This window comes from Malaclemys terrapin, chromosome 1, assembly GCF_027887155.1.
Source record: "Malaclemys terrapin pileata isolate rMalTer1 chromosome 1, rMalTer1.hap1, whole genome shotgun sequence".
In the NCBI taxonomy this organism is placed as follows: domain Eukaryota; kingdom Metazoa; phylum Chordata; order Testudines; family Emydidae; genus Malaclemys; species Malaclemys terrapin.
In genome coordinates, this window is record NC_071505.1 from 223,926,704 (window position 1) to 224,170,496 (window position 243,793).

The 243,793-nt window shown below is 41.4% G+C and overlaps 1 protein-coding gene across 5 annotated transcripts; it reads right to left on the reverse strand.

The window, feature by feature from the left end:
• Positions 1 to 88,154: 88,154 nt before the first annotated feature.
• Positions 88,155 to 241,821, reverse strand: STS (steroid sulfatase). Of its 5 annotated transcripts, XM_054008226.1 has the most exons (12): positions 241,770 to 241,821; positions 240,785 to 240,882; positions 216,503 to 216,655; positions 215,202 to 215,323; positions 212,337 to 212,459; positions 203,835 to 204,258; positions 191,385 to 191,521; positions 157,896 to 158,033; positions 152,166 to 152,258; positions 147,550 to 147,709; positions 140,402 to 140,523; positions 88,155 to 91,435 (listed from the first exon to the last, which is right to left on the reverse strand). In XM_054008226.1, the coding sequence occupies exons 3-12, from the start codon at positions 216,646 to 216,648 to the stop codon at positions 91,056 to 91,058; spliced, it is 1,845 nt and encodes a 614-aa protein (XP_053864201.1). In that variant the 5' UTR covers positions 216,649 to 216,655; positions 240,785 to 240,882; positions 241,770 to 241,821; the 3' UTR covers positions 88,155 to 91,055. The 5 variants fall into 5 exon arrangements, with proteins under 5 accessions (XP_053864201.1, XP_053864191.1, XP_053864208.1 ...); XM_054008216.1 differs by lacking the exons at positions 240,785 to 240,882; positions 241,770 to 241,821 and adding an exon at positions 218,971 to 219,052; XM_054008248.1 differs by lacking the exons at positions 88,155 to 91,435; positions 240,785 to 240,882; positions 241,770 to 241,821 and adding exons at positions 96,076 to 97,684; positions 218,971 to 219,052.
• Positions 241,822 to 243,793: the final 1,972 nt, after the last annotated feature.

Genomic DNA, 243,793 nt, shown 5'->3' on the forward strand with positions numbered 1-243,793 from the left:
AGCAGACTAATATGTTCCTGCGCGAGCTCATTCATATTAACATATTGTTAACGTTGTTCTCAGTCTTATCAAGACGTAAATATACAAAGCAGGTACATGAATATAGAAGAAATCAATTTACGTTAGGAACCCCTTGGAAATTTATGTTCAGATTCAGGAAATTATATGGCTTTTAAAGTGTTAAGAAAACATATGACAGAGACATAACAAATTATGGTATTTTAAGTAGCAGGTCATCCAACCTGGTGACCTTCAATCTAGGATTAAAATCACATACAATTTACAAAAGTATGATTAGTAAGGAGGGTTGTTAGTGGACCTAACTGTCAATTCTTGTTCTTCTCCTTGTTGTTCTTAATGCAACCCGCATTCACATTTTAAAACAAAAACTTGCATTAGGTTTTACTGAGCCTTTCCAATAAAAAAGTTATTTCTCAACAAAAACACTCTGGCATATAATTTGAGCACATTTATAATTACATAAAATGTTATTAACCAAACTAACTCTGTTCTAGTTTCAAGAACTTTGTCTCTCTCCGTATATATTTTCTTGGACTGTCAAGTTTTATTTAGCTAAATAACACTTTGACCAGTGTATGCAATGCATTGTGCCACTCAAGAAATTTTCTGTAATGTATTCTTAAATCTATTATGGTTTGTTGGATCTTTACAATGTCTGACTTGTAATAACTGCACCAAAAAGAAATAAAACATCTTTTAAAGGAGAGACAGGCTCTAGGGTATGGGGTGGTCCCAGTTCACTTGCACTAGTGCCTTAGTAAAAGGCTGACTATATCTGCACACTTCTTAGCTTTAATGATAACTTATGGGCACATTTTGCCTTTAATGATATTTGTTCAACCCTAGTGAGTAGGTGTAATTTGGAGCAGAATTTGACCCTTTGAGATTTTTGATTTTTCATGCTGAGAGCCATTCACAGGCTGTTTGGAAGTTAATTAAGACCTTATTTCATTGGAGTTTCATTAGTGTTTAACAGACCTATTAACTACACAGGCATATCCACTTTGTGGCTGGTGTAGGAAAAGCTAAGTATAAGAACATAAGAACGACCATACTGGGTCGGACCAAAGGTCCATCTTGCCCAGTGTCCTGTCTTCTGACAGTGGTCAATGCCAGGTGCTTCAGAGGGAATGAACAGAACAGGTAATGATCAAGTGATCCATCCCCAGTCACCCATTCCCAGCTTCTGGCAAACAGAGGCTAGGGACACCATGCCTGCCCATTCTGGCTAATAGCAATTGATGGATCTATCCTCCATGAACGTATCTAGTTCTTTCTTGAACTTTGCTATAGTTTGGCCTTCACAATATCCTCTGGCAAGGAGTTCCATGGGTTGACTGTGCGTTGTGTGAAAAAAATATTTCCTTTTATTTGTTTTAAACCTGCTGCCTATTAGTTTCATTTGGTGACCCCTAGTTCTTGTGTTATGAGGAGTAAGTAGTACTTTCTTATTTACTTTCTCAATGCCAGCCATGATTTTATAGACCTCTATCGCAGGGATCGGCAACGTTTGGCATGCGGCCCGCCAGGGTAAGCCCCCTGGCAAGCCGGGCTGTTTTGTTTACTTGCTGCGTCCGCAGGTTCAGCCAATTGTGGCTCCCACTGGCCGTGGTTCACCGCTCCAGGCCAATGGGGGCTGCGGGAAGCGGCACAGGATGAGGGATGTGCTGGCTAAGGCTTCCTGCAACCCCCATTAGCCTGGAGCGGCGAACCGCGGCCAGTGGGAGCTACAATCGGCCGAACCTGCAGATGTGGCAAGTAAACAAACCGGCCCAGCCTGCCAAGGGGCTTACCCTGGCGGGCCGCGGGCCAAATGTTGCCGATCCCTGGTCTATAGATAGGATATTTGTAGACACATTGTGATTAGTTGGCTTCAGAGCTTCCTCTGACCAGAGGAAGTATATAACCCACCGGTCAATGTTAGTTACATGTCTCTGTGCCTGATCCTCAGAAGATGTGAGACTGTTGAAGCTACGGAGACTGCATGCGAAGCTCAAGCTGTCAAGACTCATGGTTTTAGCTCTGGAGGGATCTGATTTCATCATCAGGTTGGCAATTGCACTTGCATAAGAAAAAGCAGTATTTGGCAATATTTGATACATGCATTCAAGACCCACTGTATTTTCTTCAGTTTTCTTATACACAATAATTATTTAAAAAGCATGATTTACACTAACACAGCTTTCCCTTATGTTAAATTTCACATGGGAAACTGAACACAAAGAACACTTCTTTGCTATTAATCAATGGTGTAATAAAATAAAAATAGCTTTATCAGAAAACAAAGTAACAATTTACCCATCTGTAAGAGTAGGATTCTGGTGTTAGTCAATTTCCCAATATGTGTGTTCTGGGCACAAAGTCAGCCCTTGCCTTTCCCAGGGATAAAATTTGTAATATAAACACTATGAAATTCAAACAGGGGAAAAAAAACAAAGTGTCAGAAAATATTACATTGCATTACAATGTTGCATTATTTTAGTAAGCAATTTCCTAATATTATTTTTCCTGTCTTTTAATAATGTTTGTCATATGGAAACTGCATCAAAAATATGAATGCAGTACATTTGTTTTCTCCACTAAAAACACACAAGTAAACATTGGCAGAAAAATACCTTTTTTTATTCTTTGTAAATGTTTTCTCTTTGCACCACACACCAGTTACTTATGAATAGCTCTAAATCAAATGAACCTACACCTGTTCTTTTCTCTGACACATATCAGCCAAGTTAAATCCTGGTCATAATCCATGATCCAAAGGTAAAATGCAAATGTGTAAAGTCACAGAAGACACTGGCAAGTTTTAAAGCCTAGGGATGGGTAAAACCTAGACACATACAAACTAAGCAAAAGGCCTGGTTCTTTGGAGAGAGAAAGGCTGCATTTGGTGGTCTTCTGAAAGATAACAACAGTATTTTAGGATCTGGAGCACAGATTCATGTGTTAGAAATTTCCTTCCTAGGATAAAAGTCTGGTTTTACAATTATGCTAATGAAGGAATGATTTACCCTTGCCATGTATTAAATGACATACCTTTACTGTTTTCACTTCCTTCAAGGCAGCCAGATATTAAATAGATCTTGTCAGTCTACCATCTGCTTCCTATGGAAGCCAAGGGGCAGGCACATTTATAACTAAAGCTGTGTAGCTATAAAGTAAAATAGTTTCTAAAAATATTTACCTATTAAAAAAAAAACCCTGCTAATCCCAAAAGGAAATCTCATTAATTAAAAATCAATGAAGTTACATTAGAGATTAATTTGACCAAAGGAGTCAATGTGGGGATACATGCAGGGCAGGTGGTATCAGATAGATGTAATTGGAACAGGGTCCGTGAAGGAAGCGGCTGTGTGCATGTATGTGTGGAGAGAGTTGGTTAGGGATATTATTTGGGAGCAGGTGATAAGGTCAGCAAGAGCAGAATAAAGAAGCCATTTGGCAGTGGCAATTTTATTATTTGGAGGGGAATGCATGTCAATAATAACTAATGTACCAACCTTGCAAATATGTATGTGAGTAACTGTGCTCACATGAGTAGTTCCACTAACTGCAATGACTAGTAACATTACATGCATGAATGGTTGCAAGACTGGGCAATAAATGATAAAGTGGACAAGGAGCATCTTGAAAGGTAAAATAGGTCACCAAATAAAGTTTTCATTTAAAGTTAGAACTCTGTTAGAGCTGTGCAATATCACCTGCTTTCATTTTGCAAAATGTTCATAGGAAAAGCCAAGATTTTTCTAATGCCTTGCAAAATAATTGTGAATTTTGGTCCACTTTGAAATTCAGTGATCACATTTTTTATGATTTCCACAAAATGTGCATTATTTTCTCAATAATGTAAACTTTCTATAAAAAAATAAAGTAGATACTTATTATTGATAATCATGTTTATTATGTAGTGCCTAAAGACCGACCGAGATTGTGTCCCCATTAAGCTAGGCAAAATACTAACACAGAATAATAGACAGTATCTGCCCTGGAAAGCTTGCTTGGAGACTTTCCTTTAGCAAAATCAGCTTGTACCTTTCTACATATGGAATAGATATAGATGTTAAAGACTCACACTGGCTTCAATGGGAGTTAGATAGGCTTATGTTATAGAAGATCCAGGAGTCTAATCAGATTAAAAAGGAGAGGGTCAGATTGAGATACAGGGTCAGATCCCTGTATGGATTCTAATGAACCATAGATATGCAGGATTTGAAGGAACCTTAAGAGGTCCTCTAGTCCATCCCAGCACACTAAGTCGGGACCAAGTATACATAGGACATTCCTGACAGGTGTGTGTCTAACCTGTTCTTTAAAACCTCCAGTGATGGGAATTCCCCAACCTCTGTTGGCAACCTCTTCCAGCGCTTAACTATCCTTATTGCTAGAAATCTCTTTCTTAAATCTCCCTTGGTGCAGATTAAGTTGATGAATTCTTGTCCTGCCTTCAGTGGACATAGAGATGAATTGATCACTGTGACATAGGCCCATTGGTGACAGCTAGCAAAAGGGCTCACTACTCTGTGCCAGCAGCTCCTAACAGGCCCAACAAACGCACAATACTTTACACATTGATGTCATAGAGTTTATCTATAAAGAACATCAAGTGAGGTCTTAAATGAAAGTCAGCATCATGCTGTCATTAATATTGTTGTGAAGGGTATGTATGGATGGTACCTAAAGAGTTGTGTGTATGTACTAAAAATATATTTTAAATTATGTAACCAGGTAGAGTTGACAAACAGGTTTTCTGCCAGACAAAACATTCACTATCCCTGTCTCTGATGTAAATTAAGCATTATAAGGAAAACACAATGGGAGCTATATTTGCATTTCAAGTCAACATGAGGATGTAAAGTCAATATGGGAAGACACTGGAGACAAAAATCACAGGGGATGGTCTTGTCTTTGGGATGCAAAAGGCAAACCTTTGGCATAGAAGAGGAAGGCAAAAGGACCCCCAGTTTCACCCTGCACCTAGAGAGTAATTGGGCAGTGTGATTACATTAATGAAGACGTGATCTCAGTCAGGGTTTGGTTGAAAGCACTATAAAGGACATTTGGATAAAACAGACTTCTTTAGACAAGGTCTTAGCCTGTTAACAGTAAGTTTATACTATAAGGAGTGTGTTAAGACATTTTGTTTTATTTGTAACCTGTTGTTCTTATTGTCTGTTTTCACTGTCTCTTAAATTTTAACCTTTTTAAATAAACTTTTATTTGTTTTCACTATAAATAGATTACAATGCTGTGTTCTTATAAAAGACCTGATGCTGAGTTGTACCAATCAAGCTGTGTGTGCACGTTCCCTTCAGGGTCTGCTTACCTTGTACTTTCTGTGAGTGTCCCATGATAGGGGCTGGACACTACAGGGAGTGGCTTCTGAGCAGCTTGGGGATTAATGTGCAAGGCAAAGTAGGGGTGGGCAGAGCCCTCAAAAGATTGTTTGGACGGCTAAGAGCCTGATGTGACAGGGAGCTGACACCCAGTTTAGCACCAGCAAATCTCTCTCTCTCTCACTGAGGCAGGGGGTTAACATGGTGACTCTCAGTCCTGGGTACACTGAGAAAGTGTCACAATCACCATCCTCTTTCTAAAAGTCTTTAACTTATTTGAAAATGATATTAGGTTCCCTCCTCAGTCTTCTTTTCTCAAGACTAAACATACCCAGTTTTTTTTTTTAACTTTTTTGCAAAGGTCAGGTATTCTAAACCTGCTATCATTTTTGTTGCTCTCCTCTGGACTCTCTCCAGTTTGTGCACATCTTTCTTAAAGTGTGGTGTCCAAAACTGGACACAGTACTTCAGCTGAGGCCTCACCACGTGGAGTAGAGCAGAACAATTACCTTCTATGTCCAGACTATGACACTCCTGTTAATATACCCCAGAAAGGCATTAGCCCTTTTTGCAAGTGCATGACATTGTTGGCTAAAGCTGAATTTGTGATACCCTATAACCCCCAGATCCTTTTCAGCGATATTAGCACCTAGCCAGTTATTCCCTATTTTGTATTTGTGCATTGATTTTTCCTTTCTTTGCACTTGTCTTTATTGAATTTCATCTTGTTGATTCCAGACCAGCTTACCAATTTTCTAGGTAAGTTTGAATTCTAATCCTGTCCTCCAAGATGCTTTCAGCATGGTGTCATTTGAAAATGTTATACGCATATTCTCCACTCCACTATACAAATCATTAATGAAAATATTGATTATTACTAGACAGTGCGAGAACTCCACTAAACACGTCACCCCTGAGTTTGACAGCAAACCCTTGATAACTACTATTTGAGTACATTTTTTTCAGCCAGTTGTGCACCCATTTTACAGTGATTTCATATAGACCACATTAATGGTGCTATGAAGAGTTACACCAGCTGAAGATTTGGCCCATAATTTTTCATTATTTCATGACCACATAACATTACAAACTACACAAGATGGGGGAAATGTGGTGTGAAATCCTGGCCAATGGAGTTATGCCATTGACTTTATTAGGCTAAGATTTCACCCAGGATGTCTACTCTAGTGTCTTTCTACCTGTTAGCAGAAATAATCTATTGCTTTATCTTTTCCAGTCACTTCTAGGTTAAAATAGAACATTTAATAAGGTAAGACCTTCCAATGGTAATGATGACATCAGCAAGAGGAAGCTTTTTTTTAAATGCACAATTATCAGGCATATTTGCCTGCCACACATCATGCTTCTTATACAGATATCAATACAGTAGAGGACTTATGGAGTAATTAGTTCTTGACATCAGGAAACTACCACAAAAACAATATGGCATGTTATGCCATCTCCCTGGAGATCCTTACGGGATTTAACTACACTTCAAATTTTTTACTTCATCTTGTCATATATTTTGAGACACAGAAATACTCACTTGTTCTTATATGCTGAGCTTCTTGGAGAAATTATGATTCTGAGCAGCTGATGATTCAATCCTGGCATTGAAGTATGTAGTGGTTTCTGAATCATGTGATATATATTTTGAATAGCTTAAAGATACCAGTTAAATTAAAAAAAAAATTAGTTCTTACCACTGTCTAAAGTCAAATGCTGGGTCCACTCTTGCCAACTCCAAGCATTCAAAAATCATCAGTGAGGCCCAAGAGATCATGCAATTGGTTTAAAAGGAATGCTTTTTAAAATAAAATAAAACATTATGGTTTCTTTTGGAACAAGTTTCTGAAGGCCTTACACTCAACTTGGTTGCATTTCTCTATTTGTCTCTCTGACTGTCTGTATGTAACATCCTAACTTTTGCATGCTGCATCTGATCAATTCCAAAATTTCAGGGAATGTTCTAGGCATCAGGGGACCAGAACCTTATTGATTTTTTTGGGAGGGGGGAGGAGTTGGACAACTGAAAGGGGAAATGGGGGACACATACAGTCTCTGATATCTGTTTAGTATGGCCACAGCTTCAAGCATCTCTGCAATTGTCTATAAATCAGAGTTCTTGATGGCACCCATTAACATCTTCCAGCATAACAATATCTCCATCTCATCTCTGTTCATCCTCCCAATAGAGTTTAACATGTTGACACCCCCGAATGACTTTTAAATAATAAAACAAACACACAATAATGGTGTAGAGGGAAAGGGGGAATGAGGGTATGCACACATTGCATGGGGGGAAAGAAAATAGGGGGGCACACAGAATCCCTGGCGTGGAGGAATGGGGGAGGATATGAGGGGTGGGAGACACAGAGATGTTAGTATGGAGGGAAGAGGGAAACAGGGGTCAGGGGGCTCTGGAATGGGGTGGAGAATGGGGGACCCTAGCATAAGAAGATGAAGGAGTGGGGTGCACATAAAGCCCCTGGGTGGGGAAAATGGGGCATAGAAGGAACACACAGAGTCCCTACCATGAGGTGGAGAATGGGGATCCCAGGGGATAGTGGGGGATATTGGTGGATTCTGGTATGGGGTGAGGTAGCACACAGAGCACCTGGCATGGGGGGCAGTGAGAATTGGGATGCACACAGAGACACGTTCACGGTGGTAGACTAGAGAATACTGGTATGGAAAGAGAAGTGAATGGGGGGCACACAGAACTCCTACCAGAGGGGCTATTCAGGGAGTTGCAGGAGTCCCTGCGATAGAGGAGGGAGCAGGGGTGGCACATGAGAGCTTGTGGGGGGCATGTAGGAATGGAAATAGACACTGTGTGTGAAATAAACTTGGTTTACAAGAGCACATCAGCTACTTATTGTTAAATGAAAGCTCAGATTCTGATGTAATCACTTGACTCAAAGGGATGGGACCCTAGGCATGGGTCTACAGTGTATGTGCCTTAATTTGTTTTTTCCTAGAGCAGAAGAACCAAACCTGGATGATGGACTCTTCTCTTCCTATCCCCCATGCAGATCTTTAGTGTACAACTTAGCCATTCAGACTATTTGTTGTGGTCCAGAATTTGATCCAACAAAAGTCTTACATGTCTCTTCTTTTGGAGTCTAAATTGAATTAATTAACATAAAACATAAATAAGAAAATGGGTAGCAGCTCATTGTTCAAAGTGACAGAGAAACACATTATTTCTCTACTAGGGAGAGAGTCATACAGGTAAATGTAAGCAGAAAGAGATGGGTGTGTAAAATGCATGGATAGAGAATATATCCTAAATGGAAAAATATTGTCTGCACAAATTCTAAATATGCTAATAATAGGGAAGGCTCTTCAGACGTGAAGTGATTCATTTCCTGACTGCTGCCTCAATTAAGTGCTGAGTTCAGCTATGTGGCCTTCATCTTCCCCATGTTTAATATTTACACCAAGTAGTTAAATGGCTTTTTAAATGCACATTTTAAGCAGATTGTTATCTTTTCAATACGGAATCTAAGTGCATATGTCAGTGTACTAAAGAGAAATAACGGCTTGAAAAACTGGCCAGTTGGAAAGGAATTAGATGAACATTCTGTGTTCACTGTGGCTGCTTGTGGAATTAAAATGGTTCAGAATAATTTGTGTCCAAATAAATCGCTCCAGGTAGATCTAAAGGGAAAGTGACCAGCCCTCCTTTTAGATGCAACTTTTCACTTTGTTTCTTCTGCTGGCTGAGGATCATTTTCACAGAGATTATAAGATAGATATCATTTTGGGTGACATTTTGAGAGAACATTCTGGCCACCTCTGCCTGGGAAGTTATCCATGCTACATACCAACAGAGGTTCCTGTAGCATCTTTAAGACTAACAGATGTATTGGAGCATAAGCTTTCATGGGTGAATACCCACTTCGTCGGACGCATGTGACATTCACCCATGAAAGCTTATGCTCCAATACATCTGTTAGTCTTAAAGGTGCCACAGGACACTCTGTTGCTTTTTACAGATCAAGGCTAACATGGCTACCCCTCTGATACATGCTACATACCATAATCTTTCACTGATTGACATTGTGTCTGAGCTAACGTTGTGCTGAACTCTGCATTTCCAAACAGAAAAAAAAGAGTTTCTAAACTTTTAAAATATAGAATATAGGCTGTCTTGAAACTCAGTGAGATTTGGTTTCAGAGTAGCAGCCATGTTAGTCTGTATCTGCAAAAAGAACAGGAGTACTTGTGGCACCTTAGAGACTAACAAATTTATTTGAGCATAAGCTTTCGTGGGCTACAGCCCACTTCTTCAGATGCATAGAATGGAACATATAGTAAGGATATATATATACATACAGAGAACATGAAAAGGTGAAGTAGCCATATCAACTCTAAGAGGCTAATTAATTAAGATGAGCTATTAGCAGCAGGAGAAAAAAAACTTTTGTAGTGATAATCAAGATGGCCCATTTCAGACAGTTGACAAGAGGTGTGAGGATACTTAACATGGGGGAATAGAGTCAATCTGTGTAATGACTCAGCCATTCCCAGTCTCACTTCAAGCCTAAATTAATGGTATTTAGTTTGCATATTAATTCAAGTTCAGCAGTTTCTCGTTGGAGTCTGTTTTTGAAGCTTTTCTGTTGCAAAATTGCCACTTTTAAGTCTGTTACTGAGTGACCAGAGAGGTTGAAGTGTTCTCCTACTGGTTTTTGAATGTTATGATTCCTGATGTCAGATTTGTGTCCATTTATTCAGGAATCATAACATTCAAAAACCAGTAGGAGAACATTTCAGCCTCTCTGGTCACTCAGTAACCAACTTAAAGGCGGCAATTTTGCAACAGAAAAGCTTCAAAAACAGACTCCAATGAGAAACTGGAATTATTCTTGAATCCTCGGTGCATTGTTCCAATTTAGCTTAATCCATATATGGATAAAGCGGAACAAGGCACTTTTATTCTGGAATAAGATTGTGCATACCTGCTTTTAATCAGGGATAGTTAACCAGAGATAATTCCATGTATAGACTATCTCTTAGTAGTCAGGCAAATGTCTGTGTTTTTTAGCACAAATTTAGGGTTGATTTTTAATATAAAATAAATAAATAGAATTTATTATTAACTTCTTGTTAATATGTCACTAATAAGCAATTGATAATACTTTTTATTGTAAATAGTAAATAATATTTTTTCCTTTAAACTTGCTTTTCTGATTTTTGATAGGAATGGGCTACATGTATTGTTCACATTACATAATGGCACTGTCATGTCACTGAGGAACTCCCGTCAGTAGATAGAAAATTACAATCAAAAACACACTTTTCTCTCATCGTTGGTTTGTTCAGTTATAATTTTTTATTTATTTTGCTAAAATAGCTGCAGGCGTTGCCTGCATTGGTAGGTAAATAACAGATTAAATCATCTGTGAAAAACAAGTCTGTCTCCATTTGTGCACATACAAATATAGCAAATGCACTGTAAGAGATTTTACCTTAGCATATAGATTAACAATTGCCTGCAATTGCTGTGCAATAATATGTAGTAATGAAGATTTACCTCAAGGTCACCAGACTCTTCAAAAACATGAAGTGTGTAAACTACATCTTGCATGGGGATTTGAAAGCACTCAAATTACAAGATAAAACAGGTTTCCTAGGAAATCAAGTAATTTAGATGTGAAGGCTCCATTTTATGTCAAAGTAAAATACAGAGGATTGTTGCTATTCACCACAAGAAGGAAGGAGGTACCACTGTTTATTCTGTTTTCAAATAGACAAGAAATGATTCCTTCAGTCAAGTTAAAACCAATATGTAAACTGCTTGGCCCAGGTCCCTAAAGCTGTTTAGGCTCCTAATTTCCATAGACATCAATGGGAGTTAGGTGCCTAATACCTTTGAGGATCTGGGCCCTTCTGGATGTTTTACCTTTCAAAATAATAGCTTCAAAATAACCTACAAACCAGGGCTTATGCCCATTTGTCTCCTTTCGTACTCTCTTCATACTCTCCCCCCTGCAAGGTTATGTAGTCCCATCAGAGGTATCAGATGCCTGCTGACAATTAGCTTTGTCTGCATTCCCCCAATGAACCCTTAATTAGGCCTAATTTTAGGAGTTTAACTTTAGGCACCTGCTTTTGAAACTTTTGGCCTACTTGAGCAATTGAAGTTCCTACAACATTGGTGTTCCATTGTTTAAGATCTTTAAACACTCAGGACATGTCAATATATATTGTATGTATGAGGAGAGAGAAGAAAATAATGATAAAGGAGAGATACACAACCACAATTAACAACATCCTCTTTGTCATAAATTGGATAATGGTCTGTAGCATACTTGAACTTCAATGTTTCCCCATCACCTATAAGACCATATATATCTAAGTAGCGAGAGCATCTTTTGTAACCCCATAGAAAATGACTTGCATATTGAGAGTTAGAACCAAATTGTGACAGGCTCTTATGCAGATGTACAAAGGGACAATACAAGTAACCTTCTGCCTCCATCCACTTGCACAGCCCACACAAGGGCCAGTCATAGGTGTAGTCCCTACACTCAGTGGACCTCAGGAACTGTTCCCAGGGCCTGCTCCAAAGGAAATGGGAAAAGGAGCAGAAAATAGATGAGGCTATAGAGTGGGCCATCTTCAACAGGAAGGTATACTGTCCCCAGAGACAATGTTGCTTCAGCAGGGAGTGGGACTATACTAGATTAAGGTAGGGAGATGCAGCTCCACTCACCTCCTACTCATGCATATTGCTAAATGCCACAAATTGGCTTGTAATGCCTGGAATTTCAGCAGCTCATAAACCATATCAGTACTTTATAGGGAAGACACTATGACAAGAAAACCAAAATATCTTTGTTCCCATGGATACAGTTCTCAGCACAACTTAAACAAGGCCAATGGGCAAGTATGGCAGTGTTGCAAAATCAACATGAACTTCGAACAGCGACGGCTCAGAATCTATTTGGTCACCCTTACTAGAAAAAACTAATGAGATTTTAATCACTCATCAAAATAAATTACTCCCCTTGAGATGAGCAGGTAAACAGAATTTTACAAGGCTGATGTACACTACTTTGGATGGGTTTTCATTAGAATCCTGGTGCGGTGGACAGATTTTATTTTATATTTGACCTTTAACCATTAGCAGACAGCTTTGGGGGAGAGATTTTTGAGCTGGATGAGACAGAAAGAATGAGAGATCCACTAAAACTTTCCCTGTCACACATCATATTGAGTTTACTATTTTTTCTTTATCCTCCCAAATCTGTTTCTCCCCCCCCCCCACAATATTTCGCATTGTATAGATGGGGTTAGATAGAGATTGGCTGAATAACACTTTGTGTCATTGCATGTAAAAGTGCTGTGTTGTCTCAAGGACAAGCATTAATTTTAAAGTTTCTTTTCCAGAGAAAGTGAAACATAGATGATAGTCTAGTTCAACAATATTGCTGCTAACTACCACTAGAGAACTTCTAATGGAGTTGTTGTTATGCTGTATTATTTATATGCCATAACATGCAGGGTCCCTGCCCAGAAAATCTTACGATCTAGGGTCCTGAGCCAAAGTTCACTGAAGTCAATGGAAAAGAATCTCATTGATTTCAGAGGGCTTTGGATCAGGCCATAGGAAAGCTCTATGCAGTAGTTTACTTGGCAGCAATAGTAGAAGAAGAGATGTTGAATTCAGCATTGGTTGATGCTAAATAATTTGTAGAGCTTGTTGAAGTTAGGCCCATAAGTAGTGGTTGTGAAATATAATTTTCATATTGTTTGCTTTGACTAGACTCATACTATTTCCTTTCATTTGTTTTCTTGCCTTTTCAGTTCCAGGCAGCAGTTGCTGGAGCTATTATTATTAATGATGAAGCTATTCCTAGCTCAAACGTACAACCTTCCTCAAATCTATTTATTAATTAATTAAAAATAAAATACAATAATGAGTGAGTGTATATTTATTTTTAAAATATTTGATATTCTCCATGATACAATAGGTATGTCTACACAGCAACTAGACACCTGTAGCTGGACTGGGCCAGCCAATTTGGGCTCGCCGGGCTTAGGCAGCATGCTTTTTCATTGCTGTGTAAACTTCCAGACTTAGGCTGGAGTCTGGGCTCTAAGTCCCTGCAGGATCCCAGAACTCAGTCTCCAGCCCGAGCCTGGAAATCTTCACAGCAATGAAACAGCACTGCAGTCCGAGCCCTGCGAGCCTGAGTCGGCTGGCACAAGCCAGCCACGGGTCTTTCTTTGCTGTCTTGTCATAGCCAATGTGTCCTGTGTGAAAGTCAGAAGTGTGTACTAAGAGCCTAATCCCACCCTATAGAAATCAATTGAATAGCACCTATTGACTTGATTGGGTTATAGACGAGGGTCTAAAATATTGGCTCAAATTCTCTTCTCTCTGACAGCAGAGGGTCACTTCCACGGAACACTGTCTGAGGCCAATATCATCAGTAATGTAGCTTTGCCCAGCTGATCCTGAATGGTGCCACAGACATTTTTTGTAAACTTGAACAGAAAAAAATACAGTAATTATGGCCTGTAATGACTTTTAAAATCTAGTTCTTCCAATTCTGTTCCTTCGCCCATGCACATGTGCCAGCTTCATTGTGTTCTAGGAGCACCCCTTTGCTTTCGGTAAATTTTCATTACATATATGTGAATAGTTTGTGACATTCACTTGTTTTCTTTCATTTAGAGATGCCTGAAGAAATATGCTAATATTAAGAACCTTTCTATTAGAGTACCAGTTGTTTTTTTCTCACTGGGAAAACTGTAGAAACACAATCTCAGCACTAGCAAGTGTGGCATATTGTCTGAGGCAGGGTGCATGCAAAACTTAGTTTACTTCTATGAACCCACATATTAAACTTGTTTCATGCTTAATTATGGGTATTTCATTGGTCTGAAACAAAATGATAGAAAATCTGGATCTTGGTCCCAATTCCATCATTACTTTGAATTTTCAAGTTCTGTAGAAGTTGTCACAGAATTTATTTTGCTCAAATACTTATTCTTATTTCCTTTTCAGATGTTTGTGTCACTAATTTCTCTATTTCAACAATCTTCTCTGCATGTTATAAGAAAGATTTTTGGGGAGAAAACACAGCTTGTGCTCTTTATTTTCAGAATAAACCATTCCTCACTCATTATATTTACTCTCTTTTTAAACTTTGCTTTGTTTGTTGTTCCACGTGTTCAGCAATGTAATACTGTAATCCAATTGCTGACACTACCCTTTATCATTAGGCACAAAGCACCAAGCAATGGTGTTAAAATTAGCAATGGTACTTACTACATTCCCTTTTTTGGTCTTTGGCTTTTGTTTATTACATTGGTTGTGTCTTAGCCTATGAGTCTAACTCCACGGCTTTCTAAAAAGATAGAAATTTAGCATCATTACTACAAAAAAAAACATTCAACACTCAAAGACTTTCAGAGAAGACAAACTTTGAAAAGTATTGAGAAGAGACTTAAGCAATAATTATTTTGACACCACAGGAAGTTTTTCCTCATACTCTTTTTACCAAAACTGAATTTTAATTTTTGTCAGTGGTCAAATTCCAGACTTTGTTTAATTTGTAAATCAGATGTGAAGTGAGAGCTGCACTGCTGCACCATTTTAACACGTTGAAATAGTTTTGCACTTAAAAAGGGAAATGTGTTTTGTCTGATTTTAAATTGTCACTCCAATAAGTAACTGAATATGAATATAAAGATGTTTTGGTTACTACCCCAGGGGTAAATGACCATGTTCTTCCCATTGCTAATCCTCACTTCTTGAAGTATAGTATAATAACTACTTTAACTGCTGGAAATAAATTTTCAGTGCCAGAAATTCTGTACTGATACATTAATTCAGTGGGTCAGCAAGTAAAAGTTGTACTCATAAGTAGAGTGCATTTAACTATTCAGCCATTTCTATTAACTATGCAATAACTTTGTGCCGCTGTAACAGAATACCTTAGATGCCTCTAATTTTGAGTGAAATAATTTCTTGATTCATTTTGCACAAAATAAAGATACTTACCAAATGTACATTTCTAAAGAGTCCAAAATGTTTAATTATTACTTTGAAACGACTATTTTAAGACTATATTAGGGAGAAGACAACCGTTCTTTTCTTTCATGGTTTAGTTGACATTATGATTAAAGTAGTTAAGGGACTGATAGTTTCTTATACTTTCATTCTCCGATATCTATTTGTCTGTTTTTGGCACACATATTTCCCTTTGGTTAACTTATTTTATTGTCTGTGTAAAGGTATAGTATATCTTAATTTGCTACATCAAAACAATTAAAGGGAACAGAAAATATAGTTAATATCCATGAAGAGTTGAATGACTGATTCCATTCTTGCCACATCTTACATTTTGATAACACTCCTTTTTGCTGTATAATGCTTATTGCAGAAAGGCTAAAACGTAGCTGTCTATAAAAGTTCTTTTTATTGCCTGGTTCTAATTCTGTAGTCTACAGAAATATTGTCCTTTTGTTCGGGATAGACGAGTGAACTGTTAAAACAATATACTTAAGGGCTGGTCTACACTAGGGAGGGGGATCGATCCAAGATACGCAACTTCAGCTATGCGAATAGCGTAGCTGAAGTCGAAGTATCTTGGATCGAATTACCTGGGGTCCAGACAGCGCGGGATCGATGGCCGCGGCTCCCCTGTCGACTGCGCTACCGCCACTCGCTCTGGTGGAGTTCCGGAGTCGACGGTGAGCGCATTCGGGGATCGATATATCGCATCTTAACGAGATGTGTTAGATCGATCCTGGTTAAATTGATTGCTACCCGCCGATACAGCAGGTAGTGAAGACGTACCCAAAGTCTCATGAGTGAAACTGGTAGTAATGTGGATTTAAGGACTGATTCCCACTGTGAGAGTGAATTACCTAGTATCTTGGTCTTTCCCTATTTAACTATCTATATCATCTATGTCTACCTCTATATCTAACAGTTTTTTATTGGTCTCTAGCCTGAACAATAGAATAAATTTTGTAGTATACAGAACTGGAGCCATGCAATTAGCAGAATTTCTATATATCTGTAAGGATGACATTTTATTAACCCAGTAACATACCTAAACCACTGCCTGCAGCTGGAATAACAAATGTTATGCTTATTGCTGAAAGCAACTGTATGGCCTTTGTAGCAGCCTTAGCACAATTAACAGATCAGGAGAGGAGGGGGAAGTGAGTGACCATAAGGAGTAAACATGACCCTCTGCCCTCCTGACTTGAGCTTTTTCCCGAAGCATGCAAAGTTGCAAGATGGAAAGTCTGGCAATAGTTAACTATTCCTAGGTGAGATACAGCTTGTTAACTGATGGGATACTCCAGACTACAGGCTGGAAAACTCCATACTTTACTTAGCTTCTACTCAGCAGTTTTTTTGACGAACAAGCTACGTAATACTAACAAATTGGGTATAAAAAGAGGAAGAACTCTGGGCTCGGTGGACACTTGGACACCTGAACACTTGGACACCTCTCATGTTCCCCTGCATATGGAAGGTTGGCCACTGGAGTCTACAGTTAGCCACTCAAGATCTCCTCAGGATCCTGGGTAAATATGAATCTGGGGGTAATTAGGGCTGCTCCACTAACCTGTTGCGGACAGGTGTAAGTGCTGGAGACTAAATAAAGTAGAATTTTTGAGGGAAAGCACTTTTGTTTGCCTGCTTGCATCAACTATTTATCAGCCAGACAGCCATGTCCACATTGATTAATTTCCTGCCACTGCCTTGCAAAGAGCTTTGGGTTCCGCAAAACCCCTGGTAATAGAATTGGAGGCACAAGAGAGGATGATGGAGAGGAAGGGGACTGTTGATGCAAACCAATAGTTGTCTGTTGCAATATGAAGTAGAGGATGGTGCAGTGGGGTAGCTACCTACAGTTCTCATGTTGTAACTCACAAGTCAGTTTATGGGTAAATTCTGTCACTGGGACTTAGAGCTCAGGCTGGTGGCCTGTTCAAGTGAGGAATTATGTCCAAAGGAAAGGAAACATCTGGAAAAGAAGAACAGTTGAAAATGGGGAAACAGCTTGACTGATTTTATACAGGAACAGGGGTAACATGCCCCTGAAACCTGGAGCTTTGACTGGCCCCAGAGTGATCCCGCAGCTCTGTAAGCAGATAGTAGTGACAATAGTAGGTAGAGAGATAGGTCAGTTAAAGGCAAGCATGGAGGAACTAGAGAAATATAAAATTGAGAGAGACAACGAGATATCCAGCCTGAAGGCTGAGTCAGACATCCTCCAAAGCTCAGATACTGGGAGTGCAAAAGCAAGTGTGTGTGATAGTGACAGTGAGAGGGTGAGTGAGAAACTGGAACAGGAGGTGCCTAGACTGAAACATCAGACAATGGAGAGTGAAAGAATTGTCAGAACCTCACTGAAGGATTCTCAGGCTAAGATCCAGGCAGATCATGGGGAATGTAAGAGACAGATTTGTCCTCTCAGAGCAATTGTGGGAGAGCAGAAGGAAATAGTGGCTTCAATTAGAGGAAAAGTTGTAGTCTGGGAAGGGGGTATGGGTCAGAGGTGGATCCTCACTTACATCCTTCTTATGATGATGAGAGGGATGATCACCAAGAACTTCCCTTTCCTTTGGGCTCTTCTGGGCAGTCCCCATATGGTCCCTTGCTTGAAACACTGGAAGAGATGCAGACTCCCATGCCCATAGCCTCCACAGTGAGGAAGATTGATTCCCAAGCGGGTAACCAAGGAGGGAAAGAATGGGTAGACATCAGGCCCTTCCCCCTGACCAGGCTAGGGTACCAGGGAAATTGGTTGTCCCTTTAAACTGGAGCACAGTCTTGGGATGTCTGGCAAGGACAGCTGGCACACCCTAGTCTCACTCTGGTGGATGTTGTGTCAGCCTCCACTCTCCTCTCAGAGCCGGTCTAGGAGTACAGGTTCCCAGATTCTTTGGCCCAAGAAGCCCCACTTGTAGAATTGTTGTTGTCTGTGCTTTATTTTTTTGATTAAGTTTCCCCTCCTTCCTAAGTCATTCTTCACACACACACACACACACACACACACACACACACACACACACACACACACACACACACACACGTCTTCCCCTCCACACATGCTATTTGTTGTTGTTTTTTTGTGCAGTTTTGTTTTGAAAGTTAAGGGTTAAAACCACAGCTAGCTTTACTTTACTGCCCTTGAAAATACGGTTGCCAAGCAACAGGAAAATATATTTTGCTACTGATTTTAATTACTGCCAGAAAAGCAATTTTGAGAAAAGTAGTAAATTAACAAAAGAAGGATCGGGCCCAAAGCTGTTTATTTTATAGCCATAGGGAATTTGTTGCTCCGAATGAAGCAACCACGTGTAAATCAATAGCCCTCCCAGATAAGACTCTAAAGGAAGGCGAGGGCTAAAGGGGAGAAAGGAAAGAGAAGAGATTCTGGGAATTGATGCTTTAACACCATTGAGAGTGATGGTTGATTTTGCTAACAGGGTCCTGGGGGAACCACCTCCCAGCACACCGTGGGAGCCAGTGGAGATTTGAGCAAAGTACCAGAGTGCAGCCCTTAAGGCATCTGAAGAACTGGAGTGGCCCAAGTGGCCCCCAGAAGTCCTAGTAATTGCAGAGAAATACCAGGAGAGTGGGGCAAAAAAGAGATAGAATATGGTAAAATTGATGCAGAAATCCTAGTTACAGGCCAGATCCCCCAGGCCAGATCAGTATAGGTAGCCACGGAGGCAAAAGCCATCCTGAAAGAAACATCTGATGGGCTTTTGGGCCAAGGAGTTTTGGTAGAACAGGCAACCCCCCAATAATGCCGCTCTGTGGCCAGTCCTTAAAGATGATGGTAATACTTGGAGGCTTGTGGTGGATTTTTTGCCCCTTAGTTGGATGACCCTGCTGATGTCCCCATAGTGGCTAAGTGTCAGGAGGGGATGGCCTCCATTGTAGGAGGGGGCCCAGTGGGTTTCAGTTTGGGATTTGACCAAGGCTTTCTTTGCTATCCTTTTACATCAGGATGGCTATTGCAGATTTGCTTTTACCTTTCAAGGGAAGCAGTTGTGTTTTGCCAGGAACATGGCTGGAACATACCTCTAGTCTTTGTCACGTCTAGGTGGTCAAGATGTGAGCAGGAATGCCCAAAAGAGACATTTTTATGTCTAATATTTTTATGTGGATGATATCCTGATTTGCACTCAGAACAGGGAAGCGACTCTGGAGGTATTGGACAGGGTGTTACAAAAGAGTCAGGAAACTGGTTTAAGGTGAGCCCAAAGAAAGCCCAGCTGTGCTCCCAAGAAGTAAATTTTTTGGAGTGATTTGGGGACAAGAGGGGAATTCCTGTGACCAAATGAGAGTGGAGCTGAGATTTCATTGAGGGATTTTCAGAGAAGCCCCACTTCATGAACTGTTAAAGAAGAGAGCAGAGTGGAACTGGAGCTCTCAACAAGAATCCATGGTCTAGTTAAAACAAGCCTTAGCCTAAGCCTCTGGAACTGTTTGTGAGGAGAGCTTTACAGAGTCAGAACCATGGAACAATGCTCCGCCCTGAGACATATGTCTGCTAGCCTTCCAGTGAGGTAGAGAGGAGATTTACTCCCTATGAAAAGAAAGCTTTGGCACTAGTTTGCGCTTTGCAGCATTGGAATATCTGGTGGGATTGGCCCTGGTGTTACTGAAAACTGCTCACTCTCCAGTAAAATGTGTACTCACAACCGTCAGGTGTCCAGCCTCAGCAAGCTGAAGTAAACCAGTGCTGATGAATTTGCTAAGCCCCAAGTGCGGGATCAAAGCACAGTTAAAAATTCAAGAGTCCCCTCCCAGGGAAAAAAGGGTAGAGGGGAAAAGTGGGACTCAGGCCCAGATGGGTCTGAATAAAAGTTAATAAGTTTAGCTTAAATGTTTTAGTGATACCTCCCTCTATATAGGGAGGGAAAAAGTTTGTTCTGCTTTGTGTTTTAGATTATTAACCATGTGAATGCGCTCCTGAGTGCTGCTGTTCCTGGCATTTGGTTTGCAGACCTGCTCCTTTGGTGATGTGAATCAGGAATCCATTGTGTTTACAGCATGGGAAGACAATCAATGAATGACACTGAAATGTAAAGCGAACAATACCTTTGACATCACTACTGATCCCAACATCCCAGAAGAACAAATCACTCTTTAGGACCCTTGGAAACATTAGCTTGGGAATGAGCAAGAACTGGCAATGTGTCATGGTTTGGGTTGCAAATGGTCTACACTGGCCACTATGGAATCCCCCACTTCAGTGGCAACCACACCATTCTCATGTATACACAAGGGGCTAGCAGGAGAGAGGATTTGTTTGTATGGAGCATTAAAAGCTACCCAGGTGGGTACAGTTGTCTCTGGGTGGGAACTGACAAGCTATTATTTAATTGTACTAAGCCTAAATGTGTTCATTTGTGGACTGACATTCCCCAGCGGACAGCACTCGGGGGAAACCAATTCATTCAGGAGGGGAATGGGAAGCTCCTTTGCCATGCAATTTGGAGGCTCTGGAGTCTCAAGAAACATTTTGGCACTAGAGGCTCTCTGTAAACGTTTGGTCCAACCATTATTTGAAAGATGGAAAAACTGGATAAATCTATATGAGGTCCCCAAATCTGGAAAGGAATGGGTAAGAAGAGACCTATAAGGAGCAATTGGAACAAGGGTGGAGTTTTTAACAGCATCAATGAGGAAATGCTAGCAAACAAGATAAATGCAATGGGTCGACACATATGGACTATGGGTGGTGACAAATGACCATGGTGAAAAACAATAAAATTGGAAGCCTACCTAAAAGAACCTGGAATGGGATATGAAAGCAACAAAAATGCTCTGCAAGTAGAGGATGTGTGTTTGGAACTGACTGAAGGGAAATGCCACTATGCTATTAACCCATTTGCAAATAATAACTCTATGCTTGTATATAGAGGTGATTACTGTGTGTTCTAAGCTGGTGTCCTATGCTTCTTGTTAATTACATGCATAAAATAGATAATGATCCTCATGAGGATAAATGTTTTTGTCATGTTACAGTGATTCGGGGATGTGATTTTGAATTTCATGTGCCTGAACTTAAATATAATCAATTAAAAGAAACATATCCTTTGTACTCTGCTGTAAAATCTGTATCCCTTGGAATGACTTTAACTGTTTTACAAACGTTGCTTGCACACCCTGATTTGCATATTGTCAAACAAGAGGTGCACAAGGTCACGGTTACTGTTCATCATAACATCAATGAAATTAAATGTATATTTGCAAGAATTGGCCAGAATCTAAAAAACACCAGTGGTGGGAGGCATTATTGGAATGGTTACTCACTGGCACAGGGATCTTCAACTTGGCCCTGAATCCCATTGTAATAATTTTGATGTTCCAAGTAGTAGTGATCTTCAGTAGTGAGATACAGCTAGTTAACTGATGGAAAAATCCACACTGCAGGTTGGAAAACTACAGGCTGGAAAACTCTACATTTAACTTAACCTCTGCTTAGCCCTTTTTTTCATGAACAGGCTATGTTATGCTAACAAATTGGGAATAAAAAGGGGAAGGATTCTGTGCTTGGTGGGTGCTTGAACACTTGGACACCTCTCAAGTTCTCCTGCAGACAGAAGGCTGCCCACTGGATGTCTACAGTTATCCACTCGAGACCTCTTCAAAACCCTGGGTAAATATAAATCTGGGGGTAATTTGGGCTGCTCTATTAACCTATTGCAGATGTGTGTACGTGCTGGACTAAATAAATAGTGCCCTGCGTGGATACAAAATTTATATCCACGGCTGCAGATATCCGTAGATATAAATCAGATATCTGAGGAGCTGCAGGGCTCTACCAAGAACTGCAGCGGTGAAAGCAGCAGCATATTGGGCTGCCACTCACAGGAGGCAGAGCCCCAGGCAGGCCCTCCTCTGGTGTGGCTGTACTGCCCACAGTCCCGCCCACTGGGGCAGGCACCAGTTCCACCCACATCTGCCCCTGGTCACACTCTGGGACAGGAGTCCTTTCCACACAGCAGTCTGCATCTCCTGACTGGGGGCATGCGAGCTGCTTGCACACACTAGTGCAACCAGGGACAGCTGTGGGTGAGCCTGGTGCCTGCCCCAGTGGGTGGGACTGGGGACAGGGCTGGGGGTGGTATAGCCATGCCAGAAGGGCTGCCCATACAGGGCACTGGCTCCTGCGAGCAGTGGCCCGACATGCTGCTGCTTTCACTGTTGCAGTTCCCGGTGAAGCCCTGCAGCTCCCCTAATATCTGATTTATATCCACGGATATCCGCCATCCAAAGATATGAATTTTTTATCCGTGCAGGGCTCTATAAATAAAGTAGAACTTTTGAGTGAAAGCACTTTTGTTTGCCCGCTTGCATCAACTATCTATCATCCAGACAGCTGTGTCCCCATTGATTTATTTCCTGCCACCACCCTGCAAAGAGTAAAGTTACCAGTAGCTTTGGGTTCAGCAAAACCTCAGATAACAAATCTACATGTGAGACTCATCAGGTAATTTTGACATGTTTGGCATAATATGATAGGAGAGAATTCCCAGTAAATAAGCAGAGTGCAGAATTCTTCACTATTATATTTAATTCCATTATTATTATTATTATTCATTCATTTATGCAACTGTCCATCAGTCAGTGCACAACAGTATCTGAGGCCCAGATTCCCAAAGGCATTTAGGGGCCTAACTCCCATAATGGAATACCTTAGACGATCTGGACCCAAGTGTCTACTTCATAAAAAATATTATAAAGAAGTTCAAAAAAAAGGTTCCATAATGTGATCTATTTGTATTGTCATAATCTTGGCATAAGGGTATATTGTTAAATTTATAACAAAGACACTGTAAAGTGACAGCTAGTTCCCTCTATTCATTTCCACAGAACTTCTTGTGTTGACCTTATTATGAAAAAGAAAACTTCTAGGCAAAATAATAATTAGCTGTCAGAAGTGTTTGTCAAAGACAAAGCTGTTAAATCACAGCTACTTGTCAAGTACCAGCTTTAGTTTAAGTTCTTACATTCTTCAGTTCAAAGAACTGCATTGGCAGATTATGGTCAGACAATGAAAATATGTTTGTTCCATAACTATAACAAGCCTCTTAGAAACCCGCGAACCTAAGGGTTCATGCCTTATTGCCATATGGCTTTGGATACTTATTGCACTAAGCCGTGTTCTGTTGGCTAGTTGGCCCTTTGTTGTGGTTTTCATAGGACTCCTCCATCGAATCACAAGTATGAAATCATCAGTACTTTGTGGCCCTTTGGACTATTTCACATCCCAATTTCTATTGTGAAAACTAGAATGTGAGCTACTTTACTCCGATTCCACTAGAGCAATATTACAACAGCAAAATACTGGGGGCAAGAATCTGTTCTGTGGCCCTGTAAACTAGTGGCCCTAATCACCAGCTAGGGACTAGGTGTCAGCCAAGCCCAGCTTAGTCTCTGTCCCTTCTTTCAGGGCTCTGTTTAATATCTTCACAAGGAAAGAAACAATGTGCAAAAATAACAAACAACAACTTGGTTAAAGGCTCAGATGGAGGCTATCTGGCCTCCAGTAGCTACCAGACAGGGCCTTCTCCAACCCTGGTGGGAGGGAGATCCACAAGGCCCACCTGCCTGCAGCCTCCTGCTCTGGTAACAGGAAAATATACTCCCTACTCTCTCCTTCTTTTCCTCCTTCCTCCACCTGTCCTCACCAATGAGCTGGGACCTCCTTTATTGTCCAGCTAAGTGGGCAAAATATGAGGTACTGTTCAGCTGTGTCAGCTGATTCCCAGTACCTGCCTGCTGGGGTTCTCCCTGGAGCAGGGTCAGCTGCTTCCTGCCTCCCCTCCTCTCCCTTGGGCCATTAAAGGGGCAGATCACCCTGTTACAGGCCCCTTTATGCTGCTCCAGCAATCTTAAGATGTAGTTAGTGGAACCAGGAGTGTATTGGTCGTCCAATTTGCAAATGCAATGGCAGATGGACTCAACTGAATAAACCTAACTGAATTCCTTATACAAGGAAGAGATATAAGGGATCTACGCAGAGGCACTAGGCTGACAAAACCCCATCTAGGAGTGGTTTTTTAATGTTCTCCCCTGCCATACTCTATCCCTGAGGCTGCTTTAGTTTGTGGCAGGAGCTGAATCAGCCTCCAAATGGCTCCATAAAATCAGGGCCGGCTCCAGGCACCAGCTTGCCAAGCAGGTGCTTGGGGCGGCCACTCCGGAGAGGGGCGGTAGGTCCAGCTCTTTGGCGGCAATTCGGCGGACAGTCCCTCACTCCGGCTTGGAGCGAAGGACCTCCCGCCGAATTGCCATCGCCAGATTAAAGCCATCTTTCCCTCAACTCCCCACTCCCTATTCCTGCACAAAACAGAGTTTGAGCAGGATGGAGAATCTGGCCCTTATAGTGAAATGGCTACTGAAGCCTGACATCACTTTTTCCTTTTCTGTTGATCTTTGGTGAGAATGAAAAAACACCATGTGGGTTTGTATCAGTTTAGGGCCTCCTTGGGGATCCATATAATCTTTTCCTCATATAAAGAATTCACTTGGCTTTATTCACTTGGGTCCATCTACCATCATATTTGCAGGACAGATGATCAACACACTTCTCCAGTGACTGCTCATACATTATCTCCAGCTCTTGTCTCACTCTCCCCTTGATTAATTTGCTTTGTAATCTCTCTTTATGATTTTGATCATCTTTCATCCCTCAGCTCTCTATGTTAGTTGCATCTTCCTCCTTGTGTAGATAGTTAGTCTCTATGTCCCCAAGGAACACATTGTGAGTAGAAGAACATATTAGGGAATGTACTTTCACTCTCAAAAAACTTATGTTCGGGACACTTACTTCTGAAAATGTTTCCAACTTTATAAGATGCTTTCTCCGTTAATTTTCCTTGATCATTTTGATTCCATTTCAAAATTTAATTGGTATGGTTTAATTCAGTGAGAATCTCTTTTGATTTTGCAAGCCAATTGGCCAGTGGGTATGCTCATTTGTAGATCATTTCTTGTGTATTTTCATTGCAAATTCTTCTGTCATATTCCCTAGGTCTTCTAGGCTCAATCCATCTCCACTGATACTAAAGACTTGTGATCCCAACTAATCTAATCCTCTTTCCTTCAGAATTGACTCCAACACATTTGAAAATATATTTGGTGAAATGGCACCTTGCTTGTGTCCCCTTCTCTGTTTTGATCAAAACTGAAGCAGTAGGAACGTAGATTTTGGTCAACAAACCCTCTAGTCTCATTTGCAAATGCCATTTTCTCATTAGGATCAGAACAAAAAGTATGCCTGAAAGCAACCAGCATAATACAGTCAGTTGTTTTATCTGAGAGTGAGCAGCAGAGAGATAATGACCTTGTCAGTGAAGTACTGGAGGGGCCTGTCTGGAGACCCTGGTTAAAATCCACCCCCCAAAATGAAGGGAAAGTTGACATAATTCTCCGTTCCTCATGGACTTTACCCATTTCTAGATATTTCTATACATCCATGTTTAAGTTAAAAAACAAACAAACAATGGGTGAAACCCTGACCCCATTGAAGTAAGTGGCAAAACTCTCCTTGATTTCAACAGGACCAAGATTTCACCCGTTATTTATGTAATCCTTGGAGATTAATTCTTACTTCAACTTTGTTAAAGTCAATATAGAACATTTTCCTTTAATTGCTAGTGATGATTAAGTCACTTACTGACCACCTGCCAATTGAACAAGAGGGGAGTTTCATTCTTTACCAGAACTGGATCAGCACTAATAGTCATAGTGGTTGTCCTGCAGTTAAGAAGCTAGGTGCCGAATGCTCAGAATTGTCAGACAGTAACTTGTTAAATTTGGAATGTAGAAAAAGCCAATTTTAAAAGTGGAAAATACAATTAAAGCCCATCATGTTGAAAATAAATTAGGTGGACTCTCTGAAGGCCATAGTGCTGGAACAGAATTGTAATCAGAATCAAAATATAACAAAGTTCCACCATTGGTCCAATCCCAGATACCCTTCTTAATCTTAGTCTCCAATATACTTTAGTCATGTAAGCAAAATTTCACATTGACTTTAATAGCTGTTTCTGCAAGCCCTCAAAATGCAGACCTGAACCTATGTTTTCAAGCTATCTTCTATAGCTCAGTTGCTGTCTTTTCATTGGGTACTATGTACAATTCTTATATTCTCCCTGCTGACATTTTTAAGCCTGTTCCTTTGCAGATCTAGCACATACACTCAGTCCACAGGAGACCTTGATTGTTATTTAGCAGTTCTTTGATTTAAAACTTTTCTGGGTGCGTGCAATCTAATTCACAGCTCACTCCCAGTTTCCTTCCCTTCGCAACAAATATTTATATAAACAGACACAATTCTCACCTCGCTGAGATTAGCTGTGATCTGTTGTTGTATAATGCACTTTTAATTATCCATGCTGACTGCACTAGTCTTTGTCACTGTCTGATCCTCATACACCTTGCCAGGGTTTGGCAATAGTGTGGCTGATTGCAGTAGACTGAAATATAACATGGCTGCAAATGCTCCTCCAATTATTCCAAACTAAGGCTGGTTTAAAAAAAAAAAAAAAAGGATATTTTACCCACAGCAATTAAAAAAACAAATCCATCCATTTCAGACTCTTTTTTCATTTTTTTTTTTTTCAAAATTTCCTATGAAAAATGTTTGGGTTTTCATTTTTTATTTCAATACCAGTTTTCTTTTTTCCTTTCTCTCACTCTTTCCTTCTCCCCCACCTCCTTTTTTCCAATGGCAGATTTTAAAAATAGTTCTATTCCAGTCCATACACCATTTTGATATTATTCCAAATCCTACAAAAGAGGGCTTTTTTTTCTTTGTGCTGTAAGCTCCCTGGCAGATAAAGCTTCCATTACTATTTCCCAACGAGGCAAATTTCCCTCCTGTATCATCTCCTCAGAACTGCTGTTCATTGGATGTGGTAGTGAATGGAAATCTTCTGAGTAGACAGTTCTTGCCTTATTTACCTTTATGTCTTCTGCTCTCACAAATAGTCTGCCATCAGGAACAAACAAGTCTGTTCTACAACAAGCGTTGCTCCAGTTCCCAAAGAACAGTATCAGTCACTAGGGAGAAGCAACAGGTTACATCTGAGACCATGAACGAAACTTATTTCCATGTCAGCCATTACTCACAGTGGAAGATTTTCTGATGTCGTCATTTTACAAGATGATGTTTCCTCTCTCAGTTCACCTTGGAGCGTCTCAGATATTATTTTATGTTATTGATAGCAGATTTGGCCACAGACTCGGAGGTGCATGGTGCACTGATGGTGTAACCATGGTTGTTATTACATCTAATGTGCTGTTAGTTTATAAGTCAAATTGTTGTTAAATCTAATTTGAGGAAAGAAACCAACTACCTTACACATTATTCATATATTAGAAAAATAAAGTAACCAATACTCTAATAATTCAAAATAACATAAGTAGTGTGGTTCCTTCTGTGGAAGCAGAGAAAGAACTGACAGGAAGGGGATGCAATGCATGACAGTTCGTTAGCAAGAGTCAGGCTAACTGTAACCCTAATAACACGAGATTTGTAGAAGCGAGGATTGTGTGAGGCGAGTGGGAAAGAACTGTGTGAGAAGTTGTTGTGACCTTGTGTAGATAATGTGTAGAAAATATTGTATGTGGACTAGAGTCAAAACAAGTGAGAAAAATAAGATATCAAGATGGCCTATGTATAAACGAAATGCAGCTGTTGCTTATTATTGTCTGTAATGAAAGGTATAAAGGTTTGCTGTAATTGTTTACTTATAGAGAGACATGTTTAGCTCTCTCCCTCTACACAATTGTTAGAGAAAATAAAGTATCTGACTTGCTGTACCAAACAAAAAGTGAGAACTCTGTTATTCTCCGACACTTCTATGTGATCACACACGGTTGAATTCTGAATTCTACCCAAGTACACAGACTACAGCAGCTCCCCAGATACCATAATACTCCAAAAGGTCCCAAAGTGCATCTTTTGGCTATAAAATACAATAATATCCTTAAAAACAATAAAATCCATCCATTTCAGACTCTTTTAACATATTAATAAAACACATTTCCTCGCCTTTACAGTTCAAAAGTTGTTGCCACTAGAAATAGCAGCTAGTGCGGTGTTTAGAGAAACCATTTAGGAATGTATAGTCTATACTGTGTAATGCAAGGGCAAGGGAAAGTGCAGGACAAAAACCAAAAAAGCATCGAAATTAAGAGTGTACAAACTTCTCCTTTTTAAAACCTTACATTTCTCTCCCTGAACTCCCTCAAAGGCATTGATGATCATTTGAATGCACTTTGTTTACTTCCTTCACCATTATTTCCCCTTGCTTTATTTTTTTTTCCAAGAAGCAGTAGAGTTTTTAATTATTTCCTTTTTCCTGGAGAAATCAATCATCTTGATGATGAAAACTAGGGATAAAGAATGCAGGAAAAGTCTAGATATCCCCATTAGCTTTAATCTTTGTTTAGACCTGGACTGAGATAAAACCTTTACTGGAACTCTGAAGTATTCAGGTAGCATTTTATTTTTATGTATGTATGTGTATCCTTCTGGGTTCCAGATGGAATTGGAGGTTCTGAAATACTCACAGAGAGGTTGTTGCAGTATAACAGAACCAAAAGCAGAATTGCTGGAAATTTTCCAAGAAAACCTATTATGAAATCTCCAGATTTGTTTTGAAGGCTCGAGCAATTCAGATAAGCTTTGGCAATTCATCAAAACATGTAAGGATGCTTATATGAACTGAACCTAACACTCTGAACACTTCAACCAGCTCTACTGAAAATCCACGACAAATGTGTTTTCAATGACAACCAGCAGGAAAAGTGAAGAAAAGGAATCTGAAGAGAAATAGGGAAGAAAGAGTTATGGTGAAGAGGTGAGTGTAATGAAAATTATAATGCTACCGAAAACAAAGGAAACCAAAATTCTTACTCGATGTGTGTTGTAGTGGGTAGTGTATTTAACTGGGCCTAATTCAGTGCCCATTGAAATGAACAGAAAAACTCTTTTTGACTCAACAACCACTGGATGAGGTCATTAGTGAAAAGGAAGACACTCAGAAGAGCCAGAATCTCTCTTGTAAACACTTGTTACTGAATGGAGGTGTTTTATATTTCATTCACCTTGTACAAATGTAAAGAACTATACAAGGTTATACTATTGCAACATAGTGGAGAATGAAGCCCTTTGCCCCTTTCATACTGGCACAGGAAATGACAGGAAGATGGGTAGTTGTATGTTAGCACTTGTAAAAAAGTAATTGTGTTTCAAAAGCCCATCAAATAATGATGCATTTTGTAACACTATCTGGGACCAAAACACTTTCCTATGAGGGCTTTACCTTCCCCTGAGCTCACTATCTGGAAAGCCATGAAATTACAAGTTTAATTAGCAAATTTCTGTTACATTTGCATGGAATATAAACCTACTGCCTTCACCCCAAAAGCTAGGGTGGGAGAGGTGGAGGAAATTATATGAAAATAAATAAACCAGTTAATTTGCTATATTCAACCTTTTTAGCTATTTTAAAGTAATTAAATATATTATAATCTGAAATTGACTCCAGAAATTAATGTACATCTTTTAAAATACAGGAGCACCACATGTCCTGGAAGTCTTTAATAGGCCATGACTGTGTAATTTGTTCTTCATAACTCCTAATACTCTTCCTGCTTTGTCTAGAAACTAGAGTACTTTCCCTTTGCTCTTCGTAGTTTGTGATAATTAAAAATCCATTATACTTCCCTCTTTGCAATGACAGTACATAAATTAAACCCCAGCAGTGTTGAAACACACACAAAGTGATATAACCCTTTCCAAGTGTCACTTATCTGCAATGCAAATTTCTTATGGCTGATCAGAACTTCAGCAAATATTTCTAATTCAAAACTTGACCTTTTAAAACTAACTGGTGTTCTTTTGTTGATATTCAGTTCAGAAGTTATTGATGTATTTATTTTTCGTTAATCAAATGTTTAGTTCTAAAATTTTGTTAAATTTCAAATCTCCCATCCTTTCAGCCTTGAAGGTAGCTTCTCAGTGCTAGGATCCATAACCATCATCACTAGCAGTCCCAGGATTTCAGCTGTTAAAGATTCCTTTGACAAGAACCAAGCAATGTTACCCAGTAATAGGAAATCAGAAGCAATTCAATAGTGCAGAATTTAGTATAATATTCTTCCTCTTTTCCTTCTTTTTTTGCATATTAAGTAACTTTGCTCTAGATGTAAGAAATGAAATTTGACTACTTGTGAGTCCCCAAAAGCTGCTACTTTGTGACTGATTGAGTAATAACATTATCATCCAGGTGAACAGTGTTCTCGCTTTTACAAAGCTGCATGAATTTAGTGTTCTTAAAAATAAGAAAATAACAAGGACTTGTGTCAGGTGTAATTCAGTTCATTGTTATATAAGCTTCTTCACACACTTCTGTCAATGCACCTCAATCCTGATATTTTGCTCAAAAAATTTCAGCTCTCATATTTAGGTACTATTTTTTTTTTACTTCTGGTTCTCCTATACTAGCACAAAGCTATAATATTTTTTTGTTGCAAACTCTGCAAGAGTATGTTGAAATCCATGCAAACACAAAAAAAGCTATTTTCCTTATGCTTCAAAAGAGTTCATGAAAACATTTCTTCTAATATTAGGTCTTGTAATAGCTTTATTTTAAAAAATCTAAATTTTGGCCCAAATAAAGTCAACAGCTCTCTTTCAATATCACATCTTTTGCTGTATAAGATGCTGGAGAAGCTTCTAAAATAGGTGCTTCAGGCTTGGCTTACTAAGAAATGGCTTACACTTATGTGACTGGCGTACTCTGGCATAACAATGACTTTTTATACCAGTGATGAATCAAGCTGAGAATTTTGAACAAACCTGCTTTAAAGAATTTTCTTTTCTTGGTAGAGCCACTGGGTATGTAAATACTGACAGTTACCCCGCGTACATTTTCTCCTATTTTCTTCTACCTAAATTCCTTTTCCTCCTTCTAGCTAGTCACAAACATTAAGTTCTCTCATCAAGCTGGAGATTAAGATGGTAGAAGCCATGATCTCCTCCAGTAATTTTTACTTGTGTTGCTCCCTGAATTGGCTTTCCAGGGATTTTAAAAGAATCGTGATCACTGCACCCTTAAAATCTGAAGACCAAACTTGTCACTGCTGTAAGTAATCTGAGCATATCTACAACAGATTTGTTCTTAGAGTCTTCTTCATCTTACTTTTCAAGAATGCTTGTACAATTAATGAGAACACATCCCAAGGAAAGGAGGAAGAAGAAAAGTGCGTAGGGGACTGGCTTCAAAACTTAGGCAGATTGCTTCCGGGCATTACATGTCATATGACAAAAAATCAATCTATTTATCTCCACACACTAACAATTAAGAAAATGATGGGTTAATTCTTATCTCAGACCAGTTTTAAATCAGCGGAACTGCATTGTCTTAACTGGAGTTACTGATGCTATATGCTAGTGTAAATTAAATCAGCATTGGCCCTATGTTAGAATCATAGAATATCAGGGTTGGAAGGGATCTCAGAAGGTCATCTAGTCCAACCCCCTACTCAAAGCAAGACCAATCCCTAACTAAATCTCCAAATGGCCTGCTCAAGGATTGAACTCACAACCCTGGGTTTAGCAGGCCAATGCTCAAACCACTGCCATATTAGTGTTTAAAAAAGGACTATCAGGCTCCTAGTCAGAAAATGAATATTGAGGGCACAGTGTTGAGGGAAATCAACTAAGGAACAAATTTAATAAAATAATAATGAAGACTTCAACTTCCTACATAGTAACTGGTCAAATATCATAACATTAATGCCACCGTACAGGACACAGGCAAAGCTTTATCTGCAATACTGTGTATAATTACGAGCACCCATGTTCAAGAAAGATTAACTCAAACTGGAACAGCTGCAGAGAAGAGTTAGTAAGATGATTAGGGTAATAGAGGGTCTGTCTTATGAGAGAAGACTGGAAGAGTTTGGTTTGTTTAGTCTAGAAATAGAAGGCTGAGAGGGGATATGCTCACTCTCTATAAATAGACCAGGGATAAACTAGGACAATGAAGAGTTATTTAAGCTAAATTACAATGTTAGCACAAGATTAAATGGGTACAAACTGACCATGAAGAAATTCAGTCTGGAAATTAGAAGAAAGTCTCTAACCATCAGAGGAGTGAGGTCCTGGAGCAGTCTCCCAATAGGAGTCATAGGGGCAAACAACTTAATTAGTTTTAAGAGAGATCTGGACAAATGTATGAGTGGGATTGTATGACATGATGGCTTGTGATGGTGGGGAGCAAGGCTCAGAAACCCTGGAGGGTTCCTTCTGATTTATGTCTTATTTTCTTACAAGCTCATGCTCCAAGGCTCAGCTGTCACTTGAATAGATCAGGAAGGGATTCTTTCCTCCTCCCCTCCCCCCGATTTATTCTGGGTGTTTTGTATGTGATTTTTAAAATCTCCTTCCTCTGAAGCATCAGAGATAGCCGCAACAAGAAATGGGACATAGACCATGGTGAGACAGGGCTTTTGAGCATTCTCTATCTCAGGGGTTTAGCTGGCTGGTTCTTGCTCTTATGCCTGAATATCATATACGGGGTTGTGAAGAAATATTCCCCCACATAAGATTGGCAGTGACCCTGGGTTTTTTTCACTTTCCTCACCAGCATGAGTGGTGGCCATGTGCCAGGATTATCTGGGTATATGTTACTTAAGTTCCTGCCATGGCAGGGGCCTCGGGCATTGGTGTACCTCAGTCCCTCACATACTCTGCCTGTGGCACATAATAGACTGTTGGATGTAATACTCTAGTCTAATTTTGGTGGTTGGGTGTAGTGTGAGGGAGCTGAGTGGTGTTGAGGGCCTGTGATATACAGGTCAATCTAGATGATCTGATGGCCCCTTCTGGCCTTAAACTCTATGATTCTAACGTTTAGAGAAGCAAATTTTTCAACACTGAAAATGTTCCAAACCACAAGAGAAGAAGCAATTCTTGATTTAGTCCTATTAATACATGGGCATCGGTTCAAGTTAAGCCACTAAGTAATAGTGGCCACAATATGGTTAAGCAGCATTGCATAATTACCTTGTGGAACTTATTGTCACAAAGTATCACACAGGCCAATAACTTAGTAAGATTCAAAAATGAATCAGTCAGATACATGGATAATGATAACATCCACAAACATATTGTCATAAACATATAGCTAAGGGTAGCATAAAATCCCTCCTTTACCTGTAAAGGGTTAAGAAGCTCAAATAACCTGTTTGGCACCTGACCAAAAGGACCAATGAGGGGAGAAGATACTTTCAAATCTGTGGGGGAAGGTTTTGTTTTGTCTCTCTTTGTGTGTTCTCTCCGGGTCAGCGAGGAATCAGGGCAGGGAAAATAAATCTCTCAAAGCCATATCTGAACTAAGCATCTAAGATTACAAATTGTAAGTAATAGGAAGGAAATGCATTAGATTATCTTTTGTTTTAGCCTGTGAATTGTCCCTATGCTACGAGGGAGGTTTATTCCTGTTTGTTGTTGTTGTTGTTGTTGTTTTGTAACTTTAAAGTTTTGCCTAGAGGGAAATACTCTGTGTTTGAATCTGATTAACTTGTAAAATTACCTTCCATCCTGATTTTACAGAAGTGCTTCTTTTACTTTTCCTTTATAATAAAGTTCTGCTTTTAAGAACCAGATTGGTTTTTAGTGTCCTAAAAACCCAAGGGCTGATCTGTGCCCACTTTGTTAACCTATTTGGTTGGTATATTATTCTCAAGCCTCCCTAGGAAAGGGAGTGAATGGACTTGGGGGGATTTGGGGAGAACAGGAACTCCAAGTGGTTCTTTTCCTTGAATCTTTGTCTAACACACTTGATGGTGGCAGCAGTACTCATCCAAGGACAAGGAAGGATTTGTGCCTTGGGGAAGTTTTTAACCGAAGCTCATAGAAATAAGCTTAGGGGGTCTTTCATGCAGGACCCCACATCTGTACCCCTGAGTTCAGAGTGGGGAGGGAACCCTGACACACATACATCCTCCAGGATTTAAAAAAAAAGTCTTGTAAAAGAGATATAAACTCCCATGTTTAAGGTTATAAGCCAATTGACAGAGGGGAGATTATTCCTTAGTTAGGTACTATGGGGTTTTTTTGCATACTCCTCTGAAGCATTTGGTATGGCTGCTAGTGGAGACAGAATACTAGTTTAGATGGGTCACTGGTCTGATCCAGTATGGCAATGCCTACATACATATATACCAGCAGTGAAGTTTGGAAATCCTCCAACACTGGGGAAAAACAACTGTGTTCCACCTTCTTCAAACATCATCTTCATTAACTGTATATTCTCTCACAATATATTCAAAGAACAAAATGAACAGAATTATCAGAAAATGTGAGGAAAGTAAACTGAAGCAGAAACGTAACATCGCAAGGGGACTCAATAGAACGTAGCACTTTTTTCCACAGTTGGCCTGAGAGTCTTGTCCTCACCTAGAGAATAAACTTTCCTACTGGGTGTATTGTATAGCTACAGAGATAAGAATATATAATAAACTATTTGTACATATGTTGCCAGTTAAATAATATACTATCATTGTATGTCTTAGGAATGGTGTCCCTAGCCTCTGTTTATCAGAGGGTGGAGATGGATGGCAGGAGAGAGATCATTTGATCTTTGCCTGTTAAGTTCACTTCCTCTGGGAAACCTGGCATTGGTCACTGTCAGTAGACAGGATACTGGGCTGGATGGACCTTTGGTCTGGCCCAGTATGCCCATTCTTATGTTCTCACTATATGCATGTAAAAACTCTTAACAATATAAATAATTATTATTTGTTATTAAATATTTCAATATGTTACAAAAATGTGGTGTTGCATCATGGGTTGTTCTACTTGTGATTAGCTGTGAGATGAGCTCCAAGAAGAGTGGTATTTTGCACAGAGGGTGGGTAAGGAGGGGCAGCATGCAAATAAACAAATATGTAAATTTACTGCACCTTTATGATTAGAACATGAATTGTGCAACATCTAATGTTTTACATAGAGATAAACTTTGATATCATGGCTGTCTTAGCAGGTCTGAAGGTCTTTTCTGTCAGTTTTCTGGTATCTTGGGCCCACACTAGATGAATAAACATAAAACATAGTCCAATCAAATGTGTACCACCCATTTGGTTCTTTCCTCCTTCTATCCCCTTCCAAGACTCTTTCTTCAGGTCTTTGTATGCTCCACCTCATGCCCTGAATCTTTATGCCAGTCTCCTGACTCTAGAGCTGTCTTCAACTTCATGGAGCCATACACGGGATAATGAGGATAAAACAAAAATATTTAATAATAGCTCAGTCAGTGAGTACTATCCATCCCATGTCCTGAATGAAGTGGGTTCTGTGAAAACAATAGCATGTGATCATGTAGTTAAAGACTGAATTATAATGCATATGAACAAGAGGGTTGAATTAAGATTGCATAAAAAAACCTTAATTCTGGAATTTCCCAATTTTAGGTGCTTAACTTTGCAACCTTAACATTCTTTTAACATAGGTTTTGTGTGTATTTAAAATTTACCTTAAAAAGAAATGGAAACTTCTGAAAGAAATGTGTCCTTTCCCTGACTGATCCTTTGCCTTGCCCATAGGCTGACTTGCTTGAAATCTCACATCCGTCTGTTCTCTTCTGGTGTTCTTGAGTCCACAGGGTGCTGCTATTCAGTAAAATGAGCAAGGGTAATCAAATGGGCTAGGCATTCATTTCAGAAGCATTTAAATAGCTCCTGAATCTCTGAAAACGTATCTGTTCATGCTTGAAAGGTTTTCTTCACAATCATAACAGTTAGAATTTTTTTTTACCTTTTTATAAAAAAAATAAAGCTTAGATTCTTAAAAAAAGGAGTTCATTATCACAGCTATTATGTGAATCATAAGTATTTCCATTCCATTTCTCATTCATTAATGCACCTACTTTCTGTTTAGTACTGTATTTTGCCTTGCTGTACTCATAAAGACCCTTTGGCGACTATTAACTTGATCTCTTTTACTTTTTGCTGTTCCTAACCTTTTTTCTGCATATCTGAACTGACTTGGAACATCCTTATTTGGTTGCCTCTTACTTTTCTGTTTCATGTATAGATTTCCTTTTATCCTCTGACGTTTGAGCGGCCCTTATGAAACGATATAGACCGATTCTAGGTATTGTAGATAAAACTATGCAGATAGACTGCATGAGGCCTTAATTTCTCTATAGTCCTTATGTGGGTCCTCTACACTAGGGTGAATTTCATCCTTTGTGCTTCAACCTAGCTTTTAAAATGTCTGTGAAGAATTGGAGTTGCTGTTGGATTTGTCTTTAGCTGTAATTGTTTTGTTTCTACATTTGGGTTTCTTTTGGAAAACAGAGGCTTACCACTTTTCCCAGAACAAATTGCCTTTTTAGGAGATCCTGGGAAGCAGGCTTATCTTTGGCTGTTAATTTCCAAAAGGGCCCTGGAAAAAGGAAACCGTTTCAAGGTGAGTAATTGCCCATTTCCCATTTCTTCTTTCTTATGGCTAGGAGGAGACCTTGGCACTTGTGCATATAAACTGCAGTGGTGGACAGGGCAAAAGCCTTCTGGCAGTTTTAGAGGTGTGTGTGTGTTTGTGTGTGTGTGTGTGTGTGTTTTGTCCATCTGTCTTATGTGTTTACATGAGAAAAAAAATGCAAATGCATTATCCCTGAAACTACAGGAAGAAAGACAGGATACCAGGAATGTGTTTTAAGTAAGCCACAACCTTATTAAGTTACACATCCAGGAAACATCCAGCAATAACTTGTCCAGGCCATCCTTCCTTTGCAAAATGTACTAACTGGTGGTGGGCTTCCCTCAGCCCCATTACTATCTCCACATCTTTAACCTGGTCCTACCACCATTGCTGGACCCTTAGGGCCCTCCCCTGGTACAAGAGTTGCAGGGAGGGGGGCAGAAGAGGTAGTCTCTTCTCTGTACCAGACATTAGGTGCCCCAAATCCCTTCCCCTCTGTCTTTAGGAGGCATCTTCTCCTCATCCGCTTCCAGTTCTGGTTTATCAGGGACCTGGAACTCCTACTGAATGATTTACTTGTATTGAGCACCTGCCAAGATATGACAACATGAGTTTTACATATTAACTTATTCACCAGGTCCCTGGGCTGCTGAGAGGAAAGGTTTATTAAAAAATATTTTAAAAAAACCAAAACACCCTGACCAAGACAAGTTGGCAGTGAGGAAAAATCCTTCCTAGCACCCAAAGGCAACTATCATAATGCCCACAGCAAAGCCCTAAAACCTGGTCCTGATCCCAAAGAAGAAATCAGGGAGAATTTTCTCAGGGCACAGAATGGTGCCTCAGGCATACAGGAAGATCCAGTGGGTCCTCTGCCCCTTTTGTCCAATTAATCTGCCCAGAAGGAGGGTGAATGCCTGCTCTCCATGTGCCAGTATATAATGCCTGCATCTGTAACTTTCACTCTATGCATCCGAAGAAGTGAGGTTTTTACCCACGAAAGCTTATGCCCAAATAAATCTGTTAGTCTTTAAGGTGCCACCAGACTCCTTGTTGTTTCTATTAGAACAAAGAGATTATCTCTTATTCTTAGTGGTCCCTGGAACATGAAAATTCCATGCATATTTAAAAGCACTCTTAAGTAGTTTTTATAGTACCTTTCCCAATGCACTAGTCTAGTAAAAGGTGCAGATTTGGATAGCAGCATGCTAAAGAGCCTCAGAGGCTGCAGGGGAGACAGGACTTTGTCTGGGCCAACAGGTAAAAGAAAAACATGGGCTTTTTTAAGAATTCCCCATCCCCACTTCTTTTCTCCCTTTTTTGTGGGCATTCACCCTCCTCCTGGGCGGATTAATTGGACAAAAGGGGCAGAGGACCCACTGGATCTTCTTGTATGCCTGAGGCACCATTCTGTGCCCTGAGGAAATTCTTCCTGATTTCTTCTTTGGGATCAGGACCAGGTTTTAGGGCTTTGCTGTGGGCATTATGATAGTTGCCTTTGGATGCTAGGAAGGATTTAAGGTGCCACCAGACTCCTTGTTGTTTTTGTAGATACAGACTAACCCGGCTACCCCCTAATACTTGTTCTAATAGAGAATTAAACATCTCCATGGATGGGATTTGTTGTTTGTTTTTTTATTTCTGAAGTGAGAAAAAATACTCCTTTTACACCATTTCTTGGTTCTGTTGGTGAATTTACACAAACTCACCTTATCTTCCGAATATATTATACCATCCATAATAGATACTGCTTTGTGTCTGTAAAGCAGTGGTCAGCCTTCTGTGCTTTTCTTTTCATTTTTTTGAGAGAATGAGCCCATTTTTATTTCTAAAATTGCTTCCCGAGAATTAGCAACCTGTGGTAATGTGGCAGCCTCTTGAGAGATTACTGTAAATAAACAATAACAATGGACAAAGTACCAACAGAATTAGAAGCCGTGGAAGCTGCCAGAGCATGCTTCCCAAAGCGAATGCACTTTAGCTAATGAAGGTACCCCCACCTTGAGTACTTCTGGCTCCTTCCCTTTCTAATTTGCCTTTTACTTTTGTGCACTTCCCCCCAGGATTTTTCCCTATGTGTAGCTGTTAAAGTTATTTTAGGCACAGGCAGAGATTGCCTGTAGCATTGAGTAAATGGCCTGGTCTAAACTATGAGTTTAATTTGAATTTAGCAGCATTAAATTTAATTAACCCTGCACCCGTCCACACAACGAAGCCTTTTATTTCGAAATAAAGGGCTCTTAAAATTGATTTCTGTACTCCACCTTGACGAGAGGAGTAGCGCCAAAATCGATATTGTCATTTTGAATTAGGGTTAGTGTGGCCACAATTCGATGGTATTGGCCTCCGGGAGCTATCCCACAGTGCACCATTGTGACCACTCTGGACAGCAATCTGAACTCGGATGCACTGGCCAGGTAGACAGGAAAAGCCCCACGAACATTTGAATTTCATTTCTTGTTTGCCCAGTGCGGAGAGCACAGGTGACCACAGATAGCTCATCAGCACGGGTAACCATGCAGGCCGATAATCGAAAAAGAGCACTAACATGGACCGTACGGGAGGTACTGGATCTGATCGCTATATGGGGAGAGGATTCAGTGCTAGCAGAACTTCGTTCGAAAAGACGAAATGCCAAAACTTTTGAAAAAATCTCCAAGGGCATGATGGAGAGAGGCCACAATAGGGACTCAGATCAGTGCCACGTGCAAGTCAAGGAGCTCAGACAAGCCTATCAAAAAACAAAGGAGGCAAACGGTCGCTCCGGGTAAGAGCCGCAGACATGCCACTTCTACGCTGAGCTGCATGTAGTTCTAGGGGGGGCCGCCACCACTACCCCACCTCTGACCGTGGATTCCGAGGCGGAGGTAATCTCATCAGCCACACCTGAGGATTCTGCGAACGGGGAAGAGGAGGAGAAGGAGGAGGAGGAGGAGGAGGAGGAGGAGGAGGAGGAGAACGAGCTTGCAGAGAGCACACAGCACTCCGTTCTCCCCAACAGCCAGGATCTTTTTCTCACCCTGACTGAAGTACCCTCCCAAGCCAGTATCCAAGACCATGACCCAATGGAAGGGACCTCAGGTGAGTTTACCTTTTAAAATATAAAACTTGTTTTAAAAGCAAGCGTTTTTTAATGATTACTTTGCCCTGAGGACTTGGGATGCATTCGCGGCCAGTACAGCTACTGGAAAAGTCTGTTAACGTGTCTAGGGATGGAGCGGAAATCCTCCAGGGACATCTCCATGAAGCTCTCCTGGAGGTACTCCAAAAGCCTTTCCACAAGGTTTCTGGGCAGTGCAGCCTTATTCCATCCTCCATGGTAGGACACTTGACCACGCCATGCTAGTAGCAAGTAATCTGGTATCATTGCATGACAAAGCCTGGCAGCGTATAGTCCCGGCATTTGCTGGTATTCAAGCAATATCCGTTCTTTATCTCGCTGTGTAATCCTCAGGAGAGTGATATCGCTCATGGTAACCTGGTTGAAATATGGGAATTTAATTAAGGGGACAGAGGTGGCCGTTCCTACTGGGCTGTTTGCCTGTGGCTGAAAAGAAATCCTTCCCTGCAGTTAGCCAAGCGCGGGGGGGGGGGAGGGAGGAATTGGCCCTGAGCTTTTCACGTTTGGCTAGCAGGGAACTTCCCTGATACCAGCCATGCGGTGGGGGAGGGATAAAGTGATCATCCAGAGAATTGGATGGGGGGGGTGGTTAGTTTGTTTTCTGCTGCTGAAGGTTAACAGGAAAACCGCAGCACTCAACGGGCTTTGCTTGGTATGTGGGAAAGGAGGGCGCAGAAGCCGAAAGACAATGGCTTACCATGGCCGCATGCAAGCCGAATTCTGTTGTCCGGACCTGCGTCTGTGATCTCTAGCAACAAAGCCACAGGCACTCAATATTAAGAGGCAAAATGCGACCTTGCACAGAAATCACATGTGCTATGTAATGTGAATAGTGCTGGTCACCGTGAAAGAGTACAAGCATTGTTCTGTAAAATGTATCTTTTAAAAAAATTCTCTCCTTTTTTCCCCCCCCTACAGCAGCTGCAAATTTTTCAAGCCTCCCTCCTCCATCCCGAAGGCTAGCTCAGATAAGGCGTCAGAAAAAGAAGACACGAGACGAGATGTTCGCGGAAATCATGGAATCCACCTGCAGTGAAAGAGCTCATCTGAATGAGTGGAAGGACACGGTTTCAAAGTATAGGAAAGATGCCAGTGAATGTGAGGACAGCAGGGACCAACGTGAGGAGAGGAGAGACGCTCGAGATGAGAGGTGGTGGCAGGAAGATCAGAGGAAGCAGGATGCAATGCTGGGCTGCTGCGTGAGCAAACAGACATGCTCCGGCATCTGGTGGAGCTTCAGGAACGGCAGCAGGATAACAGAGTACCGCTACAGCCCCTGTATAACCCCGTTCCCCCCTCACCATGTTCCATAGCCTCCTCACCCAGACATGTAAGAATGCAGGGGGGCAGAGGAGACTCCGTGCACCCTCCCATTCCACCCCAGTGGACAGCCCAAGCAATAGGCTGTCATTTTTTTAACCTTTTTTAGTGGCCTTTTCCTTCCCACCAATCCTCCTCCCAAACCCCACCTGGGTTCTCTCCCTCTTTTTATAATCAATTAGTAAAGAATAAATGATTTTTAAATGATAGTGACTTTATTTCCTTTGAAAGCAAGCTGTGATCAAAGGGGGAGGGTGGGTTTCTTACAGAGAATGAGTCAATAAAGGGGGCGGGTTTTCATCAAGGAGAAACAAACAGAAATTTCACACTGTAGCCTGGCCAGTCATGAAACTGTTTTTCAAAACTTCTCTGATGCGCAGCGCTTCCTGGTGTGCTCTTCTAATCGCCCTGGTGTCTGGCTGTGCGTAATCAGCAGCCAGGTGATTTGCCTCAGCCTCCCACTCCACCATAAAGGTCTCCCCCTTACTTTCACAGAGATTGTGGAGCACACAGCAAGCAGCAATAACAATGGGGATATTGGTTTGGCTGAGGTCTGAGCGAGTCAGTAACGATCGCCAGCGACCTTTTAAACGTCCAAATGCACATTCTATCACCATTCTGCACTTGCTCAGCCTGTAGTTGAACAGCTCCTGACTCCTGTCCAGGCTGCCTGTGTATGGCTTCATGAGCCATGGCATTAAGGGGTAGGCTGGGTCCCCAAGAATAACTATTGGCATTTCAACATCCCGAACGGTTATTTTCTGGTCTGGGAAGTAAGTCCCTTGCTGCAGCCGTTTAAACAGAGTAGTATTCCTGAAGACGCAAGCGTCATGAACCCTTCCCAGCCAGCCCACATTGATGTTGGTGAAACGTCCCTTGTGATCCACCAATGCTTGCAGCACCATTGAAAAGTATTCCTTGCGGTTTATGTACTGGGTACCCTGGTGCTCTGGTGCCAAGATAGGAATATGGGTTCCATCTATCACCCCACCACAGTTAGGGAATCCCATTGCAGCAAAGCCATCGACTGTGACCTGCACATTTCCCAGAGTCACTACCTTTCGTAGCAGCAGCTCAGTGATTGTTTTGGCTACTTGCATCACAGCAGCCCCCACCATAGATTTGCCCACTTCAAATTGATTCCCGACTGACCGGTAGCTGTCTGGCATTGCAAGCTTCCCCAGGGCTATTGCCACTCACTTCTCAGCTGTGAGGGCTGCCCTCATCTTGGTATTCTGGCACTTCAGGGCAGAGGACAGCAAGTCACAAAGTTCCATGAAAGTGCCCTTACGCATGCAAAAGTTTCGCAGCCACTGGGAATCGTCCCACACCTGCAACACTATGCGGTCCCACCAGTCTGTGCTTGTTTCCCGGGCCTAGAATCAGCGTTCCATGGATAGAACCTGCCCCATTAACAACATGATCTCCAAAGCAGCGGGGCCCACAGTTTGAGAGAATTCTGTGTCCATGTCCATGTCTATGTCCTCATCACTCTTGTCACCGCGCTGCCATCGCCGCCTCCTCCTCACCTCATTTTTCTGGTCCTGGTTCAGCATAAACTGCCCGAGAATGCGCGAGGTGTTTACAATGTTCATGACTACTGTCTTGAGCTGAGCGGGCTCCATGCTTGCCGTGGTATGGAATCTGCAGTGTTCACCCAGGAAAAAAGGCGCGAAATGGTTGTCTGCCGTTGCTTTCATGGAGGGAGGGGTGAGGCTGTACCCAGAACCACCTGCGACAATGTTTTTTGCCCCATCAGGCACTGGGATCTCAACCCAGAATTCCAATGGGTGGGGGAGACTGCGGGAACTATGGGATAGCTATGGGATAATTACCCACAGTGCAACGCTCCGGAAATCGACGCTAGCCCCGGTACATGGGCACACACCGCCGAATTAATCTGCTTAGTGTGGCCGCATGCATTCGACTTTATACAATCTGTTTCCAAAATTCAAATTCTGTAAATTCAGATTAATCCCATAGTGTAGACATACCCAATGAGACACTGTCGCACAGGAAACCTGTAAATGCACAAAATAGTAAAGCAAATTCTAGGGCTTTGGCTAGTGCCACCTGTTTATAATATTCACTTCTGGCCCCTGGGCAGGAAAGAAACACAAGATGGAGGAATTACTTTAAATCATGTACATTGGTTCTTTGGCAGGGATATATGGGAGGGGTATAAGTGACAGGTATCCCCGCCCTCTTCTGAGGTGCCACCTGATATACTGGGGTACCACTGAGCCCACTGGTTCCACCAGTCTGGGTTTCCTTATACTGCCCTGCTGAGCCAGGCCCTCAAACTGCTTCCAGCACACACACAGGTAGGGCCACACCCAGCTGCAGAAAGACACAGACGCTGAGATTAGCTCTGCATGGGAAGACTCAGCTTGAGGATTGCCCAGCACTCAAGTGAACACCCCCTCTGGAGTGTAAACCCAAAATTGTCTTGTCCTGCGCTGCACAGAAAACTGTACAGCATAAGCTCATGCAATTCGCTCCCTCACTCAGTGTGGAGGAAGATGTGCACAGCTTTTTGCCCCCCAGTTATGAATTGCACAAACTGGTTTATAGAAAACAAAAACAGGTTTATTAACTACAAAGGATAGATTTTAAGTCATTAGAAGGGGTAGCAAACAGATCAAAGCAGATTACTGAGCAAATAAAGCAAACAGACAAACTAAGCTAATAGACTAAGGAAACTGACTACAAATAGTAATTTCTCACCCTAAATGATGTTTTAAGCAGGTTGCAGAGTTACCTGTAGACAAACAGCTCTTGCTTGTAGCTTAGAACTCCAGATATTCCTTTCACAGGGCCGACACCTTCTAGCCTGAGTCCAGTCCTTTCTTTTCAGCAGTCATCTAGGGCGGGGATTCAGTGAAGAACCGATCATGATTAACTCACTTCCCTGCTTTAAATAGGATTTACATATGGCAAGAATCCTTTGTTTCCCAGTTTGATCCCCACCCCCATTAGTGGAAAAATACTAATAGGCCAAGATTGGGTCCAACCAAGCATGTGCTTGGGGCGGCACCTGGTAAGGGGTGGCCAATCTTGGGGTGGCGGAGGGGGTTTCGGTAGCGCAGTGTTCCGCGGGGGGTATGGGGGTTCAGCAGCTCGGCGGGGGGCGGGGGCTGTTCGGCAGCGCGGCACTCAGTGGGGGGGTGTTTCGGCAGGGCGGGGCGGCGCTGGGGGGTGTGTTTTGGGGCGGGGCGGCGCTTTTTTTTGCTGCTTGGGGCGGCAAAAAAGTTAGAGCCGGCCCTGTCCAGTACCAGGTGACATGATCACACGACCCTGCAGTGTCAAAGCAGCATCCCCAGAAGCTTCTCAGGAAGGTGGGAGATTAGCATCTTCAAATACCTATTGTTCTCCTTAATGGCCTATCCAGACTGATTACATTCTGTCTGATAGGCGTTCTCCGGATGTAAGCACAGTTGTAATTGTTACATAGTTAATATTCCCAACTTCAAATACAGAAATGATGTATGTATACAAATAGGATAATCATAGTCAGTACAACATAACCTTTCTAATGATACCTCACATGATCCATCTTGCATAAAACATATCTTAGTTATTTGATATTCCCATCATAACAATATCTCCATGAAAAATATGGGGTGTAACGTCACATTGTACAACTAGAAGCCCTAGAGAAAATGGAGAAACAATGGTTAATGGCAAAGTTTGGTCAGCAACAAAGCTTCCAGGTAGTGAGATCTAGAAATCTAAGAAATAATCTCCAAAGAGATGTCCCGACAGTTGAGCAATTTAAAACTTCAAGAGGACAATGCACTGGTATATGTACTGAAGGGCACAATCACACATTTGTAGACAAAATGACAGAATAGGTATTTGTAATCTCTACATTCTATATGATTATTATGTGGACCTGTTTACTCTGTAAGTGGTTACTGAGAATACACATAAGAATACACAACCTTTTGCTATGGTCCATGCTTTGGTTCAGGAGGAAAGGCAAATAAAGACCAAAAGGAAAAAGAAAATTGGTACAAGTTATTAGTTGTCATCAGGGGTTGAACTGGAAAGCAAAGGGTGGTGTCAAGTATCAGGGGGTAGCCATGTTAGTCTGTATCTACAAAAACAACAAGGAGTCTGGTGGCACCTTAAAGACGAACAGATTTATTTGGGCATAAGTTTTCGTGGGTAAAAACCTCACTTCTTCAGATTCATAGAGTGAAAGTTACAGATGCAGGCAATATATACTGACACATGAAGAGCAGGGAGATACTTTGCAAGTGTAGAACCAGTATTGACAGGGCAATTCAATCAGGGTGGATGTAGTCCACTCCCAATAATAGATGAGGAGGTGTCAATTCCAGGAGAGGAAAAGCTGCTTCTGTAATGAGCCAGCCACTCCCAGTACCTATTCAAGCCCAGATTAATGCTGTTAAATTTGCAAATGAATTTTAGTTCTGCTGTTTCTCTTTGAAGTCTGTTTCTGAAGTTTTTTTGTTCAATGATAGTGACTTTTAAATCTGTAATAGAATTACCAGGGAGATTGAAGTGTTCACTTACTGGCTTATGTATGTTACCATTCCTGATGTCCGATTGTGTCCATTTATTCTTTTGCGGAGGGACTGTCCGGTTTGGCCAATGTACATGGCAGAGGGGCATTGCTGGCACATGATGGCATATATAACATTAGTGGATGTGCAGGTGAATGAGCCCTTGATGGTGTGGCTGATGTGGTTGGGTCCTCTGATGGTGTCGCCAGAGTAGATATGGGGACAGAGTAGGCAACGAGGTTTGCTACAGGGATTGGTTCCTGGGTTGCTGTTTCTGTGGTGTGGTATATAGTTGCTGGTGAGTAATTGCTTCAGGTTGGGGGGTTGTCTGTAAGCAAGGACTGGCCTGCCTCCCAAGGTCTGTGAGAGTGAGGGATCATTTTCCAGGATAGGTTGTAGATCGTGGATAGTGCACTGGAGAGGTTTTAGCTAGGGGCTGTATGTGATGGCCAGGGGTGTTCTGTTATTGTCCTTGTTGGGACTGTCCTGTAGTAGGTGATTTCTGGGTACCCGTCTTGCTCTGTCAATCTGTTTCCTCACTTCCCCAGGTGGGTATTGTAGTTTTACGAATGCTTGATAAAGATCTTGTAAGTATTTGTCTCTATCTGAGGGGTTGGTGCAAATTTGGTTGTATCTTAGGGCTTGGCTGTAGACAATGGATCGTGTGATGTGTCTTGGATGAAAGCTGGAGGCATGTAGGTACGTATAGCGGTCAGTAGGTTTCCGGTATAGGGTGGTGTTTATGTGACCATCATTTATTTGCAATGTAGTGTCCAGGAAGTGGATATCTTGTGTGGACTGGTCCAGGCTGAGGTTGATGGTGGGGTGGAAATTGTTGAAGTCCAGGTGGAATTCTTCAAGGGCCTCCTTTCCGTGGGTCCATATGATGAAGATGTCATCAATGTAGCACAAGTAGAGGAGGGGCACTAGGGGACGAAAGCTGAGGAAGCGTTGTTCTAAGTCAGCCATAAAAATGTTGGCATACTGTGGGGCCATGCGGGTACCCATAGTAGTGCCACTGACTTGAAGGTATAAGTTGTCCCCAAATCTGAAGTGGTTGTGGGTGAGGACAAAGTCACAAAGCTCAGCCACCAGGCGTGCTGTGGCCTCATCAGGGATGCTGTTCCTGACAGCTTGTAGTCCATCCTCATGTGGAATATTGGTGTAAAGTGCTTCTACATCCATGGTGGCCAGGATGGTGTTTTCAGGAAGAACACCAATGCATTGTAGTTTCCTCAGGAAGTCGGTGGTGTCTCGAAGATAGCTGGGAGTGCTGGTAGCGTAGGGTCTGAGAAGAGAGTCCAAATAGCCAGATAATCCTGCTGTAAGAGTGCCAATGCCTGAGATGATGGGGCGTCCAGGGTTTCCGGGTTTATGGATCTTAGGTAGCAGATAGAATACCCCTGGTTGGGGTTCTGGGGGTGTGTCCATGTAGATTTGTTCCTGTACTGTAGCTGGGAATTTCTTGAGCAGATGGTGTAGTTTCTTTTGGTACTCCTCAGTGGGATCAGAGGATAGTGACCTGTAGAATGTGGTCTTGGAGAGTTGCCTGGCAGCCTCCTGTTCATAATCCGACCTGTTCATTATGACTACAGCACCAGCAAAGGGTGGTGGTAATTCTCTAAACTCTGCCCACATAAGAGGTCACTTATAGTAGACTGTACAAATTTTCAAAATGCATTTGTGTGTGCTCCCGAGGTTCCTTGGACTTCCTAAGGGGGTTCTGAAACAACTTGGGCCAAGCTTCCTCTTTGTGGAACTTGGATAGCATATTGAACCTCTTGGGCTTGCTCCCTGTTGAATGCGCTCAGACGCATTGCAGGGCTCTTTGGGAGAAAAAAAGTGAGTGCTCTCCCAAGCCAATAAATTCACAGCACCAAAATGAACTCACTCACAGTACATTGAGCAACTCTTCACAGTGTGACACTCTCTCTCCTTTGTAACATGCTTTGATGATTAGTGAAATCGCCAACAATGTTAACATTTACAGATTCTGGAGAACACAGAGACTGAGTGCCAGTTCTTGAATTCATGAAAATGTGTTTTTATGCTGTATTGCAATTGTGTAGACTAGCACTAGAAATGCCTTTTTAACATTACTGCTCAGAAACTGACAATGTATTGTGTATAAACTACACTTTTGTGTATAAACTAAAGGGGTTGGTGAATCTAAAAGAAAAATTGTCAGCTAGCATGGATAAACTAGGCTCCCTATCACTTTATGTGCCTTAGATGAGTAAATAATGTGACTGTGGTATCTGAAGTATTTCCTGAGCTAATTTTAATGAAGTATTGGGAAATCTGAGAGAATATTATCTAACTATCGCTAGTCACTTCATACAGATTTGCTCATCTCTGCTGTTGTTGACATAAATGTCCTTAGCCCAGTGTGCTTTGGGTTTCAGAATGTTTAAAAGGCCAGAAGTGGCAATTGATGAAGGATAGCAAGCAGACCCTGCTCTCCCACAGAAAACTGATAGGTGGATTTGGGGTATATGGCCTACATGACTAGACCCCACAAAGAAGGAAAATAGGAAGAGCTAGACACTGTGTTGTCAAACCTGAGCATTCAGCCATCGTGAAAAAGGGCAGCAGTCACAACAGGGCCTGGTGTGTGTCTTTGTGGAGGGTCTGACATACTGTATAGAAGGTCAGATACAGATGATATTTCCTTTCAAGCAGGGGCGCTGGAACAATTTCTATAGTGGGGGCACTGAGAGCCTTTGAACCAAACTGTAATCTCTGTATATAATGGAAACCACGTCAAGCCAGGGGGGGGGGTGCGGCAGCACTCCCAGCACCCCTAGTTCCAACATCTATGCTTTCCATGGTCTGATTTTTTTCCACACTCTACAATAGGCCAAGTTTTCTAGGCCTGCAGAAGCCCTTTTGTCCCTTTTGGAGGGAGCTCTAGGGCATCCTGAGCAATCCTCAGGAGTGCACAATAGGAGTACAGAGTGGCTGCTCCATGATTGGGACCTGAGAAAAGCTCCTTTTCAGGCCTCCTAATTTCTCACCTGTCCTTCTCCCCCATCACCAAAGGAAGGGAGGGGAGGCTAAAGAAATTAGTGCTACCCTGAAGTGACAGTAACCACCATGAAGAGATTTTGGCAGAGAAGAGAAGGAACCATGGTTAAGGAGGGGTGGCGGACTCATAAACCCCTAAAACTTAGTTGGTTTGCTAGGAGTTTGTGGGAATTCTGCTACCAACTTCTTCTCCTCTTCCAATTGCCCATAGTGGAGCAGACAGAACAGGGCAAGAGAGATAGAGGAGGGTAGTGTTCAATCAGGGTTCACCCAGGCAAAAGCTGTTTGGCATTCAGAGGATAGTGTGGGGCTTGTGCGTCTCTGTGTAAATGCACAGATGCTCTTTGGCCTTGGAAGGCCCTCTTTCTGTCTGAGCTATGATAGGCATTCCTGTTGCTGTAGTGAGAAGATGGCACTCAGCCCTTCACAGCCCCTCTAGCTGTCCTCCCCTCTTTCCTCACACCACTCATCCGTGACTCCACTGCCAGGTATAGCAGTGGGGCAGCGGACAACATCTAGGATTTTCCCTCTTTCTCCAGGGCTGAAGCCACTGCATAGAGGGCTTTGACTTTCCGGATTCAACCCATGCTCCTTGGTCAAGGATCACAGATGAACTGCAAAATTGTAGCTGGGATCCATACCAGGATTTGGCCTACTGTGAATATCATACAAATCAGAATAACAGACAGTTGATCCTGTGTAGTTAACAATGCATTTTCTTTTAAAACACAATTTTATCACAATTTGTTATAGTCTCTGTTTCTAAGCTGCCTCGTTTTGGTTCTACAACGAATTCCTTGCAAATCAGTTCTGTATTCTATGAGGAATATCTGGAATTGGAGTGTTGTGTTTTGTTTTGTTTTGGAAAAGACTCAAAGATTAAAATGTAATGTAGAGATGAAGACTGGCTTTGGAAGGTAGCCTATAGTGCTTGCTATGATTTGTATGAACTAATCACTAATGCCTCTTTGGGGAGGAAACATCATCTACTGAAACTTACAGTCCATTGCATACATCAGCAATGACTAGTTATTAATCTATAACCTTTTCTAATTAACAGAGTAAGCTCTAAAATGAATACAAATTGAATTTATCCAAGGGTAAAATATATTCAGCTATTAAACGCATCCTTATGTTTGGGAAAATATCTATGAAATAAGTGGTATGCTATAAGAATAATCTATTTTATTTCCATTTTGCTTATTTATAGACACTAAACAAAGAAGTAAAATAGCTGTTAGTGCTTCATAAGTAACACATCTGTGTCAATCATATATTGTTATTGTAGTCAAATTATATTATTATTAATTAATATTATTATTATTGATTGATGTGACATAGGGTCTTCTTCCAAATATATGACCAAGAGCTTGAGAAGAAATAGAAAACTAAATAACAAACCTGACTAACAAATAGCTTGGACAAATAAGGTGTAGTACAATGGTATGCATACCCCAGATTTATGCAGAGGTCTTCCAGGGGAGGTACATCAACTCATCGAGATATTTGCCTAGTTTTACAACAGGCTGCATAAAAAGCACTAGTGAAGTCAGTACAAACTAAAATTTCATACAGACAATAACTTGTTTATACTGCTCTATATACTATACATTGAAATATAAGTACAATATTTATATTCCAATTGGTTTATTTTGTAATTATATGGTAACAATGAGAAAGTAAGCAATTTTTCAGTAATAGAGTGCTGTGACACTTGTATTTTTATGTCTGATTTTGTAAGCAAATAGTTTTTAAGTGAAGTGTAACTTGAGGCTACGCAAGATAAATCAGACTCCTGAACGGGGTTCAATAGTCTGGACAGGTTGAGAACCAGAAATTGTGGTATACCAGCCAATCACTGACACACAATACAAATTATGCTTAAGAAAAATGATTAGATATACCTTTAAATCAGATAAGAAAATCAACTGTGCATGTTTCAAGTGAGAGGGAAGTCCGTAAATATCAAGTGAAAAATGAGCAATGAAAGATGAGGCACCCAAGTATCATTATGATGAATACAGTATAAATGCCTACATAAATAGATAAATGACAAAGATGCAGGAAAAAGAGCTTCAGTTAGTTATTAGCAGGAAATAAATTATGAGAGCACATGGAAACAAGAACTAGATTCCACAAATGTAGACTGGTTTAATATTAGAGATGTGCAAAATATTGCAATTTTGATTTGCAGGGGCTCACATAAAGCTTTTTCTTTTCTGTCTTGCTTTTTGTGGATTCTCACACTGCCATCCACACCTCTTAGGGCTTTGACATCTGAGCTCAGCTAAATCCAGAACTCAAACTGAAATTCAGCTTTTCCTAGTTTCATTGCATAAGAGTAAACTGGGTCTTTGTCACCTCAGGTCCCTCAAACTCAGTTCTCTTGCGTGGTCTTTAGGCTTTTCATGTGTGCTGTTTGGACTGCAGTCATGCAAGCAGCACATCTTATGAGAGCTGCTTGGTCCATATTACTTTTGACCAAGATTTGTGAGTAACTTAAGGCTTGTCTATAAAGGGAGGTTAGTGTTCAGTGAGCTAAGGAGCAAATTTAAAGTGTTACTAATGCCCAGTATGAACACTCTTACTGCACACTAAGGGTATGTCTACACTACCCACCTGATTGGCGGGCAGCGATCGATCCAGCGGGGATCAATTTATCGCACCTAGTCTTGATGCGATAAGTCGACCCCCGAGCGCTCTCCCGTTGACTCCTGTACTCCATCACCACAAGAGGCGCAGGTGGAGTCGATGGGGGAGTGGCAGCAGTCGACTCACCGTGGTGAAGACACCATGGTAAGTCGATCTAAGTATGTTGACTTCAGCTACATTATTTACATAGCTGAAGTTGCGTAACTTATATCAATTCCCTCCGCTCAATGTAGACCAGGTCAAGGAGTGCCCTCAGGCAGTTTAGCTTAATACAGTTTCAAAGTTCATTATATTTATGTGCAGAAAGGTACTTTCAAGCTATGTCTACACGTTCCACAGTTTGGACTATGGGGGTGTGAACTGCAGCACGCCATTGCATGCTGCACTGTAACTCCCCTGTGTAGACACTGTTGTCGTGAACCAAAAAGTGCCTAGTTTGAGTTAACCTAGTCCTGTTTGAAAGAGTGTGAGCTGGTTTGTATTAACAGCATCTGCACAGGGGAGGTACAGCACAGTATACTAGTGTGCACTGCAGTTCACACCCCTATTGTCCGAACTGCAGGCCCATGTAGGCAAGCCCTGAGTGTGTAGTAAGTGTCCTCATGGAGAGTAAGTCCAGAGTAGCTACTACACACTAGCTAGTGTGCATGAACTACTGCAGGATATTTTTCCCCATGTAGGCAAGCCGTTAGGCTCCAGACACCGTTCCTGCACTGCCTCCTCTTGGAGACTGAAAGGCTAAATCTCTTCAGGATATTCTCAGTGCAGAGCCAACTAATTGGAGCAAAACATGATTTAACAAGAATATATAAAGAAAACATATTTAAAGAAAGGAATACATCAGATATAACATCTCTAGTCTGAAACCCTGTCAAAGGTTATCTAGGTAGGTGCACCACAGGATTTAGTTACAGTATAGACAGACTTACATTTTGTAGAAAGTACATTCTCCTGGCTCCCCTCTGATCCTTGAGGCAGCCAGCCCATCACAGAACCAACCTTTGATTTCAAGTCTCCCTTTCTCCTTACTTGACCCCCAAGTTTCTTTGATATGATTTGCTTATTATCATACCAGATGCCCCCACAGAGGTGTTTCCTACAGTCTCTCCTGCCATGTGTATTGCCTGAGTCTCGGATCCATTCAGTATTGTATTCATTGCTTGTATAACCTTTCTGTCAGGTGGAGCCAGCAGCAACCAGGGCCGGGTTCAATATCTAGGGGTTCCTTTCCATCGATACAACACAGAACCATCTCGAGCCCCAGCCAACACCAGCCAAAGTTGATCCTTTCACTCAGCTGTAAATGATGAATATGTAAACAGAGCAGGAGCAAATTGTATTTACATAAACACACCCATAGTCTCTTCCCCTCCCAACTAGCTGTCAGGAAAGCATTCATTCAGACCCTGCTTACACTTGGAATAAACAGCTTGTCTGTTCCATTTTTGACAATCTCATAAAAAAGATGTATCTACACAAGACATATTCTCTCTATTTCAGCAATGGCCAGGGCCATCTTTTCACATGTCAAATGCCCTAACTAGAGGTTTAGCCAGCATCATGTTCAGTCTGTCCTTAATGCTGCAGAATTTATCTCTCCCTCCATAATTTCCTCTTTCCTATATTTCTACTGCATTTTAGATATTAATTATTTACAGAATTATCACAGCTGAATTCAAAAAGGTTTGAAACCTTACGAAGCCTTCCAGTGAACTTAGCCAGAGTTCTAAGTTTCACATATTTTGAAGTTTTGTAACAAGAGTTTCATGCAGGTCTAATTTACATTTGATTCTCAGTTTCATGGATTGCCAGTGCTATCTCTTGACTACAAGGAGTAATATTAAAAGGAGGTAATATTAAACCAGTGAGGGCAAGCAATAAGTTAACTGAGGAGCAGTGTTTTGATCAGCTAGAAGATGAAGAAACATGATGACTGCACGGATGATAATTGTAAGCTAAGAAAATGACTGAGACATGGCCCGCGCTAGAATGCCGCCCCTAAAAATGTGCCGCCCCAAGCACCAGCTTGTTTTGCTGGTGCCTAGAGCCGGCCCTGAGTTAAGTAATTATAATTTTATACATAGACAAAAAGTAGAAACTATCTGGCAATTGAACTGATAAGACAAGTAAATATGTTAACACTATATGTACAGAAGCTCACAGAAGGCACCCTGATCTCAGTTGGGGCCAGTAAACACTACCGTAGTTCAAATAATAATAACCATAGTACCTCTCCAGTTCTGCAGAACTTAAATGAATATTACACTCAGTATTGGAAAATGAAGCATCTGAGCCTAAAACCAAAATTTAATTTTATCCATATTTACCACAACAAAAATTTTAATATATCCAATTAAAGACATTGGCTACATATAGTGAAAAGAAAGCTGCAAAAGAAACATAAATCTGAGAGCAATCAGCATACATATTATTCAGAACCATAAGCTTTAATGAAATCTGCTTAATTAACATAAGCATCTTCAGTACAGCACAACATTATGTCTCTTTTGCAAGTCAAGTGAGTTCTGCCCAACCGTATCTTACATTTGTTAATCTGTGTGACTGCAAATAGAAATGAAAAATATGTTGAGTCTGTTTTTCTTTGACACAGAAAAGCGATGTCAAACATGAAAGACCATCACTATAACTACTGCCTTTATATGGCTTTGCTCCCTTGAGCTTCATGGATGACCTTGAGTTATGTATGTTCTCACCATAATGAGAACAACACATCAGAACAAGTGGATGTAAAAATGTAATCTATTTTACATCTAGACCAAAGCTCTTTTTTTTTAATTATGTAAAAATTCTATTAAAGGGACAAAGTGAACCTGGTTATGGCTCCATGCTTTCCTTTAAAGGCAGCAGATCCAATACAACATCCAGGGAGAATGCTTTCCATTTAAAGAAACTTGAATACTTTAAAGACACAAACATGGCTTGTATACTGAGTAATGCCGGACATTCATCCACTTCCCCGTGAGCTTTATTTGTTGAACAAGAGCAGAATATAGCCAGTATTATGCACAAGTGTTCATTTTAAAATTATTAGTCTCAAACACTAGATATCAAATGAGTTTTACCTACAGTCTCTTCACCTCCCCGTGCTTTGGTTTCCCCATCTATAAAATGGAGAAAATGATGCTGACCTTCTTTTTAAAGTGCTTTGAGGTCTATGGCTGAAAAGCATTATATTAGAGTGAAGCATTTATTAGTTTTTATTATTATTTCAGTAACTTTTTAGCAGTTACAGTTACACCAATAGGCTCCACGTAGTAGGCAGCCAGTGTAGGAGTGTTGTCTGAAAATGAGGTACATCCAGCAAAGGATTTTGTAGCACATTTCCAGGTGAACTGATGCGACTCGGAGCTTTGATTGATTTGAATATAGATGTCCATGCTCTGTCAGATATGTAGAGATCAAAATTTGAATTCCAAGCAGCTAGGAAAAAGTATAGTGTTTGCAGATCTATGCTCCATTGTCTGAAAGCAATTACAATGTCAATAAATTCTAGATGTGGAATTGAACATCTCTTTGAGGTATATAAAAATATGGTAAATTTCATTCTGAGCAATATTAAAATCAGGCTTTTGCCATTCATGTTTTAAAAGCAATAGTGATTTCAACAGACATTGGGCTGCCTTCACTCTTAGCTTTTCTTCTTTGCAGTTGTTGTTTTCTTACTTCAGAATGCGTCCTTACTAGTGGGAACCTGTGAGTGCTTTTATGATAGGCGTCACCAGATGGTGCTGTTACACATACTCCTCCATGTTCTTTTTCTTAGTGGGCAAGTTTTGACTCTCGGGAAGGCAAGCTGCATTGTTGTTAGTTTTGGGTTAGACAAGGCTTTTGTGTGCAGAGGCAGCTTTTGGCACAGAGAGCTGTGCGAGCAGCAGGGCCTTGACCTCTGACTAGAGTCAGTTCTTGAGGCACAGTTGCTCCTTAGTCACAGGTCTTCGGTGTTGGGCAGAAGATTCTTTGCAGAAGGGACGACCCTGGCATGCTGTTTGATTATCTCATTATAGGACTGATGTATGTGTGTAAATAAAGCAAATTACATTGAATTGAATATAATTGAATATACCCAGACTCTACGTCATTGGGTTCTTCTTCACTGGGAAGCTGATCTGCAAAACCCTGGACGTTTGCTAGGTGCTCAGCGCACATGCAAAACTGGTGTCCAAACGGGACACTGGCATGAGAAAGAGCAACAGTACCAAAGCATTCTGTTTCCCCATGACCTCCCATTTGCAGTTTGCCATTCACTGCTAGGCCAACATTTTTACAGCCTGCTTTTAAACACGTATTAATTTGTGTAGACATTTACTATGATTTTGCATGCAAGATAGTTAATTGTGCATAAAGATTACCATTAGTCAACTGTGCAGACAATTACCTGATTTGCTTGTGCAATTGCAGTAATTAGTCATGCAAATAATTATGCAATTGCATGCCTAAGTTTATTAAAAATAAGGCCTTTGAATAATCTATCCTTATTAAGTCAACCCTGCTAGTCACCGCCTCAGTTTGCTACTCAATACATAACTCCCACTGACATCAAACTTCATTATAGTATGCATTCATTCTGTGGCTGTCTCCCCTCTCAGAGTTTGAGAACTGATTTCTCTCTATCTGGCATCTTCTATCACTGAGGAAATCAAGTGGCTCTTTCCCCCACACTCAGCTTTCACCATCAGTACAATTATCTCAGTGCATACCCCAGCTCACCACACAAACAGTCTCTCCAGTTTAATGGGCTAAGTGCACTCCACTGAACTGAGAAACAATTACTAACTAATGTTCTCATTTTCTCCGTTTCTATTCCACACTGTTTTCTGAAAAAAATGTTAAATACAAATACTCCCTGCTATATAAATACTGTAACTAGCATGAAGCAAACTCCCTTAAAGTTTGGATTCACTTTGTGGCTTTTTTCATTTATTTCGGGGTTGTATTTTTAGAGCTCCGTTTCTGAGGAAGGCTCCTCACTTTCTCCCCCAGCATATACTGCAGAACTCCCTCTCCATCTTGTCCAAGTCCTCTATCTCTAGTCCTGACTATGCTTTAGGCTTCTTTTTATCTGCCCCCAGTTCCCTTTACCTCTTCCCCACTTCCTAGGAAAGAGCAGCCAACCATACATCCTGTGGGAGGCAGGCAGAGCTCTCCTCCACCACTCCAGAGGCAACAGAAGATTTTGGATGCAGGAGATGGGAAGAGATATCAGCTGATATAATTTTCCACACAGTAGGCAAGAGGAAGCAGAAAGCCCAGTAGCTGGTCCAGTTCTACTCCCGTCTCCTTCCTCTGTTTCTTCCTTTCTGTTCTGCATCACCAGGCCTGGGAAGGGAGAAAAAAGACCCTGATGGAACTGCCGTCTGCCCCAGGCTTGGTCAGCGGAAGACAATCTTCTGAATCTGTCTCCCTGAGACTGGCAAAAGGGCAAAGAACCTCCACAACTGCAAGAGGAGCAGAGATGTGCTGGGGCAAGGCTTTTGGAATAGATTATCTTGGGTGGGGTTGCCCAGAATTGATATCTGAGCTGGGAGGGTGTATAATACTTACAGGTTTGGAAGATTTGGCAATGCTAATTGTCACACATATATTCTGGGGATGGGCAGGGAGTTAAAAATCAGAAGGCTGACCAAAATACACACACATATAAAGAAACTTCATGATTTGAGGGTCTGACTCATGAATTTTGAACTTCTGGGGTTGACAATACAGCAGTTTATAAAATGAGAATATTGTGCTTCAGGCCTGAATTACAGGAAAACTATTATGTAATCTCTTGATTGATTGCAAAGGAAGTTGATGTAAATAGGCAAGAGAGTCATGGATAGTTCATAAGAACATAAGCACAGCCATAGTGGGTCAGACTAATGGTCCATCTAGCCCAGTATCCTGTATTCTGACAGTGGCCAATGCTAGATGCTTCAGAGAGAATGAACAGAATATGGCAATTTCAAGTGATCCATCCCCTGTCGTCCAGTCCCAGCTACTGGCAATTGGAGATTTAGGTAGACCCAGACCATAGGGTGGCATCCCTGACCATCTTAGCTGACGGCCATTGACGGACCTTTCCTCCATGAACTTATCTCATTCTTTTTTGAATCCAGTGATGGTTTTGGCCTTCACTACATCCCATGGCAACAAATTCCACAGATTGACTGTGTGTTGCATGAAAGAGTACTTCCTTTTGTTTGCTTTAAAATTGCTACCTATCAATTTCATTGGGTGACCCCTTGTTTTTGTGTTCTGTGAAGGGGTAAATAACACTGCCCTATTCACTTTCTCCATACTATTCACAATTTTATAGACCTCTATCATATCCTTCCTCAGTCATCTCTTTTCTAAGGTGAACGAACAGTCACGGTCTTTTTAATCTCTCCCCACATGGAAGCGGTTTCATCCCCCGAATAATTTTTGTTGTTCATCTCTGTACCTTTTCCAATTCTAATATATTTTTGAGATGAGCTGACCAAAACTGTACACAGTATTCAAGGTGTGCACTAGGGCTGTCAAACAATTTAAAAAATTAATCATGAGATTAAAAAAATACTCATTATTAACCACAGTTTTAATCGCACTGTTAAACAATAATAGAATACCATTTATTTAAATATTTTTGGATGTTTTCTACATTTTCAAATATGTTGATTTCAATTACAACACACGCAATATAAAGTGCACAGTGCTCACTATATTTTTTATTACAAATATTTGCACTGTAAAAAAGATAAACAAAATAACTAGTATTTTTCAATTCACCTCACACAAGTACTGTGTTGCAATCTTTGTATCGTGAAAGTGCAATTTACAAATGTAGAATTTGTTTTTACATAACTTCACTCAAAAATAAAACAATGTAAAACCTTAGACCCTACAAGTCCACTCAGTCCTCGTTCTAGTTCAGCCAATTGCTCAGACAAACAAGTTTGTTTACATTTTCAGGAGATAATGCTGCCCACTTCTTATTTACAGTGTCATCTGAAAGTGAGAACAGCCATTCACATGGCACTGTTGTAGCCGGCACTGCAAGGTATTTATGTGGCAGATATGCTAAACATTTGTATATCTCTTCATGCTTCAACCACCATTACAGAGGACATGCGTCCATGCTGATGACAAGTTCTACTTGATAACGATCCAAAGCAATGAGGACCGACACATATTCATTTTCATCATCTGAGTCAGATGCTACCAGCAGAAGGTTGATTTTCTTTTTTGGTGGTTTGGGTTTTTTAGTTTTCAAATCAGAGTGTTGCTCTTTTAAGACTTCTGACAGGATGTTCCACACCTCATCCCTCTCATATTTTGGAAGGCACTTCAAATTCTTAAACCTTGGGTCGAGTGCAGCATCTATCTTTAGAAATCTCATATTGGTACCTTCTTTGCATTTTTGTCAAATCTGCAATGAAAGTGTTCTTAAATCAAACATGTACTGGGTAATCATCCAACACTGACATAACACGAAATATATGGCAGAATGCAGGTAAAATGACTGAGCAGGAGACATACAGTTCTCCCCTGAGGCTTTCAATCACAAATTAATTAATGCATTATTTTTTAACGAGCATCATTATCATGGAAACATGACCTCTGGCATGGAGGTCAAAACATGTAGGGGCATACATATATGTTTAGCATATCTGGCACATAAATACTTTGCAACGCCAGCTACAAAAGTGCCATGTAAACACCTGTTCTCACTTTCACGTGACATTGTAAATAAGAAGAGGGCAGCATTATCTCCCGTAATGTAAACAAATGTCTTTGTCTAAGTGATTGGCTGAACAAAAAGTAGGACTGAGTGATCTTGTAGGCTCTAAAGTTGTACATTGTTTTGTTTTTGAGTGCAGTTATTTTAACAAAAAAATCTACATTTCTAAATTGCATTTTCACGATAAAGAGATTGCAACACAGTACTTGTAGGAGCTGAATTGAAAAATTTTATTTTTTTCATTTATCTTTTTTAAAGTCCAAATATTTGTAATAAAAATAATAATATAAAGTGAGCACTGTACACTTCATTGTAATTGAATTCAATATATATTTTAAATGTAGAAAAACATCCAGAAATACTTATAATAAATTTAAATTGGTATTCTATTATTATTTAACAGTGTGATTAAAACTGTGATTAATCATGATTAATTTTTTTAAGCGAGTTAATTTGTTTTGAGTTAATCATGTGAGTTAACTCTGATTAATTGATACCCTTAGTGTGCATATACCATGGGTTTATACATTGGTATTATATTTTCTGTGTTATTTATCCCTTTCCCAGTGGTTCCTAAAATTCTGGTAGCTTTTATGACAGCCACTGCACATTGAGAAGATATTTTCAGAGAACTATCCAAAATGATTCCAAGATCTTTTCCTAAGTGGTAACTGCTAATTTAGACCCCATCATTTTGTATGTATAATTAGGATTCATTTTTTCCATGTGCATTACTTTTCATTTATCAACATTGAATTTCATCTGCCATTTTGTCATCCAGTTTTATGAGATCCCCTTGTAACTCTTCTCAGTCAGCTTTGAACTTAACTATATTGAGCAATTTAGATCATCTGCAAATTGTGCTGCCTCAGGTTTACCCCCTTTTCCAGATCATTTATGAATATGTTGAACAGTACAGGTCCCAATACAGATCCCTGGCAGTCCTCATTATTCATCTCTCTCAATTGTGAAAATTGACCATTTATTCCTACTCTTTGTTTCCTATCTTTTAACCACTTTCTGATCCATGAGAGGACCTTCCTTTTTATCCATGACGACTTACATTGTTTCTGAGCATTTTGTGTCAGACCTTGAAACTCCAAGTTCTCTGTATAAACTGGATCACCCTTGTCCAGGTGCTTGTTGACACCCTCAAAAATTCTAATAGATTGGTGATCTACTTTTTTTAAAAAAGCATGATTTACTTTTAAAAAAGCCATGTTGACTCTTCCCCAACATATTGTGTTTATCTATGTGTTTGATAATTTTGTTCTTTACTATGGTTTCAACCAATGTGCCTGGTACTGAAGTTAGGCTTACTGGCCTGTAATTGCCAGGATAACCTCTGGAGGCTTTTTTAAAAATGGACATTACATTTTCTAACCTCCAATCATCTGGTACAGAGGCTGAGTTAAACAATAGGTTACATACCACAGTTGTTAGTTCTGCAATTTTATATGTGAGTTCCTTCAGAACTCTTAGGTGAAAACCATCTGGTCCTGGTAACTTCTCACTATTTAATTTATCAATTTATTTCCAAACCTCCTCTATAGTCACCTCAATCTTGGAAAGTTTCTCAGATTTGTCACCTCAAAAGAATGGCTTGAGTGTCGAGATGTCCCTCACATCGATTACAGTGAAGAATGATGCAAATAATGCATTAAACTCCTCTGCAACAGCCTTGTCTTGAGCGCTCTTTTAGCATTCCAATCATCCAATGACCCCCCCTCATTGTTTGGCAGGCTTCCTGTTTCTGATGTGCTTAAAAATTGCTGTTAGTTTTCTGTGTCTTAAGTTAGTTGCTCTTCAAATTCTTTTTTTGGCCTGCCTAATTATACTTTTACACTTAACTTTCCAGAATTTATATTCCTTTCTATTTTCCTCTCTAGTATTTGACTTCCAATTTTTAAAGGATGCCCTTCATTCTGCTGTTTAGCCAGGGTGGTGGTTTTTGGCCCCTTAATGTTTGTTCTTTTAAATTATTATTTGGGGTATTCATTTCATCTCAGCCTCTTGCATGACCTAGTATAATGTTTTTAAATAGTGTCCATGCAGTTTGCAGGCATTTTACCCGTGTAGCTGTTCCTTTTAATTTCTGTTTAACTAGCATCCTTTAGACTATCAGGGTTGGAAGGGACCTCAGGAGGTCATCTAGTCTAAGCCCCTGCTCAAACCAGGACCAATCCCCAGACAGATTTTTGCCCCAGATCCCTAAATGGCCCCCTCAAGGATTGAACTCACAACCCTGGGTTAGCAGGCCAATGCTCAAACCACTAAGCTTTTCCTTTCCCCAGCCTCTTTCCCCTTTTCAAATTAAATGATTGGGTGGTGGGTTTCTTTGGCATTTTCCCGTTAGGCAAAAAGATTCTTTTCCCCAAGATTCAAGCAGGCACAGACAATACAGAAGGGGGATTATTCACGGTACCGGGAAGACTGATAAACAGCTTCAAAAATATGGTGCCACTATGGCCAGTTATATACATTCTTTTATTAATTCATTTGCATTTATCTGTACATACTGAGACAGACATTGTTACAAGTCAAGAAAGAACTCTGAACAAAGATAAAAATAGGAACAGTACGTACTTATAGAGGTCATCCTGATTACATTAAATATCTATGGCTACCTTGCGGGGGAAAGAGGCGGGGTGGAGGGGTAGGGATAAGTGCTTACAGATATCCGGTGATATGTTCTGTTCTAAGAGCTGAGTTACTGGGCAGACACTTGACCATAAGTGTGCTGTCGAGGGATTTATATCTGCATTAGCAGTGCTGAGCGGGGCGAGCGGGAGCGGGGGGACAAGGGGACTGGATTCTAGCGGGTCACAGAATTTAAAAGCCTGGCCATTTCCTCTTTGCTTGGGTGTGAGTAAGGGTTGGCAGTTGGTTGAGATACCAGTGGGAGCCAGTTGCCCAAGGTTACTCGGCTCGGGCATCCGGCTGCCCAATGTCCAGTCTCCCCCCCCACAAAACACAATGAGGTGGTGGGGACGGGACCAGGACCAGATTGAAAGGGCAGTGAGGTGCTGCAGGGATTCAACTGGCCGTGATTCTGTCCCTGACTAGGCTTTTGGGCCTTGCGCCTGCAGTTCTTTTGGGTATATCTTAGACACCCACAGTTATAGCAAATTACATTATCTTTTGCTGTTAGCACAGCAACGCCAGCAGACTTGCTCTTTATCTCTTTAGCTTGTCTGGCTTCGCATTCGGAGGCCCACTTACAGATGGATTCATAATCAGAGCCTGGGTTCACTCCCAAATTAAGGGCTGGTTGCAGGTGGGAGTTAAAACCTTCCTTTAACATTTTTAGAAATGCCTGATCAGTTTTCTTTGGGTTCGCAATGCCTGCATTGCTGGAATATATCTCCCATTTTTTTCTCACAATATTGAGCCGCCAGCTCATCCTTGCCTTATACGCAGCCTATGATCAGTTCGCAGTTACCGGCTCTGTTCCCCAAGGCTTCTTGGATGGTTTCCTTAAACTCAGTGCAGGCACGAGTCATATTATTTTCAGATTCAAATTTAACAGAGGCCCAAACGCCATTTCGGTGTCCATCTGTAGGGATCTTGGCCCATGATAGATCGGGGCATTTAGCTTTTGTTAAAATATAAAGATCCCTGGGATGTAGCGCAGGTGGTAACCATCTCACTTATTCTTTTTCAGAATATCAAATTTGGGTCTTTGGGCTTTAGATCAGGGCTTTCAGTAAGCCCCTCATATCCTCTGTGCTGAGAGGAGTGTACTTATAAATATTATGAGCCATTCTGTTTTCACCTGTCCCTGAACAACAAGTGGTCACTTGGAGAGGAACCAAGGGAGCACTGGCACTTAATTCTGGGTTTAAAAGGAGGGGGAGAGAAGGAGGGGGCCAATTATTTCGCTCTTCCCCCGTGTGTGCCAGGTTCCAATTTTGAATTTGTTTCTCAAGGTGTTTCCAATTAATTTCATTTTGGTTTTTATCAGTATCGCAGCCTAAACCAAAGTCGATGAAATTACCCTTTTGTTGTATGCTAGCAACAAAACAGCATGCAGGGGAGTTGTTTTCTTTTCGTTTTGCTTTTAGAGCCTTGTTTTCTGCTTCAAGCTCACTCAGCTTGCAGTTGAAATCGGCCTTTTGATTCTGCTCTGTAAGAGCCTTTTGGAGTATTTCCAACTCTTGTAATTTCCTTTCATATTCACAATACATTATTACAATCCCTTTCTCTAATCTTCCTTTCATCTGACCAGACCACCACGACATGCTGTCCATCGAACTCATACCCTCATTCCATACAGTGGCATAGCCAGCTTCTAAGAGGAGGGGGAACAAATATAAAAAGGCAACCCCCCCCTTGGCTCCTCCTCCGGCCTCACCGCCCCTCCCCCCCATAGCTCCTCCGGCCCTGCCGTGCCATCCCAGTGCCTCCCCCTCGCTACTATGGCCGCAGCTGTGGTCGCCATGCTGCGCCCCTCCGCTTCTCCGGCCGTGGCTGCCAGGGCATGCTGCGGGCCGCCAGGCTGCACCCCCCCTCACTCCTCCAGCCGTGGCTGCTGGGCCGTGCTGCGGGCCGCATGCCGCACCCCTACCCCCACTCCTCCGGCTGCTTTCAGAAAGGCGGGGGAAGCGGCTGCTTCCCCAGCACCCTGGTAGCTATGCTACTGTTTCCATCCTTCTTTTGCCATCGTCTTTCGAACCTTCTCACGTTTCCCTTTTATAAATTCAATGAGTCTCCCTCCTGTAGAGGGCATCATTGATGTTCCCCAGGACCAGTCAATGAGTCTCCCTCCTGTAGAGGGTGTGATGGGTGCACCCTGGGACACACCAACAAGTCCCCCTCCCATAGAGGGAATTGTTGACGCATTCTGGGGCAACTCATACAACATTGTATCCCAGCTTCCTGAAACACACTTAAGCAGTACTTCAGGGAGACCGACTGAGCACACCCTTGTACTCAATCTACTGCAGCACACACTTTGGTGCTCAGTACCTGGCAGTGCAGCCTTCACCTCCAACGATCACTGCACCCCAAAAACTTGGCCACAAACACAGTCCCATTCAGTCCTCTTGTCTGTGTGCCCTATATATGGTTCATATTAAAAAAGGGGTGCGAAAAGGTGTCTTGGGGAGTCCCAAACCAAGGTGTGCACTAGAGGTGTTAAGTAAAAGGGTACTCACCTCTATCCCTGGTTGTGAGAAACTCTCCGAGGATTCCCGATCATACCCCACTCGCTGCACCAAAACTGTTAGGCAAAAAGATTCTTTTTCCCAAGAATCAGGCAGGCACAGAGAATACTGAAGGGGGGTTATTCACGGTACTGGGAAGACTAGTAAACAGCTTCAAAAATATGGTGCCACTGTGGCCAGTTATATACAGTCTCTTATCAATTCATTTACCATAGAATATAAGGGTAGGAAGGGACCTCAGGAGATCATCTAGTTTAACCCCTTGCTCAAAGAAGGACCAATCCCCAGACAGATTTTTGCCCCAGATCCCTAAGCGGCCCCCTCAAGGATTGAACTCATAATTCTAGGGCTAGCAGAGCAATGCTCAAACCACTGAGCTATCCCTCCCTCCAATACAGAGATAGACATTGTTATAAGTTAAGAAAGAACTCTGAACAAAGATAAAAATAGGAACAAGACATATGTATAGAGGTCATCTGGATTATATTAAATATCTATGGCTACCTTGCAGGGGAAGGAGGCGGGGCGGGCCGGGGGGGCAAGGGGTAGGGTTTGGGGATGAGTGCTTACAGTTATCTGGTGGGCTGTGAAGGGAGGGTTTGTTCTGTTCTAACACCTGAGTTACAGGGCGGACACTTGACCATATAAGTTTACCAAGTGTTTACCGTTGCTAGTGTCCTTGAGCTACTGAAGCATTCCTGCTTGATCTGCGGTTTCTGTCTTAGCTGTTAGCTAAATTTTAACTCTTGCCTGATACCCCCCTAGAAGGATGCAACATTTATTTACACTTCGGTCACTATTACCAAACAGTTCAGCTATATTTGCTACTTTGACCAGATCCTGTGCTCCACTTAGGACTAAATCAAGAAGGGCTTCTCACCATATAGGTTCCAGAACAAGCTGCTCCAAGAAGCAATCATTTTTCTGTGTCTAGAAATTTTATCTCTGCATTCCCTCCTGAGGTGACATATACTCCGATAATATGGGGATAGTTGAAATCTCCCATTATTATTTCATGTTTTGCCTTTATAGTCTCTCTAATCTCCCTGAGCTTTTCAGAGTCACTGTTACCTTCCTGGTCAGGGGGTTAGTAGTATATTGCAGAAAGGGATCCGGGGATCACAGTGGATCACAAGCTAAATATGAATCAACAGTGTAACACTGTTGCAAAAAAAGCAAACATCATTCTGGGATGAACTGTATTGTAAGCAGACACGAGAAGTAATTCTTCCGCTCTACTCCGCGCTGATTAGGCCTCAACCGGAGTATTGTGTCCAGTTCTGGGTGCCACATTTCAGGAAAGATGTGGAGAAATTGGAGAAAGTCCAGAGAAGAGCAAGAAAATGATTAAAAGTCTAGAAAACATGACCTATGAGGGAAGATTGAAAAAATTGAGTTTGTTTAGTCTGGAAAAGAGAAGACTGAGAGGGGACATGATCTAAGTTCCCTCTAAGCTGCACGGCCGCACAGCCATGCAGCTGCCTATTAAGCGGGGCTCAAGGCTGCGGCAGGGAGAGGTGCTTCTTCCTGCTGGCCCAGCACGGACCTGCCACGGTGGGGAGAGGTTCCCCTCACCGCCGGCCCCAGCATGGACCTGCCCAGGACTTGCTGTGAATGGGGGAGTGAAGCCTCTCTCTGGTCCCAGCCCAGCCCAGTCCCACCGGAACTGCTGTGGCCGAGGAGAGGCGCCTCTCCCCCGGCCCTGAACTGCTGCAGAGGTTTTGGAAGTCACTTCAGATTCTTAAACCTTGGGTCGAGTGCTGTTGCTATCTTTATAAGTCTCATATTGGTACCTTTTTTGCCTTTTGTCAAATCTGCAGTGAAGGTGTTCTTAAAATGAACCACATGTGCTGGTTCATCATCCGAGACTGCTATAACATGAAATATATGACAGAATGTGGGTAAAACAGAGCAGGGGACATACAGTTCTCCCCCCAAGGAGTTAAGTCACAAATTTAATAAACTATTTTTTAATGAGCATCATCAGTCCTCTGGAATGGTGGCCGAAGCATGAAGGGGCATATGAATGTTTAGTATATCTGGTATGTAAATACCTTGCAATGCCAGCTACAAAATTGCCATGTGAATGCCTGTTCTCACTTTCAGGTAAAATTGTAAATAAGAAGTGGGCAGCATTACATTACATCCTGTAAATGTAAACAAATTTGTTTGTCTTAGCAATTGGGTGAATAAGAAGTAGGACTGAGTGGACCAAAGTTTTACATTGTTTTGTTTTTGAGTGCGGTTATGTAACAAAAAAAATCTACATTTGTATTATCTAAAATCTACATTGTAAAATCTATTATTATTTGTAAGTTGCACTTTCACGATAAAGAGATTGCTCTACAGTACTCGTATGAGGTGAATTGAAAAATACTATTTCTTTTGTTTATCATTTTTAGAGTGCAAATATTAGTAATCAAAAATACTAATATAAAGTGTGTTGTAATTGAAATCAATATATTTGAAAATGTAGAAAAAATCCAAAATATTTAATAAATTTCACTTGGTATTCCATTGCTTAATAGTGTGATTAAAACTGCAATTAATCGACAGCTCTAATATAAACCTTTGTCCTATCACAGTTTGAACATGGGGAGAAGGGAATAAAAAATCCCTGCCCAGAAGGATCTGTTTCACTGTGCTGCTTAGATTGTAGCGAGGGCAATATTTGCAAGCATAAGCAAGGGATCTGCAAGCTTCTTAGCTTGGGTTAGCCCTAAAGACACATAGAACTTTCACATTACAGCAGCTACTGTTATTATTTTTTTGAAACCTAAGACTTTAACTCATTTGTGTGTCTATTTACCTGCTTTAATCTTGTAAACAACTAATTTCTTTTTCCTAGTTAATAAAACTTTAATTTACTATAGGAGTGACTACAAGCATTGTCTTTGGTGAGCGATCTAAGGTACAACTGACCTGGTGTAAGTGACTGGTCCTTTGTGACTGGGAGTAACCTGATTTTTTTTTTTTTTTTTTGCAATTTTGGTGTAAGGGACCATCTATCACAAAGGCAGGCTTGCCTGGGTGGTAAGATAGACCAGAGTGCCCAAAGGGATTGTCTGTGACTCCATGTTAAGACTGCTATAGTGCTTTAGGAGGTCACATTTGACACTTAATTGGTGAAATATAATTATAGAAAATACAACCAGTTTGTGCGCTGGTTTGTAACAGTTTGCCCTGGGGTTGACACCCACATTTGAGAGCCACTCCAGACAGCTTGACAATAACATAACTGAATATGTATTTTATGACCACTAGAGAAGGGCAAGCTACACGGTACTCATCCAGTACTGGGATGTAGCTATTATGGAATACACAGGGGATAGTAAAAAATGACAAGAAAAAATACCTGTGTGTGAGCTGTGTTGACAAGGCCTTTTTAAGCAGTGCCTTGAGGCTGAATTTAAAGCTCTAACTAGACTAATTTTTTCTAATCTGCAGACCAAAAGATATGGCAGCTACCTCTATATATAAGAAGCCTGTTTTTCAGAAGTACCAAGCACTGAGAGTACCCTTTAAAGTCCTTGAGAGCTGTGGTTGCTCAGTACCTGTGAAAAACAGCCCCTTTCTATTTAAATTTGTAGATACGGATTTAGATGCCTAGTATTCACCAGAAATTTGAAAATGTTGACTTTAGTCCTTTATTTTCACTTTAAAGAGTATCTTCAAGCATATGCATTGGTACTTTCCTGCAATGCAAAGGAGATTCAACACTAGAACTGGTTGAAAATTATCCATTGAAACAATTTTAGAAGGAAAATGGCTTTTCTTGGCAAACTTAAAATGTTCAACAAATATATCCATATTTGTCGAATTGGATTAGTGTTTTTTGGTTTTGTTTTTTTTTCAAAAAAGTTTTGCAAAAATCTGAAAAAAAAAGTTTGACAAGAACAACAAAAAAGTTGTGAATTTTTGAAGGAAAAACAAAAACCCAACCAACTTCACTGCCTTGTAGAGCTGGCTAGAAAACAACAATTTCATTTTGCAAAAAATGTTGAGGTTTTGAAATTTGTTTTTGTTCCAATGTGAAATGAAACCAAGACTTTTTCTGATTTTTATTTTATTGTATTGCAAAAAACCCCTGATTAAACAACAACAAAAGAGCAAGAAAGATACTCATCCCAGGAACAGTGAATAGTCTGATGGTTAGAGCTGAACCGCAACAAAAATCAGAAAAAAATATACAATTTGATTCAAACTAAAACAATTTAAAAAATTAGTTAAATTAAAAGAAAAGTTTCAAATCAACTGAAATTATTTTATGTGATTCGAAATGAAAATGTTGTTTTTTCAACTCATTTTGAGTGAACCAAAATGTTTTGATCTTCTCTAGACAAATTATTTTTTTATTTTTTTATTTTGATTCAGCTACAAAATATATTCAGGTCGGAAACATTTCAACTCTTTTGAAAAAAAAATCCAACTGAAATGTCCTCTAAATTTAGCAAATAATTGTGGGGCTCCCAAAATACATTTTTTTCAGTAAAAATACAGTTTGGTGAAAAAATTTTCCCCAGTTCTAGGGCTCAGGAAACTCATTTGGGCTATGGGAGACCAAAGTTCAAATCCTAGTCTGCTTCATTGTCAGTTGTGTACCCTGGTCACCAAACTAGCATCTATTTTGGGATAAATCTCTCTCTCCCTTCCTCCCTCCTCTGAGCATCAGAAATTACATCCTGCACCCATAAATTTCTGAGAACCAGTAAAACAGTTTGGTTTCAATAACAGCATTTTTCCATGAACATTGTTAGACCGCTCGGCTCCTGATCACATTTCCCTGGAGTGCTACAAGCAGAAGCAGCTTACGAAAATATCTCAGACTCCATAAGAAGCTTAATGGTGAATGTGGTGCATGGGATGCACAGATTCATCACATCCTGTGGAGCCATAGTCACATTTTTCACAGAGCCAACCTTCCAATCTGTGGATGGATATTCTGCTCAGGGGGACATGTACCCTTCAAAACACTTGGAGTATTCAGCATGTATCCCACATTTGAATCTATCCTAACGTGTTTAACATGTCAAAAACAATTGCAGGATTTTACTCCAAAATAGCAGTTATCAGTTTGTGAGTCCCACATGACATTGCAAAATCCTTTATTGTGTCCTGCAACTCCACCCTTCTGTAATATTTGACCTAACCACTTTAAATTGTGCAGTTTAAATTCCTTTTATTATAAAGAGCAAAGTAAAGTCTCTATTAAAAATCCATTTTTGCTGTTTAGATAACTAACAAATACTATGATGTGTGTTTATAGCATGTGCTGTGTTGTTTAGCATCCCAGTTAAGGCTAAGGGATCTTTAGCCACCTCAAAAAATGTCATAATTATTGATGAAAACTTGTTAGAATCATTTTCCACTATGGGCACTGCAGGTAGATAATAATGTACATATTGTCAGGGTCACCCATGTCTCTCGCTTTGGTGGAACCAATTTAAGAGCTGCTGTGGAAAATGAGATCATAAAGGTTAACAGAGTAAAGGTTATAAGAATCAGTTGAAAGGATTTTTAGAGATTCAAGCCTGTACTGTTTTTGCAGGATTTCCTGAAGGTTTACAAAGAGAACGTAATGACGTGCATGCTTCTGAAAAGAGTTTGCACATCAGTATTCCAGAAATGAAGAGTTCAACCAGAGACACCTCCTTAGAATACATTAGTTGTTGGTTCACCCATAGGGAAAAATATCTGAACCATTTCATCTGGGTGTCATGGCAACGGGAGGTGCAAGAAAGTATAGATTCAGTTCAAAGAAGCAGGTTGTCATGCAACATCTTAAACAAATTCAACTCTGGCATGGATCCTCAGATATATCCACACAAGTTAAACCGAGGTTTTAATGTCCTTGCACTGTCAGTGTTGTTTTATCATGATGAAACAAGGAAACAGAAAAAATAGCAGGTGAGAACAGACTGGAAGCATTTGAATGAACTGCTTCTCAAAATGACTTTAGCACTGTGTTAAGGAGGCTGTTCATATTAAATAAACCTATACAACTGCCAAGTACTTGAATGACTACTTTCACAGGTTGCTCCAGGGAGCATGGGAACTTCTAGAGCCTCTCTGAAGACCGAACAGAATCTGAGGATCCACAGGCACTGGCTTCCTCTGGGCCCCAGGGGTACTCAACCACCCGCTCTGCCCTAGGCCCCATCCTCACTTGCCCCCTTCGCATACAGCAGCAGTAGTATGGGCTATGGATTTTCATTATATAGCTTTGAATGACACAAGGCTTCTGAAACATCCTGGTCCCAGATTGTGTACAATAGATGGCAATCACAAGGCTAATATGAAAGTGTTCAATACTTTTAAAAGCTGAAGTATGTTTTCTGCCTTCCAGTTTGAAGGAATACATTTCTTCTATTGATACTCAGATATATTTCTTGTACTCTGAGGGATTTTTTTAATCTCATTTGCTCTATTGTCCTTGGTGGTTGGCTCCCACCTTTACCCCATCACTCTATTACCACTATAACTCTTTAGCTAATTTACATCACTATCCTAGCTCTTTGTGCTCTTTCCTTCTCTCCCTATTCACCCCTATGCATACTGAAAGGGACCGGGGCATAGGCAGTCTGGTCTATCAGTCACAGCTGGGCTGAAGTCTGCACATCAGGGATAGTAGTCATTGAGCAGGTGTTGAAGGAATTGCAAGAACCAGGTTCAGTAAGCAAGAGTGGGGGACAGGGTCACAGCTTGGAGGTCAGAGGTTGTACCAGGTGAGAGTTAGGGTCAGAATCAGGCTGGGATTGGAGACCAGAGAATGGGGACTAGGCAGTCTGGAATCACAGCAGGCCATAGTCTTTGTGGTTTCCCAGACAACTTTCTTGGGCAACCCTCTAAATAGGGTGCTTGGTCAATGAGAGGGCCACAGAGTACAGGCAGCCCTCGACTCTATGACATTCGAGTTATGATGCCTGGCACTTATGCCGTTTATAAATGGACACGCTGTTTCAACTTTACAACACTGATTTTGACTTTACGATGCTTGAGCTGATGCAACACCACACCAGCGAACAAGTTCATATGTGCATCGATGTTCTGTGCCTCCCATCTCCGTGACGCAATTCGCTCAGTAGCTGTTCTGATGCCATTTTTACGTGGTGATTCTTTATGCTTCCAAACTGTTTCTAGAAAGTTAGTGTTTCTTTGCCCATAATAATGGCAGAAAAGTGAAAATCTGGTTATGTTTCTTCTTCTAAGAAATGTAGAACAATTACTATGGAAACAAAAATGGAAATAATTAAGAGGTCCGACCAAATGAAACAAATGAAATTGATAAAGCTTTGGATTTCCCCCCGAATGACTATTGTGACCATCCTGAAAGACCAGGTGCAAATTCAGGAACGTGTTAAGGGCTCAGCTCCTATGCAAGCAACTGTGATAACTAAGCAGCGTGTTGGACTTATCGCCCAGGTTGAGAAACTGTTCATTGTTTGGCTGGAGGATCAAAATCAACACCGTGCTCCTGTGAGTTTAGGCATAATTCAGGAAAAGGTTAGGAGTCTTTAAGATGATCTAAAGAAACAAGAGGGGGAGAGTTCTAATGCTGAGCCATTTTAATGCAAGTGTGTGTGGGGGGGGGGGGGGTTGGTGGTGCCCCCCATAAGGCTTAATGGAAATATGCTTATAAATATATATGACATAATTGGAATATATTCTGTGCTACATATGCCATGTAACGTATCTATGTAAAGGTTATGATCTACTGAATCTATTAATCCTATTTTTATGCATGCATCATTTTTGTATTCAAAGTTATGAATATTGGCTGTTTACTGGCTTGATTTCTAAATAACCTTAGTAGAGCATTTGGTCAGTTCCTGGAGAAAGGAATTCACAAAGTTAAGTGCTCAATCAAGAAGCACTTAAGGAACAATGCATTTTGGAATGCTCCAATCCACATAAGAAGTCTTCCTGGAGACATTCAAGATACCATGTGGGCAATGGCTTCTGCCTGAAAAAACTGTGGGTCATGCATGGACATGTGACTTGCCCAGGTGATTCCAGAACTCCATCTTGGAGCTGGACTTTGCATAGGAGAGAGGAGGGGGTCTCCACCCACAAGAGAAAGTCTATTTAAGCCCATGGGAGACCCCTCCATTTTGTCTTCAGCTGGCTAAATAGAGAGCCTCTCCACCCCCAAGGATACCTGAAAGAAACTGGAACAAAGGACAGTCACTACAGGGGGTGTGAGTGATTGCTGGACCCAGACTAGCAAGACACTAGTCTGTAAAAGGAAGCTTATTGGAACTGGTGAGGTGTTATTTGTATTCAGTTTTCTTAGACATAGACTTGCGTGTTTTATTTTATTTTACTTGGTAATTCACTTTGTTCTGTCTGTCACTACTTGGAACCACTTGAATCCTACTTTCTGTATTTAATAAAATCACTTTTTTCTTATTAATTAACCCAGAGTTGTAAGTTCGTATTAATACCTGGGGGGAGAGGGGGGAACAGCTGTGCATATCTCTCTATCAGTGTTATAGAGGGAGAACAATTTATGAGTTTACCCTGTTTAGACAGGGTAAAACAGATTTATTTGGGGTTTGGACCCCATTGGAAGTTGGGCATCGGTGTGTTAATGACAAGAACATTTCTGTAAGTTGCTTTTAGTTAAGCCTACAGCTGTTAGGGGACGTGGTTCAGACCCTGGGTCTGGGTTTGAAGCAGGCTAGCAGGTCTGGCTCAAACCAGGCAGGGCACTGAAGTCCTAACCTGCCAGGACAGGAAAGCAGGGGCAGAAGTAGTCTTGGCACATCAGTTGGCAGCTCCCAAGGGGGTTTCTGTGATCCAACCCATCACAGATGGTTTATCCATTTTAAAGCCAGGGCCAATTTGCTGCCAGTGCTGATGAGGAGGCAGCTTATGTTTTTCCTGAGACATTGGCTGAACTCATTGAAGAGGATGGGAATTGTGCTCAGCAAGTTTTTAATGTTGATGAAACTGGGCTCTTTTGGAAAAAATGCCATCGAGAACCTACATTGCCAAAGAGGAGAAATCCAGGCCAAGGTACAAAGCTGCTAAAGATAGGCTTACTCTTTTGCTCAGTGCAAATGCTGCAGGTGACTTCAAACTTAAACCTTTGCTTTTGTACCTTTCTGAAAACCCCAGGGCTTTCAAGGAATATTCCAAGGTATTTATCCCAGTGATATGGAAATCCAGTCGTAAGGCATGTGTCAATAGGAACATTTTCGAGGATTGGTTTAATCATCATTTTGTGCCAAGTGTCAGGAATTATTGCAGCAAAAAAAGTCATGCATTTAAAGCATTGTTAATCCTTGAGAATGCTCCTGGTCATCCAACCATTCTTGATGACACGCATCCTGACATCACCCCAACACTACTTCATTGTTGCAACCCATGGACCAAGGGGTAATTGCATCCTTCAAGGCCTACTATCTTAGAAGCACATTTGCTGAGGCCATCAGAGCAACTAAGAAGGAAGGTTGACTAACTCTGAAGGAATTCTGGGAGGGCTTCAACATTTACCATGCAGTTAAGAACATTGGTAAGGCATGTAATGAAGTCAAACAATCAAATTTGAATGGTGTTTGGAGAAAATTGTGTCCTGATTTTGTGTCTGACTTCCAAGGCTTTACAGACACTGTTGAGGAAGTGACCAACACTGTTGTTCAAATGGGAAAAGATCTCAACTTAGACGTTGCACCAGAGGATGTTGATGAGTTGCTGGCATCACAATCTGAAGAATTAGCGAATGAGGACCTCATTGATTTGGAACAGCAAAAAGTGGCAGAGGAAGAAGAAGATGCAGCCACTGTTGAAGAGACTCCTCCTTGTAAAGTCTTGACAACAAAAGTGTTGGCTGAGGCATTTGGAAGCTGCCATGTCCCTGTTTGAGGAACATGATCCCAACATTGACCACAGTGCATCTGTGAATAGGAGCATATCCAAAATGTACAGCTGCTACAGAGAAATTTAAAAGGAAAAGAGAACATCCTTGGACACTTTCTTTAAGTCCTTCCAAATCACCTCAAAAACCCCTGAAAACCCCACTCAATTAGACTCACCCATGAGCTCAGAAGAAAGTGTCCCATCTCTTTCATTCCTTCAGTAGGTTTCTTAACCTACAAATCAAATTACAAGATCAGCAATGCCCAGGAACCAATTGTGTCATAAGTCCGAGGACTGCCTGTACTATATTTCTTTATGTATTTTAGCTTATTATGTGATATTTTTATGTCAACATGATTGCTATTTACAATATAAATACATTGATATAGCTATATTACTTGTGTATAATTCATTGAGTACAAAAATCTGGGTTATTTTGGTGAAAATAGTATATTGGGCCTTGGTTCAGGAATCAATCGTGCAGTTATAACATTGGTTCCTATGGGAAAAAGCGTTCCAAGTTACGTTTCAACTTAAGACGCGATTTTCAGGAACCAATTGTGTCATAAGTCCAAGGACTGCCTGTACTGTCCCTCTGGCTCTCTTAGGTGATACTTCCTGCAGCACCCACTCACTGGCTGGGGTTCTGTATGGCTCCTGGTGGCACTGTGGGAATGTCAGCTGTCCCAGGCTCTGCAGGCCTAGGGTCTAGTCTACAGACCCTTACAGATACCCTCTCTTTCTCTCTCTCTGCCCACTCCCCTCTCTTAGGCCTGGTCCATATTTGAAAAGCTGTGTTGTTGTAACAAAAATGATTTAAAAATCAATATAATACACAGGTGCAAACATACAAGCACTTAAAACTGATTTAAGCCTCACTTACAAAACTGGGTTAGCTGGCATTTAAACTGGTGTAAGGTGTAAACTGGTGTCTACATTAGGGGGTTGCATGAGCAAAGTTAAATCAGTTTCAAATCCATTACATTGAACCAGCACAGACTTTCTACTATAGAAGCTGCATGGAACTTGGAGAGAGGAACACATTTTGCAGGAAGGAAGAATTTAGAAGAGGCACCAGGAAGCCGATGTGCATGACCTGGCTTAGAATGTTAGCTACATTTGCAGCACCTCTGTAAATAGTTCTCATAGACTTTAAGGCCAAGGGACCATCAGTTCTTTTAATAAAGTGCCAATTTAATTTTATAAGCATGGCATCTTTTCATATTATTACCCAATAGATGAAGCAGAGACCAGGCCTTAATCTGACATTCCATGCCTACCATTCCCTATTTTCCATTCCAAATGTCTCTTATTTATAGCTTTCTAAAATTGGTAGATATGTTTTTCTTTTCTTTGGAAGAAGATGCATTTTGTTGGTGAAAACAAGCAAAAAAACCTTAAAAAGGGGGGAAATTGATGGACAGTTTTTACATGGAAAACTTTTCTGTCACGTCACTCTGACTTTCTCCCAGACTTTTCTTTAAAAACTAAAACTCCTTTCATGTTTTGTACTTTTGTAACATTCTGGCTAGTCAAATTGACAATGAAAACTACAAAACAAACGGACAAACATAAAACAACCACTCTTCACTTCAGCCATGCAAAATCATGGCAATCAACTTCATTTTTCATGGTTCTTTAAGAACATGAATCTTGTGGCCATTTCTTCCAATAAATGAATGTATTAGCTATTCACCTTTGGAGACCTGGGAATAAATCCTACCTTAGATCACAAGTAAAAATGAGTTTGGTTGACATTTGTCCATATCACATAATTTTAATAAACTGGCAATCTCTCCCTAAGAGAGACCCAAGTATTCTATAGGCCAGCAGAGTAGTGCATAGGCAGAGGTGAATGAATAGGCTAAAGGAACACTTGCCTAGTCTTTGCTTTGTCCTAGGTGTTACTACTCGTCCTACCCTTGTGAAAGACAGAACCTTTACACATGCAATATACACTTAATAACATGAGCTGATTAATTATAAATCATTCACATTTTAAGGGAATGTTATATTAGTCATTTCTCTTATTTTAACATTAAAATGAAATAAACCTTAAGGATTGATTCTAGGGTTGACATACTCCAGGATTGCTGCTGGATTTAGCAACAGGGCAAGAGCATGTTGGGCAGTTGATGGTTGTCATATAATCTAAACAAAGACCACAGGGCAAAACAGAAGAAGAAAAACACAGCCAGGCACTTCAGGGTGAATGTAATATATCTTTCCCCCGAAATTAGGTTACTGACTTTTTAATGGTTTGACACATATTTATTCCAATTAATTCCAATTAGGAAAAACAAATGTAAATGAATATTGAAACATTGTTAAAGTAACCAGGCACTGAATCTGTGATCATTAGACATGATTTTCATTTGAGGTGATTAGTGGAACTTGTAGACAGTAAATTATCTCTTCAAAACAATCAGTTACATTGGGTAGGCTTCATGGTGTGACAGTCCTTAAATAAATTAATATGCTATTAAAATTTCTAATGAATCTTGACGTGCCCATGCTATTTTTGTTAAGATAAATTAATAATGCATAAGAATTGGAGATTCTGTTGCTCAAACATTAAAATCCCTTCCTCTCACTTGTGGTCTAGATAGATACACAGGCTGAAAGTTTCAGAAACGTGTACATGGATTTTCCAGTGGTCTTCTCCCTATATCCTTTACGTGCTCCCTATGTTCTGCAGGCTCATCCATCCTTAACATCCTGGACATCCTGCAACAGAGTCCTGGTTATCTGTCCCTTCCAGCCACATAAATCTGAGTCACATTTCGGTCTTATGACAACACAACTGTTTCCTGGTAAATTAGCAATGCTCTATAATGAAAATAATTTTAATAGCTCATAAAATGCATAAGGGAACATTATGTTTACTGTTCCTTGTAAAAAGGTTATAATGATATGTTACAATTGTAAGCCAGATACTTGGCTGGTGTAAAATTGTGAAGCTTCGCTCTGACACTACGCTTCAGTGGACTGAATTGACGTCAATGGTGCTACATCAGTTTACACCATCTGAAGAACAGGACATAATTACCTAATTAAAAAAAAAATTCTACTACCTAGAACAGGGGCGGGCAAACTTTTTGGCCTGAGGGCCACGTTGGGTTTCTGAAATTGTATGGAGGGACGGTTAGGAGACGCTGTGCCTCCGCAAACAACCAGGTGTGGCCCGGCCCCTGCCCCCATCAACCCCCCCTCCCCCGCTTCTTGCCCCATCCACCCCTCCCTGTCCCCTGACCACCCCTGGACCCCCCACCCCTGACTGCCCCCCGCTACCCCATCCAACCCCCCATCTCCTTCCTGACTGCCCCCCCGGGACCCCTGTCCCATCCAACCACCCCTTCTCCCTGATCGCTCCCAGAACCACCACCCCTGACTGTCCCCTGCCCACCCCATCCAACCTCCCCTCTCCTTCCTGACTGCCCCCCCCGGCCACCTGCCCCCATTCAACCCTCCTGTTCCCCGCCTTCTGACCACCCTGACCCCTATCAACATCCCCACCCTGACCACCACCCCAAACTCCCCTGCCCTCTATCCAACCCCCCCTGTTCCCTGCCCCCTTACTGCACTGCCTGGAGCACCAGTGGCTGGTGGCGCTACAGCCGCGCCACCCAGAGCAGCAGGATAGGCAGCCGCACCGCCCAGCTGGAGCCAGCTACGTCACAGTGGAGCACAGAGCACTGGGTTAGGCTGAGGCTCTGCAGTTGCGCTGCCGCCCGGAGCATTGTGCCGGCAGCACATTGAGCTGAGGCTGCGGGGGAGGGGGAACAGCAGGGGAGAGGCTGGTGGCTAGCCTCCCAGGCCAGGAGCTCAGGGGCCGGGCAGGAGGGTCCAGCAGGCTGGACGTGGCCCGTGGGCCATAGTTTGCCTAACTCTGACCTAGAATGATGATGGAAATAAAATGTAAGGTGTATCATGTAACATGCATAGTCACTTATACACTTGCCTATTGCAGAGCCTTTGCCCCGGTCACTGAGCAATTGATGGACCACACTTTATAAGAGTGTCAAAATTGTATAAGGATGTATGATAGTATTTGAGAGAGTATGTGATCATGTCATTACAGGCTGAATTAGAACGCACACAGAGAAGGAGAAAAGCAAAGGGTGCATGTGCAAACTTAACTCCAGCAATTCCAGACCTTGTAGTGCTTAACAGTGGAAACTTAAGGTTCTCTAAATGTAGGGATGTTTTTAATGGAATTTCCTTATGTTTTTAAAAGAAATAAATAAACAATGTAATTTGAAACTATTACCAGTTGTTAGTGCTTGAAAACAGAACATCCATATGTTTGCACATACACAGAAAGGCTCCACTTTCTGAAAAGCAGGTCCCTGGTTTGGTTCTGGTTGTTGTTGTGGTTGGTTGCATAAAATCTGTGAATTTACTGTTGCTCTTCCTCAGGAGTATCTTGAAAAACATAGCCTGAGACAGCAATTGGTATGCTGCATTTGATGCAGTATGTATGGACTACTAATGCTAGAATGAATGTTTGGAGGTTTATGTAGATTTTAATTTTTGTCAAAGGGTACATAGTTCAAGATGTAACAGGCATGGAAGGAAATGCCTGTAGAGAATAGTGAGGAAAACACTGAACAAGTCCAAGAAAAGCCATGACTGAAACCCTTAGGGTTCTTACAAAGCCTTTTCCTCATTCTATTTAAAAGGAAAATAGTAATTTTGTTGAAAGAAGGGATGCTTCTTAATCCACTGACAAATACTTGTTCTTGCCTGAAGTGCTATAAGGCCTTGGAACTTCTCTGAAAAAATTTCAGTTCTGTTTCTATATTATTCTTAGAAACATAGGCATATTAGATTTGCCATCCTGGATCATAGCATTAATTCAGCAAGTCTGCCTTTGGCACTGCCTAAAACCTCCTCTTCAGAGCAAGACAAAAGAACAAAACCAACAAAAATAAGCCATCCATCCAAGTATAAAATATCTTGAAGGTAGGTATAGTGGCGGTTAGGTTATGAATTCCTTCCTGATCCCTGCAGTCAGTCAGCATATGCCTTACACCATGAGATTTAATCAGCCCTATCGTTATTGGTTGTCTAATCAGCCCTATTTAAAAATCAACCAGAGTGGTTTGGTTAAATGATTTAAGAATTATTTCTTTTCATTCAAGGAATGAGGAAGGGCTAGTTATGGAAGACACTTTGCTGGCTCCATAAGAATATGGACACTCTAAACTACTCCCTTCCCCCTTGAGAAGATTTGCTTAGATAGTATGAGTGCCTCTGCTTCCACTCCCCTACCACCTCCCATCTGAAGGGCTCTACCTCTCCTATTCCTCCCTTCTGCATTGCTCCACCCACTTTCAATAAGTTCACTGTGGCTGAAGCTCTAGGTCTCCTTGAGGACATGGTAGCCTTCATGCAGACCTTGGAGGGTACATTTTCACAATAATGAGAGGAAAGCTATCCATGGAATGTTTGGTGCTTTTTGCCTTAAACCTCCTGACTGTCTTTTTTCACAAGTTGTATGTTAGTGCATCCTAAAAAGAGATGAGAAAAGGAAAAGCTATTTGTAGTCTTAAATATGTGGATTATACTTTGCCTAGGACAGCCACAGAAAGTTGCTATCAGATGATGGCACAATTGCAGCATATCTGACCAATCTGATGGGGCCAGGTGAAAGTAGATGACCACCAATCTGATCACACAAATACAGAAATTGATCAGAACAAAAAAAATCAGCCTGACTATTCAGCACTTTCCCAGGTCAGACAATCTGACAACAGATGATGCCCTGTCTAGGAGTCAAATGCTGTAGAACAGTGGTTCCCAAACTTGTTCCGCCGCTTGTGCGGGGAAAGCCCCTGGCGGGCCGGTTTCTGTACCTTCCGCGTCCGCATGTTCGGCTGATTGCAGCTCCCAGTGGCTGCAATTCGCTGCTTCAGGCTAATGGGAGCTGCTCGAAGTGGCAGCTGGTACGTCCTTCGGCCCGCGCCACTTCCAGCAGCTCCCATTGGCCTGGAGCAGTGAACTGCTGCCACCGGGAGCTGCGATCGACCGAACCTGTGGACGCAGCAGGTACACAAACTGTCCCGGCCTGCCTGGGGCTTTCCCTGCACAAGCGGCGGAACGAGTTTGGGAACCACTGTTGTAGAAGAAAGCATTCCTGGGTTTTTCTTCCAGCTGTATGACAAGTGAAGGGGCCCCACAGCTGGGTCTCTTCAACAGCTCTCACAGTCAGAAAGCCCTAAACTTTGTTCTACATTCCCATATAAAAAGGCAGCAGAGTGTGAGGCTTTTTCAGATCCGTGGTGTTTTCCCCTTTCTCAGTAATGGAGAAGGTAGTAGCAAAGGTAATGAATGTCAAGCCAGGCATGTGTCTCCCCTGGCTGGTGCAATGAGATGATAAAGATTCCTTCCTGTTACACAGAGTAATAGTTGTAATTTTTTCTTATTTCTGGTCTGAACCTTTCTACTTTGTTTCTTTCTTTCCATTCCATGAAGGACTACAGTGCTGGTAGTGTATCTTTTTAAAATTCTTCTCTTGATATTTATCTGATTCTAATAGCTGATTCTTTTATCTATTTTTTCCTATCTTTTATCTATTCATTGTACAGTCAAGTATGTTTTATTTCCATTGAGCGATAAGCTATTGTGATAGTGGTAAATGCTGGGCTATGCATGTATAAAAGGCTACCTTCATTTCTCATTTAAATATTTGTTTTCCTCTGGGGCTGGTTTAGCAGATTCAGTGTTCTTTTCTGTGACCCATTAACGCAGGTACACTTTATAGCTGGATAGTGGCTGACCTTTGCTGATGCCTGCTGTATTTGGATTTATCCTTTACAGAAAGCCTAATTATTTTAACAATATATTCAGCATTATAATCTCTCCTGTAAACTGTATCTTAGTAACAGAAATGACTGAGCATTGAGTTGGGATTTTTTGAAAACGTTGGTTTACCTTTGTATTTCTACCAAGAGAAGATTTGGGGGTGAGGTAACAAATGGCTTAAATGTACCCCCTGAAAGTGGGAGACATTTAGAAATTAAAACATAAACAACTATTTATTATTATTTTATTTTAGAATAAGTTAAATCTATTGATCAGTCAAAGTAAAGTGACAGTAATACAACATCTTCCATTGTTATGTGTAGTGCTGTTGTAGCTATGTTGGTCTCAGGATATTAGAGACACAAGGTTGGTAAGGTAATATCTTTTACAGAAGTTGGTCCAATAAAAGATATTACCTCACCCACTTTGTCTCAGTAATACAACAAACAGTCAGTTTGTATACTTTCTCCTGATCCTGCAAAGCACTTGAGCACGTCAATGGGATGACTCACATATTTAAAGTTAAGTATGTACTTAAGTGCTTTGTGGCCTTACTGCCCATGTTTTAACAAATATGTGAGCTCAATCAAGCAACAATATTGAATGGAAAAAGGAAACTGATACCATAAAATTATTAGAAAGGCTCTGCAACTTAAGAGCCTACCTTCCCTCATGCTACATTATAGTATGTTAAACGAATTTTACTTACCCTAAGAAACTGACTAAATTAAAACATTCAGAAGACTGATCGCTACAAATATCTATGTCATGAGTACTTGTGTTGCAATTTATCTATTTGCTAGCCTGGGGAGAATCTCTGTTTCTATAAAAAGAGGGAAAATGTGGGCACGGGCATTTAGGTGGTAAAGGGCACGCTACAGAAGTTGAGTACTGCACTTCAAACCCAAGTGATTCGATACATCCCACATTTATAACTGATGTTAGCAGAAAATGCTAAATGGAAAACAGCTTAATTTACTGCTGGCAGAATTCTATTCTAATTGAAATATCTCATCTTAGTACAATAATTAAAATGTTGGCATACAGAATGATTAATATGACCTTAAAAATAAATTGCTTGACCTATATAACGGTGGCAATTCTTTAAAATTCTGTCAGTCATAACTTCTCCACTGAGTTACAGTGGATGCTGAAGGTTACATGAGCTAAAATCCTTAGGGTTAAATCATAGCTGATTCTGCATGAATATGCAAGGATGGCAATTCCAGGTGCTGAAGTCCTTCCCTTGAACAATAGGAGACCCCCTTTTAAAGCACAAAAGGAAAGGACCTCTTTTGGGGAAAGGAGTCTGGTAATTTATTCAGAGAGCCAACAAAAACAGCTAGCTTTTTAAAGCTAGTTAGGCACCTAACTTCCATTGATTTCAAAGCCTTTCACAGAGGCTCTTGATTCCTCTAGGCTTTTAATACAAACTTCAAAATGCAAACATGAATTCACAGCAATCCCTCAGGAAATGGAGGGCCACTTTTTCTGCTAGGAGCAACAGCAGCAACCACTGCCGCCTTGCAAGGGGAATGCTCTCTCTATACATCTGCTTTAAAATAGTAGGTGCAGTTCTCTTACTGCCGTCTTTTCAGCTCCTGAGGACAGTACTCTGGGTCCAAGCCTCCATCTTCTTTGCATTAGGGAATCTGAGATGTCAGAGTATGACCACAAGGGCCCCTTTCTGGGAATCTGAGATGTCTGAACACATTTATGAGGTGCAACATGCATGGATCTTCTAGGCGCTAGGGCTAACCACATTTATAGTCCTTGCACTTCATGCTCATGTCACTGGCCATGAAGGTTAGGGCCCCACAAATCCCTCAGCAGTAGCCAACAGATATCACTGAAGGAGTGAGGAATGCACCCAGTGTGTTTTAATGAGTGAATGAGCTGAAGCCTAAAGAGGAATTTTGGACTGAACTAGCAAGAATTCCTCCAGGGGTTCCTACTGTACTGCTGCCCCTCTAGTTCTCCCCGCAATGTGCACCATGGCTTAAAGCCACTGTCTGGCCCTTAACAAGAGTTTAACAAGTCTGCCAGCATGAAATATGACACAATCTTACAGTACAGCAATCTCCATGCTTGCAGAGAGATATCTCTGTGTTCATAAAACACATTTAAATATCTGAGGAGCAGAAACAAACAGTTTAACAGAGCTTGTGTTTCTCAAGCCATAAACTGAATTGTGGTTGTGAGGCTCTGCACCCCTCTTGCAAAAAGAGACTCATACAAGAGACATGGAACTGAGCCTAAGCTAAAAGTATGAAGGAAAGTGCCTTTTATATATTCTGCTATTGAGTGTTTCAAATTGATAGGCCAAACTAAGTATCTGCAGCATTCACACCATGCACATTAATGCAGCTGCCTGAGTGCTGGCAAACCACTTTTGTCATTGTCATTAATTTCCAGAAAGGGCAGAATGCCATCTAGCTGCCAGGGGTGGCCTCTCATGACTGAATTTCACTGAAAGATAATCAAAGAGGGGTGTCGTTCAGCAGCATAAATCTTAGTGTCAGAGAGGATCTCGGTTTATTTTTAGCAAGCATCAGAGGAGAGAAGGCTAGGGCATCCAGATGATCCTTTTGCAAAGTAATGTTTTTTAAAAGCCCGGTGAGTGATGAGATGACACTGGATAACTGCGCTTTTCATATGTACCAGACAGAGAGATGTTAGGGTCTGAAATTCCTCTCTACCAATCTCCCTAGAGCTTAAACAGTTATCTGGACAGTGGCATTAATCAAATGCTTCCCAATGTGTTATCTAAGATAGTATAAGATTGACTATTACAGGGCAATCGGCACATAGTAGTTGATGGCAAGTTGGTTTTCTTAACTCCGGTTATACTGTCTTTTTTTAAAGGGGAACTGCAGAAGAGATAAAAATGAGAACAAATGAAAGAAGTTCTTACATATGGAATATGCTTAGAGTAATCTCTTTTATCACCATCAGACTGGAAAACTCATTTTTAATTTTTTTTCTTGATAGCTTATTTTAATTCAACAGTAATGAGAGCATACTAAGAAAAAATTATTCTCTTGCAAGCCCAGTGCAAGTCTGCTAAGCACTTGACATTTTCTTGCTCCATCCTTTTATCATAAATATTGCTACAAACAGCAAGTTTGCACCAAATTCTCTCACAATCAATGTCACAATAAAGAGCACTGCATAATAATTTCAATCATTTCATAATGTTTTTCATGCCAGCCAGGGATGATACAATATTATCTAGAGAAAAAAAAGTGTTTCTCTAATAGCAAAAGCACAAAGGAAAATCGTCTTTAAAAAAATGTGCTTGGCAGAACATAGCTATATTTTAAATAATTTTAAATTTAATTTTAAACTTAAAGAAAAATACTTTAGGCACTATTCCATTTATATGTGATAGGAGATTGCAACTTCGCCGGGAAATCTAGTCTGATTAGCACTAAAAGGAATTAAGAGCAGAATTTTAAAGGTATTTAGGTGTTGTGCCACTCTGTTGCAAGGCCTGTGGCCCAGATCCTCAAAGGAATTCAAATCAATGGGAAGTTAGGCACCTAGATATCTTTGAGGATCTTGGCCTAAGTGATTTAAGTGATTTTCAAAAGTGTCCTTCTTGTTAAGTGTTGGGAATGGGCCACATCCACCCTGACTGAATTGGCCTCGTTAGCACTGACCCCCCACTTGGTAAGGCAACGTCCATCTTTTCATGTGCTGTATATTTATACCTAGCTACTGTATTTTTCACTCCATGCTTCTGATGAAGTGGGTTTTAGCTGACGAAAGCTTATGCCCAAATACATTTGTTAGTCTCTAAGGTGCCACAAGGACTCCTCGTTGTTTAAGCAGTCAAAGTCACTCCTTTTCCTCTAATTCATCCACAGTCCCTGGCAGGGGCAGATGGACTCATACTTCAGTGGCACGCTGCTTGCCATTCTGAACAGTTCCAGTGGGTGCATGGCCTCTCGCGTACTCCATGATGCAGGGCTCTGTTCTGTCATTCTTTTCTTCAGCATGTGTGACTGGTTAGCTAGTGAGGCGGATTGAGCTGCAGTGCATTAGTGTGCTGACCAGGTCCAGACCATTCAGTTTCTCTTCTTGCAAATGCTTGGCCAAGACAGAAGTTGTGAAGCTGATTTCAGATAAGATATAGATAGTGATAGTGGGAAGGAGAAACTATACAAAAGGTGTGATGGAGCTGGTGTCTGCCCCGTTTATAGAATTGTCGTGCCTCCAATTGTCAGAGGCTTCCAAATTCAGGACCCCCTGCCCCTCAAAGGTCCTGGATTCTCAGCTTGTGAAAGTGGCCAGAAGTGTCTTTACCAATCTGTCTTTGTCCATGAGGTCATGACCATTCCTCTCACAAGTGGAGTTCTCCATATTGTTATATGCTTTTGACTCTCCAGCTTACATTATTGCAATGTGAGCTACTTGCAGCATTAGTTTGTGCAAAATTAGGATGTCTGCTTATTTAGGAGTGCAAGACATGAAGCACGTCATATTAGTTTTCTGAAGGCTGTACACTTACAGGTATAATTGAGTGTGTTAACTTTGATCTCTAAAACCATAATGTGGCCCAGGTTGACACAGGTACTAGGCATGAGGACACTGAGCATCATGATGCCTAACTTTTAGATGCCTGGAAAGAGTCTGGGATTTACAAAGCTCGAGTTTGGTGCCTAGGCTCTCTGTACAATGAATGGGGAGAGACAGACACCTCAGAAAGGGATTCACAAAAGGCAGCATGCTAGGAAGCTCCCCACCTAAGCTAACCAATGGGAGATACCAAGGCGAGGGGTGTGTCCTAAGTCCCATCCTCTCAGGGAGTTCAGCAGCTACATCTGGGCCGCAGGGAGGCACCTCCTTCTGCTTGGGTTTCTCTGCTGCAATCCCTCTATTGGTGATAGGCACCTATGATGTTTTTGCAAGAAGCTTCAGTGGGATGGGAGGAAAGGAGACAGCTTCAACAGGAGAGACTATTCTATTCATCATACTATTCTATAGCCCAGTTGTTAAGGCATTCACATTAGAGGTAGAAGAGCCCTGTTCAAATCCCCAGTCCCTTTGGGTGGAGGAGGGACTTAAACCAGGCATCTTCCATTTCCCAGGTGAGTGTCCTAACTACTGCACTAAAAAGCTATGAGGGATTGATACTCTGTCTCTTCCTCCACCCGCTCCCTGCAGGTCTTTCAATATGGCTTTGAAAGCATCCAAGGAAAATGTTTAATTGCCTTACATTTAGTTAATCTGGAACGAATAAAATATCAAAATTCTGAATGCAAAACCAAATTTTCATTGCAAATCCTTTTCTTTGGATAACTAATGTTATTGTATTCCGACATGCAGGGCTTTAGTTTACAGTGTAAATGAATGTGCTGGAAGGTTCCTTTTGAAACTATTGCAAGGCTGAAGAGATTCATATTCAAATTGCCACCTTTGTTTAATTATGCAGAGGTCCAACATGTCTGTGCACTTTCAATCATAATTAAATATGCATAATTTCATCAATGTGCATTTTACCTCCTAATTTCTCTTTCCCTGTGCTACTATGTTCAACTTTGGAACTATTATTCAAATATCTCCACTGGCGCCCCCTTGCCCATGAAAAGAAGAAGAGACTAAGATTAAATGTACTTAAAAAATCTAATTAATACTTTTCTCTGAGTCTCCCAGTTCCTCTCTTTTTTAGCCATCTCTCTCTCTTTTGGACCCTGATCTCACACATGCTAAACTTTAAGTAATGGTACTACTCACAAATTTGAAGTCCAGGGGTAGTTAGATGGTCTACTAGTTAGTGCACTATCTTTCCTCTGAAGCCAAGCACACATTTAAATTGACCTAGGCTGCTACCCTGTACCATGTTAACGCATTTGTACAGCTAGGATATTAAACGATTGGGGTGGAAGAGACAATCTCAAAGCAGTGCAGGAGCAATCTTTTCTCGCACATTTCTCATTAATAAATAATAGAATTTATGCACGAGCCACCATCAAACCATTGTGAAAAACAAACTTTGCCTTATTAGTGCATGATGCTACTATACAAGATGAATTGGGAGCATAAGCTTTCGTGGGTAAGAACCTCACTTCTTCAGATGCAAAACATCTGAAGAAGTGAGGTTCTTACCCACGAAAGCTTATGCTCCCAATACTTCTGTTAGTCTCAAAGGTGCCACAGGACCCTCTGTTGCTTTTTACAGATTCAGACTAACACGGCTACCCCTCTGATACTATACAAGATGGTACATTGTGCTTCACTTTTTATTCTGCATACATACAAGACTGTTTTAATGATCAGGATCCGATATGTCGCCGAAAGGTACAATACATTTGTAATGTGGGGGATTATTTTATTAAGCACTGAACAAAACAGCATCCAGCATAACTGCTGAAAAATACAGTGTTATACTTAATACAATTGTATGGAAGTGACAATTATAAAATTAGATGGCAGATTTTATTTTCAGTGTCAAAAAATTAAATGTTGTGTTACAACATATTTTTGTAAATATGAAATATGGCACAAACAAGAAATAACTTCAACTGTCCATGCTTTTTTAAACGTCTTTGATGTTATAATATACAGTTAACTCAAGCATTCTTGTTAGACCTTAACTAATAAGTAGAGGATTAGAGTTGTAGAGCTCAGAAAACTGCATCTATTCAAAAAGATTTCTTTTTACTGTGGTGATTGGAATAGATATGGAGACTGAAATGGAAAGGGGCGAGGAAGAATTTGAGGTGTGTTCAGCTCCTAGGCATGGAAATCAGAAAGACCTGGATGATTCCAAAGAAAAAGGGGGTATTGGACAGGCCTAATTCAGTTGGGGAAAGAGATCAAAGAGGTGGGTGAAGGAATTACCTCTCTTGGTAATTCCCTCTTTTGAATCAGAGAACAGATACTGCTATCTGCATCAAAGAAATAACAGTAGCACCAGCATCATGCAGGAAAAAAAGCTAGCAAGCTGGCCGCTGCCGGAGGAAAGGAAGACGATATGGACGTTCTTAAGAGTATCCACTGAGAGCCTTATTGAGGTCACAACTAGGGAATTGTGAGGACAAAGATGGGTTCAACAATGTAAAATAGCTCAGCCAAATACATCACTGTATAGTAAGCAAGAAATGTATGAGAACGTATAATGTTGCATACATTCATGCTTGAAAAGTTCACATAGATGACAGCAGAAAAGTACTTGCAGTACAACAAGCATAAACAGATTTCTTTGTTGCTAAATTTATCGTGTATTTGCTGTGATTTAATAAAACAGACAGGAAACCAAGCTGAATGGCCATCTCATGGCTTTTCAGCTGTAATATAAATAGCCCATATGGGTTATCCGGGAGTTATTTGACCTGACTTGTCACAATACACAAGATCTTGCTATGTTATTGTCAACCTACAGATGGCATGAATGGCATAACTTTTAGAAAAATGTACAATGATAAATCTGCAATGAATCATCCAAAATAGGGAATATGGGAAATATGACACCATACTTACCAGGAAAAATGTATGGATGCCATGGATTAATCTGTGAAACCTTGAGCTTCATTGCATGAGTTTCATAAAAAAGGCAAATAAAACACTAGGTTATAATAGGCCGAGGGCTAGACTCTAAATCAAAACATATATTACCATGACAGGCAGCTCAAAAAAACGGCATCACAACTTTAAATATTAGCTAAATGCAGTTTTTGAGTGTTAAATCAGCAAAGATCATATTGTGTTAGGGCCTTACTAATACCATCAAACACCCCCTAATTCAGTGACTCTCACACTTTTTGTGCTGGTGACCCCTTTCACACAGCAACTCTCTGAGTGCGACCCCTACTTAGAAATTGAAAACACATTTTAAATGCTAAATTTATGACCCTATTGTTTAAAATGAATCTGCCTTTTCTCACCTCTTTTAAATTAAGACTAAAACACCACATTTTTATCAAATTACTGTTATAAGCAGAAAAGTTATTTTTTTAAATAGTTACTGTTTAGTGCTGGGGGATGTGAAGAAACTTTTCACAGAAGACTTAGTGCCCCATTGCCACCCTTAATTCTGTGTTGCTGCTGATGGTGGCGCTGTCTGCAGAGCTGGGTGCATGCATGGGCTTCGGCTGTCAGCCAGGCATGGGATTGATAGCCGGAACCCAACCACCCAGGAACTGACAGCTCGCAACCCTTAGTTTGAGAACCCTTGCCTTAATGCAGGGGTGGGCAACCTTTGGCACACGGCCCATCAGGGTAGTCCACTGGTGGGCCATGAGACATTTTGTTTATGTTGACTGTCCGCAGGCACGGCTCCCCGCAGTTCCCAGTGGCTGCAGTTCACCATTCCCAGCCAATGGGAGCTGCGGGAAGCGGCAGCCAGCACATCCCTGGAACGGTGAAACGCGGCCACTGGGAGCTGTGGGAGGCCGTGCCTGTGGACGGTCAATGTAAACAAAATTTCTTGCGGCCCATCAGCGGATTACCCTGATGGGCTGCGTGCCGAAGGTTGCCAATGCCTGCCTTAATGCATTATGTTGTTGGATGGACAGGAATTCACTATGTTTCTGTGACAAGGTGAAAGTCTCATATTATTAGGCATCACATAATTTTAGTTTATATTGTTGATATGTTTTCTTAATATCTGCCAAAAATAATAATAATTTGCTTTGCTGCAGAATGAAAAGAAAATGTGAGTGAACAAGATACAGAGTAAACTCTGGTACTGAAATTAGCCCATAAGAGCTAAAGATTTCCCTAGGCCTTATTAAGAATACAGAGTATATACATTCAGCCTTGGGTAAATCTGAGCTACTTTGTATAGACTTCTCAGAAAATAGCAGACCTTGCAGGGGGTTTTCAAAGTAATAATTTCAAACATTTGAAGCAAGACTTTTTTTTAAAAAATGTAGTTCTCTGCCATCAGTGAAACAGCTGGTTTGCACAGTAGCCACTGAGAGAAAAGACCCTCATAGCATGGCCTGTGTTTGGAGTTTGGACATATGAATTGGGCAGAATTGGCCATTCAGTGTTTGGACCTTGTTTTGGGATGTTTGTTATTATGGACCTTGTTGGCGAAGTAGGATGGATCCAGTTGACTGGGCCAAGTTGGACCTCTCCACATGATTAGTGGCTGTAAAAGGCTTCATATGACACACTTCTTTTCCTGCTTTTCTGCCTTCCTGCCTGTCAGCAGCTCAGTATGCCCATCTGCCCTCCCAGAAACTGGGGAATGCAAGTGACATCATCTGTTAGTCCCATTAAATATGGGCAGCTGTTACTGTGTAGTCATCCATAAGTTGTTTTGTATAGTCAGTCATCTATTTTTTGTTTTATAGCAGCATTGATTGCCCGTCATGAATGCGGCTACAAATCCTCTCTTTATCTGTCCGTTTCTGTGTCTGTTTGTCCATCTATCTAGGTAGTTCTGTGGTCCTCATCATGGTGGTATCTTTTTTATATTTTTCCCTTGCTGCAATACTCTCGTAACAGTAGATGATAGTTACCAATGGGGGCAGGAGCGATATATGACAGTTGCAGCTGGAAGCTGTAGTTACATACCTTCAAAGCTTGTGAACACAGCTGGAGTCAGAGGTCTTAAGAAATAGTACTCTCCATAGCGTGACTACAGCATGACCATCTGCGAATATGGCAGGCACTCCTGCTTCATACAAACATTGCATGAAAAAGGATTATGCCAAGGGTAGAAAGGGTTGCTCTGCTCCAGAACATACTCTTTCCTCTGATATGGAGGGTCCAGGATTGGTTTTCCCTCCCCCAAAAATATTTGGCAATGGTGTATTTAAAAGATGGTTTACCCTATGTAGTAGGATTTGGGATTCCAGCAGATACTATACACCTATGATAGAGTCCTAGGCGCCCCAGTGGGATTGTAAAGGTTGGGTATTGTAGTGGTTCAAGCAAAACAACCTACCAATACCACTTGTTCCAATTATTGTAGGTAAAATTGCAGATATGTTATCCAAAAAGCATGTGTGTGTGTGTTTCAGAGGTGTCATGCGGTAGGCAAGCTTAGTTTTTCTTCTGACTCATGGTCACAGTAACAAGACAGAAAGACGGATGAGCAACATAACTGAAGCCAGGGCTTCCAAAGGATATTCCCCCATGATAACTGGTTGGCGACTATGTGCAATGATTTTGTATGGTTGTTTACTGCTTGTTGAATGACATCAAGGATTTCATAGAAACGATGTTCAGTCTCTGGTGTTAGTGGATTCTTCTCTCCGGGGTCTCTGGAGAGATCAAAGAGTAGAGGTGGGTTATGGTGTGTGACAAGTCTTCCAAAGCAATAGCACACGTGGGAATTATAGCAACCGTTGGAGCCTTCTGGATCAAAGTTTGGAGTGAAGAAAAAAGCTTTCCAAATAGATTCACCTGCAATTTAAAGAAACAACAGCTGATGATTAGAGTATAAAAAACCCCTTGTGAAAATCAAAATCAAACCACATAAAAGTAATCATTAATCTCAACCTTTACATGTACAGTATTAGTGTACAGAAACCACAAAATACAGAAATAGCACAAAAAAGTCTCTTGCAATGTTCCACTCCTATTTGGAGCAATTACAGTCACTCCATATTCTTTATTAAAATGAATCATATACATCTTAAAACACCTTTCCACTTAATCTCATGCCACCCGTCTGCACAAGAGTGCACCAGAAATATCCACAAGTCATTGCATTACCTTCAAATCTCTCATTACAATGCACTTCTGCCATGATGCCAACAAAAACTGACCATAGGCAGGCAGCTGATGTTCCATGACTACCATTTATTATGCTAATTATAATCATCTCATTGTTACTTTGAGCCCCTCCATCTGCTTGTTGTAGCTACCTGTTGTCTGTAGTCACATACATAGATTGCAAGCTGTTTGAGGCAGGGACTTTCTATTAGATGAATGTAGAATGACCTGCACAATAAGTCCCCCATTTCCTGACTGAGGTCTCTAGGAGCTACTGCAATAGTACTACTAATAATTACACAGATGAAACTGTAAAAAGCAACAGAGGGTCCTGTGGCACCTTTGAGACTAACAGAAGTATTGGGAGCATAAACTTTCGTGGGTAAGAACCTCACTTCTTCAGATGCAAGTCTGATGAAACTGAATTGCTAATTGTTTAGGAAATGTGGCAATGTCATCTTTAGGTGACCCACTGCCTTGGCAAATGAGAATCAAACATGTCTTTAATTCTAAATGCGTTGCTAAATGTCTCATTTTGTTGTGTATAGGGAGGAAGTGATATGCACTGATGTAACACAGTTTAATTTTTCTTTTCTTAAAGTATTGTCTGATTTTTTTTTGTTTTGGTTTTTTGGTTTCACAGAAAGCAAATGTGAACTGATGCAGATGTGGTTTAAGCGCAGATTTATTGGGCAACCCCAGAATGTTCAACAGCAAAGAAGTCTACCAAGAAATGGCTAATACTTTGCTCAAATAGCACAGAGCCCAATTGTTTGCAGTATTGTTGTAGCCATGTTGGTCCCAGGGTATTTGAGAGACAAGCTTTCAAGCTTACACAGAGCTCTTCTTCCGTCCTGAAGAAAACCTGAAGAAGAGCTCTGTGTAAGCTTGAAAGTTTGTCTCTCTCACCAACAGAAGTTGGTCCAGTAGAAGATATTACCTCACCCACTTGCCTCTAGACAAGATTGCAGCTAGCAAGAGATGTTAAGAGTAACAAGAAGGATTTCTTCAGGTATGTTAGCAACAAGAAGAAAATCAAGAAAATCATCCCTTACTGAATGAGGGAGGCAACCTAGTGACCGAGGATGTGGAAAAAGCTAATGTACTCAATGATTTTTTTGCCTCTGTCTTCACGAACAAGGTCAGCTTCCAGATTGCTGCACTGGGCAGTACAGTATGGGGAGAAGGTGGCCAGCCCTCTGTGGAGAAAGAAGTGGTTCAGGACTATTTAGAAAAACTGGACGTGCACAAGTCCATGGGGCCGGATGCGCTGCATCCGAGGGTGCTAAAGGAGTTGGCGGGTGAGATTGCAGAGCCATTAGCCATTATTTTTGAAAACTCATGGCGATCGGGGGAGGTCCCAGATGACTGGAAAAAGGCCAATGTAGTGCCCATCTTTAAAAAAGGGAAGAAGGAGGATCCGGGGAACTACAGGCCAGTCAGCCTCACTTCAGTCCCTGGAAAAATCATGGAGCAGGTCCTCAAGGAATCAATTATGAAACATTTAGAGGAGAGGAAAGTGATCAGGAACAGTCAGCATGGATTCATGAAGGGGAAGTCGTGCCTGACTAACCTAATTGCCTTCTATGATGAGATAACTGGCTCTGTGGATGAGGGGAAAGCAGTGGATGTGTTATTCCTTGACTTTAGCAAAGCTTTTGATACGGTCTCCCACAGTATTCTTGCCGCCAAGTTAAAGAAGTATGGGCTGGATGAATGGACTGTAAGGTGGATAGAAAGCTGGCTAGATCGTCGGGCTCAACGGGTAGTGATCAATGGCTCCATGTTTAGTTGGCAGCCGGTTTCAAGCAGAGTGCCCCAAGGGTCGGTCCTGGGGCCGGTTTTGTTTAATATCTTTATTAATGATCTGGAGGATGGTGTGGACTGCACTCTCAGCAAGTTTGCAGATGACACTAAACTAGGAGGCATGGTAGATACACTAGAGGGTAGGGATCGGATACAGAGGGACCTAGACAAATTAGAGGATTGGGCCAAAAAAAACCTGATGAGGTTCAACAAGGACAAGTGCAGAGTCCTGCACTTAGGACAGAAGAATCCCATGCACTGCTACAGACTAGGGACCAAATGGCTAGGTAGCAGTTCTGCAGAAAAGGACCTAGGGGACGAGAAGCTGGATATGAGTCAACAGTGTGCTCTTGTTGCCAAGAAGGCTAACAGCATTTTGGGCTGTATAAGTAGGGGCATTGCCAGCAGATCAAGGAACGTGATCGTTCTCCTTTATTCGACATTGGTGAGGCCTCATCTGGAATACTGTGTCCAGTTTTGGGCCCCACACTACAAGAAGGATGTGGAAAAATTGGAAAGAGTCCAGCGGAGGGCAACAAAAATGATTAGGGGTCTGGAGCACATGACTTATGAGGAGAGGCTGAGGGAACTGGGATTGTTTAGTCTCCAGAAGAGAAGAATGAGGGGGGATTTGATAGCAGCCTTCAACTACCTGAAGGGGGGTTCCAAAGAGGATGGAGCTCAGCTGTTCTCAGTGGTGTCAGATGACAGAACAAGGAGCAATGGTCTCAAGTTGCAGTGGGGGAAGTCCAGGTTGGATATTAGGAAAAACTATTTCACTAGGAGGGTGGTGAAACACTGGAATGCGTTACCTAGGGAGGTGGTGGAGTCTCCTTCCTTGGAGGTTTTTAAGGCCCGGCTTGACAAAGCCCTGGCTGGGATGATTTAGTTGGGAATTGGTCCTGCTTTGAGCAGGGGGTTGGACTTGATGACCTCCTGAGGTCCCTTCCAACCCTGATATTCTATGATTCTATGATTCTATTGTAACTGCCCCAGCGACAGACCAGAGAACAAATTGCCTCTCGGAGAGTCACAACTCGTCTCCTGTTCTTGCTGGAAAAAAACACACACAAACTGCTAGTTTTTATTTCACAACATTGCATCACTGAAACAATTTTTTAAACAGCTCACCCTTTAAGTGCCAGTCAAGGAGACTTTCTTTTTTGGTATTTTCCACATTTCAGGGTAAAGTTAATCTCAGTAAAAAGAGCTTCATTGAGCTCAAAGCAAGCTTTGTTAATCCAGTAACTGGCTGTCATGATTTATATGCAGGGCTACATAATGTGGTGTTCATTAATCCCCCCAATGGAAATCATTAGGAAATAGGATGAGGGGAGAGATAACTGGTGTATCACTCTAAATGTGCTAACTACATTACACTTGGCTTTTTAAGATAAGATTAGTCTTTCAGACAGACCTGTGCCAGTGCAAAAAGAGCCACAGAATGAAGGTATAATATACAGCCTGATTTAAAAGAAAGTAACCTTAAGATTCTTTCCAGCATCCCCTATCATACATCATTCTTCACAGTACAAGATACATTACCTTTAGGAACTTATTCAGTGACAATCTGACAGAGCCTGGAGGCTTCCAGTTCACTTAGACGGCACTAACACTCAATAATCAGGATCAGGTGGGTGAAGGATATAAGGAGCGGGGAACCTCTGAATGTTGCTTAGAACTCAGCAAAGGGAGAGGATGTTTCAAGCCTGAGACTGACTTGCTTGTGCAGACAATAAGTAGCAGCACCTTCAAAATCTTCAGAGAACTCCCTGACTCCCACTGCAGATATTCACAGACTTACAGAGCTGTCAAGTTGTTGCAAAATGGATGCAATCACCTTTCTCTGTGTTTCTAGCATTATTCTGAAAGGCACACTGGTGGCTTTGCTTCGTAAAATATTCTCAGATTTAAATAAATCACAATTCTTCTATATGTGTCTTTGCACAGACCATTGCTCAGAGCAGGGATATGCCTCTATTTACTGTGGTACTTATTTAAGCATACTGGGAAAGGTAGATAGTTCTGTGCTAAGTGTTGCTTCAGGCGATTTTAAGTGTTTAACTGGCAAGATGGCTTGGGGGAGGCATAAGAAAGAGAAAAGCTAAGGATTCTATTAATCAGTGATATGTGAGAATTGTAGGTTGTTTAGGATCACACAATGGAGTTATGCTGATTTACCCTAGCTGAGACTCTGGCCCATAGTATTACAAATCATTTGACGTAAAGATACAGCTGGATAACAGAGGTCAAGAAAAATGAAAATTTACATAGCTGTCAAAATAGCAACGAGAAAGAATTTCAATAAAAATATTCATGTGGGGAATTTGAGGAGGTCATGCTGCCTGATCACACATCTGTCTTTGATGGCGCATTTGTGCAGAATGACATTGAAAAGAAATCTGCAGCCAATTCCATCATTGTTGGGCACCATAGTGCCAGTTCAAGGATTTAGCCATACAAATATTAAGTAGAGTGTCCTGAATAATAAAAGCCTTTATGTAGGGTAGCTCAAGTAAATACATATGTTTGCAAAAAAAGAAAAGACGTGGAAACTAAGTAAATAGCACCCTGTTTGTAATACAAACAAGCAATATTAAGGGCATTCAGTGTTAAAACTGAAACCCCAGCCACAGCTTGCAATCACTGTCTTGCAATTGCATAAGTTAAGGATGGAACAAGAGACACTATATGACATTTGAATTTTCTGGCTTTGGCTAGTCTTACTTTTCTAAACACTTCATAATAATTTTAATTTAACAGCTACACTGCTTCTTAGTGTAGCAGGTGTGTTGGGCAAAACACTGAGCTGAGCAAAGTCTGCTATTGTTTCACGATGTTTCATTTCATTGCAGTGGCATTCTGGTGTGATTCTGGAACATCGCTGTATTGCTGAAAGACAGCAGTGCAGTCTAACTACTGATTTCCAGATCGTTATAAAAAAGTAAAACATATCAGATCCTGTGCCTGTGGAACAGCCAATATAATATGCTGGTAGACATAAAGAGCTGTCAGACTTGTAATCTGTAAAGTTGATAAATTGTATAAGGCTGGATATTAAAAGGAAGAGTACTCTTTCTGCCTCTCTCAGCTGGTATAAAATCTCATTTTGTCAGAGGGCTAGTCACAAGGATCAAATTAATCTCCCAGTAATTAACAATCTCTTTGTTCTACAAAGACATCTGGCTAGTAAAGTCTCATTTGATGTAGGGATTACTACATACCCTTTTCTCTATGGAATCAACAACTAGAATAAAGAATAAGGCTATGGCTGTAGCACCAGGATTCCTCCACAGATAGGCATGCTAGATCCATCCTGGCATGGATTTACAGGGCTTATACTATTATTAATTAATACTAATTATTTTGTATTGCAGCAGCCCTAGTCATGGAGCCGAATTGCATTGTGCTAAGGTGCTGTACAAATACAGAACAAAAAGATGGTCCTTACCCCAAAGTCCCCTGGGAGTAACCCCTTTAGTGTGCCAGACCCTTCGGGTGCCAGCAAAAAACGGTTACTTACCTGTAACTGTGGTTTCTTAAAATGTGATACAGACATGTATTCCATGTGGGAGTGTGCTCACACCATGCTCCAGAGCTGAAGAACTTTGCCTTGCAGTACCCATGGGGGTGGCGCTCATACCCTGCATCTGCAGCTCCTCCCCTGGTCATATGAGAGAGGTGCCGCCTCACCCTCCTCAGTTCCTCCGTAAAGAATTTCAGGAGTACACACTCTGATACAGACGGAGGGGGACAGAGGGCAGGCCATGGCATACACATCTGCATCACACCTCAAAGAACAACAGTTACAGATAGATTACCATTTACTCTCAAGCAGTACTCGCAGGAGGTGGGGCTTGGAGTCTATTTAAAGAAAGACTGCAGGATTGCCTTCCCAAAGTTTGCATCTGATCTGGAGGCAGTAGTAATGGCATAGTGGTTTGCAAAAGTATGCACAAGGACCAAGTGACCACCCTGAACATGTGTAATATAGAAACATCATTTCAAAATGCCATTGATGTCTTCTGAGCTCTTGTGAAAGGAAGTTGTATCTCTTGAGTAGACATAGCCTGGGCTACTTCATATGCTCTCATGATATAGGAAGTTATCTATCTTGAGACTTCATCCAATCTGCATACAAAACAAAAAGATGAGGTAAGAAATGGAAAGGTTTAGTTCTAATCATATAAAAAGCTAGATACCATCTGACACCCAATATGTGAAGGCACTGCTCCTCTGGGGTCGAATGTGGCTTAGGGAAGAATACTGGTAGATACATAACTTGGATCAAGTGAAACAGGGAAACTACCTAAGATAAAAACAGGATGTGGCCTCAGGTTACTTTGTCGCTGGAAAATTGCACGTAAGGAGGTTCTGCCATCAAAGCCTGCAACTCACACACTGTCCTTGCAGACGCTATTGTCATAAGAAAGGCAGTTTTCTGCCACAGAAGGGAGAAAAAAGATGCCAGAGGCTCAAACAAAGGCCCCATAAGAGCCACTAAAACAGTATTAAAGTTCCACAAAGGAACTGGCTTTTTAACTGGTGAGTGGATACAAGTGACTCCTTTCAAGAACCTCACTGCCATGGGATTTGAAAACACTGTCTTCCCATGGATAGGAGGATGAAATGCCAAAATAGCCACCAGGTGGACTCTCAATAAAGTAAGTGCAAGACCAGAAGAGTGAAAGTGTAACTAGTACTCCAAGATGTCCTGGATACAAGTTAGCATTGGTTGAATTCCTTGCGGTAACGACCATGCCAAGAATCACTTCCATTTGTCTGAATAGGCCATCCTGGTGGAAGGCTTCATACTGTTAAGCAAAACCTCTGGGACTGCTTCCAAACATCGTTCCTCATCGTCTAGCCATTCAGCATCCAGCCCTTGAAGTTCAGGGAGATTACTGCTTTATGCAAAACCTGGCTGTCAAGATGAAGAGGAAGGGATATGGGAGGCCGAACCGACAATGTGAGGAGGTTGGAGAACCAACATTGCCTTGGTCACGCCAGAGCAATGGGATGAGTTTTGCACAATCCAATTTCAGTTTAAGAATAACCTGCAGGATGATCGGAATTGGAGGATATACAGGAGCACCGATTCTGAGCTGAGGTGGAAAGCATCAGTCCAGGAACCCAGACTGAGAACTCCTGGGGAGCAGAACAGTGGGCATTTGTTTTTTTCTCTTGTGGTGAACAGGCCAACCATCAGGATGCCCCAAACTGCAAAGATGGTCTGCAGGATACTGGGCTTCAGAGACCACTTATGAGTCAAGGAGAAATTCCTGCTGAGGTGACACGCCAGGTGATTGTGTATCCCAGGTAAGGGACCGACCACAGGGGTAATGTTTTCCCAGCTGCAAACCTGCCAGAACCCGATTGCCTCCTGGCACAGCACATTGGATTGTGCTCCCCCCTGCCTGGTGACATAATACATTGCAGTGATATTGTCAGTAAGTATGAGAACCATGAACCCCTAAGGTGATCCTGAAAGGTCTGACAGTCATTGTAGATGGCATAAAGTTCCAGGTCATTGATATGAAGAGAAGCTTCTCATTCCACAGGCTCTGAACTTTCAGTGAGTTCAGATGCACTCGCTAACCTAGTAAGGAGGTGTCGGTGACTATAATCCAGGTCAGTGAAGGCCAAGCAAAAGGAATGCCCTGGCACACATTGTCCAGCATATCCACCACTGTAAGGGCCCAGAATCAATGGAGGAAGCTGGACAAGCATGTCCAAGGGATAGCAATTCAGATGATAGACCGACTTCAGCCATATCTGAAGAGGATGAATGAATATTGAACTACCTGTATGCATGCGGCCATATGGCCTAACAACCTCAGGCATATTCAGACTGTGATTGAGGGCTGAGACTGCAGCTCCAGACATAAGTAGTGGATCACATGGAATCTCTCAGTTGGTATAAACTCTCTTGAATTCATAGAGAATTCAGCAGGACCCCAATGAATTTGATACCTTGAGTCAGAACCAATGATGACCTAGACCAGTGATGGGCAGTCTGCGGCCCATGGGCCGTGTCAAGGCTCCTTCCCCACTCTGAACTTTAGGGTACAAATGTGGGGGCCCGCATGAAAACTTCTAAGCTTAACTACCAGCTTAGATCTGGTCCGCTGCCACCACTCCCAATGTGCTAATTCCCTTCCCTGGGTAGCCTTGAGAGACTCTTCACCAATTCCCTGGTGAATACAGATCCAAACCCCTTGGATCTTAAAACAAGGAGAAATTAACCATCCCCCCTCCTATCTCCCACCAACTCCTGGTGGATCAAGATCCAACCCCCTTGGATCTAAAAACAGGGAAAATCAATCAGGTTCTTAAAAAGAAGGCTTTTAATTAAAGAAAAAGGTAAAAATCATCTCTGTAAAATCAGGATGGAAAATAACTTTACAGGGTAATCAAACTTAAAGAGCCCAGAGGACCCCCCTCTAGCCTTAGGTTCAAAGTTACAGAAAACAGAGGTAAACACCCTAGCAAAAGGTACATTTACAAGTTGAGAAAACAAAGATAAAACTAACATGCCTTGCCTGACTGTACTTACAAGTTTGAAATATGAGATACTTGTTCAGAAAGATTTGGAGAGCCTGGATTGATGTCTGGTCCCTCTTAGTCCCAAGAGCGAACTCCCACCAAAAACAAAAGCCTTCCCCCCACCAAGATTTGAAAGTATCTTGTCCCCTTATTGGTCCTTTGGGTCAGGTGTCAGCCAGGTTACCTGAGCTTCTTAACCCTTTACAGGTAAAATGATTTTGGAGTCTCTGGCCAGGAGGGATTTTATAGTATTGTACGCAGGAGGGTTGTTGCCCTTCCCTTTATAGTTATGACAGGCCGTATGCGGTTCGTCAGGGTAATCCGCTGGTGGGCCACGAGACAGTTTTACATTGACCATCAGCAGGCTTGGCCCCCCAGAACTCCCAGTGGCTGCGGTTCACTGTTCCTGGCCAATAAGAGCTGTGGGAAGCGGCACGGGCTGCAGGCACATGCTGGCTGCCCCTTCCTGCAGCTCCTATTGGCCAGGAACGGTGAACTGCAGCCACTGGGCGCTACAGACGGTCAATGTAAAGAAACTGTCTCACGGCTCACCAGCAGATTACCCTGATGGGCCACGTGCAGCCCACAGGCTGCAGGTTGCCAACCACTGACCTAGACAATCAAGTAGGTATAGGGTTAAATGAACATTAGACTTCCTCTCTGGACTTGCCCCTCAGTAACCAATTGTCCAGATATGAATTACCCTCTTCCTGAGTTATACTGTTAACACAATCATGCCTTTGCTGAAAACCTGGGGAGCAGATGTCAGGTGGAAAGAGCATGATGTTCTGGTAGTGCTGGCCAGCCATAACAAATTTGCGGAATGTCCTGTGGCTCAGGATGATTGCTAAGTGGAAATAAGCACTGAGGGAGAGGAAGATTCTGGCAAGGAAAAGTCATCTGGAGAGAATGAGGAGGCAGTTTGCTGTGCCAATGACAGATCCTGTTCTTGCACCACAGGATCAGGTCGGAAGAGCCCTGTAGGCCCAGGGGGACAGACTAAGCTGTCACTTGCAGCTGAAACAGTATGGGAGTGGGAGTTAGTTTCACAACTGGTGATCTCGCTCGGGAGCTGTTCGAGGAGTGGGAGCCCAGAGACTGAGGAGCATTGCAGGGATTCCAAGGAGGCCACTGGGCATACAAATAAGGCACTGGTGACCAGTAGGCACCGGTCCAAGAGCCCCTGTCCAAACTGCAGGACAGATGCCAATCTCAGTTCTGGTAGTGATCCATGGGAGCTCTCTCGTGCCTAGCCAACAAGGACAACTACGTAACCTGGTTCTTGAGGAATCCTGGAGGTTGTGTGATGACAATGCGGGAGCCATCCTCAATGGGGCAAACAACCAGTCAGACTCATCTAAAGCCCAATAAGGAGGTGGCATCATTGCTGAAGAGAAGTGGGGAAGCGGCAACAATGGCACCGAATAGGATACACTCCCACCCAGTACCTGGAGAAACATCAATACTGATGCTGGTACTGAACTCGATGATGGGATGCGGAAAGATGCATCAACATTGAGGGGGACTTTGGTGCCAGGCCTGGCTTTGACTCCACAGTTTGTGGCCCAAGTAGTGCGAGCTGCAGTGCCGATGACCTGGTGGCTTTATGACACGGCTGGAAGATGCCACCCGCATAATGGAGAATGAGCCAGTAGAAGACATAGCACCGAAGAACGGAGAGTCCATGATTGAGAGGCAAACCAAGTCTGATGCTGCCTGATATGCCATCGGCATGGAGACACCCCTTATTGAATTCCAGGAGGTGGGCAGGCACAAGCCTGCCTGTGTCTAAAGACCCCTGCCCCAAGCCGTATGGGAGGAGCCAGAGGACCCGGGACTCAACTGATGACGGGGGACAACTAAGGAATAACAGAGTTGGGAGTGCAGGTGATAGGTTCAAAACTAGGAATCCAGAGGGGGCACCGAGCAGAGAACCCTGGACAGTGCCCACTGCTCTTCAAAGCTGTCTAGGGAATCAGCAAATGCTGCCCAGAGGAACTCTGCCCGGACGCGTTAGACAAGGGAGGAAGAGAAATAGGCCCCACAGTCACAGAGCACTTCCCCATCCAGCATCCTTCTCCTGGTGTTTGAGATGGCTACTTTGGGCAATTCTAGGAGGAGGTTGACGAGGAGGTCTCGTGACTTCATGGGGCCATGGGCAGGGTGTGCATATATGAAAAGGTGTGTGGAAAAGTGCAGCCAGAACCTCAACAGGAGGTTCTGGAGGAGCCAGAAAAGAGACTGCAACCTGGCACATTCTAGATACGCATGCGCCAGGGTCTCCCTCATGCTGCAATATGGACAGGCGTCGGGGATGGCGAATCGTGCCAGGTACATGCCCGTGCTTATGGCTCCATAAAGGAGCTGCCAACCGCTAGGCCCGGCAGGCTGTGGGACCAAGGTGGAGAACAGGCTGGCCCACCAGGGTCCCTCAGCCCCCGCAGGTGGTAAGAGGTCCCGCCACTTGGTATTGGGGCAGGACATGAGGGTGAGGAAGTGAAATGTGTGGAGCATGAGTGTGTAGAGTTATTGCGTAGATCAGTGGTTCTCAAAGCTGGTCCGCCGCTTGTTCAGGGAAAGCCCCTGGTGGGCCGCGCCGTGTTTACCTGCCGCATTCGCAGGTTCGGCCGATTGCGGTTCCCACTGGCCACGGTTCGCTGCTCCAGGCCAATGGGGGCTGCAGGAAGGGCGGCCAGCACATCCCTCAGCCCGCGCCACTTCCCACAGCCCCCATTGGCCTGGAGCGGCCAACCGCAGAGCAGGGGCCCGATGGAAAAGTCCAGAGAGCCAGGGGTAAGGGATGGGTGGTTTGGTTGCCCCCACCTCCTGGAATACGCGCAGGGGGGTCTGAAGGGTGGAGAGCCCCATGCACTGACCGAGCACCCGGGGATCCACCCAGTCCCCCGGTCATAGTCCAGGAAGTCTCTGATTCTGGTCGTTTCGGCATGGAGACAGTTAGTGCGGGTGCTGTCATTGTCGGTACTGGACTTAATGCACATCAATCGGCTGGAACCGGAGTTGACGGCACAGGCCCTCACTACTCACAGGATGCTGTTGGGAGCAGTTGAATGGACCTGCTCCATCCTGCATGCCAGAGGGATTATGGTGTTGATCAGCACTCCTCTTAGAAGAGGAAAAGGAGTGTTCCTTAGCCCTTGAATGGTCCTGTCTCATTTTATGGGATCTTGCCACACCAGAGGAAGGAGAAATACCCCTTTTCCTCTTGGGGGAGATGCCAGAGCCCATGTGCGGAGTGGCATCAGTTGCTGGATCTGAAGGCAACCGCCAATGAGACCAGGGCCTCATTAGCCTGCTTCAAAAGGTGCTGCTTCAACTGTAAGTCTCTTGTCCCCTGAATTCTCTCTGTGAATGACTCAGAGATGGAGTACCTCTCTTTAATGTATTTCTCACTGAGACGCACCGAGCACCTTGTGTAAGTGGTTGCTGTTGGGGATGGTCCCCCTACATGACAGAAAATGCTTGAACCCTGGTGAGGGCATCACACAGGGCAGCCAGCTACTCTACTAACACTAAACTAACACAAACTAAAGCTAAGGTACTGCTATTACTATGTACAAGAAAAAGTTCTCAGAAAACTGAGAGCAAAATTGTGAAAATTCTAGCTATGGGAGGTGAGAAGGAACTGAGGTGGGTCAGGATGGTGCCACCCTTATATGGCCAGAAGAGGAGTTATGACCGCGGGTTATGAGCACCATCCTTACGGGTATTGCTAAGCAAAGTTCTCCAGCTCTGGTGCATGGGGCGCACATACACTCACATGGAATACACGGCTGCATCTATTTGAAGAAGAACCTCTGTTTCCCACCGTGAGCTCCTACAGCGAGTCCACTTTAGTTCAGACCACTGGGGACACTTTAACTTCTTAGGGAGCAATGCAACCCAGTAAGCATTTACAATGAGGCAGAACAGCCTTTCAAAGCAAGGTATTATTTATTAGTTCACTGGAACAAAGCATGAGAAAGTCCTTAGGTCAGCAAGGAAAAGCCAAGTTGAAGACTTGTCCATATTGGAAGCTCAATAGCTTCATCATGCCATAATGCTCTGAGTCCATCTTTATTCTCTCTGTCTCTCTCTCTGTGTATCCCTGTCAGAGATCCTGTCTCTCTCTCTGTCCCCTGAGTGTTCTCAAAAGCACACTTAAAACACAGTCTGGGCACCCCTCATTCCTTTTTTCTCCAAACTCAGCCATGCCGTGTCCAGCCTGCCCAGTCATTTCAGTGTTAATGCCCCAGTCATTGGCTCTTCCGTTGTCTCTCTTGGGCCCTTCATTCACATAGGTTGGTTCCAGCTAGCTCTTGCAAATGCATCTAGCCTCAACCCAGACAGCACATGTGCTCCAAACACCTAGCCCTTATCTACCTTGTCCCAGGTGCAAATCAGCTCCCTCTCACCTGGGCACAGTAGGGATCTGGCACACTACAAAGTGGATTTGTATAGAGTCATACATACAGCTCATAAAAATATTACCAGACATTCCCACATTTGTGACACCTCCACTGGAAAAGGCATGAAAGCCTCAGGTAGCACCTGCTCTCCCTGAAACCACCACTAGGCCTTCACCCACACAATGGTATCAGCTTCCCAACAACTCTCCGTATACACCTCAGCATAACACTGCTCCCCTACAAAAAAAGAACAGGAGTACTTGTGGCACCTTAGAGACTAACAAATTTATATCAGCATAAGGTTTCGTGGGCTACAACTCACTTCTTCAGATGCATAGAGTGGAACACACAGACAGAAGATATTTATACATACAGAGAACATGAAAAGGTGGAAGTACGCATACGAATTGTAAGAGGCCAATCAATTGAGATGAGCTATCATAGCAGCAGAAGAAAAAACTTTGAAGTGATAATCGAGATGACCCATAGAAGGTGTGAGGAGAACTTAACATGGGGGAAAAAAATTCAATTAGTGTAATGACCCAACTATTCTCAGTCTCTGTTTAGACCTAAGTTAATTGTGTCTAATTTGCATATTAATTCGAGTTCAGCAGTCTCTCTTTGGAGTCTGTTTTTGAAGTTTTTTTGTGGCAAAACTGACACCTTCAAGTCTGTCACTGAGTGATTAGAGAGGTTGAAGTGTTCTCCCACTGGTTTTTGAATGTTATGATTCCTGATGTCAGAATTGTGTCCATTTATTCTTTTGTGTAGAGACTGTCCAGTCTGGCCAATGTACATGGCAGAGGGACATTGCAGGCACATGATGGCATATATCACATTGGCAGATATGCAGGGGAACGAGCCCCTGATGGTGTGGCTGATGTGGTTAGGTCCTATGATGGTGTCACTTGAATAGATATGTGGACAGAGCTGGCATCGGGCTTTGTTGCAAGGATAGGTTCCTGGGTTAGTGTTTTTGTTGTATGGTGTGCGGTTGCTGGTGAGTATTTGCTTAAGGTTGGGAGGCTGTCTGTAAGCAAGGACTGGTCTGTCTCCCAAGATCTGTGAGAGTGAGGGATCATCTTTCAGGATAGGTTGTAGATCTTTGATGATACGCTGGAGAGGTTTCAGTTGGGGGCTGAAGGTGGCGGCTAGTGGCATTCTGTTATTTTCTTTGTTGGGCCTGTCTTGTAGTAGGTGGCTTCTGGGTACTCTTCTGGCTCTGTCAATCTGTTTTTTTCACTTCAGCATGTGGGTATTGTAGTTTTAAGAATGCTTGATAGAGATCTTGTAGGTGTTTATCTCTGTCTGAGGGATTGGAGCAAATGAAGTTGTATCTTAGAGCTTGGCTGTAGACAATGGATCGTGTGGTGTGTCCTGGATGGAAGCTGGAGGCATGTAGGTAAGTATAGCAGTCAGTAGGTTTCCGGTATAGGGTGGTGTTTATGTGACCATCGCTTATTAGCACAGTAGTGTCTAGGAAATGGACCGCTTGTGTGGATTGGTCTAGGCTGAGGTTGATGGTGAGATGGAAATTGTTAAAATCATGGTGGAATTCATCAAGGACTTCTTTTTCATGGGTCCAGATGATGAAGATATCATCAATGTAGTGCAAGTAGAGTAGGGGCGTTAGGGGACGAGAGCTAAGGAAGCGTTCTTCTAAGTCAGCCATAAAGATGTTGGCATACTGTGGGGCCATGCAGGTACCCATAGCAGTGCCACTGACTTGAAGGTATATATTGTCCCCAAATGTGAAATAGTTGTGGGTGAGGACAAAGTCACAAAGTTCAGTCACCAGGTTTGCCGTGAAAGTATCGGGGATGCTATTCCTGATGTCTTGTAGTCCATCTTTGTGTGGAATGTTGGTGTAGAGGGATTCTACATCCATAGTGGCCAGGATGGTGTTTTCTGGAAGATCACTGATGGATTGTAGTTTCCTCAGGAAGTCAGTGGTGTCTCGAAGATAGGTGGGAGTGCTGGTAGCGTAGGGCCTGAGGAAAGAGTCCACATAGCCAGACAATCCTGCTATTAAGATGCCAATGCTTGAATGATGGGGCGTCCAGGATTTCAGGTTTATGGATCTTAGGTAGCAAATAGAATACACCTGGTCGGGGTTCTAGGCATGTGCCTGTACAGATCTGTTCCTGTGCTTTCTCCGGAAGTTTCTTGAGCAGATGGTGTAGTTTCTTTTGGTAATCATCAGCGGGATCAGAGGATAATGGCTTGTAGAATGTGGAGTTAGAGAGCTGTCTAGCAGCCTCTTGTTTGTATTCCAACTGCTCCCCTACAGACACTTTGAAGAAGCCCAGTTAAATTCACACTGAAAAATGTCTTTAACTTAGGGTATGACTATACAGCAGATGGAAGAGGGTCTCACAGCCTGGGTATTGTGGCACAAGCAGTAGCATGGGCTAGCCACCCAAGTGCAAGCCCGCCTAGCCCCTCTGGGTCTGTACTCAGGTAGCTAGCCGGAGCTGCTGCCCATGGCATAACATCTTCATTGCAATTTTCAGTACACTAACCCAAGCAGACTTACTGCATATCCGTCTATCCTGACTGGAAGGCATGCTCCCAGCTGCAGTGTAGACATACCCAAGTTGTTCAAGTGAATTTCCTATTATTAACATGATCACTAAACACAGGGAAATCACCAGTAATGGCAGCATTAACATTCAGACCAAACCTCAGTTGACATTCCATACCACCAAAACATCATAACACTCAAATCTACTCACAGATTGCTTATCACTGCACCAAACTGCCTTTCCATTCCAGCATTCAGCCACCATACATGTGTTCTTACATTCATGTGAGACCACCTTAACTCTGAAGGCTAGATAGTAACAACAGAATATACACTTTTGAAATAAGAGCTTCTCAGTAAAATATATCTTTCCAAAGATGAGGTTAGGGTTGTACATGTGTATGTGATTTTTGTTTTGGTATTATTGTTCTCAGACACACAGGCATTGAAGTGAAAGGAAGCTATATTTGAGTAACTAAGGTAAAAAGTCAACCTTGATTTTGTACTTTGCTCTATAATATTCCGAGTCATTTCTGTGAGGGCAGCTTCATAAGTATGCTGCTGTTTCCTTTGTTACTGGATTTGAGGTGTTTGAACTTCTTTCTATAGAAGGAGAAATTCAACACTCTCCACCACCTTTTTGTGTAAATGGGGGAATTTGCTTGACTGCCCTTGACTTTCTAGATGCCAAATTATATACATATAGTGTATTAATTTGAATTGCTCAAAGATATTTCATTTGCTTTGTGTTCAGAAAGTGCATTACATTTCTTATGAGCTCTCCCATTCTGACTCATTCCATTCTCTAATCTATTTCACTGGTCTACAATTTTTGAGAAGTCGTCTGCTTCAGAGATAAAATGTGTTATTTATTATGCATTTTGATGTGCTGAATTTAAATATGACAATTAAAACAACTGATTGGCTACTGTTTCTAAGATATTTAAGTTTTTACATTTTATGTCTATGTATATTGTGTAGATAGTACAGTTCTAATCATAAATTGTAAACCTAGGTCTTTTCATGTGTTTATGGTTGCTTTACATGATAATATTTCACCTGTCCTGTTTATGTAACACTTTAAAAATCAGCAAAAGGGTTATATAAATAAAATTTATTATGAAACAAAAGGCAAAAAACGATTATGTACATAGTTTAGTCCTATTCAGTGTCTACTCGGCGCTTCTTGGCTTGTCTCTCGTATTCATTAAATGGAGCATCTCTTGTCACTGTCCAGCAATAGTCTGCAAGCATTGATGGGCTCCATTTGCCCTGATAGCATTTCTCCATTGTTGCAATGTCCTGGTGAAATCGCTCGCCGTGCTCGTCGCTCACTGCTCCGCAGTTCGGTGGGAAAAAATCTAGATGCGAGTGCAAAAAATGTATCTTTAGTGACATGTTGCAACCAAGGCTTTTGTATGCCTTGAGGAGGTTTTCCAACAACAATCTGTAGTTGTCTGCCTGGTTGTTTCCGAGAAAATTTATTGCCACTAACTGGAAGGCTTTCCATGCCGTCTTTTCCTTGCCACGCAGTGCATGGTCAAATGCATCATCTCGAAGAAGTTCACGAATCTGAGGACCAACAAAGACACCTTCCTTTATCTTAGCTTCACTTAACATTGGAAATTTTCCATGGAGGTACTAGAAAGCTGCTTGTGTTTTGTCAATGGCCTTGACAAAGTTCTTCATCACACCCAGCTTGATGTGTAAGGGTGGTAACAAAATCTTCCTTGATTCAACAAGTGGTGGATGCTGAACACTTTTCCTCCCAGGCTCCAATGACTGTCGGAGTGGCCAATCTTTCTTGATGTAGTGGAAATCTCTTGCACGACTATCCCATTCACAGAGAAAACAGCAGTACTCTGTATCCAGTCTGCAGACTAAGCAAGAGAGCAACAACCTTCAAATCACCACAAAGCTGCCACTGATGTTGGTCATAGTTTATGCACCTCAAAAGTTGTTTCATGTTGTCATAGGTTTCCGTCATATGGACTGCATGATCAACTGGAATTGATGGCAAAACATTGCCATTATGCAGTAAAACAGCTCTAAGACTCGTCTTCGATGAATCAATGAACAGTCTCCACTCATCTGGATCGTGAACTATGTTGAGGGCTGCCATCACACCATCGATGTTGTTGCAGGCTACAAGATCACCTTCCATGAAGAAGAATGGGACAAGATCCTCTTGACGGTCACGGAACATGGAAACCCTAACATCACCTTCCAGGAGATTCCACTGCTGTAGTCTGGAGCCCAACAGCTCTGCCTTACTCTTGGGTAGTTCCAAATCCCTGACAAGGTCATTCAGTTCACCTTGTGTTATGAGGTGTGGTTCAGAGGAGGAGGATGGGAGAAAATGTGGGTCCTGTGACACTGATGGTTCAGGACCAGAAGTTTCATCCTCTTCCTCTTCCTCGTCTGACTCAAGTGAGAATGATTCTGGTGCATCAAGAACCGGCAGTCCTTCTCCATGGGGTACTGGGCGTATAGCTGATGGAATATTTGGATAATGCACAGTCCACTTTTTCTTCTTTGATACATCTTTCCCAACTGGAGGCACCATGCAGAAGTAACAATTGTTGGTATGATCTGTTGGCTCTCTCCAAATCATTGGCACTGCAAAAGGCATAGATTTCCTTTTCCTGTTCAACCACTGGCGAAGATTTGTTGCACAAGTGTTGCAGCATATGTGTGGGGCCCACCTCTTGTCCTGATCTCCAATTTTGCAGCCAAAATAAAGGTGATAGGCTTTCTTAACCATAGTGGTTATACTGCGCTTTTGTGATGCAAAAGTCACTTCACCACAAACATAGCAGAAGTTATCTGCACTGTTCACACAAGTACGAGGCATCTCTGCTCACTTTGGCTAAACAGAAATGTGTCCCTTTGCAAAATCAAACACTGACAAATAAGAGAGCACGACACTGTATGATTTCTGGAGCTGATATAGGGCAATTTGTTCAGCAGAGTGATGTAAGCTTCATTATGATTGCATCATCCATGACTTCTAAGAATAACATGATGCAATTCATATCATGTATGACGCAATACCAGCTTCAGATTGCATCATTCATTGTTTTGCCTAAAAAGCAAGTACTGTCCAAACCCAGTTATAGATTTATTCATAGATCCAGTCAAAGATGTATTTTAGTCATTTCTGGTTTAAATTGAGATCCCTTCCCTTTATGACTCACTTATCCTCCGCCATTCCCAAGTCAAGGGTCGTATATACTGACCCAATAGCATATCTTGAAAACTAGAGCCAATCAACAATTTTAAGCATCATTTGCATTCTCAGTGACCCAGAATTAGTAAAGTTTGACTACATTTATTTCAGAAGCATTTTGGTTGTAGAGCAGTGTTTCTACACATAACCTAGTAATAATCAGAGTTCACCTTTTTTGTAGGTTGTGGGTTTTGTTTTTTTTCTGCTACATTTTTAGAAACATTTTTATGGGTCATATTATTATATATCTATGATATGTATGCAGTTCTTCATGAATTTAGCAACAGGAACATTTTTGTTGCTAAATTCTCTAATAAATATAGATAGACAGCAATGTGATCCAGGTTACTTCTTTGGGCTGCAACTGGGGTGGATCAGGGCTGAACTGACACTAAGGCCATGTCTACACGACAGCTAATGTCAGCATAACTTATGTCTCTCAGGGTGTGAATAAACCACTCTCTGAGTAGGGTGACCAGATGGGACCGTCCCGACCGATGTCTGGTCGGGATGCAATTTGTCCCGATATTTCGCTCCACCGGCAGTTTTTGTTTTTTTTTTCTCCGCCGGCGGACCTTCACCCCTCCTCGGTGTCCCGATATTTTCTTCCTCATCTGGTCATCCTACCTCTGAGTGACATAAGTGACACCGACATAAGCACTCATGCACTCAGTGCTATGTTAGCAGGAGAGCTTTTCCCGCCATCTTAGCTTCCACTATTCGCTGAGGTGGTTTTATTATGCCAACCGGAGAGCTCTCTCCCATCGGCATAGAGTGTCTTCACCAGATGCGCTGCGACAGCATGGCTTCATTGGTACAGCTGCGCCGCTGCAGCACTGTACGTGTAGACATGCCCTAAATCTTTAGGGGTACAGCCACCGCGTGATGAAACCCAGGCTATAAACTCGATTCTACTTGATCTAGGAATCACATCCTCAGCTCCAAGTGTAGACATAGCAACAGAGCAACTTCATTAGTTCAGTAAGCACATTACCTGAAATAATATTTACTTACAGCAGATTTTTATTTTTTGGAACTTTACCAGGTAAGGATGTTTTTACATAAGAATCTGACTGTGTATAAGTGGAGGGATCAATATGAACACATACAGTTGAAATCGTTGTCTCTAGTGAATTGAAGCAGTAACTTTACAAAGTCTTACTTAGAAAAATCTTTGTCTTTTTAAAGTGTTTTGCTCTTCAGCTGTCACCAGTGCTAGGTCTCAAAGAGGCAAATTACAATGACCACCACCATTATAAAAGACACATTTTCTTTGTTGGCCAAGGCAGAATTTTTTTTTTAATAATTCCCGGTGAAAATCCCTCCAAAACAAAATCCAGCTGTGAAATTATGGATACAAAGTTTGCTGTTGTCTTGAATAGTGCATGTTATATGCTACTATTTGTTTGACATCCTTTTGGGGGAAAGTTGCTCCAGGTTTGTCATTTGATCAAATACGTCTGGCTGATATGCAGATATTTCATAACCGAGGTAAAGGTCCAAAGGTTTGCTATTTGCTGATGTTTTCGTAAAGTGTGGTACACTTGAGCCGTGTATAGAGCTGGGCAAATGTTTTTGGATGAACAGTTTGTTTGCATGAAAAATTTAGTTTTGGTTGACGCAGAATGATCCCTGAATTTGACACAAATTGGTCAAATAGTTTTGGCCCAAAAACTGGAGGGGCGGAGGAGGTGGTTAGGGACTTATCTGGGATGTGGTAGACCAGGCTTCAATTCTTCCCACTACCTGATGTGGAGTCACAATTTTTAAAAAATCAGCTATTCACCCAGCTCCAGTTGTGTACAGCAGGTTGGAGGATAATGAGGTTGGCTCAGTGTCTTCAGTATAAATCCAATTTCTGGCCCTCTGTTGGAGATTGTTGATCTTTGAACTCTTGTTAGGACAGGGGCCAACTTACTATAATTATTTATTACTAGTGCTGCAGCAGCACCTCAGGGCCCCAGTCATGGATCAGGGTCACAAACACACACAAAAGTAGACTATCCCTGCTCCAAGAACCTTATAATCTAAGTAAAAGATGAAAGACAAGTAAGTACCACAGACAGAGGAGTGCAAAGAAACAAGTTTTGGGGTTTTTAGCTTTATTATTTAAATATCTAATTCCTTTTTAAAAATATACCTGTTTTTATCATGAACACATCTCTGTGTCCTGAAATATCAATTTTTTTATCTGAAATATTTTGGATTAGATGATGTATTTCCCCAACATGCAGCATTGCCAACCCCAAGCAAGCAGTCAAAAGCATGAGGCAAGCTGTAAAAAAATGTGAAGTTAAAAAAAATGTGTGTGGGGGGAAGAGGTTCTTTTTCTTTGTCTACTGGGTTTTGAGCATTCATGTTATACTTCTGCCATGTTTTTAAGCCTTTTTTACTCCATCTACCATGAAAGGAACTCAAAATGTTTTACAGATATTAAAGAAATAAGTGTCACAATGCTCCTGAGAGATAGAAACACTGAGCCAATGAGAGCTGCTGGGTGCTCGGCACTGTTGAAAATCAAGTTCTTTATTCAGGTGCCTAAATGTGGATATAAAAACATAGGCTCTTATTTAAAAAAAAATCTTGGCTATTGTCATCATTTTACAGAGGGGGAGTGACAGAGGCACAGAGATGTTAAGTGACTTGCCAAAGGCCACATCGGAAGCTCATGGAATAGCCAGGAACATAAGCTAGATCTCTTGATTCTCATAAAACCAAAGTCCCCCTGTATAAAGACCTATTACAAGAGGCAGACCTTTTTCACTAGAGAGCTGTACATTTCATTTTAGCTGAGCCCAAATAACCTGGAAGTTGTTCTTTAATGTGACTAAGAGCAAGGTAAGAAATACTATATAATTTAATTTGATTTAATTTTTTTCAAAGATTTTTCTGGAGTAGATGGGAGAATACCAGCACAGAATGGAGACCTTAGTGCCACAGGGTATAAATAGCTCTAGGTGAAAACATAACAATAGCTAGTGTCTCTACTATTACAGAACAGCACTAATAAAATACAGTAAGACTGTTTGTCAGGGAAATACATTTCCACACAAAGAATTGCTAGCAGAAGATTAGGTCAATTTTTTCTTGAGTTTGATATTAACACCTTTACAGTATCTACATAAGCTAGCCACAGGTTCCTTTCCTTTGGCAGTTATGTAATTTCACACTTAGCAAATAAAATGCCCAAAGTGTGTGTCACAAATTCAGCTGCAGCTGGTTTGCCATGATGATCAAAATAACAAATTAAAATGCATAATGAGACAGCTTAGCCAAATTGCACTGGTATCTGCTCTGCTTCCTCCAGCTGTTGTGACTGACTTGCACAACTGACATTTAGAAGAGAAAATCTGGGACTTTCACAGCTTTCTCCTTTTTGTGGCCTGTATATTAATGGGGGGAGGAGAAAGGGGAAAGGGACAGGAAGGAAAATGGACTGGTGGGGGCCAGAGAAAAGATCAAGAAGGACAAAAAAGAAGTACAAATGATGCCTCCGTGTGTGTGCAAACAAACTGGGGTGGCAGAGGAGAATAACCCCAATAATCAAGAATAAAACTGGAGGAGGATATTGTTGCAGGTCATAATGGACTTCAGAGAGAACAAATTGTACTCCAAGATTAGGGTTGCCAACTTTCTACTCGCAAAAAATGGAACCCCCTTGCTGCGCCCTATACCCCACTCCTCCTCCAAGGCCCCACCCCTGCCCCACCCTTTCTTCGAGGCCACACCCCCACGCACTCCATTCCTCCCCTCCCTCTGTCGCTCACTCTCCCCCCCCCCCCACTCACTCACTCACTCATTTTCATCGGGCTGGCTCGGGGGTTGTGGTGCCGGAGGGGATGAGGACTCTGGCTGGGTGTGCGGGCTCTGGGGTGGGGCCAGAAATGAGGGGTTCAGGGTGTGGGAGGGGACTCTGGGCTGGGGTAGGGGTTTGAGGTGCAGGGGGGTGAGGGCTCCAGATGGGGGTGTGGCCTCCAGGGTGGGGCTAGGGATGAGGGGTTTGGGGTGCAGGAGGGTGCTCCAGGCTGGGATGAGGGGTTTGGATTGAGGGAGGGGGATCAAAGCTGGGGCAGGGGGTTGGGGTGCAGGGGGAGGGCTCTGGCTGGGGGTGCAGACTCTCTGATGGGGCTGGGGATGAGGGATTTGGAGGGTAGGAGGGTGCTCCGGGCTGGGACCGAGGGGTTCGGAGGGCAGGAGGGGGATCAGGGCTGGTGCCGGGAGTTGGGGCACAGGAGGGGATCAGGGATCCAGGATCCAGGTGGCACTTACCTCCAGCAGCTCCCAGAAGCAGCGGCATGTTACTCCTCCGGCTCCTATGCAGAGGCACGGCCAGGCAGCTCTGCGTGCTGCTCCATACACAGGCATTGCCACTGCAACTCCCACTGGCTGTGGGATCTGCAGAGCCGGCGCTTGGGGTGGGGGCAGTGTGTGGAGCCCCCTGGCTGCCCCTACAGGTAGGAGCTGGAGGGGGGACATGCCACTGCTTCCAGGAGCCACGTGGAGCCATGGCAGGCAGGAAGCCTGCCTTTGACTCACTGCACTGCCAAACAGATATTTAACAGCCTGGTCAGCGGTACTAGCCGGAGCCGCCAGGGTCCCTTTTTGACCGGGCATTCCAGTTGAAAACCAGACACCTGGCAACCCTATCCATGATTAGCAAGAAGTCTGCGGGGATTTACAGGACACCACAGAAAAGTCACCACACAAAATCAGTCTTTTTGGGTGAACTAACAATCTTTCTTGTGTGTCTATGAACTGAATCACTTCTGGAACACACCGTTATCCAACATAGGTGTGTCATCCAAACTCTCTGCCACTTCAGTAGCCTCTACTCTGCCTTTCACTGAACTCAGTGGGAACTTTGAAAGAAATACCTTAAAAGTGTATTCGTATAGAACTTTTGTGAATGATCCCACAGACAGTGGGTCAAATAGCTGCTCGTATCAAATGCTTATAAGCCCTGTATATTTAATTGAGATGGTCAGAAAATGGAAACCCATTCTGTGTTAAGTTACATACACATGATGCACTTCTGGTTATGTAATGTCCATCTCTTTCTGTTATGAATAGACTCGATATCCTTTGTATAATGTTGTAGCAATTAAGAAAAAATGATCATAGAATGAGAGATGGAAAGAACACCCATCTAGTTCATCCCCCTGCCAGTGCATGATTGTTCCTTACAATGAATTTTCTAATGCTGTGCCTTGATGAATGGTGTCTTCTATTGTGGCTTTTGTGTTACCATCATTCACTTCCTTTATTGAGGAAGACAAAGGTGGTCACATTTTATTGGCATTTAATTTGTATCCTGCAAACGCTTGGAATAAATTTCCTCCTCTTCATGAGTTTCTGCTGCAAAGACTGCAGTGCAGGTGAATTGTTTCAAAGTTTAGTTTATTTGGTTTATTGTGTTCTCCATTTATCCTTTTCTCTTGCCTATGTTAAGCCCCATTTTCAAACCCTGCCACTGATTTCAGTGGGGCTAGGATTTCACCCCTTTGTTTTATTTTACTCCAATTCAACAAGATACTTATGCATGTCACTTTAAGCAGTCAAGTACTACCCACAAGCTTTAAGTTACTCTCATATTTAAGTACCTTATTGAACTGGGGCCCAAATGTGCACCTGACTCCTCAGTAAGCCCCAGCCTGCAGTGCAGTAATTAATCATCTCTACTAATTTCCCCCATTTCTGACAGTTGTATTCATAATAGTGTATTTTAAATCAGAAGTACATTAATAATGCTGTATTGCTCTACATCTTCCTGGGTACTGAAATAAAACTAATTTTGGAGGTTTTTATTGTTTATATGCAATTTTTGTATGTTTGCTCAATGCCCTCAGAGTCTTCAACTGATTCGCTAGGTTGTGACCAATAATCTATCCACTTGTATAACCCCATTAGTGTCCTATCTGAGCACCTCAAAGTCTTTAATGTATTTATCCTAACAATACTTTGTTGAGGTAGGGAAGTGTTATTTGCCCCCATTTTACAGATGAGGAACTGAGGCACAAAGCTCCAGATTTTAACAGTGTTTAAATTGATTTCAGTGGGAATTAGGCCCCAAAATATCTTTATAAATTTGGCCCAAACACACAAAGGTCCAGATCCATGAAGGGACATAGGAGTTGCAACACTGAGCACCACAGTACAAAACTTTTAGTTACCTAGAAAATCACAGGAATATCATTGAGATCCACAAAGCCTGAGTTAGGTGCAGAGGCTCCCTAAACAATGAATGGGGACAGATAGGTGCTATAGTATGCGATCCACAAAAGCCAGCGCACTAGGCTGGAGAGCTGCCACTGGCAGATGCTAATGGTGGGGGGTCCCTCCCCTCTCATGAAAATAGGCATCTAGGTCGCAAAGAGTCACCTAGTTCTGTTAATGATGCAAGAACTGAAGGAAGATAAGCATGTAGGGCCTGAAACAGAACAGCTGCAATAGGGCAAGGAGGACCTTACTTATAACCTTTAGCCTAGTGGATAGGGTACTCAGACAGCGTGTAGGAATCCCCTGTTTCAGGTGGGGGTGAAGAGATTTGAACAGGAATTTGCCACCTCTCAGCTAAGCACCATTGCCACAAGGCTACAGTCCTTCTGACTTGTCCATTGTCTAATTTATATTTAATGAAGAACATGAAAATGGGTATGCTGGGTCAGACCAATGGTCCATCTAGTTCACTATCCTGTCTTCTGACAGTGGCCAGAGCCAGATGATTCAGAGGGAATGAACAGAATAATGTAGTTATCAATTGATTCATCCCCTCTCACCTAGCAGGGGAAGGGATAGCTCAGTGGTTTGAGCATTAGCCTGCTAAACCCAGGGTTATGAGTTCAATCCTTGAAGGGGCCACTTATGCATCTAGGGTAAAAATCAGTACTTGGTCCTGCTAGTGAAGACAGGGGAGCTGGACTTAATGACCTGCCAGCTCTATGAGATAGGTATATCTCCATATATTATTATTAGTGTCAGCTTCTGACAGTCAGAGATTTAGGGACACTTGGAGCATGGGGTTATGCCCCTGACCATCTTGGCTAATAGCCATTGATAGACCTATCTCCCATGAACTTATCTAATTCTTTTATGAACCCAGTTATACTTTTGGCCTTCACAACATCCTGTGATAATGAGTTCCACAGGTTGACTGTCGTTGTGGGAAATAGTATTTCCTTATGTTTGTTTTAAACCTACTACCTATAATTTCATGGGGTGATTCTTTTGCTATATGAAGGGGGAAATAACACTTCCTTATTCACTTTCTCCACACCACTCATGATATCATAGACCTCTATCATATCATACCTCTGTCATCTCTTTTCTAAACTGAACAACTCCAGTCTTTTTTAATCTCTCTTCATATGGAAGATGTTCCTTAACCCCAAATCATTCTGGATCACGCCCTAAGTGACTTGCCTTAAGTCACATTGGGAGTCTGTGGCAGAGCAGAGACATGAACCTGGGTCTCCCAAGTCTGAGGCTAGTGTCCTCACCAGTGGACATTTCTTCCTCTCAAATATCAAATAACCTTTTAGTGTTCAAATCCTAGTTATTGTGGAGATTATTAAATGAATTATTTAATAGTGTCCATTATCAACTTTTGATACTGTAGTCCGGATGTGCTGAACAAATATCATCATCCTGCCTGCCTTCAGCCTGATGTGATGGGACTGTGTGTTAGTGCAGTCTGCCCACGTAGACAGAGCCGGCCAAAACTCAGGATTTATGTTTTGTGACAAATTTCAGGATTTTGAAGTTCGGTTTCATTCCAACTCAGAACAAAACCAAGTTTTCAGAAGTTTCTCATGAGCTAGAACGTAGTAAAAAAAAAAAAAAAAAAGTTGTTTTAGAAACAAATTGACTCATGATGTTTCTGAAACCAGATTTTTTCCTGGGGAGCAAGTGGTGGGGCTGCCGCAGAGCTGTGGACCCTCAGCACTCAGGTAATCTGCCCAGCAGCAGGGTTCTGCCAAGACCCTGCCTTTGACTCAGTGAAAGTTTGTCATACTGAACTTGCTTTTGCAAGAAATTTCAGGCTCAATGAGCTGGCATTTTCCAATGAAACAGTTTTGTTGGAAAGCTTCTGATCAACTCTATACACGGGTCAGATTGCAGGATCAGGGCCTTAATCAATTATTTAAATAAGAAATATAAATAAATAGAATAAATAACAGCTTGAAGATGGAAGTCATTTAGAGTTGCATGTTGTACATTCTCCAAAGTACTGAAAGTGCTTTTGGCATTGCATGATAATCTATGAATTTTATATAGACCTCTCTACTGTAGTTATCAGTGATGATAGCACTCAAAGGATGTCCTGAAATACAGACAGCTGGGTTCGGGTTGTTTTATTTATTTAAACCAGGCTTATGTTCAATTTTTAAATTGTCGGTTTGCAAGCACAATCCCCATCTTTCAACCGTAGCAGGTTGCTTTGCCAAAAATAGTCTCTAGAGCTTGATGATCTGTGACAAGAGAAAGGGTAGCAACAACCAAAAAGAAACATTCATCTAAAGCCCATCTTCCCATGCTACTCAGTGCTCAGGCTTCCTTTTCTAGATGTTATTTATTTATTTTGGATGCCTTGCCAGAGCTCAAAATTTAAGAGCAAGCCTTGAGAAAAATCTCAAAATGCATCCGTACAGTATTTCAAATCATCCCATTTTTCAATAACTATTTTCCCACTAAAGGGCTTTCCCACACACAAATGACATACATAACACTTTCCTCCCATCCCTCCAAATTATCTACTAATCTGTTGAGAATATTTTCCCCTAAACTTCTGATACTTACTTTTTTATTAGAATGACACTGGGCTATTACGATTTCTAAACCCACTGAGTTTACATCTTAGTCTCAAGCTGGCAGAGTTTGCCTGAAAAGAGCACCCTGTTAGCAAATGTTGATCCTGCTGGAAAATGTTAAGCGGATACTGCTGATTCACTGGTACAGTTGGCTCATCATCCCTCTGAGCTATAAGGAAACAGGAATATACCAGGACAGAAGGGATCTCAGGGACATGATAGGACCCCAAAATTCAGGCAAACAGGGAAAGATATCTTAGGCTGTGTCTAAACTACAAGTATTACAGTGGCACAACTGCCACAGTGCAGCTTTCCCACCGTTGTGTAGACACTTGCTGCAGTGAGAGAATTTTTTGTCGTTGTTACTATAGTAAACCCACCCCTTTGAGAAAGAACTCCAGCATAGAAGAGTTCTTCTGTCAACCTAGTGGGGCTTAGGTTAGCTGAAATACATCTCTCAGAGGTGTGATTTTTTTCACACCCAAGTGACGTAGCTAGGACATCCTAAGTTTTAGGTGTAGACCAGACATTAGACCGGGATAAAGTAACCATAGAAATAGCTAAAGCCCGAGGAGAAGGCTTAAGCTGGAGTTGCATGGGGTATAATTCTAGGAGTGCCTTTTGTTTAGTAAACCAGACCTATGACAGATAGCTTTCTTTTTGCTACAAGAAGATGCAGGTTTTTTAAGAGTGAAGTGGGGGTGTGACCTGTTTCAATATTCTCTGAATTCATTTGCCAATTCAAGATCAACAGTTGACACAATAGCATTAGAAACCCATTGAGAGCACCAGATAACCTCTTACAATAGTCTAATCATTTCCATTCTATATTCTGGTTTCATTATTGGAGAGCTTAAACTTGAAAAAAGAGTTAAGGGGCACATTAAGGAGTCAAGCTAAGAGGTTGATTTTTGCATGCCCTTCCCCCATCTTCTAGTACACCTGATTTTTCATAGCTGTTACCTTCTTTGACTTAGGTTAAATGCTTTTGAAAAATGTATATTTTAAAAAAAATACACTATGGATTCCTTGTGGCAGTGACACTTAGCCTTTTTTTAAATTCAGGTTACTAACATCTAAATATTCAAATACATATCTTAGAGCTTTGCCCTATTCAGCTGTTTGCCAAACCCCAATGTGTCATCACTATAAATACATTGGCACAGATTAAAATATTTGCCAAATGATATATTTTTTAGTCTCCTGAAATGTTTCAAGACTTCAAAGAATGAAGTCTTTTTATAATACCTAAGCATTATTTGAGCTGGAAAAACATGTCAAATACCAAGACCAAGCATCAAATTTAACAATCTTCTTTATCCAAATCCTGCTTGGATTACTGAATCCAAGAATACTGGATCCATTTGAGCAAGGAAATAATCTTCTAGTCCAGCCACTGTGTTGTGGCAGTACTATCCTGATGTTCTGAAATCCCAGTGGAATGTCATGCTGTATCTGAAACAACAAGTGGCACATCAAGTGTGTTGTGTCCACCATACCAGATCTGGTGCTTGAGGCAGCAGTGAAGCAATACAGGACTGGATTTTCAGAATTGTTTAGCTCCCAGAAACTCCCATTGTTTTCCTCTGCTCTCAGTCATTCAAACTTGGACAACAATACTTTTGAAAGCTAAAGTTAACAGCAGTGGGTCAAATTCTGCCCTCAGATACACATGTGACCCTCTCAATGAGTCAATAGGAATTAAAAAATATTTTTATTTCTTTGCTAAGTATTTTTACAGATTTTGAGATTTACTTGTCCTTTGCTCTCTTTGTCTACCCAATAGCTCTGAGATTTCTATAACATCTGGCACATTCTAGCCATTCAGTTAGGGTCAGCTTTTTTTCTGATGAGTGAGGCAAAAATACAAGCAACATGTATTTTGTTTCAATTCCCGGTATCAGAAAAACAACAAGGAGTCTGGTGGCACCTTAAAGACTAACAGATTTATTTGGGCAAAAGCTTTCATGGGTAAAAAGCCTCACTTCTTCAAATGCATCTGAAGAAGCATCTGAAGAAGTGAGGTTTTTTACCCTTGAAAGCTTATGCCCAAATAAATCTGTTAGTCTTTAAGGTGCCACCGGACTCCTTGTTGTTTTTGTGGATACAGACTAACATGGCTACCCCCTGATGCTCTGTATCAGAAAAGTTATCTGGGTAAGCTAATTTTATCATTTTAGTTGCAATTTCATTCGTTAACTGCTCAAATTTCTGTTGACCTGTCCCAGATTTGTGACATTCTTGTTGTGTATTTATTTTTGCACTAAAATAAGTATCTCAATGCATTTTACAGAATGCAAAGTCTTTGGATAGGTGGACCTACAAAATGCCAAAGCAATGCTATTTCTGCTTAGCTGTTATTACATTTAGTACAACTAGCACATTTTCATATCTTATGAGGTTGGGAATTGGTCCTGCTTTGAGCAGGGAGTTGGACTAGGTGACCTCCTGAGGTCCCTTCCAACCCTGATAGTCTATGATTCTATGAGGTATTTTCTGCTGTTGAAGTGTGTGGTAGATTACTGGCATTTATCCAAACTAAAGGAAAAGAGGCAGTGTTTTTTAGACCAACATAACTCTGTATAAAGTCTCAAAATGCTTTTCAACAGATTAAAACTGTTCACTAAAACAAAATTCCAAAAAGAGGATTTTTTGGTATGCTTTCTATGGTTACTTAGTTTTACAGAAACTACCAAGTCCAATTTTACACAGACTCTAATTTTCAGCCGAACACAGCTGCTACTTACTGCATTTTCTATATTCTTTCACTTGGTTGCTTCTAGCTTTGGACTTGTTAGACACATCAGAATTCTTTCAAAGCTTTTTTTCCAGGTTGTGTAGCAAATTCAAAGTAGTTACTGCAAAACATCACTGTCAGGGTGCTTGGTTCAAACCTGCATCATCTTTGTGTGGTGGGTACTTGCATTCTTATAAGTAAAACTGGCCCTTACTAATGAAGCCAACTTTGATCTTTGAACAAACTCTAGTCTTTTTTTTAACTTTGTGTTGCTTCCCTATATCTCTATACCTTGCACTGAACAACTGACTCAAACACACTGACTATAGTAGCTTCTGCTTCTTAAAGGTATATGCACCCAGAGCCTCAGGCTGCAACAGCAACTGTATGTAAGCAACTTCAGTGGGAATTGCTCACATGCAGCATTTTCAGAATCCAGTCCACAATACAGGCCCTGAATCACTGCCAGCTATAAACAATACAAGCACATTACTAGAAATTTTATTACAGAGCTGCCAGCATGAGTCTCCGTAATTGAAGCTCATAACTCTAAACGTGCATCTGAGACTTTGGAATGGAAATTATTTAGTTTTGAGAAAAGGAAAACAGACAAAATGTGTTGTCTCATACTGTACAAAGTCCCCAGACTAAAAATGGGAGGAGATTAAACTGTATGACATTCAGTTTAACTAGCTAGGCAGGTGCATGATATACACAAAAGTAGTAAATAATACATAATACTTTTATACAGTGCCTTTCATCCTCAAGGGCCCTGAATTACTTTATAAATATCTAACATCTACATACTATAGACAAGGATCACTTATTCCACCATTGAAAATGCAGCTATATCTAGGGTGAACAACATCAACCGTTTAAAACCCGCACGACATGACTTCAGTGAGTTTCCTTTCCTTCTTTAGCTGGGTTACAGATAGGTGTGGTTTGAAAGAGGTGAGGCAGGAAATGGAAGAAAGTTGTTTTCAGGGCCTGTGTCCAGCTCTACAGTAACAGGTATTGCTTTGTGAGGGCCTAGCTGGATTAAAGGATTCTGGAATTTTAAGGTAACGGACACCCCCTTGGGAACTGCCAACTGATGTGCCAAGACTACTTCTGCCCCTGCTTTCCCTGCCAGCTTGGGACTCCAGCACCCTGTCTTGCAGAGCCAGACACGCCCGTCTGCTCCAACAAAGACCCAGGGTCTGAACCACGTGCCCCAAAGTTGCAGACTTAACTGAAAGCAACTTGAGAAGTGTTCCTGTCTTTAACACTCAGATGCCCAACTCCCAATGGGGTCCAAACCCCAAATAAATCCGTATTACCCTGTATAAGCTTATAAAGCTTATAGAGGGTAAACTCATAAATTGTTTGCCCTCTATAACACTGATAGAGAGGTATGCACAGCTGTTTATATTAATACATACTCTGGGTTAATTAATAAGTAAAAAGTGATGTTATTAAATACAGAAAGTATGATTTAAGTGGTTCCAAATAATAGCAGACAGAACACAGTGAATTATCAAGTAAAATAAAATAAAACACGCACGTCTGAGTCTAATACAGTAAGAAAACTGAGCACAGATAAAAACCTCACCCTTAGAGGAATTCCAGTAAGCTTCCTTTTACAGACTAGTCTCCTTCTAATCTGGGTCCTGCAATCATTCACACCCCTTGTAGTTACTGTCCTTTGTTCCAGTTTCTTTCAGGTATCCTTGGGGGTGGAGAGGCTATCTCTTTAGCCAGCTGAAGACAAAATGGAGGTGTCTCCCACGGGTTAAATAGACTTTCTCTTGTGGGTGGAGACCCCCTCCTCTCTCCTATGCAAAGTCCAGCTAAAGATGGAGTTCTGCAGTCACCTGGGCAAGTCACATGTCTATGCATGACTCATTTTTTACAGGCAGCAGCCATTGCTTACTTGCTACCATTAAATCCTCATGTAGACTTCTTATGTGGATTGGAGCCTTCCAAGATCCATTGTCCCTTAAGTGCTTCTTAATTGGGCACTTAATTTGCACATTCCTTTCTCAAGAAGCTGACCAAATGCTTTACAAGGGCTACTTAAAAATCAAGCTAGTACACAGCCAATATTCATAACTTTGAATAGAAAAATGATACATGCATATAAATAGGATTAATAGATTCAGTAGATCATAACCTTTACGGAGATATGTTACATGGCATATATAGCATAAATCATATTCTAGTTATGTCATATATACATTCATAAGCATATTTCCATAAAGCCTTATGGGGGACACCGTCACAAATATGGTCTCAAAACATTAATTAATATGTATTTTAAGGTGCCACTCTGCATGCTAGAAATGAAGAATCTTACCCAAAAGAAACTGCAGGGGGAATTTAGATGGGCGATATAAACATGAATGATAGATCAGAAACAGACAATAAATCCACTTAACATGCTAGCAGCAGCAAGACATTTTCTCAGGAGAAATGTGCCATGATTTTTGCATTTAGTTAGATTTCTTTGCATACAATTATTTTCCTGGAATTTCCATCTCATTTAATTTTGCACATTTAGGCTCAAAATACTCTTGTGTATGAAGTGATTACATCTAACTTTGGTTCATTTTCTATTTTTCTTGCTGTATGTTTTTACCTTGTGTTTGTATATCATAGTGTTCTAGTAGCTTTAGCAAATGATTAATTGGCACACTCAGGTACCTCTATGAATAGGTACCGCCTAAGTAATTTTTCCGTGGCTCACGAGCTAAGAGGATAAAGAAAGGAATAAAAGGAAATGTCCGAGAATCATCTCAACTCTCATAAGAATGACAATTATATAAGGAAGTGAAATGTCTAGGTGTCTGGGGAAGTCTCAATACACTGGATTGGCCAGTGGAGATGAAGACAATGAGGAGATTCTGGATAACAAAATTATCCTGAATTTAAAGTCCTCATACAGGCAAAGCTGCCCCTGGAGTCAACAGGAATTCTACCTCAATGACTTCAGATTGTACCAAGTGTGTGTAACACCAGAAACATCTCTGCTCACAAAATGAAGAGTTAACTCTAAATCAGCTTAAAGAGCAGAAATATTCTCATGTGTGTTTGGAGGATTAACATTGACTCAGGGTAAAAGGCTTTGGACTTCCTCCACTGCAGTGTTTCCAACCTCTAGCATTCAAAAATCATGAGTCAAGATTCAAAAAAGTCATGAGACTGGCTTAAAATTCCCAAGAATTTTTTTTAAAATCATAAATAATGGACTCCTTTTATTTGTCTTTTGGTTTATGAGCCTTTAGGGTGCAACTTGGTGCAGCTTTCCTCTGCAACACTGCCATTGTATCCTGGGCCCCGAATGCCATTCTGGTGGCGTAAGAGAAACAGCAATGTAGTCCTGGAGAATAAAGTTCAAATATGTATTTGCACTGGAACCCCAAATCTAAGTTCTACTCATAGAATCAAGGAACAAACTCAGGACTGATCTGCAGTCCAAGAATTTTTTTTTTTTAATTTGAAAGTTTTGAATAAAGAATACATTTGTAAAATGTAACAATCTGTTGCTTCGTCTGATTTCATGGACTTTGTATTCCTAGTTATGAGCTGAAAGAAATGTCTTCAGCAAACAATTTGTTTACTAAATTTAGCCCCGCTTTTCTGTTTGCAGGCAGATTTTCATACTTTTTCAGCAAGGAGACAAAGTCAAAGGAGTTAGAATAAATAGAAGCTCTTAAAAAGTTTTTTAAGTATTGAAGTCTTACATAATTAACCAAGATATAGGAGGAAAATGTAATAAATTATGTCGTGAGGGCCTCATACAGCACCTAGACCAAGATGTAAGAGGGGGTGGGAAGAGTGCGTGCCTGCACTGGCAGAAGCAGAGGAAGAAAAATAGCTGCCTGTGCTAGGAGAAGAAGGGGAGGTCGAGGGACACTATCTGCCTGCTGTGGGCAGGAGGAAAAGAGTGGTTATTTTCCTGCACTAGATATGTGCATGTCTGTTGTGGCCAGTAAGTGAAAGCAGAGTATCCTGGCCTGTAACTTACCCAGTCATTCTGAATCTGAGTCCATAGCACTGATTAGAAACCTTATTTTCCACACAGTTCTTTTTTCATTCTGATGCTTTTATAGTACTCTCTCCTCCAGGACAGTGTTCTTAATGAGGTAATGATACCTTAGCCAACTCCAGGCAATCCTGTTTTCAGTGATTTTTTTCCTGAGAAACAAGCACTTTGTAGGAGAGAGAGGAACCAAGTGGTCTGGCACACTTTATATACTAGGCAGGATGCATATGAAGTAACTCCTTTCTTTGAAGCACATTGCCTAAGACAGCGTATGTCATTTGAATCCAATTTTAAAATTAGAATGAATCAGTGCAATGTTCTGAATATGCAGGATGCTGCAGGCTCAAATCTAGCACTGAACTGAAGCTATCTTTGGAAGTGCACTGCTCTGGAGATTTTTAAAGAGCCTCCCCCCCCCCTTTTTTTTTAAGTGATTTTGTGAGCAGACATCCACTTTTGAAGGCTGGAACATAATTTTTGTCTACTTTTTTATATTGATTATTATTTACTTTCATTGTGTCTGCTGCCAACCTTCCAAATGGATGGTATCTTTAAAAACAGAAAGCTGCCCTAGTTTATATCCTTTTTCTGTCCAAGGCATAGATGTAAATTCTACAGGTCAGAACCCTCAAGACTGTTTTACTACCACAAATATATGGTACTATTCCTGACAGAAACCCATTCACGTTGATGTTTAAATGGTACTAAATTAGCCTCTTTAAAATGTCTTTGTTTTATATAATCATTCAAACCTGTCAACTTTTTCCTATTCACTAAGAACATTACTAATTTAGGTCAGGATGTCTTGGATTCAAGAGACCGATCAGTTATGGCTGCAATTTTTGTCTGAGGAATAAGTACTGTAGAATGATCACAAGGAGAGGCTGGGAATAGAATGTCAGTGTCAAGGGACATCCACCATGCTCTTTCACTGGTAGGTTTTTAAATCAGTTTTACTACTCTTGTTCTAATCAGAAAGCAAAGCTTTTAAAGGAAATGGAGAAATTTGTTGCTTTGACTATTTTTCCTTGGTTTGCGCTTGCACGCTCCCTCTCCCTCTCATACAATGCCACCTGTTTGACTTCCTTTACTGAAGGAAGAGATGAGGTTGGTATGCTAGGAGGATGAATTTAAAGAGATCTGTTTTTATGGTATGAAAACAAAAGGTTTACCCAGCAACAGCTGGGGTATGTCTACACTGCGAAGTTGTCGACAAAGCTTTTGTCTTTCATGAGTACTTAAAAAAGCCCCCCCATGAAAGACAAAAGTTTTGCTGATGCAAGTGGCAGTGTGAATGTGGCTTTGTCGGCAGAAGCGCTCTCCTGCCGACAAAGCTGATGCTGCTCGCGGGGCTGGAAGTATTTTGTCAGCAAAAGTGCCGACAAACCAACAAAGAACATTTACATACACTAACTTTTAGTGACAAGGCTGTGTCGACACTGCCTTGTTACTAAAAGCTGCGTGGTGTAGACAAGCTATCATACTGTATGATAGTCACTTCTTTTGAAGTGTGTTGTATTAAAGGAAATGTTCACTTCCTGGACCAAAACAGCTAAATAGATGATTCTATCCTCTTTTGTATTTGTAAGTAGGTGCTGGGGTTCTCAGTAGCAATAGGAGTCTTGATTAATCACTAATAGTCTGTGATTACCTTTTTTCATGTAAGAAAAGGTAAACAATATTGATATGAAAAAGTCTTCAGCAAAGCAAGTAAGAGAAAGACAAAAACAAAGCCAAGGCAAAGCTTATAGGTCTAATGTGATGTATAGTAACACATTTGACATTTCACATATGAAGCTGCAATAGCATTCATTCACCATAAAGGAAGGAGCACAATGAACAACTCTTCTTATCAGTATTATTTCTTCCACAAGAGGACATGGGAAAGCCTATTTGGAAGATCTCAATAGATATTTACCTCTCACCCCCTTCATTTTAAATAAAATAATTGTTCATTTGTTCTGTGGATGTCTGAGGGTACTACGTTTTTAAAATTAAGCCAAAAATATTTGAGGAGAGCAGAATTAGAGAGGAAGATGTGTTGCCAACTACTTTAGTTCGAAAACATCTCCTCACACAGAAATTATTGTTTCTACAACTGCTTTTGCCACTCTAGCCTCAGCTACCCTCCTGCGTGTACATTTATAACAGGAAGAACAGTTTCAGATTGATTCTACAGAATTACATAGTCATTTTCCAGTTTTCAATATCTACCAGCACTTATTCACATGCTTAACTGCTCTCGGGACAATTTTGTACACAAGTTTGGCATTCTTTAATTTTATTTATTTTATTTAAATGCTGAGTCACAAATTGATATGGCTACATTTTAAACTAAACCGCAATACCATGAATCATTTTCAATCCTGTTAATTAAAATAAGGGTTAGAATGTACAATTTCATATCAGTCTTGGGAAACTGGGGAAATTGCAGATTGTGACTCTTTTATGCACATTTTCATCTTCAGAAACAAGTCTGATTTCTCTACTAGTTTTCACAAGAGGTAAAATTCTTCCCTAATCATACATCTCAAAAAAGAACTAGATAAGTTCATGGAAGATAGGTCAGTCAATGGCTATTAGCCAGGATTGGCAAAAATGGTGTCCCTAGCCTCCGTTTGCCAGAAGCTGGGAATGGGCGACAGGGGATGGATCACTTGATGATTACCTGTTCTGTTCATTACCTCTGAAGCACCTGGGATTGGGCACTGTTGGAAGACAGGATACTGGGCTAGATGGACCATTGGTCTGACTCAGTATGGCCATTCTTATCTTCACTGATTTTAAATTACACCTGGGTAACTGAGAACAGATTTTGCCCTAAATTCTTTTCATAGCTTTAAAAAAATAGTGCAGTAAAACGTAAACAAGTTTCTTTTTTTTTTTTTAAAAAAAGATCTGTCTGACACCTGTCAACTGCAAAATCTTCTGTATTTTTTAACCTCAGGTCTCAACACAAAAAAAAATCCACTGTCATTAGCTGAAATAATCCTGCACTTTGAGTAAAGATATACTAAGGGCATAGAGGAAAATAGTGTGTGCTGAGCAAAAAATTGAAATAAACAATGACTAGGAAGACTCCTCTCCTTTAGGAGGACTAAATATCTCTCATGGAATATCATACAAAGTGGGATACTCTGGACCACAGTTGTTGGCACTATACTATATAAACATTTAAAGATCTGACTCCTAGTGGGTGACATTGATGGAATTCATTTTTATTACTGCAGTATATTCCAAGATGCAGAAATTCACTAGGATTCATTTAATTTTTTCAAATGTTGAAATTTCAAAACAAGGGATGGGTGGACATTTTTGATTCTATTCCTCAACCAGCTATATTCACAAGGCAAACCTTTTAGCCAGTAACAGAGTAGAATATATATTGTCATTTCCAGAACAGCAGCCTAATTACTTCTGGCTCATTTTCACCGCTTATCCTATGGCTTTTAAAGTGAATGTGCTACATACTGAATAGCACTGTATAACCATCTCTGGCAGCCTAGGGTTACAAAATTTTAAAGCAGGCAACAGAGTGCACAATGTGGTTGCAACCATTTTAAAAAGTCTGATATTCTCCCATCTTAAAAAAAACCGATTTCAATATGAATCATTGTCCATGGATTTAAGAGTGATTAGTAATTTTAGATGCCTCAATTTTAGTTTTCTTAGCAAGACACACCATAAAGGGGCCTGATTTTCAGAAAGTGCTGAACATCCACCCTTGGAAGATCAAGCCCCTTTAAGGGGTGTTAAACCAGACAGTCAAATCTTTACAATCTTGAACTTTTTCTTTAAAGTAGATTCTTTACTCATTTTTATTTCTGTAACTCATAGAAATGTAGGATTGGATGGGATCTCAAGGGGACATCTAGTTTAGTCTCCTGCACAGAGGTAGGACTAAGTATTATCTAGACCATCCCTGACAGGTATTTGTCTAAGGGTATGTCTACTCTGGCAAGTTTCTGCACCACAAGTTATACCACTTTTATTAAAACGCTGGAATTAAACCTCTGTTGCGTATCCACACTGTGCTCATGATGCTGGAGCGCATCCACATTAGCAGCTCTTGCAACAGCAAAGATAGGAGTGCATTGTGGGTAGTTATCCCACTATGCAACTGGCCGTAGGGTGCTTTGGGAAGGATTTGCGATGCGTCATGGGACAGGTACAGTGTCGCATGATGCAGGTTTCCAATCCCATTGTTTCATGGGCATCCTACTACATTGTCAGCTGCTTTCCAGTTGAAGTGTGTGTGGGGGGGAGAGTGTGACAGGGAGAGTGTGTGTGTATGGAAGGGGGAGAGAGACAGTATTTTTGGGGGACAGGGAGTGTCCCAGCATGCTGTCTTGTAAGTTTAGACAGCAGCAGGAAGCAACCTGTCCTGACGCAGGGGGAGGGGGAAACCCCGACATCAGCCCCCGCCTCCTGCCCTGGGCTCTCTGCACAGCAATCTCTTTCTCTCTCTCTCTCTCTCTCTCTCACATACACACACACCTGCCTCTGTGTTCAACAGCATGAGCATTCCACATTAATGGTTTGCTTTGTGTCCTGGAGCAAATCAGCACAGCACTCAATGGCTGTCAGAAACGGTGCTTTGAAAGAGGAGGGGCGCATGTCTCCAGGGCAGCCGAGTTCAAAATAATGAGCAGAACGGTCACTTGAGGCATAATGGGACAGCTCCAGAGACCAATTACAGCACAGAAAGCAATCAGATGTCTACACTGGCATTAGAGCCCTGGAGCCTCTGTGCAAACAGCCTTACGACTCTCGTCGAGGTGGGTTTTTTGCAGCGCTGCAACTGAGGCATTTCTGCGCACAAAGTGGCTTGGCAGTGTGTACACGTCTGCAGTTTGAGCGCAAAAATCTGCTTTACTGCACAGACATTTGCCAGTCTAGATAAGCCTTAACTTGTTTTAAAACATTTCTAATGACAGAGATTCCATAGCCTTCCTACGTAATTTGTTCCAGTGCTTAACTAACTTACGGTTAGGAAGTTTTGCATAATATCTAACCTAAATCTCCCTGGCTGCAATTTAAGCCCATTACTTCTTGTCCTCTCCTCCATGGATAAGGAGAACAATTTATCACCCTCCTCTCTATAAACTTGAAGACTTGAATTTATGTATTTGAAGATGTATTTAGTCTTCTCCAAACTAAACAACCCAGTTTTTTTCAATCTGTCCTTGTAGGTCATGTTTCTAGACCTCTGTGTTGCTCTCCTCTCAACATTCTCCAAAGTGTTGTGCCCAGAACTGAACACAGTACAGTAACTCCTCACTTAAAGTCGTCCCGGTTAACGCTGTTTCGTTGCTACGTTGCTGAACAATTGTTTAAAGTTATGCAATGCTCCCTTCTAATGTCGTTTGGCAACTGCCTGCTTTGTCCACTGCTTGCAGGAAGAGCAGCCTGTTGGAGCTAGCTGGTGGGGACTTGGAATCAGGGTTGACTGGCAGCCCTCCTATCAGCTCCCCCTATCACCTCCCCGCTCCCCTAAGTTCTCTGTGCAGCAGCTGCCCAGCAGGCTAGCAATTGCTAGCATTCAGCTGTCCTTCCCGCCACTGCCATGTGCTGCTCCTGCCCTCTGCCTTGGAGCTGCTCCCAGAGACTCCTGCTTGCTGTACAGGGGGAGGGGGGAAGTTGGGGGCTAATGTCAGGGTGTCCCCCTCCCCCCTGCTCCTGCACCCCGTTTACCCCATTTCCATAGAGCAGGGGGTACACATGACAGGTTTCAGGACGGAGGAAGCTTCCAGGCAGCAGCTGCGGTCTCAACAAGCTGATCTAAGTAACAAGGCAGTGTACTTAAGACCGGGGTCAGTTACTTAAAGGGGAAATGTGCATCTCTGTCTCTCAGACATACGATGTGTGTCTCTGTCTCTGTCTGCTATGCTTTCTCCCCTCCCTCCATGCCTGCTGCCTTGTAGAGTGAGGCTACATTAACAACGAGTTAACCCTTGAGGGCTCAGCCAAATGCTAGTTCATCATTTAGCAGTAAGGCATTCACTGGGAAATATCCCACCCTCTAACTTCACCACCTCAACCCAGCTTCACAATCATCATCGCTGTGTACCAGTATTAAATTGTTTGTTTAAAACTTATACTGTGTGTGTATATATGTGTACATACAGTCACTACGCAAGAGGATAAATGGACACAAGTCAGATATCAGGAATGGCAATATACAAAAACCTGTAGGAGAACACTTCAACCTCCCTGGCCACACAATAGCAGATGTAAAAGTGGCCATCTTACAGCAAAAAGACTTCAGGACCAGACTCCAAAGCGAAACTGCTGAGCTCCAGTTCATTTGCAAATTTGACACCATCAGATCAGGATTAAACAAAGACTGTGAATGGCTATCCAACTACAGAAGCAGTTTCTCCTCCCTTGGTATTCACACCTCAACTGCTAGCAGAGCACCTCACCCTCCCTGATTGAACTAACCTCGTTATCTCCACACTGATTTATACCTGCCTCCGGAGATTTCCATTACTTGCATCTGAAGAAGTGAGGTTCTTACCCACGAAACTTATGCTCCCAATACTTCTGTTAGTCTCAAAGGTGCCACAGGACCCTCTGTTGCAGTATATATATAGTCTTTTATGTGGTGAAAAAAATTTCCCTGGAACCTAACCCCCTCATTTACATTAAATCTTGTGGGGAAATTGGATTTGCTTAGCATCGTTTTGCTTAAAGTCACATTTTTCAGGAACATAACTACAACGTTAAGTGAGGAGTTACTGTACTCCCTTAGAGCCCTTATCAGTGCTAAGCAGATGGAAGAAATGCTTCTTGTGTCTTGCTTACACTGTGGCTAATACATCCGAGAATGAATATTTTTAAGGGCTTGCCATGGTTGGATGAGTAGGCAAAGACTGACTAGCAAGAAGTTTGACAAGGATGCTCCTTGACCATTGCTCTGAACCTGTAATATCCAATGGCATCTGACCAACCAGATGGTCTTTCAAGGGACAATAATAGTGTGGCCTTTGGTAGTACTATGGCCCATAATGTGTGAAGCAGCATGGGGCACTCTGTGCCAGACAACCTCAGCCTCTCCCATTGAGGTTGTGGGTGTCCCAAGTGAACTGATGAGTAAGAATTCTCAAAGGCATTTCTAAATTACATCACAAAGTTAAAAGAACAAGGTTTAGAATCAGTATTTTTCACAAAAAGGATCAATCCATTGTTTTTGATGTGTGGTTGTTCTTGTAATGAGAGCTGCTAATAATTTCATTTATATTTTTAAAACTCATAACTTGGGTGTTATTCTCCCTTTATCCTGTGTCTCAGTACTAAAGGCAATGCAGCACTGAGATTAGTAGATTCTTCCCCTCTGTCTATGCAGATTAATATATCTCAGTGAATTGTATTCCCCTTTCTATCAGTCATTTATGTTTTCATGATGCACTGTTTTGATTTTATTGGGATTTTATTTCAGTTTAATTTGCCATGGCAATGCCCTTAAAAATATTCATATTGACACTCACAGTTTTGGTACTGGAAGCAACCTACTATGGGGTAGGGGGAGAGGGCAAGGAAGCTGTAAATGTGCTGGTTTAATTTATTGTCTAGTAAAAAATAAGAAGTTGATCTAGTTCATCCTAGATAAGTCAGTAAACATTTCTACTAAACACAAAAATGAAGCTTATGTTTCCCCTCCTTTCTCTTTTTGTCTAAAAGTAGCAGTTTGCTTTGTACTACTAAAACCCTGATTTGTAATAGAGAAGCTGAACTGTTGCTAGTGCAATCAGCTTGACATTTATCAACAGATTTTTACTTATAGTGCAAAAAAACCCATTAGGATTGTTATTTCTTTGTAATATATACTGTGCTGTGTTGTATTCCTTGTTTACAAGGCACGCAGGAATTTACTGCACAGCATGTGCAGTGTATTTCCCACTTATAGTAATGGAATGATGGTCACAACGAGAGGAGAATAGGCCTCTGAGTTTGCAACATGCAACAGTACCATGCGACCAGAAATACACTCTTTATTTGATGAATGCTCTCCTTATAATTATGTTGTCATAGTGATGCATTTTTAATAGCACTAATTCTTATGCCAGTAAAGTTCCAGAGCAGCAGCTCTTGACATTTTTTACAGTATTCCTTTATGTAAATTGTAACTTTAACAGAGAAGAGCAATCCACAGTACAAAAGTACCAGTCTGTTAGCATCAGCAGAACTATAGCATTTGATCAAGTTAAATTAGGCCAGAGCATATTCTGACATATACAGTGACCAGAGCATTATACAAAACCTTAGATGGTTTAGTCTTTAAAAGCAGAAATTACATTGTCATTGATTATGATCTTTTAAAGTGTAAATGTTTAATGATTTAGGATCCTGACCACTTAAGATGACATCTAATTAGGCAAAAAGACAGGTTAAATACCTGGAATTAGAATTTTTCAAATGTGTAGCTTCAGAACATTAATACCTGTGGGCAGAGCCCTCCAGCATCACTGAGATTCAGGAGCTTCTACAAAAGCCCTTTGTAGTACTGAATGTTCAGAGCCAAGTTTATAATGGACCATGCGTTCCCCAACCCTCAGCCACCTCAGTTCCTTCTATTAAACCTCAGAGTCCTAGAGTGCAATAGGGATGGTCAGCAGTTAGCATGAATATGTTGACAGCCAACATTGTCAACGAACCACAGTTACTGCAAATCAGCCTTTCTTCTTAAAGATGATCTCTGCATATTCCCATTTGGTAGAGTCTAGTTACCATTACAAACCCCAAGAAGGTGGGCTGAGGAGTTCTAATTAAACAAGGATTGCTGTACTGCCCTCCCAAAGTGAGCATCAGACCTAGATGCCACATCGAGAAAGGTGTTATGTAAACGTGTGATCAGAACTGGTAGCAGCCCTGCAGCTTTCTAAGATGGAAACAGTATGAAGGCAGGCCATTGATTCTACCAGAACCCTAGCAAAGAGATGGTCAGATTTTCAGTTAAAGCATTACATGTCTCAATGCATAATCTGATCCACCTTGACAGGCACTGCATGGAAATTACATTCCTCTTACACTGGCTCCCAAAGCCTACAAAACACTTTAACTCCTAATGCCTTAGTCTTATCTAAATAAGAACAAACAATAATTTAAAAAGAAATATAAAAGAATCCAAACACAATTTTCTCCCTGGGGTGAGGACAGGAAAAAAGAAGAGAACCACATATGGCAGATTCTAGTCAAATCATGTAACACACTAGTAAGAGCCACTCCGATACCACAGTAGTGGGCTCAGTATAAGAACCTCAATATAAAATAGCACAATAGACTAGCAATACTCTGGATAGGATATGGAACCTAGCTTCTCTTGGTTGACAATGGGGTTTTAAAAAGAAAACACAGCCAAATGGCTTGGTTTTGGTGGACCTCAGAAACAGATTTGTAAAAGGATGCAGAACAGCTTTGTCCTGGTGAAATACAATGAAGGGAAGATCAGCCATCAAAGTATGCAGCTCATTCATAGGCTCTCTGACTCTACTCTGTATTATTTGGAGATCAATCCAATTAACCATGTGGGTGTTGAGGATACATATATCCTAAATATCCATTTGGATGTCAGTCTGAAAAAGGCTACTGTACTAAGGATTCAGTCTTTTGTTGCAGTGTATTTAGTTTATTTAAGAAAAAAAATCAAATGATTTATCTTTATTTTCCTTTTGTCCAGATAAGTACTACATGTCTCCCTCCTTCTGGTAAAACCTAGATCTGCAGTAATTCAAGCATCTTCCACAGCTGAAGCTGGCTAGAGGGAAGACGGTGGAGATTCATACAGGGCTCTTTTGTATTAGCATTGGTTTCCTAAGCGTCTCTGTATGTACAAAAAATATCTGGTTGTTATCCTTTTCTTGGAAATTCTTTTCAAATAAAGCTTGACCACCTCCATTCTGGTGTACAAGCACTATACATAGTCATATGGGGCTTGCAACCCTTTAAGTAAATTTAAATTAGCCAGAGATGTGAGTGCATACACAGGATGTTTTGCATGCTGGCATTCTGGAACCTTAAATGCTCAATCCTTACAAAACTTTTGCTCTTGGACAAATGAAGCTGGAGCTCAGCAGTTTCGCTTTGGAGTCTGGTCCTGAAGTTTTTTTGCTGTAAGATGGCTACCTTTACATCTGCTGTTGTGTGGCCAGGGAGGTTGAAGTGTTCTCCTACAGGTTTTTGTATATTGCCATTCCTGATATCTGACTTGTGTCCATTTATCCTCTTGCGTAGTGACTGTCCAGTTTGGCCAATGTACATAGCAGGGGGGCATTGCTGGCACATGATGGCATATATAACATTGGTGGATGTGCAGGTGAATGAACCGGTGATGTTGTAGCTGATCTGATTAGGTCCTGTGATGGTGTTGCTGGTATAGATATGTGGGCAGAGTTGGCATCGAGGTTTGTTGCATGGATTGATTCCTGAGTTAGAGTTAGTCTTAAAAGTGCCACAGGACTCTCTGTTGCTTTTTACAGATCCAGACTAACACAGCTACCCCTCTGATACTTGAATGCAAGAAGGTTAAGTGAGTATGATAGGATAGCATTTTATAGTTTTCTAGGCCTTTTTTAAGGATACCCATGAATTAATTCTCCCCTTCTTTTTTAGAATCCAGTAAACCTTTTAAATGTATTCTTTTCAAGTGTATCCCCAGCTAAAGTTCTTCTCACCAGCTATTGACTTCCCATTCTCCTGGTGACTTCTATCTAACTTCCATTGTTTCTGGAATCACCTTGTTCCATTTACATTGGAGACACTGGCAAAACAACTTTCCTTTGTTTATCAAGTCTGGTCCCACAACATATTACAGGAACATTTTTCCAGCACACATGCATCACTCTTTACACACCACCTGTACATACATCACACAATGATATTCATGAGCAGCACATCATCAGTTTTTATATGATACTTTACTTATAGTACAACAATTGTATATACAATCAGCTGATTCAACTGCTTATTTTTGGGGTTCAGATCCCCTCTTTTCCCCTTGGGATGTCTGGACTCTGATTGTCACAAATGGTAATAATAAAATTCAGAATTGCATATGAAACTAGTGGTCAAAATGCCAATAAGAGCAGTTGGGAGCAGTTAAAGAGCAATAATTAATAATATACTGTATTTTGAACATATCAGGATCTTCTTACAATATCACTGCCACAGAGAGCTATTGAGAAATCAGAAGTGAGGAAAATACTATATTGTGCCAGGTGAGTGCCCATAGGAATGCTGATTACATCAGCTGAGTACTAGAGCAACAAGCTAGAGAAGTACATAGAGTCTCTTTCTATACAACAGTAACATGTTGGAGTGAGATAAGCAATGTGAAGGACCTTTTACTGACTTGAGCAAAGATCTTTACGGATGCTGCTCTATTGTCTCCAAAGAAAAGGCATTTATGAAGAGCTGGGATTGGAAAAGAGTGGTATCAATGACAACTGAACACTCTCCAGAGAAACTGACACAAAAGGGAGAGAAGAAGAATGTTTAGCTACCACCTGCTTGTGCTCCCAGAATTATACTCTGCATGATTGTCAAGCTGCTACTATACTTCCATACAAAAGTGACATCAAGCAAACTTTATGGCCAGATTCGGCCTAGCTCTGTTTTGCTACGCAGCATGGAGGGAGGATGCAAACGGACTTCTTGCCACTCTTGTATGGCACATCTTAGTACTAGGAAAAATTGCAGTCCATGAATTCTGGGAAAAAGAGGGACTGCTCTATTCTAGTCATTATAGAGGTTGGGAAGATAAAGGTCCATTGCTCCAACCCTCTCCACTCATCCCTCTTCCCCAAGAGACACAAAAGCTGACTAGCTGCTCAGGAGAAGGAGTGAGAACTCCACCCCACAAAGATGCATGGTGTGACTCGGTAGTGCCACCTTGCCCGGTCAATATTAGGTTGGATCTTATCCAAAATACCACACTGCCAGCCAATCCTTTAGTGTCTAAAACTAAAGGTTTATTACAAAGAAAGAACAAGAAGAGGGTTGTTAAATGGTAATGCAACCATATACATACAAAGACTTCATAGTCCATATATCAGGTTCCTAACAGTATTGGTGAGTTTTGTGGCTTGAAAGTCCCTCTGGAATACATCCACAGCTTGGATGGGTCATTCAGTCCTTTATACAGAGCTTCAGTTTGTTGTGAAGTTCCTCCAGAGGCAAGAAGCAGAACTGAAGACAAGAAGTAGGACTGAAGACAAAATGGAGAAGATGCAGCTGCCTTTTATAGGGTTTTGCCATGCACTATGTATTTTCTTTGTTCCAAACACAAGCTACCCAGCACATAGCCTGGAAGCCTAGGGTTGCCAGGTGTTCAGTTTTTGACTGGAATACCCAGTCAAAAAGGGACCCTGGTGGCTCCAGTCAGCACCGCTGACTGCACCATTAGAAGTCCGGTTGGCATGGGACTGACAGGCTCCCTACCTGGCTCCCCAGAAGTGGCGACACATCCCTGCGGCCCCTAGGCAGAGGGATGGCCAGGGGGGCTCTGTGTGCTGCCTCCACCCTGAGCGCCAGCTCTGCAGCTCCCATTGGCTGCCTAGGAGCCGAGGGACATGCCGGCCACTTCCGGGAGCCATCTGAGGGTAAGCACCACCCGCAGCCTGCATCCCCTCCCGCATCCTAACCCCCTGCCCCAGCCCTGAACTCTCTCCCTCACCCAAACTCCCACCAAGAGCCCACACCCCACACCTGCTCCTGGCCCCATCCTAGAGCCCACACCCCCAGATAGAATCCTCACCCCCTCTTACACCCCAACTCCCTGCCCCAGCCTGGTGAAAATGAGCGAGTGAGTGAGGGTGGGGAACAGCAAGCGAGAGAGTGGGGGCGAGGCTCAGAGAAGGGGTGGGGCAGAGGCGGGGCCTTGGGGAAGGGGCGGGGAAGGGGTGGAGCAAGGGTATTCAGTTTTGTGCAATTAGAAAGTTGGCAACCCTATGGAAGCCTTAGTGTTCTGTCCACAGGCATGCCCCTGCATGCCTTGCTGAGTCATAAGGTGTAGCCCTGACCCTTTCAATTTGTTCGCTGTACAGCTGATGTCCCTTGATGGGCCATAAAGCAAGCTTGGCAGTGCTGCCGCCAGTCTGTCTGGGGGTGTCGCCCAGATGCACAGCACAAGTTTGGAAATACAGATATACCTTATATATCTATAACTCATAATACAAAGGTGATACAAACATATTAAAAAGATTATCAGACTTGGCAAATTATAAAATTTTTGCAGATATCTCACACGAGATATCTGGCATGATTCATTACAAATTTATAATATTGGTATCAGCAATATCATAAAGTGTCCCACATATTCTATACAGCGTCACATGTGGTAGTGAGAAAACAACCCCTACAGACCTGGGAATTCTGAGAAACACACTGCGTCCCCTGCTCCCCGTAGGGTAGTGCAGTTATACCCTGCCCTGGATGCAGTGCTGTACCTAGATGGTATAATCACATCTTCATGTTGCATGATTAAGCATTACAATACTCTTTCATTCCATGATCGTGTACTTGTTCTCAAATAAAACACTTCATGCATTTCTTTCCTAAAGCCTTACTTACATGTGTAGCATCTTGATATCTGTTTTTAATTGCATCAATCCTGTCATCTTCCAGGATTTTCATCCCCATATGCAATCCAAGGTGATTATGAAAAGTTTGGGATAAGATGTATAGGTGATTATTCATACCAAACCTCCAAATTATTTGAGGTTTACGAATCAGAGTCTTAAATACACCTCTCCTGACAGGCTAACAAACCTGCTGAAAAGCATTGAAATTGACAGCATGCATGGTGATGCCCAGTGCAAAAGGTTTGTGTCATGTCAACATTCTGAAGCCTTTTTATAATTGTCACCATGAGTGTCAACTGATCTCGGACAAGCACTGCATATTGTCACCTAAATGAGAAAGCGACTCCTTCAGCACAGGGATTTTTATAGGAAGGGCAACAGGTTGATGTTAGTACGACATCTGCCACCATGAAAACTTAGCTGATAAAAAGAACTAGATCAGTGAGCAATGTTTAGTTCCTTGGCCTTCAAAGCACAATTATAGTGTTCATAAAAGCATGAAAAGTCTAATAATTCACTTGGGATTTGTGACTTTTTCCCAGTGGTTCCTTTATACTTTGCTGCTTTCAATAGTAAAAATTGTCCAGTTGGCATAATACCCACTAAGATGTCCAGCAAACATTCTTATTAGCTATAAATTTTATTTAAAAAATAATATCTGGCCCTGACTCAAATGTAACATCATGAATCAGAAACTCTGCTCTAAACAAATAAAAATTTAGAAAATATATTCAGTCACTGTAGGTCTCAGCACTGTGTTGATATAAAACTTTGTTATGCAGCATCAAATTAATGTCAAATAATAAATTGGCTGTGTAGCTAGATGTGTTTTCTGGATAAAAAAGGAGAAAGGTATAAAAAAGATGAAGAAAAACCCCCAGAACTTTAAGCAATTTTTTGTAACCATAGCCTGAGGCTTTCTTCTGATTCTTTTCAAGTTGCAATAAAAATTATATGAAATATTTAATATGTGAACAGGCAAGTTTACTTACTGTTTCCTGGATGCCAGCGCACTGCATTTAAATATGCATTACAGTAATGGAAGAGAAATTCATGCTTGGATCGGAGAATTTTCCCTTGAAGCAAGGGCATCAGATCATGTCCATCAATAATTCTGAATAAGAAAGCATTTCAAAGTCAGGGAGAATAACCCAAGCCTTTCCTGGCTGAGAAAAAACTAACTATGCATTTCCATTTCTTAATAGTGCAAGTGCCATTCCACCATGAAGGCTGAAGTGTTAGAGCTAGCCTTATTTTCATGACTTGAAGGGACACAACAAATTGGTGAATTTGGAGCAAAACCTGCTGACATTTTTTCTCCTTGAGTTCTACATTATTCACAGGCACGTTAATATTGCCTTTTGCTTTTTGTGGCTAGTTGGCTTTCCCACCCCATTCTCTCTATTTTTGGTCTGGAAATAGTTGAGCTGTATGTGAGTAAATTTCTGGAACACAGGCCTCTAGATACACACACATGAATAGCCCTTAATGCTGCTTAAAAAAGTAGATTTGCTGTGGTAGCTGTGGGACAGGTAAGTGAAATCTTCATCACATGCCATTGACTCTGCCCAATGTCCCTAGCTTTTATGGCTAGGGACATTCATTAAAGTAACCTCCAGGGCACTACCTGAATGTATTCTATATGCTGAACTAAATATGAATGCAATGATTCCAAAGTTGAAATGAATTATTTTCAGAATACACGTTAAGGGATGAACTGCATGGTCACCAAATAGAAATAGTTCTCTAACAGCTGCTGGACATATCTGATCATGCTTTGAAGGAATCCATCCATTTAGATGGGAAAGGAGTTATATAATCAGCAAAACATGACAGTTTCCATTCATTAAGCTATCAAGTTGCTAAGAATGAACTGACAGGAAAAAAATAATCACAATACACGGTTTTGGCATTGTGTGAATAACAAGTTTTACAACAGTTTTTAAAAGAGATTAATTCACGCACATACATAGATCAGCAAGGCTATTATTCTTTCAGCTTTTTGAAGGACATCCTGTAAAAACAGTTTTTAAAACAGTTGAACTTTTAAGCTTCTATGTAAATTTTAATTATGTAATTCCCTGTTATTACAACCAATGCTTGAAAAAATTGCCAGGTAATTACTAGCTGGAAAATTAAACCTACTGGCCAGAAACTGAAGAGAAAAGTTTGGAAATCATGGACCACCACCATGGTGAGCTCAGTACTCACTCCTAGCTAATGAGGAGGGAGAAGATACTGAGGCTTCTACCACAATGTTGTCCCTGGCCTCCACTTAGGGTTCCATTTTTGATATCACTCCCTGACTAGGAAGTGTCTGATAAAATTAGAAACTCCTTTCCTACCCCTTAGGGTCCTCCGGTCTGATTCATGGAATGGGAGTCACGCGATAGCTCGTTGAGATAGGAGCAGAGATAGGCTGGAACAGGGGCTGACTATCATAGAAACAGACACAGGTTGCAGGACCTTTTCATACCCCTTCATGACAGAAGTTTTGCCAACATAAATGCTAGTGTAAACATCAGGGCCGGCTCTGGCTTTTTTGCCGCCCCAGGCAAAAAAGTCTCCCGCCGCGCCCTCCGCCCCAGCGCCAGCGTGGCAGGGGAGGGCGCCGAACCCGGCCGCGGGCCGCTCTCCCTGACCGGCCGGAGCGCAGGGGGGAGGGCGGCGAGCCCGCGTGGCTCCGCTGGCGGCCGGAGCCCCGGGAGGAGGGCGGAGAGCCCGGCCGGGGCTCCGCTCTCTCCGGCGGCCAGAGCGCCGGGGGGAGGGCAGAGAACCCGGTCGGGGCTCCGCTCTCCCCGGTGGCCAGAGCGCCGGGGGGAGGGTGGAGAGCCTGGCTGGGGCTCCGCTCTCCACGGCGACTGGAGCCGGAGTGCCGCGCTGCGCCGCCCCCCTCCAGGTGCCGCCCCAAGCACAAGCTTGGTGGGCTGGTGCCTGGAGCCGGCTCTGGTAAACATGGCCTCAGAGGGAACCCAGGAATGACTCATCAAATGTAGGCAGACTCAGAGGTAACTCATTGCACATGGGTGAAAATCTCCTTATTCGGTTCCTTTTCTATTTTTTGGCTGCTGCAAGGATGAGGATAGGAGAAGAAGGTGCCTCTGCTACCCTCCCACTCCAGCCTCTTTGCTAAGGACGTGTGTTTCTTTTCTACTTAAACCCTTTTCTACTTAATCCCCCAGGGCCTGCTGCCTACAGTCAGAAGGGGGTTGGTCTCTGCTATCTTTCCCCTGCTAGAACCTCATTTTTGGGTCTTCCTCTCTGACGTGTATCTTCCCCCAGATCTAAACCTATTTGTTGGCTGGAGAGAGTTCAGAGGACTGCTGCTGAGTGATCCAGCCGCTGGGGTGCTTCATGCTTCACAATAACCTGTTTTGAGCTATTGTGGAGCAGTAATTATGGCATGTAGTTCTTTCCACTTCTCTTCACCTAGAAGGACTGTGGTGGCAACAAAGCAATTTGATGGCAGAGGTTAAAGCAGAGAAACTGGTGTGTGTGTGTGTGGGGGGGGCATCACAGGAAAAGAGGAAAAACAAAACCAAAAAAAAACCATTCCTAGGGGCTTAGTGTCCACTCAGAGAGCATGAGATCTATGTCCATAAAATCTGCACACATCAGACCACCAAGGATCTGACAGAGTGATTGTTTGTAATGGATGTCCCGGGGCAAGGCTGTAATTTTTCATATCCTAAACCTGTCTTGTCTGTTTCTACAAGCATTCAATAAATCATCAGCAGCAGAGTGTCTCTTCACTGCAGCTGTGAAGAAATACCAGTCTGGCGTATCAGCTGGTGCTCATTTTTGCCATGTAAAATTAAAAAGTGACCCTGCTTTATTGAACTCAAAGTAGCTTGAATATTCTAACAACATATGATGAACTAATTGTGCAGCTATCTAATTTGAGTTTTAATGGACAGTTAAAAATAGTCACTTCATAAAGTAGTTCTGGATGCCAGTTGTGATGTTCCTTCCTATTTTTCCCATGGAAAAAAAATTACTTTTTTTTTTCACTTTGAAAGTCATAATTAATTTTGAACATCATTTCACTGAGAGTGTCAGATAAACTGTATAAATGAATACTAATAAACTCCAACAATCTCAGATGGCTAAGATGTTTTGGGCTGCATGACTGTGCAGATGCATACGGGGAAATATGCCCCTTCAGAAAGCTAGCTTGCCCTTGAATTTAGCCACACAGGAGTTGAGGTGCTACAAGTCAACTAGCCTGGGCAGGTAGGGGAGAATAACGGGGGATAGGTGGGGAATGGATAGAGAATTTAATCTGCCCCATCAACACACCAGCCAACAGAACTCATAACAGAGCTCATATGGCATGTTGTCAGAGTATTAATTTATTTGTGCTATAGGCCAGCAGCAAATTACTTTCCCTGAGGAGCAAAGGGAGAGCAGGGAGGGAATTGTGACTCCCTGAACCACATTTCCTTCTCTGGGAATGTCTTGAGACAATACAGCAACATGCTTCTCCTTAGTAAAGGCCATGCCCTAGTGACACAATCTAGCCCAGAACTTCAGTACAGCAGACATTCACACTTGATCTTGGGAACCAAATTTTGCAGCTTCCAAAAAATGTTTCTCATTTTGCTCTGGAATTCTGCAGGAGGATATTTGCACTGATTAGGTTCATGGCAATGAATGATCTGAGAAATGGCTATCAATTTATTATGCGTGATTTCAATAAGCAAAGGTTCATTTTAAGAGTCCAAGAAGAAAATATGGGGTCAGACCCTGGCCCCTTTAGAATCACAGGCAAAACTCCCACTGATTTCAACCAGGATAGGATTTCCTGAAGTTTAAAACAATTTATATATTTGGATCCAGATTCTGCCACTCTCATTCATTCTTATTCTTAGAAGCATCCCATTTGGCCTAATAATAAGTAATCATAAGTTCTGCTTGATGTATTAACTCTGAATTACTTTGTCTTATTTTGCTTTATTTTTTTACAGGGGTCGGCAACGTTCGGCACGCGGCTCGCCAGGGTAAGCACCCTGGCGGGCTGGGACAGTTTTATTTACCTGCTGACGCGGCAGGTTCGGCCGATCGCGGCCCCCCACTGGCCGCGGTTTGCCGTCCCGGGCCAATGGGGGCGGTGGGAAGCGGCGCGGGTGAGCGATGTGCTGGCTGCGGCTTCTCGCTGCCCCCATTGGCCCAGGACGGCAAACTGCGGCCAGTGGGGACCGCGATCGGCCGAACCTGCCGCGTCAGCAGGTAAATAAAACTGGCCAGGCCCACCAGGGTGCTTACCCTGGCGAGCCGCATGCCGAACGTTGCCGACCCCTGTTTTATTATTTGTATTTATTATTTTGCGTAGGACCTCCAAGGAGGAACAGAAGGAAAGCTGCACTGAGTTTAGTTAAGCAGGTGCACATTTTCATTTTACATGACCAAATTAAACACCAGAAGACAGACCAGTATTTCTCCAGAACTTCAAAAAAAGAGCCTCTTCACTGCTGATCATTTACTGAGTATATTTAGGAAAGGACACAACAGCTTTGGAACTGTATATTAGCTCCTATGAACTGATCAAAAGAAAGGCAGGGACACAAACTAATTAAACCTACCTCTCGTATCCAAGAAGGGAAATTAGAACATACTGTTTTCAACATTACGGAGAAGTTGGATGAGCAAAATATTTAGCAGCCTTGAAGTCTAATGTGCCCTAGAAGTGACAGCCAGGGTATTAGTTCTTTCATCCCTTGACCAAGGATAGCATTAGTGACAACTGGGTCACAGAGAACTTACAGGATGGTGGGAGACTTTCACGTAAGATATTTTAATTTCTGTTTTCAGCTTTCACAATACCTTTTGTCACAGTTATTGGGTGATCTAAGACTTAGGACCCTTTCTATCTCTCTCAAGTGACAGGCTTTGCTTCCTGCACCTCACTCTGGGTGGAACCACATGGTCCAATAACCCTTAGACTGGATCTCTGGCCTGCAGCCTCCTTGTCTTCCAAAGGTGTTAACCTGACAGGCCCAACAGAATTTGGCACCCGTAAGCCTTTTCCAGCAGGAGTCTGAGACAGTGGCTGATTAATGACTTGAAAACAGTTTCTTCAAAACAAAGTATTATTTATTCTTTCACCCACAGGTACATAGCACACTGAGTGAAAGGTAAAAATAGTGAACATTTATATATATTGTGACAGACCAAGACCAGTGGGGTACAGGAGTCTGGTAGAGGGCAAATATACTGGTCACTGGATGAGTAGTTTTCTGTTCCCTGGGTGACCAGAGCAGGGCTGCACTAGAGTAATCAGGAACCTGCTAGAAGCAGTTAAGGCAGGCAGGCTAATTAGGACACCTGGAGCCAATTAAGAAGAAGCTGCTAGAATCAATTAAGGCAGGCTAATCAGGGCACTTGGGTTTTAAAAGGAGCTCACTTCAGTTTGTGGTGTGAGTGTGAGGAGCTGAGAGTGAGAGGTGCAAGGAGCTGAGAGGGCGTGCTGCTGGAGGACTGAGGAGTACAAGCGTTATCAGACACCAGGTGGAAGGTCCTGTGGTGAGAATAAGGAAGGTGTTTGGAGGAGGCCATGGGGAAGTAGCTCAGGGAGTTGTAGCTGTTATGCAGCTGTTACAGGAGGCACTATAGACAGCTGCAATCCACAAGGCCCTGGGCTGAAACCTGGAGTAGAGGGTGGGCCTGGGTTCTCCCCAAACCTCCCAATTGACCTAGACTGTGGGTTCTTCCAGAGGGGAAGGTCTCTGGGCTGTTCCCCAACCCACATGGTGAATTTCTGAGGCAAGAAAATCTGCCAATAAGTGCAGGACCCACCAAGATAGAGGAGGAACTTTGTCACTATATATATTTTATATATATCACTATATAGATATATATTTTCCCTTATCTAACTTTTAATTTTTCTTTCTTGGTGTAAATTCTTCTCATCCCACCTAACCCCTATCTCTGGCTGGGAGATGCAGACTATCGTGATTGCAACATATTTTCTTCATCTCCGTGTCTCCTTGCGTGCCTTTCAGCTCTCATTGACACTCTCTGGGCAGCCACCTTTAGCTCACCCAACCCCCCTCCCTTTTCAAGGCCTGGGTTCTTGTAAACTTTAGCATCCCCCCCTTTGATCCTCAGCTTATCCTTGGAAAAGTAAACCATTTTTAGCCTGAATGGAGACAGGTAAGGGGTATTCTCCAATAAGATTTTCCAACAACTTTCCGCAGTTGAGTTGGCTGGGAACGGTGAACCGCGGCCACTGGGAGCTGCGAGCAGCCGTACCTGCAGACGCTGAGGTAAACAAAGCATCTCGCAGCCCACCAGGGGCTTACCCTGAACAAGCCACGGACCACGTTTGGGAACCTCTGACTTAGAGGAAGATTCTACCTCTGTTACTGGTGTAAAGACAGAGTAACTCCATAAAAATCAATGCATTACAGTGACTTAACTCAGATCACAATGTGCTCCATAGCAGTGACCTTCATATATTTGCAATACTCTGCATAAGGGCTTTTCATTTTATCTGTTCTAAAAATTCTGCTGATCCATTTAATTTCTTTGAATGCCCCATTGGTCTCACCCTATAAAACTGCAGGAAGAGGACAGTTTCTTACAGAGCTACTCATTATTTTGTACAATTTTTTGAAATGTTTTATGAAGGATAAGGGAGGTGAGGGTTTAAAGGCAAAGAGTAGGAGGATGATCTAGAACATGGAACCTGATCCTGCACTCATTGAACAATGCCTAGCTCTTTTACAGAACTGTCCATCCATAGATTTCAAAGCACTTTACAAAGGAGGTCACACTACCTCCATGGACAAAGCACCCATGGATATCAGTGGTGCAGGATTAGTCTATAGGGTTGTTGAGAGGCTGGAACTAGAATTCACCAAGGGATCACCCAAGAGGAGATGGAAATTAATTATATGAACTAGTTCAGAAAAGGCAGTCCAAAAGATTTTGTCTTCATGCACAACATGGCTATAAAATATACCACAACAGTGCTATGAAAAAGACATTTTACTATTGTAAGCAATGATAAAATAATGAAATTTCAAATCCAGACTTTTTCCATGCTTCTCTCCCACTAAATACAGACATAAAAGCTAGCAAAGAGAAGAAAGGGTCCATGAAAAATACTGTGTGGAATACAAGAAAATGTATACAATACCTGTCTTTGGGTAATGGTATCCCTGCAAGTTTAACAACTGTAGGGAATATATCCATGTTACTTGTAGGCTCATCAATATGAACACCCGCCTGTACCACTCCTGGCCAGTGAAGAAGACCTGGCACACGAATACCTCCTTCCCAGTTTGTAGCCTTTCCACCTGAAAGAGTGAACATGGCTTTTAGCAGAAATTTTTTCTTCAGAAATGCCATTTAAACACCATTATTTAGTTTCCTCTTTACATGCCACCCTCACAAACTGGTTATTTTATTTGCACTAAATGTACTATTCCTTTACTTAGCTGATTTTTTTCCCCATATATATTTTTTCATTCATTTCTGGTTCCAAAATTTCAGCCTAAAACAGATTCTTTGGGAGAGTTTTTAGCTCACTGATATTAGGAGCCAAGAGTTAATATATCTATATCTATATATATATATATTAGTGTCGGATATATATATTTACATATTTATTTTTACAGCTGAAATGCAAGAACATTTGGAGGGGAAAAATAATGCCTCATAAAAATTTTGCCTGGTTCATGCAGCACAAAGGCATGTGCAGAACCAATTCAAACCAGAAGTCAAAGTATAGATTTGTATAGGTCTGAGGCATGAACACCCAGAAAAGTTTTGCAGCATTTTATTATAATTGCTGCTGTCGGATTCCTAAAGGGGGGAAAAGATTTTGGTATTGAATTCTGAAATTAAACACATCAGGAAGATGAGCAATGATTTCAAACACTTTCTGGATGTCCTGAAGATCTTTTTTTAAGTGACAGCATTTATAATTCTATCATCCAAATAATCAGACTGAGTGCAACACACAACTTACAAACCCATTTTTCCCTCTCTTAGATTCCATGACATCCATCATTGCCCCAGTCATCCAGTCCTCTCTGTCTAATGTGAAAGCCCAGCACATATTTATTATACAGATAATATACCTATTCATTACTTAATGAGATATGATTGACACAAATCCATATGGAAAATGTATCAAATATTGTAATTAATTGCTTACATAGTACCATGGATAGGCACAGTGCTCCAAAGTGTTTTAAAAATGAATATATGAACTTGGAAAAAGTTCCTGACCAAAAGAGTTTATCAGTTCTGCTCTTATTGAAGTCAGTGGCAAAGCTCTCAAATGACATGTGGGTTTTCAGGAGTGATTTGGTGGGTGTTGATTGGGAGCAGGCAGAACAACGCATGTCCTCAGAATAAAGTGTGTTTACTGAAATCCAGTGTAGCTAAGTTTATAAACAAGATTAATATTTTGGATATATTCATTGATGCGAATGGCATAGCCCCTGGTCAGGGGGCTATAATACACTCACCACTAGAACTGTCTATTATGATGATACATTGATGTTTTCTGAAGTTTGGCCTCCTGCTTTCTAATGCACTGATCTTCCTGAGATGCACCAACTTCCACAAGGACAGTAGAATTTTAGACCAAGATGGTAACCAGGGGCTGACTCATGAAAAGGGCTCTCCAGATCTCATAACAGTTTGAGGATCCTACAGGGCCTTTGCATGGGCTTAGAGGGCAATTAGTCAGAATATCATGATTATTTTCATGAAAGGGAAGCACTTCCTGTATTGTCATCTAGATTCACAATCAGTTCCTGGATACCATCTGCTGTTCTGTGAACACTATTGACAGCTTTATGGCTTCGTAGCTTCAACATTCTCTAAGGCAAATTGCCTTGCTGTGGTTTGTGTACTTATTTCTCAGGGGATTATTCCCACCACACCAGATATCATGATGAGAATCATTGATCTGAAACTTGTGGCATCCTGACTTGCTCTGAAAAGATAAATATCAATGAAAAATTATAAAGGCTGGAAGGAGGATCTGGAACTCTACCCTCCTTCTTCCAAAGGAGAGAGAATGACACGTGCAGAAGCAATGTGTAGAATCAGAGTGGCCAGAGGAAGCAATGAGGCAAGTGTGTTAGAAGAACTAGAGTAGACCCATTGAAAAGAAATACTCCTTGGGAAGTTGCAACCTGAAGAGAGCTGGGGCAAGTAGGAAGAAGAAGGTACATTTTCTTCCTCTGTTCTTGTGAATTATTGAGTTGAAAAGCTGCTGAGAAATCTGCTGTTCACCCACCCAGGGAAGGGGCACTTTGCCTCTCAGTATATGCAAAGGAGCCCAAGAAGCAAATGGGGCAGAATTGCTGCCTGATACTTGTAGAGTTCCACAAGCATCAACTCTTTCCCCAGTCCTTTTCAACCTCTACATGCTACCACTGGTGAACTGATCAAACAACATGTACTCAAGTGCCTTTAACATGCATATGAACACTGCCACCCAGTGCTTGGATGAGATTAGCTCTTGGATAAAGAACAGCTGGATGAAGCTGAACTTCCATAAGCACATCCGACTTGTCCACTGTTCTCTATACCGGCTTCCCATAGATTATCCAATCATGTTCAAGGTCTCAGTTCTTATCTTCAATGCACTTCATGGGCAGTGCCAAGGATAACAAGACCATCTAAAGCTCTGGGACAAAAACAGAAGTTGACAACTACATACCTCTGCCACAATGGAACGCTCAACGATAACAATAAAGCTCATCTGTACGGGAGACAGAACTTTCTCTGGGGGGCTGGTCCAAGACTGGGGAATGTACTTTCCTGGAACTAAGGACCATCACAAACCTCACTGCTTTCTGCTCCAATTTCAAGGTGCATTTGTTTGACATTTCCTTCTCATAATCACATAGCAATGAGGGAACAAAGAACAAGTGACATATGTGTAGTCACATTGCTTAATGCACTGACAGAAGGTGCTCAGATACTATGGTGATAAGTGCAGTATAAGAAAACACAGAAAAGTACAGACATCATCCCTGCATTGCAGCCGGGCTACTTCCTCACTTGTCTCTGCCCTGACACAACCACCATTTTGCTTTCAGGAAACAGACAAGTTGTTTAAGTCCTATGGAGGTTGAGAATAGACCTCTGAACCAGAGTAAAGGGTGGCTACAACAGGGGAACTAGATGCTAATGTAGCAGAATTTATTCTGCTATATAGATCTAGCTGTGTCCGATGACAACAGAAGCATTGCCAACTCCCATAATATGATCACAAACCTTGTAATATTTGATATTTTCTCAAAACTCCAGCTGCTTCAGTTGAGAAACTGCATGAGAATTTCAGCTTTCCTTTTAAAAAGATAAGTTTCTAGTCCTAAGGATTGCAAAGAAAAGCTTGAAAATGCAAAGCACCCTAAAGGCTCAGAAACCAGGAGACAAATGAAAAGAACCCAAACGTATTATTTAAAAATAAAACTCATGATATTTTAGGGCCTGACTCATGATTTTTGAATACTTGAGGTTGGCAGTACTACAAAAGAGGAGGAGGAATAGCCCATGAGTCCATATGCTGGCAGCACCTAGGCAGTAATATGCATCCTCACACAGAGACAGATTTTCTCTCAAAGTTTTTTAAAAGTCTCTTTAAAAGAAGAACAACACAGGTTGTATTTTTATGCATTGATGTTTACACTTTCTGAGTGACTATGGCCTTCAGCCTTATGTTTAATAGCTGATATTCCCCTTTTCCTCAGAAAAAAAACTGTAGGTGCAGAAAAAGTACAGCTACAACTCTGTGTTGTCACCTACAGAGAGATCCCAAATTTCCATTTCCATTGAAAACTTTATATTTTGCTCCCTTGCATAAACCTCTAATTCACATTGACTGCTATCGTTTAACTTTGTAAAATATTTTGGGATAGACTTTGTATGTAAGATGAATTAGGACACTGATTCTATTGCACAGACTTATTAATATTTGGGCTTGGTTCTCACAGAATGATCAAAACTGTTGAAAACATCTCTCTTTCTCTCTCTCACTGGAGTTTAATCAGGGTAAACTTTTCTTCCTACCCAGGCACAACAGGAAGTGGCCTCCCTCAGCCTATTTATTCTTTTGAATGAAGAGAGAATAAGCAGAAATTAATTACTTTGCTCACCTGTAGTGGACTCTTGTTTCTGAATATCTAGGATAAAAATGTGTTGCTATTTCTGGTCTTCAAACAGCACACCATTTTTAATGGCAAGACCATCTGCTAACCCCTCTGCTTTATCTATTTTCAGTGTTCTGTCAAGTGTTGGTTTATTTTTTTGGTTTTGGTTTTTGTTCTGTTTTTTAACTTGAATTGTCCTGGTTCTCATACAAGAAGAATTGACAAACAGAGATGGTGAATGCAAACTGCCTCAAAGCTGATGCTCTTCTCAAACAAAAAGCCTTATTGCTCAGGATAGTGTATTCTATTTGCAATGTCAGGATGGTTTGATCATTCCAGATGTACAATAGTAGAATAAACTAGAGACGGGATGAAGTCCTGGCCCACTGAAGTTAATGGAAAAACTGCCGCTGACTTTGATAAGAGTCAGTTTTCACATAGTATTATTAACTTAAATTCTGCAGCAAAAATACCATAAACACTGTCAAATTGATTTGCATGCTAGTTCAAAAAAAATTAACAACTTGTTAATTAATAGTTTTAAGAAACACTGATGAAGAAGCTTATCACTGTAGCACATCACATTGCAGAAGATTATAATTTACACCCCTTGCTTATCTTTAACAGGTCTACTCACATAAGTACGTTCTACTAGATGTGAATAAGGGTTGAAGAATCAGGGCCTGAGTCTTCAGCAGACATTGATAGTATGAATCATCCTCCAATAGACCTTAATAGATACATTAGCTATGAACGTATTCAGAATCACAGAATTTAGAGGTAATAGTATTAGAGCACAATCAGGAATCAGTTAACTTGGCTCTCTTCACTATTTTCTTATTTTTCTATTTGTATCTTATTTTTGGAATAGAATGAATATTATCTCCTGTACAGCTGTTCAGCTATATCAGGGAGGAAGAGTCTGGAATGGAAGATAATTGTAATAGCTTGTACTATGAGTGTAGAATCCAAAAGATTCAGTCATTTAAATCAGAGGAGGGAGCAGTAGCTTGGAGAACCTTCAAGGCATATGGAACTTCAGAGTCAAATATAATTCAAATGAGTTTGTTTAGTGTGAATGTTTTAAACTTTAATAGGGGTGCCACAATCAAAAATCAAGAATATTAGTTATTACATAATGGTAGTATTACAATAGTATCTAAATGCCCCACTCAGGATCAAGGCCCATTGCACTAAGCACCGTACAAATGCATAGGGAACACATTGTCCCCACTCCAATGATTACTGGATGCAAAAGACATCTGATATCTCTCTGTCTGTGTGTATCTGAAAGAAGATGGCTAGACAGAGTACCAATAAATAAAAAGGGACCTAACCAAACGAAACCAAGGTGCATCAGCATCACATCAGACCCAACAAAATGATAATAATTGGGGAAATCAGCTGTCTGCAAATGGCACAATGGGAGAAAGTTTAGAGAAATAATTTCTCAACACTCTAATGCCAGGTCTAAGCTACAAAGTTAGGTCGACCCAGCCACGTTGCTCAGGGGTGTGAAAAATCCACACTCCTGAGCCGACATAATCCCCAGTATAGACAGTAATAGGTTGACAGAAGAATTCTTCCATTAACTAAGCTACCACCTCTTGAGTAGGCAGATTAACTATGCCAGCAGGCAAACCCCTCCCATCGCTGTAGTGAGAATCTATACTGAAGTATTGCAGCATTTCTAATGAGGCTTAAGTGATTGCTTCTTGGAACAGCTCCAGAGCACACCAATGGAGAGGCTATTTTCAGCATTGCGTATGTCTACACCCGAGCTAAAGGTGTAATTTCCGGCTCAGATAGACAGACCCATGCTAGCTTTCCTCAAGCTAGAATGCTAAAAATAGAAGTGTAGCTGCAGTGGCATGGGTTGTGGTATGGCTGGCTACTCACCCTAAGTACCAAGGGTTCTCGGTGGGATTGTACTTGGGACAGCTAGTCCATCCCACTGCCCGTGCCACTGTTATTTTTAGCTCACTAGCTCAACCACAGTTAGTGCATGTATGTCTGCCTAGCAAAAGCTTTGCACAGAATAGCCTATCCAAACTATCTTGAATCCAGCAGTGAAGGCAGTGCAGCATTGGCTTGAGAGTGGGCTAGTGAGCTAAGTACATAGCCAGGCCCTGTATCTGGCTTGTACTACCTGCCCTGAAAGCCACACGATGCTGTCTTCATTGCTACTCTTACATGAACTAGCTGGATTCAAGATAGCTTGGATAGGCTAGCCCATGAAAAGCTTTTCCTGTGTATGTTTCAGTGACCACAATATAATTATGTTAAACATCTTAGGGAAAGGCAAGCTGCAAAAAATTGACACTGTAACACCGAATTTAGAAAGGGAGCTGTCAATAAAATGAGGTAGTTAATAAGGCCCTGAAAGTCAAAAGTATAGTAAGTAAAGACTTTACATATGGCAATGGAGAACAATGTCTGAGAAGGTCTGCATACCTCACAACAAAATCAGAACCTGGAAGTCCAGAAGTAAACTACCCTGGCTAAATGGCAAGGTTCAAGAAGTTAATTGAACCAAACAGATATCCTTCAATATTTGAAATTTTAACTCTAGGAAAGCCAAAAAACAGGGGCATAATTTACAGTGAGTAAAAGAGAAATTAGGAGATTTAATATAGATTTTGACGAGCACGTTGGAGAAGATACCTATCTTTGACCAACTCACTTCTGGTAATGAAGATGAGGTAGCCTCAGAGATTGAGGAATCCGAAATGGTGCTGGAAGAAATCAATAATTAAAAAAAAAAACCAATAACTCACCACATCCAAATGTACAAATACAAAGTAGCTGAGCTGCTAGCAAAAATATACAATCTCTCATTACATTCAGCTACTGTACTGGAGGATTAGAGGGGAGCAAACGTTTCCACCTATATTTTGACTTTCAAAAGGTCTTTGACAGGTCCCTCAGAAAAAGTCTCTAAAGAACTAAGCAATTGTGGGGTAAGAAAAACTCTTGTCTGAAGAGATATTGAAGAGTCTAGGATTGATTATTTTATGAAGGAGAGAGGTAAGAGAGGACATCATGGAAGTATACAAAGCTATGAATGGTGTACATTAGGCATATTGAGATCTTCTGTTTTCTCTGACTCATAACACAACAACAAAGGGACATTCAATGAAATTGAAAGGTGCCAAATACAAAAATAATATAATCAAAGATGCCTATTGTTGGGTTTCTTGCACCATCTGAAACATCTGGTACTGGCCACTGTTAGAAAGAGGCTACAGGGCTAGATGGGCCATGAGTCTAATGGCAATCCTTAAATGTATAGGTCATTATGTAACAGCATTCAGGTTAATTAGAGGAGGACAGTGAAGATTTAAGCAGGATTTGTTTATTTGCTGATGGTGTCAAAGAGCTAGTTAACTACAGTGTCAATGTCGGGTTTTAATTTTGCATTGTATCCAGCTTTTCAGAGATCACACTATAATCAGAATACAAAGTTTCAGGAAATAATAATAGTGATGTCACCTTTTTGCAATCTAGCTAGCTGGTACCAGACACTCCATCCAAACAGCCCCTAACTTTTATTATTGGGACTGACCTGGCTGTGTAACAAGATAAATTAGTGAGTTCAAACTGTGAAGATCTGTTGTGAGCTTTTGATTTAGGGCAGAACCAATTACTGTTGAATAGACTGCTACATCTTTGATGAGAGAGTCAAGAGGTTTGATTAATGTTCACACTTTCATATACAGAAAGGCGTATTATTGAGATTCCCCAGCACAGACACTGAGATGCCCCTCTCATAAAGTACACCTATTACTTTCTATTCCTCTAAACCAGATGAGCTAAATTCCAATATACATACACAAAAGCAAGAGGGATAGCTTTTTAGTCCAGTTAATTTTCTACATATATTAATATCCAGTGCCTGATAGTTTAGGACATAACAGGTATGATTTTCAGAAGGTCAGTCATGCAAATGTACTGATCTTGCACACCCAATTTGTGTATGTAAAAAGGGTCTTCACACATAAAAATAACTAGTTATGTGTCTAATGGTCCATTTCCCTTTGTGAGCTTTTGACAATCAAGCATGACATATCTTAATGTTAAAAAGATGCCTTTTGATTTGGGGCTTTAGAGTAGAGTGTGAAAGATAAAATATAATCCACTATATTTTCAATCTGTTAGGGTAAATTAAAGTGATTGCAGAGATCTTTTAAACATCTTAGTTTCATTATAAATGTCTTTTATTAAGTTGCTTATCTTCCCACCCATAATATATTAATGCATTTATCAGCTTATCTAAGAGGAATCTGTAAATCACTTAATAATACATTTAAAAAAACCCCAAAGGATCTGTTTTCTTCTTTAGGCCACACTAGCTATCAGATCCATATTGATTCAACTAAGATTGAATTGTTTCAAATTCTTCACTGTTATATAAGTAGAAATATAATACTCTATGTTAAATGAAAGTTCCAAAGGAAAGTACATTCCCCAGATTTATTCATCTTCTTTCTCAGATTGTATCCCCCATTTTATGTCTGACGTTCTAAAGCACTAACATTTTTAGAGCTTCCAAAATTAATTGGGGCATGCCTACAGCTACAGATGTGTAAGTCTATGGTGCTTTGAATATGGCAAGTGCTACATAAGGGCTAAGTATTAATATCGTTCTGATTCAGGATAATGATAGATTCCTCCAGCTGTCAATTTCTATAGTACAATAGGACCCCTTGTATATTCTGTAACCTCCACAGTTGTGGTTGTTGCAATTTTTGCCCTACTCATATCTGAGATTGTTTCTCACCCACTTTATAAACACATTAAAGTTATATAGCTTCCTCACAAGGTGACCCTACTACACTTTTATTACTTCCTGTGACGCTCTTTTCCCTCCCTCTAATTCTTCTTCTCTGAAATCATACTCAAAGGCAATGTGCTACCTGCTCTATAAAATTACAGCTGGTAAATTTAGGGACTGGTTTTCCAATTCTCTCCCTCCATCACCCAAAAAAGGAAGGGAAACAAAAATTAAAGCACCATTTTCACAAAATTTTCTCTGGAAAGAGTGAGACTATCTAAACGTGTCCATACAAGAACTAGGCATCTCTCTCCTATTTTGATGGAAGTTAAGCTCACTTTCATCATCACAGGCCTGCTTTTCAGAAATGCCATGTACCTGCCACTTCCACGCTGAAAATCAGACCCTGTTTTAGCAGCTGGTACTAATGAAAACTTCACAGTGCAGTGGAACGGTAACAGTTCTCTTCCTGTCTCTCTTCTTTACCTTCTCCCTCACCTAATATTCCCCCACCCTCTCCATCTGGTACGTATTGGTGAGTGGGATTGTGATATCAAAGGGAAGTAATCCTCTTCTTCCCTCCCGCTCTTTCTTTTCTTCCTCTTTTCATTCTCCCCTTCTCCAGAATCACCTTGTATACTATAATCATGTGCATATCATGACCCCTTTGTCTGAATGAGTTACCAAATTCATCTGCATATTTTGCACTGCTATTGCTTGAAATGAAATGAGTCAACAAGTGACATCGAGTCAGGGACACATGAACAGACAAAAAGAAAAAGATCATCTGTTCAGCTAGATTTTTTGCTACTTTGATGTTCACCTTATCTTGCTAAAAACACTATTCTCCTCTACAGCAGTATGATCTCATGGACAGCAGGTCTTATTACAATAAGGTAAACTTACTGATGGTCTCAAGCCGCTACAGAATTACTTGAATTTGAAGTACGCATTGATTGTCGCAATAGCTGTAGTGGGAGAAAAGCAATTAATTTGCGTGCCTTTGACACCACTGATCATACCCTCCTCTTGAAATCTTGTGCTCCTCTGGCTTTCATGACTCTGTCCTGTCCTGGTTCTCCTCTTATCTCTTTGGTATTTTTCAGCATCTCTTTCACTGGGTCTTCCTCCTCTGCTGCTTTCTATGGGTGTTTCCTTTGTCCTTGGCTCGCTCATCCTCTCTCTCTACACCCTTTCTCTATGTGACTTCACCCACTCACTTGGCTACAATTTCTGATGACACACAGCTACCTCTTCATTCCTTCCCTTTCTTCTACTACCTAATCAGGTATCTCAGCCTGTTGCACTGATATCTCTTTCTGGATGGCTCACTGGTCTATTTAAAAGCATTTTCAGAAGTGCTAGACACCTAAAAATCTCACTAAAGTCACTGGAGCTGCAGATGCTCATCACTTTTGACAATCAGGCCATTTACGTTTAGGTGTCTAAATATGGATTTAGGTTCTGGACATTAGAAGTTTAATGTTAGGAATCCAGATGTGAACATTTTGGGCTTACAGCATATTACAAATGGTGCAGAGTAAGCAGCTAATTTTCGACACATGTTTCTAAAAATCATTACAAGAAGCTCACCTTTATAAATTCCATTATACCCCCCATGGACTTCTCCAGTGCTAGAGACTTCTTCAACGTGTGCCCCCTGGTCAGATGTGAAGTATACAAGAGTCTTATCATTCAAATTCCATTTCTCTAGCACATCCAGAATCTTTCCTGAAAAAACAAAACCGAAAGATTTAAACTTTTATTTATAACCTGAAAGAAATAGACATTTTTGCCCTTATTAATTTTTCAGATGTTTTTCCTTAAAAAAAACATTATTATATATAGCAACTGGCACCATGCAGAGCAACTAGGTGGCTACCCCACAGAGCTTGCTGCTATCAAGATTGTGGCTTGATTGCTGCAGAGCCTCCTGACGTATAAAACGAGAAGATTTGTGCACATCAGAGGAAAGGGCTGCTCCACAGAGAAGCAGCAACCCCATAACAAGGAGTCTGAAACAGTTGATCATAACTGAAAGATTCACAGTATGCAAAGTACAGTTAACAATGTACTAGAGCTTTGCCACATGGAGGCCTTCAGAAGAGGCATGGCTCACCTAGCGTATGTGCTAGAATAAGGCACTCTTAAAAGAGTAATAATACAGAGAAGAAGTGCCTCTTGAAGCTACACGATTTCATTATCTAACTCTGCCAATCAATCACAGTTGGAAACATGCTCTTGGGCAGATCAGAATAGACCCTTAGTAAACTAGAGAAAAAGTTTCAAAATGTAAATTTATATATTTTAAGAGTTGAGCCACATGGATATGTTGTGAGCATTCAAAATACTTTGGGCCTAATTTTCATTTATACAGAGGGCTCTTCACCCTACTCTGACACTGTAAACAGGCCTTGCAATGGGGGTAAATTACATTTAAACCAATTTTAAGACTCCTTTACATTGCTCAAGTTTTGTAAAGGGGCTTTAGTGTAAATGAGAATTAGGGCCTAATGCTAAAGTACATTTTTGTACTGAAAGAAATGTAGGATTATTGTCACTGCACACAGATCAAGGAAAAAATACAGCACAAATAAAACAAGTGTGCCCTTCCCAACACTGCCCTGCCAATGAGCCTTAACCTAGTTCTTCAAAAGATCCATACAGTAGAAAGATAATTCAAACTCCATGACCATTCTCCTCATCCTCTCTGCTTAACCAGTCAAGAAAGGTGACAATGTGGGTGGCTATTTTGATTTGTTCTTCTGTCCACTAAAAACTGGTTCCCCAGCTGAAGCATTCAGCTACCATGTTAAGTAGCATGATGCAAGAACCCAGAAATACAGAATCCATTTCATTAGGAGTGAGGCCACTTAAACAGTTTTCAGATTATAATGGCTTTCTGTCATTATCAACCTGTTCTGGCTTAGAAGCAGTTACCTCATCCTTTTGCTCACCAATTCCCTTGCAAGTTGCAATTCAGTAAAATCACAGTTCTGTAATGTACTGAGCACTTACTGGAAGGGGCTGAGTGCCTTCATTTCCTACTGACTTTAATGACTGGGCTCTAATTAAAGGGATACAACCAGTTAAATAAGCAGTGTCTATTGTTCTGGTTTGTAAAATAGGAGAAAAGTAGCTATATAAGAATAGGAGAATTTGTTAACATAAATTTTGAAACTTGGTGGGAGTTGAAATTTCCCAACAGAGCTGTGGAAAATCTGTTACAAAGGCTGACATTTGAAAGCTGGTGGGTTGTGGGGGGATTTGGTTAACAGCTCATGCAACTCCATCTGACAAGTCATTTTGCTTGTTGGAGCAAGTAGGCTAAGTGCCAAAGAAAGAAAAAGGCAGTTTTCCATTGGTTGTGCTTCCTAAACACTGTCGTGTCTGCTGATAAAGTGGTGGTGATGCAGTCAGAAAGTTAGGTTGGACATTGTGTGGGTACATATGATTTAAAAAAGTGAAGAATAGACAAGATGACTTACTCTAATACACTTTTCTATTTAAAATCTGCAAACAATTTTTCTTAATGAACTAGAATTATGTAATCCCTCTTGACCAGTGGTTCTCAAATTTATTTGATCGGGCCCCCTTCTCTGTGTTTGTACTCATTTACGTCCCCCTCCCCAACTACATATACCACCACCCAGATGTGAAGGCAAGGCAGAGAGCAGCGGCTGCTGGTTGGGCACCCAGTTCGAAGGCAACACCATGCCAGCAGCAACACAGAAGTAAGGGTGGCAATGTGAAAAGTGATATTCGTCAGTATCACTTTTCACAGTTGACTTAGTGCCCCCTTGCCACCCTTACTTCTGCGCTGCTGCTGCCACCCCAGAGTTGACAGCTGGAGCCGCCTTCAGGAGGGAATGGGAGGATGGGAATGGGAGGATGGGGGAGGGGATGAGAGCTCAAGCCCGAGTGGCGGGCCTCTGGCTCTCCCCTTTATTTCTGCCTGCCAGATGTGTATGGTCCTTTTGCATAAGCTCCAGCGACCCAGGGCTGATAGCCAGAGCTGTTTTCTAAAAAAGGACACGCCTCATGTCTCCCTTGACACATTGCCGCACTCTCTTGGGAGGCTCACCCCAGAGTTTAAGAACTGCAGAGTATGACACCATGTGCATGTGAAAGAAAAAAATACAATTATTACCATGTAATAAATCATATTAAAAGAAATAACTAAAAGCACACCAAATGGAGCACGAGATCTAGGCCTCCTTTTCTCATTCACGAACAATCAATATTCATTTTTCTACATGAACTGGGACAAAACAGGAAATATTCATCTGAAACGCCCCTTTCCAATGCACTCCATTAAAAAAAAAGTATTGGATAAAATTTGACCTAGTCTGAACATCATTAGTGAGTTTAGACTCATGCAAAGGCCATGCAAATAGTATCTATTCCAGAAAGGCAACAAATTGCATATAGAACCTGATCCAAAGACCATTGATGGGAATGAAAACATTCCCATTGGTGTCAATGGGCCTTTTTGATCAGGGTCATAATAAGGTAATAACAAAGTCAGCATTTGGTTGATTATATTTCAGCAGGGTTAATAAATACTAAAATGACAACAATTTATTTCTAGCAACCTAAGTTTTCAGTATTCCAAATAACACACTTTGCTGTGCTTGGAGATTAAGTATCACAAAAATAAAACAGAACTTGCATTTCTATTTTCTCCTTGAACACTGACACCTTTTGGAATGAGCACTGTATAAATAAGTAATACGATGTATTTTACTGTAAGATAAGGCACACTAAAGGGTGTTTCAACGATGTGGTTAGTGTTAATATGAGCCCTACCTAGCTCTGATTAGAAATTTTTCATCAAAATTTTTTTGATGAAAAATGGCAGCTCCATTGAAAGCAAAATATAAAAAAAAAATAGATTTTGATGAAATTTTGTTTTAAAATAAACATCAATTTAATAGTGTTGAAATGTCCCACTTGACATTTTTGGACTGAAACATGTCAAAATTTTGTTTTGCTTAGATTTTTTTATAAGTTTGAAAAGGTCAAAATTGGAATGAAATGTAATCAAAACAAAACATTTTGATATCCCCTAAATGTGTTTTTTTTTATTTTTTTTTTTTATTTTGTTTCTTGGAATTTTTTTCTTTGTTTTTTGTTCCGTTCCAGAACAGGGGAAAAAAATGCAATTGTGGAATTTCCTGCAAAATGAAAAATCCAGTTCCTACCCAGCTCTACCCATACAGTATCTCAATTGTGTTAAAAATGGTAAGAAAAACAATAAAATAAATATATTACATGGAGTGTAACTGTGTGTATATTTTACACATACACACACACACACACACTTATATCTATATTGGGAGCAACCACTACATAGGATTGAAACACAAATTCCATTACAATCCTCCTTTTTCAATTGTTCAGTACTTTCTCCAATACATTATTTTTGGGTCTAAATTTTTAAGACTTGTTTGTTTTGTAGATTTAAATGAAGCTTAAAAATTAAAGCCAAGTTTGATGACTATAGGTTCAATTGCGCAGGGAAGTGTAATTTACACACTGTTTGCCAGAAGGGCAACTAGAGTTAGAAATCAGTCTTATCCATGACTGTAGGAAGGAATAGAAACTTAGGCTACATCTACACTACGGGGGGGGTCGATTTAAGATACGCAAATTCAGCTATGCGAATAGCGTAGCTGAATTCGACGTATTGCAGCCGACTTACCCCGCTGTAGGGACGGCGGCAAAATTGACCTCTGCGGCTTCCCGTCGACGGCGCTTACTCCCACCTCCGCTGGTGGAGTAAGAGCGTCGATTCGGGGATCGATTGTCGCGTCCCAACGGGACGCGATAAATCGATCCCTGAGAGGTCGATTTCTACCCGCCGATTCAGGCGGGTAGTGTAGACCCAGCCTCAGTTTGGCATTGTGGCAGCATTCAAGGAAGCAATGTAACCAAGTTTGTGTGATCCTGAGAAAATAAGCAAAAAAATAACCCTACTGAATCAATAGTGAATTTGTTGCGATTGCCTCTTTGTTCAGGGCACAGACATTATCCACTGTATACACTTATGGCACTCTACAACTACTCCCAAATGACAGAACTGTCAGTTGAGGAGATCCACTTGAAAATTGTGGTCTGGAAAAGTTAAGAGTTGTGTTAATCCCTAAGGATGCAGATGCTCCCGGGGCACATGTCATTTTATTGCAGGGCAATTGATTGACCAGAATGTGGTTTGGCCGATGGAGCCCAAGACCCTGGAGCCAATGTGACGCTGAAAGAGCCACGTAGTTTCTGAAAGATTGCTGAGTGGTTAGAATATAAGACAGTTTCTCCCAGCACTGTCATCCCAGGAGTTTGATCATCTTTGGTCCTAAACCTAGATCAGTGTTTCCCAAACTTGTTCCGCCGCTTGTGCAGGGAAAGCCCCTGGCGGGCCGGGCTAGTTTGTTTATCTGCTGTGTTCGCAGGTTGGGCCAATGGCGGCTTCCAGTGGCCGTGGTTTGCTGCTCCAGGCCAATGGAAGCTGCTGGAAGTGGCGCAGGCCGAGGGACGTACTGGCCGCCGCTTCCAGCAACTCCCAATGGCCTGGAGCAGCGAACTGCGGCCACTGAGAGCCGCAATCGGCTGAACTTGCAAATGCGGCAGGTAAACAAACCAGCCCAGCCCGCCAGGGGCTTTCCCTGCACAAGCATCGGAACAGGTTTGGGAACCAATGACCTAAATCATTTCCATGTAGCACATAATGTCACAGATCATTGCGTACACGTCTCATTTTTACTTTTTTAATTAGAGACACATTAATGAAGGCATTAAAAAATAAGGTTTGACATTAATTAATTAATAGGATTAATGCTTTAAAGTCCAGCTAAAGCTCCCCTTGAAATGCCCATATGCAAATATCCTAGCAGAATCATCTTTATATCCTGCTCCACTTTTGCTTTAAGTAATATTATAAGGTGTCAGATCTGCACGTGCTGTCTCCTAGAAAGGTTTTTAAAATGTGATGTCATCAATTTATATGGAGTGATGGAGTATAGCTGATTGGAGCTTGACTCTTATCCTTTGGGATGACTTTGAGAATGTAAGATTTCATCTCTACAGTCTTATCCTGGTTAACTCAGTACAACTCATACTGAATCTCAACTTTAACATTCTATTAACATTGCCCAGTGCTGCAGTCCTGAATCATGCAAATCTCCCAATGCACTCAATTCTGAATTTTTTTCAAAGAGAAATCTAATTCAAGATGTGTGTGTGATATACATGTATTTGTTTAATAAATTCACTCACTTTCATTTAAAACGAATAATCCAGGTATGTTTTCCATACAATTTAAAATGTGAATCTTGTCCGTCTGTTTGAAATAACACAGATGCCTGCTAAAATCACTAAAGGACCCAATCCTGACTCATCTGTCACAACACTAAAGGTCATGCAGCTTTCTTACTCCCACATAGGGCAGTTCTGCACAAGTGCGACCAATCCACATGATGGTCAGAATGCTGCAGAAGGAATGTGGAACAGCTCCAGCTGAAGTTCTACTGGATAGGACAGATAATGGGTAAGGCTACGATTTAATCATGGATATTTTTAGTAAAAGTCATGGACAGGTCACGGAAAAAAAAAAAAAAAGTCTGGAAAAAAAAAGTCAGGGCCCATGGCCTGTCCATGACATACCATAAATACCCCTAATTCAATTGGGAGGGCAGTGCAGAGGGGGAGCCTGCAGCACCAGATGCTGGAGGGGAGAGTCCTGGGGGGCCGGCAGTACCAGCTGCCAGGGGGAGGAACACCCCTACTTGGTGTTCAGAAGGGTAATATTTTTTCCTTATGAAAAATAAATGTTGCAACATTTGCATTCCAACATCTACAAGCTAAATATCAATTTAGCAGAACTTAATCTTCCTATAACGGCTTTGAGACAAGAATTCTGAAAAGAGTTGAATGTGTTGATCTGATATAAAACCCACTGATTAGCTATGCAAATTTACATTACCTAAGGATCTGCCCCAAGTACCTCATACAATCTGGGTGCTGTGTAAAAACATGCCCAAGTACAGTAACTAAGACCTAGACATCCATGTCTTAATTTTAGCTTTTGTAGATTTCAGGTTATAAATATTCAAATTTCTGTGATAAGCTCAGAGTCATCAAGTTTCCCCTTGATAAGTATGTAAATCAGTCTGTCTCTGCAATGGGGAAGTAATTATCACTTTCAGACCTAGTCTTTGAGCGCAACACTTGAGAGGTGAAGATGAAAAATAATAAAACCACTGACAGCAAGACAAGAAGTTGCAGCACATACAGTGAACCATATATACTTGCATACACTCATTTAGCATTCTGAGCTGAAATACGGCAAATGGAAAGTGGAGATTTTGGAAAGAGGCAATAGATTGGATAGATAATGTGCCATGACATCAATCAATAGAACCCAAGGAAGACAGGTGATTCTGCATACAGGCAAAACATTCACATGACTCTGTAAGGTCACAATCAGGAAAAAATTGATCCAAATGCCTGTCTAGAAAATATATATAAAATTCCCCTAGAAAGTCAAGAGCATGGATTGATTAAAAATCATACCTCCATATTTTATTATATTGATTTTGAAAATGGAGACATTTTAATCCATAGAATAATGCAATGTGAAGTAGAATGTAATGGTGGTGGGGAAGTTCTGTATCAGTTCTAATTTGTGACTGTTATTTAATAGTACTATTATGATAGCACCCTGTGCCCTGAAATCTTCCAAAAAGTACTTAAGACATTCAGGGCTGGTATTTCAGAGGTGCTGAGCCCTCACAACTCCAAATGAAAGCAATGGGAGCTTCAGGTGCTTCTCAAAATCAGGCATTCAGAGATGACTAGAAACTTTTATATTGGAGAGGTTTGCTTGCTTGGCTCTCATGCACAGTATGATGCATTTATAATGGTTGCTGAAGGAATGCATAGAAATAAGCAGAGGATTTGACCTATATTTGAAACAACCTGGAAATATGTTTATAATTTGATTTCAGTGGAGCTCTGTGCATGTGCAGGGTCTACCCAAGCACATCAAATAACAGGATCTATAAACTCCTTGGGGTGCTTAGAAACTATGGTAATAAGAGGTAGGTAGATAACATCTCAATAGCAACACTGCAGTCAATGGAGCTACCGTATGCTAATTTACAATACCTGAGGATCGGCCCCAAGTAACTAATACAATCTGGGTGATGTATAAATAATACATAAATTATGATAATACATAGTATAATCATTTATCTAGGACTGTGTTTGGATGTGGGACATACCCCAAACACTTTTAAGCACTGTATTGCGTCTCACCCAGTGTTTTGATGGCATCTACAATTATTCAGGCAGATGGGTTATTTCCAGCAGATTTTTTCACGATAAATGCAATAACTGAGACACAATAGACCCTAGCAAACTTCAGATGTTCTCTCCTCTCTCTTTTCTCTAGCTCTGTTGATAATTCCCCTACTTACTCATGGTGAACATTCATCACGTGGTTATTTGACTACAATAATCTTTCTCATATTTTGTGAGTATGTAAATTAGCTTCAGTTTCCTTGTACTGACCTGTATTATTATCTCTCATCTATATCTTTGCATCACTTGTTTGTTATATATAAAAAAAGAGACATCTAGTTTTATTTATATCAGAACCCTTTTCATAGAATATCTTTTACAGGGATTTTGTTACAGGATAGGGAGTGAGGGTGATGAGAAAGAATGAAGGTTGTCTTAGGTTGTCTTGATAGGTTTCCCATATTACCTCTCCAATTCTAATTGGAAAGAGATGGTCTTCAAAGCCAAGATATATTTCCTCAATGGTGTTACACTGGACTTCAGTTGTGGTAAGCAAAAGCAGAATTTTGCCATATGGGCTTGGGACTTGCCTTCTTTCTATAAAAACTAAAGCTAAAATTGCTGTGGTCAGTTAAGATATTAGTATCAATTTGCTATGTGTTCAGATTTGTGTTGCACTGTAACTTAAAATTGAAATTGGCTTGTGGTTGTTTATACAGTCTAAAAAGGATAACTTGCCTTTCAGACCCTCGAGGTAAATTTTCAGCGTAGTGTGCAGCCGATTTGACATGCATTGTTTAGCTGCTATGAATAAATCTTCCAAACTTTGACTTATAATTATGCATAAGATAAGGGCAAAGTGTTTTCTACAGTTAGGCATTAAATCTTTTCTTTTAATATGGGGTTCAAATCACCTAGTAAATGTAACTGTTGGAATGATTTGTTTTACATGTGTACAAAAAGTGCTATTCAATCTTTGGCGTATAATAAAGTATGGAGCTAGGATATAGTTAATAAAAACAATGAGGAGTCCAGTGGCACCTTAAAGACTAACAGATTTATTTGGGCATAAGCTTTCATGGGTAAAAAACCCACTTCTTCAGATGCATGGAGTGGGACTCCTTGTTCTTTTTGTGGATACAGACTAACACGGCTACCCCTCTGAGACAGAGTTAATGAGAGTTATAGGCACCTTTAAGTATGGCTGCACTATAGACAATATCGGATTGCAGGGCATCCGCAAACTGCATGGCTACTATAGGACTGAAGAGATAACATTGTTGGGATAGGTAGAGGTCAACAAGTATGGCTGCTTTATGGCTTCCTGGTTAGTGTGTACATTAGTGAATGAATATGTTGCTTAAAATTCATTTTTAGACCTTACATTTCTTCACCATAATGCTATGTATTTCTTAACTTTTAGACTGCCTAAGATACTAAATGAGACACTGTCATGCAATTTTAGAAGGGTCTATTGTATTTGCATTTTGTATACTCCAGCTGAGATAATTTCTTTTGGGAAATTCACGGCATCATTCTGCTAACATCTGAGAGTAAAGGCCATTTTACACATACAACCAAAAGTACACAATACACAATACACTGTCTGCTGTCCTACACCAAACTCTCCCATGTATATTATGGAAGCTTTTCCATCTAATTTTAGGAAACACTTCCTTTGGCTAAGACATGGGACTGTTTGCAAGCTTTAATGACAGATAAGAATGATTTCCATTTTCATGCAAACCATACTTTGGGCCAGATCATCACCTGGAGTAAAGAGTAGAGGTCCACTGACTTCAATTATTTTCCATTATTGGAACATTTATATGTTTAAAACTGTTTCCTATATTGGGTTAATGAACGGGGACTGGTAAGCAGGTTTCTTTATAAACTTCAAAGAACTTGATGTAAAAATAAAGTTCTAAACTCAAATTTTACATATCAACTCAAATCATCCTAGATATTTGGATCCAAATGTATTGGGCCACAATTATGTAAGATTAAAGTCTGAGATATTCAAAGCAGTGCAGAAATTTGCAGCTTTCAAAACTTTAACCAAATTATTTTTCAGATTGTTTTATTTTGATATCAGTTTTCTAATTCAATATATATTTTTAACAAAAAGAGCTGACTGACATTAGAACCCAAGGTTTTCGGAATCTTCCTCTGGCCAAGCACTTTACTCTTCACTGCATTCTGGGATTGGGTCCTTTACACTGCACTCTTGGATTGGGTTTATGTTGTAAAATGTATACCGCAAAATAAACAGGACATTCAGCAAGACAGAATTAACATTGCTATTGGAATCTTTATTCCCCACATTTCCTTACTTTCCCCTGTGCAAACCTAATCTTCCATGAATGCAATTGGCTTGCATTTCATTGACCCGATGATCAGTAGATTCCTTTTGTTTTTCTCTAAATGTGACATTCAGTTTGCATGTTTCCAGTTGCATCTGCATCTTTACTTCCCGGCACAATAGTTCATTGGATTTGTATCTGCTAATGCTGTTAGACATTTGAAGCCTACTATGCACTTGTCATCTGCAGACAAGGCAACCTGTGAATGAATCTCTTCACAGAGAAGTTGTTAATGCCAACAAGAAACTGAGCTTAACAGAACAGAGGTAAACTCTGTTGTCTCTCTGGATGACATTTTGGATTTAAGTAGAAAAATGGGGGGAAAAAATAAGTCTGTACAGCTCACTATTGTTCAGCGATCTACAGTTTATTTCCCTCCCTTACTGATTTTGGTTCTGAAATTGACTGTTTCAGCATTCTGCACACACACAAATTAAACTCTGAAGGAAACTTTTGAAAAATGGAAAGAAATTATTTTGCAGGTCATATAAGTAAATCATCGAGACTTTCTGAACAAACATTGTCACAGAAATATGGTTCCTGCTCTTAAATGCACATATGCAGTTAGTGAAAGTAATTTAGGGAAGCAATAGGAGTTAGGTGCCTAAATACCTTGGAGGCGCTGGAGCTTAGAAGCCTACGTGCCAATGAGTTTTGATGAGAGTTAAACTCCTAAATGCCCATGTTACTTTTGAAAATGAGACCTGGGTGCTTTTGAAAATTTTATCCAGCCACTTCTGAAAGTGCTTCTCATACATTCAGTTGCAGAGAAGATATCAAACAGAAAAAAAATCTGTTCTGCTTTGTGGAGTGGGGATGGAGAAATACTTCTGCCTCTTCCTAGACTATGGATTGCATGTAGAACTGCTTCATGGACTCTACTGCTGCCCTGATGCTTCAGTAGCCTTCACAGTGCCAAAGAATGGCAGGGTGGGAGTACAGCATAGCACTGGATCATCTGGGACAGTCCTCACCCTTCTGATAGTCTGCCTAGGCCTCTACCCCATCCCTGTATATTGACGGGTACGGGGTGGGGGGGTGATAGACATGGAATTGGTATGTGATAATCTAAGATGTTATAATTCTGTGAACACTTTATGTGATCTAGTGAGTGAGGGGAAGTTAGTGCATATTGGGTTATAAGACTTTCCTGTATGAAGGCACTGATTTTGTTTAGTAGGTGGCTATGGGAAGAACAAACAAGAAGGCGGCAATGGCCCCAGATATAGATACCCCAGCACACACTGGAAGGATAGTGGGCAAAACTATCAGCTTCAAGGACCTTACATCTTGTCTCCAAGGAATATAAAAGCTTGTTTTGCCGGCAGGGAACTTGAAGATCAAAAGGACTGAACACCTTTTGAACGGGACCCTGATGCATAGAAGATAAATAGTGCAGTGTCTTAACTCACATACCATGCCAGCAAGACCCTAGAAGTCTTTGGGGATGGGAGGGTCTATAGGAAGCTTAGACCTACTGGGATCCCCATGTGGAATATGGTTAGATACCTTGTAAACTAGACATGCCTATAGTCAGTTTTATTGATTTAAGATCTGTTTTTGCTTAAATGCTTTTGTTCTAAATAAATAACACTTTGCTTTAGGGAAGCTGTCTGGTGACCACTGTCATTACTTCTAGAGAGAACAGAACTGCTGGGGCTGCCTCATAAGATATTCATAGTCAGCACCTAAGTTCCAGTCTGAGGGTTTGTCCTCACTAAGTTGTTAGATCATGGTATAACTTGAGTTTTGTCTCTAACCTGGCACCTGTCCACATACAAAAATCTCCGGCTCAGGCTAAGTGGGGCTGTAAGCTCCAGCTAGCTATCCCATCAGAGGCATGGCTTGGAGCTTGAGGGCTACTGCCACTTGAGCAAGCAATGCAATAGAGATGCAGTAGCTCAAGTTACAACAACTCGTCAGCTGCTAATCCAAACACTGTGTAGGTCGTGTTGTTTCAGAGTGGTCACTCTCCCTTGCTCTGCTCTCACTCAAGCTAGGCTAGCTTGTACACTCGACTTGGGCTAGCTCAAGTGGAGTAACTCAAATGTACTGTACAAACTTGAGCTAACGGTTGCAGTGAAGACAAGCCCTGAAAGTGAGAGAATTGTGTGATTCTATTAGAGAAGAGGGCTTTAGGCCTGCGACCTTACCAAGTTGCATTCAAACAGACCAGGAGAGGTCAAAGGTGCAGTTAGCCTGGTAACTGTAACATATATGTTTGGGGACCTTGCAGTGCTGAGGTCCCCACTGCACAGAAAGGAAGCACTCTGAGCAAAGCCCCTCAGTATCGTGTCCCTTTCCATGCACAGTGGAACTGCCCTGCTCCTGCTGTCAGACATGTCTCTATGGATGTAGAGGAGGGTACAGGATTTGCCCCATATATAAATTTTCATTTCAGGGACCTGTTTTTTCTTTCCTTCTGTGCATGTAACACCAATTTAAATCTGTGGGAGTTGTGTACAGATGGATGACAAGCAAGTGAGCTGTGAAATCTCCATTCTTCCCTCACAAACATGTCCACAACACATTGCAGTTTCAGTATCACGTGGAGAGCGGTTTAAGTACACAGAGTCAAGTGGCTTTTTATTCTTACAGCCTACAGAAAATGCAGTTGCTCTACACCCAGAAGTTGACTGTAACCATTCAGCTATATAGTGATAAATATGCATAAACTTCAGTATCTAGGGTTTTTGTACAGATATTTCTGGTTATGGTATATTTAAAATACCAATAGTAGTTGTTTAAATTATCTTCCCTTTCTGTACTCCTTTTCCAGATACCTAAGGTTAATAGGAAACACAGGAAGTAGTAATTAAATGTCAATCACAGCTCAAATTCAGAGACAGTGTTATCGATCTTACACCTCTAGCTCTTTTCATCCAGATGGACCCCTAAAGTTCTCCTTAACTGATGTCTACAGGAATCACTCATCCACCTTTGACATGAAGCCACTGAAGAGTAAATTGCAGCCACTGTTTGACAGGACATAGCAATGCAACTACTCAGAGCAGGAAGTGACTATGACAGAAATTTAGGGAAGGGAGATGTAACTACCCCAATTGGATCTTGGCCTATACACCAAGTGTAACATCTAATTATTGTAAAAAAATATGTAGTGACTTTTTAAAGACCACATATTAATTTTCTCTCTTAGCCAAGTAGGAAAAAAGCCACCTGCAGCAGCACAGTGCTCTTAACATCAGGCTAGGACACTGGTTCACTACTGACCCAGAGGAGCTGTAGGGAGTGGGGCTGATGATTCAGGGAGGTGGCACTTCTGCCCTGATGCAGCACTAGACCACTGCCTTATCATGGGGTTAGAGGCTTTGGTCCCAAATCAAGACATTAATAGAAACAAGAATAAATCTCTCCCTGATTCCAGCTGCACAACCATCATACTATACATTTGCTTTTCTTCTCTCTCGCCTTTGCAAACAACACTCCTCTAACTTCTTGCTGACAGCACTATGTGTGTTGCTCCTTGCCGGCCAGCTGCTGGCAGTTCATTCCTCTGTTTTCTTTTCTTCCCTGCCAATATTTGACATAGACAAACCTTGCACATCTTAGGAGGATATATCGTTTGGCTGCTACACCACAGACACTGTGGCTAGATCTTAAAACCAAATACTCTTTGGTTCAACCACATGGACTTTACAATCTTTTCTTAAAACAATAAAATAAAATTTGTTTTTTTTTTCAAAAGGACCAGATCCTCAGCTGATGTAAATCAACATAGTTCCATTGACCTCAGTGGAGTTTTATCAACTATACTTACATTAGCTGAAGATCTAGCCCAGACTGTTTAAAATGAATGACCCCGGATTTCCCCCCGGAGAATCCTATAGTTTAATTAGGTATCTTCATTTTTTAAAGACCCTATAAAGGTCTTTTATAAATATTCGGTAAGATTTGAATATTTGCCAAATAGAGGGACTTTCTATGGTTATACTAAAGTTCTGAAGTAAAATACGTCTTGTAATAATCTCTTTCCACGTGGATTTATCAGGATGCCTTCTTCTATTCTAAAAGGAATAACTGAGCATACTGGACCTGGACAATGCTTATATCTATCAAAGAAACTTCACGTTAACTACAAAGAGAAGCATAAGATCCCTTAGAAAGAGAAATCTTAGAATAGAATCAGAATAATAGAATATCAGGGTTGGAAGGGACCTCAGGAGGTCATCTAGTCCAACACCCTGCTCAAAGCAGGACCAATCCGCAACTAAATCATCCCAGCCAGGGCTTTGTCAAGCCTGACCTTAAAAACCTCTAAGGAAGGAGATTCCACCACCTCCCTAGGAAACCGATTCCAGTGCTTCACCACCCTCCTAATGAAAAAGTTTTTCCTAATATCCAATCTAAACCTCCCCCACTGCAACTTGAGACTGTTATTTCTTGTTCTGTCATCTGGTACCACTGAGAACAGTCTAGATCCATCTTCTTTGGAACCCCCTTTCAGGTAGTTGAAAACAGCGATCAAATCCCCCCTCATTCTTCTCTTCTGCAGACTAAACAATCCCAGTTCCCTCAGACTCTCTTCATAAGTCATATGCTCCAGCCCCCTAATCATTTTTGTTGCCCTCCGCTGGACTCTTTCCAATTTTTCCACATCCTTCTTGTAGTGTGAGGCCCAAAACTGGACACAGTACACCAGATGAGGCCTTACCAATGTCGAATAGAGGGGAATGCTCACGTCCCTCGATCTGCTGGCAATGCCCCTACTTATACAGCCCAAAATGCCATTAGCCTTCTTGGCAACAAGGGTACACTGTTGACTCATATCCAGCTTCTCGTCCACTGTAACCCCTAGGTCCTTTTCTGCAGAACTGCTGCCTAGCCATTCGGCCCCTAGTCTGTAGCAGTGCATGGGATTCCTCCATCCTAAGTGCAGGACTCTGCATTTGTCCTTTTTGAACCTCATCAGATTTTTTTTGGCCCAATCCTCTAATTTGTCTAGGTCCCTCTGTATCCTATACCTACCCTCCAGCGTATCGACCACTCCTCCCAGTTTAGTATCATCTGCAAACTTGCTGAGGGTGCAGTCCACACCATTATCCAGATCATTAATGAAGATATTGAACAAATCCGGTCCCAGGACCAACCCTTGGGGCACTCTGCTTGATACCGGCTGCGAACTAGACATGGAGCCATTGATCACTACCCGTTGAGCCCGACGATCTAGCCAGCTTTCTATCCACCTTATAGTCCATTCATCTTCTTTAACTTGCCAGCAAGAATACTGAGGGAGACCATATCAAAAGCTTTGCTAAAGTCAAGGAATAACGCGTCCACTGCTTTCCCCTCATCCACAGAGCCAGTTATCTCGTCATAGAAGGCAAGTGGGTTAGTCAGGCATGAATTGCCGTTGGTGAATCCATGTTGACTGTTCCTGATCACTTTCCTCTCCTCTAAGTGCTTCATAATTGATTCCTTGAGGACCTACTTCAGGATTTTTCCAGGGACAGAGGTGAGGCTAACTGGCCTGTAGTTCCCTGGATCCTCTTTCTTCCCTTTTTAAAAGGCACCATTAGCCTTTTTCCAGTCATCCGGGACCTCCTCCAAGCACCATCAGTTTTCAAAGATAATGGCCAATGGCTCTGCAATCACATCCACCAACTCCTTTAGCACCCTCAGGTGCAGCACATCCGGCTCCATGGACTTGTGCTCATCCAGCTTTTCTAAATAGTCCTGAACCACTTCTTTCTCCACAGAGGGCTGGTGGTCTCCTCCCCACACTGTGCTGCCCAGTGCAGTAGTCTGGGAGCTGACCTTGTTCGTGAAGACAGAGGTAAAAAAAGCATTGAGTACATTAGCTTTTTCCACATCCTCTTTCACTAGGTTGCCTCCCTTATTCAGTAAGGGGCCCACACTTTCCTTGACCTTCTTCCTGTTGCTAACATACCTGAAGAAACCCTTCTTGTTACTCTTAACATCTCTTGGTAGCTGCAACTCCAAGTGTGATTTGGTCTTCCTGATTTCACTCCTGCATGCTTGAGCAATATTTTTATACTCCTCCCTGATCATTTGTCCAAACTTCCACTTCTTGTAAGCTTCTTTTTTGTGTTTAAGATCAGCAAGGATTTCACTGTTAAGCCAAGCTGGTCGCCTGCCATACTTACTATTCTTTCTACATATCGGGATGGTTTGTTCCTGCAACCTCAATAAGGATTCTTTAAAATACAGCCAGCTCTCCTAGACTCCTTTCCCCCTCATGTTATTATCCCAGAGGATCCTGCCCATCCATTCCCTGAGGGAGTCAAAGTCTGCTTTTCTGAAGTCCAGGGTCCGTATTCTGCTGCTCTCCTTTCTTCCTTGTGTCAAGAGCCTGAACTTGACCATCTCATGGTCATTGCCTCCCAGGTTCCCATCCGCTTTTGCTTCCCCTACTAATTCTTCCCTTTATGTGAGCAGCAGGTCTAGAAGAGCTCTGCCCCTAGTTGGTTCCTCCAGCACTTGAACTAGGAAATTGATCCCTGCACTTTCCAAAAACTTCCTGGATTGTCTGTGCACCGCTGTATTGCTCTCCCAGCAGATATCAGGGTGATTGACGTCTCCCATGAAAACCAGGGTCTGTGATCTAGTAACTTCTGTTAGTTGCCGGAAGAAAGCCTCGTCCACCTCATCCCCCTGGTCTGGTGGTCTATAGCAGACTCCCACCATGACGTCACCCTTGTTGTTCACACTTCTAAACTTAATCCAGAGACTCTCAGGTTTTTCTGCAGTTTCATACTGGAGCTCTCAGAGTCATACTGTTCTCTTACATACAATGCAACTCCCCCATCTTTTCTGCCCTGCCTGTCCTTCCTTAACAGTTTATATCCATCCATGACAGTACTCCAGTCATGTGAGTTATCCCACCGAGTCTCTGTTATTCCAATCACATCATAATTCCTTGACTGTGCCAGGACTTCAGAAAGGACCTGTGTGTTCTTCATATTAGAATTTTATTATATTTATTCTGTTTTCTGCAGCACTACATACACAGAGGCACTCTAATATGCCAACATAATTGGGACCTGATGAAAAAATTGTAGGAGTGGATGTCCAAAGCAGTTTGAGGAAAAAGAGCCATGGCAATCCACTAGGAGGGTTTTACAAACAGGAAATACGGACAAAGGAAGGGATGGATGATCTGTCCATGTCATAGTAGGTAGAACAAGAGCAAACCAGAACAGCAGAAGAAGAGCCAAATTCTGCCCTTGGATGAGAGTGCACCTCTCCGACTGAAGTCATGAAGGCAGCAATGTACTTGAATGAGGACAACATTGTCCCCGTTACTAGATATGGAGCTATGTCCAAAGTGGTCTTATTGTCTTTAATGGGATGCCTCATATGAATAAAGTTTGGACTGATGGACCAAAACTGCTCTTAGCATCTGGGAAAACAGAACAACCTCAAAAAAAAAAAAAAAAAAAAAAAACAACTCTATTTTTAGATAAAGTTAAGATGCATCTCTGCTAAAATCCCTATATTGTAGATTTACTTCCTCCCTACCCCCTCTTATTTACAAAATAGCTCAAACAACCACATTATGCATGCATCAAGTTTCATAACCAAAACAGTTTTGTTTTCAAAAGGCAGTTTTCAAAGCTTCTGGTAGTGTCAGAGTAGCTTATTTTCCTTTGATCCCCTCTTCCTGTTCCTAAGAAAATGCTATTTACTATCCAACTCCCCAAAGCAAATGTATAAATGCATTCGTTAGGGGCTCATTACTGATGCAACTTGTCAGCAAGAAACTACTCTGTAGATCTAGCTAGTTGTCAGGGAAAGTCTAACTTCAAATTTACAAAGTTCAGAACCAAGAAATCACAGACTTTTAAAAGTCTGTTTTCTTATTTGTCACCTGAAAATATAGTACCAATGGTTCTTATATTCTTTGATTCATTACTCATTATTAAATGATTTTGAAAGCCTCTGCATGTGCTGATGATTTTGTAGACAGGGACAAATTACATCTGTTCATATTATATTGTAAATAAGAAAACAGTATGTGAAACCTTACTGACTGATAACTTGTTTAACATTTCTACAGCTTTCTGATGTCAAAAATCTATTCCATTCTGGATAACGAGCAGACCGGTACCTGTCAAACTAGCTATTTTAACTAGTCAAAACTGGTATTTTGTATAGTTTTGCTACAAAGGCCGAGACATCCTGTGTTATTTTTTTTAAACAGCCAGGATCAAGTTATGCGTGGGTTTGCAGAAAAACAGAAGTTTATATTTAACGAGCATGCCATCCTTTAATTTTCTTTCAGCTTAAAGCACTTCTAAGTTTTATATTATTCCTCAGATTGATGCTGTCCTACTTTGTTTTTAAATTCCAGTCTGCTTTAGAAATTAAAACAGAGTCAATTAAAAAAATATATCTAAGATACTTATATGAAGCCCATGATTGAAGCTAAGCATACCCCAATCCTTACTGTATTTAGCCTCATAACAACCCTGTCAGGCATTCGTCCCATTTTTATAGATGGGGAACTGAGGCACAGAGAGACTTACCCAAAGTCATACATGAAGTCTAGGAACTGAATGCAGGTTTCTCAAATCCCCAGCTTGTGCCCTAACCACTGAACCATCCTCCTTCTCCAAGTAAACGTAAAGTAAAGTGAAGGTTATTCTGAGACAGAAGAAAAAGGATGGGTGTGTGAGGGGACGGGGAATCAAGTGAGAAGGCCTGACAAGATGTTTGTCATGCTGGGATATCACCACACTTCAGATGGGTCCAGTCTGTATGCATCTATAATGCACTTTTCTCCATAGCGTCTAGATCCCGTGTACAAACGTGAGATTCATACTGATTCTTCCTCAAAAGACCCAAACTCACCAGCCCTACCCTAATTATTTTCCATTGGAGGTTGTGTTCCCAGAGGGCATGGCTTGCTCTGTTACAGCTCTGTTATTGAAGGAAAACTTTGTACACAGAGATAGGTCTCTTCCATTAAGTCCTCAAAATGGCAAAAAGGCACACTGTTACACTGCACGCGTCTTTCAGGAACATCTGGAGTACATACTCATGTAATGCCTCTCCACCACCCCTGCCTGGGTACAAATAGCAGTGTAGCTGATGAGGCATGAGTTAGGCAAGTAAAGTAAAGAAAGACACACCTGAAGGGTGTGGGTATGTATGCCAGAACTTAGCATACATGTTCTGTACTCGCCCAAGCTGTGCCTTCCTGTCTATACTGATATTTTTAGCAGTGTAGTGTCCCACCACTTCCCCACTGCTGGAGCCTTTCCTCTCCTCAGGAAAAGAATCCCCCAGTGGGGAAAGTCTCTGGCACAAGGGAGGCAGTGGGGAAAAGCTCTGGCAGCTCCCCACTGCTGGAGCCCCTCCCCATCACAGGGAAAGACTCTGGCAGCAGGAAAAAGTTCTGACAGGTGGGAGGCAGCAGGGAAAGATTGAGCCTTTCCTTGCCATAGTGAAAGGCTCTGTCAGCTGGGAGCTACAAAACTTTTCCTTGGTGCCTCCCTCCGCACAGCCTTTCATTGACACACGTAGCTACACACCACAGTGCTTCTCACTGCATAATATAGTTACACTTACAACTCATACCACCGCCAGTGATGTGTAGTATAGACATAGCCTCAGAAGGCTCTGAATCTACCCACTCATTGCATGTATCACTCTGGGGCCTGTCTGCTACAATATTCTAATTTATTGCGATTACCGTAGTGGGGCACAGAAAAAAAAAGATGTCTATTAAGACAGATTGTTCCCTCCCCATTAAGAGCGCTGGAGATCAGGACTTTGAACCGGATCAGAAGCTAGTACAGAGCAATGCATGATATGCATTCTCTGGTTCATCCTCACTGGAGAGATAGGATCCATTGTGCATATCAGGTTTTAGGTGTCTCAAACTAGACACGCAAAATTAATGGATGCTTGTTACCTTAATGTGCCTGAGCTCCCCATCAGTAGAATGGGAGTAGTAATATTCCCTCATTCCACAGGAGTGTTAGGAAAATTAATTAATTTGTTTGTGAAGCACTCAGACATTATAATGATGTGAGCCACAGAAAAGTCCACGAAGAAATTAACAATTCTGTATTCAGAAGAGGTTGTGACTATTGTGCAGTAAATAAGACCACATGCTCAACAACGAGGAGAAAACAAAATATTGAATAGCTGCTCATTCAGTGAGCATAGTCCATCCTGAGCACTGGATTAGGTGGGTCCTGTGGACAAAATATATTTGATAACATAAGTAAACACTGTGTCATAATGTATACACACAAGATAGCTGAAATAAGGTTGCACAGGCAACCTCACTTTTGGCATTTCCTAACTTTTGAGTGCTTGACTTAATGTTCTTTTAATGTCCTTTTTGTGTTTAATTATTTATAGGTTGTACTAGATCTCCAGGAGTCCTGGACAAGCCATTACAGGCAGTATCTTGCACTATAAGGAATATGGATGAAATGCCTTAATAAGTCTGTCCATCTCTAGTTTCTGTGATTCTTTGTTTCAAATTTGGGCTTCTTTCTCATACAAAGTGATGTAAGTTATATCATCAATATCCCTCACTATTCAACTACATTCTTTATGTAATGATTATGTGAGCTATAAATACCTAAATAGATATTGCTTGATGTCCAGATGTTGAAAAAGGATCATAAAATCATGTTCATAGTCAATGCTGAGCGGTTTCATCTTCACAAGAGGCACATTCACCAAAGCTGGCATAGTGAGATATAAATCACATCTTCCTGTGCCAGCCTGGCTCCTTGCACTGGATAGGGGACTCATCCTTAATGCTTTCCTGCAAAGTTTCTGCTGAGACAGAACAGATTTAATGACAGTTTCAAACAATCCCTGCTAAAGAATCTGTTAAGGTGAGGCACTGGATCGTCACATGCCCAGCTGCTCTGGTTATATATTCTTCACACTCTTTGGGTAGTACTATCCCCCTCCAAACTCTCTGTTTACAACTTTCCCCCAAATAGAACTTGCACCACTAGCAGCCTCTGTCAAGATATATGCAGAAGCCAGCGAAGATCCTGTGGTAAATTTAGGCCAAGACTGTCTTTGTTATCTTGATTGCCATTCGTAATTAGTTTTCCCATTCACTTTAAGCAAGCATCAATATCCTACTATTTCAACTCAATGACTGATTAAAAGTAAGGAGGAAAACTTACTTCTCTGTGAAGATGTGTGGGTGGTAGAAAGTTGTTGATTGCAAAATTTTGCATCCTTATTGTTTGGAGAGGAATTTGTGGAGTTGTTGGGTTTCTTTTATCCCTAGGTGGCCTAATACAAGCATTTGCTTTTTTTTCTTGTTACGGAAACTTCAGATCTTCTCAAGAGTAATGTTAATTTTCTAGCTGATTGCAGCATTTCCGTTCACAAGTCTACAAAATACATTCTCTCGGTGTTTCTTTTATGAGGCCCAATTTTCAGGGCTTCATAACTTTGGGTGAAATATAATTTTGGAAGTGATACAAATTTTGTTTGCAAAATAAAATGCACTAGTCACAAAAACTTTTTGTGCTGGCATAGATTAACCCCTTCCCTACTGGTTGCTGATGAAGCCTCTACAGCATCTGACAGCAAATTTCTTCCATGGTGTAATTTCAAATGAAAGCATCTGATGCGTTATAAAGGAGATTTACATTATATAGTACTCTACTTGAATGTTAATCAACATCATTAAACTTGACTGATTAAAAAAATACTATAGAAGTGGCTACCTATGTGCTTTATAATCTTCTAAATAATGTTTTCAGTGGAGTTTTATTTTGTACAAAGATGTTACTTATAAAAACCTGCATGTAAGTGGGAATTAGATGACTCAGGAGGTTTATCACACTGGAAATGGGATGTGGAGTCTTTCATTACAAAGTCACCTCTTAAATCCAGCCCCAGTCAGTAGTGACTAAAAGTCATTACTGTTTGATGACATATGAAATGACTTTGGGTCTTAGCCCAGATCTGTTTGGAAGGTATCCACCCTTCAAAAGACACCAAGCTAAATGTCTGTGCCGTATCCTTGTTGACAATTTCACCAGCAATGCCAAAGACTAAATAGGCCTGGAGTCTTAACTACCTTCTCAGCCCTAGAAATAGTCCTCCAATGTTAAAGTTAAAAGCAGACTGGCAGAATAGTGTGGGGAAGTGCTTTACTATCGAAAGCATATCTGTTCTTGTGGACTGATAAAAAAATTCCATTTCCTATAGATGCTAATCAACCACCTTTCCTGACAATTGAATTAATTTTCTAAAACAGGGATGACCAACTGTGGCCTGGGGGGCATATCTGGCCCACCAGATCAGTTCATTTTGCCCATTACAGCCCAGATCAGGGCAGGCAATCCAGTGGCACCAGGGCCAGGAAGGGACAAGGTGTTGCAGGGGGAGAGCCCCCCCTGCAGGCTGATGTGTGCATCACGTGATGCTGTGGTGCTAGCCAACGGGCCAAAGCAAGAAGCTGGGCTCAGCCCCATGGGACAGAAGCCATCACTGCTGGTGAGTGTATGGAAGACTCACTGTTCAACCCCCCTCCACCCGAGGCAGGAATGACCCACCCTGCATCACATCCTCTGGGGACAGGACCCAATGTCAATGTCATACCGCCTGGCCCACCAAAGAATTTTAGTGGTTTCTGTGGCAATCTGTGTTAGGATTGTGACATACCTCAACAGAAAGTCAAGAAATGCAAAGTTAACTGTATCTTATATCACATATGTCATCCTCTTAAAGTTTGTCAGGCTCACTTTTAAGTTTCCTGAATCTGCTTTGTTTGTGCTTCAGTCTTGATTAGCAGCCTGAATTTAATAATCCAGGCCCTGACTGTGTGCTGCCTTTCACTTTGTGCTACCATTCTGATTCAATAGCACTTTACATCCACTTTGCGGAGGTGTAAATGACTGCGGAAGATGCAAAACAATGAAAAATTAGCCCCCTATCGTACAGCCCTATGCTGAAGTCTTGTACAGGGAAACAATTGAGAGCAACAAATTAAGAGTGCCTCATTCATTTTTTCTAGGGCATAAGTGAGTGTTGTTTTTGCTTCTCATATTATTATTCTCTATCTTTATTTCTTTTTAATATAATCCAGAGTTCACTAGTTTACTGCTGATTTATGATTCCTTCACGTATTGGAATTAATAGAGTGGGATTCTAAATAAATGCTGATTGCATACAAATCCTGCATAGTAAAATATGGCTGTGAGAGCCACACTAATAGCAGCTCACATATTATGATTAACTGAAGGGCCAGTTTTAATAGGTTTAGCTGAATGTCATACCATTTCCCAGAAGAATAAAAAAAAGTTAATACTAGAAATAGGATAGTAAATTTAAAATATATATACATATTTCCTAGGAATGCAGTTTCAGTGCTGAGTAATTTAAAAATAAAAAATGATGCTTTCCTTTGATGACTTTCTCATTAGAAATAGTCTCTCAAGTTTAAAAATCTGAGCATTTATAACTTCGGCACAAGATTTCTAGAATGCAAAAAGGGTTTCTATTAATAAAAGACAGATGCACCATATATGCTGCTCTACATATGGAAGACACTAACAGATGAATTAGAGCATATTTCAGCATCTCAAGAAGCGCCTCTCTTCTGCCCTCCTGAATATTTGTGATCATTTAGACTCCATGATAGTTTTCATAAGAGTAGGAGTGTTGCTGATTGTCCTAGTATTGGTGTCCTGGACAAATTCCAGTTTCATTAATTGTATTCTGCCTATCCAAATTTCTCATACAATCCTAATTTCAAAAGTTTTCTCTTCTTCTCCAAAGATGTAATTCTTTGTTGTGCAGTATAAAACAGTTGGGTCTGATCCAAAGCCACAGGGGTCAATGGATATGATTCCTATTAACTTTAATGGGTTTTGGATCAGGCCCTTAGGATCATAGAAATGTAGAAGGGACTTCAACAGGTCATCCAGTCATGCTTCCTGCAATGAGGCAGAACCAAGTATACCTAGACCATCCCTGACAGGTTTGTTGAACCTGTTCTTATAAACCTCCAATGGCAGGGATTCCACACCTCCCTTGGAATGCTATTGAAGTGCTTAAATATCCTTATAGTTAGGGGAAAACTTTCTAATATCTAATCTAAATCTCCCTTGCTAAAGATTAAGCCCAATCCTTCAGGAGAGTTAGGGTATGTCTACACTGCAATTAGACACCTGTGGCTGGCCTGTGCCCAGTGATTTGGGCTCAGACTGCAGTGCTATTTAATTGCAGTGTAGACTCCTGGGGTCAGGCTGGGGACCGGGCTCTAGGACCCTGCGATGTGGGGAAATCCCAGAGCTCAGATTGCAGCCTGAGTCCAGAAGTCTATACTGCAATGAAACAGCCGCACAGCCAAGTCCGAGTCAGCTGGCATGGGACAGCCATGGGTTTCTAATTGTAGTGTAGACATACCCAGAGAGAGCAATTGATCGTGGTCTTTTTTATAACACACCTTAGCATATTTGAAGATTATCAGGTCGATCCCCACCAGTCTTCTTTTCTCAAGACTAAACATGCCTAGTTTGTTTAACCTTTCCTTGTAGGTCAGGATTTCTAAATCTATTGCCATTTTTGTTGCTCTCCTCTGCACTCTCTCCAATTTGTCCATGTAGTGGTCCCTCAGTCTCAGGCTCGGAGGGAGGCCAATCTGTCTCGCTGCGTCAGTCAACAAGCAACAATTAGCAGTCTATAGCTCTTGCTTCTGGGTGGGGCAGAGCAGTAAGCAGTCTCTAGACCAAGCCTCCTGGCTAGGGCAGATGGTGATCACAGTCTGAGATTCGGACCCTCTGGAAGAGGCAGAGCAATTAGCAGTCTTTAGGCTGAGCCTCTTGGCAGCCAGCAAACAGTCTGGGGTTCTGGCTCTCTGGGTGGGGCCCAGCAAGGAGCAGGCTTTAGCCTAGGCCTCCTGAATAAGGCAGCCAGCAAACACAGTCGGGGGCCTCACAGCCTTCTGGCTGGGGCAAGTCAAAAACACGGACCAGGACATCCAGCCAAGGGGAAGCAGGCCGCCAAATCAGGGGTGGGGTTGATGGCAGGCGGGTAGGAGGACCCAGGCCCATCCTACTCCACTGGGTCACTGCCCAGGGTACTAACAATGGTGAATGGTTCTGCCACTGGGTCAGTAGGGATCTCACCAAAACATGCTGACTCACTCTCCGGCAGCCCAACTGGACTAAAGTCTGGTTTCCCTTGGCTACTTCCTACCACAGTCTTGGTGCAGGGCTTTGTGGTCCCAGTGTCCTCTGTCTCAGGGGGGAGCGATAGCTCAGTGGTTTGAGCATTGGCCTGCTAAACCCAGGGCTGTCAGTTCAGTCCTTGAGGGGGCCATTTAGAGATCTGGGGCAAAAATCTGTCTGGGGATTGGTCCTGCTCTGAGTAGGAGGTTGGACTAGATGACCTCTTGAGGTCCCTTCCAACCCTGACAGTCTATGAGTCTCTTCAGGGTACGTGGCTGATGGCAGTCCTGGTAACTCCTCTCCATGGCTGGGGAGCAGGGCGCTACACAGTGCAGTTTCGGGTCCAGCATTCTGCTAGGGGCATCTGCCTCCTTCCCTGGCTCCTGCCCAACTGAGCTGCAGGGCTCAACACTGAGACTTCCTACCATGCCTCTCTGCTTCCTGTGCAGGGAGCAGGGCTGGTTTGACTCTGCCTACCTACGCGAGTGTAGTGATCCCTCGCTCACAGGCTCAAAGGGAGGCCACTCTGCCTCACTACAGTCCACATCTTTCCTAAAGTGGGGGGCCCAGAACTGGACCCAGTAGTCCAGCTGAGGCCTCACCAATGCCTAGTAGAGTAGAACAATTACCTCCCATGTCTTACATGACACTCTTGTTAATACAGAATGGTATTGGTCTTTTTCACAACTGCATCACATTACTAACTCCATATTCAATCTATGATCCGTTATAACCCCCATATCATTTTCAGCAGCGCTACAAGCTAGCCAGTTATTCCCCATCTTGTAGTTGTACATTTGATTTGTCCTTCCTATGTGAAGCACTTTTCTTTACTGAATTTCATCTTGTTGATTTCAGACCAATTTTCTAATTTGTTAAGGCCGTTTTGAATGTTAAAGCTGGCATCCAAAGAGTTAGCAATCCCTCCCACCTTGGTGTCATCCACAGATTATATAAGCATACTCCCCATTCCAAGTCATGAATGAAAATATTGATTAATACCATCCCCAGAACAAACTCTTGCATGACCCCCCCAACTATGTGCTCCCAGTTTGACAGAAAAACATTGATAATTACTCTTTGATTATGGTCTCTCAATCAGTTTTTCACCCACCTAGTAGTAACTTCATCTACACCACATTTTCCTAATTTGCATATGAGTGTTTCAAGTGGGACTGTCAAAAGTCTTATTAAAATCATATTATATCACATCTACTGTTTTCTCCCTATCCACTAGGCCAGTAACCCTGTCAAAGAAGAAAAATAGGTTGGTTTGGCATGATTTATTTTTGACAAATCCATGTTGGCTATTACTTATGAACCTATTATTCTCTCGGTGCTTACAAACTGTTGCATTTCATTCTATAGCTGGATACACACTTTTGTATATTTGTTTTTAAGTTTGTCACGCACTTTCAGATGAAAAGCATTATTTAAATATGCAGTTATCATCTAACTCTTTGTGGCTGCAGTAATTGAAAGCCCTTGGGAGGATCACATGCCTATTTTAACATTTTTTATTTAAGCAGGCCCATCAGTATAGTATATAACAGATAAATTTGGTAACGAGGTCAACAGTTTATTGCATAGACCTTCAGCTGCTCTCCCCTTCTGTGCTTCTTCCTGGACTCCATAATCTCCATTGTTGCAGAGGAGCACAACTACTTTGGCAGGTCATGATGATTCCTTTGGCTGAGGATGAGGCCACGAATGGAACTGTGTCTTGAGCCACAGATATTTTGAAAGATCAGGCTTCAAACAGGCAATAAAACCAGACTGTGAGCCCGTGGAGAGATAAAGGCATTGGAGTGACATGCTCACAGCAGCCCATCCTGTTAAGGAGGTAACCTGACAAATTTTGCATTGCGCATTGCTTCCACTTTCAGATCCATACACTTTGGAGCAGATCCTCAGCTGGTCTGAAGACAACTGAAGTTAATGGTGCTATGCTGAGGATCAGACCCAGTGTGTAATCCAGTCTGGAAGTGATAAGTATATAAGCCACTGTGATCAGATCCTCACCAGCAAAGAAGGGGGAGAAGTTTCCTAACAAGCTGGAAGTGGAAGAAAGTATTTCTAGACACTGATGGTCATCTAGGCTAAATGGTAAATCCAACAGGCCACAAGACTTTGTACCACAATTTTTTAAACAGGGAGGATTATTAACCATTGGAACAAACTAACAAGGGAAGTGGTGGATTATCCATCTCTTGAGGTTTGCAAATCAAGAGTGGATATCTTTTGAGAAGGCAAGTTTTAGTGAAACAAATTCTATGGCCTGTGTTATGCAGGGGTCAAAGTAAATTGTCCCCTATAAATATATGACACAAGAGACTATATTCTTGAATGTTGCGAAGCTTTAAAAAAGTAAAATGCACCCTTATTCATGAAAATAACACTCATATTTTTATATCACTTCATCTCAATTTTTCCCTAACAAGTCACATATCTAAATAGAATCATAGAATAACAGGGTTGGAAGGGACCTCAGGAGATCATCTAGTCCAACCCCCTGCTCAAAGCAGGACAAATCCCCAGACAGTTTTTTTTTTACCCCAGTTCCCTAAATGGCCCCCTCAAGGATTGAACTCACAGCCCTGGGTTTAGCAGGCCAATGCTTAAACCAGTCAAAGGGTTTATTTATGAAATCATTGTCTTGGGTTTAATAGCCAAAAGATGCTATTGTTCACTTTACTATTTGCTCAGCTATGAGTCAAACTTACAGGATAATAATAATAATGTCAGACTATTCTTCAGTCTCAAAGCCTCACTTTCTTAGTAAAAATAAACAAAATGGAATCATACTTTTGTAAACTACTTTTTCCAAGGACAGGAGTAACATTTGCAGCATGCTTTTTAACTGCTTCATTTAAACTCCTTTTCTGGACTTTATACAGCAGGAAAGGTCAGTGTTAGGACTCATTCTCTATAAAGCCTATATAGTAAGTATGATTCTGAAGTCCAAAGTTTCTCCATATTACGTTCATGGCATGTGAGCTCTGAATTTTGGTAACACACCTGGTGATATTGGGTAGTCAGACCATAAAGTATTTGCTATGATTTTCAAATGGGTATGAATGGGGCCAGGATTTCACCCCAGTCATTCTGGGTGCCTTAAGTTTTGGTGGTTCAGTGAGGTACATCTTAAAAGTGCTTGGGTAGAAGCTCAGCACTTTCAGACTCATTTTCAGATGTCTCAAGCTGGGCACCCAAAATAATTAAACACTTCTGAAAATCTTGTTCCTTGATTCTCCTACATGCCCCTTTATCAAATTTTGCCCATACTTCTGACATACCACCATTTACTTAGCATACAACAAGAAAATACCAACATCGCTCAATAGGGCAGGACTGTCCAAGACAGTAAGATCATGTCCATGGCTAGTCACCATCATAGGGTAATATAAGTATCTTGCTTGTATCTACCTGTAGTCAGCCAAGGGCTTTTCCAAATTTGAATCCTATCACATCCAGAAATCTTCATTTCTAAATGTGATCTGACTGTAGGTGGGACCCACCTATTTTCTCTTCTACACTAACTATCCACACTGTTAAGGAGATTCCCAAACAGAAACTTCATGTCCAAAATAGTTTGTTTCTTCCCCCCTTTCTTAAGGAGCATCATAAGTACACCTTGTTGACAACATCTGCTTAGGAATATGGTGAGGGAGGGGAGATTCTGTTTTTCATGTTATTGGAAAGTTCATGGAATTCTCTTTATAATAATAAAGACACCCGATGTAATGGCCACACCTTACTGGTGTTTGGTTTGTGACAGAGTATAGATAGCATTTTCTAGCTCTTCCTCCTGTGTGAACTATGTAGCACTGATTGTTCTACAGGTGAATAAAAGGCTCTCTGTTACGCAACGCCCCCCCCCACACACACACACACTGTAAGGAGAACAGAAGAGAGAGCTCTGAAGAGGTGTGTCTTCACACAGCTGTAACATAAGGCTATAGGGGGCTCCAGAACTCTTTGTAGTGATTATATTTGTGTGGTTTAATTTTTATCATAAATAATTTCAGCACATATTCATTCAGACTTCCACATTAAATCCACTACTATGTTATTTAAAAAAAGTAACAGCAAGAAAAAGGGATTATAGTCTCTTCATCTCCTTTCATTTTTACAGTGGGAGGTTATTTCACCTGCTACAACTATTAACTATCATTAATATAAATAATAAGGTACTTATCTTACAGTGAAACAAATTTAAAATGTTAACTAGTCAGAAAATAACCCTGCAAGGCGTGTCATATGAAGCAGCATTAAAACTGTGAACTCTTTAAGCACTGAATGCTGTTATATACACATGAAACATGCATGATCAGTAGAAATACAGGATCCTAAAGCTTATCCTGTGAGCTTGGACTTAGTATTTGGGACATGGGTTGTAATCATAATCATCAAGTATCAATTTAACATGCCTCAAACATAATTTTTTTTTTTAAAGTATTTCATCCACCTGCTTTTGTGTCAACTTCCCTGCTAAAATTAAGAAGGAAAACTCTCTCTATTTATTTTAAGAGTTGGTTAGGTGATTAAGTCTCAAAAAATGGAGAGTTTTCCTTAATTGAAGATTCTCACTCTGGATAGACACAACTAAGAAGCCTTCTCCTTACTTTAAGTATTTTATGAAAGCGAAATCCTTCTTTTTGACCTGATTACTGGGCTCAAAAAAATCAGGGAACAATTTTCATTCACCTTCATGCTTCTGCTTTTGACACAAATTCTTAATCTCTGGAATCTGACAGTCACAACTACAGTACAGCTGTTCGCACTTTCTCATTACCCACCAACAAAGATTTTCTGTGACATTTCCCCACATTGAACAGCTCATGGATGACCGTGTTGAAGACTAAAAGCAAAACGTTTCTCAAGTACTCAACTGAGGGTGGTGTGTCCAGTTTCAAGTTAAGTGCTCTAATGTGGTTTTCTATACTTTCTATTTGCCCGGCTATAATTAGGTTACTTTTTAATTTAAAGATTTTGGGCTATATTCACAAAGACAGTTAGGCACATGATGCTGAGGGAGACAACTTTTAGGCCAGTGGCTAGGATACTCAAGCCCTGAGGAGAGAAAGGGATATGAACTGGAACATGCCACCTCTCAGATGAATACCCTAGCCACTGGGCTATAAGATATTCTGATGGGGGAAGAAGGGTTGCTCCCTCAATTTTTCCAGTTGAAGCTGTTCCACTGTGGACAAATAATGAAGGAGTCATTGGACGAGAGAGAGAGCAGCAAGCATGAGAATGATTCTGTAGCATGGTAGATAGAGAACTCACCTGGGAGAAAGGAAACCCAGGATCCAATTCCCCTGCTTCAGTTTTTCTTAAATGATTTATCCACAGTGGAACAGCTTCAACAGAAGAGACTGAGGGAGTCCCACTTAGGAATATCTCATAGCCCTACAATTCAGGCCCTCACTGGAGATGTCGTACACCCCAGTTCAGATTCCTTCTCCCCTCCAGCAAAGTTGAGACTTGAACCATGAATCTTTCACATCCCACATTAGTACTCTAACCACTGGATTAAAAGTTATGAGGGAGGTCCACCTCCGCCCTGGCTGTTTTGTGTAAGCATGTCATTTACAGGGGCCTGATCGAGTAGGTGAGTTCGGAGCATGCTTACCAGATGGGGTCTTGCTGGCAAGTTAAGTGGAGGAACACCTATCTTTCCCCGATTCATGCATCACACTGGGACTTAGGCATCCAGATAACTGGCATGGGATTGCAGTGTGCATGAACAGAAGAAACATAGGCACTTAGGGAAATTTTACAGCAAAAAATTGGGTGTCGACTGAGTTTAGAAGTCTACAGTGTTTGGTAGCACCTAAGCGGGGGCTTTGTGAATCCTAGTGGGGCCTGATTCTGCGATGTAGGTACTTAAAGTGGCAGTTAGGTGCCTAAGTCCTTTTGTGAATCAACCCTTCATGTCAAGTTGACATTTCTATGGTCCCCCCTGCCCAATTTGTATTTTTCTTGTGTAGCTAGTTACTTATGTTTGGTCGACAGAGGATCAAACTTCCCTTAAAGGGAAATTTGCAGCTTTGCATTTTTTCAGGCCAGCTGTTCCAGGTAATATTGTTTGTATTTCCTAGTACAGATGCTGAAGAGGTACCCGAGTAGAAATCAAAGTCGGTGTGCTGGCCACTGATGTGAGCAATACATTAAATGTCTAGTTTGTCAGACCTACTCTTACTCTCAGGCATTTAAGCTTTGATTTTTAAAGGAGCCTAGGGGAGTTAGGTGCCTATTTCCATGGGAGTTGGGTACTTAACTACCTCAGGCTCCTTTGAAAATCCCAGCACCAGTTCTTTTCTTTATAGTTGTAATTATGGAAGAGAATGTATCCATAAGAACTTAAAATTTTCCTTTTTCATTTGGAGCAAATACGCAACCTGAGAACAAATCACTCTCACCAAACAGCCAGACTGTGGGACCAGATCCTCAGCTGGGATAAACTGGCAGAGCTCCACTAATTGAGGATCTGGCCCTGGGTGTGTAGCTCTGCTGCTACACATCCTTTTATGACATATTGTAAAGAAAAGAAAAGAAAAAAAAAGAAAAGTGAAATATAGGCTGAGGAAGAACAGAGGTTGCTTACTATCTCATGACTGGAACTATCTCTGTTTAATATGGAGTACATATGATTCAAAACATCTAGGAGAATAAAACCAGATCCTGGCTATCTGGTATATGCCAAATTGTTTTAACTATATCTTTTTGATGTTGCAACTTGCTGCTTGGTATATTTAAAGTATTTCCTGAGAGTCCAGTGGTACCTGAATATAAGTAGTGACACTCAATCTACAAACAACTCTACAATACTAGTGCTTCAGGAACAGCTAGTCTGTTGCTTTTGTCTCCAACTAGTTGCTTGTATTCAGTGGCCACAACTGTAAACTGTCTCAACAGGTGAACAAAGTTAAGCTGAGGTAACGATTGGAAGTAACAAGTAGTGAATTAGATTTGCCTAATCCTTACCACTGTGTATGACGATCCCAAACTGGAAGCAGAGGTAGAGGAAAAGACATGATGTCCCAGACATGCTAATGGTTTGGAGGGCATGACAACATGAATGTTCACCAAACATATGGCAGTCTCATGCTAAGATTGTAGTAAACAACCAACTTAGTCATAGTGATTACCAAAGCACCAGGAGGAGTGGTGAAAATTGAGGGCATAAGAAAGATTCAGTGCAAGTCTCCCTCACTTGAATAAACTTCATATAGCGAACAGTTTTTGAGGTCTAGTTGCATACAAGAAGGATACTTGTCCCATTTAAAATGCTTCACAACTTCCATGCTTTTTACCTATCTATTCAAATATTACCTTATTTATATTACAAATCCCTTTATGTACCTTGCTGAACAATCACTGCAGCCCATTCATCCCTTGCTATTTGTAGTCAGAATTTCTTGATAAGATGAATAGAAATGTGTATGGAGTTGAACTCTACATGCTTGCAATCAAAATACATTGTTTGAAAGCGTATTATTAAGCATGCATCTAATATTGAGATGAAAGTCTGTTTATAGTAATTTAGTAAATATTGCTTATTTGAAGAAAGTAATTTTTTACTTGGCTTTACTAAAACCAGAATTGGCGTGGGTCAGGTAGGGAGGAGGAATGCAAGATGTTCATTATCTTTTAGTACTGTTCTACTTTCGCCTGATTGTTTCAAGTATGAACTGTGAGTTGTTTTCACAGGTGATTACCTCTAGAAATGGAGAGTCATTCCAAAATGCCTAGAAATAAAGCAGGCCCATTGAACAATTTGATAACCTACTGTTCTCTGCGACATCAGAGGGTTTGTGCCTTGAGAGGTGACTTATTTGCCTTTTAGCTGTATTGTGCCCAGAGAAGTGGACCCTACTTGACTGATTTCACCAATACGGAAGAATTATATATTGTGCTTACTAAGAATTAACAATAACAGTACATATTAAGACTTTGCAGTTATTTTATCATTAGTTCTTTTGATGACAGCCCTATGAAGTCTCCTTAACTCAGCTTTCCCTCTGATGACTTGCAGCATGCAGAATTTAACCTGACTTCATATGATACCAAGGGGGACACAGTATCAATAGCATCTGAGCATGACACAGCATCTAAGGAATCAGTATTAATACATAGTAATTGTTTAGTCTTCCCCTTACCAGAGCAGATTTTGCATGCAGTGGAATCGTCACAAATTTCTAATGAAGATTAAAGAAACATCTGTGAAAATTTTTAAACTCATTTAAGATAAATGTGCAACATACCTACACTCCAGTCCATTTCCTCTACAGCATCCCCATATAAGCCATGTTTGCTCTTTCCTTTGAAATCCTTTGATGCATATAGAGCAGTGTGGACTTGAAGGTAGGACAGGAAAAGAAGAAATGGTGCATCAGTGTTCCTGAAATAAATAAAAATAAATGAAAAAATAAAATAAAATAAAATAAAATAAAATAACCCCCTCCCCCAAAGTAAGTCACTTGGACACCAATAAAATTTTAGCAACATTTCTAACAATGAAGTTTTTCTACATGCATGCTCTATAGAACAAGAAATATTATATAGGGGAAGGACTAACAAAATCATTTATAGAGCAATACTGAATCTCGTGTTAGAAATGCCACTCTTAATACATACTGTACTGAAGATAAGAAATACAGACAAGTTAACCCTTCTGTTGGATTTTTAGTTGTTATACCTGTTTAAAAAACACTGGCACAACCACTGTACAGAGTCAGGCACTAAAAGTGCCTAGCCACTTGCCTTTCTTTCTGCACGTTATTACTAATTCAGGCTCTCTCTGACCTCACCAGGAAGCACTAGAACAATGCATAGTTTAAAAGATATACAATCCCCAAACCAAACATGCTTAGCCAGCTTTCTTCTTGGCAAACTCAACATATGGACATTTAACAACTAACAGGGTTAGCATGAGCAATAGGGACCAAAAATATATAGCTATCACCCGGAACCAAACACAATAGCATTACAAAAGTTATGCCTAATATATAGAGAGGTAGAAAAAATATTTTTTCTCTTGTAACAATATCCACTCTCCATTCATTTCAAGCCATTTCCTCAATGGATTATTCTCTAATAAAAAAAGGAAAAAATAACCCCCCACAACAGCAACAACAGAGCTTCAATTTTGCTCTTCATGGGATCTGACAATATATATGGCTTAATCCAGAAGGCTGTGAAGGGAAAGCTTAGATAAATATGGATTTTTGCATTACAATCCTAGTGTGGGGGACATTACTCAGAGTATTAACAATGACTAGTTGAGCTTATTGTTATGATATTCCACACACTGTAAATTTCAGCTGAACCATAAGAGCAGCTAGGGTACAGTGTGTCTAGACTGGCACCTTGCAACACACAGGTCAGAGCAGTTTTTTTCTGTTGTACATTACACCATTCCATACTGTTTGTACTTATTGAACTTCTGGTGGTTAAAAACAACACCCCCCACAAACAAACAAACAAACAAACAAAAACCCAACAACAAAATACAATATTAACGTGCTGAGCCAGAAAGCCAAACTTAGACATGAGGTAAGGAAAACACTGCAATAAACTTTTAACCTTTGAACTAGGAAGATTCTTTTTTTCAGCCCTAAAGGGCCTGTAAAACCTGTGAAAAGCCCATCGTTGAAACGAATTGCTATAATACCCATAAATCATTCTAAAGAAAAACAAATAAACTATTTGCGTGTATTTATTTATCTGTCCACTTCACTCCCTTCCCGTTGGCTGTGGCTGTTTCCATGAGAGATCTGTGGTAAAAATTCTCCCTTCTGCAGGCCAAGAATTCATAGATTCCAAGGCCAGAATGGACCACTGTGATCATTTGGTCTGACCTCCTGTATATCACAGGCAGTAGAACTTGCCCAAAATAACTCCCAGAGTATATCTTTTAGAAGAAACATCCAGTCTTAATTCTATGAGCACACATTGGCCAGAGCTCATCAAAAGTTTTCCATCAAAACTGTTTTTGATGGAAATTTGATTTATGGACTAGATGAATTTTTCCTCATTAAAATGTCTGCTTTCTGAAGAAAATGTTGATGTTTTGTTGAAAAGCTGAACACCTTTCATCTGAAAAAAATTATATATCAATGCTTTGGAAATATGCCATGATGCCTTGGGAGTGATAACTCAAATGTGTCATGTAATTCAGATTCTACGCTATAGGCCAGGTTTCCTAGATGGACTACACTTCCCAGTTGTCTTATAGGTTTTGTGGGAGGGGACAATTTGGGTCTTTGGTTCCCATTTTCTCTCTCTGTCTATGTTTATATTGGCTTATATTTTTTTACTAATTTTATAAAATGATGGATAAACTTTGTGAGCAAAAATATCCCTAAAGAAAAATGTTTTTTTTTATAAGAGATCAATGTATTGCAAGGTATAGAATGTCACTCTTATCCTTATGACTTGTTGGAATTTGCTAGAATATAAACGAAGTCTCATGTTAACAGAATCTTTAATTAATGTAACTTCAAATTATTTTAGGAGACTCTTTCAAGTCAAATTAAAAATTCTTAGAGCATGTCAGCATTTAAGGTTCAAGAGAAAACAAACCTATTTCAACTTGCATTTCAAGGTTAATTATTTGTTGTTTAGGTTTATGATATTATCTCATCTATGCTCTGTATGGGCAAATCATTAAGGGCTACCTATAGTAGGCAAGACCCAATCTTAAGTGATGTTTTAAAAGTTTCTGCAACATTTCTAATAAAATATGGTTTGTCCTTTAGTTAAATACTTCTACCAGGCAGATGATTTATTTTATATTAGATTTTTATCTGTTCAGCTCTAATTAGGCACAGATACTCAAAGGTATTTAGGTGCCTCACTCAGATTATTTCAGTAGGTGTTAAGCACCTAAATATCTTTGAGGATGTGTGCCTGGGAGATTATTTGGGAAAGGAGAAGTCACAAAAAAAAAAAGATTACCATAAACTGGGAATAACACAATTTCTCATATATTCTTCCCATCACTTAAAAATAGATTTTCAACTATTAGTATCAGAGATAACTTAAATTGCATACAAACTGTCACTTTCTAACAACATAGCAGAATTGCTACAGATACATTTACATCAATACTGTTAAAGGTGAGCATCACCGCATCCGTAACAAGTGCTTATTTTCATGAGATGACAGTTGTAAAATAAATAATATTAAAAAAATGCCACTATGACAAAAATCTAACTTTCATGAAGAGGTATACTCAAAATCATTTCACTGGTTTTGTTACCAAAGGTTTTGCTGAACCCAAAGCTCTTGATAACTTTACTCTTTGCAAGGCGGTGGCAGGAAATAAATCAATGGGGACACAGCCATCCAGCTGATAGATAGTTGATGCAAGCAGGCAAACAAAAGTGCTCTACTTTATTTAGTCTCCAGCACATACACATGTCCAACAGGTTACTAGAGCACCCCAAATTACCCCCAGATTCATATTCATCCAGGGTCTTGCGGAGGTCTCAAGTGGATAACTGTAGATATCTGGTGGCCAGCTTCTGTCTGCAGGGGAACTTGACAGATGTTCAAGTGTCCATCAAGCTCAGATTTCTTCTCTTTTTATATCCAATTTGTTAGTATTACATAGCTTTTTTATTAACAAAAAACAATGGCTGAGCAGAAGCTAAATTAAGTATGGAGTTTTCCAGCCTGTAGTGTGTAGCCTTCCATCAGGTAACCAGCTTTATCTCACTTAGCAATAGTTAACTATTGCCAGACTTTCCATCTCGCAAAACAACATGCTTCAGAAAAAGCTCAAGTCAGGAGGGCACAGGGTCATGTTTGCTCCTTGTGGTCACTCACTCCCCCACTCCCATCCTGGTCTGTTAATTGCGCTAAGGTTTCAGAAAGCCCTTCTAGATGCTTTCAGCAATAAGCATAACATTTGGTATTCCAGCTGCGGGCAGTGGTTTAGGTATGTTACTGGGTTAACAAAATTTCCTTCTTACAGTTTGCAGCTCAAATTGACAAGCTCTGACTGACAGCTGTCTGTCAGGTGAAGAGGAGTCTTGCCTATTAATAGCCTTTGATCTTTTAAAGACGGTCATTTATCTCACGCCAAGCCTCTTTGAGGAGAATACTGACTGTGTCTACTGCAACCTTAAAAATGGAATGGCATCTCAGCTAGTAGGTGGGAGGGAGATTTGACAATAACAATTTAACTCCTATTTTACTAACTGGAGCACTTCAGTCAAATCTCCTTTGAAAATTTATTGCCGCTATTCTGTATGCATGCTAAGAGAGAGCTTTCAGTTTCAACATATCTAAATTTCCTTTGCTGAAAGTACAGCAAGAAATTTTTATGTTGACATGAAACATGCAATCATTCCAATTCAGTAAAGAGAAGCCATATAAATATGTCATTAGACATTATTAAATCTATACTTAGCTATTTGTGATATCATCTACATATTTCTTTTATTCTCTCTGTTGTAGGGCCTGATTCTTATTGACACTAAGGTCTTTTTAGTTTGCTCTAGGCCTTCATGTGGGTCTAAGTTGTACCCCTACTTTATAGCCCCCTTTTACACTTAGTAAAAAATTAGATTCAGCTCCATAATTCTCCCTCTCCCATTTATTGCCTTGTGAATGCCACAGAAAGCAACCTACCCGTCTTTTCATTACTTCTTTTTGTGCATCAGCATCATTGATTGTCACCACAAATATGTCCAGTGTGGCAAACAGTATTAGCCTAATGACACTGTAGTAGAGCAGCAAATGGGGGCTCACACTTTGTAGGTGTGAGTGTTATTCAAAACTGGCAAATGAATGTAAATATGACATCACAGGCTCCATTTTATTTCCTCCCAATGACTTCCAAATCAACCTGCAATCTGAAAGACAAGCTACAAACTTTCCAGCTGATGCATCATATTAAAAATATTGCTGGCCAAATGTTGCCACACCGTTACATATATTCAACATCCTTGGGCCGGAGCCTCAGTTTGTGTACATCAGTATAACTCCATTGATTTTGATAGAGCCACATGATTTACACCAGCTGAGAATCTGACCCAATGTATACCTATGGCATCAAACATAAGTGACTGAGGAGCAATCTGGTAGGTAGGAATGTCAAGATATTCTGGGCATAAACAGGTAACAGTATATCTGTATCTATGGGTGCAAATCTAACTGATATTTTGCAGTAACTAATTCTCTGCTTGGAACTCCCTCTCTCCCCTTTTTTCACCAAACGTTCTTCTCCCCATTTAAACCTCTTTAAAATTCATCTCATTAGTGAATTCTTTCCATGCTTATTCGCTAAGGCTACTTGCACCCACTTCAAGATCAGACTACCACTCTCTGGCTGTACCGATCGTACAAATTTCATTTAGATCTCAACCTTGCTCCTTTAGAAGTAAATGGCAAAACTTGCATTGACTTCATGGAAGCAGGATCAGCTCCTTAGATTGGGTCCTTGTGTCAGAAATTCATTTTTCTTGTACTCTTTCATTGTGCTTAAAAATCTGGTTGTTTTCTGAAAAATAAAAATAAAAAAATCTTTCTGTTTTTTTAAAGATATGATCTAAAATAAGCTAAACATCTCACACTTGTAATATTTTGACAAGAAAAAGGAATTGTGGACCATTTTGGGGTGGCTTATAAAAAAAAACTGGTGTGTATGAGAAAATGGGAAACTTGGCCGTGACTAGAAAGATATTTTAAACTGGGATGTGTCTTTGTTATCTCTGCCTATGTTAAATGATTTTTCCAAGCAGTCACATTGCCAGCATGTTTTTGACATCTGCAATTTAATACCCATGTCAGCTTTAAATGCTTAAGATATACTGCATTCATACACATAGTTTCCTTTCCTTGTAGTTTATGGGCATATATGCAGACTTTTCCCCCTCAAAAGAAAATGTTTGAATGATTCTTTCTGGCAAAAAGAACATTTAAGATTCCTTATCCATCCACGGCTTTTTGTAACTGAAAAACCAAACATGCATGGAACCCAATACAGAAATACAGATCCAATGCTTGTTACAACTGCTCACTAGCAAACTGTCACTAGCTTGCTGACAAAATGACTCCTAAAATATTTATTTAATTATTTATTTCCAGTAGCACCCACAGAGTGTAAGAAGCTGTACAAACGCAAGAGGGCATGATTGCTTCCTTAAATAACTTACACTCTGAAGCAACAAAACAGAAAGAGGGCAGAGGAAAGGGGAAAACATACAAGTACGCAGGTGGTGATCAATCAGTTACTAATGCATCATTTTTTTTTAAATTGTAGAGATAGATACATTCATATGTATACAATATATAAACTACATGCAAGTACATGAGTGTCTTGCCTTAATCAGCTGGTCAGTTTCTTTAGGAGTCATGAAAAGCATCTGATTTCAGAGTTTTTTAAATCCTAGAATTACGAACACAGTAATTTTTGGTACAAAATGAGACCTGTACAGCATGCCTGGTGCCTGCTTTTAAGCCTTGGTGATACATCAAAAAGCTCTAACTCACAGCTGTGCTAAAGAGGATGAGAGATAAATGTGTTTCAGGGCTTTGACTATGCCAAATTGTGACTGGAATAGAATAGGATAAAAGGTAATTTCTTTTAATGATATGTTTATTAGCTGTCACCACAGACTTCAGAGAATTATGGTTATACAATCCATGACTTTAGAGAGGAGGCTTCATCTGTATCTGCATGAAAAATGCTCAAGTAGCATTATCACCATAACTCTGTTATGAGCCTATTTTATCTATGGAAATATAATTTTTCAAAAAGTCTGATTTCACTGGTTTTCCCCATGCATGGTGGTCAGCCATCTGAATTTAGTAGAGAGAGGTAGGCTGAAAGAACATGGAGGTGTTTTTACCCTGCCAATTCCAAAGAAGTTTAAAATATGCTTCTGACATTTTGAAATTTTGGATTGCCATTTACTAAACAATGTGCTGATGAGGCATAAGTAAGGTTAAGATTCTTTTTTACTAAAAGTCAGGGACAGGTCAGGGGCAATAAACAAAAATTCATAGACGCCCATGACCTGTCCCTGGCTTTTAGTCCCCCCTCCCCCAGGGTATTTTTACTAACAGTCAGAGCACTGCTGGGAGCTGACCTCCAGCAGTTGCTCCAGCCCTGCTGCTGCTCCAGCTCCAGGGGTGCTGACCCAACTCCAGCTGGGTCTCCAGCTCCAGGGAGGTTGCTGCTCCAGGGGTCCGGGGACTACTGATCCAGTGGTCAGCCCATCACCCAGCTGCTCCAGCGGCCCCGGGACTGAATTCTGGCTGCTTCTCCGGCAACCCAATGAACAGCTGCTGGCTGTGGGGACCGCTTCTCCGGCAGTTAGTCCACTGCTCAGCTGCTCTGGAAGCCTCGGGGCTGAACTCCGGCCACTGTTCCGGTGGCCTGGAGACCGCTGCTCCTGACCACCAGCCAGCTGCTCAGCAACCCCAGAGACCACTGCTCTGGCAGTCCCAGGGGCCCACTGCAGGCTGCTGCTCCGGCAGCCACAGAGACCACTGCTCCAGCTCTGCTGCTGCTCCTGCAGCAGTGACTACCAGTTGCTGCTCCAGCCCCAGTGGACTGACGCAACCCCAACTGCTGCTCCAGACCTGCCCCAGAAGAAGTCCTGGGGGTCCTGGAAAGTCACAGAATCTGTGACCTCTGTGTCAGAATTATATCCTTAGGCATAAGTGATAACTGCACTGAACTTAGCATTGCAGAGACAGGGTGGCTGAGGTAATATTGTTTATTGAATCAACTTCTGTTGGTGAGAAAGATAAGTTTTTGAATTTACACAGAGTTCTTCAGGTCTGGAAAATGTACTCAAAGTGTCACAGCTAAATACAAAGGTGGAACAGATTGTTTATCATAAATAGTTATACATATTTCAAGGAACCAGTTAAGGTGAAGTGGCCAGTTAACACCCCTCCAGTCATAGGGGGGAAAGGAGGGGAGAAAAGCTGAGCAGGTGTTAATGGGTGACATATTGTTGTAATAAGCCATAAATTCTGTGTCTATTCAGTGCATGATTTTTAGTATGTAGCAAAGTTATGAATTTAAGCTCCCAGACCTGTCTTTTGAAAGGGTTGTGCAGGTTTCCATTGAGAATGAGGACTGAGAGGTCAGATACAGAGTGATCACTCTGTGAAAAGTGTTCACCCACAGGAGAGATGGTGTTTTTCTTTTTTATCATTGTCCTGTGTGAGTTCATTCGAGAGCATAGTGATGGTCTGGTTTCACCCACATAGTTGCTATTGCGGCATTTAGTGCACTGGATGAGGTACACCACATGTTGTGACAGGCATGTGTAGGACCCCTGGATCTTGAAAGGTGTGTTGTGGGGGGGTGTTGATCATAGAAACAGTGGGACTATGTCTACAGGTGTTGCATATGTTATTCTGGCAGGATCTGATGCCACTTTGAGTTGGTGTGCCCTGGTCTGAGGGGTGCTTGCTTCTGATGGGGAGCTTGGAGAGATTGAGGGGTGATATGAAGGCCAGAAGAGGGGGGTTCATGAAATATATCTTTCAGGATGTGGTCCCCATCGAGTATGGATTGTAACTATTTAATGACAGGTTTCAGAGTAACAGCCGTGTTAGTCTGTATACGCAAAAAGAAGAACAGGAGTACTTGTGGCACCTTAGAGACTAACAAATTTATTAGAGCATAAGCTTTCGTGGACTACAGCCCACTTCTTCGGATGCATATAGAATGGAACATATATTGAGGAGATATACACACATACAGAGAGCATAAACAGGTGGGAGTTGTCTTACCAACTCTGAGAGGCCAATTAATTAAGAGAAAAAAAACTTTTGAAGTGATAATCAAGCTAGCCCAGTACAGACAGTTTGATAATAAGTGTGAGTTCTGCGGTGACCTAGAATCCTACTTTCGACGTCTCCGACTCAAAGAATATTTCCAACATACCTCTGAACAGCATACTAACCCACAGAATCCTCCCTACCAGCACTACAAAAAAAAAAGGATTCTGCATGGACTCCTCCGGACGGTCGAAACAACAGACTGGATTTCTACATAGATTGCTTCCGTCGACGTGCAAAGGCTGAAATTGTGGAAAAGCAACATCACTTGCCACATAACCTCAGCCATGCTGAACACAACGCCATCTACAGCCTCAGAAACAACCCTGACATCATAATAAAAAAGGCTGACAAAGGAGGTGCTGTCGTCATCATGAATAAATTGGAATATGACCAGGAGGCTGCTAGACAGCTCTCTAACACCACATTCTACAGGCCATTATCCTCTGATCCCACTGAGGATTACCTAAAGAAACTACACCATCTGCTAAAAAAACTCCCTGACAAAGCACAGGAACAAATCCGTACAGACACATGCCTAGAACCCCGACCAGGGGTATTCTATTTGCTACCCAAGATCCATAAACCTGGATATCCTGGACGCCCCATCATCTCAGGCATTGGCACCCTAACATCAGGCTTGTCTGGTTATGTAGACTCTGTCCTAAGACCCTACGCTACCAGCACTCCCAGCTATCTTCGAGATACCACTGACTTCCTGAGGAAACTACAATCCATCGGTGATCTTCCAGAAAACACCATCCTGGCCACTATGGACGTAGAAGCCCTCTACACCAATATTCCACACAAAGGTGGACTACAAGCTATCAGGAACAGTATCCCTGATAATGTCACAGCTAACCTGGTGGCTGAACTTTGTGATTTTGTCCTCACCCACAACTATTTCACATTTGGGGACAATATATACCTTCAAGTCAGCGGCACTGCTATGGGTACCCGCATGGCCCCACAATATGCCAACATTTTTATGGCTGACTTAGAACAACGCTTCCTTAGCTCTCGTCCCCTAACGCCCCTACTCTACTTGCGCTACATTGATGACATCTTCATCATCTGGACCCATGGAAAAGAAGCTCTTGAGGAATTTCACCATGATTTCAATAATTTCCATCCCACCATCAACCTCAGCCTAGATCAATCCACACAAGCGGTCCATTTCCTGGACATTACTGTGCTAATAAGCGATGGTCACATCAATACCACCCTATACCGGAAACCTACTGACCGCTACACTTACCTACATGCCTCCAGCTTCCATCCAGGACACACCACACGATCCATTGTCTACAGCCAAGCTCTAAGATATAACCGCATTTGCTCCAATCCCTCGGATAGAGACAAGCACCTACAAGATCTCTATCAAGCATTCTTAAAACTACAATACCCACCTGCTGAAGTGAAAAAACAGATTGACAGAGCCAGATGAGTACCCAGAAGTCACCTCCTACAAGACAGGCCCAACAAAGAAAATAACAGAACACCACTAGCTGTCACTTTCAGCCCCCAACTAAAACCTCTCCAGCGCATCATCAGAGATCTACAACCTATCCTGAAAGATGATCCTTTACTCTCACAGATCTTGGGAGACAGACCTGTCCTCGCTTACAGACAACCCCCCAACCTAAAGCAAATACTCACCAGCAACCACACATCACTGAACAAAACCACTAACCCAGGAACCTATCCTTGTAACAAACCCCGATGCCAACTCTGTCCACATATCTATTCAAGTGACATCATCATAGGACCTAATCACATCAGCCATACCATCAGGGGCTCGTTCACCTGCACATCTACCAATGTGATATATGCCATCATGTGCCAGCAATGCCCCTCTGCCATGTACATTGGCCAAACCGGACAGTCTCTACGCAAAAGAATTAATGGACACAAATCTGACATCAGGAATCAAAATACTCAAAAACCAGTGGGAGAACACTTTAACCTGTCTGGTCATTCAGTGACAGACCTGCGGGTGGCTATATTACAACAGAAAAACTTCAAAAACAGACTCCAAAGAGAGACTGCAGAGCTAGAATTGATATGCAAACTAGACACAATCAACTCCGGTTTGAATAAGGACTGGGAATGGCTGAGCCATTACAAACATTGACTCTATCTCCCCTTGTAAGTACTCTCGCACTTATTATCAAACTGTCTGTACTGGGCTAGCTTGATTATCACTTCAAAAGTTTTTTTTCTCTTAATTAATTGGCCTCTCAGAGTTGGTAAGACAACTCCCACCTGTTTATGCTCTCTGTATGTGTGTATATATATCTCCTCAATATATGTTCCATTCTATATGCATCCGAAGAAGTGGGCTGTAGTCCACGAAAGCTTATGCTCTAATAAATTTGTTAGTCTCTAAGGTGCCACAAGTACTCCTGTTCTTCTTTTAACTGTTTAATGGTACCTTGCATGGGTTTCTGTTCCACTTTGTATTTAGCTGTGATACTGTGGGTACATTTCCCAGACCTGAAGAAGAGCTCTATGTGGCTCAAGAGCTTGTCTCTCTCACCAACAGAAATTGGTTCAATAAAAGATATTACCTCACCCATCTTGTCTCTCTATTATCATGGGATCAACATGGCTACAACACTGCATTGAACTTAATATGACATAATTAGAATCCATTTACTTCCAAATATAGCATAATGCCTCATGTATATTTTGATAGGTTTATACCATATGTATGTAAACCTGCTCTTGGGGGAAAAATGATAATTAGAATTAATATAAACTGAATTGACCTGCCTCCATATAATGGAGGTAATCAGCAACAAAATTAGTATTTGTTTTCAAACACTGGCTCTGACACTATCTAATTGAACCTATAGTCATAGAGTTTAAGGCCAGAACATAATTTACCCTAAATACCAAAAATAATGTGCTATTAATTCCACCTTAACATCTTTTTGTCTTGCAGACCAGATCCTCAATTTATCAGTTTAGCTCCAATTAAACTACGCCAAGTTAGACCAACTGGTGATCTGGATTTCTCTTCTCTGGCAGTTCTAAACACTAGTGTGAAATATAATACAATACAACTTCATTTACACTTATGAATGTGTCACCCAAAAATTAAGGCACCCAAAATCACTATTTTCTCTTAAAAATTTAGACCACAGAAGTCTAATTTAATGGATGTACCCAAAAGGCCACATACAACTGAACACCAACACTTTTCCAGTCCAACATGCTCAGAGATCACATATCTAGAACTGCAATAACTTATCTAACATGACATTTTTGAATATTGAAAATACTTTGAATCACATTTCAAAAGATACAATTTCCTATATTTATTAAGTCACACTGAACATATAAAGAAGAATATAGGACCCAAACTTATATTTACTGCTTAATGGAATGTTACCTATGAAGATATCTTGTTATTTTTAAACATGAAAATATAAACAACATAACTGACATTAGTGCGAGTTAGGCACCTAAATATCTTTGAGGATCTGGGCCTTAGGCTCTTTGGAACCGAAATCTCATTGAAAGTCAGTCAAGTCTGAAAATGAGACTTAGGTTCCTTAATCAGTTTAGGTATTGCAATGCTGAGAAGAGCAACACATAAATACCTTTAAAAATCTGGGTCTTTGTATTTTGCCTGGGAAAAACAATTATGCCTCTAACACAATATACTGAAGAGATTATGGAGGATGTGCACCTAGATTTCTAGGCTAAGGCCTTTCATATGCATCCAATTGTTAAATGGTTTACTTTCATTAGTGACTTGTTAAATCTAGAGAAAAATGACAGTATTACATAATGACACTGTTTCCTTCATCCACCCGTCTATATGCATATTTTTAAAGCAGCATTATGACAGTGAAATGCTGGCATGAAGTCATAACATGATTAAACCAACCTACCTTCCTATAAACTGTACAGCTTCTTCTGTCAATCTTTGAGTAAGGTTCTTATAGGACAGTGGCTGCTGGATAATCTGGTGGTTCCTCATCAAGAAGCAGTTTAGATATCGAAAAGTGTAAAGGAAAATGAGCAAAAGTCCAAATAAAACTGTAGATATTAAAAAGAAGTAGCGCAGTGCTCCATGGGGTATTCTGAGGAGGCCAATATAATACAGCACCTCCAAAGAGATTAGGGTAATGCCGATGAGCTGAAGTGGAGTGACAAGGTATGCTCGAACCCCTGCCACAAACACACTGCCTTCCCCTGGTTTGCAGTCTCTAAGACTGGTCACGGTGAGCCCATAGAAGTAATCAAATCCATGATTGAGGGGGTGATGACAGAAGTCATCCCTGCTGTTACAGTTCAGCCCAAGATGCCACTTTCCTATGAGGAAACAAGCACATACAACATTTATGTAGTTAAATAGCTCCAATTGTAGTACGTGCCCCTCTGAATAAGGGAAACTGCCACCTTAGGATTGGCATTTCTCCCTCATTTATTATGTGGATCCTTATTGCTCTCCCACCCCTTGTTTATACCTTCAGCCTCAAAGACTTTGCATCATGTCTGAAGTTCCTTAGGTAACCATTAGGTGGGCTTGAGAGACTACTGCAGAGCAACAGACCGCTAACAGTTAGTTAGCTTTGAAAATGTAGCCTCTGTTCATGTGTAGCTAAGGCCCCTTAAACAAATACTTATTTATATTAGCTCCTGGTGAAATTATCTGTACCAGTTTTCCCAAAAGTGTCTTTGTGGATTTGTTGCAACCGTTTATCATTGTGATCTATCAGGTAAATAATTTCCAATGAATTTATTTCTAAAACACAGTAACTAGAGCTGTTCCAAACAGGTAGGTATTTAAAATATACTAAGTATTTATTTATACAAGGGCTCACACGGGTCTTTAAAATGCCAGTCACTCGCTATATTTGCATGAAAGATTCCTTCTCCTGATCTTTTTTAAAAAGTAAATAAATAAACAAATAACAAAATTCTTAATACACATCCTTTAAATTCATTTTCTCTGCATTTAAGTGATACAGAATGTTTTTTTTTTTCCCCAAGCCTGAGCACTGGTCATAATAGGAAGAGAATGGACCAGGTTCTGTTCTAAGATGCACTGCTCTGCATTATGTATAAATTCCATTCATGCCAAATGAGAACCTTTATTTATCCAGATAACTCTTCAGGACAAGTACTGCTATGTATCTTTACAGTGCCTAGTACAATTTACCTCCATTCTTGGCTGGGGCCACTAGGTGTTATTGTAACACAATAATGGGTAATAAACAACATCACCTCCAGACTTACACTGATATAACTGAACCAAATCTTAACCAATCATTAGACAGGGCTAATGTATGTTTGATCCATTTTTATTCCTTATAACTTTAATGATTTGCATCTAATAGTTGTCAGGAACAAGAACAACAAACAATTAAGTAGTGTATTCCAATGATCAAGTACATGGCAATTTTGCAGTAGTCAAATATCTAAAAATGATCTGTAAATTCACAGCAGTGTAAGTTGTGATCTTTAAAAAAAAAATGTTCTAGACAGGATTCCAGGATTCCCTCCATACAAGTGTCGTTGGCTGTCCCTCGATACGAGGATGATGTCTGCCAGGAGAAAAGTCATTGATGAGACTTGAGATGGATGAGGAGTCCAATCCCTGCTCTACAGGTTTCTCCACATGTGACAGGTAGTTGCTTGGAGAGAGCACAATTGCTGGCCGGGATGCTGTACACTTTCCTTCCTCCTCTGCTGTTTCTCAGCCTCTTGAACAAGGCGATTCTCTTCAAAACAGGCTAAGGCTTGATGTATGATGTGATGCCATTGCCAGACAGCTCTTCCCAGTTCATGGGATCAATGCCTCCCTTCTTAAGATATACTTTCAGGGAGTCATTGTAGCATTTCCTCTGTTCCCCATGGGTCTTCTTACCATGACTATGTTGAGAAAAGAGGACTTGCTTCGGAAGACGAGCATCAGTCATCGGTACACAATGACCAGCCCAGCGAAGTTGATGTTACATAATCTTTGCCTCAACACTGATGATGTTAGCTGCAGAGAAAACGCTGGCATTGGTGTGATGATCTTCCTATCTGATACGGACAATCTACCTAAGATAGCATTGTTGGTACCACTCCAGACACTTAAGATAGCTTTGGTGTGTCACCCATGTCTCACACCCATAAAAAAAGAATGGGGCATTGTAGGCTGGGATCTTAGTTTCCATTCGCAGATCTCTGTCAATAAAGACACAATGGAGCAACTTTCTGAAGAATGCTCTGGCACAACAGATCCTATGCTCAATCCCCACATCAAGATTAGCTGTCTGGGAGAGATGGCTACCAAAATAAGAGAAATGCTCAACATTTTCCAGGGGTTCACCACCAATGACAATTTGTGGGAAAAGGTGGGCAATCTGTGCTGGGGCAGGCTGACGGAGGAAATGTCCCAGGCTACGATAGGTGCCTGAGAAAAGATCTAGGGTGGGTTGCAAATCATTGTCCCAAGCAGGGTTCCAGCATTTCCTCCATATAAGCACATATGAGAGAACAGAAGATAGGTGGAACTTTTCTCCTCCTTCCACATCACACAACTTCTGAATTTGCACAAAGGAAGACTGTACTTGATGTTCATAATTCATGAGCCTAAGATACAGGTGCATATCCATCCTGTCTTTCCCATTCCCAACAGCACTAAATATTAGACCTGACCAGAGGACAGCAATTCCATTTCATGACAATTTTTGTGATTTTTGAAATTTGTTTTCCTTCCAAGGTGCAATAACCCTTCTGAACATTTTTGCAAAACAAAATTGTGTCAAAACCGCTATTTTTCTGTTCTGGTCCCTCTCTCTCTCTCTCTGGTCAGAAGTGATCAGATAATCTTGGATCTCAGAAACCTTCAAGATGAAAACTTCATCAGAATCAATGTCTCTGTGAAATGTTTCAGTGAAACAGCATTTTTTGACAAAATTATATTTAGCCAAAAATGTTCCAACCTGCTCTATTATACACCCTCCAAAGAGCATAGCACCACCAAACATCCCAAACAGGGTGAGGTAAGCACAAGGCTAGGGGCTAGTTCTCTTTGCACACCAGTTGGTAGTCTTAGGCCAGCACCACGAAGAGCATGTGCTGCAACTCAAAGGAGAAATTAGCATCAGGGTTGGGGTGCGGGAAGCCTGGCCTAAGGATTAGTGTCAGACATGAGTCAAGGGTCCAGGAGCCAATTACCAGGAATCAGGCCAGACTGTAACGCCAGGAGATCAAAACCAAGAGACAAACTGGAAGGCAGAGATAAAAAGTCAGTTACCAAGAAGTCAGGATCAGAAGGCAGGAACAGATAAACACCAGAACAGCAGTCATAGGCAGAGTGAAGCTCAGTTGCATAGACAACTTCCTCTTTCTTAAATAAAGGCTGCAGCCCAGGAGTCTTGCATCACCAATCAGAGTGTAGGGCAGAGCTTATGCCCCACTTGGGTTTCATGGACCCTAGTCCCAGCTCCAGTCTGTGAGCTGCCAAGTAGAGAACTAGAGTGTGATGACTCCGGGGACCTGGGTTTGAGACTCATGGGGCCTGATAATTACAGGCATTGCTCACAGTGCTTGCCCCAGTGAACTGGAGGCATTTATGGCTCCCACACTCAATATGTCACAAGTGACGTCCCTTGTTATCAGGATAGCCACCTCAACCCCCAAAGGCACACAGTTCTCTATAGACAGAATACCTTTGGTCACTGCTGCTGTGGAACAATACATGTACTTTAACAGGACAAGTTACAAAAAACACACTATGGCCAAATGTACTGAATTTCTTGATATTGTCACAGTGGCATATTAGATTTAAGATTGAAATTGTGAAGCTCTGCATTTCAGTTCTAGCTAGTAGAGGCACACACCTGGCAGTACAATTTTTCTTCTCTCTTCCTATGCACTAGGGCACTAGCCACATTGTAACATTAGTTTTCTGGCCTCCTCCAGAGAGCTTACCACTAGTTCCTTTGGTTGATCTGAAGTTTCCCAAGGATTCAGTCAAACCAGTAAAAGTGAAGTTGATGAAATTACAGCACTATATCAGTGTATTCTCTTTGATTTTTGATGACTGTCTTTGGGTTTAGAAAATAATGTTAAAGCCAGATGGATGGCAAGTTGGGCAGCAAGTTCCTCGTCAGATAACTGAAGTAAAATTAGAGGCTTATAATCATAAAAATAAAAGGATCTTCAAACCTTTTTTAAAAAAATATGTATTTTAATTTGTCAGTCTCAAGATGCTTGTGATTAGGTAGGTAGAGGAAAAGTGCTACAAAAACAAACAAAACATCTTTTTAAGGAGGTTCTTCTGAGTTGAACAGCACGCACGATTTAGGCAATTTTAATCAAAAACCTTTTACTAAATGTAACAAATTATTCAGTGTCTAGATGAATTTGGGCCACAATTAAGAATTGTCAGGTTACAACTTAATCCAGACAAGACAGAGATAGTGCTGGTGGAATAAGGAGCCAGAAGAATTAAAGGAATTTATATCAGTGCCCGACTGAGGGAGTGCAACTGTGGTTTTTCAAAACAGGTGAGCAATTTGGGGCCTGCTGATAGATCCTGAGATGCTTCTGGATGCCCAAGTAATGGTTGTATCCATGAACACATTTTTTCCCATCTGTTCCTGGCAAGCAGAGTGAGACCTTTTCTCTAAACCTGGGCCTTGCCACAATTATTGATGCCTTTGACATGTTAAGATTAGATTGCTGTAATGTGCTTGATCTATGGCTACAACCTGAGACATTCAGAAGGTGGAACTAGGGCAGAATGCTGTAGCCTGTTTATTAAGTGTAGTTGTACGCTGGAAGCATGTAAGACCAGTGCTCTGTGCACTGCAATGGCTTCCAATAAACTTCAGAGTAGAATTTCACATGTTGGATTTAAACTGTAAAGACCTAAATAGTTTGGGATTTAGGAGCTGCTAGCAGGGAGTTCCCTGTAATGAGCCCTCAATTCTGGAACTTGGTCTCGCTCTCGCTCTGCCAGAGCACAGTTTTCATAACCTTCTGGGCACATGGCAAAGCCCACATTTTCCCTCTTTTTTTCTCAGGCTGTTGAGAAAAGAGTTGGCTGAAAACTGAGTTGTTTATATTAACTGGCAGTTCTTTTTTATGATTTTGTGTGTGTTTTACCAATGGGACAGGTGCCTAAAACATAAGATTGATGTCTATAGCTATATTTTATGCTTTCAAATAAATATATCAATGTGATGAATGAATTGTTAAGGTGTATATGACAATGGATTCACAGCGTGCTGCTCCTAATAAGATCTTTACCTTTCCAATAAGCTCAACTATTAAATTCATTGTGTGGGCTCAGCACGTCACCCAATCTCTAGCTAGATGGGGTCTACAGATCTTGCAGATTCTCACTTTGAAGGTCACACTATTTGAATTTAGCAACTGGACTTTTCTAACATTGGAGATAGGTCCTACTGAGGGCTCTAGACTAATCAGATGTGGGGCAAAAGACAGGAGCAATGAGGGAGAGGCAGGACCAAAGAATGCCCTTTGTCCACTGCAGACATGTACCCTTGGCTGTGGTTAAGAGTACACAGTCTTGAATACTGCCCACACTCCTCCTGCTCCCTGATGCAGCTAAATATAGGGGACAGTTCATGCATAGGAGGTTATAGGCTCGGGTACCAGCTTGCCAGCTCAAGATTCTTTGATCATTCCACAGCTGAGCTGCATTCAATGGGACCACATACAACTCTGCTCTATGGAGTGACCAAGGGATATTTGCCATTTAAGTAGTTCATGTTGCCTTCTGAAGGTGATTGAGGGTGGGGAGTGTAGCAAGGAGGTAAAAAAATGTACATATAAAATATATTTATAGATTAAAAAAAGAGAAAATTTGTGCACCAAAGATAAAAGATAAAAAGAAAGACAGGGGAAAGAAAAATACAAGAGTAGGAAAAGCAGAGAGAAAAGGAATGAGGCACAGTGGACTAAAAAACAGTGGCAGACTAACTTCTTGGTGCAAGGAAACATGGAGATATTAATCCACCACTAGTGGAGGTTGTAACAATAAATGTTTGGGAACCACTAAGATAGGCTCAGGGCCGGCTCTAGGCACCAGCGCTCCAAGCATGTGCTTGGGGGCGGCACTTTCCAAGGGGCGGCACTCGGGCTCTTTTTTTTTTTTGCTTGGGGTGCAAAAAGCCGGGAGCCGGCCCTGAGCGGAGGTGAGCTGCGGTGGTGGGGGGTGCGGGGAGGGCCGCAGGAAGTAACTCGGGGGGGGGGGAAGGCAGAGGAATCGCTCCCCCCCCAGCTCACCTCCGCTCCACTGCCGCCTGCTCCCCAGAGCGTGCCACCACTCCACTTCTACTCCCTCCCTCCCAGGCTTGCTGCGCAAATCAACTGTTTTGCGGCAAGCTGGGTGGGGGGGGGAGGGGAGGGCCGCAGGAAGTAACCCTGGAGGGGGCAGAGGAACTGTTCCCCCCCCAGCTCACCTCCGCCTCCTCCCCCGAGCACGCCGCCGCTCCGCTTCTCCCCTCTCCCCTTTCCCTCCCAGGCGCCTGGGAGGGAGGGGTGGGAGGAGAAATGCGGCGCGTCCGGGCAGCGGAGGCTCCAGGCAACAGTGCACCAAGCGTGTGCCTGGGGCGGCAAGCCTGCCGGTCGCCGTGAGGGCAGCAGTCAGGCTGCCTTCAGTGGAATGCCTGTAGGAGGTCCGCTGGTCCTGCGGCAATTCAACGGCGGGTATGACGAATCCGCGTTACCAGCGGACCTCCCGCAGGTGCGCTGCTGAAAGCCGCCTGACTGCCGTGCTTGGGGAGGCAGAAAACATAGAGTCGCCCCTGCATCTGGGGAGGAGGCGGGGCCGGGGATTTGGGGAAGGGGTTGGAATGGGGTGGGGAAGGGGCAGAGTTAAGGCGGGGCCGGGGGATTCATGGGAAAATTTTTTTGCTTGGGGCAGCAAAAAACTTGGAGCCGGCCCTGGTTAGGCTGAACCAAGCAAAGTCTCCCTGACCTGCCAAGATGACATGATGAGCATATCAGCAGGCAGAGAAGGGCAGGTTGGGCAGTGAAATCTGTCTTCTGCAATTTAAATCGACAGTATTTCCCTTTTTCATTTATATATGCTCTTTCCTTAGTTTGAAGACTCTTCTTGATTTTCTGAAGGCTTCATTACGTTTTAAGAGTATGGTAAGTTATGAAACTATAAGATGCAATATTATCATTTAGACACTTGGAGGAAATCCCTCATTATAACATCATGTTTATCTTCTGGTGATCTACATGGAAGGTTGTCATGTCACAGTGATAGTAGTGAAGAAGAGTAAGCATTATGTAAGTCAGCCTCAAGAAAATAAGCGACACTAAATGGGGCTGCTTATTACAAACAGAAAAATGAATTGTTTGCAGCCTTAAATTGTATACAGACTGCAAGGAATCAAACTGTGATTAAACTTTTATGGTGACTGTGAATTATATTAATGTTACTGTATTTGCAGTGTAGCTTGTATTAAACAACACAGCTGATATTTTTCCATTCCAAATTTGTCAGAACATACCCCCTTGTTCTGAAGAGTTTGACAAGGATTTATTATTTTATTCCTTTAAAAGCTGGAATACATTTAGGCCTGATTTTTAGAGGTACTAAGCATCCACAACTCAAAATGATGTCAAGTACCCTCTAAAAATCAGGTCCTAGATGTCTACTTGGGAACCTAAAAAAGGAGGTATCCAGATTAGTGGTCACCTTTGAAAATGATGCTGTTAGTGACTGGCCTGTAGATAACAAATACTTAAATGAAAAATCACAATAGAATTTCATTTGTGATCAGCTCACAGAAACCTTCCAACACAAGCAATATGAAGTGCCTCACTGCCCAAATTAGGAAAGCACATCGCAGTATTTAAATGCAATACATTTAAATGCAATACATTTAAATACAATAAAGTATTATTATTACCCTAAACAGTCTCTACTTGTCCAAACATTTAGTGTTGGTTATGTAATCACCTAATAGCATTGGTTAAGCAGCGGGTGTGCAGTGACTACTGTTACTTCTTGGTACCTGTCTGTTTATTGCATCTACTTGTCACATTTTAAACTTAGATTGTAAGCTCTTTGGGGCCTTCTTTTGTTCTGTGTCTGTACACTGCATTGCACAATGGGGCACTGACCCATGTTTGAGACCTTATGCATTATGTCAATACAGATCAATAAGAAGACATATCTAAATTATTAGTGCTTCACACATGCATAAATTTTCTCTGAATGTGTTGCAGTTCTGGTGAGCTATAGTGTATTACAGGAGTAAACTCATTGCATTGGAGAAAAAAACAACTTTGTGTGACTGATTTAATACTTCTTACACTGTAGAAAGTGCACTTTTTATTTAAATGAATAATAAAACATATGCTATTATATAACATAGTTGTTGCTATACATATATCAACAGTCGTACCTATAAGAGCTGTAGAATAACCTTTCTGCTTCAAAAGTTTCGCAAAAGTTATTTCTTCAGTGGGAAGTCCACCAGAAGAGGCAGAAAATAAGAAGACACCAATGTTTGACAATGCAGCCATTCCTAAATAAAACAAAAATGAGTGTGAACAGCATAATGAAGCGAAACGATTTTCATTCATCAATTCTATACTTTTTTTAAAAAGTGGTGTCACTAGAATGACATTTTCCCACCAGCAGCTATAGCAGTTAATGGCAGGGAATTGTCTGTTTCCGCTGAATAAGGTCGTTTTTCCACTTTTATGCAAAGCTGAGAAGTAGAGATGGAGAAAAATCTCAAATTACTGTGGGCCCTTCCAAACAGACAGGCAATTTTTGTAGTCATTACTATGACATATCTGTACTTCTGACAGCAGAATTTGGGATTGCACAATTTAATATTTCTTCTTTCCTTAAGAGTCAGGGTCCACAGGTAGTGGTTAGACCAGGGGACCGGTAGTCAACACTCCAAGGTTCTATTTCCAGATCTGACTCTGTATGAATTTGGGCAACTCACTCAACATCTCTTTGCCTCATTTTACCTACCTGTAAAACTAGTAATACATCTACTTCACGTGATGTTGTGAGGCTTGGTTAATTGACATTTCTGAAGTGCATTTTTGAATTCCTCAGAGCAAGGCACTAAGGGTGGGATACACAAAAGTAGTAAGACCCAGTTTTGGCTCCACTACAATCCACAAACTCTTGCCGAACTCTGTAAATGCCCAAACTTGCTCACCACCTAAGTTTTGCAGAGTAGAAGTTCCCCAAGTGTTTACCTTTCTGCCTCTGGCATGCGCACTGCTGCCTCACTTTAGGTGTCCAGATGACTATCTCCTGCCTAAGCCCCAGAGAGATTCACAAACTGGGGAAAGACAGAAGGAGGAGGTGCTGCTCACCTTATAACTTTCAGCCCAGTGGTTAGCACACTCATGTAGAATACAGGAGACCTAGGTTCAATTCCCACAACATCAGAGTATCCTATAGCTCAGTGCAGTGATTAATTTGTAATGAAAGAGGTGCCAGGGCTCAAACAATTTTTTTACATTCGTAACTGATGCAGCAAGCCCAGAGGTGCCAGGGCTGAGCCCTGGCAAGCCCTGGCGCAAATTAAGCACTGGTTCTGTGGTTAGAGCACTTTTCTGCCACCGCTTCCCTGCCTCCATCTCCCCCGCAATCCCTGTTTTGTGTGGAACAAAGCAGGCACCTAACTCATTCCCTCACTAATGCCTTAGATGCCTAAATCATCTGATTCCAGGAGGCGGGTTCCAATTTGTGGATTGCTAAACAGAGCAAGGTGCCTTTCTGCAGCCTACACCTAGGCACCTATCTCTGAGCACACACCCATCTGGTCAGCATCTCCCATTGGCTAGTTTAGGTGGGTCCCCACCTAGTGTGCTGGCTTCTGTGGATCATGTTCTTAGGAGCTTATCTCTGCCCATTAATTGTATAGGGATCCTAGGCACCTAGCTCAGCTTGGTGGATCACAGTCTTGTTCCTATGATATTATAGGCACCTAGACATTAGGTACCGTTATGCTCAGTGTTGCAATGCTGTAGTCCCTTCATGTGGATCCCACCAGATGTATGTAATTGTAGCAGCAAGAAATGGAAAAGATCTGTTGGACCAAATCATTGAAGTGATCTCAATCTTACTTCCAACGTAGTCCTAGATTTCGTACCCACAATCAACATGCTCAAAGGATAGATAGTTGTGTTCTCTACAAAAACACTTTATTTATTTTATTTGAAGGCATATTTAGATATCTCAGGTCAGGTTCTCAATTGGCATAAATCAATGTCGCTCCATTAAGATTATTGGGGCTACAGTGATTTACACCAGATGGGGATTATTATTATTATTAACTTATTAATTATTATTATTATGCCATTACTTTTCTCCAGGTTTCTCCCTCCCATTAAATATCTGGGTTTTGGTTTACTTTTCTTCAGATGTTTTAGCCTGAATTATTGCAAGTTGAAGCTCACTTTATTTTCTGAACATGCTTCTGATATCTCAGGGTCCTTTGGTATCAATTCTCTGTCTCCACTAGTATTTGCAATTAGTCCCCATTGAACAGCCTTTATAAATTTGACAAAAAAGAATGTTTACTCTTTCATTGATACATGAAGATATTAAAGAAGACCCAGGGCAGGACAATCAGTGAAACTTTCAGCTCAAAACAATGAATTTTTCAGAAAATCACAAATACATGAAAACAAGGGTCACAACGGAAAGCTGTTTGCAATTTTAAATATAGCAGGTGCTATTGGTAATAAACACATATTAGCTTCCTTTACAACAGAAACTATGAATGAACCCAGCAGGTTACACTGACTGCTGCAGCTGCAGCTTGTTACTTGATTGGAATGAACATACACTTATTAAGCAGGACCCTGAGACATGCTTTGCTTTTATTCTCAGAAGCAAGAACAGGAAATGGGTTATCACTAATGAACAAGTAATCTGATTAATATAACAGTCCTTGCTAAAAACCATGTTCGGAAATGTTAAGGTGTCATGGTGAAGCACCCAGAGTCCCAGCCACTGAAGTCAATGACAAGCAAGAAGTGCCAAAGCTAAAGTTGCATGATCTTAAAATGAAGGAGGAGAGGCGGACATGACATGGATATGCTTGGTGGTGAAGATTCTTCACTCTCTTTTTCCAAGCACACAACCTCACTGGGCACTTGACTGAGTATTTGATCCAGTGATCATAAAGACACATTCAGCCAGTACCGGGGCAGAAGGCAAAAAATGCAAAATAGTTCCTGTCAGAGGCAAAACCATTATGCATAAATGATAATGAAATATTAATGAATTTTACCTGATCTGACAGGGTATCGGCCTGTCAGAAAAGCTGCTCTGCTTGGGGTACACAGTGGAGATGCTGCTATATGTTGAGTAAATGTCACTCCTCCTTTAGCTAGCTTGTCAATATTGCGGGTTCTAGTGGGGGGAAATATATATATATATATAAATATATAATAATTTCATATCGATTATTTGGAAATGGTCAAATTAAAGCTCATGGGCTAAAATTTTCAAAAATGCCTCAGTGTCCTAGGAGTCTGATTTGCACTGACTTTCAAAGAGACAGACTTCCAAGTCACTGAGCCATTTTTGAAAACGATGATCATAGTCAACATACGGGTCTAGTGCAACTTTTACAATCACTAAATGCACAACCAGACATTTGATTTTGGAGTATTTCAGCCCAGAGTAATCATCTGTTCACATTTCACAAACCTTATTAAAACATTGACAATATGGTATACCCAAATGTAATATATATGTTTTTAATAATATATGACACATATTATAAAAAACATATAACTATAATTATGAGTTGTATGAATTTAACATATTTCAGTTATTTTTCATATTATTAAAAAGCTCCAATTTTGTAATATTTCAATATAAATGTTCAGTGTTTACTGATATATATCTCATTCATTTCACAGGCACTCATTTCACAGGAAAGGGCCTTTATATTATATTGTACTCTACTCAATCACAGTTTTGATTCACGCACTTGAAAAAAAAAACACATTTAAATGTGGAGGCTTAACCTATATGCTTTTTCAACCAGTACAGCAGCACCTTATCTAACCTGGTGACAATAATCATGTTGGGAAGACATTTCTGAATTAGTCAGATATATTAACATTTGCTTTCATGGATTTAATTAGCATGCCATAGTTAAAGATGAACTGCAGTAAAACAAATCAGTGCTTTATTTTCAAATGCGTAATGACAAGCTCTCCAAAAAGTTACAATTTTGAGACTACTTCAAAATATGTATACTTCTGAAATTATGTTAAAAGAAAATTATCATTCATTTTTCTTGCTTGGCCCACAATCTTACTTTTATTGATTTTTTTCTGTTTGTGATGCAGCTTTTTGAAGGACTATGTATATTTACCTAAATTTCTTCCTATAACAGTAAAGAAACAACGAGAGTCAAATATAAGCAGTCCACACTGCAGAAACAGGATTGACCTTTCTGTACAAAAGATTTTTTGAAGCTCTAACTGTATTTAAAATAGTTTAAAATCTGTAAGCACACAATATGCTCTATACATAGATATGGTACACTCTCCCCCGCCTCCAAGTGTTTTATCAAACCTTAAAGTTTTGTTTCCATAACATCCAAGATCTCCAATGCCAAGGTCATCAGCCATGATTAAAATAAAGTTAGGATTTGAAGTTCTGTAACTTTTGGCATTCTTTGTGGCATAGTGATAAAATAGTAGAAGTACAAGGATCCTCATCTTCCTCCTAGTGGTGGTGAACAAGTTGGAAATATTAAAGATAAAGACCATTGTTTGTCATCACAAGGGTTACTCTAATTCAGCACCATCATATCCCCAGTTATTATAGTAAGAACAAAAGGTGAAGAAAGCAATTATTATGGCTTTTAAGTTTGACATACTGTCAAGGTAGAAAATCTGACCTTTTTCTTAAGTACGTACTTTCATAGATGCCGACTCCGTGGGTGCTCCGGGGCTGGAGCACCCACTAGAAAAATTGGTGGGTGCTCTGCATCCACTGGCAGCTCCCCGCCCCAGCTCACCTCTGTCTCCACTCCGCCTCCTCCCCGAGCGCACTGCTTTTTCCCCCTAGCGCCCAGCGCTTCCCGCTGTGAAACAGCTGTTTCGCAGCGGTAAGTGCTGGGAGGGAGGGGGAGGGAGAATTTGGCATGCTTGGGGAAGAGGTGGGGCTGGGGCGGGGATTTGGGGAAGGGGTCCAACAGGGGCAGGGAGGGGGCGGAGTTGGGGCAGGGACTTTGGGGAAGGGGTTGGAATGGGGGCGGGGCAGGGGCAGGGCAGGGGTGGAGTCGGGGCGCGGGGCACGAGCACCCACCAGCGCCGGGAAAAGTTGGCGCCTATGCGTACTTTATTATGTGTGTCAGGTGTTGGCCCCTCCTTCTCTAACACAAATCCATCAGTAGTATATTAAAATTAAAAAGAAATCTGTGTGCTAGTATTCTAACATATAAAGATAACCCTACAGCAATAAACCATCATGTACATATAATGAGAAGAAAGGTTTCTTAAATTTTAATGATTATTTGAAAACAAAGAAAAGAACATTTAGGAACAGATTTTCAGCTGCTGATTGACAGGAGAAACTTTCAGAGATTTCAGTATCTGAAGTAAACAAATTTCATAGCAAAATACTATCAACACAAAAAATATTTCCATCAAGGAATAAGTATGGTTGTGGTAAAGGTGGTGAAGAGATGCATTAAGGAATTATTGAAATGAATGTCTAAGAAGAAACTCTCCATAAATGGTTTAAACATAAGGGGTCATAATAAAATAACGGCAAAATATTTGACATGAGATCACAATGAGCTATCAACAATACTACAGCCACATCCAGCCTAACAGGAATAAGAATAGGAAAATGGTATTTTTCCTATTTCCTGGTGTAGCAGGGTGAACACCCGCTCCGGCCCTGAAGGAGTTGGAAAAGCCATGCAGAGGGCTGGGGCTGGGCAAGGTAAAACCCTGGCTGATTGGGGGAAGTGGCTGCAGCTGGGCCATGCCCCAATCAGGCCACAACTGGCCTTTATAAAAAGGCTGGGAGCCAGGAACTCAGCAGTCTCTCTCTGCCTTCAGAGGGAGAGAGGGTGGGCTGCAGGGATCTAAGACAGGGTACCTGAGTGGAGCAGGGCTGGGGAAAGCCTGGGGAGCTCTAGCCTGGAAAGCTGCAGGCTGTGGCATGGCATAAAGCCAACAGGTACTGGGGGTTGCAGAGGGCAGCCCAGGGCTAGGCCAAGGCAGCAGGTCCAAACCCTCCTTGCCAGTGATGAGTGGCCTATACTGCAGTCTGCCCCAGGGAGTGGGGGCTAGTTGGTGACTGGCAGTGGCCTTATTGTGAGGTGGGGATAGTGGGTGGGGGTTCCCTAGGGAGGGGTGACCCTAAGACTGTGGGGTGTACTGCCAGGGGGCAGCACCCCAGACAAAAGGGCACCGGGGTCTGGGAGGGACACGGGGCCAGCAGAGGACTGATGGATCACTGGCCTGCAGGGGGTGCTCTGATGGCTGTATCGAGCTAATTCCCAGAGTCACCAGCAGGAGGCGCTGCAGGGGTGAGTCTGCTCCTCTACACCTGGCTATACTGTTAAACTTTTTTTTTTTTTTAAAGATAGATTCTTTTCATATGCAATGCTGGATGTGAACATACTTTCACTGGGACAGAGAATCCCAGGGAGGCTGACTCCCAGTGGAATCTAATCTGTCCACAGAGCTGTAAGCAAGAGGCTGAAAAAACCCGAAAAGGACTCTTGTATGTTGTTTGAAGTGAGATTCTGCAGAGTCACACAAGCCAAATATGGGGGATGGTGTTTTGTTGGGAAGCAGACTGAGAAACTGCTTCTAGAAGAAGGTACTGAGACAAAGACCTTGTGTCCATGGCTAAATAAATAAAAATTGTTACTTGAGTTCATTAACTTGAATTACAATTCTGTTGACGACAAGACAGTTTGAAGTCTTCGCATGAGTTAAAGTCCAACAAAGAATATTCACAATGGAGTCCCAAACCCATCTTTAACTGCTTACAAATCCAGATACTAAGATAAATATTACCATGAATTACAATTTCCCATCATCCTCTTCCCACTGTGCATCCTCTTCTTCCTGGCCAGGTAGGAGGAAGGACGCTGAACTAGGACTTGACTGGGCGATTTTGAGTGGCAGTGGCTAGTCAGAAGCTGCAGAGAAGAATCCTGAGTAACTACATACAGGATGTGGCTTCCAGACATTACAGGTGGGTGCAGGTCTGTGAGACTTGTTGGGGAGCAGCAATGACTGGGCAGGGAGCCAGGGTAAAGAGGCCCCAGTGAGAGAGATGCTACTAACTGAATCTGGCCTGGAGACCTACAAGCTCCTATTTACTTCTCATAGAGCCTTTTAATAGAGAGGCCACCCAAGGCACTAAGAGCCTTACTCTCCAGTGGACTGACCCCAGTGACCCAAACAAAAAACCCCCATTGCTCACTTTGAACTGAAACTATTTAAGCCTCTCTGCGTAGGGCATTTGCAACCTTTCCTTTTCCTGCCAGTCCTAGCAAGGTAACCATTTTCACTTAGCCATGTGTCTGAGTGATTACTGGAGCATGCCAGGACTAGCACCCACAAGTGGGCACACCAGGCCTAGCAGCTGAAACACCATCAGTACTTGCCTCCAAGTTGTGGTATACCTGGCATGCTATGCGATAGTACAGCACTAAGCAGCTAAAATTACAATATGTTTTAAGGGAGGCTTATGCTCTTTGAGACCATAGAGAGAGACCCATGTAGGACTAGGTAAGGCATGATGGGGACAAGTTATGTACAGCTCCTATTGCATTTACCTTTTCAAAACCTCCGTTTGCCTCTTTATTGAGGCACAGACCAAGGTTCTATCTTTTCCAGGACCTTTCAGTGCACATTACACAGAATCAAACCTGGGGCTGTGATACTCAAAACCCTCACCTTGGGGATTAGTAACAGCTCGGTCTCATTTAAACAACTGAGTGATACTCTGTCTTTAGTGTATATTTATATGTACGTATAGTACAAAAAAAGAAACATTTAAATAGTACTTGAAATATTCTTAAAATACTTTTAAACGAGCTATTATGTAGTAAATTGATCACTGTGTTCTTCTTACACAGACTTTCACAAATGCTTTCTACTGCTATTACAGTCATAGAATCATAGAAGTGTAGGACTGGAAGGGACCTCAATAGGTCATCTTGCCCAATCTCCTGCACTCAAAGCAGGATTACATAACTAGGCCATTCCTGACAGGTGTTTGTCTAACCTGTTCTTAAAAACCTCCAATGATGGATATTCCACAATCTCCAAAGGCAACTTATTCCAGTGCTTAACCATCTTGAAGTTAGGAAGATTTTCCTAATGTCCAACCTAAACTGCCCTTGCTGTAATTTAAGCTCATTGCTTCTTGTCCTATCCTCAGAGGTTTTCACCCTTCTCTTTGTAACAGCCTTTTATGTACTTGAAGATTGGTGTCATGTTCTCCCCTCAGTCTTCTCTTCTCCAAACTAAACAAATCCATTTTTTTTAATCTCTCATCATAGGTCATGTTTTTTAAACCTTTAATAATTTTTGTTGCTCTTCTTTGGACTTTCTCTGATTTGTCCACATCTTTCCTGAAATGTGCTGCCCAGAACAATATTCCAGTTGAGGCCTTATCAGTATGGAGTAGAGTGTAAGAATTACTTCACGTTCTTGCTTACAACATTCCTGCTAATAGCTCCTTTTTTTTTTGCAACAGTGTTGACTCATATTTAGCTTGTGATCTACTATAACCTCCAGATCCCTTTCTGTAGTACTCCTTCCTAGGCAGTCCATTTTGCATGTCTGCAATTCTAAGTAGAGAACTTTGCATTTGTACTTCTTGAATTTCATCCTGTTTACTTCAGACCATTTCTCCAGTTTGTCCAGATCATTTTGAATTGTAATCCTCTCCTCCAAATCACTTGCAACCCCTTCCAGCTTGGTATCATCTGCAAACTTTATAAGTATATTCTCTATGCCATTATCTAAATCATTAATGGAGATATTGAACAGAATCGGAACCAGGACCAGTCCCTGCGGGACCCTACTTGATATGCCCTTCCAACTTGACTGTGAATCACTTATAACTACTCTCTGGGAATGGTTTCCCAACCAGTTATGCACCCACCTTTATAGTAGCTCCATAGAATTACCAGGCCTGCTGTTCCCAAAGGAACAGTACACACCAGCTTGTAGGATCACTAGTTTGCTTGGCCCCACAGGACTTAGACTTTATTTAAAATGAAAACAAGGATAAGTTCATTATTAATTCAAGTCATAGTGAGTAAGAATAGTGAAAATGAATGATTACATACAAAACAACATCATAACACACTTTCTAGCGACTAAACTAACAGTATAATGATGCCTGCATCTGTAATTTTCACTCCATGCATCTGAAGAAGTGGGTTTTTTACCCACGAATGCTTATACACAAATAAATCTGTTAGTCTTTAGGGTGCCACCAGACTCCTTGTTGTTTTTAAACTAACAGGCTAACCTTCATTCTAAAGAAGTTTATCTCACCCAAAGTTCTCTTCAACATTTTCAATCATGCCTTTTTCACAAAGCAGACTCGCTATTTGCTTACTTCCTCAGAAAAGGGTGGTATGATGTCTTTTGTCCCCAAATATAGTAGATCAAACCTTTGATGTATATCTCCAGATAGGTTTCCCCCCCAACACCCTGCTGTTTTAACTCTTCCTGATCGTTTCTTTTTGATGTTCTCACTATGTTTTCTTGACATTGTGTTCAGACTGGTGAGTGGCGACCCATTGTAAATGATATAATACTTCATTTACATTTAAACAGCCAGACAGATACCAATTTCTTATCTGACCAAAGAGCTGTTTTTTCACCTTTGCTGGTGACTAGTCTCTACAAACACTGTTTAAGGACATATTAAGAATACACACACAACTACTTACATAGTATCTGTAAATACATTTCACAATGATATTGATGACCAGAGTGACACAGGCTTTTATTAGAGACTTCACATGACACTCTTTTGATGAGCTAAAATATACATACCAGACTGAGGAGATTCCCGTAACCCCTGTGCACTCCCTCTGTGCCCTTTGCCAGTTGACATTAAGAGGTTCCCAGGTCACACAGAGCTAATAGAGCTTGTAAAGTTTTTCATTATATACATATAAAGAATGTGATAATGGAAAATGTGCAGGAAATGTCTGTTTACAAATAACTTTTTTGGGGGGAGGAGACAGGAGGTCTGAGAATTTCCCCCCCACACACACACTTTTCAGCAACTGAAAAATCTCAGACAAAACCTGAATATTTTTTCTTGACCATCCCAAATCCCAACATTTCAGTATTTGGCCCATACTGGGGGTTGGGTTTTCAACTTTAATAAAACTTGAATAAAAACTTTAATGAAAATGAAAATTTTGTTGCTTTCATCAATGTTTTTTAGTAGAACAAATACATACCCCAACTACCTCTAATACATAACTATCCTTTCATCTCTGATGTATCAGTTTATAGTGCTTTCTAATTTGTAGTGTGTCACTACATGTAGCGTGGATTCTTCAGAGTTGGAATCAAACTACAGTGTTTCTCAGTCCTTATCCAAACATTACTGTCTTGTTAGCAAACAGAAAGACTGAGCGATTCTTCTAGCTAGCAGCATTGACCTTTGTTAATAGTTGACCTGGTTGCCTCAGTTTGTGGTCAGATAAGAAATCTTGCCTATAGCAAAAATTTTACAGGGGTTTAAGACAATACAGAAAATCTCCAGTTCCTCTATTTCTACAGGGGCCTCATATGATAGGGCACTATCTTTTCCCCATAAGTCCAGCTGAATCAGATAAGTGACTTACATCCTTCATCTCACTGAGCTCTACCTCTGTTTCCTTAACAGAGGCACAATCCCAATTTAAAGCAGATAGCTAATAGCTAAAAGTGATTTCCATAGGCTCTGGATCTTCTATTGGAAACATTGGGGGGAGGGAATATTAATCCACTAAGTCATCCCCTCTGGGAATTACCATACTTTTTCATGCTAGCTGTAAAATTTACCAGCCACTCTAACATCACAAGGAGCCCTGCTGAAAGACAACTCAACATCACTTTAACAATTTAGGGGGCACAGCCTAATTCTGGACTGCTCTGTTTGGCTTGACGCTTGAATGTGTTGCTCTGCAGGTGAAACTACTGTGACATGTTCAGAAATATAAGTTGAAGGAACAAGATAAACATAAAAACTCTGCAAATCATTCAAGCTGCAGCAATCAGCTAAACATTATTTATCCTGTTTGATTTCCCACTCTTATGATATTAAAATCCAGACGTGTACTTGCAGCACTAACAAAAACATCGTTTTATATGAAATCAAGCATATCAGGGTATGTTTTGACAACTTTCACAAACACTAAATTTCAAAGATTTAAGCTAATTGAAAAAAGACAAGCCTGTATTTTAGTTAGAATATATGATCCAGAACAAGAAAGCCTTTTTGAACCTCTGGTGAGGCATTTAGCCAACAGTGAACAGGACAAAGGTGGTGTTAATGAAAATCCCAATAACGACAGTATTTTGGTTTCCAGTATCAAAGTAGTATAGTAAATGGAGGCTGTAACTTAGTGATCAGCCAGCTTCTATCTTTCATATCTTTATTTCAGTAAGAACTTGAGTCTGGATAGAAACATAAAACAGCAAACCACATAATACAATAAAACAATTTCTAATATTTTAAACTGATAAGATTGTAACTTTCAACATGAAACTCTAACCTCTTCTACTAAGAGTATCATGTAGCCTCTTCATACCCTTATTTTTGAAATATAATCTATAAGAAAGAGCTGGTGATGGCTGTTCCCTTAGAAATATTTCTAGAGCATCTTCCTTTGTACATTTGCTAGAAGTCCTAATTTGGCTGGTACTAGCCTGTAGATTCTGTCCCTGGTGAGGATGGCCTCAGCCACTGTCTTGGTTCTCTGATTGTTCAGATATCAAACCACCTTGGTGCTGCAATGTCTACGTCCCATCACTGCAGGGATAGCTGTCTGAATACACTCCTCAGCTACTCTCCTGACCAGGGCTTCCTTTCTGCTCCTGATGATATCTGTGGTCCTTGCAGTGAAAGCAAATGAACATAAACACTCATTCAACCAGTCCCAGTAATAGCAGCCTCCACTTCTCTTTGGAAAAGGAGCAGGAAAAAGAGAGACAGATATGGGTGGAAAAAGGAAGAAATACATTATGGTCAAGAAGACGAGGGAGCCATTGGCAGCCACTGAAGGAAAAAAGGTAAGAAGCCACTGGGGAAGCAATGAGAATGGAAGGAAAGGTCTTGGGAGTGGGGGGAGAAAGGGGAGCCTTGAAGGAGAAGGAAGAGGTATGAGATAGCGTTGGTGGGGTAAGAATGCTAATGCAATTTTTCCAAATAAGGTAAGAATCCAAAAGGGGAAACATTGAAAGGTTTTGTTTACATTTTCCCAAGAAAAAATATCTAGGATCTGATCCTGCATTGCCTTGTATATTCACTTACACCTGTGCAAAATGGGTGTAACACATTACTATTCTGAGTCAATGGTGTTTTAATGTAAGCCCACTTTTGCACAAGTGTAAATGGACACACCAGTGGAGAATCAGGCCTCAAAATCTACTAGAATGCATAGACAACTATCCAGTGGGTGGTGGAACTAATCTCTCACACATTCCTGGTTTATAAGAACTGCCCCTTGTAACGCTTCTCAGATATTAGCAGGTATGCCTGTGATATCTAGACATTCAAATACTATAGCAATACACACCATGGCAGTGCCTATAAATGAATTTAAAGTCGATCAATTCTAGTACGAAAAAGGGGTTCTTTGTGTGTTGGAATAAAAGTGGTGCCTGTTAAGTTTGAGACTTCAATAGAAACTAACATAACCAAAAGAACACACCAGCTCAGCAATAAACAGTTGGAGTAAAATCCTGGCCCCATTGAAGTCAATGAGATTAAGATTTCACCCATGTTAGTCTCTCTTAGAAAAACAGTCTGGGCAGCTATAATCCCATATTTTAAAAAAAGGTAAAATATTAAGGTCAATGGTTCATTTACAGAAAACTACAGAACATTACAGCGTGAGAAAGACATGAAGATAAGACCCAGTAAGAATACAGATAATTTAACTGGACAAATTAAAGGGTGAGGAAGGCTGTCCAGTAAGTAGGATACTGTTGTTGGACTTGAGATGCCTTGTTTCACATGCATGCTCTGCCACACAGTTCCTGTGTGACTCTGGGCAAATCACTTAGCCTCTCTGTGCCTAGGTTCCTCATCTATAAAATGGGGACAATAGGAAGTCTCTACTTCACAGGGGTGTATTTCAGCAATAGGAGCCATATAAGAACCTAAGATAGATAATAGCAAACACTGGATTTCTATTTATTTGAAACTGTAATGTTTATATAATCAAATTAAATACCCTTTAATGGAAATATAAGAATTTCAAATAGTTAAATAATTCAGCCAAATATAATTTTTACAGTTTTAAAAAAAACAGTACTCATCTAAAAACAGTTACCTTCCTTCATAATTCAGAATTATAGATTTCATTTCACACACAGAAATCCCTTTTTCTAATAAACTCTAATGTATAGAAATGCATATGCATAGCTGTTTTTACTTCACATGGATCTACCAAACATTTCTTTTAATTACAAATGTTCTGTCTTCTGCACAGTATATTTTGATACCTCATGCAGAAGCTGAAGATTTGTCCTGTTTCTCTTAACAAAATTAGAAGTGTGCCCAGTTTTCTCACCAATTAGCTCCTTGTCATCAACTTGATTATTATAGGAACATGCAGCAGCTGTAGCTACAATTGCTACAAAAACCCCTTCACACACACAATCTTCCTACAGTTTTATTCAGTTTAAGTGATTTATCTCTAAACTATTCCTTATAGAATATTCTGTATAGAAATCTGCAGAATCCTTTGATAAAATGTTTCACATGCTTTCTACGGGGAGGTTTGCTAAAACAAACAACATTTAAAGATACTCACTTCAAAAATATTCTGTGATATACATGAATAGTATGCCAAAAGTGATTTTAACTGGTTTAATAGGGTGCTAGTATTTCAATATAAAGTTCTAACAGCCTCAAAAAAGATGTCACTGTAAGCAAAACACACTTAATTCAGATGATTCTGCAAAAACAAAATTCCTCGCTTTGTTTTTTTTTTGTTTGTTTTTGGAATAAAAAATTAAGTTTTGGAATCATAACAAAACAGAATAGTAGGAGCACACTGTATATTATTAATAATTTCTGACCTTAATTTAAAGTTTATTCATTCTTTACAGATTAGCCATGTCTGCTGCATCTTTTGCTACGTCACATGACAAGTAAAGAACCATAGTCGTCATCTTCTGACACTGTACAAAGAATGTTATTCTATTTCTGTTTCACTCTAGAGCCTCTGCTTAGATGCTTTTTCAACTCTCTAATGATAAGCTATCTTCTTTGTATTTAAAAATAAAGCAGTCCCCACCTTCCCAATCCTTATTTAATAAGGATTATTATGTATTATTGAAGTCCGGTGAACTCATGAGTCAATATATGTATAGCAGGAAAGGCACACACTTTGTAACTTCTGTAAGCAGCACTTACTGCATATACTACATCCATCTTGCATTTCTCCACTCCACCCCACAAGCTCCCTGGGTACCATCCTCTCATCCCTCTCTATTTTAGAGACTCTCTGAAACTCCCCCAAACAATCTCTCCCCACCCACTAGGGGCTCTGTTGGCCCCCATATTCCCCTACAGCAGAGTCCCCCAATCTCTAGAGCCCTGCAAATCTGTGGGTATCCGCTTTATATCCGTGGATCATTTCTGCAGATACCAACGTGGATGTGGATACAAAGGGCTCTGACGGTTAAGAGCAGGCGGGCAGCTGTGAGGAACTACAGTGCAGATCCTCCACTTATCCTGGGCAGAGGGCCTGAGGGGCAGGGATAGGGGTTGGCTCGGGTCCCATGCCCAGGGCAGGTGGAGGGTCCGTCACAGATCCCCACAGCTGCCAGCCCGGCTCTTACCATGGCCGAGCTGCGGCTTCAAGCTGCCCTAATACCCGGCCGGAGCCTGGTCAGAGAGAGCCGTGCTGGCAGCTGTGGGGAGGCTGGGTCTCTTGCCCTTGGTGAGGGGCTGGGACACTGGGCAGGGGGCTGCTCAGGCCCCCCGCCCAGGACAGGTGAAGGGTCTGCCATGGCTCCCCACAGCTGCCAGCGTGTCTCTCCCCGACCGGGCTCCGGGTGAGGTGGGGTTCCTTGGAACCTCAGTCCAACCCCTGGTGTAGAGCCCTGCAAATCCCCGGATATCTGCGGACGCGGATATCCGCAGATTATTTTTGCAGATTGCGGATCGGATGTGGCTCTACCAATTTCCACTCACGAGGGGTTCTTGTGTTCCTCATGCCCCTTTCCCCCCCACACCAGTGTTCCCCAAGTACTCTCCTAGGGGTGCTGTGTATTCCCCATAGCAAGGTCTCCCATTCTCCCTAGCATGCCAGAGGCTCTACTCTTGCCCACTTCTCTCCTTTCCACCATGCCCTATGTGTTACCTGCCAGCTCTGTATTCTTGGAACCAGGGCGCAGTACCCAGCCTGTCTGACTCACAAAAGCACTTTCTTCCCGCCCCCCCGGCCTCTGCTTGAATCAAAACCAGTCAGAAGAAAGACTTACAAAAAGCAATGAAAAGGCAGTGGGAGACATACTTAAACCCCTGGGATAAGGATGACAGGATTAGGGAAACTCCCCTAGCCTCATTTGCATAGAAGATGGGACAAGGAAGCATCTCTATTAGCATACCGAATAGAGAAAAGCGATTCCAAGGAAGAAACAGTCTGAACTCTGGGACCAGAAAAGCAGGGAAGCATTGCATGATGGGGGATCTCTGCTCCAGATGTTAATGGACCAATGCCTGCACACACCCAGCTCATTACTTATCAGGCCCATTCTAGTAATAAATCCTTTAATGGTATCCAAAATAGTGAAGTTGCCTAATTGCATTGTGAGCTCCCTCCAAGGAACACTGCCCAAAGCCAGGAATGATCAGCTCCCATAACCTGAACAAAACAACTTTGGTATACTCCCTTGTTTATACATTAACAAATCTAGTGTTCTCCCTTGAACCATTGTTGTTTCTCTACAAAAACCCCTACCTATGCTCAAGTAAGTGTTCTGATGTCCTGGATCCAAAATCTGCATCAGTTCCATTAGGATGTCATCTTCTCCTGACTGATCATGCTGGGGACTGCGCCTGTCTCCAGCACTCAGGACCCTCAGCTACCACTACCACTTGGGACCCCCAATCGATTCAAGCTTCATGGAGTGGTGAGAACCCAGCTCTCTCTCTCTCTCTAGCCTTCTGACCCTGACTTGTGCGATCAGTTATAGTTTTCTAAATCTGACTTTTATAATCAAATTTAAGTTAGATTTAATATTATATCTGTTTTGTTTGTTTGGCTCCCCTATGGTTATTACCTGGCAATAAATAACTTTAATGATTAAGCTGGTTGCTTCTCTTTCTCACTCTCCCTTCCCGCCCCCCCATGGGTGGGTTTTTTTTTTTTTTTGGTTTCCTCATTCGCTCTGCAGCAACGCTCCTCATACCTAAGCTAAAAGATCCCTGCAGGGGTTTGCTCATCAAGTGGGTTACTATCAGAATAACAGTAACGTGAAAGTGGGGCTAGAGATGTGCTGAACCTGGGACATATGAGGGTGACACCTTGGAAGTGCTGCTCGACCCAGACTACTGAGTCCAGGGATATATAAGGGGTCAGCTTGGGAGTGCTGATTAACCCAGTCCTCTCAGACGCACTCTGTTAATGTGTGTGTGTGTGTGTGTGTCTGATTCTGGGGCTGAAGAACCCAGCCCTGGTGAACCTAGATCCTGCAGGATAGCTCCATTGGGAGGGGACTTGCAGCAGGGAGAAGTAGAGCTCCATATGAGCACACAAGTGACACAAGCAGTACATTGATAGAAGTACAGACCCCCTCCCCCCAAAAGTAACCCTAATAAATGAGCGTACCCCAAAGTAACGGGCAAAGCTGGTAACATGTGTGTTTCTCCTTTTTCTCCCCTGACTCTCCCCATAGCTTTCTTCCAACTGGTTTGGGAGGGACGGACAGATGCAGGGTGGTACCCCCTCCCACAACCATTGAGCATACTTGAGGAGGCAGGATGAATAGAAGGGAGGGACATGTCTGAATGAATGAAGCCTCCTTTCCTGTCCCTATTAGCTGAGCATGCCCCACAGCTGTTCTGTGGCTCCTAACAGGGGAATTAATCAGTTCTGTTTAATTATGTAATTATGGGGCAATTATGTTCTGGGGGCCTCTGTAATATTATTTCAATGTTAGTTGGGTGCCTAACCTGAAAATCCCACTGAGCACCTATTTGCATCTGTAGGTGTTCAAATACCTTTGAAGATCTGGCCCTAAATCATTAAGAATTAGAGTCAAGAGGCTTTCTCCCATTGTGACACAGAAGTCTCGTAAGATGATGCAAAAACATGTTGCTTGTTCCACCAGGAGCAGCAAACTGCAATTTAATCAAATATGTTCAAAGACCTGACACTTCCAGCAGATCCAAATTCTCAAAAAATGATCATGATGTCGCTCTAAAAAGGCTAGGTCATTTCAATTTCCTCAAAACACATACATCATAACAGAAAAGAGATCTTGAGGGTGTAGATCCATGGTCTTGGTTTGTGCCCCTCTCTTTTAAACCCTTTAAGGGGCTTCCAAGAAGGTGCATCTCAGCACAAATTTCTGTTTATTAAAATAATAACCCATCCTTAAATGTTGATGGAACAGAGCTGAGGGAAAAATTAAGATCCACATCAGCAAAAACTAACATAGTGTGATGTTTAGAAAACCCTTAAGGAAAAATGTCTAATTTTAGATAATAAAGTTTATTGTGTTTCTAAATTCTACCAACTCCATAACAGAACAGCCACTTAGGGCAGAATGGAAGGTACGGGGCTAAAATATAGCGCTGGCTTTGGTGGTCTGAAGAGCCCATGGCTAATGATCCCCTCCCTCCCAACGCTAATCCCAACATTAATTAAAAAAAAGTTTCTAGCCCTTTTCATTGCAGAGAAAGTCTTCAACATGCAAGCCAATGACAAGGGCTGAAACTCTGTCAAAACAAAGCTCATAGGTTTTCATGAACCTTGCTCACAACTGCTCCTAGGTAGTCTTTGGGGTCTGTGAGGACCACAATTGTAGGTCTCCTGATATTATATTCTTGTATTTCTCCCACAGCCAACCAATTCATTAGAATGGAGTATGCTACTCAGTTCGACACAGCGACCTGGTAAAATGACCATTTAATGGCTGCCCTGCCTCATCAGAGTGGTACACAGCAGCAGCAGTGTATTGGTAAATCTGGCCCCAAATCTTTTGAGATAGCTAAGATGATGTTCTGTGTTAGAAAGTTGTGGCTGCATTCATTTGACCTCATCTGTAGGATTCTCCTACGAAAGTTTCTAGGATTTTTTTTCCATATAGGGTCTACTACTATTTATAATTGTGTTGTGATGACACCCAAAGGTCCCCAACGTGTCACCACTGTACTAGGTACTGTACAAAAACAGAGAAAGAGACAGTCCCTGTCCTGAAGAGCTGACAGTCTAATGTAGGATAAGACACAACAAGTGAGTTTAACAAATAACACTTTTTAAAATGAGCATAGTGGCAGATTTTGTCAACCTAACCCATGCTGAGTAGTATACTCTGTGAATAGCCCCATAGAAACCTCAGATTAAGGGACTGCACATCATGAGTATGGGTTGCAGATTTTCTCCCCAAATGAAATTTTTAATCTCCAAGCTATACAGCAATGCATTCATCTCTGATGAATACTCAGAGTGCTTAGAATAAGGGGACTAGACTCTGGGTCTGCCCAGTGGGTGTCTTAACCACTGGACTATTGAGTCATTCTCTCTGTGTGTGACCTAATGACTATTTAATAAAGTATCCACAGTGGAACAGTCACTTGGCATACTCATGCACAAGAGGAAAAAAAAATGACTCTACAGTCCAGTGGTGGGAGGTGGGAGACCCAAGGTCTAATCCCCTTGCTCCAAGCACTCTTTCATTAGTTATCCACAGTGGAACAGCTTCACCGGGAGAGGCTGAGGCAATCCCACAACCGTATATCTTATAGTTCAGTGGTCAGAGCACTCTATTGATAAGTGAGAGACCTCTTTTCAAATATGTTCTCCCCTCTGCCTGAGGGAATTAAACCTGGATCTCCCACATCCCACGCGAGTGCTCTAACCACTGGCCTAAAAAATAAGGTAAGCACCACAACCTCCTCCTTCTGTGGCTGTTTCATGTGAAGCAAGGCAGACACCAAACTCATTCCTGCAAAAAAGCTATTTAGGTGTCTTGGCTGGTTCCTATTCATGTATCTCTAGCAGAGATAGGTGCCTAAGTCCAGCTTTGAGGGAGGTGCCTATCACTCTGGCAGGGTCAGGGCTTACCACACACCCCTCTAATTGGCTTCTCCCCTTGGATAGCTTAAGCAGCTCAGTGTCATAAGTGGATGTGAACAGTCTGACCTAGTGGTCAGAGCAGGAGTCAAGCTGGGTCAAATACCAAGGGGTCAGAGTCCAAGACAAGCCAGAAGGCAAAACCAAGAGTCAGGAAAGGTTAGGTTACCAGGAGATCAGCAGTGGGAGCAGGTAGCACGGGGATGACAGGCCTAAGCTGAGAGAACTCAGCTGCATGGACACCTTCCTGTGCTTGTGCTTGGTTTAAATAGAAGTTGTGAACCAATCTGGACCCCCAGAGTTCTGCCAATCTGATCCCAGGACTGAAGTCCTCTCTGTCAGCTTCTATTCTGACACCTGTTATCAAGTCATTGGGTGCCAGGTTGGAACTTGCTAGCTAGGGTTGCCAATTTTGGTTGGACGTATTCCTGGAGGTTTCCTCACATGACATAATCTTTAATTAAAGATTAATCTTTAATTCTTGGAAACTCCAGGACAATCCTGCGGGGTTGGCAACCTTATTGCTAGCCCCTGAGAGCACTGTGGACCAGCCTTCAAGGACTTGATGTTCCCACTTAGCATGCTGATTTTTGTGTATTGTACTCTGAGGTGCCTCTCTCTTCCCATTCCCTGTACAGGGATCCTAGGCACCTAACTCAGGCAGTATGGATAGCAGTGGTGTTCCTGTGATTTTTCTAGGTGCCTAAAAGTTAGATACTGTGATGCTCATTGCAATGCTCAAGTCCCTTTGTGGATATGGGCCCAGAACCCAACTTTTCTGGAGCAAGGGAAGAGCAGGAAGGGAAGAGTGCCTCTGTGAGGAATGATTCCTTCCCTGCACTGTTCCTGGAGTTAACATCAAAATCAAAATGTAATCTTTTATTTTTTTTAAATAGGTTAGTTTATGCTATTAACATTTAAAGAACTATGGAAACCATCCTACAAACCATTATCCACATGTGTAAAGTATCGGGGGTAGCCGTGTTAGTCTGTATCTACAAAAACAACCTTATTGTCTCTATGCATCCGAAGAAGTGAGGTTTTTACTCACGAAAGCTTATGCCCAAATAAATCTGTTAGTCTTTAAGGTGCCACCAGACTCCTTGTTGCACATGTGTAAAGTTACTCGTGTTGCATCAGGACTGAGCCCATAAATAGCACATAAAACCATGAAGAATCTTGAAATTCAGACATGAGTAATGGAAACTATGTTTGGAAACGGATGGTCGTGACCTTACACTATGGAGAACATCCAAACAGGAAGGAAATATAGTATTTTACATACACCTCTACCTCGATATAACGCTGTCCCCAGGAGCCAAAAAATCTTACAGCGTTATAGGTGAAACCGCGTTATACTGAACTTGCTTTGATCCACCGGAGCGTGCAGCCCCAGCCCCACCCCCGGAGCACTGCTTTACTGCGTTATATCCGAATTCATCTTATATCGGGCCGTGTTATATCGGGGTAGAGGTGTACCTTGAAAAAAACATATGCACACAGAAAAAAAGACTGAAGAACTACACAGTGCTTATATAGAGAAGGTTGCTTGTAAAACAAATCATAGTAAAGGAGAAAAATATCCTGAAGGTGTGCCAGGAGAGGGGCAAAAGCATTAAAAAAACAAAACCAGGAATGTCTGGCTATTAACTGGAAAAACACTATTACTGGTTTTAAAAACGCTAAACATATTTTAGAAAAAAATAAGCTTCAGTAAATGCACAGTAGGAACCATTGAGTTACTCCCTTTAACATCAAGGAAAGGAATGAATTATGAATATGTTTAACCAGGCAAAACATTTGAGGAACACAACTGAAACATAATAGGATTACACAAAAACAAAGTATTAAAAAGAATGATCTCTGAAATAGCAATGCATTCTGCAAGTTAAAAAAAAAAAAATCTGCTGAAGATACAAGAGGAGGCCAAATATGTTCTACAGAACCTGACAGAAATAAGTCTTGAATAAATAGTGTAGACACAAGGCTCTTTAGTTAGAACAATACAGAAAAACTGAAAGCCAAGCCATGATGTGTTAGGTGTTTTTTGTGGCACTTATAGGTAGAAATCCAGCTGCTTGTGTCTGTCTTTTAGGAAGTTAGGTGGAGAATGTAGGAAATCTTTAAATTCCTGAGTGGTTTCAGAGTAGCAGCCGTGTTAGTCTGTATCCGCAAAAAGAAGAACAGGAGTACTTGTGGCACCTTAGAGTAACAAATTTGTGCCACAAGTACTCCTGTTCTTCTTTTTTAAATTCCTGAGGAGTGTTAAGAAACTGTCCTCCCTTAATATATAAAGGTTAACTTAATAGGGTCCCACACAGCAGAACGAGCCTCATTTTTCATTAGATGATCATTATATTTATTTCACTTCCTTTCCTTCTGAATGTTTCTATACCAAAGCCTAGGCATTAAAAAAAAAAAAAAAAAAAAAAAAAAAGCTGACTGTTCTGAAAAGACACCTTTTCCATTGTCCTGCTTTCCCTTAGTATTACTTTATTTTTTTTCTGGAAGCTGAGCAGTTTCTCAATAATTGCTCTTGGGGTCTCATTATCTGGACTGAAGTACTCTGTGGGTGTGTTAGAATTCAACAACTAGGGAATTTTTATCTTTTTTCAAAATATCCTTAAATGAGTTTTGGACAAAGGAAATTATATTTTCACCTTCCTTCTGTGTCCTCGGGGACATCAGATATGTTCAAGAGAGTACTCCTATTTTCTAAGTCTTCAGATTTATCAAGGAGAAAGTCCACATCCCTGTACAGGTTTTACTTACAATTTCTAGCACTATTACTCCCATGCTGTTCAGCTTCTGACATCCTTTTATCTTTTCTAAAACACCTAGCATTAATTGTGGATGGGGCTCTTCTTATGCAGCTGTGTGCCACTTCTATGTAACTCCTGTTGTATGATGGCCTTTAATCTCCTTAACCAGTACTTCTGTATCTGCCCTGGTCCCCACTGCTAAAAAAGGTGTTTTTTTTTTAAACCTGGGAGTAACTAACATGCATGAGCTATCTTGAGGTAAAAAAACAGAGAAGACTAGGCACCCACTTTCACTGTGAGGTAAACCATGAGGAAAACTGCCATATAATTAGAACCCTGACAAATTCATGATCCATTTTGGTCAATTTCACAGAATAGGATTTTAAAAATCATAAATTTAACAATTTTTGCTATTTAAATCTGAAATTTCATGGTGTTGGAACTGTAGGGGTCCTAAATCAAAAAGGAGTTGTGGCAGGGGTCGCAAGGTTATTGTAGAGGAAGTTCCGGTACTGCTACTCTTACTTCTGCAGTGCTGCTGGCAGTGGTGCTGCCTTCAGAGCTGGGCAGCTGGAGAGTGTCAGCTGCTGACTGGGAGCCCCCTAAAATAACTTTGTGACCCCCCTACAACTCCCTTTTGGGTCAGGACCCCCAATTTGAGAAATGCTCATCTCCTCCATGAGATCTTTATAGTATAGGGTAAAAGCACACAAAAGACCAGATAGTGGGAGATCAGATTTCATGGCTGTGAATTTGGTAGGGCTCTATCTATAACCCCTCTAGGTTGATGTTGGCATGTTTACCGTGCAGTAAAGCTAAAATGCCTAATCTTAACTGTGTTTTCATTTCAGCATAGCTCAGATGTATTAGTTATTCCAGGATAAAATATAAACCTTTTTTGGCAGTCAGGAAAAGTCCTCTGTCTCCATTTGCATGTCAGCAAGTGCAGGGGTGATCACAGAATCATTGAAATGTAGGACTGGAAGGGACCTCAAGAGGTCATCAAGTCCAGCGCGCTGAGCTAAGGTAGGACTAATAAACCTAGATCAGCACAGACAGGTGTTTGTTCAACCTGTTCTTAAAAACCTCCAATGAATGGGATTCCACAATTTCTCTTGTAACTCTATTCCAGACTTTAAATAACCTTATAGTTAGCAAGTTTTTTCCTAATATCTAATCTAAATCTCCGTGCTGTAGATTAAGCCTATTCTTCTCCTACCTTCAATGGACATGAAGAAAAGGTGATCCCCCGTTCTCTTTATAGCAGCCCATAACATATTTTAAGAGTATTATTTGATCCCCCCTCAGTATTCTTTTCTCAAGACAAAACATCCCCAGTATTTTAAACCTTTCCTCATAGATCAGGTTTTCAAACCTTTCAGTATTTTGTTCCTTTCCACTTGACTCTCTCCAATTTGTTCACATTTTTCCTAAAGTGTGGCTCTCAGAACTGAACACAGACCTCCAGCTCAGTGGTTCTCAACCTTTCCAGATTACTGTACCCCTTTCAGAAGTCTGATTTGTCTTGCAAACCCCCAAGTTTATACCTCACTTAAAATTATTGAATACAAAATCAGACATAAAAATACAAAAGTGTCACAGCACACTATTACTGAAAAATGGCTTCCTTTCTGATTTTACCATGTAATTACAAAATAAATCAATTGGAATATAAATATTGTACTTAAATTTCAATGTATAGTATATAGAGCACAATAAACCATTGTCTGTATGAAATTTTAGTTTGTACTGACTTCACTGGTACTTTTTATGTAGCCTGTTGTACAACTAGGCAAATATCTGGGTGAGTTGATGTACCCCTTGGAAGACCTCTGTGTACCCCACTGGGCATGCGTACCCTTGGTTGAGAACCACTGCTCTAGTTGAGGCCTCACCTGTGCTGAGTAGAGGAGGGCAATAACGTTCTGTGTCTTACATACGACACTCCTGTTAATACATCCCAGAATCATTAGCCTCTTTCGTAACTGCATCAAAGTGTTGACTCGTATTCAATTTGTGATCCACTATAACCCCTAGATCCTTTTCAGTAGTACTACCACCTAGCCATCTATTCCCCATTTGGTAGTTGTGCATTTGATTTTTCCTTCCAAAGTGAAGTATCTTGCACTTGTCTTTATTGAATTTCATCTTGTTGACTTCAGATCAATTCTCCAATTTGTCAAGGTTATTTTGAATTCTAATCCTGTCCTCCAAAGTGCTTTCAACCCCTCCCACCTTGATGTAATCTGCAAATTTTATAAGCATACACCGGCACAATAAGAGGAAGAAAAAACTTTCCATTTTACTGACTTTTTCCCATGTTTAATAAAACAGAATTCCTTAATAGTGGGGATTCATTAGGTAGTTTCTATTAGTCATGATATTTACTTTTTTAGATTGTGTGTATGTGTGTGTGTGTGGAGGGGGGGGATTACTGCAGCAATAATGGTTTGACTGGCTTAGTTAATGGAGTTTTGCTAATATCTTAAAAAGGATTCAGGCAGTTTGTGTCTACGGTGCAGCTTGCATCCTGCTAACACTTCGCCAATAATAGAGCTGTATGGAACATATTTTTAAGACAGTATTTTTTTGTTTGTTTATGCCATAATTTTGAAAAAATTATAAACTTTCAACCTGGTTAGGCCACTACTTTTACTGATTCTTCAATAATGTTTATGAGATGGGCCTTTGATTCTCCTTAATGAATCATTATACAGCAGCACATGTCATTCTACGTGGTCAGAATGACCCCACAAATTCCTTTCCTTCTCTTGTCTCAGTTTGACTTGGCCCAAAATGTGCTATGAGTATGTGCCCAGTGACCATGCCCCATTTGCAAGTGATGGACTGTTCTGTCTGGTTTGTGCATGTTAAACAGCTGGCCCAAATAGGCAATGCAGGGGAGCTTGTTTGGGTTGGTGGCAGTTGCCATGGACATAATCTGAGGAATAACATATTTGAGCCTTTACAATTATGTCCAGGTGCATCCAGGTGCTATGGATGGATATTGGCCTTCTCCCTCGACTATGGTTCCCCTCATCCCATCTTTTCATAAGTCTAAATGCTCTATTATGTCTTCCACTGTCTGCCTCACATCTTCCCCCCCTCTCCTCTGGCTTTGGACATGGTCATTAGGAAAGTATTAACTGCCTAGTTTTTCTCATTTATGATGCTCTTTGGGACACACCGCGTTTTATATGCTGACACAAGTTTGCCCTCCCTCCCAAATTTTTCAGAAATGATGTCCCTTGGTGCAACCCTGTGAAAATTCCATGGTGGGTACATATTTCTGGGCACACCCATCTAGGCAGAGCCAATTCACTAGCTATTTTTCTGCACTCTTTGAAAATGCTCTAGAGGCACTTTGTGCCTGATTTCAGGGGCACAAACTCCCAATTTAGATATACAAAGCTTTTGAAAATATAGCCCTAAATGTATAAAACTTTGAAAAAGGGAACAGGGAAGGTTAACTTAACAGAAGAGATAGTTGGCGGTAATTTATATAACTAAATGCTGAGTTTTAAATCTTTAATATTGCCAGCCCCAATCACTCAATCACGAGTCAGGCCCACAAAATCACAAGATTTTTTAAAAATAGTATTTTTGGTGTCTTTTTAATTGTCATCTAGGATTTGAACATTTAGTGTTCATGTTTTTTCCAGCCTTTTTCTGCAACCATTTGTGCTAGAGTCTTACTAGAAAGAAAGAAAGAAAAAAAGAAAAAAAAGAAAAAGTTGAGATGAGGAAATAATTTGAATATATGAGACAAAGAGCTGAGCTAATAAGTAAAACATCAAATACCAGGAGACTCATGATAAAGTTGTGAGAGGTTTTTTTCTCCTTTTGACTGAAGCACAAGTATTAACAACAGTATGTTTTACTGTTGCCTCAACAAGATGGTTTTTCTCATCCCCACTCTCCTTTCAAGTTCTTTACTGACTGGCCCGGCCACAACCCATTTCAGAGATCAAATTGCTTGATTTCTTTGTCCCCTAAGGTGAAGGGTAAAGATGGAATCTCTCTCTGTTCCTTATATCCCCAAGGGGAATGTCTTTGGCTTTGTCTACACTTGCAAGTTAGAGTGCATTAAATCAGCCCCAGGTGCCCTAACTCCTGAGGTGTCCACACTGGCAAGACACGAGTGCCTGGACTCTGCAGCTGGAGCGCCCCTGGCAATCCACCTCCATGAGAAGCATAAAGCTTGCTGCACCCTGGCTGAAACGCCAGGGCGTCAGTGTGGACGATGTGTTGCATTACTGCACTGTGCCTCCAGAAACGTCCCATAATCCCTCAAAGTCAAGTGGCCACTTTTCTCACTGTTTTGAACTCGGCTGAAGACATGCGGCTATCCCCTTTCAAACCTCCATTTCTGACAGCCGGCATGCTTATCTGCTCTGGGACAAAGCAAACCTTTACTGTGGAATGTGCTGTGTTTGTGCGTGTGTGTGTGTGTGAGAGAGAGAGGCGGGGGTGGGAGCTGATATCAGGGTTTCCCCTTCCCTCTGCCACTGTCTGAACTTACAGGACAGCATGCTGACATACTCTCAGCCCCCCAAAACACAGTCTCTCCCCCCACATAAACACAAACTCCTTGTCACACTCCACCCACCCCATCTCTTCCCACCCCTCCCCCGATTTGAAAAGCACCCTGCAGCCACTTGCACACTGGGATAGCTACCACAATGCACTGCTCTCTGTGGCATTGCAAGAGCTGCTAATGTGGCCACGCTACTGCGCTTGCAGCTGACAGTGTAAACACACGGCATCGTTTTCCCTGCTGCAATCTCTGAGAGCTGGTTTAACTCAAAGCGCTCTACATCTGCCAGGGCCAGCTCCAGGCACCAACAAAGGAAGCACCAACAAAGGAAGCAGGTGCCTGGGGTGGCCAATAGAAAGGGGTGGCAATCTGTCCGTTGTTGGGGCGGCACGTCTGGGTCTGTGGTGGCAATTCGGCGGCGGATCCTTCAGTGCCTTGCTTCCTCTTCGGCGGCACTTCGGCTCAATCGCTCTGCTTCAATCAGGTTTTTTCTTTTTTTTTTCTTCGCCGCTTGGGGCGGCAAAAAAGCTGGAGCCGGCCCTGACATCTGCAAGTGTAGCCATGACCTTTGTCTTACAAGTCAGGAATGTCTCCTGGGGATTCAGGCTCCTGTGTCTCTCTGGGGTGCAGGAGCCATGTTAATTCTCTGTCTTTCGAATTCAGGATCAGATAACCCCTGCAGGTTTAACTTGATGGCCTTGTTTACTGTTAACACGTAAATTGAGGTAAACCCACATTTGTTTATCTAGGACAGACCTGTTTATCACCTTTACCTGGGCAAGGCTGTCTGGCCTTAAGTGTGTTTTAGTAACATCATACAGAGGGAATTCATAACTTCACATATTATTAGCTTTCATGTGATATCTCACAAGGCATAGTTTGCACAAATATTATTGCAATAGTGTGTAAGGGGTGAGTACAGGGGTACTGAAGGGCATACTTTCCATTGCTGCTCTTCTACCCACACCCAGTTCTCTGTCTCAATTATTTCCATTAATGGATATTCCCCACAATACATGACCTTAACTTTCATTAGCCTCAGTAAACCTGAGGGCATATGGGATTATTGAAGAAAGAGTCTAACTTTACTAATTTATGTAATTGTATGTATGTATGTATGTATGTAATTTAAATAATTAAATTTCTCAGTCTCATGTATTTCCTCCATTGAACCAATGGGCTTGCATTAGCTTACATTATACAATATGGAGATATCCTATCTCCTAGAACTGGAAGGGACCTTGAAAGGTCATCGAGTCCAGCCCCCTGCCTTCACTAGCAGGACCAAGTACTGATTTTTGCCCCAGATCCCCAAGTGGCCCCCTCAAGGATTGAACTCACAACCCTGGGTTTAGCAGGCCAATGCTCAAACCACTGAGCTATCCCTCCCCCCCAATATAACCCACTCACTCAGAGTCAGCAAAGCTACTTTAAAACCAGAGGTTTGTTAAAGAGCTTATTTTACAACTCTTTAGCAGCCCAGCAGCTTTTGAGTCTTTAAACAGAATTTCTAATCAAAATTACACATTCTTTTAATATCACTTTTTTGAACACACAAGGATTTAAGTGGGGAGGGAAAAAATCACACTGCAGCACAGCAGGGAAACAGTGTAACTCATGGTCTCACCACTTTCTCACTGGTTCCTACTGCTTTCCGAAACCAGACAACGTTTTATGTTCTTTTTAACCCATTCTAGGCAGGAAACTTAATAGCATATTACAGTACTGTACTAACGCAGTGCATTCTCATGTTACAACCTTAGTTTGTCATTATGGTTGCCAGATTATCTTTTGTAGATTTGGCTTATCAGAGTCTTTCACCAACCACCTTCCTTTTTTTGTTATAAAATATAAACTGCTTCACTTTACTGAGGAAAATAAGACATTTTGGTACATTATTATTATTAATTTATCAAGTGCCAAAAATGTGCTTACGGCTGCATAAGACAGAAAAATATAGCAGTCCCTTGTTCCAAAGATCTTACAGTATAAGTACATAGGAGAGACATTTGAAAAAGATACTTTACCTCTCGTCAGGCTGTTTCACTTTCTGCCTCCAGATTTCAAACAAGCTGGCTGCATGCACTTATCACCACTATATGGGTGGAAAGTCCACTCCCATTAACTGTAGGAATGACAGAGGGGGGAAGGAAAAGGCACCATTTGTTCTTGGCATACAGCCCCTACAGATAAAACCATGTAAAAAAGACTACAATATCTTTCTTCAAAATCTCTCTCTCTCTCTCTATATATATATACACATAAGTAATATTATACATAAAGAAACAAAGGCAAACAAATTTTCATAGTCCATGCGTATGCAAAGATAAGCTTAAGAGAAATAATGTAGTTTAAACCTTCCAATTGTACTGGATCAACTACTGTAGGACTTTCGATTCTAATTAATTAGAAACACACTGTAGGAAACAGGGAAGGAGAGAATCATAGATGCAATTTAATGTTCATCCTATTGTGAGTATGGTAAAATACTCCTACCGAACATCTACATAGTAACTTCTATCAAGGGATATTAAAGCCCTTTGCAAGTATTAATTTAGCTTCACAAAATGCTTGTGAGGTACATATTATTCTTCTCATATTGTATATAAGGAAACTATGTAAGAGAGAGAGAGACAAGTTGAAAGACATGTCAGAGAGCTGATGCCAAAGTGAATAGCTCCCATTCCTGTGCTCTAACTACAAAATCACACCCTTTCTCCAGGGCCAATAATTAAGGATTCCATGACTTTCCAGGATCTCCATGACTTCTGCAGCGGCCAGTGCGGCTACCCCAGGGCTGGCCGAGCAGCTGGGGCAGTCCCAAGGTCAACTGCTGCTTGGGCAGCCCCAGGCACCGCTGGAGCAGCGGCGGTCCTGGGCACTGTCCCGGAGCAGCAGTCCTCGAGCAGCAGTGGTACTCCGGGCCCAAAGAAGGTGTTCATGTGAGTGCAGGGTAAATCCTCCCACAGAGAGGTGATTTCAGTCTGTGTCTGCAGCTGGGTGTGGCCTTACCTGTGTGTGTGTGTGCTAGAGAAGGCTTGAGGGCCTGGCACAGCAAGGACAGGGTGAGGAAGCCCAGGCTGGTGGAACAAAAGTGAAGTGGAACCCCAGCACATCAGGTGGCATCCTGGACGGGGGGGGAGGGGTCTAACCTGTCACAGCATACTTGTAGTGTGACACCTACCAAACAATTGAGATTTCAATTGCCAGCCTTCACGTTTTACTGTGTTTATTTTAAGTGTTTAAATACACATGAAAACACCTCTTCTGCCATTCATTCACTAGCTCTGCAATGAACCTTTCAGATTTGTAAAACTATATCCCTTTCCAATGTCTTACATCTTGTTGAAAAACATCAACAAAGTCTTCAAGTTTTTTAAAAATATTTTGTAAAAAATATCCACATTTTTTATTTATATATATATCTCGAAATTTTTCATCCACCTCTTCTCACCATAAGTGAAAATTCTTAGTAGTAATGTCTTCTGGCAGCCACTGAGAGCTGCTGCTTTGTACAGCCATAACAAGCAGTACATTAGGCGCAGCAGAAGCTTTCATAAGGAGAGAAAAGAGGTGATTTGATATTTTCCTACCTTTCTGAAGTGCACATACTGTTCTCTGATGCACACAGTAGTAAAGGGATCTGAGATTGTCTGGGTATACAATAGTCTGACTAAAACTGCAATATAGACCCAACCTAATTGAAATGACAAGATTGCTAAATTAGTCTGAAATAGTGTTGCCAACTGTCTAATCGCACAAACCCAAACAACTTTGCCTCACCCTCTGCCCCGCCCTTTCCCCAAGGCCCTGCCCCCATTCACTCAAGCCCCCCTCCCTCCGTTGCTTGCTCTCCCACACCCTCACTGGGCTGGGGTAAGCAGTTGAGGTGTGGAAGGGGGTGTGGGCTCTGGGCTGGGGCCGAGGGGTTCGGAATGTCCGGGCTGAGCCTGGGGCAGAGGTGGGGTGCAGGAGGGGGTGTGGGCTCTGGGAGGGAGTGTGGGTGCAGGGTGTGGGCTCTGGGCTGGGGCAGAGGGTTGGGATGCAAGAAGGGGTGAAGGGGATGTCACTTACCTTGGGAGGCTCTCGAAAGCGACCAGCACATCCCTCTGGCAGCAGCTCCTAGGCAGTGGGTCAGGGGGCAGTCTCCACATGCTGTCCCTGCCCATGGGCACCGCCTCCGTAGCTCCCATTGGTCACAGTTCCTGGCCAATGGGAGCTGCGTAGTCAGCATTGTGGGTGGTGGCAGTGCGCGGAGAATCCCTGCCCCTGCCCCCCCCCCACCAAGGGCCACAGGGACATGCCGGCCGCTTCCGAGAGCAGCGTGGGGCCAGGGCAGGCAGCGAGCCTGCCTTAGTTCTGCTGCGTCACTGGACTTTTAGCGCCTAAAATCTCCTGGTTTGCCTGCAGTAGCCTCCAAAAGATAGAGCCTGATTCCAGGAGACTCCCAGTGAAACTGGGAGGGTTGGCAACCCTAGTCTGAAAATTCGTAATGGTTCAATCTGGAATCACAACAACAAAGCTATGTAAACAGACTTTATTTTGACCAAAATGGTATGCAAAAGATTTAGAGGTTTCTGTTGACGTGATACATGCTAAGTGACAGAAGAGGAAAAACAAGCTGTCTACTAACTGAGTATTGGAAGAACTAGAACATAAAATGGAAATGGTATTGTTCTTAATGCTTATTGTATAACTTGTATTTGATTAGAAATCAATGGATTTTAAGGGATCTTTACACCTAAGGACCAAAGTGACTTAATATTAGAACTGAATGACTTCCCTGACACAGCAGGGCAGAGAACTGGGACTGGGATGCTAATAAGAGGGGAGAGGTTCTATTTGACTTATGCTGAAACATGGTCTCAGCCATGTTTTCTCTTGGTGCTGAAAACAGTTTTGTCTGTCCACACTAGCACTTAAACTATTTGCAGCTTCTGCTGTAAGCAACAGGTAATTTTCCTATTGGAGATGAGCCTAGTAAGAGAAACTGTAAGCCTGAAGGACACACACATATTATTACCTGACTTACTACC

Bases quoted from the DNA above. Each gene is read 5' to 3' on its own strand.
- STS (XM_054008216.1), bottom strand. From the start codon at position 219,011: ATGCACAGTGGGAAGAGGATGATGGGAAATTGTAATTCATG. The intron at 158,034-191,384 runs GTATGTTGCACA...TTGTTTTTTCAG, and splicing joins GGAAATGGACTGGAGTGTAG to GAAAGATTCTGGATGTGCTA. The intron at 152,259-157,895 runs GTGAGCTTCTTG...GTATCTATTAAG, and splicing joins GTATAATGGAATTTATAAAG to GTCTATTGGAGGATGATTCA.